This window comes from Kogia breviceps, chromosome 12, assembly GCF_026419965.1.
Source record: "Kogia breviceps isolate mKogBre1 chromosome 12, mKogBre1 haplotype 1, whole genome shotgun sequence".
NCBI lineage: Eukaryota > Metazoa > Chordata > Mammalia > Artiodactyla > Physeteridae > Kogia > Kogia breviceps.
In genome coordinates this window covers 8,344,599-8,588,391 of record NC_081321.1, presented here as the reverse complement: position 1 = coordinate 8,588,391, position 243,793 = coordinate 8,344,599, and the positions used below count along the sequence as shown (strand labels likewise).

The 243,793-nt window shown below is 39.7% G+C and overlaps 2 protein-coding genes across 3 annotated transcripts; one reads left to right on the top strand and one right to left on the bottom strand.

The window, feature by feature from the left end:
• Nucleotides 1-3,896: 3,896 nt before the first annotated feature.
• LRP6 (LDL receptor related protein 6) lies at nt 3,897-185,216 on the top strand. Of its 2 annotated transcripts, XM_059082624.2 has the most exons (23): nt 3,897-4,446; nt 25,564-25,957; nt 78,919-79,116; nt 106,896-107,092; nt 108,836-108,967; nt 111,909-112,305; nt 113,372-113,543; nt 131,512-131,728; nt 132,837-133,126; nt 134,647-134,873; nt 136,844-137,028; nt 137,661-137,987; nt 144,624-144,826; nt 146,627-146,838; nt 147,721-147,911; nt 161,280-161,489; nt 163,676-163,801; nt 168,496-168,732; nt 169,424-169,534; nt 173,213-173,443; nt 175,064-175,200; nt 175,857-175,954; nt 179,721-185,216. In XM_059082624.2, exons 1-23 carry the CDS (start codon nt 4,392-4,394, stop codon nt 180,016-180,018), a joined length of 4,845 nt encoding a protein of 1,614 aa, XP_058938607.1. In that variant the 5' UTR covers nt 3,897-4,391; the 3' UTR covers nt 180,019-185,216. The 2 variants fall into 2 exon arrangements, with proteins under 2 accessions (XP_058938607.1, XP_058938610.1); XM_059082627.2 differs by lacking the exon at nt 25,564-25,957 and having other exon boundaries at nt 4,072-4,446.
• Nucleotides 185,217-199,977: 14,761 nt separating this feature from the next.
• BCL2L14 (BCL2 like 14) lies at nt 199,978-225,951 on the bottom strand. The gene is made up of 7 exons (XM_067008735.1): nt 225,757-225,951; nt 214,841-215,286; nt 210,612-210,785; nt 209,804-209,911; nt 208,490-208,560; nt 205,339-205,605; nt 199,978-200,819 (listed from the first exon to the last, which is right to left on the bottom strand). Exons 2-7 carry the CDS (start codon nt 215,277-215,279, stop codon nt 200,781-200,783), a joined length of 1,098 nt encoding a protein of 365 aa, XP_066864836.1. The 5' UTR covers nt 215,280-215,286; nt 225,757-225,951; the 3' UTR covers nt 199,978-200,780.
• Between the last annotated feature and the right edge of the window lie 17,842 nt (nt 225,952-243,793).

Here is a 243,793-nt window from a genome sequence, read left to right as displayed (position 1 = left end):
CAACATTGTAAATCAACTATACTCCAATAAAAATTTAAAAAACAAAAACAACAAACAAGCAGTCAAACAAAACCGGTGTCCTGGATAGCAGCAGCTTGGTCTTTTACAGACCCCGCCAATATAAAAGACCCATTGTTGAACTTATCATCTGTCCCTCTTGGAATGCTCCTTATGCATTTCTTTTCTTAGTAAATGAGACTCCCATTCACTGGGGTGCATATTTTAGAAACTTGGAAATTCATCATAGACGACTTCTCTCTCTCTCCAAATTCACATCTGTTAGGTTACCACATCCTGCTGTTTCTATCTCGTATTCCTGAAACCCACCATCTTTTTTCAATCTCCAGTGCTGCTGTCTTGACCATCTCTTTCATAGACTAAAAATAACTTCCTCACTGGTGTTCCTACTTTTTGCTTTGCCTTCATTCTCTTATTCACACTGTTGCCAGAGAAATTATTTAACATGCAAATCAGTTCTCTCCATGAGAAAAATCCTTCGATGTCCATTGTCAAGAGGTGAAAATCTAAACTTCTTAGCATGACTTAAAAAGCTCTTTATTATCCAATACCTACTTAACGGTCTTGCCTCATTTCCCGATATTCTCTGAAAGCGCCCTACGCTTCAGATATATGGATCTACTTTCAAATCCGCAACGTGCCAAGCTCTCTCTCGAATAATTCAGTGCCTTTGCACCTGCTCCCCTTCTGCCTGGAATTCCTTGTCAGTCGTGTTGGCCTGACAAACTCCGACTTAAATTTCAAGACTCAGCTGTAGCGTTATTTTCCCTTCTTTAAATTGTTCAGGCAGACTTCAGTGCTTCTGCTTCTGTACTTGAATTCCTTGTTGACATGGCACAAACATGCACTACAGCAATTTTAACATTTTATTTATTTGTTTTATTAATTAGAGTTTCCAAACCAGGTTGTAAGCTTCTAGAGGGTACGGATTATACGATTAATCTCAACTTTGCATACCCAGCACTTTATACCGGGACTGGCACTGAGTTTTTTTTTTTTTTTTTTGCGGTATGCGGGCCTCTCACTGCTGTGGCCTCTCCCGTTGCAGAGCACAGGCTCCGGACGCGCAGGCCCAGCGGCCATGGCCCACGGGCCCAGCCGCTCCGCGGCATGCGGGATCCTCCCGGACCGGGGCACGAACCCGCATCCCCTGCATCGGCAGGCGGACTCCCAACCACTGCGCCACCAGGGAAGCCCCTGGCACTGAGTATTTTTAACGTGCAATTGAATGCACGTGAAACAAATTAAGTACTAAGAACAGCATCCTGGCTGAGCTTAAGCTTAAGCTATAGATTTTCACATACGTACCTTTAAAGAAATTGCAAAAAAATATATAATACATTAAAGGAAATTTTTTTTTTTTTTTTTTTTTTTTTTTTTTTGCGGTATGCGGGCCTCTCACTGTTGTGGCCTCTCCCGTTGCGGAGCACAGGCTCCGGACGCACAGGCTCAGCGGCCATGGCTCACGGGCTTAGTTGCTCCGCGGCATGTGGGATCTTCCCGGACCAGGGCACGAACCCGTGTCTCCTGCATCGGCAGGCGGATTCTCAACCACTGCGCCCCCAGGGAAGCCCTAAAGGAAATTTAAGAACAGAAAACTAAAGTAAATCTTACATTATTTCACCATCTAATCCCTGTTTTAGTGTATTTACTTTCGGTCTTTTCTCAAATATGCGATATATATATATATGTTTTTGTTTATACATGTATATATATATTTATATTTTACATAGCTGTAATTAAAATGTACATGCACTTTTATATGTTTTTAAGCTTAATGAACTGTAAGCATTTTCCAACACTGTTTCGTAGTCCTCCAAATTATCATTTTTCCAGGATTGCATATCTCATTTCCCTGCTTCGGTTGAGAGCCTAAAAGCGGCTTAGGTTATACCCAGTTTTCTATTATAAATAGAAACAGATCCAGGTTTTGTGGAACTTGAAATTTACACAATTTGGAGTCATGTTTTCAGAAAAAGAATACAAAATTATCTTTCTTTGCAAATAGGACCATGTGAGCTCATTGTTAGGGTCCCTACCCAGGCTTTGGAAGGGGCCTGTGAAAGTCGGGGGAGGGGAGTCCTGAAAATTAATTTTTATTGGCTTCACAGTTATCTACCTCCAACTGGAAATAATCCAGGAATAAACATTTCGAGCATGAATTTTTTTCCCCTCTTTTCCATTCTCTTTGAAGGATTCCAAGTTACAATGATACTATTCACCTTGCAGCAGCTGGGAAAGGAAATGGTCATTTATTGAGCACCTATTATATAGTGAGAAGTTTGTATATATTTAAAAATTTAATTCCTACCACAAACCCGAAGGAGGTATTATCCCCATTTTACAGATGAGAAAACTGAGGTGCAGTGCACTTAAATCTCATGCCCAAAGTTACACATCTAGTAACTGGCAGGGTTTTGGAGCCTACCGGTCTTATTCCAAAGCTCATGCCTTCCTATTATATCGTGTTGTCTCCACAGCCTCACAGCTTCGAAGTAATATTCTCTAGGCTACTGCTGAAAACCTGTTTTGAGGAGGACAGAATACAAAACTTGGAGAGTCCTGACATGTTTCTTGGAAAAAGGTAATTTAAATCAATGATGGCCAGACTTTCACAGGTGAGTTTAGGAGAAAGTGAAATCACTTTCACTTTCTGCCCTTCTGCTTACAGACCCCTATCGCCTTGGTTCCGTGTGCATTTCTCGGAAGGAGCAGAGCGTCTGCAGTCGGAAGACCTGGGCTGGGTTCTGACTTGCTCTGCTCTACCTGAGTGGCCTTGGGTAAGTCATTGAACTCCTCAGCTTCTCATTTTCCTCTGTGCACTAAGGATACTAAGTGACACGACCTGCCTTACCCCAGGGTAGCTGTGAGTGTCAAATCTGATCATGTGTGCTCAGCACTTGGTGAACTCCATCCAATGTTACTAAGATACCAGTATCAATGCGGGAGTAGCTCCAGCTCCGCACCCACCTGACCCCAGGTAAGGGCACGTGACAGCTGGGCAGATTGCACCTAATGGCTCCTTTACGTTAACTCTTGGTGGCTTGCCCTCCTCCCTCCCCACCTCCCCCTTCACCCCCCACCCCCACCCCCGCACTGAAGCTGCCATGTGATTCCAGGGGCGTGTGGGTTGTTACTCCTGAATGCCCAGTGCACGGAGAGCAGCCAGCAGAGGCTGTACAAAATCAGAGTCTGCGATTCCGAGGAATCCTTTCCTCAAGCTGAAAACGGATCGTCAAAACATGCCCAACATTCATCATTAAACGCGGTTTGTAAAATCCCGAAGACAGTTCTGACTGATTGTCCCTTCGCTCTGTCTTAGGTGCTGACGCATTTATCTTGGAATTTTATCTGCCAGTTTAGAAATCTTTAGCCCTTGCTGGACTTAACTGAGGGGGCAGTCTGTAGTTCTGGGAAAGCAGGAGACAAATTTAAAAAATCTCCGTTTTGTGTTGGCGTTTGAACACCCGAACCATATCTACGTTGAAAGTCTGTGGACGCAGCGTTAATTTTTATTTGCCTTAAAAAAAATAGATGCTTAAACCAATTTCCAACCCTGGGACTAAGCTCATCACCCGCGTTGCGACCCGCGCGGCTCCCCGAGTGCGGCCCTGCGGCTTCGCCGGCCCCGGCCCGCCGTCCTCCACCGCCCCCCGCGGCCCCGGCCCAGGTGGCGGCCGACGTGGCCCAGGAGCCCCACCTGGCTCGGCCGGCAGCGGCCGCACAAAGACCCGCGCAGGCAGCGACCGGGCCGAGCCGCAGAAAGTAGTCCCGACCACGCCGTCTCCGATGTTGTTCGACGTCGTTTCACGCCCTCCGCGGGGAGGGCCGAAGGGGCCGGCCCGGGAAAGAATCCCATTGGAATGCGCCGCCGGGCGGCCTTTCTCCTCCCGCCCGTCTCTGCTCGCCCCGCAGGTCTCCCGGGGTCCCCCAGCCAGGCCGTGCGCACGGCCCCCTCTCCTTTTCTGGAGTGCCCGGGAGGCGGCGCCGAGGGAGGGGGCTCGCCCGCGCGCAGGGAGACCTCGGCGGCGACTTGTGCAGGCGGCGGGAGGCATATCCCTGCGCCGCTGCGTGAGAGGAAGAGGCTGAATGAGGAGCTGCGCGGGGGAAGCGGGGAACCGGGGGAGGAGGCGGCGGCATGGAAGCAGACGCTGGCGTCGCGCGAGCCCCGGGCGGAGCGGCGCGGTAGAGAAGGCGGCAGCGGCGGCGGCGGCGCGCGCGGAGCCTTGACGGGCCCCTTTCTTTCTTCTCTCTCGGGAAAGCTGGGAAGCATGAGCGTGCAGACCTGCCGCTGCGGCGGCCGTCCCGGCTTCTTGCCTCCCCCTCTTCGGGCCGCCCCTCGCCGGTGAGAGAAGCGAACGCGAGAAGGGAAGATGGGGGCCGTCCTGAGGAGCCTCCTGGCCTGCAGTTTCTGCGTGCTCCTGAGAGGTGGGGAGAAGCGGGGGAACGGAGAAGTTGGTGGGCTTTGGGGGGGGGAGGGGGCCTCGTTCTGCGGTGTCGAGGGGGGGGAGGGGAGGGGAGGAGGCGAAGCAGGGGAAGAGGAGCCGGGAGAGGCCTGGTCGTGGGGAAGGAGGGAGAGAGGGGCCCGGGAGAAGGGGCTGAGTGCTCGACCCGGCCACGCTGCATCCCCCGCCTCGCTTTGCCCACCTCGTCGGGGTAGAGCGGAGCCTCCGTCCGGCCTCCCTGGCCGGGTGACACCCCGACCCCGCGGAGCCCCATTCTCTCCGAGTGACTGAGGGTCGGTGTGTCTCTTTTTGCCTGAAGTCACCCAGGACGAGGGGCTTTGTCTGGATTTTGGCTCTTGGAACGGTGGAGCCCAAGATGCTTCCACTTTGGGCTTCTCCCTCGAAGCCCCCGCCTTTTCCGTGTCGGTCCTGGGAACTTTGAGAGCTCCCTTACTATTTTTCCAGGCCTTGTTACAGCTAATAACTGGTTTCCGTTGGGGATATAATGATCGTGGGTGAGAGCACAGTTGGAAAGTGACTCCGAGGTTAAAGGTCGAGAGGTTCAGCTTTGGGAATCGCCAGGGCTTCAGGCCATAATAAAATAGAAACGTTGCCCTTGCAACTCCTGGCATTCAGGACTTGCCCCTATTTTCGGAGCATGCAAGTGCACAGTTGGCACCAAGTAGGAGAGTCATCCTTGGTGGAGAGGAGCCTGTCCTGGGACCTAAGTTATCATCTGCTGCGCTCTCCTGGGGACTGCTTGGCACTTTGGTAAATAACATAGGGTATTCTAGATAATTTGCCCCGAGAATCGCGTAAATTCGATGGTCCTATGGGTTTTTGTTTTTGTTTTTTAATTGGCCTGCAAAGCTGTCACATACGCTGTGACTTTTATTTTGTGACAGTTCACTGAGGTTTTTCACTGGCCCGCAAGATTTCAACGGCTCTTCTCAGACTTACCAGTGGTGAAGTGGTGATGACTCTGATGCTATGGAGCATTTACCAGCAGAGGAATTTAAGTACCGATTGATGCAATGACTTGTAGCTTTGGTTTTGTTAAAACTCTCGCTTGTGTTCACGGTCACTTCTTTTCAGGTACGGAACCTCTTGGGTCTAAGGAGATTTTTAGCTATTAATTTAACAGGCTAAACTTTTGTTAAGTGTACAAACTTACTGAGCTTTCCAGAACACGATAGAAACTAATAGTCTTGTGCTATAAATGAGCCAGATATGCCATTTTTGAGTATATATTTATTTTAGATGAGGGTGATTGACATTTTTTTGGAGGAGGAATTTTTTTTCTTTAGTTACGCTTCAGGATTATTACGTCTGCCTGTTGTATCTTACTTTTACTTAATTACGATTCACTGTAAGCATATCCTAAACTATTTCCACGTGTAAACTCCAGAAAGCTAGTGCCCATTTCATTTTCATGGCAGAGAATTTAATGCAGTGTTTCGTACTTGAGAGGTTTAATAAGTATATGTTTATTTTGTTATAGTATACTCTCTGTCGGAAGGGGACTTTGCTATAGCTGTGCAAAACAATTATATTTGACATAGAATATGTATATGTTTTAAGACAGGAGATTAATAGAATTATCAAATAGGAGAGTCAGCTGATGGGTTAAAGTCTTTGAGAAATTGAAATCCATAACCCGGGATGTTTCTCGTTGCCCAATTGTGTTTCTTGGAAGGGAAGGTTATGATGTAAATGCCACTTGTTTTAACACCACGTTTGAGCCTAGAGTTGGGTTTATTCATTATTGGACTTAAGAGAAGTTGTACTTGAAGTAATATTGTGAAGTATGATATTGTGTAAGAAGACCTGAAAAAGTTAATAGTTAAATTGCCTCATTTCCAGTAGCAAGCAAAGTTTCCAAAAGTGAAACTTTCATTTTAAATGTAGTCTAATAATGGTATGAGGTGGTCTTTGAATTCAGTATACTTAACCGTGAGTATATATTTGAACTAAAACCGTCTTTCAGTGTGAAAGATTTTTATTCATAATTTAGATTCTTTTCATTCCATGATAATGTCATCTTCTGTTAAAATGGCAATATTAGATAACCTTGGACTCCAGGGAGAAATGTGATTAATTTGTTACATTAAGATAATTTTTCTTCACAGGAGAGTTGGAACTTTAACATTGGGAAGATGGGATGATGGGAGAGCTTGGGAGACCTTTTGTCCTCTAGCCCTGTTAAATCAATAGCTGAAAGCCAGGGAATAATGCTTTCATTATCTAGGCTGCAACCCTATCCCTATCATCAGAGGACAAGGTGTAATGGAAAGATTTGGGAATTTCAATACCAAAATCTTGGGTTTAAATCCATGCTTCACTACTTAATACTTTGTGATTCTAGTCTTGTCAGTGAGTTTCTCTGGGCCCCAGTTTCTTTACTTGTAAAATGTGGGTAGTAATACCAAGCTAATTTGCAAATTTGTTGGGTATATTAAATGAAGTACTGGATATCAAGTGATTTGCAAATGTAATTTTTAGTTATAATTTTTGATTGTGGACGTATCCTCAAATGCTGGAGATTTGAGATTTAATTCATATGAGATTCACAAATTCTTAAAGTTAGAAGAGATCTTGGTCCTTCTGGTCTAACCACTTCATTTGCAAGTGGGGAAACTCAGATTCAGAGAGATTATAGCATGATCAAGATCCTACAGCTAATTAATGTTAGAGCAGGGATTTATTGTCCATTCTTTCAGCAATTAGGTATGGTATATGTATCTACTGTATATCAGGTTCTGATGGTATATTGGTGAGCAAAATCGACACGGGCCCTGCTCTCATGGACCTCACGATCTAGCTTGCCATCCTTACTTCCATCCAGGTGCTGGTTAGAAAAGATTATAGCTCTGATTTCCTAGAGGAAATATTTTTTTATAAGAATATAAGTTTTGGAATACCATAAGTGTGTATAATCTGTAAATACTATGTCTAGCCTATTTTGAGAAGGCTTTGTTTTTTTATAAGAATTCTTTGTTACTTACCTTTTGTTGTTGTTATTTGTTTTGGTAGGGTGGTGGTAAATAGTGTCAGCACAAGCCACTAGTGTTTCCCATCTTAAATTTTGACAGGAGTGATCTTTGGAAAATTGTTTAGTATCAGATATAACGAAATCTTGGGAAGATAGAATGAATTTTGGTGTGGGAATGAGGAGAATTCGGTTCTTATTCTAAGTTTGTCATTTGCTAGCTGTGTGACGTTGGATAAGTTACCTAATCTCTGTACACCTTCGTTAGGATAATGAATCCTTCTTTTGGAGGTTCTCACTTCATATTAACACACTAAGCGCTCTGAGAGGTTCTGAGGTAGAGACTGGTTTTAACTTTGTTGAAACCACTGTTTCCCAAAGTAGACAATGAATTTTTTCGTAAATCCTTTTAACATTCTGCTGAACCTTTGTTCCAAGCAACACACATAGAGGGAACCTGGACTAGAGGTAACCCTTTAAGCGTTAGGTTGAGTCATGTGAATTGATATTTGATGATAATTTCATATAGTTGAATCTGATACTTTAGTTCCGTCTTACTTACTTGGCTTTAGATTTGCTCATCTGACTAGGAAATAATCTGACTGGTTATGAAACTTCAGGGTTTCAGCTCATTGTTATCATCAGGCCTAACAGTGATTCCCCATGGTTCAGTTTTTCAGAGAATTTTTCTTTTCTTTAATAGGAGGTTTTTGCATTTGCTGAACTGAAATGCTTTTCTGTATAGTTATATATGCTTTGACTATCAGAAAGATTTGTCTTTTTTGAATATCAAAGAAGATTCTGTGAAGGAGTACGTAAATGGAAAATATTTTATGGGAATTTTATGTGAATATATTTTATGTGAATTTATGTGAATAAATTGAATATATTGGAAAAGCAAGTAATACAGGTTATAGTTCTGCTTAGGCCATGGGTAAGTACTCTGAGAAAATTCATTTTCATCACGGAAATTTTATTGCAAGTTGATATTGAGAGAAGATGGTAAAGAGGGGCACTGTAGCAGAAAGGTATGGGCTTTGTTGACAAATCAGGTTCGTCTTCCACCACTTTATGTAGCCTTGGACAAGTTACTTAGCTTTAGTTTCTTCTACTATTTCTTCTACTATTAGGCGGGGATAATACCTTGCAAGATTTCTGTGGGAACTGATGAGGTGTTTGCAAAGGGATAGCACAGTGCACACAGTCTGTGGACTTTGAGTAAAGGGTCACTATTGTCAAGATGGCTAATTTAAAAGAAATGTTAATGCACAGGAAAGACGAGTAAAACATTTATGTTCTGGGCACTGTTGTAGACAGTAGTTTTAAACCAGTGGTTTTTGAACTTGATTCTTTTGCAACTGGAACAAAGTCCATGAAATACTTTTACTTTTGATATTTTGTATTTTGTTTTATATAAACAAGATGGCCACTACTAAATTTATTTTACCTTCTAAAGAATTGCAACTTGAAGACTTTTAGGTGATTATTATAAATAAGCTAGAGAATAAATAGTTTGGTTGATTATAATACTTATTTACTTATTTAAATAAGTATTTAATAAATATAATACATATTTACTTATTTAAAAGTTGCCCATACTTATGGGCAAAATAATTTTATCAAAATATTGTCTAATTGAGGATTTTATTATTGTATTTGTTTATAATAATTAAAATCAGTTGATGGACTTCTCGCTCTAGGATGGGTGAATGCTATACTGAGTTCCTGCATTGTATATTTCAGTCTTTGTATGAGAGTCTTTTACATATCTTCTGTAAAAGGACCTCCTCTTAATGAAGAGAACTCTGCTCCATGTGAATAACTTTGAAATTTAGTCAGATACATGGACTAGGCAACTTAAAGAATAGGATATTTGCCTTTGAGATTATTCATTTAAAATATAATTCATCGGGCTTTCCAGGTGGCGCAGTGGTTGAGAGTCTGCCTGCCGATGCAGGGGACACAGGTTCGTGCCCCGGTCCGGGAAGATCCCACATGCCGCGGAGCCGCTGGGCCCGTGAGCCCTGGCCGCTGAGCCTGCACGTCCAGAGCCTGTGCTCCGTAATGGGAGAGGCCACAGCGGTGAGAGGCCGGCGTACCGCAAAAAAAAAAAAAAAAAAAAGTAAATAAATAAAAAATATAATTCATCATAAATACAAGGAAAAGTGTTATTTGATATTATTAGCACATGCTTTTGTTTCTCAAGCTGTTTGCGTTATTTATGGCAGTGACTGTCCTCACAAAAAGTCATGCAGATGTGAGTCTGGAAAATACTAAAATGTACCTGGGCTCAATTTGGTGAACATTACAGGTACTTCAATGCTGTGATCCTATTAGCTATAACGTAACTTGCTAATTTTTGTTTCTGTGATACCTTGCTTGGAAGGGCCAGGAACTTGGGGATATGAAGTGAAATCATATTTTTAGGCCAAAAAAAAAAAAAAAAAAAGAAAATTTAAATTATTAATTGACACTAGAAAGATGAATGACCTAAGGCCAGATTGCTTGTACTCTGGACAGTAATTTTACACGCAGTGCTTTCTTTATGTATCTAATTTCATCTGGACCTTAATATGGTTTTGAAAATGATACCAATCACTTTTGATAGGGGAAAATAACATTGTAATTTTGGAGTTTGCACATAGGTGGTTTGTCATATTACTGTAAAATAAAAACTAGTCCAGATTTAGGTAAGGAGAGACTTTATTCAAAAGGATTATTGCAAAAGGGAGAATGCTCTTCTGTAGGATCTGTAGGCATCTCAAAATAAAACACAAAAAGACTCTTCTTTTATGGAGAAGGGTGAGCAGGGCCAGCAGTAACTTTGTAAGCGTGTGGGACGAGTGGGTGAGGGTGAGCAGATTGCATGATCAAGATAGTTTAACTGGAGTTTTTAAAATTTACTGCAGTCAGTTGATGGCTTGGAATGCGCTGTTAAGGGAGCCTAAGAGCATCTGCTTGCTTAAATTTTGGGCAAGCCACACTTTAGCGGCTTGTGGGAAAGGAGAAAAACCTGACTAAAGTTTGTTCAAGCCAAGTCCGTGGATAAGCAAGGGTAGTTGTGAGCACTTGGTCAGTCCTGCTGTTGTTTAAAAGAAAATTTGTCAGTCTTAGGGATATGTGTTAGTCAGCTCAGGCTGCTACAACAAAAATATTATAGACTAGATGGCTTATAAACAACGGAAATTTATTTCTCACAGCTCTGGAGGCTGGTAACCCAACAGGAGGGTGCCAGTATGGTCAGATTCTGTTGAGGACCCTCTTCCAGTTCGCAGACTGCTGACCTCTCTTTGTATCCTCACAGGGCAGAGAGAAGAGAGGGGAACCAAGCTCTCTCTGGACTTTGATAAGGGTTCTGATCCTATTCATGAGGACTCTACCCTTATGACCTCATCTAATCCTAATTACCTCCCAAAGGCCCCACCTCCTAATACATTCACATGAGGGGGAGTGTAGGGTTTCAACATATGACTTTTAGGGGACACAGACATTCAGTCCACAACAAAGTAGATTAAAGTCATTGTGAAGTTGGTCTTGTTAGATTGGTCTGATTATTTATGTAGGTGTAGGCATTTTAGGTCTGCTTCAATGGGACTTTTTATAAGGAATCTTGGATTGAACTTTTGAAAGCCTCGTGAGGCCAGGAAGCCAAGTCAAGTACTCACCATTGGGTTTCACTTGCAGTACCTATAGATTTGGATAAATTCCTAAGGTCCCCATAATATCCTAGGGTTCCTGGGCCTGCCTGGAATTGACCTTGCTTACTTTACCTGTAAGTCTGGGAACTCTGTAAGCCAGGTACCAGTCTAGTTTTCCCCAAGGGAACTGTAAGCATTGTTCCATAAAATCAATCACAGCTCCTTAAAAGTAACTGGTGGTATTAGATTTAAGTGAACGTGACTTTCAAATATGACATCCAGTCAAAGCCTTGGTTGCATTATAATGTTTCCAACCGGGAGGACAGACTTTTATTGAACCTATACAAATAACTATGTTGCCATGAAAATAAGAATACTCATTTAAATAAGAGTTTTGTTTTTGAATTATGGATGAGTTAGGGAGAAAAAGACAAATGTTTTTATTTCTGTTTACAAAAGCATAGTCTGCTGAAATTGTCAATGAATTATAGGTAGCTTAAGAGAAAAGAGAAACGAATTCCTTATATCCAGAAAATAGGACATTAAAGCATCAGCAATATTTTAAAACCTATAATCATCCTTCATCAGTTTATTCAGCCCTGTGTGATTAATTCTTGTTCTGCTAGATCTTGGGTTAACAGTCTCATGAATCCATCTGCTTCACTAGTTTTTTGGGAATCCTGACTCAGTCCACTGGTATAGTCTGGAAGTTATTTAAGTGATGGCCATCAGAAGCTTGTGCCCAGGAGTTACCGGTATAGTCCTCTTTCAACGATCCTTTTTTTGTTGGAGACAAGCACTTGGCCTGTAGCTCATTTGCAGGCACTTTCAGGGAAGCATCGAAGTAAAACAAAAAACACTCTGTAGATGACAAAAGACTTAAAATGGTGGTGATGACTTATACAGGTAGTTTTAAAAGTGAAAGATCTGATGAGAGTTTGTTTTAAAAAATAATGCAGTTGTGCTTCCCTGGTGGCGCAGTGGTTAAGGATCTGCCTGCCAATGCAGGGGACATGGATTCGAGCCCTGTACCGGGAAGATCCCACATGCTGCGGGGCAACAAAGCCCGTGCACCACGACTGCTGAGCCTGCGCTCCAGAGCCCGCGAGCCACAACCACTGAGCCTGCGAGCCACAACTACTGAAGCCTGTGTGCCTAGAACCCGTGCTCTGCAACAAGAGAAGCCACCGTGATGACCACAACGAAGAACAGCCCCCACTCACTGCAACTAGAGAAAGCCCATGTGCAGCAGTGAGGACCCAGCATGCCAAAAATAAATAAATAAATAAATATAAAAAATCTAAAGTAGTAATAATAATAATACAGTTGATGAATAAGTTTGGTTGTTTTTCTGGCATGCAAACCAGAATCAGTCCAGAAAAGTTTTAGGCAAGATAGCTATAAGCATAATGATTAACCTTATTTTATTTTTTTTTGTTTGTGTTTTTTTTGTGGTATGCAGGCCTCTCACTGCTGTGGCCTCTCCCGTTGCGGAGCCTGTGCTCCGGATGCGCAGGCTCAGCGGACATGGCTCACGGGCCCAGCCGCTCCGCGGCATGTGGGATCTTCCTGGACCGGGGCATGAACCCGTGTTCCCTGCATCGGCAGGCGGATTCTCAACCACTGCGCCACCAGGGAAGCCCAACCTTATTTTAAAAAAGAGTAGCTATTACATCTGATTTATGAGTATAAATGAATATAACTGTTGTACAGAAAAAGACTTAAAGATATGCAGTAATCCTGAGACATAATGTGTCATGAAGCATATAGTTAGAGCATATCAAGAATATATCAAGGGGGCTTCCCTGGTGGCACAGTGGTTGAGAGTCCGCCTGCTGATGCAGGGGACACGGGTTCGTGCCCCGGTCCGGGAGGATCCCACATGCCGTGGAGCCGCTGGGCCCGTGAGCCGTGGCCGCTGAGCCTGCGCGTCCGGAGCCTGTGCTCCGCAACGGGAGAGGCCACAACAGTGAGAGGCCTGCGTACCGGAAAAAAATAAAAAAACGAATATATCAAGATTATCAAGTAAAAATTTTTAGTTAAGTCTGGAGTAAGTGCTAAACATCTGTATAATAAAATTCTGTATGTAAGTTAAGTGAGTCCCTGGTGGAGAGCCACTCACTGGCCTACCAATAATACACTGTATTCAAATTAGAGAAATGAAGTTGTGACCAAGGTAACATTAAAAAAATCATAAAAAAGAAAAATCAAAATTGATGACTCTGTACTGTTGTCTAATATCAGACAAAGCAACCCTGGGACTCAGGAAATGGAAACATATTGTGAACACTGAGGCTAGTGATAAATTTCTAGGAACTTCATCCAGTTTTTGAAATAATCATATTAACATTTTACCCATACTGATTTAATCTAGGGAGGGTAAGCCTCTCTTCTGATTTGACAGTGCTTCCCATGCAAATCATAACATTGATCAAATAAACCAATTATTTTTAGTAGCTCTCTTCTTACAAGGTGAAAGAATTAATCCTTTATGAACTTCCATGGGCCCTTTGGGAAATTTTGAAGACAGTTGTAGGTGCAAAAGACATCATTTAGTATTTGAATTTTAAAAGGCAGAATGTCAAAAGTTGTCAGGAGGTTTGAACATTCGATTAAATAGGATCATGGATCAGTGAGAAAAAATACCTGGCAACCTATTTAACCAGTGTCAAAAAAATATTTTTTAAAAAGTGAACATAGGAAAGAACTTTAGCTCTTTCAAAAGTGAGAAGACTTTTTAGAATAAGACATGATAAAATTAACACCAAGTACAGGAAATTCTGAAAAGACACTGAATTTTTGGCTTCTAAGGAGATTGATTACTCAGCAAAGAAAAACTTTTTATAACCTCTTTATTAACAGCAGATCAGAACCCAAGAAAATTTTGTCATTTTAGTAGAAGACCAGATTTTAGTTTTGTACAAGTATAATGTTTGATACTGAAGCACTTTCTGAAAATCTTACAAATAAACCTGTCAAGTCTTAGCTAGCTTTGACCGTGACAAATAAAATTCTTGTTATCATCAACTTGTTATAATTTTCTCTGTCCATTCAGGTTTTGTTCTGCATGTTCCTCTTTCTCATTCCAGAACAGTTAGTCATTTTACTTTAGGACCATTTTTTTTTTTCCTTAAAAACACATTCTGCATATAGAGTTGTTCCTTTCTGTCATTATTTCTATTAGAGTCTCATTTACATACAAGGTTATAACTTACAATTACAGTAACTACTATTTTACAGAGAAAACTATGAGGTGGATAGTTGTGAACTGTCTGTCATACACCAACATTTTGTAGTAGACTGGCAGAGTTTATGAATATACATCTTACAACTGCTTATAGCCATGCACTTCCAGATAGTATAACTTCTCAATGTGACAAAAATTAATATGTTCATTGATAGACTCAAATATGTGTAGCTTCTTGGTACCATGAAAATAAGAGGTAAAAACTTATATGAACTTAAAATGCTTATGCTTCAGTGTTCTGTCTTACTTAGAAATGACTTAGGTATTTAATATCCATGGACTAACTTAGCATAAGTCTAAGGTTTTAAGTTACTAAAAGATTTTGGAAACTATCTTCAAGTTGGCTTATTACAAGATATAATTACTTTTGAAGTACAATTTGTCAGAATAATGATTCAACTTGGCTAAGTACAAATGTAGATATAATGCTAGTTTATTCTGTCAGTAAACCTGTAAAAATTTAGGAAGAACATATTCAAGTAGAATAAAAACCTATTCTTGTGTTATACTTAATGCCCATAACTCAGAAGACATAGGTGTTTTTATTAAACCAACAATATTAAACTAGTCTCATAAACCAAAGATTTGCTTAAATGTATGTTAACTTGGATTTTTAAAACATTTGGTTTAGTTTCTAAGAATTTTAATTTCCTTAACTTCTGGAAATCTTAGAAATACTTTTATATGAGCACTTTTTGTTGTGATTTTAACAGCTCTATTGAGATATTCACATACCATACAATTCACCCATGTCACGCGTACAGTACAGTTCAGTAGTTTTTAGTCTATTTACAGAGTTGTGCCACCATCACCACAGTCAGTTTTAAAACATTTTCATCACTCCAAAAAGAACCTGTGAGCGCCTATTTATCTTCAGGCTAATCAGAATAGAACTCCTTCCAGGGATTTCATAATCTAAAATTATACTTAACAATACCATCTGAAGGTAGGGAAGTATTTTATATACATATATAACATACATACATATGTACATAAAACATGCAAATAGCTTATAGCGTCAGTTTGAAAGTTTCAGCTCACTGATGGTTTATGTAGAAGAGCTAGTTCTTATCCTTCCTTTATCTTTGTGTTTCTGGCAGATAGGGCAGGTGGAGGTTACCTACCCAGTCACCATGAAGGCTAAAGTCTTCCCACCATTATTTGTGGAGGAGACTTTTCAGATTTCCTTTGCCCTGACATGTAATCTTATGGAGGCTGTGGACTACAGTTTGAGTGAGGGACCAAAGAGAGACCAAGGGCTGTCTGGGTGTCTCAGAAGCTCATTTGAGTGGATAAAAGATCCAGCCTGTTTCCAATTTGTATTTTTAACTTCAGGTCCCTGAGCCCCTCATGAATCCCTAGGGGGGAAAAGGGAACCTTAAAGTGCTAGTGACTACAGGAAATTGAGGGGTTGGAGTAAGAAGGGAAAGGTCTGGCAGGATGGATAGAGGGGTGGAGGAGATTGTGGTATTAAAGGAGGATAGATAAAGGATTTAAGGGAAGGTTGAGGTTGGTAAAATGGAGGAAGGAAGAGAGATGGTGAGGGGAAAGGAGAGGTTTTAGGGAGATCCCATTTCCCAAGGAGGACATTGAAGTTCTAAATTGTCTTTAGTAAAGTTTTGCCATTTTTGAAGATACTGGGCTGAATTAGGGCTGTAATGGTGAAGCATGTGGTCAGTGGGAGAAGATGGAGGGCGCTCAATGGAGTGACAGTTACCTGTTGGATTAGATAATTAAACAAGATATAAGAATTTTTTTTCTTTTTCTTTTTTTTTTACATCTTTATTAGAGTATAATATCAGCTATACATATATCCCCATATCTCCTCCCTCTTGCGTCTCCCTCCCACCCTCCCTATCCCACCCCTCTAGGTGTCACAAAGCACTGAGCTGATCTCCCTGTGCCATGCGGCTGCTTCCCATTAGCCATCTATTCTCCATTTGGTAGTGTATGTAAGTCCATTGCCACTCTCTCACTTCGTCCCGGCTTACCCTTCCCCCCTCCCCGTGTCTTCAAGTCCATTTTCTAAGTCTGCGTCTTTATTCCTATCCTGCCCCTAGGTTCTTCGTAACCATTAAAAAAAAAAAATTCCATATATATGTGTTAGCGTATGGTATTTGTTTTTCTTTTTCTGACTTAACTTCACTCTGTATGACAGACTCAGGGTCCATCCACCTCACTACAAATAACTCAATTTCATTTCTTTTTACGGCTGAGTAATATTCCATGGTATATCTGTGCCACATCTTCTTTATCCAGTCCTCTGTTGATGGACTTAGGTTGCTTCCATGTCCTGGCTATTGTAAATAGAGCTGCAGTGAACATTGTGGTACATGACTCTTTTTGAATTATGGTTTTCTCAGGGTATATGCCCAGTAGTGGGATTGCTGGGTCGTATGGTAGTTGTATTTTTAGTGTTTTAAGGAACCTCCATACTGTTCTCTATAGTGGTTGTATCAATTTACATTCCCACCAACAGTGCAAGAGGGTTCCCTTTTCTTCACACTGTCTCTAGCATTTATTGTTTGTAGATTTTTTGATGATGAAGACGTAAGAATTTAAAGGAGCTGGGAAAGGGTATTCCTCTTGTGAAAAGCCAAGGAAATTCCCTTGTGTAATCTCCGTTATAGGAGTTAGGGAAGTTAGAAGAGGCCTCACAGAGGAGCTGGGAATATTCCCCCTCAAGAGTTAGGGTGTGATTGTCTACTCAGAGAGTCAAAGAAAAAAATTCTTTGCTGGAAAATATCAAGGTGACTTCTTACCATGTTGCAGTAGATAAGATGTCTGAAGCACTGGTTAAAGAGTTGAACTCAAGGAAAGATCCCTGAATCTCTGAGCAGGGGAGAAGTTTAAATGACTCACAAAGTGTCATTATTGAGGTGGGGATGGCATGGGTCCATAGGTGAGGTCAATACCCATCCAAGTCATGTCACTCACTATACAGATGTCAAATACAAATAAATTCTTGCTTGGTAAGGCGAGTCTTTATTCAAAAAGACTTTTGCGATAAGGAGAATGACCACAAGGTATGCAGGTGTCTCAGAATCAAACCCCAAAAGGCTTTACTCTTGTATATAGAAATGAATAGTGCCAGCAGGATCTTTGTGGGAAAGTGGGACAAGTAGGTAGAGGTTAGCAGATGACATGACCCCCCACGGCAGTTTTAACAGGAGGTTTTTTTTGTGTGTATGGTCAGCTGATACTTCAAATGAGTCCTTAAGAGAGGCTGTTCTGGATCGGCTTGCTTAAGGTTAGAGCTAGCCAAGGTTTAGGGCACAGAAGCCTGACTGATCTGGTCAGGCCAAGTCAGTGTGTAAGTTGGCCATTTGTATACATTTGGCCAGTACTTAATGTAAAATCATTTAGGGTTTATGACAAGTATGTTTTTAGATCACGTTCTAAAAAATTCCTTTTAAATATTAATACATGTTTTTTATATGACTGTCATACGGTGAACTGTGTTAGGGATTCCCCAAAGTAGTTAAAAGGTATGGCTCCTGTTCCCAAGTGGCAGAGGTCCTAGTTGAAAAAGGAAATATACCTAAAAAAATGCTAATATCAGATAAGTGGTAAAGACTGTAAGGGTGCAAAGAAGGAAAGCTGAGGCAATTGGAAAGATTCTTGGAATAGATAAGGTTTGAATCTGGCCTTGAAGGATCTGCTTGCTGGATAAGGTTAGAGAATACGGAGCGTGCAGGAAAATGAATACACTGTGGTGATGGAGTATGATGTGCTCACAGTTTTGTATTAAAAACTAGTTTGTATGACTCAGAGACTGTAAAAGGTAAGTTAGAGTCATAGGCAGAAAGCACCCGGTGGAGGCCTGAGGTATTGAGGCTTTTTAATTTTAGGCACAGGAAATCAGAAACCTTTTTGAGTTGGATAAAGTGGAAGTATTAGAAGTAGAAAAGGGAAGGCAGAGTGTTGAGATCATTTACTATTGAGGTAGTTTAGGCCTGAGGTTATGAAGATCTAGAGTAGGATAGTGGTTCTAAAAAATGGAAAAGAAGAGGCAGATTTAAGGGCGTGCTAAAGGAGAATCAACAAGACAGTGAGTGATTGGCAGGTGGGGGGAAAAAGGTGGGGGTCAAGGATGGCTCCATGGCACACCAGTAGGATTAGGAAAATTGTGGTACCATTGACTCTTGAGGGTTTTCTTTGGGGGAAAGGTGATGAATTTAATTTTATGGCAGGAAGGGACGGCCAACTTAGGTAATTTTCTCACCTACACTCTGTGTTGTTCGCTAAGTAAGAGAGTGCAGAAGAGAAGATGATCCAGGTTCACCTGGTCAACCAGCAGCTCTGTTCAGGTAATTTTCAAGTCATCATCTCCAGCCTAAGCTTCAGTTCTATGCATATAACTTCTTGTTGGCCATCTCACTGTCCTGTTTCTTGAGTCTCCAATGGCTCCTGCCAGGTCTCTGCTCTCAACAAACTTTGTTTTAATAAAACTAACCTTGCTGCCACCAAGAGAACAATAATATTAATCACAAAACTTTACAGTATTGGTATACACTTCTTATAACCACCCATTAGTTATTAACTCCTTTAGTCTAACTTCCCATCCCACCTATCACTCAACTGAAACTGCTTTCTCCAGATCTTCATAACCAAATCCAGCTGGCCTTTTCTCAGTCCTTATTCTTCTCCGCGGCATTCAAAAATGTTGACCGTATCCCCACCTATGTAGAATGTTCTGCATACTATACTATACTATTACTCCTCTGATCATGCTTCATCTGCCTTTTAGTTTCAAATCTTCCCTCGCACTTACCAAACATAGGTATAGACTAAGAAAGGAGGAAGGGCAAACTTGTCATTTGAGACTGAGGACAAAACAGAGGAGGATGGGTGGTATATAAAGAGATTTTTGAGAAGTTTAAAGTAAGATGTTGGGGGATGTATGAAATTTACCTTGCTTCCTGCTTCACTGAGATTACTTTGTGAGATGATCTGGGATGAAGGATTCAAAGCATGGAATTTGTCTTCAGGAAAGCAGAAAAAGTTCAGAAAGGTACTAGGGAAAGATAGGAAGTTAATAAAGGAAAATAAGGATTTCTAAGCACCTGTGAAGGTTCACTAAAGAGATATGGTGGTGGTTATTTGGGTTATCTGTGTATTAGGAAATCTGAAGGTAAGTGCTTTGGAGTGGAAGATACTGAGTGCATGGCACATACGCTACAACTAGGGGCAAGTGTGTGTGGATCCAGTGTATTTCTTTAGTAGATTAAAACAGTATTACAAATCAAATTATACCTTTCAGAGGTCCCATTTAATATATTGCTAAGTAGATATTGGTGACAATATGGTAGAAAGTATTGAAGTATCAGAAGGGTGGTTGGACGGGATGAACTCTGGGATTTCTTTTTAATAGTGTGTATAGGTTTATGTCTAGTCCTTTAGAAATCCTCAATTATAATCACTACTGCTATCTTAAATTAACTCGTTCACACCCACTCACCCACCCCCCTCCCCCCCGTTTTTGGGTACTCTTAAGGCTTGTGAGGCCTTAAATGAGCAGAAAGGTTCTTTGGATTTTGTAGACCACATATTTAGTAGAAATGTTAATGTTTGACTTGAAAGCCATAAGAGACATTTAGTTGCCACTTAATGTCATATACAGATTTAGTATAGTTTTCCAAGGAAAGTACCATAAAGAAAGGTGCCCAATAAATATCAGATTATTATCACTCTTGGATTTTAAATTGTAAATGCTCTGGGGCTATTTCTTAGCCTTATGCAGCACTTAACATTGTACCCTTAACTAATACTGACCTTTCTTCTGATTTTTATAATTGGCACATAATATGAGGGGCTCAGTATAAGATAGTGCAGTGAACACTATGTGGACTGATAAATCAGTGTGATGTATGAAGGCCTGAAATCAGCTGAAAGTGAATCTGTGAGGGAAATTTACTAATTTTCCAATAGCAGCTGTAGGTATGCAGAATAAGCAGAAAGGGTTCTTAGTCACTTTTTTAAAAGGCTGTCCGCCCATCTGTTTTTGACTAAGAAAGTTGGACTTAAGCTTAGTTAGAAGGGAAGTTCATGTTATGCTTACTGATGAAAATAGTGGACTTCATAACTCCATTTGGCAGATACAACCCATAAACTGGCTTAAACATCACTTTTTTCTTTACTGTTTTTGAGCACCTTAATTTTTTTAAAAATTAGTTTCTTAAAGAGGGAGTGGTTAGTTTTCAGTGGCACTTGGTCTTGGCTTTGGATGACTGTTTTAGACCTTTAGTAAGTAATTGTGAGAGAAGATCATGTAGATTATTGCATCGTAACTCTGGTCTTTTGTAAAAAATATAAATTTATTTTTATTTTTTAAATTTTTAAAAAATTTATTTATTTTTGGGCGTCTTGGGTCTTCGTTTCTGGGCAAGGGCTTTCTCTAGTTGAGGCGAGCGGGGGCTACTCTTCATCGCGGTGCGCGGGCCTCTCACTATCGTGGCCTCTCTTGTTGCGGAGCACAGGCTCTAGACGCGCAGGCTCAGTAGTTGTGGCTCACGGGCCTAGTTGCCCCGCGGCATGTGGGATCTTCCCAGACCAGGGCTCGAACCCTTGTCCCCTGCATTGGCAGGCAGATTCTCAACCACTGCGCCACCAGGGAAGCCCCACTCTGGTCTTATTTTTGCTGCCTCGTCTGGTTCTTCATTTCAGCCTTTAGATCTGTGCTATCCATACGACCACTTGTCTACTTAAATTTAAATGAGTTAAGATTAAATAAAATTAAAAATTTATTTTCTTAGTCATACTAGCCATCTTTTAAGTGCTCCATAGCCACATGTGGCCAGTGGCTATTGTATTGCACAGTGGAGAGAACACTTCTATCATCATAGAAATTTCTGTTGGATAGTGGTGCTGTAGATCTTTAATTACTGTTGATATCAGGAAAGTAGATGTCAGAAGCTTGGAATAAATGCTTTAAAAAAACTAAAACGCATATTTTGGGTAAGAAAAAAAAAAGCATTTATACTACTTCAGTCCTAATAGCTTCAGCTTTCTCAGAGTTAAATATCTCTTTCGGATAGGCTTTATATTTAGTTTTGGTTTTAGGTCTTATCCAAAGATCATTCTAATAATGATATAAAACAATAAAAATAGTTGCATTAAGAACTATATCTGCCAGATTGTTTTATTAAGGTATAATTGATAATTCAATAAATTACACATATGTAAAGTTTAAAATTTAATAAGTTTTGACATATGTATGCACTTCGGGAACCGTTGTCACAGTATGATCTAGCCATCACCTACAAAAGTTTCCTCATGCCCCTTTATCATCCCTCCTCCTCTTCTTTTCCACCCTCTCTCCCCACCTCCAGACAACCACTGATCTATCTGCTTTTTGTTACAATAGATTAATCTGTATTTTGTAAAATTTTATATAAATGTAGTATGCAATATATACACTTTTTTTCTGACTTATTCTGCATAGTTATTTTGAGATTCACCCAAATTACATAAACAAATAGTTCATTACTTTTTTTTTTGGCATGCCGTGTGGCACACAGGATTTTAGTGTCCTGACTGGGGATTGAACCCGTGCCCCCTGTAGTGGAAGCGTGGAGTCTTAACCACTGGACTGCCAGGAATTCCCAATAGTTTATTACTTTTTTTTTTTTTTTTAATTTATGTTTGGCCGCATTGGGTCTTAGTTGCTGTGTGCAGGCTTTCTCTAGTTGCGGCTGGCAGGGGCTACGCCTCGTTGTGGTGTGCGGGCTTCTCATTGCGGTGGCTTCTCTTGTTGTGGAGCACGAGCTCTAGGCACGTGGGCTTCAGTAGTTGTGGCATGCGGGCTCAGTAGTTGTGGCTTGTGGGCTCTAGAGCACAGGCTCAGTGGTTGTGGTGCACAGGCTTAGTTGCTCCGCGGCATGTGGGATTTCCCTGGATCAGAGCTCAAAGCTGTGTCCCCTGCATTGGCAGGCAGATTCTTAACCACTGCACCACCAGGGAAGTCCCCATTACTTTTTTTTTTTGAAATTAATTTTATTTTTTTATACAGCAGATTTTTATTAATTATGCATTTTATACACATCAGTGTATACATGTCAATCCCAATCTCCCAATTCATCACACCACCACCCGCCGCTTTCCCCCTTTAGTGTCCATACGTTTGTTCTCTACATCTGTGTCTGAGTTTCTGTCCTGCAGACTGGTTCATCTGTACCATTTTTCTAGGTTCCACATACATGCGTTAATATATGTATTTGTTTTTCTCTTTCTGTCTTATTTCACTCTGTTTGACAGTCTCTAGATCCATCCACATCTCTACAAATGACCCAATTTCGTTCCTTTTTATTGCTGAGTGATATTCCATCCTATATATGTACCACATCTTCTTTATCCATTTGTCTGTCGATGGGCATTTGGGTTGTTTCCAGGACATGACTATTGTAAATAGTGCTGCAGTGAACATTGGGGTGCATGTGTCATTTTGAATTATGGTTTTCTCTGGATGTATGCCCAGTAGTGGGATTGCTGGATCATATGGTAATTCTATTTTTAGTATTTTAAGGAACCTCCATACTGTTCTCCATAGTGGCTGTATCAATTCACATTCCCACCAACAGTGCAACAGGGTTCCCTTTTCTCCACACCCTCTCCAGCATTTGTTGTTTGTAGATTTTCTGATGATGCCTATTCTAACTGGTGTGAGGTGAGACCTCATTGTAGTTTTGATTTGCATTTCTCTAATAATTAGTGATGTTGAGAAGCTTTTCATGTGCCTCTTGGCCACCTGTATATCTTTGGAGAAATGTCTGTTTAGGTCTTCTGCCCATTTTTGGATTGGGTTGTTTGTTTGCTGATATTGAGCTGAATGAGTTGTTTATATATTTTGGAGGTTAATCCTTTGTCCCTTGATGCATTTGCAAATACTTTCTCCCATTCTGAGGGGTTTTTGTCATCTTGTTTATGGTTTCCTTTGGTGTGCAAAAGCTTCGAAGTTTCATTAGGTCCCATTTGTTTATTTTTGTTTTTATTTCCATTACTCTAGGAGGTGGATCAAAAAAGATCTTGCTGTGATTTATGTCAGAGTGTTCTTCCTATGTTTTCCTCTAAGAGTTTTATAGTGTCTGGTCTTACGTTTAGGTCTCTAATCCATTTTGAGTTTATTTTTGTGTATGGTGTTAGGGAATGTTCTAATTTCATTCTTTTACTTGTAGCTGTCCAGTTTTACCAGCACCACATATTGAAGAGACTGTCTTTTCTCCATTGTGTATGCTTGCCTCTTTTGTCATAGATTAGTTGACCATAGGTGCGTGGGTTTATCTCTGGGCTTTCTCTCTTGTTCCATTGATCTATGTTTCTGTTTTTGTGCCAGTACCATATTGTCTTAATTATTGTAGCTTTGTAGTATAGTCTGAAGTCAGGGAGTCTGATTCCTCCCGCTCCGTTTTTTCCCCTCAAGACTGCTTTGGTTATTCGGGGTCTTTTGTGTCTCCATACAAATTTTAAGATTTTTTTTTTTTAGTTCCATAATAAATGCCATTGGTAATTTCATAGGGATTGCATTGAATCTGTAGATTGCTTTGGGTAGTATAGTCATTTTCATAATATTGATTCTTCCAATCCAAGACCATGGTATAGCTCTCCACCTGTTGGTATCAACTTTACTTTCTTTCATCAGTGTCTTATAGTTTTCTGCATACAGGTCTTTTGTCTCCCTAGGTAGATTTATTCCTAGGTATTTTATTCTTTTTGTTGCAATGGTAAATGGGAGTGTTTTCATAATTTCACTCTCACATTTTTCATCATTAGTGTATAGGAATGCAAGCGATTTCGGTGCATTAATTTTGTATCCTGCAACTTTACCAGATTCATTGATTAGCTGTAGTAGTTTTCTGGTGGCATCTTTAGGATTCTCTATGTACAGTATCATGTCATCTGCAAACAGTGACAGTTTTACTTCTTCTTTTCCAATTTGTATTCCTTTTATTTCTTTTTCTTCTCTGATTGTTGGGGCTAGGACTTCCAAAACTATGTTGAATAATAGTGGTGAGAGTGGATATACTTGTCTTGTTCCTGATCTTAGTGGAAATGTTTTCAGTTTTTCACCATTGAGTATGATGCTTGCTGTGGGTTTGTCATATATGGCCTTTATTATGTTGAGGTAGGTTCCCTCTGTGCCCACTTTCTGGAAAGTTTTTATCTTAAATGGGTGTTGAATTTTGTCAAAAGCTTTTTCTGCATCTATTGAGATATCATATGGTTTTTATTCTTCAGTTTGTTAATATGGTGTATCACATTGATTGAATTGCGTATATTGAAGAATCCTTGCATCCCTGGGATAAATCCCACTGATCATGGTGTATGATCCTTTTCATGTGTTGTTGGATTCTGTTTGCTAGTATTTTGTGGAGGATTTTTGCATCTGTATTCATCAGTGATACTGGTCTGTAATTTTCTTTTTTTTGTAGTATCTTTGTCTGGTTTTGGTATCAGGGTGATGGTGGCCTCATAGAATGAGTTCGGGAGTGTTCCTTCCTCTGCAATTTTTTGGAAGAGTTTGAGAAGGATGGGTGTTAGCTCTTCTCTGAATGTTGGATAGAATTCACCTGTGAAGCCATCTGGTCCTGGACTTTTGTTTGTTGGAAGATTTTTAATCTCAGTTTCAATTTCATTACTTGTGTTGGTCTGTTCATATTTTCTATTTCTTCATGGTTCAGTCTTGGTCCCCATTACTTTTTATTGTATGGATATATCACTGTTTGTTCATCCTGTCTGTTGATGACATTTGGGTTGGTTCCAGTTTGGGTTATTACAAAAAAGCTGCTGTGAACATCATGCACAGGTCTTTGTATTGACATATACTTTTATTTCTCTGAAGTAAATATCTAGTCTTTTAAGAAACTGCCAAACTGCTTTCCAAAAATGCTGTACCTTTTCACAGCCCCCGCACCCCCTCCAGGAGAGTATGAGTGGTCCACTGGCTCCATATCCTTGCCAGTTCTTGGAACTTTAAAAAATTTTATCTGATAGACATTTTAACAAGAAAAGACTGTCCTGGTAGAATTAATTTCCCCTCTTGCAACTCTTTTTATATTTAAAATGATGCAAAAATAATGCTTTGTGAAAAGATTTTGACAGTTTTCTGTACATTTATTTACTCTTTATTTTTGATAGTGTTTGCTCACTAACACTGATTTGAAACTCAATTTATAGGAACCAAGACATTTCCTTTGTTTTGACTTACATATTTTTCTTTTTTTGTTCTAGCGGCCCCTTTGTTGCTTTATGCTAACAGACGGGACTTGCGATTGGTTGATGCTGCAAATGGCAAAGAGAATGCTACGATTGTAGTTGGAGGCTTGGAGGATGCAGCTGCGGTGGACTTTGTGTTTGGTCATGGCTTGATATACTGGAGTGATGTCAGCGAAGAAGCCATTAAACGAACAGAGTTCAACAAAACTGAGAGTGTACAGAATGTTGTTGTTTCTGGATTATTGTCCCCTGATGGGCTGGCATGTGATTGGCTTGGAGAAAAATTGTACTGGACAGATTCTGAAACTAATCGTATTGAAGTTTCTAATTTAGATGGATCTTTACGAAAAGTTTTATTTTGGCAAGAGTTGGATCAACCTAGAGCTATTGCCTTAGATCCTTCAAGTGGGTAAGTTTTGCATCATGTACAAAGGTTATTGTATCTCCTTCTCCTGGCTGTTTTCTCTCCATTAGCATAGGCACCCCTTACCTCCAAGAGAAAAGAAACATCAGACCCCAGTTTTAGATTCTTTGGGCTTCTTTGTCAAGTAGATTTGAATGTGGGAAGTTAGGTCATGTTCTGAAAGTGAGGTGTGTCTGTAAATAGTTTTGTGTTTCTAGTATCCCTTAGGGGATAGCCATGTTTATAGTTTTCGGGTTTTTTTCTGCATTTATTTTTTATAATTACGAGAGGATACTCAGAAGGCGGAGAAGAAGGAATGATAATGAGTAGTATTTGATAGCTCAAGATTATATAAAAAATCTTCTGAATCTTATACCTTTTATTATATACACAATTGTTTTGTAATGCTGGTGTTTTTTATATTAAACTGATTTTTTTTAATATGTCAGTGTTGAATGAAAAGTAAAAATTAGGTTGTTAAATAACTCATTTTTAGTTAGCTAAACATGTATTTGCCATAAGCATTTATTTTCTTCCTAAATATTTGTGTTTTTATTATATATATATTTTTAGTGCAGATATTCTCTACAGAACCACTGATTTTCAGAAAGCTGTCTCTAATTTGGGCAACACAATGTATAGGGAGACCATGGTACCCTATTATTATTATTATTATTTTGGCTTCACCGGCACATAACATGTGGAACTTCCCCAACCAGGGATCAAACCCGCGCCCCCTGCAGTGCAAGCAAGGAGTCTTAACCACTGGACCACCAGGGAAGTCCAAAAGTTTATTTTCTAATAGAAGAGAAACTTAAAGCTATGGGCAGATCTTACTGTAAAATGTGAACTGTGTCCCCAGGTGCTTCTCTGTTACTGTGTTTCAGTCCTGGCATATACAGTTCCTTGCTATTTATCTATTGAATACATTGTCATGCCAGAGTCTGTCATGGCTAGGCTAGGTATACATAACTAAACATGAACCTGAAATGAGTTACTAATAATTGTTTAAAATCTAAAGATAAATAACCTGTGAATAACTCTTTTAGTACTTCATTTTCTTTGACTTTCAAGTATGTTGGAATGCTTTAAAACTCATTGATAGAAGGCAGTGGATTAATATTATGTAATAAATTGAAATTCGGGAAAAATGAAAGGTTTGTATATGCTCATTTCTCTTGATATCAGGCCCTTTTTGGTGACAAAAGTTAAAGAAGATACAATGTTATAGGAAAATGAAAAGTCTTTTCTGACTATAAAAGATATCATGGGCAATGGTGAGTGAAATTTTAGGGTGAGAAGTTCTAGAAAACATATATATTATGTATACTTTATATAATATATAAAAATGTATTTTTAGAGGGGCATTAAGAGGTATCTGCTAAAGTCAGATGGTCTTTTAATAAAGCATCAGAAAATATTATACTGACTCTAGTGGTAGGAAAAAGGTTTGTGTGTCCCAAGGAGAAGGTCACAGATGTTGAATGTGCGGTAAACTGTATTGATTGAAGAATTTGCTTCTTGAGAACTTGCAAGGTATTTTTGAGAAATGGAATCTGTTTGCCAACAAAGTTCGTTAAGTCTCAGGGAGTGTTGAAATGTTTCTGAGGTTACTGCTTCACAGAACACACAGGGTTTTGGTGCTTTCTGTGGTTATTAGGGAGTAATACGTTGATGAAAAGATAAATAGTTCTTTTTTTTTTTTCCATTTTTGACAGATTCAATCTTATAACTCTAAGGGTGATGATGGAAATTTCCCCAAATATCTGTTAAATGGTTAGTATGTTCAGAGCTCTGCTTTTTGTGTTCTTCTTGGGGAGAGGGGGAATATCTTTAAGGATTTACTGTTTTATTTAAGGAGAGAAAATTAGGAGAGCGAACTTTTCCTTTTTCAGAGCATGTTTATTTGCATTATGTAGTATGTATGTTTAGAGGGAAAGAGTGTTAAAGGAATTTGAAGGGCCACAGAACTCTTAAGGAGGATGGGTGGATAAAATAGCTAGATTATCACAATTCTGCAGTAGCATCTTATTTCTATAAGGGATAATGATTATGTGATAGTACATAGTCAAGGGAGATGAATTTATAGGCAACTATTGACTATTCAGGAGCTGATAATTTAATAAGTAAGTGAATCATTCTCATTTTGTCCCCTAAAACTGAGTTTTACTTCTTGGTGGCAGGTCTGATAAGTGTCTTAGGAAGTAAGTTTGCCGTATGATTAAAAAGTATTTGCATTAGCGTTTCCGTGGCTTGAATATTTACTAATATTTAAAGTTTGAATTTTCCAAAGACTCAGCTGGTAAAGGATACTGGAAGAATCAATAATAATGTGCTTTGAAGGTAGAAAGTACTGTTATTTAAGCTTCTAAGGGATGTTCAGTGAAGAATATGTATATTTTTCCTGAGGCCTAAATGGGGGTGGGGTCAAACACTCAAAGAAATGTCTTTCATTATTTTTGATGTCTGTAGTTAGTGTTGAGTGTGTTTGTGTGTGTAAATTCACTTTCTCCCCCTTTAACAGTTCTTCTAAAATTTCTTTTAATTTTTTGAAAGTTATTTTGTGTCAGATGGCTATTTTTTAAATGGTGCAACTGGAAGCAAATAGAATGCAGACAAATGGCATCATTTGGTAATTAGCATGATGAAGCGTATTTAAAATTATATTTTAAACTCATGCATTTAAAAATATATTTTATCAAACAGTTTTTCAGTATTGATCTTAGGTTTTATGTTAATGCTTTTAGTTTTAATGGAGTAGTAATTTTGGATCGAGTATATCACTTATCAAACAGAAGAGATGATTTTCAGATTTACTTTTTAGGGGAAAAATGAAGTTTGCTTTCCAGAGAAGGTACATGAAAACAGAGCTGAGGAAAAAGGTGGCTTTATCAGAGTTCTGGGATCCTGGGTTATGAAGTTCAGAAGCGCTGACTGAGCCTCTCTCACAGCAGCTTATGTAAAAGGAAAGCTATTGAATGACTGGTATTGTTTGAACCCTGGGAACTGGTGCAGAAATCTGTGTGCTTTTGGATGTATGGAGTTCTTTGTGCAGTCAGTCCATTTAGCCTAGATTGAAGGAAGATTTTTATTTCCCTCCCTAAATTTGGCCTCTGTTAGTCTGAGATTTTTTTTCTTTTGAGTGACTGGCAGTGTAGAATTCAGAATAAGGAGCAGGAAAACGTGTATATATGGAAATTGTTCCAGAAATGAACAACCATAGTTATAGAAAGCAGTATCCTTACTTAATAATGAGAGGTGATTCCTATGTGGCTGCTCCTAATGGTGGAACTCCTTAATCTGATCCACAGTGACTGTACTAATCTGAGTGATGTTCAGGACCTGCTGTTTCAGGTACAAATAAAGCAGTTCTAAGGGTCTTTTGTTGGTTAAGAATCTGTTCATATTCCAAATCATTTTGGATGTTTTTTAAAAAGTTAAATTTTAGTGATTCAGTCTGAAGTGAATTCATAATGAATAGCTTTGAATGATAACATATTTTAAAAAGTACATTTTTATCATTGTTAAGAATAATATTAACAACACTAAAAGTTCTGCTTTAAAAATGCTTGTAGAACTAGTTTAGTAGAAAAAGAATGATTTCTAATTTCCTTATCAATTATGTACGTATAGTTGTCATAACTTGAGTATGTTTAAAAGTATTTTCTGTACTGGTATATCCTAAGTGACTAAAATAGTTCCTGCCACATAGGAAGTATTCAGTAAATATTTCTGAGTGGCTGGACTTTATATTTTCTTTTATAATTCTATTAATTATCCTTGTTAGGGACATTTGTTTTCTAAGCAAATGTAAATTTTAGTATGGTCCTGTGAATTCTAAATCACTATGGCTTTGATTGCAATTGTTAATTTAAAACATAATTAAGATTTTTAGTCTTTTCATTTGAAATTTTCAAGATCATATTTTATAAAAATACACTCACTGGAGCATGTTTCATGTCACATCTTGCTGTGTTATTTACCAAGCAAGTCACTTCATTTTCTTGGACCTCAATTTCCTCGTCTCTAGAATGATGAGTTCCTTTCAATTTTGACATTATTTAAGTTTTAAAAGTCAGACATTTAAAGAAAGTACTCTAATTTTTAATTTATTTTTATTTTTGGCTGTGTTGCTGTGCGCAGGCTTTCTTCTAGTTGCGACAAGCGGGGACTACTCTTCGTTGTGGTATGCAGGCTTCTCATTGCGGTGGCTTCTCTTGTTGCGGAGCACGGGCTCTAGGCGCGTGGGCTTCAGTAGTCGTGGCACGCAGTCTCTGTAGTTGTGGCACATGGGCTTAGTTGCTCCGTGGCATGTGGGACCTTCCCGGACTGGGGCTCAAAACCGTGTCCCCTGCATTGGCAGGCAGATTCTTAACCACTGTGCAACCAGGGAAGCCCTAAGAAAGTACTCTAATTTTAAAAATTGTATTTTACAATTACATATTCAAGTCTAATTTAGGTTTGTTACACCTAGAATTGTGTTTCTGCAGAACAGATTCTTCTTAAAATTTTGTTTCTACTGCCCTTATTGCATATGTCATCACACTTTTTTAGGGTTGTTTCACCTCTAGTTTAAACCTTTTCCAGTTCCACTTGATGTAAACCGAAAAATATTTTAAAATGTCAAAAGATTCTTTTTGTATGAAGAATGGAAAATGTGGCCCATTACATTTAGGCAGACTGTGTATACTCAGATATGTTTGGAGATAGGTGTTTTTGAGATTACCTAAAAATTAAGAGTGTGTGTAAGAAAAGCCACTAATCCAGGAAATCTGGATAATAGGTTTAGCTTTACCAGCCTCTGGGATAGGAATCAAGGCCCTTGGAAGTGAAAACATTTTTTTTAAAGAATAAATAAATGTGATGAATTGGGTGATTGGGATTGACATGTATACACTGATGTGTATAAAACTGATGACTAGTAAGAACCTGCTGTATAAAAAAATAAATAAAATAAAATTCAACAATTTAAAAAAGACTAAATAAATGTGTGTGCATATTTATATGTATTCTTTTTTTTTTTTTTTTTTTTTGTGGTACGCGGGCCTCTCACTGTTGTGGCCTCTCCCGTTGCGGAGCGCAGGCTCCGGACGCGCAGGCTCAGCGGCCATGGCTCACGGGCCCAGCCGCTCCGCGGCACGTGGGATCTTCCCAGACCGGGGCACGAACCCGTGTTCCCTGCATCGGCAGGCGGACTCTCAACCACTGCGCCACCAGGGAAGCCCTATATGTATTCTTAAATGTTAGTGTTGGTCTTTCCTCTTAAAAACATCTTAACCCTCATCCAGTTTTTAATTCTTTATATCTAGTGATATACATCACATCTCAAATTGAGTTTTGATTTATGTGGTCTGATATTTTTATGTTCTGTATCTCCAAGGCCCACTTTTATTGAAGGAATATTGAAAGGGAGTATTTGCAGTATGACCTAGCCCAGTCTCTTAATAGCTTTCTTTGCTAAAAGCTATCCTTGCTTGCAGCATTGACCTTTTTAATTTATCCTTAAGGAGAACAATGAACAATGAAATTTTATGAGAGTAAAGAATAGATACCTTTAACTGAGTTCTTTGCATTTTGGAGATCTTACTTACCCTTGCTGTATTCCAGTATGATTGGCTCTTTAGAAATTATAGCAAAACAGTTTGATTGCTCCTGGTATTTCTGTCATTGAACCTTTAAGATTTTGGAAGGAGGAGTCTGTGATAGCTAATTTTTGAAGTAGGAATAAAATGATTGTCTCTAGTATTTTTTTTTTGCAGCATTTGATATTGATACCATATTCCTTTTAGAAATTTTCTCTTAAGACTTTCTCATTTTTATATTGTTGGTTTTCCTACCACTTGGACCACCCTTTTCCTTTCTTTATTTAACTCTTTAAGTTTAAAATGCATCATATTCTATATTCTTTTCCTAAGATCATATCCATTTCCATAGTTTTTGCACAGAAGCAGATAGCCAGTTATCCATAAAGCTCCATATCCTGAAGCACTGGTTCTGCGTATGAAATATCTGGCTCTGAACTCTCAATAACTTACATTTTTTAAAGTGTCCTGGTCAATTGGGGAAGCCTATTTTCTGCCCATTATATCCTGGGACTGGTAGGGAATTTTAAGGATCTTCTAGCTAAGTGCCTTCACTTTTTGGCTGAAGAAACTTAGGCCTTTGGCTAAAGTAAGAGAAAGTCAGATTCCTGGTTGAGATTTTCCAGTTCCACGTTTGGTGCTTTTTTCATCACAAAAGGTATCTTGCTGAAGCCATGTTCTTTTGCACATTTAATTACTTTAAAAATGCAACATGGTAGCTTTATTTAAAGGAGGATTTTATAAATTCTGTGTTTTTCGATTTACTCACTGTACTAATTTCTTATTTTACTATATTTTTTTGCATCCCACTTAATCCATTTGTGTTCAGCCTCCTTCTGCTTGCAGTATGTTCTTTAATATTCCTTTCAGCAGACGTCTGTTGATGGTAAACCCTTGATCTTTGTCGAAAATGTATGTATTTTGTCCTTATTCTTGGAATGATAATTATTTGATTATAGAATTCTTTGTGATAGTTATTTGCACTCAGTCCTTCGAGGGTATTATGACTTTAATTGTTGCTGTGAGAAGTCTGCTGTTTCTAATTATTGTGGCTTGGCAAGTAATTTATTATTATTATTTTTTCTGGTTGCTTAAAAGCAGCCCTTAAACATGCCTTAATTTAAAAAAAAATATTTATTTCCCTTATTTATTTATTTATTTTTGGCTGTGTCGGGTCTTAGGTGTGGCACATGGGATCTTTGTTGAGGCAAGCTGTATCCTTTTCGTTATGGCACGCAGTCTGCTTGTACTTCTTTCCAGTTGCGGCGCCCAGGCTCCTCTCTAGTTGTGGCTTGCTGGTTTTCTCTCTCAAGTTGTGGCACGTGGGCTCCAGGGTGTGTGGGCTGTGTAGTTGTGGTGCACAGGTTTAGTTGCCCCACAGCATGTGGGATAGGGATCAAACCTATGTCCCCTTTATTGGAAGGTGGATTCTTTACCACTGGGCCACCAGGGGAGTCCCTAAACATCCCTTAATTTTTTAAAAAAAATTTATTTTTGGCTGCGTTGGGTCTTCGCTGCTACACGTGGGCCTTCTTTCATTGAGGTGAGTGGGCTCATTGCGGTGGCTCCTCCTGTTGGGGAGCATGGACTCCAGGTGGGTGGGCCTTAGCACTTGTGGCTCACGGGCTCTAGAGCGCAGGCCCAGCAATTGTGGCGCACGGGCCCCACTGCTCCGCGGCACGCGGGATCCTCTCGGACCAGGGCCCGAACCCATGTCCCCTGCATTGGCAGGCGGATTCCCAACCACTGGGCCACCAGGAAAGCCCAATTTTAAAACAATTAATTAATTAATTTTAAATTTATTTTATATTTGGCTGCATTGGGTCTTCATTGCTGTGCGTGGGCTTTCTCTAGTTGTGGCGAGTGGGGGCTACTCTATTGTGGTGCGTGGGCTTCTCATTGCAGTGGCTTCCCTTGTTGCAGGCACAGGCTTCAGTAGTTTAGCATGCAGGCTCAGTAGTTGTGGCTCACGGGCTCTAGAGCGCAGGCTCAGTAGTTGTGGCACACAGGCTCAGTTGCTCCGAGGCACGTGGGATCTTCCCAGACCAGGGCTCAAACCCGTGTCCCCTGCACTGGCAGGCGGATTCTTAACCACTGTGCCACCAAGGAAGCCCCATCCCTTAAATTTTGACATTTTGCTGCTTTGTTCACTTTGTGTCTAGATGTGGCTATGTTTTTATTTATCCTGCTTAGAACTCTTGTTTCTAGAATGTAATCATTGTTATTTATTAATTCTAGAAAATTATTATCCATTATTTTCTTACTTACTCTTCATTCTCTTTAGTTGCCTTTGGATCTCCTGTTAGATGTATGTGGACCATGTAATTGTCTGCTCCTTGCCTCTTAATCTTGCTTTCATATCTTCTATCTTTTTATCTCTCCAGGCCACTTTCTGGTTAGTTTTTGCATGTGCCTTCCAGATAATTAATTCTTTCTTCAGCTGTGCCTAATTTTACAGTTTGAGTCAGTTGATTTTTTTAATATCAGCAATTGTATTTTGCTTTTCTAGTTCTTTGTGCCCCTTGTTTAAAAGACTTATTATGAGGACTTCCCTAGTGGTGCAGTGGTTGAGAGTCTGCCTGCCGATGCAGGGGACGCGGGTTTGTGCCCTGGTCCGGGAAGATCCCACATGCCGCGGAGCGGCTGGGCCCGTGAGCCATGGCCGCTGAGCCTGCGCGTCCGGAGCCTATGCTCCGCAACGGGAGAGTCCACGGCAGTGAGAGGCCTGCGTACCGCAAAAAAAAAAAAAAAAAAAAAGACTTATTATGAGAAAATGTCAGCCTACATGAAAGTAGAGAAAATAGTGTTATCAATAATATTAGACTTAGGGCTTCCCTGGTGGCGCAGTGGTTGAGAGTCTGCCTGCCGATGCAGGGGACACGGGTTCGTGCCGCGGTCCGGGAGGATCCCACGTGCCGCGGAGCGGCTGGGCCCGTGAGCCATGGCCGCTGAGCCTGCGTGTCCAGAGCCTGTGCTCTGTAACGAGAGAGGCCACAACAATGAGAGGCCTGTGTACCGCAAAAAAAAAAAAAAAAAAAAAAAAAAAAAAAATAATAATAATAATAATATTAGACTTAAAAATGTTACAAAAATAGTGTATAGTTCTTGTATTACCTTTACCTAACTTCCCTTAATATTTTATGTAATCATAGAATAGTTATCTTAGATTATTGTATCTTGATACAATACTATTAACTAATCTGTAGACTATATTTGAATTTCTCCAGTTTTCCCGCTAGAGTCCTTTTTGTGGACTAGGATCCCATGTCGCATTTAGTTGTTATTTCCTTAGTCTTTTGTAATCTGGACATTTAACCAGTCTTTGTCTTTGTAACCTTGACCTTTTGAAGATTACTGGCCATTTTGTAGAATGTCCCTCATTTAGGATTTGTCTGATGTTTTCTTGTGATTGGTTATACATTTTTGGCATGACAGAGGTCATGTTGTGCTCTTCTGTGGGCATCATATCAGCAGGTACATGATGGAGATACTGGCGATGTAACATTTGATCACTTGCTTATGGTGTTGTCTGCCAGGTTGGGTTTTTTTTTTTTTTTTTGTATTTACTTTCCCCCCCCTTGTAATAAATATTTGAAGCTATGCAGTTATCCTGTTTCTTATCATACTTTTCAGCATTTTTTGATGCTTTTTGCCTGCAACAGTTACTACTGTGGTGTTTGCCAAATGGCAATATTTCTAGTCCCATTGTTCCTATTACATGCATTATCAGTTAGAATTCCATCTTAAGGAAGAGCTTTCCTGTCTTTCCTATTTATTCGTTTATCCAGTTATTTATACTAGTACGGACTTGGGCATTTATTCTGTAGGTTATAATCCATTAGTGTCATTATTTCTTGCTTAGTGTTTTCCCATATTTTGCCATTGGGAGTTCCTTCAAGTTTGCTCCTGTGTCCTTTTGACAGGCCCTCATCATTTTTTAAACCCTTTTTTTTTTTTTTTCACTATCTTCATAGCACAAGATGTTCCAGATTCAACTTGTCCTTCTGCTTCACCCTTAGAATCAACCATTTCTCCGAGGGGCTCTGTTCTCCTTTGATTGGAAAATGGTATTGAGAAATTAAGATCTGGAAGCTTGGTGTGTTCATGCTGGATTTTCATTGCTTTTAAGTCCTCTCAGTGGACAGAGTTAAGAAATACATGTATGTATATACATACACCTAGTTGTGTGTGTTTCTATCTGTATCTACATATTAAAAAAAAAAAAAAAGAGTTCATGTTGATATCTCCAGTTCCAATCCACAGCTTACAGAAGTGTGTTATAGTCTTCTCCCCCCACACCGTTGGTCTGGTAGGTTGTTTTTCCAGTCTGTGATAGTGAGAAACCTGGTTCTCATTGTCCACAATGTATTTTCTTATTTGCTCAATTCTAGTATACAAGAATTTCAGAATTGCTAACCTCTACTCTTGTGAGAAACAAATTTATTGTCTAGAATACACTACTATGAAAATACTGTCAGTATAGTCAAAATACTGTTTTCCAAATTTATTTAGGTAATTTCTTTTCTTTCCCAGCCATTGCAGTGTGGCATTTGTAATATACTTATTACTGTTTGTGTTCCATTTTGAATCCCACCCCCCCATATCCTGGTTGATTTTAATTATCAGTTTATTTTGGGGTTATGTGAAACAATTAGCATGTTTCTAAGAGTTAGAAATAACACAAAAAGCTTTACTCAGAGTAGTGTCCGTCCTCCCTATCCTTCTACCATGGTCCCATTTTCACTTTCTTTCCAGCTTGTTGCCATTTGTCCTCTAGAATATCTTATTATCATTTATTTCTGGTTTTATCTTCTTGGAATTCTTTTTTGTGCAAATGAGCTGATACATATAAATTTTCTTATTATAGTCCCTTTTTCTTACATGAAAGAAGTACTAAAGACTTTTTTTGTACTTTCTTTTTTTTAACTTAATATATCCTGAATATCACTTCATATCATTTCATAGGGCTCTTCCTCATTCTTTTTTTTGAGACTGCCTAGTATTCCATTGTGTGATATAGCATAGCTTATTCAGCTATTCTCCTGTGTTTAGAAATTTAGGCTGTTTTGTTAGCTGAGGTGTTTTAAAGCAAATCACACAGTGACATCTCACTTTATGTTGCATCTCTGAAAAATAGACATTTTTCTGCATAACCACAGCACCATTGTCTTCCACACACCCCAAATGCACAAGTCTTTAATATTATAGTTTACTTATTCCATATGCTGATATCTTTCATAGCCTCAGAAATGCTGTTTTATTTGACGTGTTTGAATTAGGATTTAAAACAAGGTTCATAAGTTGCATTTGATTATGTCTCTTTAAGTTTCTCTAGAACAGTCCCCCCCATCTTTTTATTCCTCTCACCCTCTTGACTTATTGAAATGATTCTACAGTTGTCTTGTAGGATGTTCCAGATTTTGGGTTTTTTAAGAGTTATTTGGATGTTTGACTTATTTTTATTCCTTTACATTTCTTTCTTTCTATCTATCTATTTATTTATTTTTGGCTGAGTTGGGTCTTTGTTGCTGTGCGCTGGCTTTCTCTAGTTGAGGCGAGCGGGGGCTACTTTTCGTTGCGGTGCGCGGGCTTCTCATTGCAGTGGCTTCTCATGTTGGGGAGCATGGCCTCTAGGTGTGCAGGCTCAGTAGTTGTGGCTCGACGGCTCTAGAGTGCAGGCTCAGTAGTTGTGGCGCGTGGGCTTAGTTGCTCCGCGGCATGTGGGATCTTCCTGGACCAGGGCGCGAACCCATGTCTCCTGTGTTGGTAGGCGGATTCTTAAGCACTGAGCCACCTGGGAAGCTCTCCTTTACATTTCTTGTAAAATTAAAATTTATGATAGGAGACTTGGTTTGCAAGAAATTCAGTGTTTTGGCACAAATACTTCATAGGTAGTACTGAGTACTTTGTATTCATCACATCAGAAATGTTTTGTCCTACTTGTAGTGATGCTAATATTGAATAGTTTCAGATGATGAAAGTTAATATCCTTATTATAATACTGAGCTTTTCCTCTTATATCCTTCTTGCAATCTGTGGGATGATCATTTTGTACCATGCCAATATGCAGTTCCTCATCTGTTGATTGTTTTAACAGCCACTGAGTATCAGGTCTTGTATTGTTGTGTTAGGGATGTCTGTTACTGTTTTATGTTGTCTTGTCCCATGTATTTTAGTTTATCTTTTATGTGTTTTAATCATTTAAAGTACTTATAAATGTCTATCAGATTGTTCAGTTGTCTGAAATTCTTAGAAATCCACTTCTGTTCTTTGCTGTATTTGCTGATTCTTAAGGTGAACTGTTTCCTTAGGTGTTTTATAGTTTTGAATTGTGAGCTGATCTTCAGAGGGGTTGTCTGTGAGAATTCTGAGTAGCTTCTTGGCGGGGCGGGGGGGGCATATTACTCCAGAGAGGTTTGTTTTTGCCAAGCACCCTAGAGGTGTTTCCAGGGACCACTTTATTTTTAAACTGAAGAATAGCTCATATGTACTAAAATGAACAGATTTTCAGTGCAGTTTTGACATGTGTATATACCTACGTTATCAACCTGTTCAAGCAGAGAACATTTTTTCTATTTAATTTTTGGAATTTGGAGTTCCTGTACAACATAGAATAAATTCAAACTCTAAACCTATGTGAGGGCATCTTGGGATTACAAAGTCTTTGGTGATATTTCCCACATTTTCAGAGCCTAGGCCAAGGCAGAAAATTTCTTTGCCTCCTTCTACCAATGGCAGATTTTTCTACTTCATTGTTCCCCAAGGGTCTGTGCTTTGTGCAAAAATCTACTTCTAACCCAGTGCTTCTTGTGTGTCAAGGCCTTGTCTTTTTCCCTGCTTTGCCACTGAAACAGAAGTCCTCAGTTTCTGAGATGAGAATAAGCTGCAGGGTGGCTGTAGCATAAAGCGTGTACTGCTTTTTATTTCCCTATTAATTTTTGGCTCTCTAAGAGATTTCCCTGACTTTCCTACCTTAGTTGTACATTTAAAGGAGTGTTTACGTATTTTTATTTTGTGTATATATATGTATCAGTCCGTTTGGGCTGCTACTACAATACACCACAGTCTGAGTAGCTTATAAGGATAGAAATGTTATTGCTTACAGCAGCGGTCCCCAACCTTTTTGGCACCAGGGACCGGTTTCTTGGAAGACAGTTTTTCCACGGGAGGTTGGGGGATGGTTCAGGCGGTAAGGCGGGTGGTGGGCAGCGGCAGATGAAGATTCACTAGCTCCCCCCCCACCCCCCGCCGCTTACCTCCTGCTGTGCGGCCCTGGTTCCTAACAGGCTGTGGGCCGGTAGTGGTCCGTGGCCCAGGGGTTGGGGACCCCTGGTGTACAGTTCTGGAGGCTGGGAGGTCCAAGATCAAGGCACCACCTTGGTCCACTTCCTGGTTCATGCACCTTCTTTCTGTGTCCTTACGTGGTAGAAGGGCCTAGGGGTCTTTCTGGAGCCTCTTGTATAAGGCACTAATCCCATTCATGACAGCTCTGCCCTTATGACTAAGCACCTCCCAGAGGCCTCACATTCTAATACTATCATCTTTGAGGATTTCAGTACAGGAATTTTGAGGAGACATGAACATTCAGACCCTAGCAATGTATAAATCAAGTAAAAAGACTTACCAGTGGTTATAGGTGTTTTGTAAAAGGAGGGTTTTCTGGTTATGCTGTTATCAAATTACCAGAAATAGAGATTCTAACTTTTAGTTTTTAAATATTACCTTTTCTTATTGTGGATATATGTGCATGATAGTTGGGCATTATTCATACTTACTAATATGTGTACTAATGACTTCTTTTAATTATAGGTAGGATTATATAAGTAACTTCAAGGATCATGGAGTGGTTTATGACCTGGTATAGATCTGGTTCAGTTAGATTTTATGGCTCAGTTCTAAGTGTTGTCTTAATTAGTCACCTTTGAATGTAATTACATCCTGTAAAGGGTGAAAATGTATCCCTTTTGTTTAGCTTTATTTTTTTTTTTTTTTTTTTTTTTTTTTTTTTTTTTGCGGTATGCGGGCCTCTCACTGTTGTGGCCTCTCCCGTTGCGGAGCACAGGCTCCGGACACGCAGGCCTAGCGGCCATGGCTCACGGGCTTAGTTGCTCCGCGGCATGTGGGATCTTCCCGGACCAGGGCACGAACCCGTGTCTCCTGCATCGGCAGGCGGATTCTCAACCACTGCGCCACCAGGGAAGCCCTGTTTAGCTTTATTGAAACTGAACATTTCTGAGTATTTTTGTTAGGGGAAGCTGGATTCAAATTAAGTATACATACTAGATTAGGAGTCTGTAAATATTTTGGAAAATATATTATTTTTTCCTTATCTAATCATAGAAATTATATGCTTGGGATTGTAATAAATTTGTGTAAAATGGCTGATATCTAGTCCGATTGACAGTTGAGATATTTTTTACTTTATTGGCATAAGAAATTTTGATGTCTTGAAAACTCACTGTTTTCTTTACTTACTTTAATTACTTCCTAATTAAAATGAAGCCTATCTTCTACCCTTTACTCCATTTAAAAATTATTTTTCAGAAAGCGTTGCAAATGGATATCATGCCAGATACAGCAATAAAATTACATTTGTGTGGAAACCTAGTGAACAGCATATAGCAGCCTGGCACTAGTTTTCATGATTTTTGATGAATAGCAGATGTGCACACTCTGGCAAAGCAGAGCTGTAACCACATGTATTTAATTCTTCAGTATCAAGTCGATATGTTTATATTCTCTTAATTCAAAGCCCAGATAGAACCCAGAGCCAAAATAAATTAGAGGCCAAACAGACTACATAATTGGAGAGTTAGCAGTAATTGTTGCTGAAGAGAGATTTCTCTTACGTGAGCCTGTAACTTGGCTTTTGAGAAGCCATAGGAGATATTTATCAAACACTCTTGCATTTCCTAAAGGATACTTTAGGTATCCTTTTGGCTTTTAAATATGCTGATAAAAAGTGTTTGTAGAATATATTACACAACCAGTTGGATTTAGCAACTTTATTGTTAAGTGCTTTTAGGTAACCATAGGTTACTAAGCTAGGTTAACTGCCCAAACAAAAACAAAACAACTAAGCCAAACCAAACTGACTCCTTAATATGTGTACCCCAGTTATTTTTTATTTTTGGAAAGAGTCCAAAATAAAATGATGTAGTCAAGGAGTTCACCTCATAGTCTTAATTTTCAGGCAGCTGGGTTAAGGGGGGAGGTTTTCAGGCCTCAGTGTCAAATTCTCTTTTCTTCATTTTAATAATAGAAAATGTTTATGTGATATCCTAGCAGATAATCCGGAGAATTTTTTTTTCTCTTTTTTCTCTGCATCCTGAAGTCTGTATTCTGCTGGCAGTCTTGATGTTCTCCATCCTACTAGTTGATCTTTAAATAAAACGTTTACATCTTTCTCTTATTGGCTGATGCCCATCCCCCCCTTTAAGGAGTAACTGTCTTAAAAGGAGTAGCCCCTAAATATTGTTCTTTATTAAATCTAACACCTTAGTTTGTCATTCAAGCTTTTAGCAGGTGCCCTTTACCATATCACCTTTACCATATCATCCTGATTTTTTCATATTCTCTTATGCAACTTAACAGTGAGAGCCAGAGTCTGTATATATGCTATGTATTTTAGGGCTGGAAATGACCTTCCCTCACCTCCCCAATGCAGATATAACTCTTGATGACTTATTGACATTCATTGCCCCATGATGCTTCTTGTTGGCAGCTCTACCCCAGCTGTGTAAAGTTCCTGGAAATTTTGAAGTCATAGAATCATTTTGAAAAATGACAAACTTCTAAAGGATTCAATTTTGCTTTAAATTATGTACTATAATAGATTAATGGGAAAAATTATAAAGTTAAAAAAGTTAACTGGGAATTTTAAAACCTCTTTTGTAAACTTTACTTAGAATTTTTCTAGGTCACATAATCTCTTTCTGATACATAGACTGAACCTTAAATTTCTTCCAGTACCTAGAGTAGTAGAGTCTCTTATATTTGTAGAGATGTTGTGTATTTGTGCCATGTCTGGATTACATATGAGGGCAGAGCATGCTAGTCTTGTCTTGCGCTGCACTTTTACTAAGGGATATAAATTGATATTTATTTGACAGTGTTAAAATGTTGTAATTCAACTTTGTCCCCTCACCTGGCCCAAATAAAGCTTTTAGGTAATCAACTCAAAATACAGAGTAAATCCTCTGTATCTACTTTGGATATGGAGGATACTTTGTTTTGGAGGACAAATACCAGTGGATGTTCTTTTTCCCCTCTCTCACGGGTTTTTCTCCTCCCCTCATGTTGAATGATGATTTTGGGTTTGCAGAAATGGAATTCCCAGTGATGAGATCAGCTGCCATAGTTGTCCAACATCACATATCTGTACAAGGGTCCTGAGCAGGGCTCAACAGCTTCCATTCCGTTTGAATCAGCTTCAGTGCTTCTTCCCCGAGTGCCACGAGTGCTTCTCTCCTGGCTCTCTAGGGCCCATTGCCATTTTTTCCCACACTCTCTAGAGAAGGACAGAGTCTCATAAAGCAGATTCTGAGCCTGAAACATAGGAAAGACTATAGTGTGACCGTTGCGGAGAAGACCCAAGCAGAGAGCCTCATTCTGCTGAAAGATCATTGCATTGACTGGAGACATTTTAGGAATAACATTTACTGTAATCTCTTTCAGTCTCTCTTTCTTATTGCTTCCTTTGGACACGTAATTTAGCTGCCTTTGGGGAGCCCACGTGCCACAACTGCTGAAGCCTGCGTGCCCTAGAGCCCATGCTCCTCAACAAGAGAAGCCACTGCAGTGAGAAGCCCACGCACTGCAATGAAGAGTAAACCCCCACTCACCACAGCTAGAGAAAGCCGGCACGCAGCAACGAAGACCCATCGCAGCCAAAAATAAATAAAATTTAAAAAAAATAAGAAAAAGAGAAAAGTTTTTTGTTTGACATTCGTTCATTCCTTCTCTCTCTCTCTTTTTAAATGTAGATCTGAGTTTCTTACCCGTATCATTTTCCTTCTCTCTGAAAAACTTCATTTCTTGCAAAGCAGGTGTATAGGCAATAAATCCCCTCAATTTTTGTTTTTCTGAGAAAGTCTTTATTTCCCCTTCACTTTTGAAGGATAATTTTGCAGGTTACAGAATTCTAGATTGGCAGGTTTTTCCCTTTCAACTCTTTTAAGTATTTCACTTTTCCTGCTTGCTGTTCTCTGAGCTGCTTAGATTTGTGGTTTGGTATCTGATACTAATTTGGGAAAACTCTAAGTTATTAGAATATTCTTCAAATTAGAATATGGTTCAAATAGTTCTTTCTCTTTTTCTTTGCCTTCTGGGATTCCCATTATGCATATGATACACCTTTTGTAGTTGTCCCACAGTTCTTGGGTATTGTTCTCTCTTTTTTTTTTTTTTTTCTCCCCTATCTTTTTTCTCTTTGCTGTTTAGTTTGGAAATTTCTGTGGACATTTTATAAATGCAGAGGTTCTTTCCTCAGCTGTGTCCAGTCTCCTAAAGAGCCCATTAAAGGCATTCATTTCTGTTATAGTGTTTTTGATCTCCAGCACTTCTTTTTGCTTCTTTCTTAGAATTTCTTAGAATCTTTCTGGTTATATTATCTGTCTATTCTTGCACGTTGCCTGTTTTTTCCATTTGAGTCCTTAGCATATTAATCATGGTTGTTTTAAGTTCCTGATCTCATAATTCCAACATTCTGGCCATATCTGAGTCTGGTTCTGATGCTTGCTCTATCTCTTCAAACTTTTTTTCCTTTTAGTAAGCCTTGTCTTTTTTTTGTTGAAAGCTGAACATTATGTACTGGGCAAAAGGGACTGCAGTAAGTAGGCCTTTCTTTAGTAATGTGCTGGAAGAGGGGATATGTTCTGTAGTTCTGTGAGTAGGTCTCAGTGTTTTAGTGAGTCTTCTAGTTCCCAGGCTGGGAGCTTCACAAATGTGTCTGTTTCTTTTCATCCCCTTAGGTGGGGCAGGATAGCTAGAGGGGACTGGAGTTGGGTATTTTCCTCCCTCAGGTCTGATAAAAGCCCAGTAGGTTAGGGTAAAATAGTTTCTCTTGAGGGCAGGCCTTGTTAAGAAGAATAGAATACTCTGATGTAGTTCAAAAATTATTTATTTTTTTCCTTCCCATTGCTGGAAGCATGAGGGGATTTTTCTTTGATCTTCACAGTGAGGACCTGGTAGAGTTCCTGGAGGAAAAATTCATGAAAGTTTGAGGGCCACCTCATGACTGGTTCTCTCTGGAGTTTTTAACTTTCACATTTATCTACACTAAGTCTCTAGCAATTCATCAGTTACAGTTTAGATTTTACTACCCTGCTACTGGTTCCCACATAGTTTTCTACTCTGGTAAATTATAATTCTCTGTATCTGCCTGTCTCTCCAATTTTTGGATCCGCAACTTGCTCTGTGACCCAATTCTCTGATGGATCTAAGAAGAATTGTTGATTTTTTTTCAGTTCAGGTTTTTGCTTGTTAGGATGGAGTGATGGTTTCTAAGCTTCTTGCATGCTGGACTAGAAACTGGAAGTCAGGGCTTTTGCTTTTTTTGCATTAAAAATCTAAATGAAGCTTAAGTAATGCAATATTTATTAGTTAGAAGAATCTTACATAATATAATCTGGAATCTTAATTTCGATAGATGAGTTCCAGACATATTCAGAGGTTTTGCTTTGGATTGGGGCAGGCATCCAGGGAGTAGAACCTGTATGCTCTTATTTGTATCCTTAGTCTAGTTCCCTAAGCCATTGGTATTAGGTGTAATAATACTTTTATTTATTACCATAAACTGTTTATCTGCAGTAAACAGATACTGTGTAGACTGACTTTGTTTAAGACTCTTACAGTGAGACTGAACTAAGTAAGTGAATCCGCATCATCTCAGTTTATATATAAGAAGACTGAAGTGGAAATGAAAGCAGTAAAATGAGTTCATTACTGTCTTTTACATTTTTCACGAATTTTATTAATGATAGAGGCTTAAGTGAAACTCTCAGAACTAGGTTGTAAAATAAGATATGAAATCTGTTTTCTTATAACTCTGTAACATTTTCCTTTGAAGCCTAACCATGAGCAAACAACTGTTAGCAATCGGAAAGTAAATTTTCTGAAATGTCTCCTCAGAGATTGAAAATAGTGTTATGTGCATGGAGATAAGCCTACAAACATGTAGACTGTGTACTCTGTTTAGTAGAATTAAAGAGGACTTTGGAAATGTGTATGTTTGCCTGAAGAATGAGTAGTAAAATTGTAAGCTGTTTTATGTATATAGAAGATGAGAAGCATCATAAAAGAGCACACTGTAAGTTTGTCAAAACCCATAGAGCTCTACAGCAGAAAGTGAACCTTAATGTGTGCAAATTAAAAAAACAAGCATGTAGTTGGTTAGAGGATCCCAGGATGAAATGCAGACTGAGCCAAACAAATCTAATCTCACTGCATATAACGGGGGAGAAAAGGTCCTGTCCTAAGTAACTTTGGAAATGCATGGAACCTGTAAGACTAAAGGCAAAAGGAACTGCGCGTAAGTAGTGTACTCAGGTCGATAATGTTGCTTCCCGTAGAGGAATGGTTAACAATTCTGATTCTATACTAGAATTCAACAAGTAAGATAGGTGGTAGGTGGTGGGAACCAGGTGTCTTACTGTTGGAGTGGGAGGTTACAGACAAGCAAGGGAAGGAGGCTACAGTGACCCATGTGGTAGTGCGTTAGAATTGGAGATATTGGTAGAAGCTCATACTTAACTACCATAGATATAAGTATACATCTTAAATGAGTTTAGTTCATTAACCTCAAAGCAGTCAAAAATAGAAATTTCCGCCTTGGAATTAATCGTATTTTTAAATTAAAAAAATTTTATAATTAACTTTTATTATTTATTTATTTATTTAGGGCTGCGTGGGTCGTCGTTGCTGTGTGTGGGCCTTCTCTAGTTGCAGCGAGCAGGGGCTACTCTTCATTGCAGTGTGGTGGCTTCTCTTGTTGCGGAGCACGGGCGTTAGGTGCGCAGGCTTTAGTAGTTGTGGCTCACAGGCTCTAGGCACGCAGGCTCAGTAGTTGCGGTGCACGGGCTTAGTTGCTCTGTGGCATGTGGAATCTTCCCGGACCAGGGCTCGAACCCGTGCCCCCTGCCTTGGCAGGCGGATTCTTAACCACTGCACCACCAGGGAAGTCCCTTAATAGTTTTTTATAATCAAGGTGGGAGTAGTGGAAAAGTATATTATAGTTAATATTTTAAGCGTTTACCTTAAGTATTGCAGGATTTTTCAGATCTTACAGAACAGGACAGAGTCCTAAATGCAGACCTAAGTATTGCCAGTCATATTGTTGAATGCCTTCTGTTAGGAGGGAGATTTGTATTGATACAAATACAAATCCCTTGATCATAGAATCCTGATTGTATTTTCCGTATTTGTAATTTTATTTAAATTATTGTTAAATATATGTGGTACGCTGCTTCCTTCTCTCCCTCTCCCCTCTCCCCTCTCCCCTCCCTCTTGCGTCTCCCTCCCTCCCACCTTCCCTATCCCATCCCTCTAGGTGGTCACAAACCACCTAGCTGATCTCCCTGTGCCATGCGGCTGCTTCCCACTAGCTATCGGTTTTACGTTTGGTAGTGTGTATATGTCCCTGCCACTCTCTCACTTCGTCACAGCTTACCCTTCCCCCTCCCCATATCCTCAAGTCCATGCTCTGGTAGGTCTGTGTTTTATTCCCGTCCTACCCCTAGTCTCTTCATGACATTTTTTTTTCTCTTAGATTCCATATATATGTGTTAGCATACAGTATTTGTTTTTCTCCTTCTGACTTACTTCATTCTGTATGACAGACTACAGGTCCATCCACCTCACTACAAATAACTCAGTTTCATTTCTTTTTATGGTTGAGTAATATTCCATTGTATATATGTGCCACATCTTCTTTATCCATTCATCTGTTGATGGACACTTAGGTTGCTTCCATGTCCTGGCTATTGTAAATAGAGCTGCAGTGAACATTTTGGTACGACTCTTTTTGAATTATGGTTTTCTGAGGGTCTATGCCCAGTAATGGGATTGCTGGGTCATATGGTAGTTCTGTTTTTAGTTTTTTAAGGAACCTCCATACTGTTCTCCATAGTGGCTGTATCAATTTACATTCCCACCAGCAGTGCAAGAGTGTTCCCTTTTCTCTACACCCTCTCCAGCATTTATTGTTTCTAGATTTTTTGATGATGGCCATTCTGACCGGTGTGAGATGATATCTCATTGTAGTTTTGATTTGCATTTCTCTAATGATTAATGATATTGAGCATTCTTTCATGTGTTTGTTGGCAATCTGTATATCTTCTTTGGAGAAATGTCTGTTTAGGTCTTCTGACTATTTTTGGATTGGGTTGTTTTTTTTGTTACTGAGCTGCATGAGTTGCTTATAAATTTTGGAGATTAATCCTTTGTCAGTTTCTTCATTTGCAACTCTTTTCTCCCATTCTGAGGGTTGTCTTTTGGTCTTGTTTATGGTATGCTTTGCTGTGCAAAAGCTTTTAAGTTTCATTAGGTCCCATTTGTTTATTTTTGTTTTTATTTCCATTTCTCTAGGAGGTGGGTCAAAAAGGATCTTACTGTGATTTATGTCATAGAGTGTTCTGCCTATGTTTTCCTCTAAGAGTTTGATAGTGTCTGGCCTTAACATTTAGGTCTTTAACCCATTTGGAGTTTATTTTTGTGTATGGTGTTAGGGAGTCTTCTAATTTCATACTTTTACATGTACCTGTCCGGTTTTCCCAGCACCACTTATTGAAGAGGCTGTCTTTTCTCCACTGTATAGTCTTTCCTCCTTTATCAAAGATAAGGTGACCATATGTGTGTGGGTTTATCTCTGGGCTTTCTATCCTGTTCCATTGATCTATATTTCTGTCTTTGTGCCAGTACCATACTGTCTTGATTACTGTAGCTTTGTAGTATAGTCTGATTCCTCTAACTCCGTTTTTCTTTCTCAAGATTGCTTTGGCTATTTGGAGTCTTTTGTGTTTCCATACAAATTGTGAAATTTTTTGTTCTACTTCTGTGAAAAATGCTAGTGGTAGTTTGATAGGGATTTCATTGAATCTGCAGATTGCTTTGGGTAGTATAGTCATCTTCACAATGTTGATTCTTCCAATCTAAGAACATGGTATATCTTTCCATCTATTTGTATTATCTTTAATTTCTTTCATCACTGTCTCATAATTTTCTGCATACAGGTCTTTTGTCTCCTTAGGTAGGTTTATTCCTAGGTATTTTATTCTGTTTGTTGCAATGGTAAATGGGAGTGTTTTCTTAATTTCTCTTTCAGATTTTTCATCATTAATGTATAGGAATGCAAGAGATTTCTGTGCATTAATTTTGTATCATGCTACTTTACCACATTCATTGATTAGCTCTAGTAGTTTTCTGGTGGCATCTTTAGGATTCTCTGTGTACAGTATCATGTCATCTGCAAACAGTGGCAGTTTTACTTCTTCTTTTCCGATTTGGATTCCTTTTTTTTCTTTTTCTTCTCTGATTGCTGTGGCTAGAACTTCCAAAACTCTGTTGAATAATAGCGGTGAGAGTGGGCAACCTTGTCTTGTTCCTGATCTTAATGGAAATGCTTTCAGTTTTTCACCATTGAGGACGATGTTGGCTGTGGGTTTGTCGAATATGGCCTTTATGATGTTGAGGTAAGTTCCCTCTATGCCTACTTTCTGGAGGGTTTTTATCATAAATGGGTGTTGAATTTTGTCCAAAGCTTTCTCTGCATCTGTTGAGATGATCATATGGTTTTTCTCCTTCACTTTGTTAATATGGTGTATCACATTGATTGATTTGCATATACTGAAGAATTCTTGTGTTCCTGGGATAAACCCCACTTGTTATGGTGTATGAGCCTTTCAGTGTGCTGTTGGATTCTGTTTGCTAGTATTTTGTTCAGGATTTTTGCATCTGTGCTCATCAGTGATATTGGTTTGTAGTTTTCTTTCTTTGTGACATCTTTGTCTGGTTTGGTATCAGGGTAATGGTGGCCTCGTAGAACGAGTTCGGGAGTGTTCCTCCCTCTGCTATATTTTAGAAGAGTTTGAGAAGGATAGGTGTTAGCTCTTCTCTAAATGTTTGGTAGAATTTGCCTGTGAAGCCATCTGGTCCTGGGCTTTTGTTTATTGGAAGATTTTTAATCAGTTTCAATTTCATTGCTTGTGATTTGTCTCTTCATATTTTCTGTTTCTTCCTGGTTCAGTCTCGGAAGGTTGTGCATTTCTAAGAATTTGTCCATTTCTTCCAGATTGTCCATTTTATTGTCATAGAGTTGCTTGTAGTAGTCTCTTAGGATGTTTGTTATTTCTCCTTTTTCATTTCTAATTCTATTGATTTGAGTCTTCTCCCTTTTTTTCTTGATGAGTCTGGCTAATGGTTTATCAATTTTGTTTATCTTCTCAGAGAAGCACCTTTTAGTTTTATTTATCTTTGCTATCATTTCCTTCATTTCTTCTTCATTTATTTCTGATCTGATCTTTATGATTTCTTTCCTTCTGCTAATTTTGGGGTTTTTTTGTTCTTTCTCTAATTGCTTTAGGTGTAAGGTTAGGTTGTTTATTTGAGATGTTCCTTGTTTCTTAAGGTAGATTGTATTGCTCTGAACTTCTCCCTTAGAACTGCTTTTGCTGCATCCCATAGGTTTTGGGTCGTCATGTTTTCATTGTCATTTGTTTCCAGATATATTTTGATTTCCTCTTCGATTTCTTCAGTGAACTCTTGATTATTAAGTAGTGCATTGTTTAGCTTCCATGTGTTTGTATTTTTTACAGATTTTTCCTGTATTGATATCTAGTCTCATAGTGTTGTGGTCAGAAAAGATACTTGATATGATTTCAGTTTTCTTAAATTTACCAAGGCTTGATTTGTGACCCAAGCTATGATCTATCCTGGAGAATGTTCCATGAGCACTTGAGAAGAATGTGTATTCTGTTGTTTTTGGATGGAATGTCCTAGAAATATCAATTAAGTCCATCTTGTGTAATGTATCATTTAAAGCTTGTGTTTCCTTGTTTACTTTCATATTGGATGATCCGTCCATTGGTGAAAGTGGGGTGTTAAAGTCCCGTACTGTGATTGTGTTACTGTCGATTTCCCCTTTTATGGCTGTTAGTGTTTGCCTTATATATTGAGGTGCTCTTATGTTGGGTGCATAAATATTTACAATTGTTATATCTTCTTCTTGGATTGATCTCTTTTTCATTATGTAGTGTCCTTCTTTGTTTCTTGTAATAGTCTGTTTTAAAGTCTATTTTGTCTGATATGAAAATTGCTACTCCAGCTTTCTTTTGATTTCCATTTGCATGGAATATCTTTTTCCATCCCCTCACTTTCAGTCTGTATGTGTCCCTAGGTCTGAAGTGGGTCTCTTGTAGACAGCATATATATGGGTCTTGTTTTTGTATCCTTTCAGCCGGTCTGTGTCTTTTGGTGGGAGCAGTTAATCTATTTACATTTAAGGTAGTTATTGATATGTATGTTCCCATTACCTTTTTTTTTTTTGTGGTATGCAGGCCTCTCACCGTTTTGGCCTCTCCCATTGCGGAGCGCAGGCCCAGTGGCCATGGCTCACTGGCCCAGCCGCTCTGCGGCATGTGGGATCTTCCCAGACCAGGGCACGAACCCGTGTCCCCTGCATCGGCCGGCGGACTCTCAACCACTGCGCCACCAGGGAAGCCCACCATTTTCTTAATTGTTTTGGGTTTATTATTGTCGGTCTTTTCCTTCTCTTGTGTTTCCTACCTAGAGAAGTTCCTTTAGCATTTGTTGTAAAGCTGGTTTGGTGGTGCTGAATTCTCTTAGATTTTGCTTGTCTGTAAAGGTTTTAATTTCTCCGTCAGTTCTGTATGAGATCCTTGCTGGGTAATCTTGGTTGTAGGTTTTTCCTTTTCATCAGTTGAAATATGTCCTGCCACTCCCTTCTGTCTTGCAAAGTTTCTGCTGAAAGATCAGCTGTTAACCTTATGGTGATTCCCTTGTGTGTTATTTGTTGTATTTCCCTTGCTGCTTTTAGTATGTTTTCTTTGTACTTAATTTTTGATAGTTTGATTAATATGTGTCTTGGCATGTTTCTCCTTCGACTTATCCTGTATGGGACTCTCTGTGCTTTCTGGACTTGATTAACTATTTCCTTTCCCATATTAGGGAAGTTTTCAACTATAATCTCTTCAAATATTTTCTCAGTCCCTTTCTTTTTTTTCTTCTCCTTCTGGGACCCCTATAATCCGAATGTTGGTGCATTTAATATTGTCCCAGAGGTCTCTTGAGACTGTCCTCAGTTCTTTTTATTCTTTTTTCTTTATCTGTTCTGCAGTAATTATTTCCACTATTTTATCTTCGAGATCACTTATCCATTCTTCTGCCTCAGGTATTCTGCTGTTGATCCCTTCTAGAGAATTTTAAATTTCATCTATTGTGATATTCATGATTGTTTGTTTGCCTTTTAGTTCTTCTAGGTCCTTGTTAAACGTTTCTTGTATTTTCTCCATTCTGTTTCCAAGATTTTGGATCATCTTTACTATCATTACTCTGAATTCTTTTTCAGGTAGACTGCCTATTTTCTCTTCATGTGTTTGGTCTGGTGGGTTTTTACCTTGCTCCTTCATCTGCTGTGTGTTTCTTTGTTTTCTCATTTTGCTTAACTTACTGTGTTTGGGGTCTTCTTTTCACAGGCTGCAGGTTTGTAGTTCCCATTGTTTTTGGTGTCTGCCCCCAGTGGCTAAGGTTGGTTCAGTGGGTTGTGTAGGCTTCCTGGTGGAGGGGACTGGTGCCTGTGTTCTGGAGGATGAGGCTGGATCTTGTCTTTCTGGTGGGCAGGTCCATGTCTGGTGGTGTGTTTTGCGGTGTCTGTGACCTTTTTATGATTTTAGGCAGCCTCTCTGCTAATGGGTGGGGTTGTGTTCCTGTCTTTCTAGTTGTTTGGCATAGCGTGTCCTGCACTGTAGCTTGCTTATCGGTGAGTGGAGCTGGGTCTTGGCATTGAGATGGAGATCTCTGGGAGATTTTCGCAGTTTGATATTACTTGGAGCTGGGAGGTCTCTGGTGGACCAATGTCCTGAACTTTGCTCTCCCACCTCAGAGGCACAGTCCTGATGCCTGGCTGGAGAACCAAGAGCCTGTCATCCACATGGCTCAGAAGAAAAGGGAGAAAAAAAGAAAGTAAAAGATAAAGTAAAATAAAATAGTTATTACAATGAAAAAAATATTTTAAAAAATTTTTTAACTGGGTAAAAAGAGAGAACAACCAAACCAAAAACCAAATCCACCAATTTGATAAGCGCTGAAAACTATACTAAAAAACAAACCAAAAAAAACCGGACAGACAGAGCCGTAGGACAAATGGTAAAAGCAAAGCTATACACACAGAAGCATACACATACATACACACACAAAGAGAAAAAGGGAAAAATATATATTTTGTTGCTCCTAAAGTCCACCTCCTCAATTTGGGATGATTCGTTGTCTATTCAGGTATTCCACAGATGCAGAGTATATCAACTTGACTGTGGAGATTTAATCCTCTGCTCCTGAGGCTGCTGAGAGAAATTTCCCTTTCTCTTCTTTGTTCGAACAGCTCCTGGGATTCAGCTTTGGATTTGTCAGCTTTGGATTTGGCCCCGCCTCTGCGTGTAGGTCGCCTGAGGGCGACTGTTCTTCGCTCAGAGAGGACGGGGTTAAAGGAGCCGCTGATTCGGGGGCTATGGCTCACTCAGTCACTCAGAAGGGAAGGGTACGGAATGCGGGGCGAGCCTGCAGCGGCAGAGGCCAGCGTGACGTTGCACCAGCCTGAGGTGCGCTGTGTGTTCTCCCGGGGAAGTAGTCCCTGGATCACGGGACCCTGGCAGTGGTGGGCTGCACAGGCTCCCTGGAGGGGAGGTGTGGATAGTGACCTGTCCTTGCACATAGGCATTTTGGTGCCTGCATCAGCAGCTTTAGCATCTCATGCCCGTCTCTGGGGTCCGCGCTGATAGCTGCGGCTCACATCCCTCTCTGGAGCTGGTTTAAATGGCGCTCTTAATCCCCTTTCCTCCCGCACCAGTAAATAAAGAGGAAAGAAAAAGTCTCTTGCCTCTTAGGCAGCTCCAGACTTTTTCCCAGACTCCCTCCCGGCTAGCCGTGGTGCACTAGCCCCCTTCAGGCTGTGTTCACGCCGCCAGTCCTCTCCCTGCGATCCGACAGAAGCTGGAGCCTCAGCTCCCAGGCCCCCCCCCCCCCGCCCCCACTGGGTGAGCAGACAAGCCTCTCGGGCTGGTGAGTGCTGGTCGGCACCGATCCTCTGTGTGAGAATCTCTCCGCTGTGCCCTCTGCACCCCTGTTGCTGCGCTCTCCTCCGTGGCTGGGAAGCTTCCCACCTCCACTGCCCTCAGTATCCTCCCGTGAAGGGGCTTCCTAGTGTGTGGAAACCTTTCCTCCTTCACAGCTCCCTCCCACTGGTGCAGGTCCCGTCCCTATTCTTCTGTCTCTGTTTTTTCTTTTACCCTTCCCGGGTACGTGGGGAGTTTCTTGCCTGTTGGGAGTTTTGAGGTCTTCTGCCAGCGTTCAGTAGGTGTTCTGTAGGAGCTGTTCCACATGTAGATGTATTTCTCATGTATTTGTGGAGAGGAAGGTGATCTCCACGTCTTACTCTTCTGGCATCTTGAAGCTCCTCCTCCATCTTGAGTTAATTTTTGTATGTGGTGTGATTGAAGTACATCTTTTGGCATGTGAATATCCAGTTGTTCCAGCATCATTTGTTGAACAGACTGCCCTCCGTTGACTTGTCTTTGTATCTTTATTGAAAACCAAATATGTGGGTCTATTTCTGGACTCTGTTCATTTGATCTTTGTGTCCATTGTTTTGTCAATAACATGCTCTCTTTATTTACTGTATTAAAGATAGTAAGTCTTGAAAGCAATTAGAATGAGTTCTCCAAGGTTGTTTTCCATTTTCAAAATTGTTTTGGCAGCTCTAGTCTTTGATTTTTCAAATGAATATTAATGTCAGCCTGTCAGATTCTAATTAAATCTTGCTGGGATTAAATCAAGCATGTTTGTTCTGTTGAAATCTTCTAATTCCTAACTGATTTTTGAGTCTCTTTGATTTATCTATTGCTGAGAGAAGTGTGTTAAAAATCTTGACAGTTTCTTTCTATAGATCTGCCCATTTTGCTTTTTAGAAATGTGCTTTGAGACTGTTTTGAAGTGGACGTAGGTAGAGAATTATCTTCCTGATCTACCTCATACTATTATTTAGGGACTGAATTTATTACTAATGTGTTTTGACTTAAAAGTCTATTTTGTTTGTTATTATTAACTACATGCACTTTCTTTCAGTTAGTTTCTGCCTGATAAATAGTTTTCTGTTTTAAAATTTGCTGTGCGTTTGTTTTCTAGGTATTTCTTTTTTAAGTAGCTTGTGGTTTGATGTTTAAGTCCACCATTACAGTTTGTCTTCTGAAGCTTTTAGTCCATTTGTGTTTCTTGTAATTACTAATATATTTCAGTTCATTTCTGACATCTTATTTTGAGCTTTCTGTTTGTCCTTCCCATTTCTGTTTCTTTTTCTCTTCTTTCTTGGCTTTTTTCATGTTAATTATGTTTTGTCCTTCAGTTTTTCCCCTCTACTACTGTGCAAATTGTACGCATTCTGTTCTTATTGAAGATACCCTAGGAATTTTTTAACACATATACTTAATGAAATTCTTAGTACACTTGACCTCTGTTTATTACTTTCCTGGCTTATATAAATATCATTATCATGAATTTAAGTTCTACTTCGTTGTTCATAACTCACTAGAAATTTTTAAAATTTAGGTTTATCATGCCATCTTGCATATTAGACCTTCCAGGTGAGATAATTTTTCGGACTCTTTAGAGTTTACATTAGTGAAGGTGTGTTGGTAGCTGGCTCTCTCAGGCTTTGTTTGTCTGATATGCCTTCATTCTAGGTCAATAGATTTTATTATGTTGATGGTATCATTCTACTGTCCATTGGCATTCTTTGTTGTTGAAATAATCTGTTATTCTTATTATCATTCCTGACCACAGTTTCAGTATAATTTGTGTAGATTTTTGTTTCTTATTATGCTGCTTGGAATTTGTTGGGTTTCTGGATTCTGTGGGCTGATGTCTTTCATCACTTGTAGAAAATTCTCTTCAAATATTGCATTTGCCCCATTGTTTTCTTTTAGAACTATAAGTAGAAATCTTTTCCTCACTCTTCCATGTTTTTTTATGATAACCTGTCTTTCATGAATCCACTTTTTCCCTTTGTATTTAGCACTAAAGAGATTATCCAGAATTATCTTCATGTTCATTAATTATCTCTTCATACAGTCAGGTATTCCTACCATTTCCTTCTTTCTCTCTTTCTATGTGTGTGTTTGTGTATGTGTGTCTGTTCCTTTTAGCTTACCCACTGAGAATATTCAAGTTTCTGGTTTTTGGTACTGTGTGTAATCCCTCAACTGTGGGTGCTACTTTGTGTAGATTACAGAGACTGTCTCTCTTTTAGTGCTAGATTACTTCTCTGGATTTTTCCTTTCTTTTTGCTGTGCTCAAAATATTTCCTTAATTTTCTATGGTTGCAGATGTGTACTTAAAATATTATTTTTGGAGTTTATCGTTTTTAGGTGTTTTATAATAGAAAGCCTTCTCTGGACTTACAGTCTGCTGTATTGCCAGAGACAGACTTTATAAGTTTTCCTGCCCACCCCCACCCCAGTATTTAATTTGCTATTTCTTTCTTTTATGATTCTTATATTCCACTCTTTCCAGTACTAAGGAGAGCTAAGTATGTCCAGCTTGCTTTCCTCTCTTCTTTTTTTCTTTATAGTTTAGTTTGCTGTGCATTTTAAACCACTCACATACTTACATTTCATACTTACAAGAAGATAAAAAGAATAACATAATGAACACTGTGCCTACTATATAAGCTAAGCAGTAGAACATTACCAGTATGGTTTACTCCCTGTACTGGTTGCCTCCTCTTTTGTACCATACTTCTTATTTAATTCTTCAGTTGTTTTGGGGGATGTGATGTAGGGTGAGACTCTAAGTAGTTCCCCCAACCAAGAGTTTTAAAAATATATACTAGAGTTTTAATTTGATAAAATTTGAGAGTTGGGTTAGAGATTAATTCCTAGTCTAGTGCCATTTTCCTTTTCTCAGTTATTTCAGTTTAAGAAAAAAGTTTATTCTGTAGCTTTCAGGTGATTTTGTCCTTTTTCTCTTTCATCTGCTTTCCACCTCTGGTAGATTAATGAATTGCCTACTCAAACGTACTGTTCACCTTTTTAAGTAGTATTTGTTTAGAGTTTATTAACAAATTAATTTTTCACCCATCACTTTAAATTCTTTTGCAACTAAATCCTTGTGAAACAGGCCTACTTAAAATAATAATCCTTTTACTTAGCTCCTTTTCTAACTGGAGAATACATTTTAAGTAGATGTTTATGGTGCCTTTTTAAGTTTTAAATAACTATTCCTGTTTTGTTTTTGGTGCTTATCTTGACGTTTATTCTTTTGACCTGTTTGACCTCAAGGTGAAATTGGAGGTAACTTTTGGCGCTAGGTAGTACCCAGGTAACTCTAAACTTAGCACCAGTATCAGAAGACTGTTCATCCTCTAGATGCTGTTTCATTCTGACTCTTTGTGTCTTGGGCAGAAACTGAGTCACTAATTTTGTCAAAGAATCTTAATGATGCCCCCACACATACATAAAAGAAGGGTTGGCTTTGGGGCATGTCTGCCTACTGTGGGTATCTGAGTAAGATTACCAACTTTTTTCTGCTGATTTATATGGATTTGAAAAAGGTGGTAATGAGTGATGGCTTTTATTTTCAGGAGTGTTTAAACTCTTAGAAGTGTACCAGTTTTCCCAGGGGAAAATTCAGAGTTACCAATTGTTTTTTGAGTAATGCAGTTTTGTTTAAGGCATGACAGCTTTTGTTCTTATTTATTTATTTTTTAAAATCTTTATTTTATACTGGAGCCTAGTTGATTAACAATGTTGTGTTAGTTTCAGGTATACAGCAGAGTGATTCAGTTATTTGTTTACATGTATCTGTTCTTTTTCAAATTCTTTTCTTATTTAGGTTATTACAGAATATTGAACAGAGTTCTCTGTGCTATACAGTAGATCCTTGTTGGTTATCTGTTTTAAATATAGCAGTGTGTACATGTCAATCCCAAACTCCCAGTCTATCCCTCCCTGCTGGTAACTGTTCTCTAAGTCTGTGAGTCTGTTTGTTTTGTAAATAAGTTCATTTGTATCATTTTTTAATTTTTAGATTCCACATATAAGCGATATCATAAGATACTTGTTTTTCTGTATGTGACTTACCTCACTTAGTATGATAATCTCCAGATCCATGCATGTTGCTGCAAATGACATTATTTCATTCTTTTTAATGGGTGAGTAATATTCCATTGTATATATGTACCAAATCTTTATCCATTCATCTGTTGATGGACATTTAGGTTGCTTCCATGTCTTGGCTATTGTGTAAACAGTGCTACAGTGAACACTGGGGTGCATGCATCCTTTTGAACCATGTTTTTCTCTGGATATATGTCCAGGAATGGGATTGCTGGATCATATGGTATCTCTATTTTTAGTTTTTTTAAGGAACCTCCATAATGTTCTCCATAGTGGCTGTACCAGTTTACATCCCACCAACAGTGTAGGAGAGTTCCTTTTTCTTCACACCCTTTCTAGCATTGATTGTTTGTAGATTTTTTGATGATGGCCCTTCTGACTGGTGTGCGGTGATATCTCATTGTAGTTTTGATTTGCATTTCTCTAATAATTACCAATGTTGAGCATCTTTTCATGTGCCTATTGGCCATCCGTATGTCTTTAGAGAAGTGTTTATTTAGGTCTTCTGCCCATTTTTTTGATTGAGTTTTTTTTCTTTTTTTTTTTTTTTTTTGATCTAGAGCTGCATGAGCTGTTTATAAATTTTGGAGACTAATCCATGGTCAGTCACACTGTTCGCAAATATTTTCTCCCATTCTGTTGGCTGTATTTTTTGTTTTGTCTGTAGTTTCCTTTGCTGTGCAAAAGCTTTTGAGTTTAATTAGGTCCATTTGTTATTTTTGTTTTTATTTCCATTACTCTAGGAGATGGCCCAAAAAAGATATTGCTGTGATTTATGTCTAAGAGTGTTCTGCCTACGTTTTCCTCTAAGAGATTTATAATGTCCAGTCTTACATTTAGGTCTTTAGTCCATTTTGAGTTTATTTTCGTGTATGGTGTTAAATAATGTTCTAATCTTTTTTTTTTTTTTTTTTTTTTTTTTTTTTTTTTTTTTTTTTTACATGTAGCTGTCCAGTTTTCCCAGCACCATTTGTTGAAAAGACTGTCTTTCTTCAGTTGTATCATCTTGCCTCCTTTGTCATAGATTAATTGACCATAGGTGCGAGGGTTTATTTCTGGGCTTTCTGTCCTATTCCATTGATCTATGTTTCTGTTTTTGTGCCAGTACCATACTATTTTGATGACTGTAGCTGTGTAGTATAGTCTGAAGCCAGGAAGCCTGATTCCTCCAGGTCTGTTTTTGTTTCTCAAGATTGTTTTGGCTATTTGGAGTCTTGTGTCTTCATACAAATTTTAAGATTTTTTTGTTTCAGTTCTGTGAAAAATGCCATTGTTAATTTGATAGGGATTGTGTTGGATCTGTAGATTGCCTTGGGTAGTATACTCATTTTCACAGTACTGATTTTTCCAGTCCAAGAACATGGTATATCTTTCCATCTGTTTGTGTCATCTTTGATTTCTTTCATTAGCATCTTAACAGTTTTTGGAGTTCGGGTGTTTTGTCTCCTTAGGTTTATTCCTAGGTATTTTATTCTTTTTGATATGATGGTAAGTGGGATTGTTTCTTTAATTTCTCTTTCTGATCTTTTGTTGTTAGTGTACAGGAATGAGATTTCTTGTGTATTAATTTTGTATCCTGCAACTTTACTAAATTCATTGATGAGCTCTAGTAGTTTTCTGGTAGCATCTTTAGGATTTTCTATGTATAGTATGTCATCTGCAAACAGTGACAGTCTTACTTCTTTTCCAATTTGAATTCCTTTTATTTCTTTTTTTTTCTGATTGCCATGGCTAGGATTTCCAAAAGTATGTTGAATAAAAGTGGCAAGAGTGGATGACAGCTTTTTAAATATTGATCTTTTACTGGACTGAACCTGCATGAAGGAAAAAGTAAAGAACCCTTAATTACTTAGAAAAACATTAGTTTTGTGATCTTTTTAGATTTATTTAGCATAGCTAAGGGTAGATACAAGTCAACCAGTGTCAAGGTAACACAATGTCAAGGTAACTATACTATTAATATTACACATTTTGATAAAGATTTCTTGCTAGCCTAACATAATCTGTCTTTTACCATTTTGGCAACATCTTCTAAACTGAAGACAAAAGTTTTTTAAGGATATTTATTATAATATTTATATGTTTATATCTTATAAGTAAAATGAGACCCCGTTCTGTGTAATATATTGAACGAATTAACAAATTAAAACCTCCAATGAAGAGTTGCCACCGTATATATATAAAGAATTGGATGCCAAAAGCTTGAAAAGTTTTAGAAGAAATTTGAAAATTCATTTTATCCTCACAGACTTTTGTATATTTATTCTTAGTAGAATTTTAAATAGTAATTGTGAACTTTCAGAATGCCATTTCTTAAATTATGAAACTTTTGAAAGAAATACAGAAGTGTTGTGTATGGGAAGAAATTCCTTTGGTACTTTGTTTCCTTTTGTGGCCTTCCACAGCTTAAGGCATGAGGCTGATTATTAGCTAATATTTAGGGTCAGCTGGCTAATGATTTAAACACATTAACACCACCTGTACAGGAACAGAGTGCTATGGATAAACAGGTGCTTGAGAAAGTCAGACTCCTCTTTACTCTTTCTGAACCCTGGCTGAGTTAGTCTGAGTGCACTAACATTCCTTTGGGAGCTTTTAGACAATATTGATGCCTGGGCCCCAATCCAGACCAATTTAATCAGAATCTCTGATGGAGGAACCCAAGTTACTGATATCTTTAATGAGTTTTTCAGGTCATTCTCATGCTGCCAGGGTTAAAAAAATGTATGCTTTAGGTGTTTCATGCTGTTGACGCTGCTGCTGTTGTTGATGGTGGTGGTATTAATGTGGTTGTTGTTGTTTTTACTAGTGTGTTTGTGTGGGGAAGCATGTGCAAAATCTAAGAAAAGTTGTGCTTAAGGTAACTTGTATTAGTCCGTTTGGGTTTCTATAAAAGTACACCATAACTGGTGGCTTATAAACAACAGAAATTTATTTCTCACAGTTCTGAAGGTTATGATGTCCAGGATCAAGGCACTGGCAGGTTTGGTGTCAGGGGAGGGCGTGCTTCCTAGTTGGCTGTTTTTTCACCGTAACTGCACATGGTAGAGGGGACCTTTTAAATAAGGGCATTAATTCCATTCACGAGGGCTCCAACCTCATGACCTAATCACCCCAGAGGCCATACCTCCTAATACCATCACCTTGGGAGTTAGGATTTCAACATATGATCTTGGGGGCAGGGGAACATTCAGGCCATACCATAACTTAATTATGTGTATACAGTTCTGGTTTCCGAATATTCAAGAACTGATTATCTCATGGTCATTATGTATTGGTGATTATTGGATTTTGAAGTTACAAATGTGTAGATAAAGCAGACAGTTCAGTTCAGTTTTCTTTTATGCCTCATCGTTTCATTGTTTATGGTGATGTAAGTGTCATATTTTGATGTTAAGTTGGCTTTTCCATCTGTCACAAATTGTTTCCTGTATATCACTTTTCATCAAGATACTGTTTTAGGTAAGTGTACAGGTGGCAGGTTCAGGCTGTGATTTGCCTGGCAGTTTTCTGCCAGTCATTCTCATGAATGTTGACATTGGCCCTTAATGAGAGGAGTCACAGTAGATTGAGGGGAGAGTTGTGAGATTTTTGAAACATGCCATTTATAAGATAGCGGAGCTGGGGGGAGGTCTAAGATATGAGGCTTTGTTGGGACATTTAGGTGATGGTGTTTGGATCTAAAAATGTGTGTTAGTGTTCATAGTTTTAAGCAATAGAAACCCTTCTACTTTAAACAGAAAAAATATTTTTAAAGAGGATGTTGGCTTACTTATAGAATTTCATAAATGGTAGAATTACCAAGCTTGGAATCTACATCCAGGAACTCTGCTACAAATCATACCACAGACCTGGTCCGGTGAAGGCACCGCTGTCAGGTGGCATGCTCACCACTGTGTGTACTCTCCCACTGACACGAGGCAACAGATAATCCTTAAACTGCTGCCAGTGGTCCCTTGTAGAACTGGATTAAAGCAGGATGAATGAACTTAAACTGCATTTAATTAGCCTTTGCTGTTACCCCCAGCCTCACCAGAATGGATTGCTGTGGTCCTTGCTGCTGCAGCTCTTGCTTCCTCCTCTCCTGCCTCTACCTCCTCCTTTTCTTGGTGTGTCTGACTGGTAAAACCCAGATCTTACACCCTTGTCGCAGTTGCAAGGAAGGTTTGGAAAGCAGATAGCTGGTGTTTTCAGTTTCTTTAGTTTCAGGTAGTGGTTCTGCCTCATAAGGTGGAGGATTCTTCAACCATAGGAAGGTAGTTTAGATGCTGGATAGCCCCTAAAATGCCAGCTATCCATGACGGAACATCTTGTAAGTGAATGGTCATAGGAGTAGTCCATATTTTTGCCATACTTTGAATACTGTATTTTTTTTTCCTTTCTCGTGTTGAAGGAATGAATGGAGTGTGATGATAGATATGGAAGAAGAAGATAGCTAATAGAAATATAAATTTTATCACTGGAATGGGCCTTAGGAATTATCTAAGCCAATCTAAAGAAGAAAATACTGATTATAAGAGTAATGCCATTCTCTGAGAAATCATCTTTACTTCTGTTAGTGAAACCAATTTCTACCCCCATTAGTCCTCATAAGGAAGCTGCTATATAAAGTAGTGAACAACACCCTTGTATCATCAGTGACACATTTATTTGGTCTTTGTGCTGCAGTGTCAGGGCACAGTGCAGTTCAGTAGAAGCAGGTAAGGTGAGCTAGAGATGTGAACTGAGTACTCAAGGGCAAGGGCAAGATTCTCCTCAAAAACTAATTTTAGGATTCCTGTACTACATCAGACATGTAATTGAAGGCCTCATAGGGCACGACTGAAATAATTTACCTTTATTCTTCTCTTCACCAGGCCATTAAAAAAAAATGTCAGTGAAGCTCTATGTGTAGTTTTTAGGTTTGAGCAATGGGATATTCTAGTATATCCTCTGAGGTGACCTAATAGCAAAATGTGCATAGAATAGAGACTAAGTAAGTATATATTTATTAGGTATAAGCCAGCTTTCAACTTACGGAAATAATGTTGTGTAATAAAGCTTTATAGGTATTGCTGTGGGAATCTCTATAGTGGAGAGAGTTGTCAGTTTTACTCGGGAGGCCATTTCAGGTTGGTGCTTTCTAGCTGAGCAGTTGTTGGCCAGAGGAACAAGGTATGGAAATGGATAATAGCTTTTAGTCAGTAGGAACGCTGTGTGCCAGACTCTATCCTGCCATTCATTGCACATTCAAGGAATAACAAATAGCTTGTAACTGGAGCAGAGTATAGGAATAAGGGTATACGTTGAAATAAAATTCTACCTGTATTTCTCAAGGATGTGGTCTCTGTAATAAGACCCACATACAAGATGGTCCAAGAGCAGGTGAATGCAGACCATTATTAAACATTGGAGTACTGACTATAAATATGCTTGCCATTATATTAGATGGTTTTAGGATAGGGGATGCAACTATGAATAAAACAAGGGCCTGGAATCTAGAGGGGTGGGAAACGTGTAAACAGTCCTGGTGTCATATGTGTTTGAGATGTACAGAGCACTGGAGGAGCACAGAGGAGAGTGTGCTTGAGGGAGTCATGAAATGCTTTCACCAAGATGTGGTGACATTTGAACTGTCCTGAAGAATCAGGATGTTTACGAGTGTCTAGAAGGAGGAGGGTGGCATTCCAGACAGTTAATATATCATTTTTATTATACTTAAAGGAGCTCAAAATGCATCACCTTGTTTTCTTCAGAAAGAGGAATGTGGATAACAGCAATTTGGGAAAATTGCTATAGTTAACATTTTCTTTGGTAAGAATAGGGAATTAAATTGATTTAGTGTGCTGTTTATTTCAGGCTTATAAGCTATACCTTCCAGTAGTGTTATATCAGTGTAATTTCTGAATGAAATATATTCTTAGTATTGTGTCCACTAACTCTTAAATTCGTCAGCTAGACTGGGTGCCTAAGGATCATTTTTCTCCAGGATAATCAGTTTATACATGCTCATGCGGAATTCCATTATGATGCATATTGTCAGAGCAAGGTTTTATTTAATAGAACCCATGTTCTTTCCTGTTCCTCAATAATAGAATCTTTTTTTTTTTTGATTTGGTTACTGTCTATTCTCTGTAAAAACAAATCATCTAAAACAAATGCTTTCATTATCTTCCAGTAATCACCATGTATAGTTAAAATATGATACTAACACAAATAATCAAGGAGAGGGAAAACACGGGAAGCATAGCAGATTTCTTCACAGTTTTGTTTTTTTTTTCTCTCTTTGTATTGGGTTGGCTAAAAAGTCCATTCGGGTTTTTCCATAGGATGTTATGATAGTTCTATCAGGAAATAGATAGTATTGAGTTCTCCAACCTTTTCTTCACTTAAAAGCCTAATCTACTAACCAAAGTAAAACAGAACTGGTTCAGGGATGAGGAAGATGAAGGGTGTGAATTCTGCATGACCCTTTTCTTTTCACTTTCATTAAGTCAGAATTTTTTTCACTGGCTTTAGTCCCAGTGATTTTAGAAACTTTCTCAAAACAAATTTTATGGCAAGAAAATGTTTTTGAGGACCCATGGCTCTTTACAGTTAGATTTTACCTTAACATCTGTCACGTCATGTTCTTAGAATGTGGCATGACTCTTGCTTACACTTTGGGGTTGGCTTGGTTTCATATGCAGCTCTTAATTGTAGTTTATTTTGCCTTGTTACTATAGTCCAACTGCATTCACTGGTAACATCCTTTTTATTTTATTTTATTTACTTTTCTGTCCAATTCTTCCTTAATTTTTTTTTTTTTTTTTTCCGGTATACGGCCCTCTCACTGTTGTGGCCTCTCCCGTTGTGGAGCGCAGGCTCCGGACGCGCAGGCTCAGTGGCCATGGCTCACGGGCCCATGCGCTCCGCGGCACGTGGGATCTTCCCGGACCGGGGCATGAACCCGTGTCCCCTGCATCGGCAGGTGGATTCTCAACCACTGCGCCACCAGGGAAGCCCTCTTCCTTAATTTTTGCACTATTTTTTTTTTTTTTTTGCTACTCTTTTGGCTGGTTCTTTGGATATAGAAGGAAGAACAGTGAGGTCATTGTGCTCATTTCATCTTTATCTGAACTCAGCATGTTGCCCCCTAAACTCTGTCTCTATTCCATATTTTGTTGAATGACACCAATATGGACTTACTCACATTTGCCAGATCGTGCGAGCCATCCCAGTCTGTCCTTTATCTTTCTTCTTCCTCGTTGATCCATCCCTCAATTTTTACCTTCATCAGTTCTCATCTGGAATAGCTGAGAAGTTTTGTGCCTTACTTCTCGTTCTCTAATTTCTTCCCCCTCTAGTCAGTCCCTCAGTATTATCAACAGTGATTTGTAAAAGGATAATCTTTTGTAATTTGTAAAAGGATAATAAGCACTTTACTTTTCTGCTTAATAGTCTTAAGTAACTTCTCATCCCCTTATAGGCTATGCAGTCCAAGCTTCTTAGCACAGCAAAATAGATCCCATCTGTAGGACTTCTTTTGTTGCCTTGTGTCCTCTACAATACACAGTATCCTGCAACTCTACTGATCTTGCTGTTTCTCAAATATGTCATGGCTTGTTATGTCCTTTGCATAGGCTGTGTCTTCTTCCTGGAACACTTTCCCATTTTGGCAACTGCCTAAATAAAAGTATTACTTCCTCTGGTGAACTTTTGTTGAGAACTCTTACATTAACTGGCTTGATTGGGTATCAATTCCCAGTACTCTCATAGCAGCCTGTTCATACTTCTCTTGATATAGTTAATCATTCCTTGCCTAGATTGCAAGTTTCATAAGGACAGTAGTTTTGCCTTGCTTATTTTTGTATTACCATGTCAAGCATGATGCTAAGCTCCTAATAGGTGGTCAGTACATTAAAAAAAATTAAATAGTATTTTGGTAACTTATAAAATATTTGTGTTTTTCTGCTGCCTGTTCCTCTTTCCCTTTCTGTATTAAGTATGTAATGAGTTTTTAGCTTAAAGGTTAATTAAATAACAAATGCAAATGTTCAGTATTTATAGATGAAATTTATTACTTTAAATTTTAAATATTTGAACAAATGAAAATACCAGCAAGCTTCAATTAAAAATTCTAACTTTTTATCAAATTCTCACCTGACAAATATCTCAGTTTCATTTGTTGTAGTTGAAGCCTTTACCTGAGTGTGATCCATGAAGTAACATGACATATTTCTTAGGGTTGAGTACTGGAAGAGTTATTTATTAGCTTTGAGCAGTGGCATGCGTATAATTTTATTTATTACTAAAATTCTTGTTGAGCTGACTAATTCATTTGTGACAACTTTTTATTACACCATAAACTAGACACTGAGTTCTTGTAAGTTTAGTGCTTCTTTAGACAAGCTTAGTGGCAGTTGTGAGACCTATGTAAATTATATTATACAGGAAGGACAACGGTACTTATTTGTTATAACCATTTGATAGTGTACAAATTGCTTATGGTCAGCCCATATGAGTTCTTCATAATTTGTCTACAAACTGTGATAAGTATTATAGCACAGCGAAACAAGCTATAGGAGCACATAGGAGGGAGTAACTCTACTTTGTCTAGGCAAGCTGGGAAAGGCTTCTACAGAAAAAAAGGCTACCTTTGCATTAACTTTAAAAATATTCTCTTGATTCTTATTTGTGTTATAAGCAACTTTTTTGAGATATAATTTATATGCAAAAATATGTATATTTTAGTATTTATAGCTTGATGAGTTTTGATAAATGTGTGTATCTACCATTACCTCTGAAAAATACCCATTTTATCAGATCACTGCAGAAAGCTTACTTAGTCCCTTTCAAGTCAGCTCCTACTTTCACCATGATAACTACTGATCTGACTTCTATCACTATAGATTAATTTTGCTGAATCTAAAACTTCATATAATGGAGTCATTCTGTAGGTACTCTTTTGAGTCTGGGTTCTTTTGTTTACCATTATTTAAAAAAATACATCCTTGTTGTTGAATATGTGAGTAGTTTTTTTGCATTGTTGAGTAGTATTCCATTTTATGAATATACCAGAGTTTGTTTATCATCCTATTGATGGGCATTTGATTTATTTCCAGTTTTTGGTTATTATGAATAAAACTTCTGAGAACTTACATGTATAGATCATTGTGTGGGTATGTTTTTATTTCTCTTGAGTAAATACCTAGAACTAGAATTACTGGTTCATAGGGTTAAGTGTACATTTAATTTTGTAAGAAACTGCCAAACTATTTTCCAAAATGATTATACTAGCAGTGTATGAGAGTTCCAGTTGCTGTATCCTCACCAACACTTGGTGTTGTTGGTCATTTTAATGTTAGCCATTGTAGTGGGTGTGAAGTGATATCTTATTACTGATTTAATTTTCATTTCCCTGATGATTGATGAGATTGAGCATCTTTTTATGTGCCAATTGGCCATTCATGTATCTTTTGTGAAGTATTAAATGATGTCTTCTGCCCATTAAAAAAGTTAAAGTAAAATTTGCACACAGTAAATTTACACTTTTTTTGGGTGGGCAGTTCTGAATTTAGACAAATGCATACATTTGGGTAATCACTACCATAATTAAAATATAGAATAATTCCACGACCCCCCAAAATATATTCTTGGCTTTTTGTTATCAACCTTTCCCTCCACCTGCAGCTCTAGGTAACCACTGATCTGTTTTCTGACTCTATACAGTTTTGTTTTTTCCAGAATGTAACAAATGGAATCACGTGTAGTGTTTGAATCCAGCTTCTTTCTCTTACTGTAAAGCGTTTGAAGTTTACATGTGTTTATTGTGTATGTCAGTGGTTCTATTTTTCCCTAAAAATATAAACATTTATTAAATTATAACACAGATACAGAAAATGTGCAAATCATATATATATAAAGCAAATTAAGTTTATAAATGTGAACACACCGATGTGAGCAGCATATAGATAAGAAAACAGTACAATACCAGTATTCTAGAAGTCCCCTCATGCTCTACTCCTTCCCCCAGAAGTAACCATTATTCTGACTTCTAACAGCTAAAATAGTTTTCCTTTTTTTTTGTACTTTTATTTTTATTACACTGGTTCTTTTTATTAAAGTATTCTGTTGTTCGAATGTACCATAGTTTGTTTATCCATTCCCCATTTCAAGAATATTCAGTAGTTTTTAGTGACTGTGAATACATCTGCTATAGACATTTTCATACAGGTTTTTTTGTGAATACATATTTAATTTCTCTTGAGTAAATACCTGGGAGTGGGGTTACTAGATCTTATGGGAATGTTTAACGTAAGAAACTGCCAAACGGTTCTCCAATGTAGATGTGCCATTTTGCATTAACACTAGCAGTGTACAAGAGTTTCAGTTGTGCTGCATCTTTGCTAGTACTTTATACTGTCCATTTTTTAAAGTTTAGCCATCTTTTACTAGATCTGTAGTGATATCTCACTATAGTTTTAATTTTCATTTCCGTGAAGAATAATTAGGTTGACTATCTTTTTGTATGCTTATTTGCCATTTGTATGTCGTCTTTTGTTGATGTGTCTGTTCAGATCTTTTGCCCAGTTTTTAATTGGGTTGTCTTTTGTTGAGTTTTAGGAGTTCTTCATACATTATAGATATAAGTCCTTTGTCAGACATATATAATGTACTATAACAGATTGAACGCAGAAAGCTCAGATTTTGTTATTGGCAACAAATTGAAGTGACAAGGTCATTTCATGTATTTCCAAGAAAGTATCTGCCTGATACCTAAGTTTTATTAACCATAATTTGTCATTCTTTTTTTTTTTTTAAAGTAAAAACGGTGTTCCACGAAAAAAGCAGCTAGCTCAGTTGGCCAAGTGCTTTTTCTCAAGACAACCATTCTACATTCATATGCAGCATAAGTACTTTCTCTGTAGATCCTGTTTTGTCACACAGAATATTAAATGTGTAATCAAAGATCAAGCTCTAATGAAATTAATTTTCTGCCTTACCAATGTCAGTGTTCTTTGAGACTGACTTTCCGTTTGTATTTGGTGAGGAAGAAATATAGTGACTATTAGTACAGTTAGTTGCCACTCCCTGCAGTCTTACCCACCATTGCTTTTGGACTATCAGTGCAAATATCAGCACAGGTAGGTAGTTCAGGGTAATCTGTGCAATTCAAAAAAGTTATTCAACACTTCGAATATTTCAGCACCACTTACATTTATTGTTGTAAACATTCACATAGAAGATCTTTGATGATTTAGTTGGTACTGACACCTGATGAACAAACAAAGCAGTGAGTCCGGCCATATCCTTAAATTTAGTCATATATAAGGCAAAAGCACAGTTTCTTAGATGACATTAACTTCCATCGTCATGTTTGCAGCTAAATTTTAAATTTTGTGTTAGTGTAGCTTTAGAAATTGGCGGCACTATGATTTCTTTTACTGGCTTTTCCTCTGGGAGGAATTCAGTAATGTTAACTGGAGAAAGCTTTATGAGTCTCTGTTTTTGTGATTTTTCTCCAGCTGGAAAGCTGTAATAAACATTGTTTGGCTTTTAATGAGGTCATATTTACATTTAAACTATGCAATTCATTTTTCTTTAAACTCTGAATGATTGTCTCAATGCCTCAGCTTAACTGGAACCATAATACTATTCACAAAAAGATAACATGTATAAGCCAATGGAAAGATTGTTTTTGTAATACTTTTTCATTTACAGTTTTGCTCAGGGTCATGGAGTAGATTTCATCCCTTCTTATAGTCAGAGAACTCTCTCTGACAGATCAGTATCATCTTTTTTAACATCTTTAAATGTAGGCAAGTACAGCTGTGTGTTGAAGGAAGTGAGTTTTCTCATCTCTCCTTTTTAAGCCAATGTTCCATTCTTAAATACAAGACAAATATAAGTAAATTTTCTTTATTTTAAAATAGAATACTAGTAAATTTCAAAATTAAAACAGTGTAAAATAAAAAATTAAAGTTAAGAAATATTGTAAAACAAAGCAGTATATTTGCTCCTTGATGTGTTTTTGCTCTGGGCACAGTAAAATTTCAGGACTTCAAAAGAAACAAGTTTTTAGATGATAATGAGGTAGAGAGATTATAGCAGATATAATCAAAGGTAGCTAGTAAGAGTGCAAAAGTGCTGTGAACTGAGTTAATCTCGGAACATGTGTATAGTTATTTCCAAAACCTGCTACCTTAGAAGCTTATGGAAAATATAATAGGTATACATTCCATGAGCCATCAGGGTGAAGTCATCACCACACCTTATATATGTATCCATGAAAAACCTCCAGGATGAAAGTGAAAAAGGCTAAATAAATACATAAAACTTAGCAATATTATGAAAACAGTTTTGACCCTGTAGACCTCCTGAAAGGATTCCTAAGATCTCCAGAGATCTTTAAAAAAACAAACAAACTTATTTATTTATTTATGGTTGTGTTGGGTCTTCGTTGCTGTGCGCGGGCTTTCTCTAGTTGCGGAGAGCAGGGGCTACTCTTCATTGCGGCGTGCAGGCTTAGGTGGCTTCTCTTGTTGCGGAGCATGGACTCTAGGTGCGTGGGCTTCAGTAGTTGTGGCACGCGGGCTCAGTAGTTGTGGTGCATGGGCTTAGTTGCTCCACGGCACGTGGGATCTTCCCAGACCAGGGCTCGAACCCGTGTCCCCTGCATTGTCAGGCGGATTCTTAACCACTGAGCCACCAGGGAAGTCTGTCCAGGGACCTTTGGATCACACTTTGAGAACCACTGCCCTAGGGTGTGGTCTGGATTCGGCCCTTTGAGGTGTCTCAGCTGAATGTCCAGGGTGGTGTTGATGCTCTTTATTCTGTCTTGGCAGAACATGTAAGACCACCCGCATTGCTTGACTTCTGGCATTTTAGTTCTGTTCTCAACCTGATAATCCTTGAGGATCCTGTGTGTGCACAGCCTGGTTCTTGGTCCAAGGACTCATGGGGATCCACCGTGAGTCCCCGCCCACCACACCAATGTAACTTTCTCCTCTTTGGGGCCCTGCAGATTCCAGCCTTTTCTTGGCCCCAAGTTCTCTCTGCCTCCTTAAGCTTGTTGACACCACTGTTCTAATTTCAGTCTCAGCTTTCCACACTTTGGTCGGGGAGTTGTCACCAGGTTGAGTCAGGGTGATTGTTGGAGCTCACCTGGTGAGTTTCCTTTGTCACGTGGTTTGTGGTCTTGTGCTGCCTTATTTTCAGTTTCTAGAAAAGCTGCCTCATATTTTGTTTAATTTTATGATTATTTATAGCTATCTCAGAAGTTAATGTGTAATAGCTACAGTTCTGTGAGTTAATTATTGATGGTGGCTATTAGCTTTTTAAATTAGGATGGAGTAAAATAGTGTGTGCGAAAACATAGGGACAAAAAACTCGGGGTGTCTTTTGGGAAGAGCATGTAGTCGCTGTGTTTAGAGTAGGGTCAGCAAAGGCAGGCCTGCATTAGCTCATTCCCCCGGGGTTCTTAGTAGAAGTCATTAACCAAAAATCACTGAGTTTCCCTCCACAGCTCTGACTCGGCTTCACAGCCTTTATGAACAGAATACCATACCAGGTCACTGATGGTTGGCTGTTAGGGGAAGGAAACCGTTTGTCAGCTTGGGGCTCTAACCAATTCAAGGTAGGGAACACTAGGTGATGAAACTAGGAAATTAAGCTAGGCCTAAAGAAAGGTCCTGACCCTTTATAGAAAAGAATATTTCTCTTATATTATTCTGCTACCATTGCCCATTTGCTTTAGTTGTCGCCGCCTCATCCTTTCTCACTTGGAAAAATTGAAATAGATCCCTAACTGGTATCTGTGTTTTTCTTCATTTAAATCCAGTAAGCTGCCAGTGCAAGTCTGACCATGTCATCCCTCCCCCGCTAAATGATCCAACTTAGCAATGGTTTCCCAAATACCTACAGTGTCAAGTTTAAGCTCCTGAGTACAGGTGTACGGCTCTTTGTGAGATTTGATGCCTTTGTTCGCTAGCCTGATCTCAAACCTTTCATTTTATGATGTAATAATATTGGAATGCATATAGTACCTTTTACACACAGTTTGTGCCTCAGTGTAGTATTTTCTCCTCATTTCTTGTAAACCAGCCTGCTCCTCCTTCAGGGTGCAACTCAGGTGTCATTATCTCTGGTTGGACTCATAGCCCCTCTTCGGTTGCTATCGGAGCAGTGAGGTCACACTTCTTACCTCTCTTATACCTCTATTATATTTGAAAACTGTCTCTTCTGAAAACTGCTTGAATGCCAGAACCATACCTCAAGGGATGTTTGTCACTTGGTAGGTACTCAGTGTTAGTCTAGCTGCATTGAAGTGAACTGATGAAAATGAAGTAATGGTTAATCCAAGAAAAAGCTTTTCCTACGGAGGAAAATTTGACAAACACCAAAACGTGCAACACCATACAAAGCCATAACTATACAAAGCAATCTTAATAATTAGTATATAAATTACAGTTCTTTTGTGACGTTTAAAATTTTTTGTCAAGACATTAAAAATTATTACTATCTGCTGTAAATGTATAGGGAAATGGAGAAACAGTAAAACTAGTATTTATTTATATACTATAATTTAAAACATTAGAAATATTATTAAAAGTAGTTTGAGCAGTGTGCTGCTGTCTTCTCATTGTATAACTTACTATATGGAACAAACATCTTTTCTGTGCCTTGGTGAATTGTCCTATTCCTTTCTGTGTTTGGATCAAGCTTTCAGAATATTTAGGCTTTTTTGTTTTCAGTGTTGTGGATTACCTGAGGGAGTCCCTTCAGTGTGAAGTCTTTGCCGGCATCACTCTGGGGTGGCTTTATCCTTTTTGTCGCAACCACTTTCCTCGTTTATGTTGATAAGTTGGCCTTGACTGAGTTCTCCTGGCTGCATATCTGTGTAGAGTCTTGAATGGCAGTGGTGTCGACGTTCCCATGGTCAGCTGTTTCTTCTATAATTCCATTTATGTTCAATTCAGATTTCATTTCCTGTGTTACTGCTTTTCATTTCTTTGCTGCACCTTCATCTTTCCTGGCCAGTTTCCTTTCGATAGTTCATTGTCATAAAATGTTACATGGGTTTATCAGTACAAGGAGGCAACACAGCTATACACTTTGCTGTCTGTGTGTGAGCTGAATAGCAGATGGGCGGAGGCCAATCATAGACTTTGAAAGAGGGATGTGATTGATCACTGATCATCAAACACACCTGTCATTTACATTGTGAATTGTGGAGCTGGCAGTGAAATTGGTACTTTGTGTACTTACAGTTCCTATACCATGGTAAGTGAAATTTGACCATGTTGAGCGGGGACTGATGTTATTTAACTAAACTGTGGTAACTGAAGTTCACACGTATTGGAACCATGCAGAGCCATGACTGTCTGTACAAAATTTAAAACAAGATATTGGAAGGAGCCTGTATGAGGGATTCTGAAGTTTGCTTATGCTTTATTTATGGTAAATGTGCTACATGATATATGCATTTAACAATTAAAGATAGTTTGAGAAATTGTGTATTTTGGTAGAGATAGGGTTTAAATTTCAATTTTGTTTGAAGAAAGCTTCTACATGATTTTGTCATTTTTAGGTGGTTCTTTGCCCATATGCATAAGACTACATCTCAACCAAGCACTTAATTTATGGGAATAATAGCTGATTGGGAAAAGATAAACAAAGATACTCAGCTTATCTTCCCAACCCCTCTTTTTCCTACTCATTATAGAGATCCAAAACAGTGAAAGGACTCACAGTTAAAAGTGAAAAAATTTAGACCAGCACAAGCAACAAAAGCAAAAATCAACAGTGGGACTACATCATACTAAAAAATTTCTGCACAGCAAAGGAAACTGTCCCCCCCAAACAAAACAAAACTTACAGAATGGGAGAAAATATTTGCAAACCATATATCAGATAAGGGTTAATATCCAAAATATATAAAGAACTCATACAACTTAAAAAACAATCCAATTTAAAAAAAATGGGCAGAGGAACTAAATAGATCTTTTTCAAAAGAAGTCATCCTAATGGCCACTAGCTACATGAAAAGATGCTGCATATTGCTAATCATCAGGGATGTGCCAAGAAAAACCACAATGAGATATCACCTCTCACCTGTTAGAATGGTTATCATCAAGAAGACAAGAGGTAGGTGTTGGCGAGGGTGTGGAGATACGGGAATCCTTGTACACTGTTGATGGGCATGTAAATTGGTTCAGTTACTATGGAAACCAGTATGGAGGTCTTCAAAAAAATTACAAATAGAACTGCCATATGATCCAGCAATTCCACTGCTGGATATACAGTTGAGCCTTGAACAACACAGGGGTTAGGGATGCCGACCCTCCATGCAGTTGAAAATCCACATGTAACTTACAGTTGGCCCTCTGTACACATGTGGTTGCTCTGTATCCAAGGATCCACATCCAAGGATTCAGCCGACCATGGATTGTGTGGTACTGTAGTATTTATTGTTGAAAAAAAATTCACATATACATGGACCCGTGCAGTTCCAATTTCTGTTGTTGGAAATGAAAACAGGAGTTTGAAGAGATACATGTACTCCTATGTTCATTGCAACTTTATTCACAACAGCTAAGATACAGAAACAACCTAAGTGTTCTTCAGTGATGAATGGATAAAGAAGTTGTAGTATATATACAATGGAATATTAGCCATTGAGAAAGAAGGAAATCTGCCATTTGTGGTAACATAGGGGGGCCTTGAGGGCATTATGCTAAGTGAGATAATCAAAGAAAGACAAATATTGTATAATACCATTTAGATGTGGGCTCTAGAAAAGCCAGACTTATAAAAGCAGAGTAGAATAGTGGTTACCAGAAGGTGGGGGCTGGAGGAATTGGAGATGTGTTGTTTAAGGGTACAAACTTAGAACTAGTAGATAAATAAGTCCTTGAGATCTAATGTACCACATAGTGATTATAGTAAACCATACTGTATTATAAACTTCAAAGTTGCTAAGAGACTAGATCTTAATTGTTCCCACTGCACAAAAGAAATGATAAGTATGTGATGTAGTAGGGGTGTTAGCTAATGCTGTGATGGTAATGATATTTCAATATATAAATCTGTATCAAACCAATATGTTGTACATCTTAAACATACGTGATGTTATATGTCAATTATACTTCAATTTGAAAAAAGATAAAAGTATTAGGCCAGGAAGACCTTGGACTTGGATTGTACAATAATAAAAGAACAAAAGGTGTATGGGTTGATTTAATATTTTGTCATTGGTTGCTCTCTTTTTAAAACTTTTCTTGTGGTGAGAGATCTAAATTCTTATCATAAATTCATTCCAGCTTTCTTAATTTTTAACGTTGTGAAAAATAAACCAGAGGTGAGCTGTTAGCTAGAACGTTGCTAAAATATTTACTGATAGAATGACCTATAAACAGTTGTCACTCAGCCAACTCAGACATGACATTAGCATGTCAAACTACATAATGAAACGCTGCCACCAAATTCAGTCTGTGATCACTGGAAATCTCTAGTCAGTTTCTCTGCCAGCTTATTCTTCAAATGTATTATTTCTTTTCTGCTGGCTGTTGTAGACAAGAGTTCTTTCATGTAATAGCATTATTAAGAATGAGGTATTTGTGTGCCTCAGCAAAAGGAATACTTTACCAAATCAGAAGATGGAAAGTTTATCCCTCATTTACTTTTAAAAATCTTGTCCTCATCCAGAAATTGCATGAAACATAAATGTGTAAGTTAGAGGTGATAAACAATAAACATTAAGCAAATAATTATATTGGTAGTTGTAATGCTATGAATATAAGGTAGTCTGAGAGCTTATGAGGGACTGTATAACCTAATTTGGGATTTAAGGGAAGGCCTCGTAGAGGAAACACAATTTAAGTGGAACTCTGAAAGAGGAAGATAATAGGTAGAGGGAAAGCCCTATACTGCCAGGGAGTGTGGTACCCGGCATATAATAAATGAGGTGAAGAGTGGCATTAATTGAAGCTGAAGAGATGGGTAGGAGCCAGATAGTATAGAGTTAAAGATTATGTTAATGATTTTGCTCTTCATTCTAAAAGTGAGAAGCCATAAACAAGGGATTTATGACATAAACAGCAGTAGCTAAAGCATATATAGAGCTTCTACGTGCTTTGCATATATTAACTGCTTTAATTCTTGCAGAAACCCTATGAAGTAGATCTGTTTTGAATCTTCATTTTATAAGGAATATGAGGGACAGAGAGGTGAAGTAACTCGCTCAAGATCACGTGTCTGGGAAGTGGCAGAACTGAGCTCTGGAATCTGTGCTCTAAATCACCGCTACACTATCTTATAATCCAACTTTACCACACTTAAAGGACTTGTAATTATAAATTATACAATTTATAATTGAACTGTTACAACAAAAGAACATTTCTCTGTTACGGTGATATCCTAAATACAACATTCATACCAGTAGGTGGTATGTGGTTGAACATCTTTTATTTTAATAGCTGTGTATTTATTTTGATGTATATTAATATTTACCTCTTTTTTTTTTTTTTTTTTGCGGTACGCGGGCCTCTCACTGCCGTGGCCTCTCCTGTTGTGGAGCACAGGCTCCGGACGCGCAGGCTCAGCGGCCATGGCTCACGGGCCCAGCTGCTCCGCGGCATGTGGGATCCTCCCGGACCAGGGTACGAACCCGCGTCCCTTGCACCGGCAGGCGGACTCTCAACCACTGTGCCACCAGGGAAGCCTCAATATTTACCTCTTTTAAGGCATCACTTTTTGGCCAGAGACCTAGAAATCAGCCTCAGTTCCTGCTCTTCCCTCACTCCTCAAGCCAAGTCCTGTCAGTTTTTCCTTCCCAAATAGCTGTTGGTTTTGCCCTCAATTTCTTTTTTGAATGGAATCTTTAATCCATTTATATTTTAATGTTGTTATTTATTTGTGTAGTCATGTTTGTCATTTTGTTTTCCTTATGTCTTGTTTTTCTTGTTACTTTGCCTCAACTTAACTGCCTCCGTTTTTATTAAGATGTTTTCTAATCATTTTAATTCCTTTGTTGAATTCTTAACTATAATTTTTTAGGTATTTTCTTAGTATTTGTTGTAGGGATTATAATATCTATTTTAATTTTAATATCTAATATTTAATTTTTAATATCTATTTTAATCACAATGGACTTCAGATTAATGCTAATTTAATTCCAATAAAATATGGAAACTTTGCTCCAGTATTGATCTATGTTTTTCCTTGTCCGTTTTGCTACTGTTGTCATATATTATGTTTCTGTATGTTATAAAACACTAATGCTTAACTGTGTCATAATAATCACTTCAAGCAGTCTTTTTTTTTTTTTTTGCTGCGTTGGGTCTTCGTTGCTGGGGCACGGGCTTTCTCTAGTTGTGGCGAGCAGGGGCTACTCTTGGTTGCGGTGCACGGGCTTCTCATCGTGGTGGCTTCTCTTGTTGCGGAGCATGGGCTCTAGGCATGTGAGCTTCAATATTTGCGGGACACGGGCTCAGTAGTTGTGGCTCGCGGGCTCTAGAGCGCAGGCTCAGTAGTTAGTTGTGGCGCACGGGCTTAGTTGCTCCGTGGCATGTGGGATCTTCCTGGACCAGGGCTCGAACCCCTGTTCCCTGCATTGGCAGGTGGATTCTTAACCACTGCGCCACCAGGGAAGTTCCTTTTTTAGTCTTTAGTAAGGTTATTTTATATATAAGACACTTTGGGAACTGGGAAGTCTTGCATTTTTTAAAGACGCTAAGAGAATAACAGAAAGAATGTATAAGCCTTTTACATTAACCTGCATATTACCATTTCTGGTACTCTTGATTTCTTCTTGTGACTTTAGTTTGTGCTGTAACTTGCCTCAATTTTGCTTCCCTTTTCCCTTCTTAATGCTACCATTTCCATATATATAACACCTTTGTATGTTAAAAGCCCAATAAAACAAGTTTATAATTACTTTTTGTGCAGTTGTCTTTTTAATCCATTAAGAGAAGAAAAGGGAAAAATATATTTGTACTGTCTTTTATAATTACCTACATAATTATCTGTATGAGTACTGTGTGCTTCTTCATGTGGATTTGAGTTAACATCTAGGTCACTTCTTTTTTGCCTGAAGAATATCATTGGTATCTCTTGTAAGACAGATCTACATGCCACAAATTCTCTCACTTTGTTTATCTGGCAATGTCTTTATTTCACCTTAACTTTGGAAAGATAGTTTTGCTGTATGTAGGATTCTTGGTTGACATTTTAATTTCTTTTAGCACTTTTAGTGTGTCATCCTACTGCTTTCTGCCCTCCGTTGTTCTGATAATAAATCAGCTCTTAGTTATATTGTGGTTTCTTTGCAAGTGATGAGTTGTATTTCTTAGTGCTCTCGATTTCTTTATCTTTCAACAGTTTAACTGATGTGTATAGTTGTATATCTCTGTGTTTATCATACTTGGAATTTATTAAATCTCATGGATGTATGGGCTATATTTTAAAAATCAAATTAGGGAAGTTTTTGGTCATGATTTATTTGATTAGTACATTTCTATTATAGAATTTGACATGCTGTCAAATTTTGCCAGGTTTCCCAATAATGTCTTTGTATCATATTCCCCAACTGATCAGTACAGAATCATACACTTTATATAGTTACTGTGTCTCTCTTTATTTATTTTTCTTTATTTTTTTTTTTGGCTGCGTTGGGTCTTAGTTGCAGCACGCGGAATCTTTTTGTGGAGGCGTGCGGGATTTTTTTTGTTACTGCGTGGTCTGCTGGAGCTTCTCTCTAGTTGTGGCTTGTGGGTTTTCTCTTCTCTAGTTGTGGCACGTGGGCTCTGTAGTTTGTGGCATGTGGGCTTAGTTGCCCCGCGGCATGTGGAATCTTAGTTCCCCGACCAGGGATCGAACCCGCATCCCCTGCATTGGAGGTGGATTCTTTACCACTGAACCACCAGGGAAGTCCCTTACTGTGTCTCTTTATTTTCCTCCTACCTAGCTTAGTTCATCTGCCTTCTTTGACTTTTATGACATTGATATTTTCAAAGGCGATTGTTTTGTAGAACGTTCTTTAGTTTGGTACTCTCTCTTTCCTTAATAATTTTATTCAGGTTATGCATTTTTGGGCAGAAATAATATGTAAGAGAATATACATAAAAGAGATGGTATGGGAGCTTCCCTGGTGGCACAGTGGTTGAGAGTCCACCTGCCGATGCAGGGGACGTGGGTTCATGCCCCGGTCCGGGAAGATCCCACATGCCGCGGGGTGGCTGGGCCCGTGAGCCATGGCCGCTGAGCCTGCGTCTCCGGAGCCTGTGCTCCGCAATAGGAGAGGCCACAACAGTGAGAGAAGCCTGCGTACCACCCCCCCAAAAAAAAAGAAAAAAAAAAAAAAGAATCCACCTTTGAACATGGGTTCAAGCCCTGGTCCAGGAAGATCCCACATGCTGCAGAGCAACTAAGCCCATGCGCCACAACTACTGAAGCCCACGCGCCTAGAACCTTGCTCCCAACAAGAGGACCCACCACAATGAGAAGCCCGCACACCACAACAGAGAAAAGCCCGTGTGCAGCAATGAAGACCCAACGCAGCCAAAAATAAAATAAATAAAATAAATAAAATAAATAAATTTATATATTAAAAAAGATGGAATGTTCTTCCCAGCATATCACATATATGATGCCAGTGTTCATGATGATGCTGTTAATTTAGATGATGTGGATAAGGTGGTGTCCACCAAGTTTATTTTCTCTAAAGTTACCATTTTCCCCTTTGTCATTAATAAGTAATTTGTGGGGAGATACATTGAGACAGTGTAAGGTATCCTTTTTGCCAAAGAAACTTTGATCAGATGGTTTTTGCGTCCTGGATGATGCTTGTCTTGAATCAGTTATTACCATCATGGTGGCAAAAAGATAGATGATTAAAATTTCAATAACAGTTTCTAGGAGTTTCAGTTTTAGTGTTCCTGAGAGAGCTTTCTTTATCCAATAGTGACAATTATAAGATACTTGGTGGTTAAGCTGCTTATGTCATGGGTTTATTTTTCATGATTTTTAGGTTCATGTACTGGACAGATTGGGGAGAAGTACCAAAGATAGAACGTGCTGGAATGGATGGTTCAAGTCGCTTCATTATAATAAACACTGAAATTTACTGGCCAAATGGACTGACTTTGGATTATGAGGAACGGAAGCTTTATTGGGCAGACGCAAAACTTAATTTCATCCACAGATCAAATCTGGATGGAACAAATCGGTAAGATTGCCTTATAAATTTATTTTTAAACTTTAAGTCAACTCCATGATATCTTGATGTAGTAATCAAATTATAAAGCCTAATTTTATTAAGAAGTTAAAATATTATTGGCTTAAGTGTCAAAGGGGAAGAGGAATAGATTTTTAGTTTGCTTTTTAAAAAGGTAACGACATTTCTCATCTATCTTGGTGGCACTTAGAATTTATGGGTTGTATTTTTTCCTTCTTTACTCTGAGCTAATTTAGTTCTGCAGTGGTTCTCAACCAGGGATAGTGCTTCTATTCTCTTCCAGAGTGTTTGGAAATGTGTGGAGAATTTTGGTTAACACTGGGATTGGGGGTACTACTAGCATTTTAGTTCCTAGGGGGCCAGGGATGCTAAACGTTCTGTAATGTGCTGGGCACCTAATGTGACAAAGAGTCATCCTGTTCAGACTTACCCACTTCCCAGGTGCTGTGTGTGGAAGCTCATTTGATAAATCTGTAGACCAGGACAGGGTTGGCCAACTTTTTCTGTGAAGGGCCAGATCGTAAATATTTTAGGCTTTGTGGGCCATGTCTCTGTTGCAGCTATTTACCTCTGCTGTTGTGGTGTGAAAGAACCTATATATAATACCTAAGGGAATGGGCATGGTTGTATTCCAGTAAAACTTTTTTTGAGCCAGTGGATTCTAGTTTGCTGACCCCTAGACCAGGAGAAAACCTACTGCATGTATGCTATACCCCAGTATTCACAGAAGACAAAGTTATGGTACATAAACATGGAATTTCTATTCAGATCATGTTCAGGTTTAAAAAGAAAATTTTATTGAAGTATAGTTGACTTACAATGTTGTGTATGTTCAGATTTTTAAAAAAAATTATTTATTTAGGCTGCGTTGGGTCTTCATTGCTGTGTGTAGTCTTTCTCTAGTTGTGGCAAGTGGGCTTATCATTCTGGTCGCTTCCCTTGTTGCAGAGCATGGGCTCTAGGCATGTGGGCTTCAGCAGTTGTGGCATGTGGGCTCAGTAGTTGTGGCACACAGGCTTAGTTGCTCCATGGCATGTGCGATCTTCCCGGACCAGGGCTCAAACCCGTGTCCCTTGCATTGGCAGGCAGATTCTTAACCACTGTGCCACCAGGGAAGTCCTGTTCAGATTTTTAAAAACACTTTATATTCTTGTGTTTGGAAGATTATTTAGGTTTCTAGTGGTCTCATTCTAAGACCTGAATAGAAGCAGGGAGCCTTAGGTAGTTGAAGGAATTTTTCAAAGTATACACATTTGTAACTTATCTGAAATATGAGTCAGGAATCATTTATAAGTGTTGAAAACCAGGAAAGATTTAAAGAATATATTAAAGTGAACTTTATAAAATCATGGAGTGAGAGAATTTTTTTGCCTTGTTGCAGAAGAGAATGAAATGACTCACAACAGGATGGTTTAAAAATAATTAGAAATAAGTGTCAAAAAAAAGTGATAAGTGTATGATGAATATAACAGCATAATTGCTATGTTTGAACTTCAAATTTGTCTTTGAGAGGGATACTAGGAAGTGAATATGGCCACTGTGTAGGTTTTTGACTCTTGAGGAATACCCACACAAAAACCAATGGAACAAGATAGGAAATCTGAAAACTTACCGTAAAGTTAACCTCAGGCATCCAGAAATGAAAGCAGGTAAGGGCAGACCACTAACAGCCACAAGACCTCCATAGTATTACTGTCTGTGCAAGAGTAAGCTGAGAGAGTGAGTAGAGTATTTCACTGAACTTAAAAGCAGGGGACCTCCAAAATAACCCCAGCTATTTACTAGACAGTGTAGTGGGCTATATTAAGAGCAGTAGCTGAAATGAGAGAGTTGGGGGTTGCCCACTCCAATATGAGGCAAGTGCAGTGTGTCTGTGGTAAAGACAGAAGAGGATAGAGCAGTCTGGCTCCAGAGAATTCTCACAACAGACCTGCTAGAGTTCTCTACCAGGACAGGGTACTACAGAGTAGAGACAAAGTTGAATAGAATAGCATCAAAATTCAGCACAGTAGGGAAAATTAAGGAATGAAAGGAGAAGGAAAGAGAAGGTTCAGATAAGGATGGGCAGAGGAAGAGCTGGGATATCTCAGAAGGGGAGCTACCATATTTTTTAACATGTGAAAACAGAAGAGTGAATTCTGTAAAGTTAGAAAAACTATGCTGAACACCACTATGTTTTAAAAGTTCAGGAAAACTAATTTCACATAAATAGAAACATAAAAGTTTCAAGGTATAAAATCCCATTTAAGGTTACTATGAAGAATATCTTATATTTATAACAGTATTTTAAGCTAATAACAACTAAACTTTAAATGTGTACTTAGGGACTTCCCTGGCAGTCCAGTGGTTAAGACTCCATGCGTCTACTGCAGGGGGCTCAGGTTCAATCCCTGGTTGGGGAACTAAGATCCTTCATGCTGTGTGGTGCAGCCAAAAAGAAAAACCAGAAAACAAACAAACAAACAAACAAAAACGTGTACTGAAACTCTACATTTTTACTCCACACATTTAGTGTTTGTGATGTCACAATGCATATCTTTATCCCTTGTGTATCCATTAACACATTATTATAGTTAGTTTTATTGCTTTTGCTTTTAAGTGATTTGCTCACCACCATTACAACATTAGAATATTCTGAATTAACCCTATATTTATCTATACGAGTGAGATTTATACTTTCATATGTTTTCCTGTTACTAATTAGCACTCTTGTTTCATCTTGAAGAAGTACCTTTAACATTTCTTTTAAGGCTGATACAGTGGTGATGAACTCCTTCAGCTTTTGCTTGTATGGAAAACTCTTTATCTCTCTTTTCATTCTGAAGGACAGCTTAGCTGGATAGAGTATTCTTGGTTGGCAGTTTTTTTCTTTCAGCACTTTGACTGTATCATGTCACTCCCTTCTGGCCTGCAAGGTTTCTGCTGGAAAATCTACTGATAGTCTTATGGGGGTTCCCTTGTGTGAGACAACTTGTTTTTCTCTTGCTACTTTCAAGATTCTCTCCTTGTCTTTAACTTATGACATTTTATTTATAATGTGTCTTGGTGTGGGTCCTTTTGGATTCACCTTTTTTGGAAGTTTCTGGGCTTCTTGGATCTGGATGTCTGTTTATTTCCCCAGGTTGGGGAAGTTTTCAGCCATTATTTTGGGATAAGCTTTCTTCCCCTTTCTCTCTATCCTCTCCTTTGGGGACCACTGTCATGCAAATAGTAGTCCTCTTGATGGTGTCCCATAAGTCCCTTAAGCTATTTTCACTTTTTCTTCTCTGACTGGATGAATTCTACTGCCCTGTCTTTGAGTATTCTGACCCTTTCTTCCTCTTGATCTAGTGTACTCTTGTACCCCTCTGTTGACTTCTTTATTTCAGTTACTGCATTCTTTGGCTCTCTGATTTCTGTTTGGTAGTTTGTTCTCTTTTTATTTTTTTTTGTTGTGGTTGTTGAAATTCTCACTTTGTTCATGCATTGTTCTCCTGACATCAGTGAGCAGCATATTTATGATTGTTGTTTTGAACTCTTAATCATGGAAATTATGTATCTTTGTTTCATTATGAAGTCTGTTTCTGGAGGAGGGGTTTTTTTGGTTTGTTTGTTTGAAACGTATTCCCTTGTTTCTTCATTTTCCTTGATGCTCTGTGTTGGTTTCTGTGCATTAGATAAAACAGCCACCTCTCCCAGTCTTGACGGAGGAGTCTTGTGTAGGATATGAACCTTAGCATTCAGCTTGGCCTGAGCTCCTGGTTGTCTCTCAAACCTTTGTGATTGTCCAAGCTGCCTTCTTTATTCTTCTTGCTCCCGGTAGTTGAGTGTGTGCCAGGATTTGTCAAGTGTTCCGTAGAGGAGGATTGCAGTCGGTACCTAGGTGAAGGCTGTTTGGAAGTCAGACCCCCAGGCAGCAGGGAATATACATGTAGTTGGAGGCCTTCTATGGAGAATCTTGGAGATGGGCTTTTTTTGCCTGCTCCTTCTGCTCTGGACCCAGCTTATATAGCTGTGGAAGAGGTTCCTCCTGTACCCATTAAAAACTGCTTCAGTGCTTCCCTGGTGGCGCAGTGGTTGAGAGTCCGCCTGCCGATGCAGGGGTCCATGGGTTCGTGCCCTGGTCCGGGAGGATCCCACACACCGTGGAGCGGCTGGGCCCGTGAGCCATGGCCACTGCGCCTGCGCGTCCGGAGCCTGTGCTTCGCGACAGGAGAGGCCACAACAGTGAGAGGCCCACGTACTGCAAAACAAAACAAAACTGCTTCATCGTTTGCCATAGTCCTGTGGGATTTGTCAGTGCAAGCCCTGTTGACTTTCAAAGCCAGGCGAGCCACGGGCCCATTCTTTGAGTGGCATCCTTGAAATCTGAGGTACCAGATGTGTGTACAAGCTGACTCTGTGTGGAAATACTGGAGATTTCGAGTGGGTTAGTGGGAGAAGGCAGAGGCGGTATCTGCTGGCTTCCCTGGTCTCCTAGGAGGATTGCAGTTAGCCCCTGGATGTCTGCCAAGTTAGGAGCCTGAGCATTAGACAGCAGCTTTTAAAGTATGAAAATAGACCTCTTTTAGGGAAAGACTGGGAGATGAGCAATTCTGACTGCTCCCTCTGTGCTGAGCTCTGCTGGGCTCGACGTCTTACGTGAGCCTAATGGTAATTGAAAGCAAAAACCTGTCATAGATATACAAGAGATTAATAGAAAAATCATCAGATCACAAAGAGAGGAAGAGAAGAAGGGAACATTTGAAATACAAAACAGCCAGACAGCAACAAAATGGCAATAGGAAGCCTATATCTATCAATAATTACTTTATATGGAAATGGACTATATTCTGCAATGAAAACATGTAGAGTAGCTGAACGGATAAAAACACAAGACTCACTGTATGTTGCCTACAGGAGACTCACTTCAGCCTTAAGGAAACTCTTTGAAAGTAAAGGGATGGAAAAATGTATTCCTTATGAATGGAAACTGAAAGAAAGCAGGGAAGCTATACTTGTATGAAACAAAATAGATTCTAAGCTGCAGACTGTAACAAGAGACAAAAAAGGTCATTATATAATGGTAATGGAGTCAGTCCAAGAAAATATAATTTTGTTTATACACCCAACATAGGAGCACCTCCATATATGCTGCAAATATTAATAGGCCTGGAGAGAGTAATAGGCAGCAATACAACAATAGTAGGGACTTCAGTACCCCACTTTCAGTAGTGGATAGATCACCCAGGCAAAAATCAGTAAGCAAATATTGGACTTAAACTACATGTTAGACTAGGTGGATTTAAGAGATGTTTAGAAACATTCCATCTAACAGCACCAGAATACACATTCTTCTAGAGCACATGTGGAACACTCTGGAGAATAGATTATATGTTAGGCCACAAAACAAGTCTTAATAAATTTAAGAAGGCTGAAATCATAACAGGTATCTTTTCTGACCACAGTGGTATGAAACTAGAAATCAGTTACAAGAAGAAAACTGGAAAATTATCACCTCATACCTGTTAGAAGACAAGAAATAACAAGCGTTGGTGAGAATGCGGAGGAAAGGGAACCCTTGTGCACTGTTGATGGGAATGTAAATTGGTGCAGCCAATGTGGAAAACAGTGTAAAAGTTCCTCAAAGAATTAAAAATAGAACTACCATATGATCCAGCCATTCTACTTCTGGGTATATGAAGAAAACAAAAACACTTAACTTGAAAAGATACATACCACCTTTATGCTCATTGAAATGTTATTTAAAATCACCAAGATAAGGAAGCAACCCAAGTGTCCATTGATGGTTGGATGGATAAAGAAGATGTAGTATGTATGTACAATGGAATATTATTCAGTCATAAAACAGAATGAAGTATTGCTATTTGTGACAACATGAATGTACCTTGAGGGCATCATGCTAAGTGAAATAAGTCAGAGAAAGAAATACCATATGATCTCACTTACATGTTGAATCTAAACAACAAATGAACAAAAAACCAAGCTCACAGATACAGAGAACAGGTTGGTGGTTGCCATAGGCTGGGTATAGGGGTAAGTGAAATGGTTGAAAGGAGTCAAAAAATGCAAACTTCCAGTTATAAAATAAGTAAGTCCTGGGGATGTAATACACAGCATTGTGACTATAGTTAATAATACTGTTCTACATATTTGAAAGTTACTAAAAGAATAAATCTCAAAGGTTCTCATCACAAGAAAAAAATTGTTTACTTTGTATGACAATGGACGTTAACTAGACTTGTGATAATTATATGTTATATACCAATATCAAATCATTATATTGTAAACCTGAAGCTAATATTATGTTGTATGTCAGTTATACCTCAATTAACAAGAAACGAAAATTGGAAAATTCACAAATACATGGGGATTAAACAGGATTCTCCTGAACAACCTGTGGTTGAAGGAAAATGTCAGAAGGGAAATCAAAAATATCTGGAGACGGGCTTCCCTGGTGGTGCAGTGGTTGAGAGTCTGCCTGCTGATGCAGGGGACACAGGTTCGTGCCCCGGTCTGGGAAGATCCCACATGCCATGGAGCAGCTAGGCCCATGAGCCATGGCTGCTGAGCCTGCGCGTCCGGAGCCTGTGCTCCGCAACGGGAGAGGCCACAACAGTGAGAGGCCCGCGTACTGCAAAAAAAAAAAAAAAAAAATCTGGAGACAAAGAAAAATTTAAATACAACCTACCAAAACTTATGGGATGCAGCAAAAGGAAGTTCTAAGAGGGAAGTTCATAGTGCTAAATGCTTACATTTGAAATGAGAAAGATCTCAAACAACCTAACTTTACACCTCACAGAACTTGATAAAGGAGGACAAACTAATAAGCCCAAAGTTGCCAGAAAGAAGTGAATAATATATCAGAGTGGAAATAAATGAAATAGAGACTAAAAAGACAATAGAAAAGATCGGTGAAAGCAAGAGCTGTCTTTTTTGAAAAGAGAAACAAAATAGACAAACCTTTAGTTAGACTTAATAAGAAGTAGAGAAGACAGAAATAAAATCAGAAGGAGACATTCAACTGATACTACATAAATAGAAGGGATCATAAGAGACTACTGTAAACAATTACATGCCATCAAATTGAACAGGCTAGAAGAAATGGATCATGACTGAATCATGAAGAAATAGAAAATTTGAGCAAACCATTTCTTTATAAGGAGATTAAATCAGTAATCAAAAACTTCCCAAAAAACAAAAGTTGAGAACCAGAAGGCCTCACTGGTGAATTCTTCCAGACCACTGAAAGGAAGAAGGTGTGAGCCAGTGATTTTTTTTCCCCAGCAAAAGTGATTTTCCTCATACAAAGCCATAGACAAATTTTATTAACATGCAAGAAATCAAGAAATACTGTTTCCCTGAGTCATTCTGAAAGTGGACTAGTGGCTGAGCTTTAGATAATCAAAATGATGAGCGATATAACAAAATAAGGCTTGGTGAAGAGCATTAAACATATAATTAACTTGTATTAAAATTAAAGGAGGATTAATATTGAGAGTATAGTATATAACGTCTAGATAATGTAGGTAAAGCACCACTCTGAAAAATAGAGTGAAGAGACTTCCCTGGCAGTCCAGTGGTTAAGATGCTGTGCTTCCACTGCAGGGGGCAAGGATTCAGTTCCTGGTCGGGGAACTAAGATTCCACATGCCTTGCAGAGCAGCCAAAAAAGAATAAATAAATAATAAAATAAAATAAAATTTAAAAAACAGTGATAGTTAGAGGTATTATATGCAAAAATTTTGTTCAGCTCTTTATAGTGACTACAATGGTGTATTGGTATTAATATTTATAATTTGGATCAAATAAGTGAGTAATTTTTGGATATATTAATTCAGTTGCCTTTGAATATGTAGGATTCTTGGTGTGGAAGAAAGGATATATAGATGTAATACCGTGGAGGTTACATAAGAGAAATTGATAATTCTGAGTTTTAATTGAAAGGACTGGTGTGAGCTCATTAGTTATTGTATGTTACAAAAATACACACAAATATGTATGTTTATTTCACAACTATGACCACTGATGAGGACTAGGGAAAACACCACCCAGATGGTGTTCTTGGAAAACCATTCCACCTTAAAAGAAATCAAACCTTTCAGGTAAAATGGTTGATTCTAAGTCTCTTGCAAGAAACGTTCAAGATGAGCTGGAACATTATGTCATAGTGGATAGCAAGGAAGCTATTACAAGCTACTAGGGTCATTTCATAAAGCCCAGAGAAATAACTTGAAAAGCCTCTCGCTGGTCAAAGATTGATAGAAACACATCAAGCATGTTTAAATCCTTGAGTGCATAATAATACTTTTTTTTTTTTTTTAAGGAAATCACTTTCAGAGTATGACAGGGAACCAATTCATTACGTTTTTGTTTTTTTTTTTTAATTGATATTTCTTTATTTTTTCAACAAAGATTTACCTTGTCTCACTGTTCTAAATTTTTTTTGTTTCTTTTTCTTTCTTAATTCAAACTGAAAGTCACAAAAATTATAATCATCCTCATCAGTTCACTCAGTCCCATGTAATTAATTTTAATCTTGATCTTTTGTTAACACGTTTATGAATTCATCAGTTTTGCATTAGAGTTCTAAAAATGCTTATTCATTCAGTTCAGCAGTATAGTCAGTTACCAGAAACCTGTACTTGTCAGAGTCTTTTCCATGAATTCCTTGAAGATGAAACCCTTTTATAGGAACGTTTTTGCAAAAGCATCAGAGTACCCCCAGAACTGTCTGTAAATGACAAAAGTCTTTAAAACGACCACAGTTAAAGATTTGATGAAAGTTCATAATAATTCAATTGATAAGGTAATTTAGTTATTTCTGAGATATACATTTTAAAATAATAACTAGAATTATGATATAACATTATACCAGAACATAAGATTTTTAGGAATTTCATGTAATGTCTGAAACATTTATATTAACATATTTCCATACAAATAACCCAAAGAAAGTTTAGTATTATTTTTTAATTTTTAAATTTAATTTATGTTTTTATACAGCAGGTTCTTATTAGTCATCAGTTTTATACACATCAGTGTACACATGTCAATCCCAATCGCCCAGTTCATCCCACCACCATCCCAACCCCCGCCCCGCAGCTTTTCCCCCTTGGCGTCCATACGTTTGTTCTCTACATCTGTCTCAACTTCTGCCCTGCAGACCGGCTCATCTGTACCATTTATCTAGGTTCTACATACATGCATTAATATACGATATTTGTTTTTCTCTTTCTGACTTCAGTCTGTATGACAGTCTCTAGATCCATACACGTCTCAACAAATAACCCAATTTTGTTCCGTTTTATGGATGAGTAATATTCCATTGTATATATGTACCACATCTTCTTTATCCATTCATCTGTCGATGGGCATTTAGGTTGCTTCCATGACCTGGCTATTGTAAATAGTGCTGCAGTGAACATTGGGGTGCACGTGTCTTTTTTCTTTTCTTTTCTTTTCTTTTTTTTTTTTTTTTTTTTTTTTTGTGGTATGCAGGCCTCTCTCACTGTTGTGGCCTCTCCTGTTGCGGAGCACAGGCTCCGGATGCACAGGCTCAGTGGCCATGGCTCGCAGGCCCAGTCACTCTGCGGTGTGTGGGATCTTCCTGGACCAGGGCATGAACCTGTGTCCCCTGCATTGGCAGGCAGACTCTAACCACTGCACCATCAGGGAAGCCCGCATGTGTCTTTTTGAATTATGGTTTTCTCTGGATATATGCCCAATAGTGGGATTGCTGGATCATATGGTAATTCTATTTTTGCTGTTTTAAGGAACCTCCATACTGTTCTCCATAGTGGCTGTATCAATTCACATTTCCACCAACAGTGCAACAGGGTTCCCTTTTCTCCACACCCTCTCCAGCATTTGTTGTTTGTAGATTTTCTGATGATGCCCATTCTAACTGGTGTGAGATGATAGCTCATTGTAGTTTGGATTTGCATTTCTCTAATAATTATAGTGATGTTGAGCAGCTTTTCATGTGCCTCTTGACCATCTGTATGTCTTTTTTGGAGAAATGTCTGTTTAGGTCATCTGCCCATTTTGGATTGGGTTGTTTGTTTCTTTAATATTGAACTGCATGAGCTGTTTATATATTTTGGAGATTAACTCTTTTCTCCGTTGATTCGTTTGCAAATATTTTCTCCCATTCTGAGGGTTGTCTTTTCATCTTGTTTATGGTTTCCTTTCCTGTGCAAAAGCTTTGCATTTGTTTATTTTTGTTTTTATTTCCATTAGTCTAGGAGGTGGATCAAAAAAGATCTTGCTATGATTTATGTCAAAGTGTTCTTCCTATATTTTCCTCTAAGAGTTTTATAGTGTCTGGTCTTACATTTAGGTCTCTAATGCATTTTGAGTTTATTTTTGTGTATGGTGTTAGGGAGTGTTCTAATTTTTTCTTTTACATGTAGCTGTCCAGTTTTCCCAGCACCACTTACTTAAGAGACTGTCTTTTCATCATTGTATATCCTTGCCTCCTTTGTCATAGAGTAGTTGACCCTAGGTGCGTGGGTTTATCTCTGGGCTTTCTATCTTGTTTCATTGATCTATGTTTCTGTTTTTGTGCCAGTACCATATTGTCTTGATTACTGTAGCTTTGTAGTATAGTCTGAAGTCTGGGAGTCTGATTCCTCCAGCTCTGTTTTTTTTCCCTCAAGACTGCTTTGGCTATTTGGGATCTTTTGTGTCTCCATACAAACTTTAAGATTTTTTTTTTCTAGTTCTGCAAAAAATGCCATTGGTAATTTGATAGGGATTGCATTGACTCTGTAGATTGCTTTGGGTAGTATAGTCATTTTCACAATATTGATTCTTCCAATCCAAGAACATGGTATAGCTCTCCACCTGTTGGTATCAACTTTACTTTCTTTCATCAGTGTCTTATAGTTTTCTGCATATAGGTCTTTTGTCTCCCTAGGTAGATTTATTCCTAGGTATTTTATTCTTTTTATTGCAGTGGTAAATGGGAGTGTTTTCATAATTTCACTCTCACATTTTTCATCGTTAGTGTATAAGAATGCTAGAGATTTCTGTGCATTAATTTTGTATCCTGCAGTTTTACCAGATTCATCGATTAGCTCTAGTAGTTTTCTGGTGGCATGTTTAGGATTCTCTGTGTATAGTATCATGTCATCTGCAAACAGTGACAGTTTTACTTCTTCTTTTCCAATTTGTATTCCTTTTATTTCTTTTACTTCTCTGATTGCCATGGCTAGGACTTCCAAAACTATGTTGAATAATAGTGGTGAGAATGGGCATCCTTGTCTTGTTCCTGATCTCAGAGGAAATGCTTTCAGTTTTTCACCATTGAGAATGATGTTTGCTGTGGGTTTGTCATATATGGCCTTTATTATGTTGAGGTAGGTTCCCTCTATGCCCACTTTCTAGAGAGTTTTTATCATAAATGGGTGTTGAATTTTGTCAAAAGCTTTTTTTGTTTTTTGTGGTACGCGGGCCTCTCACTGTTGTGGCCTCTCCCGCTGCCGAGCACAGGCTCCGGATGCACAGGCTCAGTTGCCATGGCTCACGGGCCCAGCTGCTCCGCGGCATGTGGGATCCTCCCGGACCCGGGCACGAACCCATGTTCCCTGCATTGGCAGGCAGACTGTCAACCACTGCGCCACCAGGGAAGCCCTGTCAGAAGCTTTTTCTGCATCTATTGAGATGATTGTATGTTTTTTATATTTCAGTTTGTTAACATGATGGTGTATCACATTGATTGATTTGCATATATTGAAGAATCCTTGCATCCCTGGAATAAATCCCACTTCATCATGGTGTATGATCCTTTTAATGTGTTGTTGGATTCTGTTTGCTAGTATTTTGTTGAGGATTTTTGCATCTATATTCATCAGTGATATTGGTCTGTAATTTTCTTTTTTTGTGGTATCTTTGTCTGGTTTTGGTATCAGGGTGATGGTGGCCTCATAGAATGAGTTCAGGAGTGTTCCTTTCTCTGCAATTTTTTGGAAGAGTTTGAGAAGGATGGCTGTTAGCTCTTCTCTAAATGTTTGATAGAATTCACCTGTGAAGCCATCTGGTCCTGGACTTTTGTTTGTTGGAAGATTTTTAATCACAGTTTCAATTTCATTACTTGTGATTGGTCTGTTCTTATTTTCTATTTCATCCTTGTTCAGTCTTGGAAGGTTACACTTTTCTCAGAATTTGTCCATTTCTTCCAGTTTGTCCATTTTATTGGCATAGAGTTGCTTGTAGTAGTCTCTTAAGATGTTCTGTATTTCTGCAGTGTCTGTTGTAACTTCTCCTATTTCATTTCTAAATTTATTGATTTGAGTCCTCTCCGTCTTTTTCTTGATGAGTCTGGCTAATGGTTTATGAATTTTGTTTATCTTCTCAAAGAACCAGCTTTTAGTTTTATTGATCTTTGCTATTGCTTCTTTGTTTCTATTTATTTATTTCTGCTCTGATCTTTATGATTTATTTCCTTCTGCTAACTTTGGGTTTTGTTTGTTCTTCTTTCTCTAGTTGCTTTAGGTGTAACGTTAGATTGTTTATTTGAGATTTTTCTTGTTTCTTGAGGTAGGCTTGTATTGCTATAAACTTCCCTCTTAGAACTGCTTTTGCTGCATCCCATACGTTTTTGGTTTTTTTTGTGTGTGTGTTTTTATTTGTTGTTGTTGTTGTTGTTGTTTTTGTGGCATGCAGGCCTCTCACTGCTGTGGCATCTCCTGTCACGGAGCACAGGCTCCAGGTGCCCAGGCTCAGTGGCCATGGCTCATGGGCCCAGCCGCTCCGCGGCACGTGGGATCCTCCCGGACCAGGGCACGAACCCGTGTCCCCTGCATTGGCAGGCGGACTCTCAACCACTGCGCCACCAGGAAAGCCCCCATACGTTTTATATCGTTGTGTGTTTTTGTTGTAATTTGTCTCCAGGCATTTTTTGATTTCCTCTTTGATTTCTTCAGTGAACTCTTGGTTATTTAGTAACATACTTTTTAGCTCCATGTGTTAATCTCATAGCATTGTGTTTAGAAAAGATGCTTGATATGATTGCAGTTTTTTAAATTTACTGAGGCTTGATTTGTTACCCAAGATGTGATCTATCCTGGAGAATGTTCCATGTGCACTTGAGAAGAAAGTGTAATCTGCTGTTTTTGCGTGGAATGTCCAGAAATATCAATTAAATCTATCTGGTCTGTTGTGTCAGTTTAGCTTCTGTTTCCTTATTTATTTTCAGTTTGGATGATCTGTCCATTGGTGTAAGTGAGGTGTTTAAGTCCCCTACTATTGTTGTGTTAGTGTCGATTTCCTCTTTTATAGCTGTTAGCAGTTGCCTTATGTATTGAGGTGCTCCTATGTTGGGTGCATACATATTTATGATTGTTATATCTGCTTCTTGGATTGATCCCTTGATCATTATGTAGTTTCCTTCTTTGTCTCTTGTAACATTCTTTATTTTAAAGTCTATTTTATCTGATATGAGTATTGCTACTCCAGCTTTCTTTTGATTTCCATTTGCATGGAATGTCTTTTTCCATCCCCTCGCTTTCAGTCTGTATGTGTCCCTAGGTCTGAAGTGGGTCTCTTATAGACAGCATATATATGGGTCTTATTTTTATATCCATTCGGTGAGCCTGTGTCTTTTGGTTGGAGCATTTAATCCATTCACATTTCAGGTAATTATCGATATGTATGTTCCTGTGACCATTTTCTTAATTGTTTTGGGTTTGTTTTTGTAGGTCTTTTTCTTCTCTTGTGTTTGCCACTTAGAGAAGTTCCTTTAGCATTTGTTGTAGAGCTGGTTTGGTGGTGCTGAATTCTCTTAGCTTTTGCTTGTCTGTAAAGCTTTTGATTTCTCCATCGAATCTGAATGAGATCCTTGCCGGGTAGAGTAATCTTGGTTGTAGGTTCTTCCCTTCCATCACTTTAAGTATATCATGCCACTCCCTTCTGGCTTGTAACAGCTTGTAGCTGTTAACCTTATGGGAGTTCCCTTGTATGTTATTTGTCATTTTTCCCTTGCTGTTTTCAATAATTTTTCTTTGTCTTTAATTTTTCCCAATTTGATTACTATGTGTCTCGGCGTGTTTCTCCTTGGGTTTATTCTGTATGGGACTCTCTGCGCTTCCTGGACTTGGGTGGCTATTTCCTTTCCCATCCTAGGGAAGTTTGGACTATAATCTCTTCAGATATTTTCTCTGGTCCTTTCTCTCTCTCTTCTCCTTCTTGGACCCCGGTAATGCAAATGTTGTTGCATTTAATGTTGTCTCAGAGGTCTCTTAGGCTGTCTTCATTTCTTTTCATCCTTTTTTCTTTATTCTGTTCCATAGCAGTGAATTCCACCGTTCTGTCTTCAGGTCACTTATCCGTTCTTCTGCCTCAGTTATTCTGGTATCATTTCTTCTAGTGTAGTTTTCATTTCAGTTATTGTATTGTCATCTCTGTTTGTTTGTTCTTTAATTCTTCTAGGTCTTTGTTAAACATTTCTTGCATCTTCTCAATCTTTGCCTCCATTCTTTTTCCGAGGTCCTGGATCATCTTCACTATCATTATTCTGAATTCTTTTTCTGGAAGGTTGCCTTTCTCCACTTCATTTAGTTGTTTTTCTGGGGTTTCATCTTGTTCCTTCCTCTGGTACATAGCCCTCTGCCTTTTCATCTTGTTTATCTTTCTGTGAGTGTGGTTTTTGTTCCACAGGCTGCAGGATTGTAGTTCTTCTTGCTTCTGCTGTCTTCCCTCTGGTGGATGAGGCTATCTGAGAGGCTTGTGCTTGTTTTCTGATAGAAGGGACTGTTGGTGGGTAGAGCTGACTGTTGCTCTGGTGGGCAGAGCTCAGTAAAACTTTAGTCTGCTTTACAGCTGATGGGTGGGGCTGGGTTCCCTCCCTGTTGGTTGTTTATCCTGAGGCAACCCAACACTGGAGCCTACCCGGGCTTTTGGTGGGGCTAATGGCAGCCTCTGGGAGGGCTCACACCAAGGAGTACTTACCAGAACTTCTGCTGTCAGTGTCCTTGTCCCCACGGTAAGACACAGCCACCCCCGCCTCTTCAGGAGATCCTCCAACACTAGCAGGTAGGTCTGGTTCAGTCTCCCCTGGGGTCACTTCTTCCCCTGGGTCCCAAAGCACACAATACTTTGTGTGTGCCCTCTAAGTGGAGTCTCTGTTTCCCCCAGTCTTGTTCAAATCCCACTAGGCTTCAAAGTCTGATTCTCTAGGAATTCCTCCTCCCATTGCCGGACCCCCAGGTTGGGAAGACTGACATGGGGCTCAGAACCTTCACTCCAGTGGGTGGACTTCTGTGCTATAAGCGTTCTCCAGTCTGTGAGTCACCCACCCAGCAGTTATGGGATTTGATTTTACTATGATTGTGCCCCTCTTCTGTCTCATTGTGGCTTATCCTTTGTCTTTTGATGTGGGGTATCTTTTTTGGTGAGTTGTAGTGTCTTCCTGTCGATGATTGTCCAGCAGCTAGTTGTGATTCTGGTGTTCTCACAAAAGGCAGTGAAAGCGTGTCCTTCTACTGCGCCATCTTGGTTCCTAGTCCCCAGTTCATTACTTTGAATGTTGGTAATAAAGATAATCAAGCAGTTTATCTTCCCTTTTGTATATGAATCTACCAGTAGCTAACAAAGTAGTAGATATTAGAAAGCTCTTCCAGCTAATAAATGAAAGTAATTAGAATATCAGCATTTTATAACTTCCAGTGACCTGTTAGATCTAGGCATTGAACATCAATGGCTGCTAACATCACAAAGAAAAGAACAGACACTGCCACCTGAAGGAAGAAAAGAGCATCATCTTTCATTTTGCCAAAAGGATCGATTCATCAGGAATCTGATCAAATTTGGAATTTGCAGGAAATTTGTGGGAGAAATAAAGGACCGAGAAACATACTGAACGGCACCATGAGTATGCATCAGCAGATTCAGCCACACAGGTCACACATCCCCGGCCCGTGAACAGAGAAACTGCAAAGGATGATGAGGGGACCTATAGATTAAAACAGACTTAGCAAAGAAGCTTACTGTTACTAAAGGCAAAGGGCGGGATAAGGATAAATTACGAGTTTGGGATGAAAGTATACATATTACTATATATAAAATAGATAACCCACAACGACCTACTTGTATAGCACAGGGAACTATACTCAATATTTTGTAATAACCTATGATAGGAATCTTAGGGTATATATAAAACTGAATCAATTTGCTGTATACCTGAAACTAACACAGCATTGTAAATCTACTGTGTTTATATTGCATTTTAAAAAGAGACTGAAAAGACAGTGTGAGTGGAGGGATGAACAGGCATAGAGGATTTACATTTAAGACGGTGAAAATACTTTGTATGAAACTATAATGATACGTATATTAGTCCAGACCCATAGACTGTACACCACCAAGAGTGATCTTTAAGGGTAAACTGTGGACTTTGGGTATGATGACTTTGCACTTGATTTCAAGGCTTCCCATAAAGCCAGAGTAGTTAAAACAATGAGGTACTGAATCTGAGCATAGATAGATAGGTATCAGGGAACAAAATAGTGTTCAGAAACTAGTGTACTAGTGTATATATGGTTAGTTGACTTTAACATAAGTATCAAGGATGTAAATATGCTCTTTTAACCTGCCTTGACAGACACTGACGAAAAATAATAAACTTTAAAAACTGGGAGGAATATAAAAGCCCGTTCTGTGAAAAAATTTAAATTCCTAATTAGTACAGTCAGGTTTTCAAGTTAAGCTTATTAAAGTTATTAAGGTTATTAAAGAACGCTTTGGTTTGTCAGTGTTCCTGTTCAGCAGCAACTGGAATTGTGAGGAATGGTTGGAGGCAAGTGTAGAGAAGATGGCTAGGAGCCAGATCCCGCTGGGTCTAGTATTCTAAGATGAGGCGTATGAATTTTAGCCTGAAGTTATTGAGAGTCATTGGAAATTTTCAAGTAGCAAATTGATGCGGATGGATTTGTCTTTGAAATACCTTTGGTAGTTGTGTAGAAAATGGTTTGAAGACTAATTATTTCACTTCCATGAGTCTTCCAATGAATCGTCATTGTTCTCCAGTAAAGTACAGACTCTTCACTATAACGTACATGATCTAATTTGTTTACCTCGTTTTAGACAAGTATTCTCACCGCTTCCTCCCTTGCCTGCTGTGCCCCAATCCTAACAAACCACTTGCAGCTCCCTGATGGTGTCTATGATGACTCCTAGGTTTCTGCTTTTAATGGCTGGTTTGATGGAAGTGCCATTCAGTGAGATAGAAGATTCAGGAAAGGAGGATATATTCTTTTTCCTTTCTTTACTTCTTTCTTTCTTTTTGTGATGTAGAAAGAGAATTAGAAAGAGAATTCAGCTTTGGACATGTTTGTGTTTGCGTTTGAGTTGCTTACGAAAAACTATGGTGATAAAGTCTGGGGAGCTTTGGATATATGAGCCTGCAGCTCAGCAGAGCCGTCTCAGAGGGAGATTTAGATTTATAGCCATTATCAAGTTAATGGTTATTAAAGCCGTGGACTATAAACATAGGGGAATTTTACATCAGTGCTAGAGACTTAGGCAAAGATAACAACCACATACCAAAGGTCTTGACGACTTTCTTCAAGACTGAAGGATGTCCCAGTCTGACTGAGCTGTTGTATGATCAGCCATCCTTGTTTGCCTGGTTCCAGGAACCCCCTCAGACCCAGGCAGATCAACATGGTTGGTCATCTGCTGAGTTTGTGAAGAATCTGCTTCCCAAAGAAGCAAATTGAAGAGATTTACCCACATAAACAATAATAACCACAACTCTAGAGAAGGAGGGCTGAAGGTGAGGGTGATGAGAGGGAGGTAGGATAAGGTGGAAGGTAGGCCTCATCTGGATTCTGTCAGCACCTCTGGGAAATATACCAGGCACTAAAGGACACGTACCTTATGACAGCCGTACTTGACGTGATTGAGCATCTAAGGCAAACATCAGAGGTGTAGTTAAAGCTGGCTCTGAATGAGTACAGTGGTGCCAGAGGATAAGCAGGGTCATGATATCAGCAGACTTCTTGGTGCTACCAGAAACATGCAAAAGAAACAGGAATCTGCTGCTATTATTGCTAGCTTCAGATCCCACCGCCCTGTCCTCTGCACAGTATAATTTGATTTCCAAATTAAAATGAAGTTGTGATAAATCAGAAGTTTATTTGCCTTCTCCCTTCTTGATCTGAAAGCTTGGACCAAGAATTTTCAGCCTACAACAGAATTAATCTCAACTTCCAATAATGCACAGTCTTTTCTCTGAAAGCCCTCCCTCCCCATTAGAAAAAACCAACAGGGCACATGAGAAGATACTACAGTTCAAATGAATGATCCATGTTAAAGAATCAGAACAATGTCTTCCTGTAATTTCCTGTAAAATGCAGGAGAAAAAATTATAGAAGTTCAGGAAGACACAGCATGTATGAAAACAGAGTAAGTAGTATGAAAGAATGCATTCAAGACTGGTGAAGACAGAATGATAATAAAGAGCATGACTGTTCAATTTAAAAGTTTAAGCAAAAAAAAAAAAAGTTTAAGCATCATCAACCAGATAAATGACTGAAAAAAAAAATAAGTGAAATGGAAGGTAACCTTGAGAAATTCTCCCACAAATTGTAGAAGTAGGGATGAAAACAATGGAATAAAAAGATCTGAGACATGGAGGTTGATCTAGGAGTTGTTCTGTTACTGCAACAGGAAGACATTATTATTAGATGTGCAAGGAGTCAAAATATGCCATTTATATCACTCTTTCTGAAAATGTTACTTGCTACACTTCAGAAAACTGATAGAGATGAAGTTCAATTAAGAGCTCAAGGGTGAGGATATCAGATAATTAAATATTTGTGAAGAATGAAACCAGTTAAACATGGAGTTAAATCTAGTAATTACTGTTAATGTACTTTTAAAACTTAATGTAACCGTGAGATATTTTGATTTCTCAAATAAAAATGATAAAATGAAAGCATGTAATAGAGATCTAAAATTCCAGGTTTCATCAATTAAAAAATGAGACATGGTAGGGACTTCCCTGGTGGCGCAGTGGTTAAGAATCCGCCTGCCAATGCAGGGGACACGGGTTCAAACCCTGGTCTGGGAAGATCCCACATGCCGCGGAGTAACTAAGCCTGTGTGCCACAACTACTGAGCCTGCGCTCTAGAGCCCAAGAGCCACAACTACTGAAGCCCATGTGCCTAGAGCCCATGCTCTGCAACAAGGGAAGCCACCGCAGTGAGAAGCCCGCGCACCGCAATAAAGAGTAGCCCTGCTTGCTGCAACTAGAGAAAGCATGCACGCAGCAACGAAGACCCAAAGCAGCCATAAATAAACAAACAAACAAATAAATAAATTTTAAAAGAGAGAGATGGTAGTGGGGTGGTTAGATGAGGAAGAAGAGCATGTTAACTTATCTTACACATGGGAGTGTCAGTAGATACTGTCTTACCCTTGAAGTTTATTGTCTAAAGTAGGATCACATATGATTTTAAAACATAAAGATAATAAAATTGAATAAAACAGTTTGTATAGCCTCCAAATCCCTAGAGGCATTTTAAAAAGCATATAAATCCAGTCTAGTAGGAAAAGTCCATGAAAAAATGGAGAGGTGGAGTATAAGGAAGAATACAAAATGGAAGTTATAAGAAAAGAGTAAGGTCAAACAGCTATGCTGTTAAATATAAATGGAAGAAATAATCTGTATGTTGAACAATATTTTTTATAAACTTCCCTATTGTGAAATATTTAAGTTGCAATTTTTTTACATGTATAAATACTGATGGAATAAAGAGGAGCCTCTATGAATCTGCATCTTTGATTACATCTTTAGAATTCATTACAAGAAGTAGGATTTGTAGGTCAAGGTGCAGAGTTTTAAGGCCATCTTTTTTTTTATAATGGAATGATTTTACTAATTTCCACTGTCACACACAGCGTATTTCTGCATATCTAATCTATCATTTTTTTTACATTAAGTTTAGCTAAGAAAAGATAATTTCATCCTTTTTGAAATTTAAGAATATACTTTATTTGTATTTGCGTTTTTTTCTTTACTAGTGAGAGTGAATATTTTCCATAGTATTAATTATCGTGGATTCTCATTATTCACGGTAGTTAATTTTATAAAGTTGTTGTGAACATGGAAATATAGTGAGCCCTGAACCATTGCTCTAAGGAGAGATACAGAATTAGTTTCCTGGTAGACTGTTGTCAAAAAATTTTCATAACTGATCATTACATAATTTCTAAAATATATGTTTATGTGTAAAGGCACCTTATTTAATATATAATGTTGAATGTTGGCAATATGGGATTTTAAATTATAGCACAGCCATTCAATGCAGTGTTATATAGCCTTTAAAATTAATGTGAAAGCCTTTAAAATTAATGTGAAAGCCTTTAAAATTAATGTGTTATATAGCCTTTAAAATTAATATGTTGAAAATCTTAACATTGTGAAATGAGGATGGGTCATTATGCAGTAGATGCTGTGCATTTACAAAAATTCACTTTTCTTAAAAGATACAGTCAGATATTGTTTAAACAAGATGAGAGGATGAGTTGGAGTCTTTCAAAATACATAACCGGTTTTTCTTAGGGCATATTAACAGTTATTAAGATGCAACAAGGACCTTGGGACCTGCTGCATATATACCCAGTGAAGAAGCTCAGTCAATAATTCCTGGTTTGGTGCAGGAGCCTTGTTTCTTGGTTATTTATAAAAGAAAACAGGTTTTCCATTCCTTCATCATTGGAAATTGCTTGTATTTGTGTACATACATGTACATATTGTACACATGCACATAATAAAGGACTAGAAAGATATACTTTCTATTTCCACATTTTTTATAGCCAACATATGTGTATTCTTTATATCATCAGGAGAAAATAATTACTTTGGAGAAAGTAAATACCAGATTTTGCCAACATGGGTTAGGTCCCTTCATGCTTCTCTTTTGCCTCTACTCCAGATACATTATTAACTTTACTTCAGTCTGTCCTGCCTGCAATCCTCTTGAATACAGTGTAGCTCAGTCTTCCTTCACATGAGGCTCAGATGTTTAAGACACTATTCAAGTTAATTGCCCATTTTAAAATTGGGTTATTTTATTATTGAATTGTAAGAATTTTATGTATTCTAGATACAAGTTCTTCATTGGATATATTATTTAGAAATAAAGTTCAAACTATTAGTTTTTTCTTTTGTTAAAGGTGTTTTTGACGTACTAAGAAATCTTTGCCTAACCCAAAGTCACAAAGATTGACACTTATGTTTTCTTCTAAGAGTTTTATTGTTTTAATTCCTAACATTTAGATCTATGATCCATTTTGTGTATGATGTCTTACACTCTTTTATTAATTTATTTCCAAGTATTTGGGTTTTTTTTATGGTGTTGTGAATGAATTATTTAATAAATTTCATTTTTTCTGTTTTCTCAGCACCATTTATTAAAGAAATTGTCTTTTCTGCATTGGATATTCTTGGCTCCCTTGTTAAATATTAGTTGACTGTATCACTTTTTGTATTTTTCATTGCTAGTCTATAGAAATCAACTTATTTCTGTATATTGATCTTGTATCTTGCAACCTTGTTGAATTACTTATATCTGTGAGGCTTTTAAAAAAAATTCTGTAGTATTCTCTGCATACAGAATTGTGTCATCTGTGAATAATGACAGTTTTACTTCTTCCTTTCCCATCTGGATGCCTTTTATTCTTACTTGATAGTACTCACTAGGTCTTAGGCTGAATAGAAGACATCCTTGCCTTGTTCGTGATCTTTGGGGGAAATCATTAAATTTTTTTTTCTTTTTTTTTGCCATTGAGCAGGATCTTAGCTACAGGTTTTCTGTAGAGACCTTTTAATCACGTTTAGGAAGTTCTCATCTATTCCTAGTATCTTCAGTTTTTACCATGATTGCGTATTGGATTTTGTGTGTGTGTGTGTGTGTGTGTGTGTGTGTGTGTGTGTGTGTGTGTGTGTGTGTGTGTGTGTGTGTGTGTGTGTGTGTGTGTGTGTGGTACGCGGGGCTCTTGCTGTTGTGGCCTCTCCCTTTGCAGAGCACAGGCTCCGGATGCGCTGGCTCAGCGGCCATGGCTCACGGGCCCAGTCGCTCCGCGGCATGTGGGATCTTCCCACACCAGGACACAAACCCGTGTCCCCTGCATTGGCAGGCGGATTCTCAACCACTGTGCCACCAGGGAAGCCCGCGTATTGGATTTTGTCCAGTACTTTTTTTTCTGCGTCTGTTGAGATGATCATGGGGTTTTGTTTCTTATACACATGGTGAATTTCATTGATTGATTTTCAGTTGTTTAACCAATCTTGTATTCTTGGAATAAATCTCACTTGCTCACGTTTTAGAATCCTTTTTCTTTTTTTCTTTTTTAAAAAAATAATATTAAAAAAAATTTACTTTTGGCTGTGTTGGGTCTTTGTTGCTGCACGTGGGCTTTCTCCAGTTGTGGCAAGCGGAGGCTACTCTTCACTGCCGTGCGCTGGCTTCTCATTGCGGTGGCTTCTGTTGTTGCGGAGCGTGGGCTCTAGGCGTGCGGGCTTCAGTAGTTGTGGCATGCAGGCTCAGTAGTTGTGGCTCATGGGCTTAGTTGCTCTGCGGCATGTGGGATCTTCCCGGACCAGGGCTTGAACCTGTGTCCCCTGCATTGGCAGGTGGATTCTTAGCCACTGTGCCACCAGGGAAGCCATAGAATCCTTTTTAGATGTTTCTAGATTCAGTTTGCTAATATTCTGTTGAGGATTTTTATGTGTTTATTCATGAGAAATTGGTCTGTAGTTTATTTTCCTTGTGCTGTCTGGCTGGTTTGTATCAGTGTAATACGAGCCTCATAGAATGATTTGGGAAGTGTTCCCTCTTCCTCTGTTTTCTGGAAGAGTATGTGATGGATTGATATTATTTCTTCTGCAAATATTTTATAGGAGTCATTAATGAAGCTCTCTGGGCCTGGGGATTTCTTTATGGAAAGATTTTAAGTTATTAAGTCAATTTCTTTAATTGTTCCAGGTCTTTACATTTAATTTCTTCTTGAGTGAGTTTTGGTAATTTGTTTCTAGGAATGTTTCCATTTCATCTAAGTTTTCCATTTTGTTAGCATAAAATTGTTCATGGTATCTTATAATCCTCTTAATTTCTAAGGTCAGTAGTGATGTCCCTCTTTTATTCATAATTTTATTCACAAATTTCCCAATTTCTTTTTTTTGTCAGTCTAGTTAAAGGCTTGCCAACTTTGTCGATCTTTTTTTTTTTTTTGCGGTACGCAGGCCTCTCACCGTTGTGGCCTCTCCCGTCGCGGAGCACAGGCTCCGGACGCGCAGGCTCAGCGGCCACGGCTCACGGGCCCAGCCGCCCCGCGGCATGTGGGATCTTCCCGGACCGGGGCACGAACCCGCATCTCCTGCATCGGCAGGCAGACTCTCAACCACTGCGCCACCAGGGAAGCCCAATATTAACTTTTTTTAATGGACTTGATCTTAATTTATTTTTAAATTTTCACATGAAATTGTTTTTCTGGAACTTGCTGAAGAAGGCAGAGTTTATCATAACTTTTGTAACTTCACAGAACTCTTGAGTGTATATGTGTTTAAAAAATTGGCAGCTTGCTTTCTGAGATTTCCTGGCTCTGTCACCTTCTCCCACTTTTTTCTGTGCCTTAGTTTTCCATTTTCTCTCTTGTACTATCATCTTCACTTTCATTCTGCTCCCGGTAATGTATGGTCAGTATGGGCCTTTGTCTGGAAGGGAGCTCTGTGGGGTCAGTTGGGGAGTTCACTGTAGGTTAAAGTGTACCAGTCCCTTCAGTTCCAACCGCCCACCCTTTGCCCTCTCCGAGTGGACAGAACCAGTCCTCGGCAGCTGCTGTTCTCAGAGTGGTTCCCCTGTCTTTCCATTGCTGTCTATTTTGTGTGTTCTCCTGTTCCTGGATCTGCTGAATGCCCTGTTTTTTCCTTCCAATTCCTCCTGCGGAAGTGCTGATGCCAATGAGATCTTATGGCTGTTGGTAGTTTCCCTTTTTGTGTCTTGGGTTTTGTGGTAGTACCTTTTCGTCTAGCTTTGTTGTAAATGTTGTCCAAGGGTTTTTTGGTTTTGCTACCTAGTTCTGTTTTCATGTGGAAGACTTGTAGAGATTTTTCAAACACTGTGCAACTACCACTGTTGTCATCTTTTCAGGTGTTATAAAAACCTCACTGTGGGCTTCCCTGGTGGCGCAGTGGTTGAGAATCCGCCTGCCGATGCAGGGGTCACGGGTTCGTGCCCCGGTCTGGGAAGATCCCACATGCCGCGAAGCGGCTGGGCCCGTGAGCCATGGCCGCTGAGCCTGCGCGTCCGGAGCCTGTGCCCCGCAATGGGAGAGGCCACGGCACTGAGAGGCCCGCGTATCAAAAAAAAAAAAAACCTCACTGTGATGTGGAGAAGCTCTCTTCCAAGGTTAGGTTCAGATGTCAGAATTCATGACAGTAGTGCTTTGGTGTGACTAAGTAGATTTATTACCCACACAGGTGGGGAGTTCTGAGTTGGGGGCAGAGGACATCTTTCGGGGAAGAGGTCCAGAAACAGAAAGTGAATACAAGTGCCCAGGTGTTTTATAAAGGATAAGTCTGGTTGGTGCAGAATTTGAAAGAGCCACCTGCCAGGCATGGAATCTGAAAGAGGTAGCGAGTGCCCTCCTGTACTTGGCGGCACTGGTGAGAGTGAGCCCTCGGGAGGTGACAGACAGAGGGAGGGGATGCTGCTCAGAGGCTGCCAGCACTAAAGCAAAACATCAGTAAGGGCTCGGTTTCTCTCCTTTGGTCTCCGTAGAAGAGATCGATTTTTCAAGTCCTGTTTTGGTTGTGGCATACTACTGAAGGACTGGGCTTTGACCTTGCCAGCCGCGTTTGTTCTCAGTGTCCGTGATCATCTCCTCCTTGAAGTAACTTGAGTTTCCGGGGGCTAATCCCAACCAGAGGGAAGAAAGGTGAAGATTGTGTTCCCTTATCTGCAGTTTTAGAGCAAGTCACCCTTGGCTGGACAAATTGGTAAGAATATGACAAAGAATATGACAAGAATATGATAAGAATATGACAAAGAATATGACAAGAATGAGTGATAGCCTTCTTAGCTCTGCTTTTTGTACAGTCCTGTTAATTACATATTTCATTTAAGATATTTCATTTTATCAGGCACTCACTGAGTGTCTAATAAGTCCACCTAATTTGTACATATTGTCATATTGTGTTGTGTGAGATCCTGGTAATATAAATAAGCCAGAGTCTAGTATTTACTTGATTCTAATAAGCTATTGATTTTAAGAGCTTTTTATTTTGACTTACAAACCAGCACATGAAATGTTCACTTCAGTTGTAAAATATTATCTCTATGTCAGAAATATTGAAATATTGAAAACACATCCTGAAATTGAGGAGTCATTTATGAAGTGTTTGTTAAGTACCAATCATAATGCTTAAATGCTTTTGCATATATTATCATTTAGTCTTCACAGTAACTCAGTGTGGTTAGGCTATTATCTTCCAATAACAGATGAGGAAAACAAAGCTTGTGGAAATAAGTAGTGTAAGTACAGGGGGACATTTGAACTTGGCTCTGTCTCATTTTCAGTATATAAATGCTTTCAGTCAATATGTAAAATGAGTATATCTTTTAGGGAGGGGTTCTGTTTTTCCTGTCTGTTTATTCTGCTGTGTTAAATTCATTAGAGTGAATTTTAACTTTTTATTTAATAATATACAAAGGACTTAGAAGACTTTTTTCTCCCCAGAGTTTTTCAAAGATCTGGTTATATAATTTGTGATTCTTTAAGATGGTTAATGAAAACCTAAGTAATTTCATCTTTACTATTATTTATTTTTCAGTCATGTTACTTGACTTTCTTGGCAGCTTCTCAGAACTCTGTGTCTTACCATAATGAATTTAGGAAAACGTCAGTGTGAAATATGCGGGTCTATTTAAATTTGAACTTAAACTATGATATCACTCCTGTAATAGCATAATCATTTTAGTAAACTTAATAAAGCTGTTCATTTTTTTTTTTTTTTTTTTTTTTTGTGGTACACGGGCCTCTCACTGCTGTGGCCTCTCCCGTTGCGGAGCACAGGCTCCGGACGCGCAGGCTCAGCGGCCATGGCTCACGGGCCCAGCCGCTCGGCGGCATGTGGGATCTTCCCGGACCGGGGCACGAACCCGTGTCCCCTGCGTCGGCAGGCGGGCTCTCAACCACTGCACCACCAGGGAAGCCCAAAAGCTGTTCATTTAAAAAGTGGAAAACACCACTTCAGAAGTAGTCATTGTGACCGTTCTTATTGGGAAATAAGAGGGAAAGTAATCTGCTAGGGAAGCGAGAATTTAAAAAGAGAGGAGAAAATTGTGGTGATGTGGGCTGGCCTAAGTATGAGGTTTTAAAATAGAAAGTTTGGGGCTTCCCTGGTGGCGCAGTGGTTGAGAGCCCGCCTGCCGATGCAGGGGACGCGGTTAGTGTCCTAGGAAGATCCCACATGCCGCGGAGCAGCTAGGACCATGAGCCATGGCTGCTGAGCCTGTGCATCCGGAGCCTGTGCTCTGCAACGTGAGAGGCCCGCATCCCGCAAAAAAAAAAAAAAAAAAAAAGGAAAGAAAGTTTGATAAACTAGTCATGCTAATCTTGTATATAGTTATTTTAAAATCTGGCTCAGATTTAAAACATCTTAGGCTAGGACCATTCCATGTACAATAACAGATGCTAATTCTGCTTAGATGAAAATTATCTTACTGCTCTTAAATTTAATTTAGTATACCTGTGATCTGTTAGGTGTTAGAGATCAGATAACCTCAGGGACCTAAAAATTGGATTATCTGTCAATGTGTTATCCTTTATTTCTTTTTAGCTGCTTACGTTTTCCTCTTTCTCTCCTACCTGAGCGATTTATGAAAATATTAGATTGGATATTATGAAAATATCAAAGCATTTATTTTCTTGACTGTTATTGTGGCTCAAATGCAGTTTGTTCATTATTCAAGAATTATATTAAACTCTCCATGACACTCTGCAAAGTTCTGTGCCTTCAGTACTAATCAGGCTCTCTACCTCTCCTTCCATATAGTTAGGATTGCTTGTGAAATTTGGGGATCTGCTTTGTCTCTTGAACACATTCTGCCAGTGGTTGGGCTTCCTTTTTGCTACCTGGCTTGTGGAGATTAAGTAACCATATAGCAGAAAGCCAACTGAGATGATCATTTGCTGGAGCGAGACAGGAGTCTGCAGAGAGAGAGCTCTACCAGAATGACTTTTTAGCCTCATGTGTATGTTTTTACTTTTCAGTTATCAAAGCCATAAGAAGTGATGGAAGAAACAGGCTCAGATTCTTTGTTCTTCCACCTCAAGAAGGGAAAAACCTATTGCTGATTTTAAACTGCTTCCCAGGGCCAACTGTAAACCCTGGGATTTTTCTTTATGCCAGCCTTTCTTTTTCCAGTGGCATGAATTATGTGGAAGGATGGAAGGTGTGAGTGCGGAGATGGGAGCTGACAGCAGTGCTGATACTTGGGCCTTCACTTTGTCTGCTAGCTTGTAGTGCACCCGGAGCCTGCTGCCAAGTTAGGAACCATTCTGAAGTGCTTGGTTGAGGATTTTGGGCACCATGATTTCAAATACGTTTGAATTTACTCCATGTCTTATTTTTCATAGGTGTATTTGACCTTAACATATGTGTTATCCAGGATTTGTATGCGTTAATGTGGACTACAAGACCATTTTAATGGGAGAGATGAAGTTTTGATTAAAGAAGAAAATTTAGAAATGTTTGAGTTTTTCTCTTTGTGTTTAATAGGCAGGCAGTGGTTAAAGGTTCCCTTCCACATCCTTTTGCCTTGACGTTATTTGAGGACACATTGTACTGGACTGACTGGAATACACACTCCATTTTGGCTTGCAACAAGTACACTGGCGAGGGTCTGCGTGAAATCCATTCTAACATCTTTTCTCCCATGGATATACATGCCTTCAGCCAGCAGAGGCAGCCAAATGGTAAGTGATCTTGATTTTTAAATTGCAGGTTGGAATAGCTTTGTAGCACTCTGATGTCTGGCTTTAGTGCAGGGCAAGAGGAGGGAGGATATATCCAAAGGTAGTGGGAAGGAATAAAAAACAGGGAAAATGTCAAAATATAATTCAGGGTTGGCAACAGCATAAACCATTTGTAGCTTGATATCTGTCACTACAGACCACCTCGGCCTTTTGTTTGAGTCTGGGGTTATGAAGGTAAAGAAGAGAGAAATAAAATAAGAAATTGAGATAGCTCATATGCTAAGATTGTGCACAAATGCATTTTTTATTCATATTATTTCTCTCTAATGAGTGATTTTGTTCATTGTATGTTTAAAAATGAACACTTTTCTTGAATGGAAACCTCTATTAATCTAACTGGTTAAGTACCTCAGGTTACTTAAATAAAATACTTGCTTATACCTTTTCTGTGCACACCCCCCCACCTTTTTTTCTTAGTTTTGCTTCTATTTCTGGCCATCCTTTATAATGATTTGGGCTGTGACTGCTGACAACAGTTTCTTGTAAGAGAGGACTAGAATTAGGTTTAAAAGAATATGAGAATGTTAAGTGTTTGGCACTGGTGTGTAAATAAATGTCTGGCATGTATCTGAGTGTATTTCAGATTGTATTCCATAGCCAAAAATTCAGGGGTTTTGGATTATGCATTGCTTTGTATTAGTTCCTTCCATTTAGGGGGAGATAGTCAAATACTGAATGTATCATATTGGAATCTGGTGATCATGAGTCCATAAAAATGTTTTAAAATGTTTGTGTTACTCTTTTGTAGAAAAGAAAATGTTTAGTCACTTGTGTGAATTTTTTATTCTCAGTGTTGGCTCTCAGGAAAGAATGTCTTTGTTGCTGTTTTTTTAAAGACACTGTTGATCCTTTATGTTTTACTAGTTTGAGAATTTGCAGTTATGTGTGATATTGCTTTCTTTTATCTTTCATATTTTGTTGATCTCCATCTTTTGTTGATTTTTTTCTGTGAGTATTATTTAAATCCATCCCTTTCTCTATATAGTTTCTTCACATTTTCTAATTAATCTCTGCTTCTCAGTTTTCCCTTTTAAGTCCATTTTGTTTATCTTTTCTATGTACATCTTTCCAAAGTGTGGCTTTTCTTGACTCTCAGTGCCTCCACCACAGATGTTCCCCTCTCTGTGCTCATTCAGCTTTAGTTCCTATTAGTCAAACCTTAATCTTCAGTTACACTGTTCACCTTATTATCTCACCCAGTGTACAGCCTCCAAGCCTTCATTCATGTGGTTTTACCACACTTGAATGTCCCCCTCTCTGTTCTTCCTGCCTTTCAAGACTTCAGTCATGTCCTGTATCTTTCCTTAGTGATTTATTTCCCATTTGACTCTATACTGACTTTATAGTCTAAATGTGCAAGATAGCAGTTTCATTGTTTTGTATTGTTTTCCAGTATTATTGTTCATTAATTTTGGCATACTGGCCAGATTGCAAGCTCTTTAGGGCAGGGACATCCTGCTTTATTTCTTGTATATTCCTCTTTGGATGCCAAATGCTAAGTAAATTCTCACTGATTAATTCCCTTCCTTGCAGATGGTCTGGTAGTCAAGCACCTGGATGACATTTGGTAATAATTTGGTTTATCAGAGTTGCTCATGTTATGGTTGTTAACCTTTGTGTACCTAGAGTGGGGGAGGTCATCCATAATCATTGGTATTAATTACTGTGATTTATATTTGACAGCTACAAATCCATGTGGAATTGATAATGGTGGTTGTTCCCACTTGTGTTTGATGTCTCCAGTCAAGCCTTTTTATCAGTGTGCTTGCCCAACTGGGGTTAAACTCCTGGAGAATGAAAAAACCTGCAAAGATGGTAAGAAGTTGGTCTCCAAGAAGGAAGAATTTTAGATAGCAAAATTGGGATTCTTTATGATTTATTTTATTTCTCTATAATAAGCTCTACAGGTTACAGTGCTTTGGGAGACTAGTCACTTAATCTCTCAGTCTTCACAATTGGTTATATACTAGGAGTGTTTTGTGTTTTATGGCAACTCTCGAATATTATTTTATAAATTATTTTAGTATTTAACTGAATGTTTCACATGCTATTTTGGAAAAAAAAAAAAAATTAGGTGCCATTTCTTTTCTCTGTCAAATCTCGTAGTCAGGGCTTCCCTGGTGGTGCAGTGGTTAAGAATCTGCCTGCCAATGCAGGGGACACGGGTTCGAGCCCTGGCCCGGGAAGATCCCACATGCCGCGAAGCAACTAAGCCCGTGTGCCACAACTGCTGAGTCTGCGCTCTAGAGCCCGCGAGCCACAATGATTGAAGCCCACGAGCCACAATTACTGAAGCCCATGCACCTAGAGCCCGTGTTCTGCAACAAGAGAAGCCACTTCAATGAGAAGCCCACGCACTGCAACGAAGAGTAGCCCCCGCTCACCGCAACTAGAGAAAGCCCATGCAATCAGTCAATCAATCAATCAATCAATCAATCAATAAAATCTCAATAGTCATTGATATCACAACTGATTCTTGTGGAAATGAGTATTCTCATAAAGAATACATTTTTAACAGTATGTAGCATTTGTAATTAAAGAACTTCCGTTCAAGGAAAAGATGTTTATTAAACTTTTAACTATAGACTATCATGGGATAAACATTTTCTAAAAATGATTGAATGATGTTTTTAATTGCCTTTTAACAACAGAGAATTGCCTTCAGAAGAAGAAAAGAATTCCTTATTGCACTGTTTAAAGCACCTCTTTCTATACTTAACCACCACACTGCCTCTTCTCCTTACTCTCAATTCCCTGTATAGAGAAGGGCATATTGGAGAAGTATTCTGATGTAGGACATTTCAAGGGACTTCTGGTTGGGGATAACACCAGTTCTTCTCTTTTCCTTCTTAATGAGAATGTTATTCTTCATTCTTACACCTATGGATCACCGTCTGGTTCTCTAGCCACCAGCAAGACCTGGTAAGAAAATTGTTACATTTAGCAGTGGCTTCTTTATCTAACCCTGAAAAGCAGAAGCCTTTATTTAGGAGTGGGTTAGAGTTCCTGGCAGGGGGGTCAGGGAGTCAGAGAGATGGAATTGAGTTGGTGTACAGGATATTTGCCATGACTTGGCATTGATAAATTATCCTCCTAGTCAAAGGTGAAGCTGGCTGACTCTTGTCAGACGGTTTTCATGGCAAACAATAATTTGGTTTCAGTGTAAAACAAAAGCTTTTTGTAATGTTGCCTTTTTGTTTAAAAATGTAGCCTGACTTTAAAACAGAGGATTTATTTTAGCAGTAGTGGTCTGTTTACACCCTATAGCAGTGCAGATGTATGAGTTTACCTACTATTTTGAATTTCAGATATACATTTGGCATGTAATAGCCTTAAGTTAACTATTCTGTTTTGATCACCTTGCCAAATTGACAGCTTCACTTTCTATGACTTCTTTGTTTGCAAAGTTTAGGGCTGGCTTCTTTTGGTAGTTAGCAGAGGCAATGAATTGTATAAAGTTACTCCTACTTGGTGCCTGCTGTGGCGTTTAGGGCTGTATTCTCTCCAAGACAGAGTTCATTTATAATTAATCCATGAGTCAAAAAGCTGATGCTGAGAGCTTCTTCACTCCTCTTCTCGGTGTTTTCTACTGTAATTCCAGATTAATGCTTGAAGTTTAATGTCAGTATTTTCTTTCAGACTTATTTCTTTGGTTGGGAATCTTTTTTCTTTCTTTGAGATGTCAACTTGCTTACTATCTTTTATTAGCTTTTATATAAAGTTAAATGGTTTTTTGCTAGTGGTTGACTTAAATATTTAAAATCAAAGCAAACAAAAAGATTAATATTCTCATTCACAACAGTGTTTTTATTGAATACTGTTTTGGGTTAAAAGCATTTCATAAATAAATCTGATTTAAAACTCAATGAAATAAAAATTTGAAAGTTTATTTTCTAATGGTAATAATAATAATATATTAGCTAATATTTATTGAATACTTACATGTTTGGTACATTTCTGAGTTTTACATGTATCTCCTTAAAGTCTCACAGCAACCCTGTAGAAACCAGGCTTAGAGAGATTAGGTGTTTTGCTCGAGTTTGTGTAACTGCTTGAATCCAGTTGTGTCAGATGAACAGCTCTAACCCTTACCCACTGTGTCATATTTATCTGATTCCCTCTCTCTTCCTCTGCTGTTTCCTCCTCCATAGGTTCCTTTGTCCTTAATTCTGTCAGGCACTGCCCTGTAGTTCTTTTTGTTACAACAGTTTTACCGAGATGTAGTTTACCTATAAAATTCAACCATTTCAAATGTACAATTCGGTGATTTTTAGTAAATTTACAGAGGTGTGCAACCATCACAATACATCCAATTTTAGAACATTGTCGTTAATCACAAAAGATCCTTGTCCTAGATTCCTTTACCTTTTTAAACATCCTTCTTGAACAAAGGACCTATATCCTATACGTCCTTCCTCTAATATTCAGCTACTTAGCTTCTTAGTCATTACTTAGTTGCTATTCATTATACCTTTAAATAAATGTTATTAATTCCAGGGGCTATATAATGAATGAAGCCAGAGAGAGAATCAAAACTTCATTTGGAGAATTCAGCCATTATAGCGCTTGACCTCATAGTCAAGCTACTCCTGTTTTACTCTCTTACTTACCATTTCCACCCTACATAGACTCTAGTATCCTTTTATACTCATTACTTTTCAATTCCTGAAGAAGTTCTGCATTCTTTATTTAGAGTAACTAAATTTTGCCTGTGGGTTTCAATTTTTTCTTCATTCTTTTCACTTTGTTGTCCTAGGTGCCACTGAATTACTGCTTTTAGCCCGAAGGACAGATTTGAGACGAATTTCTTTGGATACACCAGATTTCACAGACATTGTTCTACAGTTGGAAGACATCCGCCATGCCATTGCCATAGATTATGATCCTGTGGAAGGCTATATCTACTGGACTGATGATGAAGTGAGGGCCATACGCCGCTCATTCATTGATGGATCTGGCAGCCAGTTTGTGGTCACTGCTCAAATCGCCCATCCGGATGGCATTGCTGTTGATTGGGTTGCCCGAAATCTTTATTGGACAGACACTGGCACTGATCGGATAGAAGTGACAAGGCTCAACGGGACCATGAGGAAGATCTTGATTTCAGAGGACTTAGAGGAACCCCGGGCTATTGTGTTAGATCCCATGGTTGGGTAAGAGGCTCTGCTGATAGAAAATTTTGCCAGGTGTTTCTCTTTTTTTTTACAGGTTCCTAGAAACATTGAGAAAAACAATGTGAAGTATATGTTGGTTTCCAATAAATAGCTCTTTAACGACTGTCCATTTTTAGAATATAGTGATTGGAATAAAATCTCAAGTTAAAGAATTGCTAGTTTTTTTCCTTGAATGTTTTGAATACTTTTTCTTTCTAAATTAAGTCCATGCTTGCTGACTTTGGGTGTTGGCTGCAGATTTTGCCGAGGTTGCATCATGACCGTGAAAAGTGTGGAAAGAAGTTGTTTTCAGAGCTCTTTCTCTTCCCCCCTAGAAAATTTAATTTCATCTCATTTTCAGTACTTCCAGAACGACTTGGTAAAGAAAATATCTTACTTTTTGTATGTCCCCAAACATATAAATGATTTGATTTCCAAAACTTTGTCAGGCCATGTAGCTTTATGCCTAGTCTTTTTTTTTTTTTTTGCCTATAACACCCTAACGATGGTCCAGGGAGACACAGCTTTCTACATACTCACCAGTGTTGTTTGTTACTATGAGATTCATCCTGAGGGTGAACATAATGACAAATTATTACACCTCAGTGCGTACCAATGCCTTCAAGCCCCTTAAATTCTCAGGAGCCTCAAGAATCACTTAGTGCTACAGGAAGAGTTAGTTATTTGGGGAAATGAGTTTGCCATCTGAATATTACTACTGGTTTAACTTTTTTGTGTTAGAGATGACAAGCCAGCAAGAAAGAGAGGACTGTTCCTGGGAAGGAGCACAAAATATTTTGAAAAAAACAACTGAAAATAGAATATCATTATTGGGAGGCATTATCAGTTCTAGAAAACACTGTTTCATCTGAAAATTTTCTACAAGCTTACACACTGCTGTTATAAATGTCTTAAACATACTCTTCGTATGTTTGTCTTATGTTTTTTTTCCTTCTGTGGTGTTAACGGATAATCAGTGTAAAAGAAGGGTGGATCTCACCTTTAGGATATCTGAAAGTTACAGTTTATTATCTGTTTTTAGCTCATATTCTGTGTACTTCTATAGGTACATGTATTGGACTGACTGGGGAGAAATCCCGAAAATTGAGCGAGCAGCTCTGGATGGTTCTGATCGAGTAGTGTTGGTTAACACTTCTCTTGGTTGGCCAAATGGTTTAGCCTTGGATTATGATGAAGGCAAAATATACTGGGGAGATGCCAAAACAGACAAAATTGAGGTTTGTTTCTTGCTTTTTCATTTTAAAACCAGTTTTGTAATGGTTTTTGAATTAATGGTAATTTGGTGCAGATATTCTTGCATCTTCACGGGGGTGCCAGAGGTATCTTGTATAGAAATTTTATTCAACCTTTAGGGTTCTAGGGATGGCCTATTTTCTTCCATCTAACCATAAAATTTCTGAGTTACACTGGCATGAGAAGTGGGTATTCATGTATTTCTAGTCTTAAAAGCTTATGTGAATGATTTTTCTCATTATGGGTAAAACCACTGCCTGAATTTCCTAGGGGCGGTTTGCACAAACCAAATATTATATAAGCTCTAGACTGAGAGAGCTGATAGTCATCAGGAAAACAAAGCCCAAACATGCATATATACTTTCTGTTGGTGATGGTGTTGGGGCAGGTGGTGGCATATATTAACTATTAAGGTGGTTACACGCAAACGGTTTTTAAGTTGATTTATGAGCTGTGTGGGAGATAAATCAGTTAGGCAAAGCTTGGGGGAAATATTTTCCAAATGATAGAACTAAGGGCAATCAGAATAGAATTACGGTGGAAACAACCACCATATGTGAATATGTGACTGTTCTATCACATTGTTTTGTGAAGAGCATATATCCTTGATAATTGATTGTGATGTCTAACTTTACAACTTTGAATTGCTAGAGGTCTTGTGAATCACATACTTAAAACGGAGTTTTGATCACAATATTTCTTTGGAAAACACATGACTTCTCATATAAGGAATAGCTTTGAATGGCTCTTCAAAGGCACAGCACACATCTCTCAATAGATAGATAATTTAGGCTCTAGAGCAGTTACTTTAGAAAGGTGATTCTTAGGAATGTCAGGGACTCTGAGGGAATAATGAGTTAAAGGAACTTCCTTTAGGAATGGAATCTTGGAATAGAAAAAATCCATTAGTATTCCACCAGGCTTAAATACTGAAAACCATCTTCAACTCTTGCAGCTGGTTTCCATTAATAGAAAATTATGCATAGACTTAACTATATAAATGTTCTCCCTGTTGTTAGTGTTTCACTGCCCCCACCCCCTTTAAATCCAAGTTAGGTTTGAATCGAGCAGCTGGAGTGCAGTGCTAATGAGACAAAGGTTAAGAGTTCACTTTTCAGACAGGCTATTAGCTTCACTTGGGTAGGCTTGAGTACAAATCTCACAACATTCCCATCCAGTCCACAAATGTGAATTGTTGATCAGCTGTAGACTATACATGAGTATATAGGTATTCTACTCTTAAAAAAATAGTTTAAGTCCATGTGTCCCAGAGGAGTGTCTGCACATAAGGAAAGAGCACATAATTTACATCACGGAAGAACACGTGATTTATTATTTTATAGGGATTTTTAAAGTTCTGTATTTGATCTTATCTTTCTTAGCTTACTATGACTGACTGATTAGATTGTAAATAAAACATTTGTTTATTTCTAGGAATTTTTCAAGTCTTATTTTCCGTACTGCAGGTCACTTTTAGCACTTTAGGTATAGAAATTCATTCAAAATCACAAATAGTTCAGGAGGGATTCAGGTAGAGAAATGGGAATTTATGGAGATTCTGAATGACAGTGTTTAAGAATAAAAATGAATACACGTTATATAACAATATATAATATTCATTTTACAGGATTTATTTTCTTAGTTTGCAGAAAGTGCAGTAGGTCTTAAAATTAGTATTAGTTCTGGCCTTTTGAGCTGTGTATATCTATATAAGTGGTGTCATTTGCTTTCTTATTTCCTTCCTCCTTGACTTGTACCAGCATCCTTAAACTTACCTTGCAGATCTATTTCTCTTCTTCCAGGTTTACTGGAACACAGCTGCTATTTGTTCTTTGTCCCCCTTTTGACAGATTATTTGAGGTTAGTGATATATCTACTTCCACCAAATTATACACACAAAGACCTCCCCTCCTTCTTTCCCCTGAGATTCTGTTGAAGTTTCCCTAATTGAACATTCAATGCTTTTGTAATTTTAATTACAATTACAATGTAAAAAAAAAATTCTTTTCACAGACACATCTGGGAAATAAAGAGCAGATATTGTTATCTGTTACCCTCAAATTTACGATGATAAGTAAAATTGCTGGTATATGGCAAACTAAGGAAAGAGCACAGCTCTTCATATTGCGTAACTGAGGGAGAAAAACTGTTAGTTTCCCTCTCTGAGACTAGTAGTGATTATAGGAGCAACTGTAACCACCAGCTTTTTCACTTTGCTTTACTCAGTAGTAGGTCGACTAAAACTTTTGGAAGACACATAATTTTAAAAATGCTTCTTTTTCTAGGATTACTTGCTAGCCTCTTGTTATGTATCAGCTGGTCCTTGGTGCTGATCTGACCCTAGTCTAGGTCACATGCTCCTTGCTACTCCCTTCTCTTAAGAAAGCGTCCCTGCTTTTGTCATGCCCAAGAATGAAAGGTACTTTTTCCTGGGACTATAAGAAAATATTAAATTATGGTTGTAGTGGCCTTATTCTATTCTGGAAGAGTTAGAGTTTACTTGGGATATATGTTTCCAGTACATTTGGGAAGAAAAGATAGGTGTTTGATAGATTATGTAGCAGTGTAAGGCATAGTAAACTCTTGTGTTTTGAGTGGATCTTATGGGAAGAGCATAAAATATTCATTCGCTTATGCTCTCTGCTCCCTCAGTGGAGATTCCTTAGATCAGGTTCTCACTCACTGTTTTTGGTAAGTGGTGATGTAACCAGATGCTGGATATTGGGGAGCTGGGTCTGAGGATTGGGGAAACCAGAGAAAATTAATGGGGAGCTCTGGGTTTCAGACTCAACTTCTGTTGTACAGAGTTTCAAGAAAGAATAAATAGGTTTACCTGAGGTCTATAACCAATTCCGCAGGGAGGGATGGTACATAGGGAATTGCTGATGATGTCACATTTTTTTTAAAAAAAAGACAGTCATCGTATTGGCTGGTGCTTTAATATAAGAATGTGTTTGTGAGGATATGTCTGATTTCCCTACTTTTCAACTGATAGTGACCACTTAACTGTAGGTGTTATTTAAAAGGTACTTCCTGGTACTTGTTCACGTTTCTTCATTATGCTGAAATCATTTCATCACCTTTTACATACAAGCTTCTAGTTTACTTGTCTGCACTGGGGTCCCCGCTACTCCCCACCCAAGTGTTACTATAGTGTTCTGGGACTTCCTGATAATAAATACTAAAGCATTAGCAGAAAGGATCATTTTCTTTTTTCTGGTTGGGGGAGGAACATCAAACAAGCCTTTATTTCAGCTTTATAAGACCCTGCAGTAGGCAGAAGCACATTGTATCTTAACATTGTTCTCATTTTTCTTGGTCCATTTTAACTGCCAAAAACATTTGTTGTACTAAGGGCCTGCAGTACTGCTTACCGATAGTGAAGAGATATCATAGATAATTTATAAGTTTAAAACATTTTCAGTTAATGTGTTCTCAGTCACTGATTTTATTGAAAATAATAATATTGTCATAGCTGAAATTTTCTCACAGTTTACTTTCTCATTATATACTTTTTATTCATTTTTTTCCCCTTTTCATTTCTGAGCTTATGCTGACAAATGCAGCAACACCTAGTGGTTGTAGGTAAAGAGAGAAATTTTTCTTGTTTACTTCAAGGACATGTAGAGTTATTTCACATCTCTTTTATTGTAAATTTCCCTATTTTAGAGAACAGTCTCCATAGGTAGTTTTGTCCAAATGTAATTACACCTGGCACAATTTTGTTGGGAAACAGAAACAGATTATTAGAACCTCGAGTACCAAGACGTTTTTGAATAAAGACGGTATTATTGTGTAGGATGTGTGCTGAAAACTTCACATTTGGTGAATGTTCTATTTCATATTCTAAGCCTGAAACTGCAGGGCTGTATTTTCCTCTCATGACAGCTTCCTCTGTTTAATCAGTACTCTTATAAAGAAATTTGTTTCCCAAGTATTCAGATTTTTCTTTAAGTAATTTCTTTGTCTGGCGTCTTGAGCCTGTGTATTGTGAAAGTCTGTTAAAACACACAAGGACCCATTTGTGAGGTTTTTCTTATTATTTTTTCTAAGATTAATTCCTCCTTAAGAAATTATAATAATATAATCATCTGTTGTTGAGATAAAGCTCTCCTGAGTGTATGACAGGTACCAACAAGTTCTTCCTTTTGAATCTTTGCCGGTTTATAAGTGTTCCTTAAAATTGGTTTTACTTTTAGTTTTAGAGAAATGTTCAAGATAACTTAAATACCTGAATCTTTGCCCATTCCTACTACTTTACCACACTATATGTATGTATATATATGAATATATATTTTTCCCCACATCTTCTTGACATATAATAATGGAAGAATGATATTGATAAATTCCATTATTAGATTCCTCAGCTCAACAGAATACCTGGATTTGGAGCCTGTATTCACTGAGTTGTAAACATGGGCTATCATCTTGTTTCTGATTGGGGTGTATCTTATGATTATATCTATATCTTTGAACTCCTGTTTGAAGGTTACCTGTTGATGTACAATTCTAGCAACGTTATTATTTTTGTGTGTGTGTGTGTGTGTGATACGCGGGCCTCTCACTGCTGTGGCCTCTCCCGTTGCGGAGCACAGGCTCCGGACGCGCAGGCTCAGCGGCCACGGCTCACTGGCCCAGCCGCTCCGCGGCACGTGGGATCCTCCCGGACCGGGGCACGAACCCGTGTCCCCTGCATCGGCAGGCAGACCCTCAACCACTGCACCACCAGGGAAGCCCTAACAACATTATTTAACTTGTTATCATCTATAGCAGCCAGAGTAGTACATCGTCCAATTGTATGTTCTGTCATCTCGTTATCTACTCTGTCTGGCTCTAAAAAAATTATTGCACATATTTATATTGAGAGAAACTTGCTTGATGATAGGTGTAATCATATTTTCCTGAACTGGCACAACAAACCCTGGAGCCTCACCAAACAAGATGCAGTTGCCTCACTTTGGAGTTAGTACAATTTTATCTATGTAAATTAGGATAATCTGTTCATTTGGTACTTAGAAAGCCTTTTAGTGACCAAGTTTGAACTTGCACTTGGATTATTTTTTAAATGTTCTGCTATTATACTTTTTCACCTCATGTTTTAGTATAAAACCATTTAATATGTGGGGAGCTGTTTTTAGTTACCGTCTGATTATTTTAGAAGTACCTTTTTTATTCCTTTGGTTTTTGTACCCCTGAAGTAAGAGTGCTGATTTCAGTGTCCTACTTCTTGAGAAGAGAGGTCATCCTCTTTACAGGTTATAACAGTGTTTAGTTTTTATCGAGGTACTCTCTAGATGTTTTATTGAAACGTTTTATAATATTGCACCCTGATCTAGTTCTTGTTTGCTTTTGCCATTTAACTCGGTGACTTTAGATAATTCACATAATCTCTGGTCTTTGTATTTTGGCCAATGAGGTCATTTGAGCCAGCTGATCTTTAGGTTCTTTCCAGTTATAACTTTTTCTGATGTTTTTTATATTAACTGCATGTATAGGTTAAGACACTTTGCTTGGGAGAGTTGCTAAAAGGGAATCTATATTGAAGATGACATGACTGTTTGCTTTTTTTCTTTAAATTTTTCCTTATTTACTGTGCCTTTAATTCCTATCACCTAAAGAACACTTGCCTGTTGGGGGTTCAATATCTTTAGTAACTCAGTTTTACTGATAGCGGCTTCTGGTAAGCTATTCATTTAGATTTTGCCTTGACCTGTATGCAGGCTACTCCATTATTAATATGCATGGTGGGTTTAAATAAATGTTTTTTTTTAATAATTTATTTTATTTCATTTTATTTTTGGCTGCGTTGGGTCTCCGTTGCTGCACGCTGGTCCTCTCTAGTTGCCGCGAGTGGGGGCTTCGCTTAGCGGCGGTGCGAGGTCTCCTCAGTGCGGTGGCTTCCTTGTTGCGGAGCACTGGCTCTAGGCGTGCAGGCTTCAGTAGCTGTGGCTCGCGGGCTCTAGAGCACAGGCTCAATAGTTGTGGCACACGGGCTTAGTTGCTCCACAGCATGTGGGATCTTCCCGGACCAGGGCTCGAACCCGTGTCCCCTGCATTGGCAGGCGGATTCTTAACCACTGTGCCACCAGGGAAGTCCCTAAATAAATGTTTAAAGCTGTTGTTTGAAGCTTGCCAAACATGTAAATGTTAATGGAGTCCATGTAAAACATTATTTTTCAGGTTATTTCCCTGTAGCTGGGAAACTATTATACTTTTAAAGGGGTCATAGAGATTTTATTTTTACTGTTTTTAGAAGGTTTGGAAAGGGTAAAAAGTAATATAATGGCAAGGACCACAGTTTTCGGACTTCTTGGGAGGGAGTTTGCAAAACATAGAACAGTGTTAACGATAACAAGTATTTAAACTTCTTGTTTCAGCTTAATTTATCACCAGCTATTTAAGGATTCTGTGTAATAGTCATTGCTGAAGTTAGCCATAACTAGCAAAGGATTCTCCTTCAATTTTTTTTCCACTTTAAATGTAGCTTACAGTTTTAAAATGTTGAGAATGTTATAATGCAGGCCCTGTAATTTTTTTGTTGAACTCTTAATAGATCTCCTAAACTCTTCATTCATTGTACTATGATTTGTTTTTTTGGTAGATTTGATCTGAAATAATAATCTGAGGGAAGGAGTTAGAATCCCTTTTACAGTGCTGAGATTTTCAATAGATTAGTATTTTGTTATTTCATTTATAGTTTTGAGCTGAGATGTGCCAGGCTTGTAGAGCTTGTAAGTAGGACTGAAATTAGAGGCTCTATGCTATTAATATAGCCCCTGTTCAGTTTTTTGTTTTTGTTGTTGATTGATTTTTTTTTTACAGTTCCATAAGTTTTAATAAGTGCATAGAGTCATGTAACCACCACCACAATTAAGATACAGAACGTTTCCATCAATCACAAAAACTGCCATGTGCTGCCCCTTTATTTTCAACTCCCCACACCCATTCTCCGTCAACCTCTGCACCTAGATTTGTGTAAATGGAATCATACAGTATGTTGCCTTGTAAGTATGGCTTCTTTCACTTAGCTTGAGACATTTAAAAAGTTAAATGTAAAAAAATAAAAATAAAAAAAAAAAAAAAAAAAAAAAGTTAAATGTTCATTTATTTTTTATTTTAGATTGATTTATGACTTGGTCTTTATGTTTGGTTGAGATTTATAACACTACTATTGTGTTTTAGTTACAGTGTTATTCTTAAAATATGGAAAAAAATATCCCAAACCCTTCTCTGCCGCAATAGATTTCATTAGTCTATAGATAGTAAGCAAACAGAGTTTCATGGGTTTTCAAAGTGTTGTCTTTGGGGAAAAAGCCGTGTTCAGACGGTTTAGACATTATCAGATGGTTTCTAGATAGTGTCATATACTTACGCAAACATTTGTTCTTGCTGTCCCAGGTTTCTCTTCCCAGAATTCAGCAGTGTTTGTTGCTTTTTGAGTAGTTAGCTTCTTTTATTTGTCAGAGGTCATAGAACTTGCTATTTATGAAGAAAACAATGGAATTGAAGTTTCCTGATTCCTAATACAGTACTTTTTGTGTTGAGTTCTGCTGTCTAAACAGTCTAAAAGATTGTTCATTTTGAAATAATTTCAGACTTCAACAAAAAATTTGCAAGAGTAATAAAACTGTCACCCAGGTTCATTTTACATGCTCATAGAATAGTGATCAACAGCAGGAAATTAACACTGATAGCATTTCCATTATTCCTGTTATATTAATTGGAATTCTCCCATAAGGAAGAGGTGTCCCCTTTCCTATTTATTCAATTATTCATATATATATGTATGCACATATATATGTGTATATATGAGCCCATGGATGTTCAGTTTATTCTACAGGCTATATTTCATTATCATCATTATATCGTTGCAAAAATTGTTCCAGAATTGGCATTAGGAGCACCTTCAGTGTGATTCTGTGTCCTTTTGATATGCCTCCATCTTTTCTTTTTTTTTTTTTTTTTTTTTTGCGGTAAGCGGGCCTCTCACTGTTGTGGCCTCTCCCGTTGCGGAGCACAGGCTCCGGACACGCAGGCCTAGCGGCCATGGCTCACGGGCTTAGTTGCTCCGCCGCATGTGGGATCTTCCCGGACCAGGGCACGAACCCGTGTCTCCTGCATCGGCAGGCGGATTCTCAACCACTGCGCCACCAGGGAAGCCCTCTTTTTTTTAATTGTGGTGAAAAACACATAACATAAAACCTACCATCTTAACCATTTTTAAGTGTACAGTGGTGCTAATTATATGCACATTGTTCTGCAGGATCTGTAGAACTTTTTCATCTTGCAAAATTGAATCGCCATTCCTATTGAACAACTGCTTCCCCACCAGCCCCTGGCAACTGCCATTTTACTTTCTGTTTCTAAGAGTTTGATTACTTTAGATACTTCATATAAGTGGAATCACGCAGTATTATCTTTTTGTGGCTGGCTTCATTTCATTTAGCATATGTCCTCAGGGTTCATCCACGTTGCGGCCTGTGACAGGATTCCCGTCTTTTTTAAGGCTGAATAATATTCCATTGGATTGGATGTATATACCATATTTTCTCTATCCATTCATTGGTTGATGGACATTTAAGTTGGTTCTACCTCTTGGCTATTGTGAATACTGCTGCAGTGAACATGAGTGTGCGGATATCTCTTTGGGATCCTGTTTTCAGTTCTTTGGGGTATGTACCAGAAGTAGGATTGCTGAATCATATGGTAATTTAATTTTGTAAGGAGCCCCGTCATTTTTAAAACACTTTTTGGAACAACAGCATATTCCGGCTATCTCTTATTTCCCATGCCAAGGAGCCATGGTTCTTTTTAATGAAGAATAAGTATTTAAAAACCAATATCTGGGCATAAGGCGTGCTCATTGGTACTTGAGTAATTTGTCTTAATACTAAGATGTTAGATTTGATTTTTTTTTCCTACTAAGACTCCAAATATATGTTAGTTGTGCTTGATAAAGAATGAGAGGAAAGGGAGCATTTTCCCCTTGTTAATACGCTGATGTGTTTCTCTTAGGGTTTATTCAAGGCTGCAGGACAGTGAGGTTCTCACAAGTGTCTCATGAAGCATTTGAGTATTGACTAAGGTGGTGTTGGTTTTCATCATAGTGATACCTTCAGCTGAAAATCTGTTCTCAATTTTATAGTTTTCCTGAGTAATTAATGTTTTAGAATGCTTTTGGTCACAATAGCAATTTGTAGCTCTATCTGTAAAAGAGCATAGTAACTGCAAATGTTTAATATTCTAAGCACGACTTCTTGAAAAAATATTATGAAACTACCTACTGCAAGTTTGATACTTTTTCTTTCCATATTAAAAATCACTTGTATTTACTCAGACATAATATGTCTTTTGAAGTAGGTTAAAAAGCTTTAAACGCAGCACCAAATTTGCCCTTACTGCTCTCTTAAACAGGTGCTTGGTTGGCATCCCTTTGCTTGCCCTACTGGGTGCAAAGCACTTCTCTTTCCTTCTCACCCCAGTGAGATTCTGCATGACTGAAATGTTATTTCCATCGATATAGTTTCCAAAAATGCCATTTCTATGAAATCATACTTTATAACCTATGAAGTATATGAATCAGCCCCAATGATACCTATTTGTCTCTCATATATATATATATATAAACTTCTAAATTACTACTTGTTTTGGATATTGGCTGGAACAGTATAAGAGGAATGGTTCTTTTGCATTTCTTTTTTGGAACTTGATAGCATTCCCAGTTCATTTTATGATGGGTGCCTGGTTGTCCTGTTGTCATCTACTTCTTGAACATGTCCAGTCAAGTGAATTTGCATAGCAGCAACTTTGGTAGTAGACTGGCTGCATTCCAGGATTTCATGGGTAATCCTGTCTTGACATTTAATGGGCTGATGAAACTGCTCAAAAAACCCGGATGTGATGTCTGCAGAAGGTTTACCATTACCTCCTCCCTGCGAAGATGATGTTCTGGTTAACGCACATCTGTTTCCCGTTGTAGCCCATGTGCTCAGTGTGGTTTGCAATATTTGGGAATGCCTCAGGATGCTAAATCCATACCACAGTGTGGTCGAAGCAGCTGGAACCACTGGAGGCTCTGGTTCGGATTTGGGGGTAGATTTTAGAAGTGACAGAAGCCTAATTTCAGTTGAATTAAACCACTCCGAGGTAGTATGGTGAAACACACCCTCAAGAAGATTTAATTAGCATTGGCTCAACTTTTAAAGCATCATAAGCGTTGTCTTTTGGAATATGGCCTAAAATGGTGCATTTAGAATGTACAAGCAAGCTTTTACCAGGATTTGGGTCGTTATTTTAAACATAAAGGGGCTTAAAACTGTATTTACAAACCTAGTAACCTGTCCAAAACTGTTACTCCTCGGCTATGAGCAATGTAACAGTAATTTTCTTTGAGACAAAGCAACACGTTGCTCTGCCCAGTAGGGAGAGATTGTGTGGCTGATAAAAGAGAAGCACTTAAGGGCAGAAGCCAATTTTCTAAGAAGTGTCAACTCTGCAAAAGTAATGGAAGGAAACACATTTCAGAAAGTAATCAGGCTCTGTATAAAGGGAAATATGTAGTTCTTTAGAAGTAAAGTCTCACAGTCAGATTTTGTTTAAGCTTTTGATCCCTTAATCTCTTCAGAGGATTCTTATAAATTGCTTCCTACATCATATGAACAACAAAAATGATAACAGCATTTATTACTAACAACTATTATTATTCTTCAAGTGTCCTTGGACATTTCCCTTATCTTTCGTCCCTTCATTTTTTTTTTTTTTTTTTAATTATGGAAAATTTCAGACATGTAGTAAAGCAGCGTAAAGATACTCAGGAACTACCCGGCTTCAACCATTATCTGTCACTCTAGAATGCTCTTAAGGGGAGAGCCTAGGAGATGGCAGATAAGGATTCTCTTATTAATATAAATGTGATTTTAATACTTTTATTTTGAGATAACCTAAAAGAAATGAAAGAATCAGGCCTTTGTCCTTACTCTTACAAATCTCAGCTAGTACTTTGAAATGTAAACTTACAAATGTGATAAAAGATGAAAAAAGTAGAGTTTTATTAATTCTTTTCATGAGAAATCATTTTTTGAAGTAATTTTAACCCATATTAGAATTAAGTATAGCATGGCTGGGGACGGAGGAAAGATGAAGTGGAAGACATTTGTTTGTGGCTTTACTGAGCCTGGTGAGTCTAGGGCAACCCTGAAGGTGGCCGGTTTGAGAGGGGACAGAGATCTAATCTAAAACAGTAGTAAATTAATTTTGTTGTGGGCTGTATAGTCACCACCATGAAGTTCTAATCGTGCACAGTCCACTAGGGTAGCCAGTAACCACATATGACTATGGAGCACCTAAAATGTGACTACTCTGAATTGAGATGCTTGAAGTGTAAAATGCATACTAAGAAGACCTAGTAAGAAAAAAACGTAAAATCTCGCTAATAAATTTTTAAAGAGTGGTTACATGTTGAAATAAAATATTTTGGATATATGTGAATAGATTAAATATATTATTTAAATTACCTTCACCTGTTTTTTTTTAAACTTTAAAAAATCTGGCTCCTGGAAAATTTTGAATTACACACATGACTCACATTCCTAACTTGTATTTCTTTTGGACAGCACTGTTGTAGACCCAACCCTGTTGTAAAAAGCTACTGCAACAGTCAAGAAGGGGAAGATAGGGAATTAAGGGAAGCAGTGTGCTTACAAACTTACATTTAAAGTATCCTAGCATATCTTAATTACATTGCTTAATTTGAAATAGATGTGATATATCTGGCTTTAGGGTGTAACTTTACTCCACTACCCACCGCCCCCCCAAAAAGAAACAAAAAAACCACTTTTAGTCCAGGCTCCAGACGTGCAGGCTCAGTAGTTGTGGCTCACGGGCCTAGTTGCTCCTCAGCACGTGGGATCCTCCCAGACCAGGGCTTGAACCCTGTCCCCTGCATTGGCAGGCGGATTCTCAACCACTGCGCCACCGAGGAAGCCCCAGTGTTCGCCTTTAAAGTGAGAGAACAAGGCATAGCTAGCTGGAAGGGACTAATACTCTAGTGTGCAAAGCTACAACATCCTTAGTTGTGGCTTTTTAGGGAAGTATGTTCGAGTTCTTGGACTCTGTGCTATTCTAAAGATCTTCTGAAGACCTTCATTATCGTTTGTTGTTGTTTTGCCAGATGTTGCTAAAAATTACCTTATCTTTTTAACATGTCCTCTGCGTGTTTTTCTTCTTCCTGAGACCCTTGCTTGCACTTAGAGCAGCATTAACACTGATCCAAGCCACAGTTTTGTCAGGGGACCAGAGTGAAGATCACCAAAGCATTCCTAACCTACAATCCTTTACGTGCAATTCTGAAATCCAAAAAGCTCTCGAAACCGAAAGTTATTTTTATTAATTCAGTTGGTAGAGAGTCTGGCTTGAGGGACTTCCCTGGCGGTCCAGGCAGGGGGTGCGGGTTCCATCCCTGGTGGGGGAGCCCAAGAAAACCAAGACACAAAATGGAAGCAGTATTGTAACAAGTTCAATAAAGACTTTAAAAACGGTCCACATCGAAAACACTTAAAAAAAAAAAAAAAAGAAGTCTGACTTGAAGCAGCGTAAGGCTAATTGTCGTCTCTATTTATCCCCCTTTGTGGGAATATGTATATGTCTTGCTGCAAAAATATTATCATGCTTGGCAGTGAAGTGCTGCCCTGGACCCAGGTAGAGGTGATACGCCACGTGCATTGTGTTAGCCTTTCGGTATTTCAAAGAAGCCCAAATTCTAAAATAGAGCTAGCCCAAAGGCTTTCAGAAAGGGGATTTTTGGACCTCTGTTATCATCCCATAGAAATTGAAAATATTTTATTAACCATAATTCTATATTTAAGATATTTATCTTAAGCACAATCTGGACACAGTGATAGAAGTAAATGAGGTCTTCCTGAAATACAGCTTTGTTATGTCACTCTCCTTAAAGTGCTTTCAGAAGTTTTTTGTTTTCTATAGTTTTTCTTACCTGGAATTTCATACCTCCTATAGGGTGCTGTCTCTCTGAGTCCCTTTTGTATTCTTTCTACCTCAAAGCGTCTCTTTCAAAGTCAGTCAAACAAGACGTCCTTGACTGTGTCTTAACGTGTGTTACTTCTTTTATTCTGAAAAATCATTTTCTCTTTTTCTTTGTCAAAATTCTTCTAATTCTTGAAGGTGGATTTGAACTCCTGCTCCTTCCTAAAGTTTTTCCTGATTAGCTGTACGCCAGAGAAGGGTGTATGTGTATGGTTTTAATGTAAATATAGTTTACTTCCTCAACCAAATTGTAATCCCTTAGCTAGAAGAGGCCCTGTTGTAAACTTCTTGGCATTCATCATGCTTTTCATATGATTTGCATTTAGTAGATATGTTTATTAATGTTGTTTGATTTGGGGTGAGGAGTGGAGTTGAGGGTCTGCTAGAGCAGCAGAAAGTATAGTCCAATCATATTGTCAAACTGCTCCATTTTGTTTACTGTTTTAGTTACTGTGCATCTAAGTAGCGTACACAAACAATAAAAATGGGGGTTGGAAATGGGAATAAGGCTGCAGCCCTGCAGTTTTCCACTAGTTGCCAGGATACAGAAAAGTCTGTGCTGTTTTTATTCAGCTTAAAACTGTGTGGTTGTTTGGTCTTTTACTTCCACATATCCTTTTATATTTATGTATTAATTTTTATTTTGAAGCACTGTATTTTACTAAATTAATTAACTATAGCCCTTTAAGTATAGCTGTTTACTTTTAGGGACTAAAGCATTTTACTAAAACAATATAAAGGGCAAGAACCAGCATTTACTGAGCATCTACTAATCTGATACTGTGCTATATAAGTAAACATTCTTTTCTTTAATTCTTAAATAATTCAGTAATGTAAGTGGTCTCTCCCTATTTTACGTGTGAGAAATTTCCTTAAGGGTATCTAGTGAGTGATAGAGCTTATGTTTAAAATCCAAATCTGTCTAATTCTGCCAGAGTATTGTTTGCTAATCATAAGAGATTTTTAGAGAGCAGAAGAATGAAGAATAAATGCTAAATAAGAAAATGCTGAGTTGTGTAAAGCAGAGGAATCTTTCGGAATTATCTTTTTGTTATTTTTCTCACTGTGGTTTTCAGTTTCATTCTTTGTCCATTATCTAAATTCATAGCTAATCAGCTATCTTTGTTTAAGTTGTTAATTTCTCAAAATGAACAAATAAGAATGTTGCAGGACGCATAACTGAACGAGGAGAGTTGGTTGATCCTGTAATATTTTTGAAGTAGAAATTTAGATTTTGTTTTTTTAAAAGTTCAGTATTAGGCAACTAGTGTATGCTTTTCGATCAGTAAATAAATTTTAATAGGAAGGCCAATATTGGAGCATAGTAATCAACAAAATTAGTCTTAATTTATTAAATTAAGATAACAGTTGATTTAAGATAATACTGAAACAAGGAATAAGGTAAAAGCAGACACGTTTTACTATGCCATACGCTTGTAAGAAAGTATTACTTTAGAGTTCTGTAATACAGAATGTTTAGCACTCTGTGTTAGATGCTCTCTGATAGGATGATGAACTCCTCCCCCTAATGGAGAAGATAGGTTTCCTGTTAAGTATCTGACATTTTAGATGAGGTAGCAGTACATTTTCTGGGAGATGCAGTGGGAAGTACTGCAGTGGAAACTGATGAAACTTTAGACTAGAACTTTACATATTTGTAGTTTTTCTGCATAAGGTAATATTAAAGCCTTAAGACTTGATGGGCTTGTTGAAAGGTGTTTTATAGACAGAGAACAACTCAGGAAATCTTGGAACATGTCCAGCCAGGTTTGAAAAAGGAAAGAGGAACCAGTGAGAGGAGATAGAAAGCAGATTGTGCAGAAGAGCACAAGAGCAGAGAACAGAAAAGTAGATCGTTTTCAGTAGTCATTTGAGCCGAATCACAGATTGTCGTCAGCCAGTTGTAGGGAGGTAAGGGAATGAATGGTAAGAGGTGGAGGCAGCAGCTACAGATCATTCAGAGAACATGGCAGCAAAAACAGAATCATTCAGCTTTTAAACAGTGTCTCTCTAAAATGTTGGAAACTGTGTTAAAGGCAGAAAGGAAGGACCTTATGGAGAGGGAGAAATTGGAGATCCTAGGAAGGAAGGACCTAGTATTGGGAGGAAATTCTTGCAAGGAGGGTAGAGGAAGATACCAGAGTCACGAGAGAATCTCCATATTAGGGTGGAGGCAAAAGGACAGAGTTTTTCCAGACGCACAGGCTCAGCGGCCATGGCTCAGGGGCCCAGCCGCTCCGCGGCACGTGGGATCTTCCCGGACCGGGGCACGAACCCGTGTCCCCTGCATCGGCAGGCGGACTCTCAACCACTGCGCCACCAGGGAAGCCCATGGACAGAGTTTTAAAATAAGCTTCTCCCACCTAAAATAATGACTGTTCTAAATTATGTCTAATAAAGGAAAGATTTTCACCCTGATCAGAGTTTCCAGGCAGTAATAAAATGGGGCCAGAAATTCTTTCTTGGAGCTCTGCTTTTAGGAGGGGTCAGGAATGTATCCATTCTCTAAAAGTAGGCAGTAGTATGCATTTTCACATGGATTTAAAATTTGGGCAAGAATACCTTTCATTCATTCACATGGCTAAGCTAGGATCTGAGGATAAGAACTGTTATATAAATTTTAATTTCCATGTTTAAGAAGGTTTCTTGACTGTCGTAGGTCTTAGGAAACCTGTCTCCTTTTAAAAGCTTTTTTAAAAAAAATTTATTTATTTTTGGCTGCATTGGGTCTTCGTTACTGCGTGCGGGCTTTCTCTAGTTGTGGCGAGCGGGGGCTACACTGCGTTGCGGTGTGTGAGTGTTTAAAAGTCCTCAAGAAGTCCTCTTGTATCTAATATGAACAGATAAACATCCAACTAATATAATCTCTCTTCCATCATATATAAATCAAATATTTATTGATATTTGCAAGTGAAGATACAAGAATATAGCACAATTTTGCTCAATTTTTAAGTGTTTTGTTTCCAAGGTTTGGATGTTTGGGGAAGGGCAGCAAGTGTTTTAAAATTTTTAGAGAGGAGAGATAAAGATATTTTCTTGTCATTCCATCTAGGCATCACAGTATTGACTTACATGGAATATAATTTATGAATAAAAAATTAATACTTGTATAAGATTATGCCTGATACTTCTTTTTAGGTGGGTGTTTGCATGTACATGTTATTAGTAACAGAATAACATTTCTGAAGGCTGATTTGCCTGGTACACAGGCCACTTTAAATGGTAGGAATGTTCTCAGATGAGGACTTGGAAGTTGGTGCTTTAGAATACTTCCTCTGTCTTCTAGAACAGAAGATTAGTGCATGTTTCTGCAATGTCAGAGACCGATAAGACGCCTTTGCCACTTCTGGGGAAATTGCTGATGTTTACGATGAAAATGTCAGGATGAATTGAATAATGTTGCTATAGCAGGGGTCCCCAACCCCGGGCCACGGACCAGTAGTGTCTGTGGTCCGTTAGGAACCCGGTTGCACCGTAGGAGGTGAGCCCAGCGAAGCTCCGTCTGTATTTCCAGCTGCTCCCCGTTGGTCACATTACCGCCTGAGCTCCGCCTCCTGTCAGATCAGCGGCGGCGTTAGATTCTCATAGGAGCGCAAACCCTACGGTGAACTGCGCCTGTGAGGGCTCTAGGTCGCAAATGCAGATTTATCATTAGCAGGGAGGCTTGACTGCACAGAGACCATAATAAATCAAGTGCTTGCAGACTCATTTCAACACCCTGTTCAGTGAGTGGCAAGTGAAAACAAGCTCAGGGCTCCTGCTGATTCTGCATTATGGTGAGCTGTATAATTATTTCGTTATATATTTCATTTTAATATTACAGTGTAATAGTAATAGAAATACAGAGCACCATAAATGTAGTGTGCTTGAATCATCCCGAAACCCGTCCTCCTCCACCCTGTCCGTGGAAAAATTGTCTTCCATGGAACTGGTCCCTGGTGCCAGAAAGGTTGGGGACAGCTGTGCTATAGGGTAGTTGGAAAGAGCCGATACATCCTAGTTACTTGAAACTTAGTTGCAGAGAGAGTATCTAGGGTGTTTTTTGTTTTTTTTTTTAATTAAACAAAAACAATGAAATAAAAAATACACTAAATAGAAGGAGTCCTAAAAAAGACATCAACTCTGTTTACGAGCTGTGTAACCTTATTTGAATTTTGGTTTCCTTAGATGTCAAACAGGCAAAACTCTCAGGATAAAATAAACTATGTTATAAAACACAATACGTAATAAGATAATATGTGCAAAGGTACACTATAATTTGAAAACAAATGCACACGCAAACTTAAGGTGATAATATTGTACTTTTAATTTTTACACAGTCATTTAATAGAGGAGGTACATACTAAATCTAACGTTGCCAGAATTTTTATAAATTTTATTTATTTATTTATTTATGGCTGTGTTGGGTCTTCGTTTCTGTGCAAGGGCTTTTTCTCTAGTTGTGGCAAGCGGGGGCCACTCTTCATCGCGGTGCGCGGGGCCTCTCACTATCGCGGCCTCTCTTGTTGCAGAGCACGGGCTCCAGACGCGCAGGCTCAGTAATTGTGGCTCACGGGCCCAGTTGCTCCATGGCATGTGGGATCTTCCCAGACCAGGGCTCAAACCCATGTCCCCTGCATTGGCAGGTGGATTCTCAACCACTGCGCCACCAGGGAAGCCCGCCAGAATTTTTAGAAGGAAGGGTAATAAAAGACTGGAGACATAGAGGTAAAATATGAGCCTACATTGAGTCTTTGAGACCGTTCTCCTTAAATCAACATGTTGTCATTTTGTGAGAGCATTGTAATAGGAGTAACTAAGATGACACTTGGATTTTGATGTAGGCGCAGTAGGTTTTGCCATTTTTACATACATTTGAAGAATAAGTACAAATCTTTTCCTCTTTCCTTCTCTTTAAACTTAAACTTGAAGGTCATGAATACCGATGGGACTGGGAGACGAGTGCTGGTGGAAGACAAAATTCCCCACATATTTGGGTTTACTTTGTTGGGTGACTATGTTTACTGGACTGACTGGCAGAGGCGTAGCATCGAACGAGTACACAAACGAAGTGCAGAGCGGGAAGTCATCATAGACCAGCTCCCCGACCTCATGGGCCTGAAGGCCGCAAATGTCCATCGAATCATTGGTAAGTAATTGCACAGTTCTCTCAGAGGCCGAACCGGGAGTGAGGAAAGATGGAGACAGTCACAGCAGCTTGTGAAGTCAGCAGTGTCCGTTGTTGATGTTTTCAGGGGATAGACATAAATTCTTTGCGGTGCAAGTACGTTTTTCCCAAAGTGTGATGCCTTTTACATCATATCCCATGGTGTCTTATAGTGGCTAAGGAAGACAGTGAACCGCTTTTAGACAATTATCTTCTTTCTCAGGGACTGTCATTCCATTTCCTTCCACCTCCCTACTGCCAAACCCTAAATGTAAGAACCAGAGAAAGTAAATAAATGTCCCAGGGAAAATACTCCAGATCACTTTCTTCTTTTGGTTCCTGAAACCTCCAAACATATTTTCAGCATATCACCAAGTTCAGTGACATTCGGGGATGACCTAGTGCTGGGTACCATGTAGATAGATGGTCCATGAATAATTTTGGAATCGAGAACTTTCTTTAAAGTTGTTTACCCGGAAACAAATGTGAACTTTAAGTTACCAGATTGATTGGCAGGAATAACCTTGTAAATGTTGGCTTAGTACTCTGGCTACATAGTTTGAATCGAAGGGCTAAACTTAACACACACACACACACACACCCGTTCATGAAAAGAATTTCTACTGTATGAAAATGCAGTTTACTTAAAGTTTACTGTGGGTACAAAGGAAAATATTTTTGTCATACCTTTATTCCCAGTTGAGCAGCACAAGAGTTTTGACCTGCTCTGTTTTCAACCTGGGCCAGTTCACTCCTTAGGCAACCTGGCAGTCCCCACTCCTGGGAGGTCACCATACTGATGCCAACTTAATCGGATACCCAATCAGCATAGAGCGTTACCCATCAAAACTCTTGGGCCCAAGCCATCCTGCTTCCGAGTAGCTGGGACTATAGGCCTCCACAACTGTGCCTGGCCTTTTATTCCCTGTTAACCCTCATAGCGCATGTTTATGAGATTACAACTGAAACTCTAGATTTGGGAGCAAATATAATCTTTGGTCTTTGTGAAACGAATGCTTAGTCATTTTAAATTGAAAATGTGTTGATTGTGTCAATGCGTGTGTCCTTCTGTGCCCTTTTATAATTTTAGGTTCCAACCCCTGCGCTGAGGAGAATGGGGGATGTAGCCATCTCTGCCTCTACAGACCTCAGGGCCTTCGCTGTGCCTGCCCCATTGGCTTTGAACTCATCAGTGACATGAAGACCTGCATTGTCCCAGAGGCTTTCCTTCTGTTTTCACGGAGAGCAGATATCAGGAGAATTTCTTTGGAAACTAACAATAATAACGTGGCCATCCCGCTCACTGGTGTCAAAGAAGCTTCTGCTTTGGATTTTGATGTGACAGACAACCGAATTTACTGGACTGACATATCACTCAAGGTTAGCAAAAGAACTGGAATGTTAAAACTGGGGGCTAAAAGGGAGAGCGTCTAGGATTTCTGAGTCTTTGTGCTATTATCAACCTTCCTCATTACTTAATAGGCAGAGTTCTACAAAAACACTTAACTTTTTAAAGGAAGTCGAGGGAAAGGCCCATTCAATATTTTATTAAGTATCTTTTAGTGCAAGATACTTTGCTTGAGTGTTCTAAATCTGCAAGACATAATCTTCCTCTACTTTGTTCTGTTTGAATATAATGAGTGACATTTTCTTCAGTTAGAGAGTAAGCAATTGTATGCTTCATATAAATGGCTTATAGAGACTTGACTCTAAATTTATTTTAAGAAATTTTGGGGCGCCTGACTGAGGTAGAAAATGCCAATTGTGAGTTATAGCATACCTTTTTTTCCCCGCCCTGGAATAAATATTGAAAAGCACACTGAGTCAATAAGGAGGAGCTCTTAACCAGAAAATCTGGAGAATAAGCTTTTTCCTTCTTCCAGATTGTTTTGGACTTGTTTTAGATAACTTGTGTAAAATTTTGTCTCGTGCAAAAATCATGGAATGTTAGAGCCAGAGTTGGATTCTAGTGGTGCTCAGTAAAATCTGTTAAATGAGTGAATAAATGCTTTATCTTGGCTTTTATTGTGTGGGCTTGTAAGTTTCCTCATCTTGAAAATAGCGATAATGTCTATGTTGCAGGGCTGTTGTGAGGATTAAATGAGAAAATATATGTACACAAAGTACTTAGGATAGTACTTGCCATGAAGTAGCAGCTATTATTAATAGCTTGAATTATGATGGTCTTAATTTTTAGGGGATTCAAAGCTACAGTGGTAATGATATGATAATAGTCATATGCACTTCTATAAGGTATCAATATAAGGTTGTTGAGGTCTTCAGTTGACACAGTGACGTGGCATATACTCTCAGGTACCTTCAGGAAGCCGACTACCAGTTAAAAGTCTACAACATTCTGGTCACAACTTCTTCACTTGATTACTAATAAATTTTACAAGAATAGTCATTCCACTGTTTTACTAGAATAAATTTCTGCTCCTTAAAAATTTCAAAACTTTCTCCCTGCGTTGGCAATAAAACTTGAGGTCACAGTTGCATTTATTAGAGATTAGATTTTTTTTTTTTTTTTTTTTTTTGGTGGTACACGGGCCTCTCACTGTTGTGGCCTCTCCCTTTGCGGAGCGCAGGCTCGGGACGCGCAGGCGCAGCGGCCATGGCTCACGGGCCCAGCGGCTCCGCGGCATGTGGGATCTTCCCAGACCGGGGCACGAACCCGCGTCTCCTGCATCGGCAGGCGGACTCTCAACCACTGCGCCACCGGGGAAGCCCGATTTTTTTTTTTTTTTTTTTGCTCATAAACTATGTGAATTGTATTGAGAAACTCTGCCTCTGGCTCTTCTGGATCCCTCCCACCCAACGAAAACCAAACCATACGTTTCCTTCTGAATGGTGTTTTGTACTTAAGCCCTGGGACTTTTTTGTTAATCTTATTTTTGCAGACTATCAGCAGAGCCTTTATGAATGGCAGCGCACTGGAACATGTGGTAGAATTTGGCTTAGATTATCCAGAAGGCATGGCAGTAGACTGGCTCGGGAAGAACTTGTACTGGGCAGACACAGGAACAAATCGAATTGAGGTATCAAAGTTGGATGGGCAGCACCGACAAGTTTTGGTGTGGAAAGACCTAGATAGTCCCAGAGCTCTTGCATTGGACCCCGCTGAAGGGTAAACAGCTTTTTGTGTGCATTCTTTGCAACTGCATTGTTCACGGCCAAGTTATGGATTATGTTCTTGATGTCTTAAATAATGCTGATTAGGAATTTGACAAGTCAGCCGTAGACAGGCTTTATCTTAAAACCATTCGTTGAGATTTCACTGATTTAGAATTAATAATGATTAGCTAAATTTGACTTTTGCCATCATTAACATCGGGTGAAAAGGATCAGTGAAATGGATTAATAATTAAATATTAATGATCATACTTACATACTAAGCAGACAGCCTTGTTAAGGTGTCATCAAGTCTGTATTTGCTTGCACTCTCTCCCAAGTTACACCAGATTCCAAACCTATGAAAGTAAACCCACTGAAATAATGTGTGCTAGGAAATAACTGCATTTTACAAGCTCCAGTCTAGAATGTTTGTTAATTCAAAAATGGACAGTTAGTTTGATTATTATTATGAACTTGGGGAAACTTTGATATTAAACAGTGAACTTTCGGATAAATAAACTATTTATTTACAACGTGACATGTTTTTCAACAGTAGATGATCCTTCTTACATGATTTAGCAAGTTTTAAAAAGCCAGCATCTAAGAAATCTGAAGAATAACTCCATTTTAAAAAGCAGAAGTTAGCAGTGTGAACATACAAACATATGTACTGTAGCCGTAATGAAAAGTAGCTTCTCTGAATCAGTCAGTTCCATGGTTAGCTTGTTAGCCGTGAGGTTAAGAAGGTCATACTGAAAGCACCTTCTCTGTGCTGACGTGTTGTGATTGGGTTATGGTGATTTTTATTCTAAACATTAGGTACCAGACAGATATATTTAGTAGTTGGGACGAAGGACTCTCGTTTATGTGGCTTCTGGCAACGGTGCAATTTCTCCCACAGTTGTTTTCTCTTGGGCTCTTGGGGTGTGCACGTGCCTGTCAGCTGACAAGTACAAATGCAAACAAAGACCGAGACAACTTCAGTTTTCAGAAAAGCGTGTTCATACATTGCTACCAAACCAACCGTCAGCTAACAGACTGATGAGTGAATGTCTCCCATGGGTATTTGATGAGACCTGGCATGTGGAGAACATTCCTAGTCCCAGTATTCAGAGTGTCCTGAAACTAGCACTACTAGTTGAGCTGAAAGGGCTTTTGGCTAAGGATTACCTTCTAGTTCTCGCTCTGCCATATGACTGGCTTGAAGACATTAGACAAATCAGTCACACTTTCAGTGCCTTGGCCTCCTCATGTATAAAACGCCTATACTGTTTGTTGGCTTGCTCTAAGGTTAAGGTCAGAAACTCAGAAGAGTACAATAAAAGCAAAAGAGTGTTCTAAAATTTCACAGGGGTTGTAGTAATAGTGTTCACTGACCAGCTGACACATTAAGGGGTGGTTCGTTGCTCTTACACGTAGCAGTACGTTACCTTGGACCACGTGACCAAATACATTTTCAAACTTTGCTTTTAAATTTCAGTTAAAGGCTATTAATTTTTACCCTTGATGTACTGCTGCAACTTAGTTTGGGGGAGAGTTGATGACACAAATTGAAAAGAAGTTTAAAAATTTAAAAATTCGAATTACTTGTATTCAGAAATACAAATATTTTGTTCTGAAGCGACTCAGGTTCTGAGACCAGAGCTTTAATTCTTTGCTAACTTCTTGAATATTAGTTTTATAAATGCAAGTGCCGCAATAAGGAAATCATTGGTTTGTTTCCAGTTCCTAGGTTTTGGATGGAACAAATTCATTGGAAAGACTAAGGAAAGCTGACTCACTTCCTTTTTAGGATATGAGAAAAAATATTTAGTTGAGGCTGCCAATATTCTTGAAAAAAATTATAGCTATGATTTTGCTTTACCAATTTCCTTGACTTAATGTATATTTTCTTTAAATTCATTTAGTTACTATGCATGAATATGATCCTTTCTCCCAAATAGACAAAAATGAAATGTTAAATATCCACTGTTTTGAATTTAGATTTATGTATTGGACTGAATGGGGTGGAAAGCCTAAGATAGACAGAGCTGCCATGGATGGAAGTGAACGTACTACATTAGTTCCAAATGTGGGGCGAGCAAATGGCCTAACTATTGATTATGCTAAAAGGAGGCTTTATTGGACAGACCTGGACACCAACTTAATAGAATCTTCAAATATGCTTGGTAAGCTGTACTCCTTTTTGTTCAGAGAGATAGTATATAATCCTTTCTGTGCAAAAATCAGTGGCTGCTATTTACCACAGGTTAGATACTATTAATAAAACTTCATATGAATGTCTAGTTTCTTCCTCTGTCTCACACTGTATCCTATTTATTAATAGTGGGCCAAGTACTTGGATTCATATCTCTTTAATATGTGGAAATTTCATTACTGTTGGGCTTATAATGGAATTTATAACACCCTGGATATTCCTGAAGTGACTTTTTGTACCGGTAAAATACAATATATGCATTTCCATCCTTTTATGGTAGGGAAAATAGTTGAACTTTAGACCTTTATGGAGGGAAAAATAAGACCACAATCAAAATAGACCATTTGCAGGAGTTTAAACGAACTCAGTGATTTGTAGCAAGAATATTAGTTTGAGGCATGGGGTCAGACTGCAGGTGGGTTGATTTCAGAGGACCAGTCTGGTTTAAGAATTGCTTTTGAAGGAATTCTTCTGTTTTAACTTGCTTACAAAAGTAATGTTTTATATGTTAACATTTTATTTTATTTTTGCCAACAAGACTCTTACATTCTCACATATTTCATCTCTCTGCCTCTCCCCTTTCTACTGCCTTTTTGAAAACAGGACTCAACCGTGAGGTTATAGCAGATGACTTGCCTCATCCTTTTGGCTTAACTCAGTACCAAGATTACATCTACTGGACGGACTGGAGCCGACGCAGCATCGAGCGTGCCAACAAAACCAGTGGCCAAAACCGCACCATCATTCAGGGCCATTTGGATTATGTGATGGACATCCTCGTGTTTCACTCCTCTCGGCAGGCAGGGTGGAATGAGTGTGCCTCCAGCAATGGGCACTGCTCCCACCTCTGCTTGGCGGTGCCAGTTGGAGGTTTTGTTTGTGGATGCCCTGCCCACTACTCTCTTAATGCTGACAACAGGACTTGTAGTGGTAAGCTGCATTTTCCCCCCAAAGCAATCTGGAATTAGAGGAGAAAGCAGGATCTTGAAAACACTGTAGTTCATGTTCTTTCTAGAGTACAAAGTTGTAGAGGTCCAGAGTTGATCATTTGTTTAATAAAAGGGAAGGACTAAACGTGGAAAAATGCAAGTTTTTGTTACTTTTATTTGTTTGGTGCTAACTAGTTGATGTTATGGAAAAATTGATAGTATCGAAAAAGTAAGTCTTTTTATCCTTGGGGATTAAATATGTATTGAAAAGTTTGCATAGCTTCTTTGAGAGAGATGTGCTATACATATTTATTCCTGATAAAGGAAGGGAAGAACAGTACAAACAGTACAACAAAGAGAATCTACAAAATACAATCTCCTTGTCCTTTGAAGTTCATAGAATAGGCTAAAGATGAAGAATTTAAGTGTGTAAGAGGCCAGGCAGAAAATGCTGTGAGTAAATTTAGCCCAGTATGAAACAGTAGTAAATAGATGGGGAAGGGAACCTAGAGAGCACATGCTCTGAACATGGTGAGTGGTCACCACTTATTTCTAGCTGATGTTACCAGATCTTCTCAGATTCACATGCACACAGAGACACACGCGCACAGTGCTAAGAACACCAAAACACAGTGTGTAACAAAAGATTGTTGGCTTGGAGAGTTCTGATTTATGATTCAAGTGTGCGTGAACGCCCGTGTCTTGGTGGATAGACAAGAACAAATTGGTAGATATGATAAAGAAATATATCAGAAAAAGTAGATTCGTGGGAGAGAAGTAGGGTATGGTTCACTAAGTTAGAAGGTAACAAAATTGCTGTAGGTTATTGGATATAGTGAACTATTGAAATTACCTTATTCTGTGCCTGAAAGTATAGGCGGTCACATAGGAAAGGATTTAGTCTGTTCTGACACAAGACTTCAGTTCTGAAAAAGAAAGAACATCAGTTTATAGGTTAATGATTTGGCATCTCTGTCACACATTAGTTTTGTGTTTTACCAAAGCAAATCACATAAATTTTTTAAGCCTTAATTTTTCTCATTTGTACAATGGGAATAATAATAGTAACTAACTTGTAGGGTTGCTATGAAAATTGAATGAGTTATAATAACATGATTTGATTGCTGTGGAGAATGGATTTGAGGAGGAAAATAAGTGGTTGCAGGGCAGTCAGACTCTTGTGATAATGCAGGTCGACTTACATGGGGCTGGTGGCAGTCCTGATGGAGAGATGTCGACGGGTTCAAGGTATATCTTGAAACTGGAATGAATAGAACTTGTTAATGAGTTGTATATGAGGAAGAATAAGGGAGGACGCAAGGATGACTCCTAGATTTTTGGTTTGAGCAGTTAAGTAGATAGTAAATGGGGAGGATTAATTTTCAAAAAGAATTAAAAAATAATTTTAGGTTTGTATTGATTTTCCTATGGGAAATAGAAATATTAAATAGGTAATTGTAGGGACTTCTCTGGTGGTGCAGTGGTTAAGAATCCACCTGCCAATGCAGGGGACATGGGTTTGAGCCCTGGTTCGGGAAGATCCCACATGCCACGGAGCAACTAAGCCCGTGCGCCACAACTACTGAGCCTGCGCTCTAGATCCCGCGTGCCTAAAGCCCGTGCTCCGCAACAAGGGAGGCCACCACAATGAGAAGCCTGTGCACTGCAATGAACAGTAGCCCTCACTCACTGCAACTAGAGAAAGCCTGTTTGCAGCAATGGAGACCCAGCACAACGATAGATGATAGATAGATCAACAGAGACCCAATGCAGCCATAGAAAGAAAGAAAGGAAGGAAGGAAGGAAGGAAGGAAGGAAAGAAAGAAATTGTATAGAAGAATCCATAGCTCAGAGAGAGAGAGATGAGGTTAGAGGTATTAATTTTAGAAATGCCAGCATGTATTTAAAATAGATACTTAGGGAGAAGGTATAGACCTGGGGTCAGCAAACTTTTTCCTTAAAGAGCCAGAGAGTAAATATTTAGGCTTTGTGAATCCTATAGTCTCTCTCACACTTATTCAGGTCTGTACACTGCAGTGTGATAGCAGCCATAGATGTTACATTTTAAAAATGTGGCTCAATTCTGCTAAACTTTATTATAAAAACAGGCAGCGGAGGCCAGATTTACCTTGTGGGCCGTAGTTTGCCAACTCTAGTGTGGCGAAGAGAAGGGGTCTGGTAACCTCAGGAACTCTGGTTGAGGAGAGAAAGCTCGCAGTGGGCACAGAAAAGCAGCAGCGAGAAAGGCCAGAGGAGAACCAGAAGAACACAGAAGACGAGAGAAGATTGTTTCAAAATAGAACTGTTAATGCTGTTGACAGGTTGAGTAAGGTGAGGCCTAAAATAGTATCCATTGGATATTTGGATGAGGTGGTTATTAGTAACCCTGAAAAAAGTGATTTCCAGGAGGTAATGGTGAAAGATGGGAATAGATCAACAAGTGAATGGAGAAAAGGAAGGGCTGGTAGTGTATGTGTTATGTAGACATCTTTTTTAAGAAGTTTAACTTTGGAAGGAGAAAATGGGGGTAATAAGTGATGGAGGATGGAGACAGAAGAATATGGAAAGACCTTTTGAGGTCATTATTGTTTGGGTTCATTTTACCAGTGTGTGCTAGTCGGTGAGTGAAGGTCTTGAGAAATCAGTGCTGAGTGTCCCTAATGTCTGTCTTTGGCTCTTTCTGAGATGATTGGCAGTGTTTCAGGAGGCTTCCTGCTGCGTGTTCTTTTTATAATGAGTACTAGTTGATATCCGTGCACAGATGTATTAGATTCCAGAGCAGAGTACAAGAGAAGTTTGACACAAAGTACTTGTCCTCAAAAAGTTTTCTAACGTTGTGTAATTTACTCCTAGACCTGTGTTTCGAAAGCTAGATCAGCTCACGTTGTTACTCTGCTCAAAAACCTCCCATTCCACACAGAGTGAAAACCTCGTTCTTATAATGGCCTACAAGTTCCTGCATGATCTGTACCCCACACGTCGCACCCCTGATCTGTACCCCTTTGCTTCTCTAACCTCAGCTTTTACCATTCTCTTTCTTGCTCTCTCCATGGCGGCCACACCAGCCTCATTGCTGTTTTCAAATATGCCAGTCACTCCTACTTCAGGACTGTTGTACTTCTTATTTCCTCTGCTTGGAATGTTCTTCCTGCAAATATCTGCATGGATATACTTCACCTGCAGTCTTTGCTTAATTGTGACCCCCACCGGGAGGCCTGATCTGCCCGATTTAAAGTTGCACGTCATCCTGCCACCCTATCTAACGTTGCCAGTGCCCCTTACCTGCCGTTTTTCTTCTTCCTGTGACACTTAATCACTCTCTGATATACAGTATAATTTATATACTCTATTATTTATATACTATAGCCTCTTTATTATGCTTATTACTTGTTATCTGTTTACTTGACTATAGACTCCATGAAGCAGCATTTTTTTTCCTGTTTTTCCACTGATGTATCTTAGATGCCTAAAAATGTGTTTGGTAAAGAGTAGTCATTCAAGAAATCGTTGTTAAATAGAAGAATGGAGAAGCAGGACAGGATTTGGAAAAACGTGTGCTCTTCCATTCAGCAGCAGCTTTGTGACCTGGGAAAAATTACTTAACCTTTCTGAGCCTTTCTCCAGAAATTACTTAACCGTTCTGAGTTTGCTCACCTATAAAATGGAGTAATTGGGGGGATTGGATGACATCTGGTATGATGTGTGACATCTTGGAGTTCCTAAATAAATGCTGGTTTCTTTTCTTTCCCAGTTTTCTGAAATAACTTTATTTCCTTACTTTCAAAATCATGGCTACAGGGCTGTCCTTACTTATCATCATCTCATGCTTGTTTCTTCATTTGTTTACTCATTTGTTCTCTCAATGAATATTTATTGAACACCTAATCCACACTGGGCATCATTTGAGCCAGTGAAGAATGTAGCACTGAATAAAATAGATGTTAATCCCTGCCCTCATGGAGCTTACATTTCAGTGGGGCAGATAATGAACTAAATCAGTAAACTCTGTCATGAGTTAGGTGGAGATGAGTGTTATGGAGACAGCTCAGAGCAAGAAAGGGTGGCTAAGAGGGTCACGGTGTTCAGTAGGGTCATGAGAGACGTCCCGATGGTAAAAGTGACACTGTGTCCACAACTGAAGGAGGTGAGGACATGAGCTCTGCTGGATATCTGGGAGAAGACCTGTCAAGCAGAAGGGAATAGCAAATGCAGAGGCCCTAGGGGGAAGCATGTCAGGCATAATAGAGGAACACCTAGGAGGCCAGTGTGTCTGGAACACAGTGAATAGAGATTAAGTCAGAGAGGAAACAGGAGGCCAAATTGTGTAACCCCTTGTTCAGTACTAAGTGGTTGGCCTCTATGGAACCTTTGTGCAAATTGGGAAAAGATGTTTCCTCTGGGCAGCTGCAGCTGCATAGGTGCTTGACTTGGCTAATGAAGTGTGGACTGGACTTCAGTCCCTACTTGGTGCCTTTGGCACAGTGTACAAACGGCACAGTCAGACATGGTGGGCTTGGCCTTGTCGTTTATGCTGTTCTTACACCAGAGTAATGCCTTTCTTTAAGCTTTGGGTGAACACTTGTGTCTTCAAGGGAGAGCTGAGGAGCTTCCTCCTACCTCACCCTCCAACTTCTGCATGTGGCTGCCTTCGTTGCGGGAACGCAAAACAGAGACAACCTCAAAGGACAGTTTCGAAAGCATTCTGCGGGAGATGAGGGAGTGGTGGTTCGAGGTTACATAAATTAGGATGGATTTAGGCTTACAAAATTGCATATTCTTTGTCACTTTTGTCAATAAGTCAAAACATCGGCTTCCTCTTAGAAATATTTAGCCAGCTGTAATTATTAATGTCATCCATAGACTTTTTGAAACAAGCATTTATTTGGAGCCATATTTGGCTTTGTCTTAATCTACGTTTCTAGAACACCTAATCGTGGAATCTTATTAAAGGTTAAAACTTGACTCAAAAAAAAAGTACCCAGTGAAACATACTTGGAGCCAAATATATATTTGATTATTTCCCAGGCAGGAAAAGTTGACACCTAAAACTGTGGGGTCTTTCTTCTGAGTTTCATTGTATGTCTTAGTGTAAGCGGTGCTTATTTTGTTGGAAATTTAGAATTCGGAACTTTTTTTTTTTTTCTATTTTCTTGATTTACAAGAATGTAATGCTGCCAAAGAAATAATTCTTAAAAAAAAAAAAAGATGGGGGACTTGTTAACTACTGTACCGTGACCTGTATTCTTACTGCTCAAGGCGCAGGTTCTACTAAAATTGCTGGGAGTTGTTAAATCAATGTTACGGACTCCAGGTAACAGAGGGTTCCAGTGGGGTCGCTGGAATACTTTCTAAATCTTTCAAGCTAGGTGTGGACTTTTAGCCAGTGAGGAGCTCAAAGCCGAATTTCGGTGTTGTGAACACCAAGCTTCTTTGTGGGAACCAGTGAATTTCTTTGGGATTTAAGCCAGTGTACACTTGGGTGTAAATGTAAAGTCAACCAGGGAACCACAAATAATGGAGCTGTGAAGAATGAGGTTTAAGGGGAAATAAAGCAGGGAGTTCTGTTGTGGCCATTTGTGTCTATATCCCTGAGAAGGACAAAATTCTCCTGGATTTAGGTGGTGACTGAGCAACAAGAGTATAATTACGGAATTTTTACATATATTTTAAATGAAGATTTAAAAAATGCTATTAGGCTTTGAAGTTTTTGGTAGCACTGCCAGATGCTGTCCTTTTCTAGATTAGAGATGCAGAGGCCGAGTCCCTGGGAAAGGGAAATGTTGTCTCTGTTGCATTTTCCCATTTCATAAATTTAGGGCATCAGCTTAAGTGTGTTTTTTTTTTTTTTTTTTTAAACTGGCTCTGTCTCCTCGCAACCCACTATGCAAAATATTAAGCCTATATCTGCAACCAGTGAGGGTTGGTTTGAATCCTACTAATACCAAGTTTATTACTGCTACTACTGATAATAATAAACAGTAGTTATTTTTACTTGACATTTACATAATGCCTTACAGTTTTTTGTTGAGGTATAATTGCCATAATGCCTTACAGTTTTTAAAGTATTTCCACATATGTTGTAAAATTTTTATAGCAACTCAGTGAGCAGGACAGCATAGCTATGACCTTATTTTAGAGTTGAGTAGGTTTTGACCCAGAGAGGTTTAGGGCCTTAGTTAAGATCAAGTGACTAAATAGTGTGAGAAGTGAGACTAAAACCAATCTTGAAGTTTCTTCTTTGACCTATGGAGACACAGGCTTCCTTCCGCCTACAAGAATTGGTTATGGAGGAGTTAGGATTATTTACTTGGCAGACAGGAGAGTTTTGTCTATCTTTATTAAATGCCTCATTAAAATCAAGTGTCCTGTGATACCGCTGTGGACAAGACAGAAAAAGTGGCTAGTCGGCTGTTATCATGGGGTAAATTCATAACTGGTTTGGTAACCAGAGTGCTGATCAGTGTTAGCTCTGAGAGAGTTTCTGGAGGCATCGCAGAGGCTTTGGCCTCAGCCTTACCTCTTCAACATGCATGTCTGTTCTGTATGAGATGCAGATCGCAGGCCGATCGAATCTTGGAGTGATGATACAAGACGAGGGCAACCATGGTTCTCCTGTTTGCTTTTTTCTTTCTTGAAGCTCCAACTACTTTCCTGCTCTTCAGTCAAAAGAGCGCCATCAACCGCATGGTGATTGACGAACAGCAGAGCCCTGACATCACCCTCCCGATCCACAGCCTTCGGAACGTCCGGGCCATTGACTACGACCCACTGGGCAAGCAGCTCTATTGGATCGACTCACGACAAAACACGATCCGAAAAGCGCAAGCAGACGGCAGCCAGGTGATTCAGGGCTGCGTCCAAAAGCCGGTTCTTCCGCCCAGTCATGGGACCAGCCGGCCGTCCTATTTCACTGAAGTCTCGGCTCTGCTTTTGTTGCGCGCGCATGTGTGTGTGTGTGTGTGTGTGTGTGTGTGTGTGTGTGTGTGTGTGTGTGTAAAACTGAAATTCGGAACCTAGCAGCTTTTTTCCCTCCTAATGATCTTTGAGTAAACAATTGTTTGATAATCCTATGAGAATGAAGATTGTGTTGTATTAAAATAACTTACGCTCATATATTAGTATGACTGTCAGTGCCACCCATATCCTTTATGTAGGCTTTTTTAAAAATTCCATTTACATGGAGTGTTGGAAACTTTGAAATTAAATAAACCCTTGGTTCTGATCTCAGCTTGGTCACCCACTAGGATTCTTATGAACTTTTTAGCTGAAAGGAATGTAAAGCACATAGCCCATGACCTGTTACATAGTGGGCACTCAGTAAGTAATAGTTCTATTGCTAGTTAACTATTATTGAAAAGGCTCAGAGGATGGGAAACATAAAACACAGTCTCAGTAAAATTACATCTAGGATATGTTATCATTAGTCTAAGTTTTTGTTTGTTTTTGTTTGGGTAACTATTATTTGGTGACTATGGGGTAGGAATGAAAATATTATCAACACATCTTATCTGTGCTTACATTCTAGTCATGATTTACATACCACTGTCCACAATTCTTTGCTTTCTTTCTGTGTCCAAAGCAGTATGAGACCGGGCTTACTATAAGTAATTATTTGTCATTCTCCTTTTAACAGTAATGTTAAGTTGGATTTTTAATGCATTAAAATTTAGGGAGATTAGATGACTTGTTTTCCATGTCTTGTCTGACAAAAAAGCAGCAAGGAGATAGTGTATTCAGGGCTGCCGAGGATCACTTAGGGGTATAGTTGTAGAGGTATACGACAGATGGACTTTACACGGTGTGTAGGCCAGGGCCAATAGGCTGATAACTACTTGATAGAAATTATAGCTCTTGTTACACAGCTGAGGACATGGCAAATAAATGAGATAGCCTTATTAAGGAGTGTTACTTCAGAGATGCCGAGTAAATAAAACATAATTCATTCAGATAAAACAGACGAACAAACCCTCTCTTCTGGCTTGGCTTTGTTTAAAAAAAAATTTTTTTTGGGGGGGGGTAGATTTGAGGATTAGAGAAGGACGTGACTGATAAGATGTGGTTTGTAGCCCTGACTAATTACTGTTGTCTCTAGAGCAGAGTTTCTCAACTTCCACACTGGTGACATGTTTGGCTGGATAATTCTTTGTGTGGAGGTCTGATGTGTAGGTCGTAGGATGTTTAGCAGCATCCCTGGCCTCTCGCCACTAGAAACCAGTTACACTCTCATAGGCGTGACAATCAACAATGTCTCCAGACTGGCCAGTGCCCCTGGTGGAGGCATTTGCAACTGCAGAATCGCCCCTGGACGAACACCACTGCTTCAGAGGTATTTCTAGAGTGTGGCTCTAGCTGCAGTTGTCTCTAGTTTTACAGGGACACCTGCCACCTTCTCACTTTCATTTCTGATCAGTGCACTTTCAGCTTCTTAGAGCAACTGATATGGCCTCAGCTCACTCTACTGCTTTATGTCATAATAACCAAAGGGAACATTTGAAATGTTCACTAAGAAATGTCACTTGAGACTTGAGAGTTCCTTCTCAGGTGTGTGACCACGTAAGTGTAAGTATTGTGAGTGATCTCCTCGGAGCTTTCTGGCTTGGAATCCAACTTTTCTGTGTGTGTTTCTTTTTCTTTCCTTAGGGCTTCACTGTGGTTGTGAGCTCAGTTCCGAATCAGAACCTAGAAATACAGCCCTATGACCTCAGCATTGATATTTATAGCCGCTACATCTATTGGACTTGCGAGGCCACCAATGTCATTAACGTAACCAGATTAGATGGGAGATCGATTGGAGTGGTGTTAAAAGGCGAGCAAGACAGACCTCGAGCCATTGTGGTAAACCCAGAAAAAGGGTATGTTACTCAGGTGGCATCTGAAACCCTCATCAGCCTTCCTTTTCAGCCCATATATATTCTTGCTTTCTCTGATTTTACTGTCTAGAATTTCCTTCCCTAGTCACTACTGCTTTAATTCTAATTTCTACCCATACCTCCAGGACTGTTTGAACTGTAACATCCTCCATGAAGTTTCCCTTGATCTGCTCCACCCCCAGCCAGATGTGACGTTCTCCTCTCTCAAATACCCACCGCTCTATGTCTGTACTTCTCTAGTTATACTTAGTCCTTTCCAATTTACCTTATACTTAATTGTTTTTCAGTCTTATGTTTTCTAGTAGATTTGAGGTTCTTTTATGATAAGAACTAATATGCCTTCTTTCATTTAATATAGAGCTTTGCATTTAATAAATTGTACTTACTTGAATCTGAATGAATGATAAGGAGTTGAGCAGGGAAAGTAGCTTACTTCAAAGGAGTTACAGGAAAGAGATGAACTATAGAAGTTAAATATAAGAAATGATTCATATACGACTTGTTTTCAGTTATGAAATAGACTAATAGAGAAGAAATTTAAAATTTTCTCTCCAGATCTCTCTGATTACTGCTATTTTCTCTTATTTATTGTATTGTATTATTCCGAAAGCATAAGGCTGCCTGTATCTAACGCTTTGTTTTATTAATTCCTTAAAGTTAACTCCCTAAGAACTTCTGTGCACCCTTTGTTACTATTATTGAAATTAATATATCTCATGACCTTCAAAAAAATACGTTCTAAAACATTTAAAAATAAGATTTAAAAATATTATTTTACTTCCTTTTGTCTTAATCAACAGCAGTATTCTCATTTTGTGTGATTTCTTACTTTGGTTAACTTATAGTTTCCTCCTTTCTCTTCAGGTATATGTATTTTACCAATCTTCAGGAAAGGTCTCCCAAAATTGAACGAGCTGCTTTAGATGGAACAGAACGGGAGGTCCTCTTTTTCAGTGGCTTAAGTAAACCAATTGCTTTAGCTCTTGATAGCAGATTAGGCAAACTCTTTTGGGCTGATTCAGATCTCCGGCGAATTGAAAGCAGTGATCTCTCAGGTACCCAAGAAATGTGTTTCTTTATTTTGATTTGAGTTATTGAGATGATTCACCAATAGCATTTGTATTTTCCTTCTGTTGTATTATTTTTGTACACATTTCTTTACAGTTTTATTCACTAAGAATAGTCAGCATCAAGTTGGTTGGGAAGAACTTTTTCTTTAACCATCAACATGATTACTCCATTTTTATCTAATAACTTGCCAATTTTCTTGATTTGGGCTCCATAAATAATATGTTTCTAATGCATCTCTTCTCCTTTTCTAATTCTTCTGCTCTACTTTGTCTTATCTCTGGCCTGAATTCTAGCCTATGATTAGTCTCCTGCCTGCTGATTCCCCCCGCCCCGAAAGTTTACACACTGTCCCTAAATTAATTTTCTGAAGCATGGTTTCTAATTCTGTCACTAACTATACTAAAAAAAACCTTTCAGGGTACTCTTATAACCTGAAGAAAAAAAAGTCTGGTTGAATGCTTAAGTTGGTATTTTCCTTTCTCAAACTCAAATGATTTTAACATTCCTGGTGTGTTTTAATGAAATTAAATAATTTGTTTGTCTTCAAATATACTTTTTACTTTCTCATTTCTCTGTGGTCCTCTCTTTACAATCATGTTTATTCCCCTACCTCCAATTTCTGAAGTCCAAATACTCTGTGTGGTCTCACTAGTAATCAGGAAAATGAAATTAAAATAATACACTGTTTGTATCTATCAGAGTCATAAAATACGATGTTGATTATTCCCAGCATTGGCCAGAACGGTAGAAAATGGCATGCTCTCATACACTTTTGTAGAAGTGGAAATTGGAAGAACCTTTTTGGAGGGCCATTTGCTGGTTAATTTCTCTTTCAGATAGCTGTCTTACAGAAACACTGACCCCATTGTACAATGGTGTTTGCTGAGCATTATTTGTAATAGTCTATCACAGAGAAATACATTCTATTATATCAAGGGTATGAAATATTACAATCATTCAGTAATTATTACAGTCATTCAGTAGATCTGTGTGTACTGACATAGAAGGATGATTTTTAAAATTAACTTGTATAGTAATTTTTATTAAGATTTAGTTTTATTTAAAATTTAAAACTATATTATACACACACACACACACACACACACACATAAATACACACACTATATACTATATATACTGTCAAATTCCCTCCAAAAATGTATGTACTACACACACACACACACACACACACACACACACACACACACAATATGTATACTATTAATAAATATATAGGTATGTGTTTTTGTATATTCCTTCAGAAATATGCAAATAAACCTTGAGAAAGGTATGGAAGGTTAGCATAGTAATATGTTAAGAGTATTTATTTCTGTATCATTTAAGTTTTATATTTTTGCATATATGTGTAACTTGTTTAAAAATTTAAGAAATTCTGTCTTTTCAGGTTCAAATGCCTTCCTTCCATTATGCCTTCTTTGATTCCAAACAGTCATGCACTCACTTTGTGTGTGTATGCACACACCTTGCATAGTGTGTTCTTTCCCTTACCTGATCACCTGTATCTCTTATATCCCCTCTTATTTGTATAATAGTTATTTATATCAGTGTTATAACTCTTCCTAGTATTTAAGGTGGGTTTTCCCCTTGTTTCCTTTTCTCTTTTTCTCTTCGTTTATGATGTTTATTTTTTGTTATGAAAGCAGCACATGATTATTAAAGACGGTTTAGCAAATAAGAAAATCCAAAACACTATCATTATTTATTTATTTTTAAAACATCTTTTTTGGAGTATAGTTGCTTTACAATGGTGTGTTAGTTTCTGCTTTATAACATAGTGAATCAGCTATACGTATACATATATCCCCATATCTCCTCCCTCTTGTGTCTCCCTCCCACCCTCCCTATCCCACCCCTCTATGTGGTCACAAAGCACCGAACTGATTTCCCAGTGCTATGCACCTGCTTCCCACTAGCCAACTATTTTACATTTGGTAGTGTATATTAGTCCATGCCACTCTCTCACTTTGTCCCAGTTTACCCTTTCCCCTTTCCATGTCCTCAAGTCCATTCTCTACATCTGTGTCATTATTCCTGTCCTGCCCCTAGGTTGTTCATAACCTTTTTTTTTTTAGATTCCATATATATGTGTTACCATACAATATTTGTTTTTCTCTTTCTAACTTACTTCACTCTGTATGACAGACTTTAGGTCCATCCACCTCACTACAAATAACTCAGTTTCATTCCTTTCTATGGCTGAGTAATATTCCATTGTATATAGGTGCCACATCTTCTTTATCTATTCATCTGTCGATGGACACTTAGGTTGATTCCATGTCTTGGCTATTGTAAACAGTGCTGCAATGAACTCTGGGGTGCATTTATCCTTTTGAACCATGTTTTTCTCCAGGTATATGGCCAGGAGTGGGATTGCTGAATCATATGGTAGCTCTATTTTTAGTTTTTAAAGGAACCTCCATACTGTTCTCCATAGTGGCTGTATCAATTTACATTCCCACCAACAGTGCAAGAGGGTTCCCTTTTCTCCACACTGTCTCCAGCATTTATTGTTTGTAGATTTTTTTGATGATGGCCATTCTGACTGGTGTGAGGTGATACCTCATTGTAGTTTTGATTTGCAATTCTCTAATGATTAGTGATGTTGAGCATTCTTTCATGTGTTTGTTGGCTGTCTGTATATCTTCTTTGGAGAAATGTCTATTTAGGTCTTCTGCCCAGTTTTGGATTGGGTTGTTTGCTGTTTTGATATTGAGCTGCATGAGCTGCTTGTAAACAAGACTATCGTTATTAATGCTTCTTTTTTGTCTATGCATGTTTTATTGTTTGTTTTTCCACCCTTAATTATGAAATGCTTCCAACATACAGAAGGTATAGAATTTCTGCTATCCAGCATTGTCAAATCTCAGTGTTTGAACAAATAACACATAAGGGAATCCCCATAAGGTTAACAGCTGATCTTTCAGCAGAAACTCTGCAAGCCAGAAGGGAGTGGCAGGACATATTTAAAGTGATGGAGAAAAACCTACAACCAAGATTACTCTGCCCAGCAAGGATCTCATTGAGATTTGACAGAGAAATTAAAACCTTTACAGACAAGCAAAAGCTAAGAGAATTCTGTACCACCAGACCAGCTTTACAACAAATGCTAAAGGAACTTCTCTAGGGAGGGAAACACAAGAGAAGGAAAAGACCTACAGTAATAAACCCAAAACAATTAAGAAAATGGTGACAGGAACATACATATCGATAATTACCTTAAATGTAAATGGATTAAATACTCCAACCAAAACACACAGACTGGCGGAATGGATACAAAAACAAGACCCGTGTATATCCTATTTACAGGAGACCCACTTCAGACCGAGGGACACATACAGACTGAAAGGAGATGGAAAAAGATATTCCATGCAAATGGAAATCAAAAGAAAACTGGAGTAGCAATTCTCATATCTGACAAAATAGACTTTAAAACAAGGACTATTACAAGAGACAAAGAAGGACACTACATAATGATCAAGGGATCAATCCAAAAAGAAGATATAACAATTGTAAATATTTATGCACCCAACATAGGAGCACCTCAATACATAAGAACACATACTAACAGCCATAAAAGGGGAAATTGACAATAACACAATCATAGTAGGGGACTTCAATACCCCACTTTCACCAATGAACAGATCATCCAAAATGAAAATAAATAAGTAAACACAAGCTTTAAATGATACATTAAACAAGGTGGACGTAATTGATATTTATAGGACATTCCATCCAAAAACAACAGAATACACATTCTTCTCAAGTGCTCATGGAACATTCTCCAGGATAGATCATATCTTGGGTCACAAATCAAGCCTTGGTAAATTTAAGAAAATTGAAATTGTATCAAGTATCTTTTCCGACCACAATGCTATGAGACTAGATATCAATTACAGGAAAAAATCTGTAAGAAAAACAAACACATAGAGGCTAAACAACACACTACTTTAATAACCAAGAGATCACTGAAGAAATCAAAGAGGAAATCAAAAAACTACCTAGAAACAAATGACAAGGAAAACACAATGACCCAAAACCTGTGAGATGCAGCAAAAGCAGTCCTAAGAGGGAAGTTTATGGCAATACAATCCTACCTTAAGAAACAAGAAACATCTCAAATAAACAACCTAAAGCAATTAGAGAAAGAAGAACAAAAAACCCCATAGTTAGGAGAAGGAAAGAAATCATGAAGATCAGATCAGAAATAAATGAAAAAGAAATGAAGGAAATGGTAGCAAAGATCAATAAAACTAAAGCTGGTTTTTTGAGAAGATAAACAAAATTGATAAACCATTAGCCAGACTTACTAAGAAAAACAGGGAGAAGACTCAAATGAATAGAATTAGAAATGAAAAAGGAGAACAACTGACACTGCAGAAATACAAAGGATCATGAGAGATTACTACAAGCAACTCTATGCCAATAAAATGGACAACCTGGAAGAAATGGATAAATTCTTAGAAATGCACAACCTTCTGAGCCTGAACCAGGAAGAAATAGAAAATATGAACAGACCAATCACAAGCACTGTAATTGAAACTGCTTAAAAATCTTCCAACAAACAAAAGCCCCAGGACCCAGATGGCTTCACAGGCGAATTCTGTCAAACGTTAGAGAAGAGCTAACACCTATCCTTCTCAAACTCTTCTAAAATATAGCAGAAGCTACCTGTAGAAGTATGAAATTAGAACACTCCCTAACACCATACACAAAAATAAACTCAAAATGGGTTAAAGACCTAAATGTAAGGCCAGACACTATCAAACTCTTAGAGGAAAACATAGGCAGAACACTCTATGACATCAATCACAGCAAGATCCTTTTTGACCCATCTCCTAGAGAAATGGAAATAAAAACAAAAATAAACAAATGGGATCTAATGAAACTTAAAAGCTTTTGCACAGCAAAGGATACCATAAACAAGACCAAAAGACAACCCTCAGAATGGGAGAAAATATTTGCAAATGAAGCAACTGACAAAGGATTAATATCCAAAATTTATAAGCAACTCATGCAGCTCAATAACAAAAAAACAAACAGCCCAATCCAAAAATGGGCAGAAGAACTAAATAGACATTTCTCCAAAGAAGATATACAGATAGCCAACAAACACATGAAAGAATGCTCAACATCATTAATCATTAGAGAAATGCAAATCAAAACTACAATGAGATATCATCTCACACCGGCCAGATTGGCCATCATCAAAAACTCTAGAAACAATAAATGCTGGAGAGGGTGTGGAGAAAAGGGAACACTCTTGCACTGCTGGTGGGAATGTAAATTGATACAGCCACTATGGAGAACAGTATGGAGGTTCCTTAAAAAACTACAAATAGAACTACCATATGACCCAGCAATCCCACTACTGGGCATATACCCTGAGAAAACCATAATTCAAAAAGAGTCATGCACCAAAATGTTTATTGCAGCTCTATTTACGATAGCCAGGACATGGAAGCAACCTAAGTGTCCATCAACAGATGAATGGATAAGGAAGATGTGGCACATATATACAATGGAATATTACTCAGCCATAAAAAGAAATGAAACTGAGTTATTTGTAATGAGGTGGATAGACCTGGAATCTGTCATACAGAGTGAAGTAAGTCAGAAGGACAAAAACAAATACCGTATGCTAACACATATATATGGAATCTAAAAAAAAAAAAAAAAAAATGTCATGAAGAGATTAGTGGTAGGAGGGAATAAAGCACAGACCTACTAGAGCATGGACTTGAGGATATGGGGAGGGGGAAGGGTAAGCTGTGACGATGTGAGAGAATGGCAGGGACATATACACACTACCAAATGTAAATTAGATAGCTAGTGGGAAGCTACAGCATAGCACAGGGAGTTCACCTGTGTACTTAGTGACCACCTAGAGGGGTGGGATAGGGAGGGTGGGAGGGAGGGTGACAAAAGAGGGAAGAGTTATGGGAACATATGTATATGTATAACTGATTCACTTTGTTGTAAAGGAGAAACTAACCCACTATTGTAAAACAGTTATACTCAAATAAAGATGTTAAAAAAAAAAATTAATAAATAAAAAAATAAAATAAAATAAAATATAGCAGAAGGAGGAACGCTCCCAAACTCATTCTATGAGGCCACCATCACCCTGATACCAAAACCAGACAAAGATGTCACAAAGAAAACTACAGGCCAATATCACTGATGAACATAGATGCAAAAATCCTTAACAAAATACTAGCAAACAGAATCCAACAGCACATTAAAAGGATCACGCACTATGATCAAGTGGGTTTATCCCAGGAGTGCAAGGATTCTTCAGTCTACACAAATCAATCAAAGTGATACACCGTATTAACAATTGAAGAATAAAAACCATATGATCATCTCAATAGATGCAGAGAAAGCTTTTGACAAAATTCAACATCCATTTATGATAAAAACCCTGCAGAAAGTAGACATAGAGGGAACTTTCCTCAACATAATAATGGCCATATATGACAAACCCACAGCCAACATCGTCCTCAATGGTGAAAAACTGAAACCATTTCCACTAAGATCAGGAACAAGACAAGACTGCCCACTCTCACCACTATTATTCAACATAGTTTTGGAAGTTTTAGCCAGAGCAATCAGAGAAGAAAAATAGATAAAAGGAATCCAAATTGGAAAAGAAGAAGTAAAACTGTTACTGTTCGCAGGTGACATGATACCAAACATAGAGAATCCTAAAGATGCTACCAGAAAACTACTAGAGCTAATCAATGAATTTGGTAAAGTAGCAGGATACAAAATTAATGCACAGAAATCGCTTGCATTCCTATACACTAATGATGAAAAATCTGAAGGTGAAATTAAGAAAACACTCTCATTTACCACTGTAACAAAAAGAATAAAATACCTAGGAGTAAACCTGCCTAAGCAGACAAAAGACCTGTATGCAGAAAATTATAAGACACTGATGAAAGAAATTAAAGATGATACAATTAGATGGAGAGATATACCATGTTCTTGGATTGGAAGAATCAACATTGTGAAAATGACTCTACTACCCAAAGCAATCTACAGATTCAGTGCAATCCCTATCAAACTACCACTAGCATTTTTCACAGAAGTAGAACAAAAAATTTCACAATTTGTATGGAAACACAAAAGACCCCGAATAGCCAAAGCAATCTTGAGAAAGAAAATCGGAGCTGGAGGAATCAGGCTCCCTGACTTCAGACTATACTACAAAGCTGCAGTAATCAAGACAGTATGGTACTGGCACAGAAGCAGGAATATAGATCAATGGAACAGGATAGAAAGCCCAGAGGTAAACCCACACACATATGGTCACCTTATGTTTGATAAAGGAGGCAAGAATATACAGTGGAGAAAAGACAGCCTCTTCAATAAGTGTTGCTGGGAAAACTGGACAGCTACATGTAAAAGAATAAAATTAGAATACTCCCTAACACCATACACAAAAATAAACTCAAAATGGATTAGAGACGTAAATGTAAGACGAGACACTATAAAACTCTTAGAGGAAAACATAGGAAGAACAGTCTTTGACATAAATCACAGCAGGATCTTTTTTGATCCACCTCCTAGAATAATGAAAATAAAAACAAAAATAAACAAATGGGACCTAATGAAACTTAACAGCTTTTGCACAGCAGGAAACCATAAACAAGACGAAAAGACACCCCTCAGAATGGGAGAAAATATGTGCAAATGAAGCATCTGACAAAGGATTAATCTCCAAAACATACAAGCACGTCATGCAGCTCAATAACAAAAAAAACAAACAACCTAATCCAAAAATGGGCAGAAGACCTAAATAGACGTTTCTCCAAAGAAGATATACAGATTGCCAACAAACACATGAAAGAATGATCAGCATCATTAATCATTAGAGAAATGCAAATCAAAATGAGATACCATCTCACACCAGTCAGAATGGCCATCATCAAAAAATCTACAAACAATAAATGCTGGAGAGGGTGTGGAAAAAAGGGAACCCTCTTGTACTGTTGGTGAGAATGTAAATTGATACAGCCACTATGGAGAACAGTATGGAGGTTCCTTACGAAACTAAAAATGGAACTACCATATGACCCTGCAATCCCACTACTGGGCATATACCCTGAGAAAACCATCATTCAAAAAGAGTCATGTACCACAATGTTCATTGCAGCTCTATTTACAATTGCCAGGACATGGAATCAACCTAAGTGTCCATCGACAGATGAGTGGATGAAGATGTGGCACATTATACAATGGAATGTTACTCAGCCATAAAAAGGAACAAAACTGAGTTATTTGTAGTGAGGTGGATGGACCTAGAGACTGTCATAGAGAGTGAAGTAAGTCAGAAAGAGAAAAACAAATATTGTATGGTAAGACATATATATGATCTAAAAAAAAAGAAAAAAATGGTCAGGATGAACCTAGGGGCAAGACAGGAATAAAGATGCTGACCTACTTGAGAATGGAGTTGAGTTTACAGGGAGGGGAAAGGGTAAGCTGGGACAAAGTAAGAGAGTGGCATGGACATATATGCACTACCAAAAGTAAAATATATAGCTAGTGGGAAGCAACCCCATAGCACAGGGAGATCAGCTCAGTGCTTTGTGATCACCTAGAGGGGTGGGATAGGGAGGGTGGGAGGGAGGGAGATGCAAGAGGGAAGAGATATGGGGACATATGTATATGTATAACTGATTCACTTTGTTATAAAGCAGAAACTAACACACCATTGTAAAGCAATTATACTCCAATAAAGATGTTAAAAAGAAAAAAATCTTAGTGTTTGGCCATATTTGCTTTTGAACCTCCCTTCCTCCTTCTCTCGTGAAAAAAAAAAAAAACATCAGGGAGAATTTGAAGCCCTTGTGTATCCCTCCCCAATTCTGTTTTCCTCCCTCTTTCCTCAGAGGTAACTTTTGATGTGTTTCTTTGCCATGCATGTTTTGCTTTCTCTCTGTCTCTCTCTCTCTCTCTGTCTCTCGGTCTCTCTCTCTCTGTGTGTATTTTTTACCATGTACACACACATTTAAACTTTTTTTCACTTTTTAAAATTAGTATAGATAGTCCCATGTATTCTTTTTTCACTTGCTTTTTTCAGATATATCATGGTTTTGAGATGATCCCTGTTGATCCACAAATCTATGTCAGTTATTTTAAATGCTAAGTAGTATTTCATTGTATGATCAGTCTACAGTTTCTCTATTCTGCTATCTAAACTGCTATTTCCAGTTTTCTGCCATTAAAAGCAGTGCTGCAGTGTATATTCTTATGTACATGTTTGAATATTTCTCTGTGGCCCAAACTTAGTGGTGGAATTGCTATGTAATGTGGTATGTATATATTCAACTTGAATATATCTATTCAGTTTGCTCTCTGAAGTGATTATATCAGTTTAGAATACCCACCAGAAGTATATGAGTTTCTCCTCCAGTACTTGGTACTTTTAGACTTCTGAGTTTTTACCAATTCAATAGTTGTAAAGGTATGTCTCATTGTTAATAAAATATACATTTCTCTTTTTGAATTTGAGGTTAATTTATTGGTCATTCATGTTTCATCTGTGAATTACAATTCATAGTTTTTGCCCATTTTTCTATTACTGATTTCTAGAAATTCTTTATTCAGGATGTTAATCCATTATCAAGTTACATACATATTGGAGGAAACTTGTTATGTTTAAGGAATTCAGTCTTTTCATTCATGACTGTGGGGTATCCTTCCATTTATAAGTCTTCTTTAATAATTTTTGGTATGCCTTCATACTTTCCTCTATTAGAGAAAGATATGTATTACATAAATCTTTCAGTTTGTGATTTACCTCTTCACTCTCCCAGTGGTGTCTTTAGTTGAAAAAGAAGTTATTTTTATTGTGTAAAATTTATTTTTCCCTTTATGATTAGTGCCTTTTATGTTATATTTAAGAAATCTTTGACTTCTGCATAGTCACAAAGATATTTTCTTGTGTTTTTTCCTAAAATGTTTTTGTTTTAACTTTTCTTATTTTAGATCTCTAATCCATTTGGAATTTATTTTTGTGTATAGTGTGAGACGGGTTAAATTTTATTTTATTTTCCACATTACTATTTGATTCAACACTGTTTCGTTTGAGAAGACCATCCTTTCCTCGCTGTTTTCTCCTGTCACCTTTGTTATAAATGAAGTGATTATATTAGTGTAACTTTGTGTCTGGAATCTAATCTTCCTTTGGTCACTTTGTCTTACATACTATTATATTGTTTTAATTATTAAAACTTTATAACAAATTTATCTGGCAGTGTACATCTTTAGTATTTCTTCAAGATCACTGTGGCTAGTGTTGACACTTTGCATTTCCATATATATTTTAGAATCAGCCTCTGAGTTTCCACCAAAAAGCAAAAACCCACTAGAATTCTATCTGGTTTAATTTGAATTTATAGATCAATTTAGGGAGAATTGTTATCTTTATAATATTAGTCTAGATTCTAAACCATGAACATGGTATATTCCTCATTTATTTAGAACTTTAATTTCCCTCAGTGTTTTGTATTTTGCAGTTTTCTGTGTAGAGGTCTTGCCTGTGTTTCATTGGAATTATTCCTTGGTATTTAATGCTTTTGAATGCTAGTGGTAAAGAGTAGTCTAAATATTTAATATTTCATTTTCTGGTTGTGGCTGGAATATAGAAATACAGTTTTTCCCTTCTTCCCCAGTCTGGTACATTGTGCTTGTTCCCAGGGACCTTGCTAAATTAGAATTTTCTATGTTACAAAATCATTTGTCTACAAATGAGGAGAGTTTTATTTTTTCTTTTCCAGACCTTTTTCTTTGTTGCCTTATTACACTGACTGGGGCCCCCCCCCTCAGTATAATATTGAATAAAATAATAGAACCCTTAGATTTTTTTGTTTCATTTTGGTTTTGTTTTTCATGATTTGAGGGAAGCATTCAGTACTTCTTGATTAGGCTTTATGTTTGCTAAGGTTTTTCTGTAGATAACTTTAAAAAAGCAGATTAAGGAAATTCTGTTCTTAGTTTGCTAGAATAAATCAAACTTGGTATGATACATTATCCCTTTTATATATTGCTGGATTTCATTTGCTAATGTTTTGTTTAAGATGTTTACATCTGTGTTCATGAGAAAGATTACCCCATAATTTTCCTTTCTTATAATGTACTTGTTGGTGTCTTGCCATCAAGGTTACATTGGCCTCATAAAAAGAAATGTTTCCTTTTTTTACGTTTTCTGAAAAAGATTAGTATACTGTTCGTAGGGTTTTTTTTTCCCCTTCCTTATATATTCACAGATAATCATATACTTTTTTCATAGGATATCTTTCTACTTAGTATTTTTAGCCTCCTACAGAGCTTTTATATTGGACTGTGTTTAGTATATGCTTAGATTGTTGAATAAATATGTCTTTTCATTGCTAATTCTAGAGTTTTATAACTGCCATCAGAGTAAATCAGTAAATCTGGGATCCTCCAGCAACACTGTTGACCTCTTATTTTTCCCAGTTGTCCAATTGAGGCCATCCTTCCACTACCACCAGCTAATCTTTTTTTTAATCACTCTTAGTGTTACAGTTTTAAATTTAATTTTAATTTTCATCAGAGTAATACATGTAGATATAGAAATCAAACGGGTCTAATTGGCCTATAAAACCCAAGTCTGCTGCTCTACTCCTTCCTCCTCTCATTTCCTACTCTCAGAGGCATCTCTGATAGTTTAAAATAACTTGTTTAAAACTGCTGCTTCATGATTTTTAATTTTTAATTTTTAGATACCACAATTTGACTTCTTTTAATGGAAGATAATGATTTTGCTGTCTTAAACCATATATCCCTAACATACCTATATGAACTCTCCTCCCATCCTCCCAGCTTAGTTATATCATAATTTTTAAGTTCATAATTATTTGTTATTTATGGCTATGAAAATACTACCATCAGCTACATTTCCTTCTGTAGCTTTTTTTTCTCTCTGAAATTAATCTTATCCAATGTAAGTATTGTTTCAGTATATGCAGATAAATCAAGCAATCCATCTTTTTTTTTTTTTTTTTTAAACTGAAGATGTATCTCCTGAATTTCTTTGTCATCTTGCTCCAGTCTGGATTTGCTTGCTTTCTAGGCCAACTTTCTTTCACCGTTATCCTGGGAGTGTACTTGCCAGTCTCCTTGGTGCTGACCCTGCTGTTTTCCAGATTCTGTTTCTTTCGTTAATTCCTTTTTCATGATAGATCACATCCTCTATTAGCTTCTTGAAAGGAGATTCATAGGAGGCTAAAATTCTTGATCTGTTGTCTGTCTGTTCTCCAACTTGTAAATTTTATATCGCTTTTCCACTCTTCTGTCCCATTTGTCCTTAAGGGTTTATGCCTTCATTTTTTAACCATCGTTTTAGTAGATTTTTAGGAGGGAGCTTAAGTAGACTTGTGTTTAACCCACCATGAATCTGAATGTTGACTTAGGTGGTGCCTTCTCATCCGTAATATCTCCCCACTTTTCTCCATGTATTAAAACTTAGCTTTATGCTTGCCTCTTTCCTGGAACTTTCCCTGATATTTCCAAAGTATTAAGCTAATGTCTTTCTTTGATCAAATACTTAAGGACCAGGGAAAAGTTCTGTAGATATTTGAAGGATGATTAGGAGGAAGAGAGAAGGAATTACTGTATTTTATTCTTTTTGAGTGGGGGAGAAGCTATGGGGGTGGGCAGCGGGGCACAGATTTCAGCACACTATGTGAAAGAACTTTCTCCTAGTTCAGCAGTAGAATAGGCTGCCTCTTCAGAGTCTGGATGGCTCTGTGTATGGGATGTTGTAGAAATCTTATTTTGAGGTGAAGCTTGAACCAGGTAACCTTTGTGTCCTTTCTCCTGTGTTCTGAGTGGCCCAGTGGGTGAGGGTGGTGTTCTTCACAGACGCCTTGGGTGTGCTCGGCAGGTGGGAGAAGCTGAGAACACAGAGCTCTCCGCCCACCACCACTGCTTCATCCAGAGAAGTACTGTTTTTGTGTGTTATACATGTTAGAGAGTTTCATAAGACCTAATTTGAAAGATGGACTGTGCTTTAAAAATTTTTTGAAAGCAACTCAATTTCTTTTCTACATTTCTGTGAACTTAGAATCTACTATGTATTGGATGCTTATTTGCTCTTGATTGCACTTCGATATCTAGTCTGTTACCTGTTTTCTGGTATGTATATATCTTCTCAGAATGGTTTTTAAGTTTTCTGGTAGAGTGCTTATCATATTTTCCTTTTCAGTACTTTAAAAATCTAACTGGTTTTCGGTAAATAGCTGTTGAATGTATGACTTGACCCACATGCATCATTTCTGTTGAATGTTCTCCTTTCTAAGGTGCCAACCGGATAGTATTAGAAGACTCCAACATTCTGCAGCCTGTGGGACTAACTGTGTTTGAAAACTGGCTATATTGGATTGATAAGCAGCAGCAGATGATTGAAAAAATTGACATGACAGGTCGAGAGGGTAGAACCAAAGTCCAGGCTCGAATTGCCCAGCTTAGTGACATTCATGCAGTAAAGGAGCTGAATCTTCAGGAATATAGTAAGTGTTGGTGGTGTGCTGCTCATCACAAGATTCATGTTTGTTGTAAGAAATGATATAAAATTAAGATGTTGTCTTGTGTCTTCTTATTTATCTTTAAGATTTTCATACACTTTTAGTTTTGCCTCTTTTTTTTAAAACTCTTCATGTTTTTAAAGCCTTATATATTCACCTGGGAGCTTTTTCATATGAAATACCTTTTCCTCATGAAACAGGAGTGGGGGAAAGGAATGGTATTGCTCGTTTTCAAAAATTTCCCCAGGTATAGCAAGGACTCTGCTTGTCATGTTTTTTCTTTCTCTCCTTCAGCCCTTTGAAGAATATTGGTATACAGCATATATTTCTTTTGTTCCATGTACATCCCCATGGTTTCAACAAAAGCAAAAGTTACATTTATATAATGATGACTATAGTTATCATGGAAATAAACCTATTCTTAAGCAAAAGCAAAACAGACTAAAAATTAGTGTGTAAACTTAGAGAAGACTGTGTTTAATAAGAGCTTGTTTTTTCCCCTCTTGGATAAGTTTTTCAATTCTAGCTTAGAAAAGTGGCCATAAATTATTTTTTTGTCTTACTGAAAACTTTTGAAAATGACTAGTCATCTTGGCCTAGTTAACGTGTGTTTATGTAATACTGTTAACTCTTGTTAATATGTGTCTGTCATCAAATGTGCCTTCCTAGCAATCACTACTATAGGTCTTATACAGTGTATCAGGAATGCAAATGTTAAATGGAGGACTAATGAGAGAAGTATTGAAACTCCTTAACTTCTTGGCACAATGCTTCAGAAATGAATTGGAGTATGAAAGGAGGGAAGAGGAATGAGAGCACCGTAGCTTGTTCAAGTCTTCATTGTGTTGTCACTGTTCATGAACTTAGAAGTTAAGTTAGGAGGTATTTGAGATTTAGAAAGTTAGAATTGTTGTCGTTCTATGTTATGACATATAATTCATGCTGAATATTTAACAGAAGATGATTTAGTAGAGATGATGTAATGGCTAAGTTTTTTATTCAGTTGATATGAACATTTTATTGCAGAAAAATCTCAGTGAAGGTTTTCAGAATTTCAGGGGGAATATCTTTAAAATTCAACATTTAAATATGGTTTTATAGTTAGAAAAACTTTTTTTTCAAATTTCTAATAACATTAAAGAAAATGGGATTGCTGTTTATGAAAAATGTCATGAATTAAAAGATTGAGAAAAGTGTCATGAATTAAAAGGTTGAGAAATTAAAAGGTTGAGAATTAAAAGGTGATACTACACATATATGTGTAGTATCACACATCTGCTCATTTGTACAGAGCTGGCTCCCTCAATCTCATCAATACACACTGAAGCAGGACTGATGTGTTACTGAGAAAAGAGTCATAATAAATGGGTGGCTACTGGGATGACAGCTGTCGAGTTGCTTTTGACACGAGCTAGGTAGAGAAGTCAAAACAATGATTTCATTAAATACAACTTATGAGACAGACTTTGACATGTGCCTGACAGTGTATTTATTTAATTTAACCCCAATATGAGGAAATTAAACATCTGTAACATTGCAAGTTCTTTTGCAGTTGACCGGGCAAATAATTCTGATTGTCTCTGGGTGGTTAGATTCCTGTGAACTTGTTTTTTCTTCTAACAACTCTAATTTTCAGCAGGCTCCTCATTGGAGCCTGCTTTGTGAGGGAACTCATCTTATCTCTCAGAAAGGTAGAAGTTTGGAGTTAAAAATCTTTAGAAGAGTTTTTATATTTTAAAGAGAATAGTATCCAAGTTTCAGCATTCTCCCTAGCAATTTTTTTAGTTTGAATAATCAGCTTTTCTTATTCACAAAAATTAACATGAGCTGTACCGTTACCTTACTTTAAATACTGTAAAGTATTTTATGTATAAATATGTAAAAACAGTGGTTGGATAGAAGTATTTTGTGTTTTACATTGTTGTCCTCCTTTGCTTGTAGATTGTGTAGGGATGGGGTGAGAAATTATATTGTGTGGAAATAAAATTCAAAGGAATTTTACATTTGGTTTTGTTGGTAACTCAAAAGTAATTGATTTTGGCTGGGCTGTTCTTCCTTCCTCCCTCCCTTCCTTTTCTTTTTCCGTTCTTTCTTTTTTCCTTCCTTTCTTTTTTCTCTCCTCTCCTCTCCTCTGCTCTTCTTCCCTTCTCTCTTCTCTCTTCTCTTTGCAGGGCAGCACCCTTGTACTCAGGATAATGGTGGCTGTTCACATATTTGTCTTGTAAAGGGAGATGGTACTACAAGGTGCTCCTGCCCCATGCACTTGGTTCTGCTTCAAGATGAGCTACTATGTGGAGGTAAATATGTTATTTTTTTTTTTTTCTGAAGGTCTAAATGCCAATCATGTTCCAAAACTTAGTCTAGCATTCTTTGATTTGACAGTGAAATTGCTTTCTCCTAACTTGATTGCTCACTTATATTTCATTTTCTGCACTATACAAGCCTTTGGGATTATTCTAAGAGTGAATTCATCATGACAAGTGATAGGTGTAACCTAACCCTGGGGCTAAGGCAAAAGGGGAAACTCATAACTGTGAATGAGTCTATTTCCTAATTTAAAAAAGTAGCTTTTCCCACCCCAAAGGGTAACAAAGTGAATTAATTCTACCTCCTATAGTCTCCATCCACTGATCCTAGATTCTATTAGTTTATATGTCATTGCTGGGAGTGTATCCAGTGAAAAGAATACTCTTTTGTTCAGTTCTATCAGCAGTTCCCTGTTGTTTCTCTTATTTGCCTAGCCAAAAAAAAAAAAAAAAATTGTTTTTTTAAAGATATCACTGAGTAGTAATAATGTTGTAGTGAAATTGGTTCAGTCACTCATGGGACCATAACAGATTAAGTATATCCCTTTGTTAAAGCAAAGTATGGTAGCTTCGAATGCCATTGTAATATTTATTCCCTTAATTCAGAAATTCTCCTCTGGGGAGAATTCTAAGTTAATTCAACTGAAGGAAAAAGACTATTCTCTACAGTGACAAATTTAAAAACAATTTCTAATGATAGGAAAGTTAGTAAAATAACTGAGTTTATATAGCTATTAAACATTATGAGCATAAGCTGATGTAAAAATGTAGCCAAAATTTGGTGCAAGTGGAAAAAAATATTAAAATTGTGTTTTCTACTGTGATGAGAATTACATTAAAAATGTATTTCTGTGAACAAAGATTGAAAGGGCTTACACTCAAAATACAAAAATTGGGCTTCCCTGGTGGCGCAGTGGTTGAGAGTCTGCCTGCCTATGGAGGGGACGTGGGTTCGTGCCCCGGTCCGGGAAGATCCCACGTGCCGCGGAGCGGCTGGGCCCGTGAGCCGTGGCTGCTGAGCCTGCGCGTCCAGAGCCTGTGCTCTGCAACGGGAGAGGCCACAACAGTGAGAGGCCCACGTACCGCAAAAAAAAAAAAAAAAATATATATATATATATATAAATTATTGATAAGATGGTATTAGAAGAATATTTTATTCTTCTGACTTTCCTTTAAGTTTTTTAAAAATAATAAATAACATGTATTGAGTAGCAGCTATGAGGCACTCTGTTTGGACTGCAGAAGATTTGCAAATCTTTGATACAGAGCATACAGTTTAGTCGGGGAGATCAGATATGTGCATAGTAAAAGTTAAGCTCTGGTACTTGAGGTATCTCTCCCCCAAATAGCATGCATTACACAACAATGTGAATATATTTAATGCCACTGAACCGTATATTTTTAAATGGCTAAAGTAGTAAACTTGTTACATATATTTTACCACAATTAAAAAAAAAAAAAAGCGTTTCTGTGTCAGGGTGCCAGATTATTGCTCTAATAAGGCAAATCCTAGAAAAATATGCCTTTATGTAATGATAATGTAAGTAAAACTGAATCAAAGATATCACCTTTCATTTAGAAAATGTCCTGTAAAAGACCAGTGTTTTTTCCTTTCACATTTAGTGATTGTTTTTAATGTATATATTAAATGCATAGTTTTATTAAATGCATAGTTTTTAACAAATGTGTACAACAGTGTTACCCAACACCCAAATCTAGACATACGGTGTTTTCATTAAGAAAAGTTCCCTGTGTCCTAGCAGCCAGTTCTCCTCCAGAAGTAACCACTTTTTTGGTTTTCATCTTCATAGTTCAGCTTTGCCTGTTCTTGAACTTTATTTATATAAGGAATCATGACATATGTACTGTATGTCTGGATTCTCTTGCTTCATAGAATCTTTTTGAGATCCATCCTTATCGTGGAGTGCATCAGTCATTTTTATCTTTTTATTGCTACCTAGTACGTTTCGTTGTATAAATGAGCCACAGTTTATTATTCTTGTGTTGAGGGACATTTTAATTGTTTTCAGTTTTTGTTAAGAGTGAAACTGCAGTGAATGTTTTTATACAAGATTTTTCTTGTGACTTAACGTTGATTTTTACAATGGAGGGAAATGCAATACAGAATTTTAATTTCTCTGCTTGACCTTCAAGATGTGTTTTCGTTTCAGCCTATTTTACCAAAACCCATCTCATTTGTATTTCTGCCCAGTCTGCTCCCTGTATTTTCGTGTGGCTGTTTGGAGTTTGACATCACCGTGACATGTTCTGTTTTGTTTTGCTTCCGTGGATTTTCTTGTGGTATTTCAGGGATGTATTTCTCTTCTTGCCTGCGCATCCTCAGTCTCTCGTCTTCAAGGTGCAGCTGATGAGTCTTCCTCATGATCTTTGAAGAAAGCTTCACTAGCTGTTACTGTTGTCCCTTTTTCTGAATGGTAGCACTCGTTAGCCCCATGCAGCTCAGAGTTACATAATCATGTTTTATATTCATTAGTGTGTTCCTAGCCCCAACCAAATTAAAAGCTCTTTAAGGACATGGACCATATTTTATCTATTTTTATTCTCCATATGATCTGTTACAGTGCTCTATACATAATAGGCTCAGATTTCCTCTAAAACATCCCTCAAATTCTCCATGTAAAATGTTCACTTGTAATCTCTATTCTCTATCCAGTATTCTCTGTTTTAAGGATAAAAGGTTTTCTGATCCATAGTCATATAATAAAGTTGTGTTCTCTAGGGAATTTACTAACAGACAAGTTTTTAAAAGGAGTCAGTGGGCCTGTGATACAGTAGTGAAGGCAATGGGCTAAAAGTAAGGAGACTGCCCTTCTAGTCCTCTTTTTTTTTTAGTCACTCTTGTTCATTGGAAGCTCTTTGACCTTGCTGATAACTTAGCCTCTCTGAACCTCAATTTCTTCATTTGCAAAACAAAGAAATTGGGATTGAATGACAGTTCTCCAACTGGTCTCAGCATATTTTTACATTTTAAAGAAATGCTGAGGAGAACTTTTGTTTGCATGGGTTTTATTTATCTGTTTTTACCGTAGGATTTGAAACCAAGAACTTTAAGAAATATTTGTTAAAAAATAACAATAATAAACCTTTACATGTTCTCAAGTTAAAACTGTTAAGAAAATTAACTGTATCTTCTAAAGCAAAATAATTTTAGTGAGAAATATGGCATTATTTTTACATTTTTGTAAATCTCAGATGTTGGGCTAGATTCTCATGTCTACTTCTGCATTCAGTCTGTTGTAGTACGTAATTTTGTTGAAGTACATGAAGAAATTTGGCCTCATACAGATACGAGGAAAATGGGGGACTATAATATAGCCTTTTCAAATAATTATGTACATTTATCTTGAATTCTACACCAAATCTTGACAAGTGGTGGTTTTTTATAGGTTTAGTTGTAATGTGGAACTTGAAACCATATCAGTTCACTTTTCATAGTCTCTTATGTTGAAATCTGTTAATTTATCTTGTGCTCAGAATGGATATTTTACCCATGCACTATTTTGTAACCTTACACTTGGTCACTTGGAAATATTAGAATTCCACTCAGAAATTCCCAGATCTTCAGATTTTGATGCGTTTCATTATACAGTATTGAAAAAAATACCATTAATATTACCACCAATCTCATCATAAAAATATTTAAGTACTAGGAGTCTGTCAAGTTTAGTTTTGGATATAGGTCTTCCAAAATTATAATTTCTGATCGAAAGTTCCAGTGTTATAATTTGCCACAGAAGTACAGTGTTATGATTTGCTATTGTTTTCCTTGAAATAATTGACTCAGTGGTTCATTTTTTTAAAACTTCCTGCCTAATACCCAAGTGCAAATATCGATAGTTTATCTGTCAGTTGTTCTTTCACATCAGAAGGGTGTCCCATTTTAGGTTGCGTTTATAGCTCAGAATGCTTTCCCTTAAGAAACCATCATGGCTGAGGTATGCGACATGAGCTTTATACATGCTTCCCATTTTGTCAGACAGTATTGAGGAGACAGGTACTCAAAGAATTGATTTTAATGTAATTAATATTTTTACTGATTCATCAAGAACATTCTTAAATAAAACTGGCTTCCCCAACGCCCCCCACCCCCGTATGTATGTGACTACGTAGAATGCAGTGACTACTAGTACAGTTTGGTGCCATTGCCTTGAATCTGCTAAGGTGCCAAGAGTTTTACCCACCATGCCTTTTGTGGCACCAGTGCAAGTGACATGTTAATATTATTATCAAATAGTTTCTGTCAATTCCCTGAAAGAGGTCGCAGGTTAGGAACCCCCAGGGGTTTGTGGACCATTATTTGAGAACCTCAGGGCTAGAAGAGTTATGAATTCTAAGGTAACTTTAAAATATTTGGAGGTTGATGATTATAGTGACGATTGTTATGTGTGAGATTATAACGGATTGCAAATTCAGTAATCCTACTTGAATTATAGTATATGAGAAAACTTCTGCCCTACAGTTTTGTAAGTTAGTGAATCTAAATGAAGTACTGTAAAAATTATATTTCTTCTCTGATTCAGTGAGACACTTTATAGATTTTATCTATTATAAAGTGTTTTGTACACGCTAATTATTAAATGGGCTTCACTCAGGTGTCAATGTTTGTACCTCTGTGTGACTATGATTGTGTTTTTGTCACTCCCCTCCCCCTTGTTCATTTGAAGAACCCCCAACATGTTCTCCTCAGCAGTTTACTTGTTTCACGGGAGAAATTGACTGTATCCCTGTGGCTTGGCGGTGCGATGGGTTTACTGAATGTGAAGATCACAGTGATGAGCTCAATTGTCCTGTGTGCTCTGAGTCCCAGTTCCAGTGTGCCAGTGGGCAGTGTATTGACGGTGCCCTGAGGTGCAATGGAGATGCCAACTGCCAGGATAAGTCAGATGAGAAGAACTGTGAAGGTATCTGAAATTCCTAGGCCTGGTTATGGAGTCCTTTTGCAATTAAGTTGTTTGAAATTCAGAGTATTGCTTTGGCTCATTCAGTGGTAGATTTGGGGTTTTTCAACTGTATTTGACTTTATTATTTCTAAACATAGTAGCATGTTCTAAATTGTTTTAATTCACTTAACATGGGTAAGGTGTATACACGTTAGTAAGCTTTGCAAGTTGAGAAATGAGGCCAGAACATTAGACCTGCAGTATGTAAAACTAGTCCTTGTTTCCAATGAGCTCTCAGTTAGTGGATTGATTTATTTATTACAACGTAAAATAATTTCATATTTTCTTCTTTTATCTGCTAACCTTTAACACAGTAAAAAACAACCACGACAAAAACAAAAAAAAAAACAAACAAATTCTCTGGAAATTTTTAGTGTCCAGAAATGCATGTAGAAATCTTTAATTCTTGACAGAATTGTTAGTGAAAGATGAAATTTAGCATAAAGGACAAAATAGGAAATTTTGTGCTGGATTCCTTTGTCTTCTTTTTTCTCTCTCGACCAGTTGAAATCCCCAGAGAATAATTTATAAGTTTTCTCTAAAAGTCTAATTTGTTTTTCATTTGCGCCCAGAAAGCACTTTTTGACTTTTGCCAGAGTTTACCTTTACATGGTAGCAAAAGTAAGAAAACTATTTGCATTTTTTTCCTCAGTGCTTTGCTTAATTGATCAATTCCGCTGCGCCAATGGTCAGTGCATTGGAAAACACAAGAAGTGTGATCATAATTTAGATTGCAGCGACAAATCAGATGAACTGGATTGTTGTAAGTATGACTCAAACCTTGTTTATTACTCTTAAGGGAGAATTTTTAAAGTGCTTTTCCTTTTCTTTATGTGTGAGGTTCACTTACAACCAATATTTCCTTATTAAGAAACAAGTTATTAAGTTAGTTATTTGTGCCAGGGATTTCTTACATTTTGTATTTAATAATTTCTTAGAGACAGTAGTTTTCTTACGTACAAAAATCTTCACAGAAACATTTAGTAAAGCATCAGAAAAGAATATTGTTTTGCCAAAACTAAAGTTAGGAAATTCTCAGTTTAGATATGTAGAAATCAATCAGTGGTCTAAACTTAAGAGTTTCTGAACATTGGTCCATGTTTCAAATCTCCCATTTATTTTCTGGGTAAGTTTCTACCAGTCTCTCAGTGACTTTTTAAGAGCTTCCTTAAAATGCAGCCTGAGGATACTTGAGCCACCATACTGGGGACCTTAGGCTAAATAACCTGTATTTCTTCAGGGTTTGTAACTATTGACTAATGTCCTAAGATAAAACATATCCCAAATTGACAAACAGTTCTGAATGGAATTCAACACAAGCCAGGTCTACCTACCCTGGTTTTGTGGAGTTTAGACAGAACTCATTTTAAAGCTCTTTAATCTTAACAAAGACTTGAAGCTGGTACTTATACAAAATTCAAATGGGAGACTCACTAAAATTTTTGGAAACTATTCATTTATTCAGCAAACATGTGCTGAATACCTACTGTGTGCTGAGGATACATGGTACCTGTACCAAGGTTCTCAGAGTCCTCTGTGGTTGGAGGTAGTAAGAAGAGGGATTTTAAAGCCAGGCAGAGATTGATTTGAATTCTAACTTCACCGCTTACCAGCAATTATTTGCTCTTGTTAGGCCTCAGTTTCTCCATCTTTAAAATGAAGATAATATTTAGCATGGCTGTTGTGAGAAAATTAAATGATTTAATGTATATAAAACATATAGCTTGGCTCATAGTAGGTACTTGATAAAGGAGTGTGATAAATGATATTAAATGTGCTGTAATAGAGATCTATACAAGGATTAGCACAAAGAAGAGAGTAGTCAGATCTTTAGGAATGAAGGTGGGGTTCATCAGGGAAAACGTCTTAGAAAAATGGTGCATAAGGTTGGTGGGTGTTGGTCAGTGAATAGTGTTACTTACGCGGATAAGTGGAGAGATTACATTCCAGGCAGAGGGACTGTCCTGTCCTGCTCAAAACCAGCGTGAAAGGAGCACCTTTGAGAAGTTCCATGTCGATTGGGCTCTGCCAAAATACAGGCTCCTGTCTTGAGGGGTGTCAGGTGGAGATAGCATATGTAAAGGTGAGATCACGACTGTCTAGACTCTTTTCCTCTAAGGAGTCTAGACAGTATTCCAGAATAATGGAGAGCCATTGAAAAACTTACGTGAAGGACTGGTATGGCTACATAATTGTGAAAGCTGTAAAGCCAGATGCATTGGAGGTGATAAGATTATGGCAGGGAAATTTTTTAGATTGGTTTTAGGTTTGAAAATGTTTTGACCACATCAAGAGGAATACAAAGATGTGAGTACACACAAATGAAAGTGTCATACAACAGTATTTACCTGTATTGTGTGGAACTCATTCTGAAGTTTTCTGTTTCAAAATGCTGGTTTCAACCCACTAAGTTGATTTTACCATCTAATAACTTGCAGCCTATAATTTTAAAATGCTTTGGAGGCTATTGTAGTTCCAGCAGAAGACAGTGGAGGTCTAAATCAAGGGGAGCAGTGGTGGTGGAAAGGAGGGAGGGGATAGATTTCAAAGTTATTCCAGAAATAGAATAAAAAGGATTTGGTAACCACTTAGAATTGATAAGTCTAGGTTGACTCACAGGTTACCTCATTGAGTGACTGGAGTCATAAACGAGAATATATGGCAGAGACTAAGAACCCAAGTATCATTTTGTATCTTGACTGTGGATGTCATGTTTAGCTGATGTAGATTTTTAATTACTTTATTTTTGTTTTAAATTTAATTTAAATTCCTTTAATTTGCTACAGGTGCCATCATTTATTTCTAGGAAACATTGACAAATGATGGTGACTATGAGTTCCGTTTGGATTATGTTGCATTAAAGTTGCCCATTGGGTATCCTATTGTAGCTATTCAGAAAGTTAACTATATGGGTCTGTAGCTCAAGAGAGAGAGAGATGGGCTGTTTAGTTTACTAATGTTAATTACTGCTGAGCCAGTAGACGAAATCTCCTCGGGAGAGTAAGCAGTGGAGGAAAATAGCAGGTGGTAGATCTCTGGGAAGCACCTGCACTTGAGGCAGACAGAAGAGAATGAAGCCAACGAGAGGAAACAGCAAATAATCAGATGGTAAAACTGAGAGAGTGGTATCTTGGAAGGATCGGGCATCTTTGAGAAGAAAACAGGAGTCAGCAATATCGAATGTGTAGAAATGTCAGTGAGAAGAAGAGCTTATTGACTATGGCAAATAGGAGAACTTTGACCTTTGCAGACTAGTTTCATTGTGGTAGTGAGGACAGAAGTCTAATTTCAGTGAGTTACGATGTGACCCAGAGACTAAGAATTGGAGATGGTGAGTGTAAACCGTTCTTTCTTGAAGGTTGGCGTTAGAAAGGAATGCCAGTGCTCTGAAAACGAATGAGGAAGGTGGGCTGTTGCTCACAAGGACTAAGGAGTCTGTGCCTCAGGGTCCATAGGTGATAACATGGGACTGGCAGCCCCTACATATTATGTAACTTAGTGATGTTGTTTTCTCTCATTTCTTGGATTTAATCATAGGGTGAGTTAGCTATGTGGATGGGCGCTTTTGAGGCCAGATGAAGCAGAAGGAAGGTTTTTAAAGGATCTGCAATTGTGCAGTATAGTCTGACTATTCAGAATGGAAGGATTTTCCTTCTGAATAGGAGAGTAACGTTCGGAATCTGATGAGCCCTTTTGCTCTTTCCCTCTACCTCTAATATTGATGCCCTCTGCTTCCAAAACCTCAGATAGCTCAGGGGTTCCATGAAAATAGATGTCATGGGCATCTCATGCTCTGGCTTTTCTTTCTGAGTCCTCGGGTACTTAAGTATCAGAGACCTTATATTCCTTGCCCTCAGGCAACTAGACTCACCCTTAGGGCAGCAGTATGTTGGGCCTGAGAGCTAATGCTCACCTGTAGCTTCTACTCTCTCTTCACCAGGCCTAAGTGTCACTTTTCAGACCTAAAATCAAGCTCAGAGCTGGTTTTGGCTTCTTTACCATTCCAGGTAAAACATTTGATGACTTTTCCAGGTCCATCCCTTCTGACCCTAAAATTTTCTCTGAAATTCCAAAGTAACCTTTATTGATTTTTATGGTATACAGAATGAAGTAGGATAGATTTTATCTATATATATGGTTTTAAGCTTCTTAATGGTGTTTAAGTCTATAATTAACATTTTTGTTATTGATTTACAATTATACTTCCGAATGTATTGTTCTGTGTCTGTTTTCACTGAAGGATAATTCGTTTTGATTCCTAACAATGACGTTTATGTATATATCCGTGGGGCATATGATGTATATGTGTTCATGAAAGAGAAAAGTGTTTACGAGTTGTCTTCATTAGTCCCACGTTCTGCTTGCAAGCCCTCTTTTTAATTACTGTTTTGAACCTACAGTTGTTTTTCCATTATATAACTGTACTGCATTCCCATTTTAGATCCAACTGAGGAGCCAGCACCACAGGCCACCAATACAGTTGGCTCGGTTATTGGAGTAATTGTTACCATTTTTGTGTCTGGAACCATATACTTTATTTGCCAGAGGATGTTGTGTCCACGTATGAAGGGCGATGGGGAAACCATGACTAATGACTATGTAGTTCATGGACCAGCTTCTGTGCCCCTTGGTTATGTGCCACACCCAAGCTCTTTGTCAGGATCTCTTCCAGGTGAGCTGAGACTGATCCATTGAGAACCAAGTCTTGGGTCCTGGCGAGACTGCCACGTTTCCCTTATGGAGACAGAATACTGCCCACAGTCTATGTCAGTGTAGACCACTTTGAATAATTATAAGAACAAATGTTCTCTTTTACTTTTAGCAACTTCTCTTTACCCAGAAGTCCTTAGGTATGGTTTGGTAGAAATTGCCAAAGGATATAAAGCAAATATATGTACATACAAGCATTTATATGTAATATATTTACTGCATATACTGCATTTCTGGATGTGCTCTGCTGAAAATGAATCAACTGGTCATTTGGTGAAAAGAGTCATAAACCACAATTCTTTAGGTTCACTACCAAGAGACCTCAGTACTACTGAGCCCAGGAATTAAAGGAGGCCAAAAAATGAAGATTCCTTTTCAGCAAACAGAGATTTAGAAATACCTGAGTGATAGCAGGGAGGTATATATCATCTTATGTTTTCTCCTAACTTAGGTGATGACAGTGGGAGTAGGTTTTGTTCAAACATAGCCAAGTTGCCAGATGTTCTATACTTGGGAGAGACCATATTGCTCTAGGGACGTACAGCTTTAAAAAAAAAAAAAAAAATTTATTTATTTATGGCTTTGTTGGGTCTTTGTTGCTGCGCGTGGGCTTTTTCTAGTTGCGGCGAGCCGGGGCCACTCTTCGTTCCCGTGCACGGGCTTCTCATTGCGGTGGCCTCTCCCTCTGTGGAGCACGGGTTCTAGGCGCGCAGGCTTCGGTAGCTGTGGCTCGCGGACTCCAGAGCACGGGCTCAGTAGCTGTGACGCACAGGCCTATCTGCTCCGCGGCATGTGGGATCCTCCAGGACCAGGGCTTGAACCCGTGTCCCCTGCATTGGCAGGCGGATTCTCAACCACTGCACCACCAGGGAAGCCCCAGCTTTCTTTTCAATGCATTTTGGTACCCTCAGTGAAAAGAAACCTTTCTTGTGATGAATATGCAGAAAGAGATACCAGGCCAAGAGCCCTGTGAAAATAACTTATTCTGGATGTTAACGTTAAGGAAACGTGTGATTTTTAAAACTGTTAATGATTCCTTGTTACCATACCTAACTTTGTTAGTGGAATTTGGGAAGTCACTTTGAAAAAAATGGAATTTCTTCTTTTACCTTGTAGTTGTGATTCCACCAACATTTGCATCCAGTAGATAAAGCAGTAATCTCCCATGCAGTGAATTTATGCCCTTAAAAATGGGTTTAGTTTTCTTTTGAGCAGATCTATTACTTAATGTGCCCTGCTTTGCAGCCTCCACTCTCCACAGTTCTTTCTTTCTCAGATCCTCTAAGAGGTTGAAAACCTCTCAGTTTGAACAGCTCTGCTTCCATTCTGGGGAAGAGGAAGGGCTGGGAGCTATTCTTGGCCTTGTTCTAGGCCAGCTCTCAGTGGAAGTGTCCACTTCTAGGGAACATTTGTTTCTCTTTTCCGTTAAGTGTTTTCAACTATCACTGGGAAAAGAGGGCATAAATTGTTTTAACGCCAACCTATCTGACTATTGGTATTTGTAATTCTAGTACTGAATAAAATTATTTCATGCATTTTTATAGATCTTATTCAACTTCAGTATGATCCTCCTTCATTTTAGGAATGTCTCGAGGTAAATCAATGATAAGCTCCCTCAGTATCATGGGGGGAAGCAGCGGACCCCCTTATGACCGAGCTCATGTCACAGGAGCATCGTCAAGTAGTTCTTCAAGCACCAAAGGCACTTACTTCCCTGCAGTAAGCAGTCTGTTTTCCTTTGTTCACTTTGAATACTAAGATAAACAGGATCTTAGATTTTTAACTTATTTAAATGTGGATACTCAGTGATGGTAATATAAAAAGTTTTTTAGTATAGAATTTAGGTATATAAGGCTCAAAGAATTCACCACCACGTGAGCACTTAGAAACCTTTCTTTAAGTTTACTGTGTAGCAACCAGCATATTTGAAAACACTGACATTAATTTCATATACTGGGTAAAAGTAGAACTATTGAATAGTACCTCCTGAGAGGCTAAGGACCTTCATTCTATGACCTCCCAAGAGAAGATGCACACCTGGTATTTCTCCTAAGTCAGTAATTTTTCTCTAAACATTTATAATTTTGAAAACTCAGAACCCAGTTGTGCTACACTTAAACCAGTGACTTGTAGATTACAGATTTCCTTCTCATCACCTTGTGCTGTTCAGCCATAATGAAATTGTGTCTTGGCGGGTGGAGAGCCACAGTCCTGAAGTATTACTTTAGGTCAGTTCTTTGAAAAAGGATTGTGCTACTAGTGTAATGGAAAGGAATATGAACAGAGATGAAGGAAAAGAAGTTGAAAAAAGGCTAATGGTCTCTGTCTGGAATAGACTCTTCTTATTTCAATAATTTGATTATTTTTCCTTTTAGATTTTGAACCCTCCGCCATCCCCGGCCACAGAGCGATCACATTACACTATGGAATTTGGTTATTCTTCAAACAGTCCTTCTACTCATAGGTCCTACAGGTAATACACATCCTCCTCCAGCATAAATCGAAGTATTTATTAGAAGCAAGTATTCTAGTTGTGAGTTTGCTGTAGCCCTGAATGAGTAGATGATGGTCACCAAGAGAGAATAGGCATCTTGTCTTGGTAATGCTGATATTGCCCCTACCACAAATCCTTTTCTTTGAGGGCATTATACTTTTTTAAAATTGAAGTATAGTTGATGTACAATACTATATAAGTTACAGGTGTACAGTATAGTGATTCGCAATTTTTAGGGGTTATATTCCATTTATAGTTATTATAAAATATTGGCTATTCCCTGTGTTGTACAATATATCCTTGTAGCTTATTTTATACCTAAAAGATTATACCTCTTATTCCCCTGCCCCTAAATTGCCCCTCCCCACTTCTCTCTCCCCAGTAGTAACCACTAGTTTGTTCTCTATATCTGTGGGCCTGCTTCTTTTCTGTTATATTCACTAATTTGTTGTATTTTTTAAATTCCACATATAATTGATATCATACAGTATTTGTCTTTCTCTCTCTGACTTATTTCACTTAGCTCAATACCCTCCAAGTCCATCCATGTTATTGCAAATGGCAGTGTCTTTCTTTTTTATGGCTGAATAGTATTCCGTTTTTGTGTGTGTGTGTGTGTGTGTGTGTGTGTGTGTGTGTGCGTGCGCGCGCCACATTTTCTTTATCCATTCATGTGTTGATGGACACTTAGTTTGCTTCCATATCTTGGCAATTGTAATAATGCTGCTGGGAACATTGGGGTGCATATATGTTTTCGAATTAGTGTTTCCATTTTTTCAGATATATACCCAGGAGCGGAATTGCTGGGTCATATGATAGTTCTATTTTAGTTTTTTGAGAAACCTCCATACTGTTTTCCACATCAATTTGCAGTCCCACTAACAGTGTACAAGGGTTCTCTTTTCTCTACATCCTGCCAGTGTTTGTTATTTGTGTTCTTTTTGATGATAGCCCTTCTGACAGGTGTGAAGTGATACCTCATTGTGGTTTTGATTTGCATTTTGCTGATGATAGCAATGTCAAGCATCTTCTCATGTGCCTGTTGGCCATCTGCATTTCCTCTTTGGAAGAATGTCTGTTCGGGTCTTCATGGCACTATACATTTTTTAAACAGAGTAAAAAATGCTGTCTTTTAAAGTATTAAGGTAGAGCCCCCAGGCTTTGGCAGTATTCTAAGGAAGTTACCCCGCAAAGTGACTTGATTGCAAAATAGGTTACTGCTGAGGTTAGGTTTGATTGATAGTCTTCAGTGGAATATTGGGATAAAACTAAGGTTGGGAGCGTTATGGGAACTCTAAAACAGCAGGAGTATTAAGGGAACAGAATTTGAGAAAAGTTGAGAGAAGCTTAAGTTCACCTCTTGCTTACATATGTTATTACAATCTGGAATGAAAAGTTTCTCATATAGTTGCATGGAATAAATCATGACTCACTAAAATAACTGAAATGTATTTGTAAGCCAGAAATGGGGGGGATTATGCCTTTGTGCTGATTCGTGAGGCTGTAGAGCTAGGGATGAGCAAGTTAAGTCCTAGTGTGTCATCTTTCGACTTATTCGCGAGGCCAGCAGAAAGTCAAAAACTTACGCGCTCTCTCACTTAGTGCCCAGTGTTTATTGCCATCCCTCAAGTGCCTGTTATCTTCGAGATCAGGCGTTTTCTAGCATATTCCAGTCAGATGGCCCTGATACATAACCTTATAGATGTGTAGAAAGCAAGTGGAAATTGTTTATAGTATCTCCTTCACAATTCTCATTTCAGTTTATGGGTAAGATAGGCATGGCTCTGAACTGATTGTTTTTATGTTTTATTGTAAATGTTGCTTTCCCTACCACAGGTTTGTTCTAAAAAGCCAAATAGAAAGGCAGAAACCTGAAAATTGAAAACACAAAAGGAAAGACCTAAAATTTTACTTTAAAAAAATTAATTTCCTTAAATTGAATAAAACACTGTTTGGTTCAAGTAAACATAATTGCATCAAAAACAATTCTTACTTAACCATTTCCCACATCCTCATATTAAGCCCAGTTTATTTCTTCAGAGTGAAACTTTTTATCATTTGTTGAATTTTTTGTCTAGCTTAAAGTTTGTGAAACTTAAAAGAATTTTGTTAATTCTATTTCCTTTCGTTCTCTCCTCTTTTATTTTTTCTCCCATGAACATGAAATTTGGGCCTTTTAAATGTAGAGCCAACAAATTTCTCCAAGGCTCGCCACCTGACTGGACAGAAAGATAAGACCTAAAAAATACTATGACATCATGTTAGTACTGGTAGTAAAAATGCTCGAGAACCTGCTTGGCAGGTCATGTAACTTTTGGTCTTTTGCAGCCATTTCTTTTCATACCACTGAGGCCTTGCCTCACATGGCTTTTATCCTAAGGTGTTATCTGGCACTCTGTATCGCTAGGTATTTTATAAATCGTTACTTCAGTTTTACACTTGCTCTTGCCCTACTCTTGCAGTCATTTTGTTTGATAGGGAAGCATATAAATAAATTTTGATTGAGATAAATATGAAATAAGATCAGCTTTACTATACCTAGACTATGAATGGTATAAGAAGTTATAGATAGAAGTAGAAATGATAGAAAAGCCAGCAACTTGTCAGCTCTTATTTTCACTAGTACATTTCTCTCTTTCCAGTGCCTTTTTCTTTAGTTGGCCATGCTACAGACTTGACTTAACAGCTATAGATTACTTGAAAAGGTAGCTTAAAAGGTGTAAAAAATAAATTAGGACTCTGAAATACGTATTAGAAAATTCACTGGTCCTGTATGGATACCTAGAATTTATCTTTTTTTTTTTTTTTTTTGGTGGTACGCGGGCCTCTCACTGTTGTGGCCTCTCCCGTTGCGGAGCACAGGCTCCGGACGCGCAGGCTCAGCGGCCATGGCTCACGGGCCCAGCCGCTCTGCGGCATGTGGGATCCTCCCGGACCGGGGCACGAACCCGCGTCCCCTGCATCGGCAGGCAGACTCCCAACCACTGCGCCACCAGGGAAGCCCTAGAATTTATCATTTTGATGTTCAGTTAGAGCCACTCTTATGACAATATGCTTGTCTATATACAGGGCATCAACACTCCTTCCCCCAAACCACAGCAGTTTCCCTTTGCTGATAGTAATAATAATGGGATAGATAAGCTCCTTAGGCTGTCTACCAAAATTCAGCCTGGCTTGTACAGTATTTGAGTTGTAAAGAGAGAGTGAAGTCTTCAGACATAATTAAATTATTCATCAGGTAAATCATAGATCGTTTAAGGAGTATTGAGAGAATGCTAGCATGTTTGAGTAATGTAAGATGATAAAGACCCATTCTTCTCACAGATCATGGAGAGGCAGAAATTGGTGAGGTCCACTATATAGACTAAATCCAAAATGTATAACTGAGAGATTTTCCAAAGATGACCATTAAATACAACTTTGAATAGTTCTTTTTTATTCTATGATACAGGGTAACTTAAAGATACAAGCACATACCCAGAGGCTAGAATGGGTTCACCTCTGCATTCCCATTCTATCCACATTTAATTGCCTCTAATCACATTTTATCTACAAATATGAAACACATGCTATCTTCCTCCTCCAATCTGCCATGGAAAACTGCCTCTTGGTTGGTGCAGCCTTAAATTGTAGTAGCTTATCGTCTTGCAGGTGAAGTTTGCGTTTAATACCTCTGTATTCTGATAGAGAAAACCACCTCTCCAGAACCCTGACTCAGCCTCTCCTGATTTTCTCCCTATGCCAGCTACAGGCCGCACAGTTACCGGCACTTTGCACCGCCCACCACACCCTGCAGTACAGATGTTTGTGACAGTGACTACGCTCCCAGCCGGAGAATAATGACCTCAGTGGCCACAGCCAAGGGCTACACTAGTGACTTGAACTATGACTCAGAGCCTGTGCCTCCGCCTCCCACGCCCCGAAGCCAGTACTTGTCGGCAGAAGAGAACTATGAAAGCTGCCCACCTTCTCCATACACAGAGAGGAGCTACTCTCATCACCTCTACCCACCGCCGCCCTCTCCCTGTACAGACTCCTCCTGAGGAGGGGCCCTCCTCCTCTGACTGCCTCCCACACGAAAGTGTAAACACGAATTCGGTTGAGATCTGGAGGGGGGGAGGGAGCTCTTCGAGAAGGGTGAGGCAGACCATGTACAGATAAAAATTATAAATGGGGTAGGGCATACTGGAGATATTTGTACAGAAGGAAAGATATTTATATATTTTCTTAAAACAGCACATTTGCTGCTTGTGCCATAAAAATTTGTATAAAAAATAAATTTGTACTAAAAGTTTTATTTTTGCAAACTAAATACACAAAGCATGCCTTAAACCCAGTGAAGTGACTGAGTACAAAGGAAACAGGAATAATAAAGGCATCACTGACCAGGAATGTCTGGGCTTTATTGATACCAAAAAAAAAAAAGAAGAAGAAGAAGAAGAAAAAAATTATAAAGTCCATCTCAGAGCAGCAAACTATAGATACTTGGAAGTAGCCAAATGACCTTCATGTTAACTAACATTTGAAGGCCAGCAGATTTAAGAAATGAAAGGAAAAAAAAAAAGAAATAATACTAACTTTGGATAAAGGGCTTTGTTTTCTCTAGGAATCCAACAATTTTATCGAGGAAAATAGATATTTATAAAAATCCATTTGGGGTGCTGCTGTTGTGGGAGAGATCAGCTGTCTGGTAAGATGCTATGGGGCCGTTTGTTGTGCAAGTCTTCTGTCCCTACCTTAAAACTCACCCCTCTGTCATGTATTAATTTTTTTCCCTGGGTGTTTTCATCTTCCTTCCTCCCCTAGCAGTATTGTAGGGTATTTTGCCAAAATAGCATAATTTATTCACAGTTTTTTATCTGAGGATTGATAAAATGGAATTTTCTAAATTAAGTTTTCATTTTAATATTTCTACCAGCTCTGTACCGCAGTCAGCTTAGCTCTTCATTTGGACCGCTGTGTTCGCATAATGATCAAAGGTTAGACATGTTACTGCTCCTCTTCCAAGATTGTTTTAATGCTCATTAAAATGTCTTTTTACAACACATATAGACAATGTTTAAGAGTTACAAATTTAACCATTAAGTTTTGTTGTAAATTAATCATATATCCTTGCAGTACTTTCAGCATATGATATCACAGTATGAAATCACTTTTATATGTATCTTTCCTAGTAAAACATTTAAATATGTTCCGGTTAGAGACAATCTATTTAAAAAGAGAATTTTTTGTTATCGTTGGGTTTTCCCTTCATTAACTGTTGGTGACATTTTCATGTTCTTTAGGCCAATTTTTCTCAGAATGATCTCTACATACATACCTCTTCTAATGTGTGACATGAGTTTAATATCTTTCTGTTACCTAATGTGAAGGTTAGATTGTTTTCAAATTATCCATGAATTATTCTTGTAATCACCTCATATATTTTTTATGTGTCTTCTCTCTTATTCCATGATGGATTAAGATGATTTAACAAATTTAACAATATGGATTACACGAGAAGGCAAACTATTAACTTCTCAGCTGTCAGAACTCGGGTGGAGGGGAATATTTGAAGGCTCTTATGTAATCTGCCTGACCTGTGTGGTACTGGGGCTGCTTCATCTTCAGCTGTCAGGGCTGACCTGTGGAATGATTCTAGCACTGCTCTGCCACCTTGCCAGAAGTTGGTTTCCTGCTTTTTACATGTCTCCAGAATTTCTCTGCTGAAGTTGAATGTGTTTTTAAACTAATGTATTTTTTACCTTAACAGGTGTTGGTCGGTTGTTATCAAATGATTTTTTTTTTTTAATTCTGTTTTGTTGAGGCCTCTCTGGATTTCAGGACCGAAGAGAAAACAGTGGAAGAAGGGATTCAGAATTTTGGTAGAGGTGAACTAACTGTTTAAACAATTTAAAAATATACCTAAGTAATCTTTTTAAAGAGAAAAAAACACGGTTTCAGAGTAATGCTTAGATTATTGGGAGTACCTTATATGAATCAGGTGCACTTGATATTGCATATAAATAAATGGTAATCCATTAGTATCTTGCATTTCAGTCAGACGAATGTTAACTCTTCCTGTTGATGGAACAGAGGGCTCAAGTTCTAACAAAATGGACATTGAAGTTGCGTTCTGTGACACACAAGGGCGCTTGATGCTCAAATGAAGATGGAAAGGTTAGCAATAACTGGGTATCACTTAGAATTTGAGAATTCTGTATGTTTACATTTTTTAATGTGCATCTTTATCTAGTGGGCTTCCCATGTGGAAACTTGCACTATAATGAACTAAGAAGAATATTGCCTTGTTATATCTCAGTTCAAGTGCTTGTACTGTGATGGCAATGGCCTCTTCTTGCAAAATACTAATTTGTGTGCCAATTTGTTTGAAATTATTTGAAGGCAGTTCAGCTTAATCTCAGAATCCTCTTTCTTGGTATTTGAGATGGATTCTTAACATTTTGGGGAGTACCTTTCAATGAGAGAATTGTCAAAATTCAGGAAAGATTTATTGACCCTCATAACATATGGACAGTTAAGCTTAAAAGTAGACTATCTTGATTATTAAACACAAGATCTTTAATTGGAAGATAAATTAATATATGAGAGCACAGATCAGGGGAAAAAGGGAAAATGTGTTTTGAATTTGGAGTATTGCTAGATTCATTATCCATGCTGGGGGGCAATGAATAAAATTTCATTATATTCCTTAAATGCGAAAGTATTCATTGTGATTGTATGGCGTGAAGTATGCCCAGTTACTGACGTCATTAAAATTATCTGAGAATTGAAATTCAGCATAGCATGCTTTCTGTGCCCTGTAGTAAGCTATTCTTCACTGAAGTGGTCTTTTATAATTCTGAACTTTTATAATCTTGAACTTGGCTCCTGCAGAGCCCTGGTTTTCTGAACAGTGGCCCAAAGGATTTTGTTGCTTATATCAGATAATGGCATATTCACAATGTAAAAAACAGTTAAGGCATAGAATTTTCTCAATATTAATTTTTCTTTCAGGAAATTTTGTTATGCCTCTGACACTTGCTATAACTCTTCTAACTAGCACATCATGAGATACGTTTAGCAGAAAATTATCATTATTTTAATTTTAATATAAAAATACTTTGTGATGTACTACCAAGAGCTTATCTGACCCTTCAATAAGTTTGAGAACAGCTATTCTAAAGGGTTGATATGTATTTAGAAATGAAGTCTTTACAGTACATTTTCATGTAATATAGGCCAGTAATTGGGGGTGGGGGCTTTTGAGCAGTAAAATTTTAAGATGATTGAGGATTGTATGTTTTCATGATTTAAAAATACTCCAAAGTCAATCATTTGTATACAACCAACTCATTTGATATTAAGACATTGTTAAGGTATAAAAATAGCCACCATCCTTATTAGGTAGAAATTAGTTTGGAGGGAAAATTTTTTTCTTTTGCTGTAAAAGCTCATTAATGAAGAATACTTCACGTAGGGTTGGTAACTGTGACTTAATCTGTTACTGAACTGTGTATATTTATGTGACCTGATAGCAGTAATCATAGTATAGAGACTATTTACTTTGGGTACAAAAGAAAGGCTTGCCTTAAGCAAGCAAACCTGGCTCTGCGATAGGTCTGCTGCTATTGTTTCTCTGTCAAGTCCTGTGCCTCGACTAGATTCTTAAAAGTGTAGTTTTAAAAATTGCTTTATCTCTTGCAGGGGGAAACTTGCCACTTCATTGATTTGCATGCCATAAAAGCAGCATGTTGGTTATTACCATTACACATCTAACAAGATTCAGAAACAAAAATCTTGGCCTTTTCACGTCCCCCAAGTATGTCAAACTTTTAATAAGCGCAGTACTTCATTCTGAATAATGACATGAATAGTATGTCTGGAGTGTGGGTATGAGTATGTGATTATCCGGTGGCTGACAAATGTTTGAGCAGGAATAAATGAGACTGTACACTAAGTGTAGACATGGACTGAGTCTTAAAGAAGTTCATAATCGAGCATTGTTTAAAACATGTTCTCAGGATTCTTAAACTCAAGAAAATTTAATTTTATTTGGTACCCCTTTCCTTATCCCAAACCTAAAATGAACCAAGAGAAATAACAGATGATTTTACAAAGTACTAGTAGCATATGGTTGGTTTCTGACTTCTGGGATTGCATCATGTCACAATAGGCTCAAAATTTAGCTTTTGAAATTCTCAGACTTCTAAAGGACTTTGGACCCTAAAGCATAACATTTTACTCTTATAATTTTGAAAGATTTTAAAAATTGTGAACCATATACTCGGGATATTTGTTTGATTGGATTCTGCCTTTTGTTAAACTAAGCCTATACCTGAGCGGAGAGGGAGGTAGATTATTCAGTTAATCTAGATGATTTAGAATGAAATTACTGACCTCATGCTTCTTCAGTCAAGATCAATTTTACTGGTTTTTTTGTTTTGGGGGTTTTTTTTCATAAGGCATTCTTAAACCATTCTTAAGTTATTGCTGAAAAAAATCGTCATGACTTTACAGGTAGAATTATAAAGTAAGTGATATCTTGTACTCAGAAGTGGAATATAGCCCTAACAATTAGATTTCCCATTACTTAGGGTGTGCCCAGTAGTTAACACCAAAGAATTATACAATGTGCTTTTGCTTAACTGTCCATTCTTTTTTTAAAAGAAAAGAATTTTTTTAATTATTAAAAAAATTTTAAATCAAATATAAGGGCAGGGATATAGATAAATATATAGATAGAGAGATCTCTGTGTATATGTCTCTAAATATCAATGCCTAAATATGAATATTAGAAAATAAGGCAAAGTCTGATTAAACCTAACATTACATGAAATTAAGTATCTGGGCTTAGTTGAGGACATTTTATTATAATAAGAGTAAAGAGGATACTGAGATGCTTAAGCTGGACTAGCCTTATTTGCAAGTGAAGGATCTGGTGCTGCTTTCAGATGTTTTATCCTCTGTGTTTTAAAATTTTTTCTTAAGCTTTAATCTTCGTCATTGTCTTAAAGTCAGCTGGTGTTTCTTGTTCATGGACTTTGGTACGATGGTGCTTTGCAAGGATGTATTTATATTTTAATGACCAACATTTGGTCAGCCCTTGTCCACTATTCACTTCCCCCTTTTTGTAAAATAAGTGCTTTAATTTTAAACTGTATAAAAATACCTTGTATAAATCCCCTTTTTGATTATTACAATAAGTTGAGTTGTAACAAATGAAATGTTGATTTTTATAATAAAACAGTGGAAAATACAAGTGTCATTTCTTCAGCAAGAAATTAAAAAACAGTTGACTGTGCTTTGCTATGATATATGAATGTTGTGTTTCAGACACAACAAAACCCACCTTTATTGTTTGCATTTCAAATAAAATACAACTTTGGAAGAGAGGTTTGAGAAGGGCTGTTGCTTAGTGCAGTGCTGACAATACCTGTGATTGGGAACAGAATAAGGAAAAGTTGGGTCTGCTTACCCACTGCACAGCAAAGCCAATCTACTGATACCGGGTTGTGGTGAAGGAAAGTACAGCATTTATTTGCAGGGTGCCAAGCAAGAAGAATGGGCAGTTTGTGCTCCAAAGACCCAAACTCCCTGATAGCTTTCAGGAAAGAGTTTTTTTAAAGGCAGCATTTGGGGTAAGAGCTGCAAGGTGCATGACTTTCTTCTGATTGGTTGGTGGTAAGGTAACGGAGTGGTGTTTCAGGAATCTTTATCATTAACCTTGTGGTTCTAGCCAGTCTGGGTTCTACATGCTTGTGGTTAGCATGTAGTCACCATTCTCTACTTGGGTTGGGGGGCTGGGAATCTTAGTTTCTACAGACAGCTCAAGGATATGCATCAGGTTGTTAGGTATATCCCTTGAGAAGGAACTAGGATTCTGTTTTACCACTGAACTATTATCAGTGCTTTTCTTGCTTAACTGCTTTTCCTTTGTTTCTGAATTCCCTCTCTTCCCTAATTAGTAGGAACTCTGGGAAGGCATAGGAGACTAAAGCCTTTTTCTACAAACAAGAAACAGGAGAGAGGAGGGCTTTTGTGCTCAGGAGGGCCCCACAGGGTCCTGCTCAGTTTCACAATTTGTGCTTCTGACTGCTCTTGTTTTTATAAACGCCTGGAAGGAGTCCTGATGTGGCCTCTGAGCCACCCCCTTCTCCTCCTCCAAATTATCTTTAAAAATGAACTTGCTTTTCCCGGTGCAGAGCCCAATGTGATATGATGATATTGAAGGGTAGCAGAATATACCACTGCAAAATATGCCACTTTGGCATCTTGATTATTTTGATCTGTAGGTACTTAAAAACCAGCAAATGCAGAGAAAAGCTGTCTCTGAATTCCCCTTATCTGCCTAAAGACAGATCATCTAAAAGCAACACAATTGTCATGAATCATAAATCCCTTCCCCGAGAGTTTTTATCAACCAGGGAAGATTGACGTCACGGGAGAGGAAACTAGAAGTGGACACGTTTGCCAAACAAACTTTGTCACAAACTATCATATCTCCTATGTATTCTCTTAAAGGCCTATTCATCTTTCCTAATAATCCCTTAAGAGGCCTATGTCCTCACTCCCCTTTGCCTGTTAAAATGGTATTTAAGCCTGAATTCCACCTTAGGGAGTTACTCATTTTTCTCTGGGTATCTCCTGTGTATACCTAAGGTATACATGTTAATAAACGTCTGGTCTTTATTTCCACCCCCCCTTATAAATCTGTCTTTTATTGTAGGAGTCTCATTTAAGAACTCAGAAGGGTGTATGGAAAAACCATTGAGAACTCAAAACTACCGGATCCCTGCTTTAGTCTGAGATTACTGTTTGATAGGAAGGGGGGAAGCTGCTTTTTTATTAAGCAGTAGTTGAGTTCAAACATCAGGTGGTTAAATGGAAACCAAGTGGTTTGGGATTTTTTTCCCCTTAATCAGTATATTTTAAAATTGAAGTATGGTTGATTTACAGTGTTGTGTTAATTTCTGCTGTACAGCAAAGTGATTATATTCTCCTTTTTTAGTATTCTTTTCCATTACGGTTTATCATGGGATATTGAATATAGTTCTATGTGCCATACAGTAGGACCTTGTTGTCTCTTCTGTTTGTTTGTTTTCATTTATTTATTTTTTATTTTTGGCTGTGTTGGGTCTTCGTTGCTGCGCACAGGCTTTCTCTAGTTTCGGCGAGCGGGGACTACTCTTCGTTGCAGTGCGCGGGCTTCTCATTACGGTGGCTTCTCTTGCTGAGGAGCATGGGCTCTAGGCACGTGGACTTCAGTAGTTGTGGCTCGCTGGCTCTAGAGCGCAGGCTCAGTAGTTGTGGCGCACAGGGTTAGTTGCTCCGCGGCCTGTGGGATCTTCCCGTACCAGGGATCAAACCCATGTCCCATGCATTGGCAGGTGGATTCTTAACCACTGTGCCACCAGGGAAGCCCAGGACCTTGTTGTTTATCCAATCTGTATATAAAAGCCTACATCTGCTCACCCGAACCTCCCACTCAGTCCTTCCCCCAACCCCCTCCCCTGGGCAACCACCAGTCTGTTCTCTATGTCCATGATTCTGTTTCTGTTTCATAGATAGGTTCATTTGTGTCATATTTTAGATTCCATATATAAGTGATATCATGGTATTTGTCTTTCTCTCTCTGACTTACATTACTTAGTATGATAATTTTTAGTTGCATCCATGTTGCTGCAAATGGCATTATTTTGTTCTTTTTTATGGCTGAGTAGTATTCCACTGTATATATGTACCACATCTTCTTTATCCATTCATCTGTCGATGGACATTTAGGTTGTTTCCATGTCTTGGCTATTGTGAATAGTGCTGCTATGAACATAGAGGTGCATGTATCTTTTTTTTTTTTTTTTTTTTTTGCGGTATGCGGGCCTCTCACTGTTGTGGCCTCTCCCGTTGCGGAGCACAGGCTCCGGACGCACAGGCTCAGCGGCCATGGCTCACGGGCCCAGCCGCTCCGCGGCACGTGGGATCTTCCCGGACCAGGGCACAAACCCGTGTCTCCTGCATCGGCAGGCGGATTCTCAACCACTGCGCCACCAGGGAAGCCCGCATGTATCTTTTTGAATTATAGTTTTGTCTGGATATATGCCCAGGAGTGGGATTGCTGGATCACATGGTAATTCTGCTTTTAGTGGAAACCTAGTTTTAATGTAAAAGTCTTTCCTTAGTAGATGCTTTTGAAAAAATGAGCTTGCCTTGGCTTCTTTAATGACCCCTTGCATTCTTTCTCTGGAGGGGAAACAAAAATCATGTAAGTTGTGCTGTTGCCATTTGAGTCAAAGAAAGGAAAGGCAGCACTATGGTTGGTTTGCCTGATTTTAAAGGCGTGCTGTAGAATAAGGAAAACAGTGAAAAGTCTAATTCAAAAAGACACATACAGCCCAGTGTTCATAGCAGCATTATTTACAGTAGCCCAGATATGGAAGCAACATAAGTTTCCAACAAGTGAATGGATAAAGAAGATGTAGTGTGTGTGTATACACACAGACACACACAAGGGACTATTACTCAGCCATAAAAAACAATGAAATTTTGCCATTTGCAACAATATGGATGGACCTGGAGGGAAGGTATTATGCTTAGAGAGTGACAAATAATGTATGCTATAACTTATATGTGGGAATCTAAAATATGAAACAAATGAATATAACAAAAAAAAACAGACTTACAGATATAGAGAACAAACTAGTGGTTACCAGTAGGGAGAGGGAAAGGGGGAGGGAGGGGCAAGGTAGGGGGAGGGGATTAAGGGATACAGATCACTATGTATAAAATAAATAAGCTGCAAGGATATATTGTATAGCACAGGGAATATAGCCAATATTTTATAATAACTTTAAATGGGTTATAATTTTTAAAATATTTCATCACTATGTCATACATCTGAAACTAATATAATATTGTAGATCAACTATACTTCCATTTAAAAGAATGAGTAGGGAATACAGTGAGTTGTTTTGGGTTCTTCTTTCCCCAGATAGGTTTTCAGCTAAGGTTTTACAATCTTTTTAATTTTAATTCTTTGCCTTGTATGTGATTGCATTATTTCTGTAAATTTAAATCAGAGGATGAATTAGTATTCACAGCGTTCAGGACACACTGCCCCAAAATATGGCACCTTGGCATGTTGAATTTTTTAAGCTGAAGGAATTTGAGAAATGGAGTGTTCAGGAAGGACTCTCTGACCTTCCTGTGAAGCAGGTATAAACCATCATGTGAAAGGTACCCTCCCTTTACCCGGAAGAAAGACACACTGAGTACTCTGAACAGGCGTTGCTGAGTTCTCCCAGTTTACTACACTTAGCTCATACTCTGCCCTATCATATCTTTCCATGACTTGCCACTCTTCATCAAACCCAGTGAAAGAATAGGTTTAACCATCTTTTGGATCTTCATTTCCTTATGAGGGCTCCCATGTCACGTAAAATGGACACATTTGTAGGCTTTTCTATTCTTAATCTCTTCTGTCACAGCGGTCCCAGTAGAGAACTTAGAAGATATTTTTCCTCCCCTATACTGGTTTCAGACCTCTGGATCTATTCATTTGTACCGTGCAGTCTGCACAATACATCTTCCACCCCAGAAAAATTTCTACCTGAGATTTGCGTTTGTAAACTCAGATTTATTTACCATATAAAGCCAGTCTTCCCCAATCAAGAGGCTAAAAATAAAGGATAACGTTTGTTAACATTTAACCAGCATTTACTGTGCACCAGGTGCTGTGGGAAGTATCCCATTTTTTTCCACAAAATAATCAACTGATTAATGACCAACCTTGACAGGAAGTGCCCAATTGGAGTATGAAAATTCTAGTGTAAAATTTTGATCGGAGACAGTTCGCAGTGGATGCAGGGAAAAGGACACTGAATTGAGATTTAGACTGTAATCTCTGTTCCATTTTAATTGATTGCCAAGACATGTCTGAAGTCATTTATTCTCTGTATTTGTTGGTATTAGTCCCTAATAGTTTTCTGAACCTTGACTCTTCAATCAGCCAGGTCTACCACCTGTTCCAGAGAGCTACTTGTACATAAAGCATTCTAGGCAATGAATAGTATTACAGGGAGGCCAAACAGCTATGTAGCATCCTGTTCTGTGTAGATCCCTGTTTAATGCCTCCTTCCTCCTGGCCCTTTCTCTGGTCTTGCTCTGCATTCCAAGAGAATTTATAGCTCTCGAAAGAGAGACAACACAGGGCCGATCATACCATAAAAGCTGTATGGCAGACAAAAGTGATTATCTTTTGATAATCAAAGGGAGCTTTTTGACTTGATTATTCTACCAAAAGCTTCCACGCTACGATTACCTAATTGTATGGTCCTCAAGATGCTTTGCGTTTTGTCCAGTAATTATAAAACCAAGTTCCCCTGCCGAGTTCGATTAACCTCTCTGTCTAAAATGTTATTTCCTTTCTTGTCTTGCCCCTGTTCTCCTCAGGATTGAGGGGTGTCAAAGAAAAGGCAGGATTGAAACTGAGCAGAACCCTGCAGGGCCTTCCCAGGTACCAAAGCCCCTCCGTGTTCTCTGTTTCTTGTTTGTAGCAAAAGGCCTTAGTCCCCTAGGCCTTCCCTGAGTTCCAAAAAGTGGGCACAAGTAGTTCACTAGGGAAGTGAGGGCATACAGAGACAAAGGTAAAGCAAACAAGGAAAGTAATGATAGTTTAAACAGTAGTTCAGTGATAAAAGACAGTCCTAGTTCCTCCTCAGAGGATAATATACATAACAATCTGATACATATCTTTGAGTTGTTCAGCAAAACTAAGATACCCTTCCCTGCCTGGAGGATGGTGACAACATGCAGACCACAAGTATGTAGACCTCAGAAGATTGGAACCAGAAGGTTGATGATTCAGATTTCTGAAACATCACTCTTACCTCACCATCAACTAATTAGAAGAAATCATGCACCTTGCATCTTTCATCCCAAATGTTCCCTTTAGTAACCCTTCCCTGAAAGCCATCAGGGAGTTTGGATCTTTTGAGCATGGACTGCCTGTTCTTCTTGCTCGATACCCTGCAAATAAATGCTGTACATTCCTTCACCACAACCTGGTGTCAGTAGATTGGCTTTACCAGCAGACCCTAGTGGGAATTGGTGACCACAAAGGGACTCATCATCCCCCGTGATGTCTCACCTGTGGCACATCAAACCCTGGCTTGTGGTGGCTCTCATTCTGTCCAGCAGCTGCCTGAGCACATTTGTCTCAAGGACAGCCCTGAGGCTTGCCACTGACTGGGTGTCATTGACGCACAGCGCTTTTGATATTTGTGGTAAAGGAAACAAGGCATTTGAAGGTTGAGGTACCTGGTAAGTAGAGGAGGCTTGTGTGTGATGATACCAGGGTATTCTTCCCTATTGTGTTACCCTGACTGGAAGTTTCCATTTGGGTTTGGGACTTGGTCATTTGACTCCAGTGTCTGAGCAGAGCACTGCTTTAATTGGATTTTCCCTTTTGGACTGAGGAGTCTCTCTGGCCATTTAGGACCACCTGGGGCTGTACCTGGGAATCTCCTTTGTGGACCAGGACTCATATACCACCGTCTGGGACAGTAAGAGGAGGCTTCTCACTCTCGAGTTAGGGAAGTGTGACCTTAAGAGACCCCATTGCATTGGTTTGTTTCTTTCGGCACACGGCCTGGGGAATGTCTGACAGTACCACCCGTGGATAATTAATGATGGGTAACCAGAACTCTATTATATCTTGTAGACCCTTAAGGTCTGTTTTGCAAAACTGGGAGATAGTCTGTTATGCATCCATAAAAGAAAGAAGTGTTTCATTTTAATACTGCTTGGCCTCAATTGCTCCTTAGGATCTGGAGAACAATCGGCCCTAATGGCTCTCTAATTTATAACATTATCTTTCAAGTAGAACTGTTTTGTAAAACGGAAGGAAAATGGTATGAAATTCCTTATGCAAAGCCTTTTTATACTGTTGTGTCAAAGTAAGCCTTTTGGAATTGGTTTGGCTTTGAGCCTTTTGGAACTGGTTTGGCTTATATTTTGAGGGGGTGTGTGTGAGTGTATATTTGTGTTAAAGAAGGTGCAGTGTTTCAGTTGGTGGACATGAGAAACAAAAGTTCATTTCCTAAAAATAGCCCTTAAGGATGCATCCTACAAAATTAGACCACCCTCAGTCCGGGTGGCCCTGGTGTTCTTTAGAATCCAGAGAAAAATAATGAGGATGGAGCTCTTTTGACATTCTAAATTTTTTTTTTTTTTTTTTTTGCATATCCTGTGAGAGGAAACAGGCTTTCTAGGAGGAACTTGTACTTCTCTCCCTGTGCCTTTGAGATATAAATGTTCTAATTGGGCTCTCAGAAACTTTTATCTGACCATCTCCAATTCCTGAGACTAAAGAAAAAAAAAAAAAAAGGAAAAAGAGGGATTTTTAACTCAAGCAGGAAGCAATGAGATCTGTGTTTATATGTAAGTATGTATGTCTAAATTTATTGAGACATAGTCAGTAGGCCAGATTATAGTATTGAATGTTTTATGGATGCTTAAGTAGTAGTCTTCGGTTGTTGGATGCAGTTTTCTATAAAGGTCAATTAGGTCAGTTTGGTTTATATTGTTGTTCAAGTCTTTTATGTCTTTACTGATTTTCTATTTCAGTTACCAAGAGAAGAGTGTTGAAATCTACAACTATAATTGTTTTGTCAGTTTTTACTTTATTATGAGTTCTGTATAATTTAGTATTATTATATCTTCTTAATCTTAATAAAAATTTTTAAAATAATTTTATTATTACATAATGTCCCTCTTTGTCCCTATATTCCTTGATCTGAAGTCTACATTGACTGATATTAATATACCCATTCCAGCTTTTGTATTAGTTTTGCATATATTTTTCTGTTCTTATACTTTTAACTTCTCTTTCATGTTTAGACATAAAACAGTACAGTTGGGTCTTCATTTTTATTGATTCTATTTTTGCCTTTGATTTGGAGTGTTTAGCTATTTCCATAAATGTAATCATTGCTGTGATTCGATTCATCTACCGTCTTACTATTTTCTTTTTCTTGCAACTGTTCTTTATTCTCTTCTCTTGAGTATCTTCTAGTATTCCATTTTATTTCCACTATTGACTTGTTAGCTTTGCTCATATATGGTCATTGCTGTATGATTTACAGTATGCCTCTTTATCTTAAGTCTAGCTTGAAATTGTACACCACTTGGCATATAAGAACCTTACAACAGTCTATTTCCTTCTCCCCTTCCAGTCCTTTGTGGGTTCTTTTTAAAAATTTTTATTTATCTATTATTTTTGGCTGTGTTGGGTCTTCGTTTCTGTGCGAGGGCTTTCTCTAGTTGCGGTGAGTGGGAGCCACTCTTCATCGCGGTGCACGGGCCTCTCACCGTTGCGGCTTCTCTTGTTGCGGAGCACAGGCTCCAGATGCGCAGGCTCAGTATTTGTGGCTCACGGGTCTAGTTGCTCTGCGGCATGTGGGATCTTCCCATTATGATACATCGAGGTTTTTTTGTTTTGTTTCTTTGTTTGCTTTAAACAGTTACCTTTTTAAAAAATTTAAAGATGAGAAAAAATATTTTAACCTACCCACATATTTATTGTTTTTTGCTCTTTATTCCTTGGTATATGTCTGAGTTTCTGTTTGTTATAATTTTCCTGCAAGCTGAAGAATTTCCTTTGGTATATCTTATACTGTTTGTCTGCTCATAACAAATCCTACTTCTGATTGAAAATGTTTTCATTTTGCCTTCATTTAAAAAAAATTATAACCGCTTTATTGAGGTATAATTGGCATACAGTAGACTGCATGTATTTAAAGTATACAGTGACAAGGTAATGAATAGTTCCATCACCCCCAAACACTCACATCTCTTTGTAATTCCTTTTTTCCATCCCTCCCTGTTTCCAAGCAACCAGTGATCTGCTTTCTGTCACAGTAGATTAGTTTGCATTTTGTAGAATTTTTTATGAATAAGCCTGTACACTATGTGGTGGGCTCCCCACCCCCCAGCTTTGGTCTAACATCTTTCACTTAGAGATTCATCCATGTTACAGGGTATACCAATAGTCATTATGGGTTTTTTTGTTTTGTTTTGTTTTGTTTTTGCGGTACGCGGGCCTCTCACTGTTGTGGCCTCTCCCGTTGCGGAGCACAGGCTCCGGACGCGCAGGCTCAGCGGCCACGGCTCACGGGTCCAGCCGCTCCGCGGCACGTGGGATCTTCCCGGACCGGGGCACGAACCCGTGTCCCCTGCATCGGCAGGCGGATTCTCAACCACTGCGCCACCAGGGAAGCCCAGTCATTATGTTTTTAATTGAATAGTATTCCATTGTATGGATACACCACAATTTGTTTATCCATTCATCTGTTGATGAACATTTTGGGTTGTTTTCTCTTTAGAGCTTTCACAAATAGTTACTTCATTTGGTACAAGTTTTGGACCAAATTCATTTGCTTTGAGTAAATTCCTAAGACTGAAATGGTTGGGTCATCTCATAGATGTTTGTTTAGCTTTTTAAGAAACTGCCAAAATGTTTTCCATTTTGGAAATGTAAAATTTTACATTCTGTTTTTCTTGAGTGAACTTTGGTAGGTTCTGTCTTTCAAGAAAGTTGTCCATTTCATGTAAGTTGTCAGATTCTTGGCATAAAGTTTTGTATCATATTCTTATTTTCCTTTTAATATCTGTAGAACCTATAATGATGTCACCTCTCTTGTTCCTGATATTGGTAATTTGTGCCTCTTCTCCTGATCAGTCAGATGAGAGGTTTTATTGTACTGCTCAACAAACCACTTTTTGGTTTCATAGATTTTCCACTATTTTTCTGTTTTCTATTTGATTTCCCTCCCCGCTTATGCCTACTTTGCATTTGCTTTTTGTAATTTAAGGTATAGGCTGAAGTCATCAGTTAATGACCATTCCTTTGAATATAGGTGTTTAGTGCTATAAATTTCCTCCTAAGTACATTGGTGGCTCTCATAAATTCTGGTATGTTGTGCTTTTATTTTCTTTAAGTTTAGATTTCTTCTTTGACCCGTGGGTGATTTAGACATCACTTATTTAGTTTCCAAACATTTGAGGGGTTTTCTAGATATCTTTCTGTTACTGATTTATAATTTAATTTCATTGTGATCAGCAAACATATTTTGTATGATCTGAATCCTTTTAAATGCATTAAGATTTGTTTTATGACCCATAATATAGTTTTACTTTGTAAATGTTCCATGTACAGCTGAAAAGAATGTGCTTTCTACTATTGCTGGGTGTGATGGCTGTGATGTCAGTTAGATTTTATTTATTTATCTATTTATCTATCTATCTATCTATTTATTTATGGCTGTGTTGGGTCTTCGTTGCTGCGCTCAGGCTTTCTCTAGTTGCAGCTAGCAGGGGCTACTCCTAGTTGTGGTGCGAGGGCTTCTCATTGTGATGGCTTCTTTTGTTGAGCGTGGGCTCTAGGCTCATGGGCTTCAGTAGTTGTGGCTCACAGGCTCTAGAGCACAGGCTCAGTAGTTGTGCTGCATGGGCTTAGTTGCTCCGCGGCATGTGGGGTCTTCCCGGACCAGGGCTCGAACCCGTGTCCCTTGCATTGGCAGGCGGACTCTCAACCACTGCGCCACCAGGGAAGTCCTGTGATGTCAGTTAGATCCAAGTGGGTTGGTAGTGTTGAAGTCTACCATATCTTTACTGATTTTCTGTTTACTTGTTCTATTAACTATTGAGAGAGATTGAAATCCCCAACTATAATTGTGAATTTGTCTATAGCTCCTTGGAATTCTATCAGTTTTTGCTTTGTGTATTTTAAAGTTGTTTAATACTGTGATTTGCTTTGTGTATTTGAAGCTGTGATATTGTGATTTATAATAATAAATATATATTTGATCTTTGTCCCTGTTCCTGGTACAGATCTTCTAAAATCTTTGGAATTTAGTGGTGAGAGCTATAAAGGTATCTTTTTGTTAATATGATTAACTTTAGAAAGCCCCTCGGTAACCTTGGATGGGGGCTGGTTTTCAGGGGAACCATCTATGTGCTTAGAGGGGTGGGACTGAAAGTTCCAACCCTTGACCTCCAGGAAGAGGAGGGGGGGGGCTGGAGGTTGAATCAGTTGCTAATGACCAGTGATTCAATCAATCGTGACTCTGTAATGAAGCCTCCATAAAATCCCAAAATGACAGGGTTGAGAGAGCTTCTGGTTGATGAACGTATGAAAGTGCTGGGAGAGTGGTGCTCCTGGAGAGGGCATGGAAGCTCTGCAGACGTACCTAGCCCTATGCGTCTTTTCATCTGGCTTATGTCCTGAGTTATATCCTTTTATAATAAACTAGTAATCTAGTAAGTAGAATGTTTCTCAGAGCTCTGTGAGCTGTTCTAGCAAATTAATTGAACCCAAGGAGGGGGTCTTAGAAACTTCTGGTTATAGCCTGTTGGTCAGAAGCCCAGGTAACAGTCTGGACTTGCGATTGGCATCTGAAGTGTGTGTTGTTGGGGAGCCAGTCTCCTGGAGCTGAGCCCTTAACCTGTGGCATCTGACGCGGGTAGATCGTATCAGAATTGAGTTGAATTGTAGGATACCCAGCTGGTGTTGGAGAATTCTTGGTGGTGTGGGGAGAAAACACACACACTAGAAGATACATAAACGTTACAATTGTTAGGTCCTCTTGATGAATTGATCCCGTTATTATTATTAAATTGCATTAATACTAATTAACACTAATATTAACATTCTTTGCTCTGAAATCTACCTTGACTGATATTAATGTAGTCATTCCATCTTTCTTTTGATTAGGGTTATCACAGTATTTCTTTTGACCTTCTTTTACTTTTAACATAATCATGTCTGTATTTAAAGCTGTTTTATGTAGGCTGCATATAGCTAGGTCTGGATTTTTTATCTAATCTAGTAATCTCTGCCTTTTAATTGGGATGTTTAGACCATTTTCATTTATTGTGATTATGGATATGGTTTGGTTTAATATTCCAGCACCTGCTATTTGTTTTCTTTTTGTCTTATTTGTCCTTTGTTCCCTTTTTCCTCCTTTTCTGCTTTATTTTTGGATTATTTTTATGATTACATATTATCACCTCTGTCAGCTTATTAGCTGTGAGTCTTGTGTAAGTGTATTTGTGTGTATATTATGTTTTAGTGATTTTTTTTAGTTGTATAGTATGTATTTTTAAATTACCAGTCTACTTTCAAGTGAAATTATACACTTTGCATATAGTATGGAATCTTACAATTATACTTCCATCTCTCTCTTCCCAGCCCTGTACTATTGTCACACATTTTATGCTACATATTATAAACCCTACAATCATTTTTCCTTTAAATGGTCCATTATCTTTTAAAGAGATTCAAATAAGAGTAAGAGTATTTTATTGTATTTATCATTTCCAGTGCTCACACTTTTCTGTAGATATAAATGTCTATTTGATATAATTTTCCTTCTGCCTAAAGGACTTCCTTTAACATTTTTTATAGTTCATTTCTGCTGGTGAGGAATTCTTTTGTTTTTTTGTATTTCTCAAAAAAATCTTTATTTCACCTTCCTTTTTAAAATCATCTTTTTGTTGAGTATAGAATTCTGTGCTGACAGGTTTTTTTTCTTTTCATAATTTAAAGTTAATACTCTTCTTCTGTCTTGTATTGTTTCCCAAGCAGTTTGCTGTCATTTTTATTTTTGTTTCTCTGTATGTAATGTGCCTTTTTCTCTGGCTACTTTTAAGATTTTTTTTTTATCATCACTGCTTTTGAGCAATTTATGATGTGCCTTAGTTTTCTATGTGTTTGGCATTCATTGAGTTTCTTGGTTCTGTAGATTTATAGTTTTCATCAAATTTGGAAAATTTTCACTCCAATTACACATATATTAGGCTGGTAGAAGTCATTTCCCAAGTCACTGTTGCTCTGTTGTTTTTTCCCCCAGTCTTATTTCTCTGTGTTTTATTTTGAATCTATTGGTATGTCTTCAGGTTTACTTATCTATTCTTCTACAATATCTAGTCTGCTGTTAATCCGATCCAGTATATTTTTCATCTCAGAATTATAGATTTCTTCTCTAGGAGTTTGATTTGAGTCATATTTATAATTTGTATGTGAGGTTCTGTGTACTTCACACGTTCAGTCTTTCCTCTGGCTCATTGAACATATGGAATAAAGATGGTTTCAGTGTCCTTGTAGAATAAGTATATCAGCTGTATCATCTGTTTTTTTAAAAAATTTTCTCATTATGGGTCTAATTTTCCTGCTTCTTTACATGCCTTGTAATTTTTTTTATTGGATGCTGACTGTGAATTACCTGTTCGGCGTTGGATAGTCTTGTGATCCTTTAAAGATTCTTGAGCTTTGTTCTGAAACACAGCTAAATTACTTGATAACAACTTAGTCCTTTTGGTACTTGCTTTTTGCTTTTGTTGGAGAGAACCAGAAGTATGTTTAGTCTAGGGCTAATTTTTTCCCACTACTGAGGCAAAATTCTTCTGTGTATTCTGCCTATTGCCATGTGGATTGAGGTTTTTCCATTCTGGTTAGTGGAAATAGGCACTGCTCCCAGCCCTGTGTGAGCCTGGAAGAGTATGCCACTTAATATTTTCAAGCGTTTCTTTCCCAAGCCTTGATGAGTATTCATCTGAAAACTTGAGGGGAACTGTCTGCAGATCTCTAGAGCTTGATGTGCCATTTTCTTCTCTCCATTTGCCCTACAAACTTTAGCTGCCTTGGCCTTCCTGGACTCCCAGGCTGTATCTCCTCTCTTCAGGGAGAGTGCTGAGCCCTGTGTGGGCTCCCTTCCTTGCAGCATGGCCTGGGAACTCTACCTGCAGTAATCTACGGCAATCATTGGGCTCACTTTTTTTCTCATCTCTCAGGGACCAGTCCTTCATTACCTGATGCACAATGTGTTGATAACTGGTTTATATATATATATATATATATATTTCATCTGTTTTTCAGTTGTTTTTAGCAGGAGATTAAATTCAGTTACTAGTACTTCATCTGGGCTAGAAGCTGCAGATGATATTGGAACACTTGGAGAGCTTGTTAAAACTATGCATACCTTGGGCCATGCTCCAACCTTACTGATTTACAGGTTATAGCAGTGAGGCTAGGGTGATTCTGCAAATGTGCACTAAAAATATGCCAGGCGTTAGGTATACAGAGTTAAATTAGACATAATAGTTGTTTACAAAATAATTTATAATCCAGTGCAAAAGACTCATTTTTATGATACAATGTATTAGGTGTAATGTCTCTATACAGGGTGATATGGAACATCCTTATGAGGAAAGGCATCCAAATATAGTCTCATGGTGGCCCAGGGAAGGTTAGCAAATGCTTCCTGGAGAAGATGAAGGAATGGATTCGCAAGAATGGGCTAGAATTAGTTGGATTAGGGGAAAGAGGACCGACAGGTAAGAACAGTCCAAGTGGGGGAAACGTTATGAGGCTCAGAGCTACAAGGTTACATAATACATTTGGGGAACTGCAAACAGTTTGGAATGGAGAGGAGGTGGTCTCTATAGTGTCTCCATCTGTAAAAGGAAAAACTCCTTTAGCCCTAAAATTTGTGAGTTTCAATGTAGGGAGAAGAAGGTCAAAGAGAATAACTCATTTTAATCCAGGGTAGAGAGTGAAGCATGTGATAATAGATAGCTCCAATTTTGCCTTGAAGCTGAAAATATGTCTGATAAACTCATTCATTTATTTGTTCATCAAAGGTCTATTAAACTACTTTACATCAGGCTACGTGCTGGGTGCTAGGGAGCCAGAAATTTGTAAGACTCTAATTTGATAGTATTTTTTAAAATTGTTTTGTGTCTTAAACACCTACTATGGAACATACCTCACACTTACCAAAAAGCCTCGTTCTGAACAGCATCAATTTCAGAAAAACTATCAGTGACTGGCTTTGAAAGCAGAGGAGGTTTTCAGCTTCGCTGAGGGCAGCACATAATAGTGGACATAAGTGAATACAGCACTAAATACCAAGCACTGTTCTAAGCGCTTGATATAAATTAACTTATATGATCCTCACAGAAATCTTATACTCTTACTTACTGTTTATTTTAACCATAAACATACTCTTTTGACAGTTATCTTTCCGCATATTTATTTCACCAACCACTAATCATTACCACAAAAAATAACAAAGGCCTAGAAACCTCGAGAAGTAGAGGTGGGGTCACTGAGATAGTTGAGGGTGACAGGAAAAGTCCTTTCCTGCCAAATGGAAGTTGTTCAAACTGCCAAAGAATTCTCCAAGAGAAGTGAGTCAAAAAGCAGATGTGGCAGAGTCTCTCCCAGGCTAGTGGATACAGCAGTAAACTCAGGAGTCTCTGAGCTCTGTCCACCAACACGAACAGCCACATAGGCCTAAAGGTAGGCTTGAAACAATGTCATTATCAGGCCATCTCAAGTGAAGTTGGAAAATTAATAGTACTGGAAACCAAAGAGTAAGCAAATGCACCGTTTATCATTTCACCCTCAGGAGGTCAGCAAACCTCTGTCACACGCTTTCACTAAAGTGGCCGGCAGAGTCAGGGTGATGATGGCTTCTGTTCTAAGCATTTGAATGGAAAATGACCACTCGTCTGTCTAGACCTCCTTACACACTCAATGGAGACCTGAAAACACGGATGCCGAGGGCCACGCTACTAGATTCTATGAGCCGGAGATTTCAAGGCCTCTCCTGATGCCTCTTGATTTGCAGGAATAATGGTTTTGCGGATTTTAATGGTCCATCTGCCTTGTCCATTTTTGTTTTCTCCCGTAGTCTGTGCTAAGACTGATGTATGCAAGACCAGAGTTGGGACCATGGGTATTCCAGATTACAAATCCTCTGATGTTTCAGTCTACTTCTTCATGTGATATCCCAAGTACTTTTTCCTAGAGGGGGGGAAAAAAGAGAAATAGATTCTTAAAATTCCAAGTCTGATTTACTTGTTGAAGTGAAAACATATGCCTGTTAGCTCTGCTTTCTTCTCCCAGGCATGACCCAAGGCTTGGAGACCATGTTGCAGTTGGGGGAGGGTTTGGAAAGGTGACTGGCATCCTCGGTATGCCTGGAAGGAAAACTTTATCAGCTGAGGACTTACGTTACACACCCAGGGCTAAGCGACTAGATGGGAAAAGTCTTTGATTCGACGGTAAAATTCGAAAGAGTAGATACTGAAAGGTAGATGACTAGGGTTGCAAACCATAGGAGGTTGGTTGCAAGCGTCTTCTTTCAAAGTGCTGTAGAAGGGGTGAGCTTGCAGGACCACAGGGTAACGACGTGAATGGTGCGTCAAGGGAAGCAAAAAGGCCAAGGAATAAATTAACGTCAGATGGTGGCTTGTTTGGCCTGCTTTGTGGATAGAGTCGCTATTCGTTCACTTGATCGACTCATTATTCTACAAGTGTTGGCTGAACGTCTAGGACTTATGTAAAAGTAATGGAAACTATGAGAGAGAAAAAGGGGCATGAAATACGTCGTTCTGCCCTCACAGATCTGCAGTTCCGTTGGGAAGATAAGAGGCACTCCTATGAACTGTGGACGACAGATAATTAGGAACCCTGAGCTCCTGGAAAACGTGTGCGTAGGAATAGGTTTTCTCCTTCCGCACCACACTACAAGGACACTCCAGAGAGCCACCAAAATCCCTGGGGCGGCGGAAGGCTTGCCACCCAGATTCATCTCTTTCCTGTTCAGGGAGACTGAGCACCGTCTCAATCCACATCTCCTCCCCACTTTCATAGTTCGTATCAGCTCATAAATATTCTTTCAGCAGCATCCTTTATTTTTTGCAACTCTTGTCTCTGCAACTTTGGAAAAAATTAGTCCTTTCCCTCTTCTTCTTTTTCTTCCCTCCTAATTTCTAGCTACGTGCTCCAAATTAAACCTAACTGTGGCCAAGACTTAAGATTTATGATGACCTGGAAAAGTAAACTCATAAATTTTGAATTGAAAGTACAAGTGCTAAAGAACTAGTGCCACAAAATTCTAAAGCCTTTGAACATTCCCTTTATTATTTCTACCCCCCAAAAAAATCCATCTGTTTTCTCTGATTGGAACTGTTTTTCTCTCTAACACTAGCAGCCAAATTAAAAACGAATAAAACTTTTCGTATTCTTTTTCTTTCCTCTTTTTATTTGCTTACTAGAATCAGAACCACTGTTTTTCATAACAGATTTTTTTGGGAAATGTACCATAAAACCTCTTAAAGTATATAATTCAGTGGCTTTTAGTATATTCACGAAGTTGTGCAGCCATCACTTCCATCTGATTTTAGAACATTTTCATCACCACAGAAAGAACCTCTGTGTCCGTCAGCAGTCACACCCTGTTCTCTCTCCCCAAAGCCCTAGGAAACCACTGTCTCTATGAATTTGTCTATTCTGGACATTGCATATAAATGGAATCATACAGTATATGGCCCTTCTGTCTGACTTCTTTCACTGTGCATAATGTTTTCAGGGTTCATCCACCTGTCCATACTTCATTCCTTTTTATGGCTAAATATTATTCTACTGTATGGATATTCCACATTTGGTTTCTCCATTCATTATTCATCATGGATAAACTCCTTTGTCGTTTCCACTTTGGGGCCATTATGACTAATGACGCTGCTGTCAACATTCATGTACAAGTTTTTATGTGAACACTTGTTTGCAGTTTTCTTGGGTATAGAGCTTCTGGGGAACTGCCCAATTGTTTTCCAAAGGGGCCGGGCCATTTTAGAATGCAACCAGAAATGTATAAGGATTCAAATTTCTCCACGTCCCCACTGACACTTGCCTTTTTGATTTTAGCCATGCTAGTGGGTATCTCAGTGTGGTTTTGATTTGCGTTCCCCTAACGTTGACGTGAAGATGGCAAGCAAGGACCTTTTCATGTGCTCGTTGGCCATTTGTATATCTTCTTTGAAGAAATGTCTCTTCTTTGAAGAAATGTCTCTTCAAATCGATTGCCCATTTTAAAAATTGTGGGGTGTTTTGTGTTTTATTGTTGAGTTGTAAGCATTTATTACATATTCTGAATACAAGTCCCTTATCAGAGTCATAATTTGCAAGTATTTTTTCCCATTCTCTGGGTTGTCTCTTGACCTTCCTGATGGTATCCTTTGAAGCAGAAATATTTTTAATTTTGATGTAGTCCAGTTTATTTTTTCTTTTGTCGCTTCTGCTTTTGGTGTAGAAACACAGGTTCTCATAGAACACTTCTGGCATCTCAGCTACATTTATTAACTAAATAGACTTTTGAGAATGGACCTGTAAGCCCAGTTGATACTTACAATCTCGCTGGAAAAATATATTAACAAGACCAACAATGATGGTAATTTCCTGTGTATAATCATAATGCAAACATCAAGTGTTGTAAAAGGTCAGAGGCTGGTAAGAGTCTTGAGCCAGAGTAGTCAGGAAGGGCTCTGGGGCAGAAGAGGGACTTGAGGGGGTCCTGGAAGGAAGAGCAGTTAAAGCTGAAGTGATGTCGAGGATTCTGTCCTCCTCTTAGCGTGAGGGAAGGCAGCTTGAATTTAGAATACCTAAGAGCCTTGGGGCTTCCCTGGTGGCGCAGTGGTTGAGAGTCTGCCTGCCGATGCAGGGGACACGGGTTCGTGCCCTGGTCCGGGAAGATCCCACATGCCGCGGAGCAACTAGGCCCGTGAGCCATGGCCGCTAGAATACCTAAGAGCCTTGTTCACATTAGCCACTTAAGGGCTATTACAGCTGGTGCAAAAGTGGGAAATCGGAAAGAACAGAAGTCTGGGTTGCTTCATGGGAAGCCACTGGAGACCGTGGTGGGCACTTCAGCCCCTTAGGCATGATCAGCTGTACTTCCCGTCTGGTAGCCAGGACACTAAGCCTGTTTGGAGGCCCCAGGGCCATGTCCAGAGCAGACTCGAACCCTCTCCTGGCCCCTGGGCCACTCGAGTGGAAAGAGGACTGATGATAGTGTATGTCCTCCTAGGAAGGGCTTGAACAGACAAAAATGCCCTAGGCCTACAGTAAGTCTCGTACATACGAACCTTCAAGTTGTGAACTTGCGAAGAGGTAAACGTGCCTCTGGTTCCAGCAAGGAACCAGAACCTGTGCCGTCAGTGTCGGGCGTGAGTGAAAGCGCAGCCTGCCCTCCGCCTCCTATTGCCCTCCGTCTCCTCCGTCATCCTTCAGCTCTGCCTCCTCTCCCTCCTCCAGCCGGTAACTCTTCCTGCCTGTGCACTCGATGCCAGCCCCTGGATGCCCGCTGTTGGGCTGTACTACTGTGCTTTTCAAGGTACTGTACCGTGAGATTCAAAATGCTTTCTTGGTTTTTTTGTGTCCTGTATTATTTGTGTGAAAAGTATTATAAACCTATTACAATACAATACTGTATAGCTGAATGTGTTAGCTGGGTACCTAGGCTGACTTCGTTGGACTTACAAACTAATCGGACTGACGAACACGCTCTCGGAAGAGTACTCGTTCGTACGTAGGGCACTTAACTGTATTGAGATTTAGAGCTCTGGATGGGGTAAAGCATTTTGAAAAGGTGACTGTTATGAGGCCATTTGAGCATGGAAGTTTTTTGTTTGTTTGTTTGTTTGTTTTTTGCGGTACGCGGGCCTCTCACTGTTGTGGCCTCTCCCGTTGCAGAGCACAGGCTCCGGACGCGCAGGCTCAGCGGCCACGGCTCACGGGCCCAGCCGCTCCGCGGCACGTGGGATCTTCCCGGACCGGGGCACGAACCCGCGTCCCCTGCATCGGCAGGCGGACTCTCAACCACTGCGCCACCAGTGAAGCCCGAACATGGCAGTTTTAAGGAAATCTCAAGGGAGAAGGATGGGAGAGGGCTTGAGGTGAGGAATCGAGGTGGAGAGGTCTGTTTTGCCTGACATCAGGTAATTTAAAATAGATGAAAATTTAACTGCTCTTCAGTTATCAAAATGCCCCTGTCAGAATGGCCGGGTCCAAGCAGCAATGACAGAATGTCATAAGCCCTGAACCTCTGCGTGAGAATTACACCCACAGCCCATCAGCATCTGAGAGAATAAGGAACTGTCTGCCTCTCCTCGTCTCACTGCTGGACTTCCTTCCGTTGCTTGCAAAATTTGTGAGAACAGAAATTATGTCTGTCTAAACATTTTATATCAACATCTCTTCATTTCCTGTTATATCCGACCAGTCCCTCTCCCCCCACACACATACCCCACATACCCTTTGGGAGCTCAGTAAATATTTATTGATAATGAAGATAATCACTAAAAAATATGTTCCCATCAATGGCATACATCTCTCGCCACTCAAGCGTCCGAAACCCATGAGAACTGCTTCAAAGATGTGTTCCCTTCACTTAAAAAAACAAAAAACAAACCACAGAAACCCCTTTCCATCCCATCTCCTCTGAGTTCGGGGAAGATTTTATTTTTAAATAGGAAGCACTTACCCAGCCACCGTGCTGCTGGACCCAGGGCGAGAAGTTCTCCTTCAGGTACTTGGTTCCAAAGCCCAGGACCCTGTTCATGGGATGGCTGTCAATACCTGTGAGCTTGGCCATGACGTCTATTGCAAGAGCAGCCTTAAAGCCCCGAGCTTTGACCTCTGATTCTCCCCTGGTGTCCACACCCCTTAGGAACCGGTCTGTGATGGTCTTGAAAACAGGGTAGGACAGCCCGTCCTGGAAGCTGTTCATCAAAGCCTTGTCTCTCTTGAACTGTATGCAAGAGGAGAAGCAGTCAGTCCAGCAGCCTGGCCCGGGCAGGCAGTCTCTCCCACTCCACCCTGGGCAACTGAAACACCCAGTGGGAAACCCTCAATTCTGGTCTCAATCGTGGTACCATGTCCTGCAGGACTGGGTTGGGCATGGACCTCCTCTGTGAATTCCTTTCATGGGGACAAATCCAAACTGAACAGCCCATTGATTCCACTTTCAACAGATGTTTCCTGAGCGCTGAGTACCCAGCAGGTGGCACTGTGGATGATTAAGACTCAGCCCCCCTCACCCAAAGGGCTCACAGTCTACTGACGGTGGTAACCCAGTGCAAAGTGCTTTGTTAGAGGTTGTGTAATGGGCAGAATCTGAAGCCTGGAAATCACTGTTTTGGCTCAAACCCTCCTGCTCCACCTCTTACTAGCTGTGCAATCTTGGAGAACTTAACCTCTCGGTTTCAGTTTTGTCATCTCTATACTGGGATGACAGTACCTGTACTACAGGGTGATTGAGTTGTGTTCAAGTTGCTTCAAGATGCGAGATGCTTTTTTTTGAGGGGGGGGGAGGGCATGCCACAAGGCATGCAGGATCTTGGTTCCCCGGCCAGGGATCGAACCCGTGCTCCCTGCAGTGGAGATGCAGGGTCCTAACCACTGGACCACCAGGGAAGTCCCTGCCTCTGCTTGTAAAAAAATCAGGGCTTGTTGTCATAAAGCATACACCATCCTCCTCTAAGGCCCTCCTTGCAATGTCTGTAAAGTGATGGTTGTCACGTGAAAACAAATTTCTCGGTGATCAGGGACTATATGTTTATTTGAAAATCAACTAGTTGTGTCCTTGAGGAATAGTAAGCTGAGCAGGTTTTCAGCCAAGATTGTTTCTAAAAGGGGTATTCTGAGGTTGAGTCAGATGCGACATAAAGATTTTCAGTGGAGCCGTGTCCTTTATCTGAGCCCAGCCCACCTCCTCCCAACTTCCCGGAGACACAGGGGCCTATTTGAATTATAAATCTGAAGCGGGAACATCCTCGACACCAAGAATGGATTTCTCTTAGTCACGACCCAGTGGAAGAAGGTAGACTCGAAACCTCCAGTGGGCGGCTGGAATCCAGGACCATGCTAGCACAGTAAAAGAGTCAAACGCCAGAAAGAAACACCTTTCACGGGGTACCCACTCTGCCCCCGCTGCCCCTTGGGGTCGCACTTGGCTTTCTGGCATCTCAGGGAGGTGCGGGAGGAGCCCGCAAGTGCCCTCGGGGATGCGTGGCTTTGCAGACACTCTGCAGACACGGCGGCTCCCCTCCTCCTCGTCACTGTCCCGTTCTGTGGGGAACTTACACCCACAGAGCACAGGTAGACCTTCTATGTGTTCCCACCAGAGTCCTCTACTGGGGAACCACAGAAAGAGAGCCACCACCGTGTTTTCTACATAAATAATGTAAATGATGGCCCCCAAATCATCGAGAGAGCACATCAGGCGAAGTGAGGTTTTTAAAGTGGTAGTTTGTGGGCTGAAGAGGAAAGCATCTCTCTTCATAACCGGAAGGGTCACCCCTCATACCACCCCATCCCCGTCCCCGGCCTCCCTGAGCTGCTGCAAGTCCCTGCCCCCCGGGGGAGGCCGGGAAGGAGACCCTGGGGCCCTGAGAGCCACAGCAACTTTGAGCTGTAAGGAATCCTTGAGCACACCTGTCACACCCTCCTAGCTCAAGTGGTGAACTGTGGGCTGGTCAGTGGCATCTACTTGGAATTCTTCTAGAGACAGGAAGGTCATTTCTTCACAAGGCAGCCCGTGGCTTCGATGGGCAGCACTGAGTGCTAGAAAATTCATTCTTAAAAGTGGGGAGGAACCAATTGCCCTGTGACTCCTGTCTATTGATGTTAGTTCTGGAGAAACACAGGGGGGTCCTTAAACCATGTGCCCTCTTCTGTTTTCTGCTTCCTCTGCACCCCTGTCCGCCCTGTACTGTGGCCCTGAAGCTCCCATACCCCCTTCTCTTTTCTCTGGTCTGACACTCCTGGTTTCCTCAGTGCTTCTCATTCTGCACCACCTCCTCGGCCCTTCCCCGGCCCGGCCCCCATCCTCTGGGCACACCTGTGACAAAGGCGTCCAGGAGCCCCAGAGCACGCTGAGACTGGGGTGGCTGGCTGGCCAGTCCCCTCCTGCAGAGTCCTCACACACCTGACTTCCTCCCCAGGGGTCCTGGCCAAACAAAGGAGTGGGTCCACAGGCCAGTTCCTGGTGCTACGACGCAGCCGGCAGTGGGTGGCAGACACGGACCAGATCCCTTGAGCAGCCCGGGCTACAGGGGGGCCTGCTCACTACCTCTTCACCTGAAGGCAACTCCTACACGTTCCTAATGGGAATGACTGGTCTCAACTCCTGAATGTCAGGAACCTCAAAGTTCTCCCAGCTAACGCTAACCTGCCCCCTGGCCGAACTGCTGAGAGAGAACAGCCCGGCCTTTCTAGGGGGAGATTTCAGACAAGACCCCAGACTTGGAGCAGCTGCGGGACACAGATATCCAGGCTGCAGGGCAAATGCAAGAGTCTAAACTTCCCCGAGGAGCAGTTACATGGGGAACTAGATTCACAAGTCTATTCAGCAAATTTTAATTTATTGGTGTCTTTCTCCTGCAAAAACAAAGTTACTTTTTTCACTTCCAAAAATTCCAAGGAGGCTCCAGAAGGTTTACTTATGTTTTCCAAAGTGATTCATTTTTGAGATGCTGCCAGCATGAAGGGTTTTGAGTCCAAGGGAAACAAAATGTAGCACTAAAGTGGAAACCAGAACTTTGAAAAGCAGTCCAGGCGGCAGTCCGGTTCCATTCTTGGGTACCAGCGCGCGGGCACGGAGAGAAAACGCGTTAGTTCAAGAAGCTCCCTACCTCTCTTTCCAACTGGTCCCCCGAATATTTCAGCAGCTCAACGATTCTCGCTATTATTTGGTCTTCTCCGTCTGCCAGGGGAAAATTCCAGTTATCTCTTTGAAGGAAAAGTAATCTTAAATGTTTCCAGGGACGATGCTCGTAGCCTGCTTAGGGATCGAGGAAGACGTGGCCTTCATAATTCTCGGCAAAGTAAATCTTACCTTTTGCCTCTTCTGACCAGGCCCAAACCATTTCAGACACCCTCTCCCACAGTCCCCTCCTTTCCTCTCTTTCTTCCCCCAGCACCCCCACAGTTCTCAGCCCGTGAAACGCCTCACTTTATTTACTGTAAAAATGTTGTTGAAGATAACACGAGCTTATCTCTAAAGATATTTAGGAGCAGTTTCTCTCGGTCTTTGGGTTTGTCCTGAGCCGATGGTGCTTTTTCCATACAGACACACCAGAAATCCTTACCGGATCATCGTACCCCTTTGCGTTAGCTGCTAGAAAGTGTAGAGCCAAACTGTGGCCTCCTACCAGCGGGGTATAGCCTTCCCGCATTTGGGGAGTTAAACTCGTTCCTAAACCCACCTATTTTCCTACTGTTTTCTTTTTACAGTATCTTTCAAATTTGATTCCTCTTAACTGAAATGTGTACTCTGTATGCTGTGTCTTTACGACAGGGTGGAGTATAAGTAAATAAAACGAATAAGGTCTCCCACCCCGAAGGCTAACATGGCAGACAGAGAGAGAGGTGGCTCCAGTCGGTGTGTGTGTGTTGGAACAGAGAGGGTGGAGTCTGATTTTTCTTGTCTCAAAATGTGCTAACATGAAACGTTAGGAAAACGGTCATTGCCGCAGAGCGGAATCCAAGCAGAGACGGCACCTTTTCCTTCTGGCGCAGAGTCTCCGAACTCATGGAGTCCTCACGTTTGCCCCACAGGGAGAGGGGCTGGAGAGGCGGGGAAATTCATCCCACAAGGTCGAGTGAAGGCCAAGGTGGTAGGAAGTCTGAGACCCAAGTCACCTGGGAAGAGAGGGACTACATGCTTCCACTGCCCACGTGTAGTTTTTATCCGACGCTGCCGCCTCTCTCCAGGAAAGTTGCTAGGACGGCGGCCTGAATTTCTCATGCGCACAAAGGATGAGAGCCTGAGCTTTTGCTTGGTTTAGGGGTATCGCTGTACGAGGCCCAGGCACACATGAGATAGCAATAAAGTGGGAGCACTGTTCTTTGCTATCAGAAGGCTCCTCCTCTCCCAGCGCCTCACTCTCTAAGCCCCTTTGGCAGTTTCTGGTCCCAGCAGCACAGCACGGGGTGGACAAACTCACCACTTTGCTCCTGAGCTCGGGAGACACCACCACCTTCGCAGATAAATATTTCGCCGTCCGTCTTGGCATACTGCGGACTCAGCGGCCAGCTCGGGCCCGCGTCATCCACTGCAGTTCGGGAAAGAGAACCACGGGCAGGACAGTCATTAATGAGGGAACGGCCGGACTGAACTTCGCTTCCCGTGGCACTTGGTCCTGCTTCCCTCAACTCTAGAGTTTTCCTGCAAGTGGGAGGCGATCCACAGGCCTATCTATTGCTATAGTTTGGCGACCACTGACCCGGTCTGATCACGACGTCTCAGTTCTGCTTCACGTTTTGCCCCAGACCTGGTACCTGACAAGCCCCTGCTTTTTCACAGGAGCCCAAGGCAATATCGTAAATCTCCAGGCGATGCTCCACCCATACCCTGTGCACTTGCTCTGAGCGCACTGGTCCTTGGCCACCCCTAACCTGATGCAATGGAACGAACGTGCATTTCCCCCCCATGGACAAGGCTCGGTGCATGCTTTGTGCTTCCTCCGTACCCCTCAGCAGGAGACTTTTCTTTGGACTTATCAGTGAGTTTGGCCTGCTGCTTCCAGCTGCTGGCACACTCGCCTTGCCTTGGGCTGGTCTCTCAAGCTAAAGGTCAGTGCCTCCAGCATGCTGCTGTCGTGCCCTGAGGCCAGGTTAGCAGAGATTCCTAAGGTGCAGAGCCCTGAGCTGAATAAGTACGTAAATGCCATAGACCTCTGCGCCATAGACCTCTGCGCCGTAGACCTCTGCGTGGCGGACAGCCCAGTGCAAACAATCAGAAGGGAAGTTTACCTCTCTTCCCACTTGCAGCTCTAGTCTGGGAGCGCTCGTACTGGAGACCCTGGCCTGCCACACTCGTTCTGGACTTGAAGCTTCCTCCCTGGCTGTGGAGCTCTTCAGGCGGCGGCCAGGAATAAACGATTTCTGCAACTCGGTTGGCAATGGAAACAACTCTGGGGTCCACGTCTGAAACAAGACAAAATGGTGCTGACAGGCCCTTCCCAGAACTTCGTCTAGCTCATTGGTATGCACGGTTGCCTGAAATGAAAACACCAGCCTGGAGCGAAAGGAAGCGGCCGGGAGTGTGCGTGGAGGGGAGTCCATTCTTCAGAAAGCGCTGGCAGTTGCCTGGCAGAGGCTGGGATGGAGGAGGGGGACACAGAGGAATGGTTGCCACCTCGACACAATTGCCCCTCTGCACCCTCTTTCTGAAGCCTTGCAAAATTCGGGTCCCCTTGCCCCTTTGCAAGGGAGGAAGCACAAAAGGGCACGCTTAGTTCTTTGCTTGAGGGAATGCTCATTATGCTTTTATTTTTATTCTTTTTCTTTGGACATCCTTTATATCTTGGAGAGCTGGCCCCTATGTACATAGGAGGGCATTCAGCAGTGTGACAAGCCTTTGGGGGTTGTCACGGAGGAAAGAGAAATATCCCTGCTCTCAGGCCATATTCATGACTCGTTAGCAAGTGAACTCCCCTTGCTTTCACGGCCACGTGTCTTCTCTCTCCTCCACGTCTAGTGGGAAACATGCGAAAAATGCCGATAGGTAAACAAGGATGCATAAAGTCTAACCCATGACCTTCAAGAGTTTATAATCCAGGAAAAGCCTTATGTCATGAATCTGCACACGCAACTAGAGGAAAAAGCATCTGGGGACATGAAGGTTTAAATGGCACTGGCCCCCTGAATGTCATAGCCTGTGAAGGACCAGTTGACTTTGCCCCTGGTAGGGGATGGGGTCGGGTTGGGAGGGCAGGCAGTACTGCTGAGTTATTTGGGAGTAAAATTTACGTTGTTAATCCATCACTAAGTTCTTAACTTTTAAAAGCTTGTACAAGTTCTGCCTTGGATACGGGGCAGTCGTATCATGCAATGTTTAAGAACAACAGTACTTAATTCATAAGACTTGACGAAAGCAACAGAGTCGGGTTTTGCCAGAAGGTTGGTGTGCCCAGAGGAACACCCGGACCTTGTCAATCAGGATAGAAAAGAGAGGCAAGGCCTGGGTCCGGGGAGGGATTGTGTCACATAAAAAGCAGGGTTTGACCTCCTAAGGAGCTGCCAAGGTGATTCCTGATCCTCTCTCCCTGGATTCGCCCATGACATGGAGCTCTGGTGCTTTCCCTTCACCCCCCTGGGCATTCACGGAAAGGCCATGGGAACTGACACTCTGTCCACAAGGCCTTCCTTTAAAAAAAGGCATAATGGCTTCCTTAAAAAGCCATATTTTTCATGATGCTCCATCCATAGGGTTCAAAAACAGATCTCAGGAGTGGATTAGAGAGAGAAGAATTGGAGAGGTCAAGGAGAGAAGGATCAATGCTAACCCAACCAAAAGTATTTTCCACTTTTAAATCACCTTACTGCAGCCCAGCCGGCTTCCTGGTCACCCACGGAAGGAGGTGGCAAGAGGCTGGATCCCAAAACCAGTGGGAGCCTTCCCTTGTGTCCGCAGGAGACGGGAGAGGAAAGCTTCCACGTGCTTTCCTCTCTGCAACCTTGTGCGGCCTGCGGGGTGATTCACACGCTCTCTTCCACGGAAGTCACACTGCGCCCCCCTTGCCCTCAAAGGAGGCAGACGAGGGTCCCCAAGGTTCCCCATCCCCCATCCCCCATCCCCCGCCACTCAGCAGGGCAATCACAGGACCCCCAGCAGACGTGGAGGTACCCAAGCTGACTAACCTCTGTGTGTGTATCTGTCTCTGCGGATCGGAGGGATGCAGGTGAAGTATGTGCAGGAAAAACTATAAGCAACCTCATTTTGACTCAGATTAATTAGCTCTCGGTAAGATTCCCATTCTAATACCTTAATTTTAAAAACTGGAAAAAAATATTCCCTTCTTATCAGAGTTGGTCCCATCTGATAGGCAAGGGAACATTGGATGGGCGTGGAGAGAGAACAGAAAGGCCACCCATCCTTTTGAGTTTATTCTGGGGGCTCCTTGTGGGATTAAGGAGAGCAGGAGAGCCGGGGTTGGGAAGGCATTTGGCTTGAGGCGTTTGTTTTAAAGAGAAGAGGCAGGGCGTTTGGGAGAGAATTCCATATGGTCGAGACTGCTATTTCCTACCCAGTATCCATTTTCTTTTTCCTCCTTAGTAACAGATCCCTGAAATGCCAGGGGAAGCTGACAGCACTACATTTCCCAGCCTCGTCTGCATTAAGGAGTAGCCACTGAGATGTAAGAAGTTGGGTACGGTTTTAAGAAAGCTCTCTGAAAGGGAGCTGAGTTATCTAGGAAGGAGATACCCTTTTGTCCTTCCCTTACTTCCTCTTTCTTCCTGCTTGGAATGTAGACATGATGGCTGGAATCCCAGCAGCCACCTTGGGTTTTAAGGTGACTTTGAGGTTGGAAGCAACTAGCTGAGGGATGGCAGAATAGGAATCCTTAAAGACTGTGGAACTGGTAGATCAAGCCTGGCCTGCCAAACTGTGGTTTTCTTTTATGGGAGAGAAAAATAATCTCTATGTTATTGAAGTTGTAGTGAATCATAGCTGTGGAGAAAAAAAGATTCACAAAAAAAACCCGGGTTGGTGTTACTAAAATTGGTATTGACATTCATTTTTCTACATTCCAAGGCCTCTCACCATGAGACTTTGGTCTTGGGACATAACCTCATAGTTCTCACTCCAGCCTGGTGTCTGAGTCCTGGCAATGGCAGCGCAGGCTAAATTGCGACCTTTAGTTAAAAGAACCCGGGGGACGCCAACTGCTGAACTCTGATTTACATGTGGCAGAATAGAAATAGAACGTGAGTCCCTCTTGGGTCACACCCAACATAAAACCAACTAACTACCCACGTAATTAACTAAACAAGAAAGCAAGGAGAGAGGAAGGTGAGAAGGGAGGAACAACTGTACTTAAATCCTTAAAGCTAAGCCTCCTTAGGAGGTAACCATTTCTACTTTTGTAGGGGTATCTATATATCTACACAGAGATCTGGAAATTTTAGAAAATAAAAAAGGTCAAATGACACTTCAGTAGTATTGAAATACAGAACGTCATTTTTCTCAGGAAAGCCAGAAGGTTAAAGTCTGTAAAATCTTCTGTTTCCCGCCAAACTCCAAAGAACAGGACAAGCAGAAAAGCCTATTGAGGTGCCTCCAAACTGTTCTGTTTGCTCCAGAGCTCAGATACCACCCCCAGAAGAAGAAGCCTGCTGTACCCCTGGGGGAAGGAGGAGTTCCCCAGGTAATCCGGACCCGAACTTCCCCTCTCCTAAAATTCTATAAGTCTAATAGGAAATGGAAGTTTCCTTGATCACAGTGAATGATCTAAAGCTGTCACTGTGCGGGCTGATTCTCCAAGTAATAAGCCAGCCGTCACAATGTTTAAAAATTGAGGCATTACTGCCACCTGTTGACTAATTATTGACAAGTTACGCAGGCCAATCAGCCCAGCAGGAGGGGGGTTTCTTTTAAAATCTGGGCATTGGGCACAAGGTATTGTTGGAGGGGAAGAAGATGGTTATGCCAGGGTTTCCGATCAAGCCTTTCATGAAAATGTTTTGTTCAATCCAATGTGTTTTGTGCCACTGAAGGAAGATTTTGTCAGAATTCTTCTTGGTTGTTTTTTGAGTGGCTTGTACTTTGGAAAGTATTTTTTGTGTACAGCTATCTGATCTTTCCATCCACCTTCAGAGGCCAATGTACAGATGGAAACACAGAGGCCCAGAGAGGGGAGTTGACTTCCCTCTGGAAGAAGAGCAGCCTGAACCCAGCTGGGGCCATTTCTCTTCCATTGGTCTCTGGCACCGAGGATTAGGAATTTGGGCAGCAAGTTTAATTATAGACGGTAGAGCCAGAAAACCAGTGCCGTCACCCTTCACGACCAACCTCTTCCTTTCTTCTCAGTCTTGAGAAAAGCAGGGAAATTAGAATTGAGTATTAATAGGTTGGGAAGCTGAGGTTCAAAGAGTGCCCTGCCTAGGGCCCCATTACCAGCTGGGAGGAGGTGAACCCCCAGGCGCAAAAAGAAGGGAAAGTCATGGCTGCGGGAGAGAAGGAATCCCCAAAAGCCTACCTTCACGCTCTAAGCGCTGTTCCACGTTGGAGAGGGACCTCGGCCATTGCAGGCCGTGAGGACCACCCCGAGGTCCCACCGCACTTGGCCCCTGTAAACGGATCTCCGGACGCGAGCTCTGAGAGTCCTCCTCCTTCTCTGCTGCTCCAAAGAGCGTTCTCCAAGACGACTTTTTCTTGGCCACGTTTATGGCCTTCTCCCCGGATTGGGAGTTTCTGCAAGTCCACGGTCCCTGTGTCCGTGCTCTGTTTGCCGACCAACTCTCCGGCCCTCTCTGGGACAGACCTCTTGTTCTCGGGAGCTTTTGTGAGAAGACAGCAGAGGTGTTCTTGAAGACATGGTGTTTGACGTAGAACTCCAGGATTTTGAATTCCATGCTGTCTGGGTCATCATCATCCAGGGGGATCTCCTCCAGGTCGCAGGCGCTAGCGGTGCACATGGCAGGGCTGCAACGACAAAGTCCACACGTGTCCGTCTGTCTACCTGGGAGCCACCTACTCTTTGTAGGTCGGGAGAGATGGGGTGAAACTCAATAAGCATTTATTCAGCACCTATTCTCTTTGCGCTGGGGGGGCAGGGGGTCATCGGAGATGGAAAAGCCAGGGTTGGTTCTGAAAGTTCAGTCTTACAGAGATGAGACTTGTACATAGATAACTCCAGACAAAGAGGGCGAGCTAGGAGCTCGAACAGAGATCTCGCAGGAGCCAGCGCGGGAGGTGGGGAGGAAAGGCAGCTGCCAACAGGGGGCCAGTGCAGGCTCCTGGAAGGAAAGAAAGTGTTTGGATAGGTGGCTGGCTACCGGGCCTTAGAACAGGCTGGGCAGAGGGCAGGTTCTGGGTGAATTTAGGATGTGTTTGAAGAGTGGAAAGAGATCTGGTGGAGCATAAGCCTGTGCCTTTTGGAGAGCGGGGGGGCCTAGGGATGTGGAGGGACCACGGTGAAGTGGCAGTCAGGGCCAGGCGATGGGGGCCTCGGAAGGGGAGGCTGAAAGCTTTGCATTTTCTCATGCCGGTAGATGAGTACATTTCAGAAGGGGCCCTAGACTGTGGAGGGCAGTTCAAAGTCTTCTTGGGAGAGGGTAGCTGGGCAAGGGGAGAGGCCAGCTCAGGGGAGGGAACTGTCTGGGGTCCCTGGCCCTCCCTGGCCTCTCTCCATTCTTCCTTTACTCACTGCTTTAGCTTGGAAAGGGTTGCTTCTATTCCTTGCCATATTTAGCATTCCACGTAAGATTTTATCGGAAGAAAACAATCCTGCTTTTTATTTTACAAGTTTGAAGTACACTGATGGAGGCAATGGAGAGCTTTTTCAAAGTGTGGAGCGGGAGAGTGATGTGACCACAGACATGTTTTAGAAAGATCGATACAAGCACTAAAATGACGGGGATGGAAGTTTCATCTTTATTTCCATGTGAATAACCGGATAGATGTAATTAACTGATTGTGTTCAATTTAAGCTTTCATGAAATAATTCCTTAAATGGTTGTCTGCTAGGAAATCATTTCTTTCTGATCTACTTTGCTTTCTTTGGTTGTATCTTAGGGACTATGGTTTCCTTTTTGTCCCAGATGCCAGAGAGCCCAGATCTACCAACTGTCATTGGATTAAAATTTCACAGACAGTGCGTGTGCTGGAAACCAGCTTGGGCTTCTTGGTCTAACAGTCCTGAGTTCAGATCCTGGCCATACCACCGACTAGCTGTGTGACCTGGGGCAAGTTACTTCACCTCTCTGAACCTGAGCTTCCTTCAGGTAAATTGAAAATAATAACAGTCATCTTGCAGGGGTATTGTGAGGGTACAATGTAATGCATGAGAAGCCCCAACACAGAACCTGGCTCAAAAATGGTAGCTTTTTTTTTTTTTTTTTTTTAGTACAACTGTCAGGCCCTCTGACTCTGTCCTTGATGTGGCTCTTAATCATGGACCCTTCCCTTAATGGTCCAGCTTTAAGAGTTAGACCATTAAGAGTGTCTTAAGAGTGTCTTTTGGCATGTGAGCTGGTGTGATAATAAATAGTTGTAGTGATATTAATGGGATCGGCTGGCATGTCTCTCCTTTTCTTTCCACTGTCCCCTCTCACACCAGGACCAACTGATAAAGAACTGGGACAGTGACCGCAGCTGGGGTTTGAGGCAGTGTGACGTGGTTCAGATCAATTTGACTGTGTGTCTGGAGGCCGATGGTCCAGGGTTGGCTCAGTTTGTAACTTGCAAAGTGCTTGGGCAAGTGTCTCAATTCTTTTGGCCCTCTGATTTCACAGCGAATGTTCTCTAACTTTCACCTCTGATTCTATTACAATTTTTTTTTTTTTTTTTTTTTTTTGTGGTACACGGGCCTCTCACTGCCGTGGCCTCTCCCGTTGCGGAGCACAGGCTCCGGACACGCAGGCCCAGCGGCCACGGCTCACGGACCCAGCCGCTCCGCGGCACGTGGGATCCTCCCGGACCAGGGCACGAACCCGTGTCCCCTGCATCGGCAGGCGGGCCCTCAACCACTGCGCCACCAGGGAAGCCCTCTATTACTATTTGAAGGAGGTGTGAGGGCTAAGACATGCCCCCTGTAGGCCTGCCGACGCTTCCTGTCTCCATCATTGTTTCCTATCTGTTTTTGGAAGAGCCTCACACTGGATGATAGGAAGCTGTTCATCTAGGAAGCGCTCTGTGGCCAGAGGCCTCGGGAAAGCAGTTCTGATGGACGTGATGCCAGGAGGGAGATGCAGGGGCTGTGCCAGAACATCAGGTGCAGACGGAGGGGACGGAAGTGATCTGCCAGGGTGGCCAAGGGCAGGGCTGCAAAACCTGAGACACTTACTGCACACAAAGATATATCTGCACGACTCCAAAGCCCCACAGGCCTGCCTCGGGTAACTGAGCGTGCAGTGCTTGAGGGGCGTGGTGTAGACTGGGGGTCACCACCACTGGGTCCTCCTCCCTCCCTTTCGCCACACGCCTGTCCTCTTCCGGGGCTTGGACTATCTTCCTTCCCTCACCCACTCCCGATTTCACGCGCCCATCACGCACTGCAGGGAACTCTCTGCTGTCTGGAGTCCCTTCAGCATCTCCATCCTCACCTCGCTCTGCCTGCGCCCCCCTCCTCGCCCCATCCTCACAGGTCAACCATTCTTCCCTTCTTGGTACCCAGTTGCAGTCACACCCATGAGGATCCTTCCCAGGTCTTCCAAGTTATCTAGACTTCATTCTCCTTTCCACAGTGGAATGTAAGTGCCGGGAGGACAGGCATGTTCGGGTGCTTTCTTTTCTCTGCTGGGTGCCCAGCTCCTACAGTAATGCCTGGGGCAGAAAGGCACTTGGCAATGAACTGTGGACTTTCTCCTATTCTGAGACAGACTGTCTGGGTTCCAATCCTGGCTCTGCCGTTAGCAGTTATGTGACATCTCTCCAGGCTTCAGTTTCCTCATGTTTAAAATGGGGACTTGGGCTTCCCTAGTGGCGCAGTGGTTGAGAGTCCGCCTGCCGATGCAGGGGACGTGGGTTCGTGCCCCGGTCCAGGAAGATCCCACGTGCCGCGGAGCGGGTGGGCCCGTGAGCCATGGTCGCCGAGCCTGCATGTCTGGAGCCTGTGCTCCGCAACGGGAGAGGCCACAACAGTGAGAGGCCCGCGTACCACACACACACAAAAAAAAATGGGGACGAAGGGACTTCCCTGGTGATCCAGTGGCTAAGATTTCGCCTTCCAATGCAGGGGGTACAGGTTCGATCCCTGGTCAGGGAGCTAAGATCCCACATGCCTCGTGGCCACAAAAACCAAAACATAGAAACAACAGAGGCAATATTGTAGCAAATTCAATAAAGACTTTGAAAATGGTCCACATCAAAAAAAATCTTAAAAAAACGTAATAAAATGGGGATGAGAATAGTACCTGTTTCGTTCTGTTACAAAGATTAAATGAGTTAATATTTGTAAAGCATTTAGAATAGCATTTAAGTGTTTGAACAAGTATTTGATTTTAAAAAATATTTATGAAACCCACTTACGGCCACACTGTTCTAGAGAAGCTGCAAGGGGTTTTCGGGTGGTGTAATGGGGAGAGTGTAGCATGTGGGGTGAAAAGGCAGCTGAAGAGCTGCTTCTCATACTTATTGGCAAAGGGGGCCGAGGCGAGTCATGTAGCCTCCAACGAGGTGTAGTTTTTCCATTTACAAGTTGCGATTCATATCGCCTAACTCGAGATGGATAACCTAGTTCAAGTCCTGAGTCATCGGCTTTACTAGCCGTGTGACGGGCTACATACCATAATTTACTTCTGCCTTCATTATTTTCATCTGTAAAATGGGGTAAAACAAAACAAAACAAAACAACAACCCTGGCAGGAGATCAGCCAAGACGGTGGAAAGACCCTGAGGTCACCTCCTCTCACGGGCACACCAAAATCACAACTATTTGCCAAACAACCATCGATGAAAAAGACCAGAACGTACCAGAAAAGATCTTCAACAGCTAAAGATAGAAGGAAGGGACCACAGCAAGACGAGCTGCAGGAGCAAAGTTGCGATAAAGTCAAGTTCCACAACCCTGGGTGGGTGACCTACACATATGGGAGAATAATTACAGCTGCAGAGGTTCTCCAAAGGAATGAGAGGTCTGGGGCCTTCCCGCCCGGGGGCCCTGTGCTGAGACGAGGAGTCCCTGGAGCATTTGGCTTTGAAGGCCAGAGGGGCTCACTCTCAGGAGAGCCAGTCGGCTGGGGCAGAGGCTTTGCTCTTAAAGGGCACACGCACAAAATCTCACACGCTCTGGGACCCCGAGCAGAAGCTGTCATTTGAAAGGAGCCTGGGTCAGACGTACCTACTGACTTTGGAGAGTCTCCTGTAGAGGCAGGGGGCGCCTGCCGCTCACCCTGGGGACATGGACACTCCTGGCAGCTGTTCTCGGGAGTTCCCTCTACTATCTGGATGCTGGTCCTGGCCCGCCCCATTCTGGAATCCTCCCTCCAGCTTATTAGCCGCGGGGATTAGCCTCGCAGCTGCCCAGCACCCTGTAGGCGCCAGGGCTGGGACACCTCAGGCCGAACAGCTAAGTGGGCATGCATACAGGGCCGTCCATCAACAGACAGGCTGCCTTAAGACCCCCTGAGTCCACAGCTGCCCCTGGACACAGCCCTGCCCACCAGAGGGCCCAGGACCCCGCCCCATACACCAGTGCGCAGGCACTAGACCCGGGACCCCCAGGGCTCTCCAGCCAGAGACCCCACAACCCCCTGGGCCCTGACCCTACCCTCCAGTGAGCCTGCTCTAACCTCAGGACCAGCCTCACCCACCAGTGGGCAGACACCGGCCACAACACAACCACAGCCCTGCAGCCTGTGGACACAGCCCACCCACTAGCAGGCCAGTACCAGCCCTGGAACTAGCTGGGCCCTGGCCCTACCCACTAACAGGCCAATGCAAGCTTTGGGACACCCCGGACCCTGCAGCCAACTGTGTCAGGAACTGGGCCCACCCACCAGGTCTAGGACCCCTGGGCCCTACAACCAGACCCCAGGACTTGACTCTGCCTACCGGTAGGCCGGCACTAGCCCCAGGACATTGTTTCACCCACCAGTGGGAAGGCAACGGCCCCAGAGTCTCCTGGGCCCTGACTCCATCCTCCAGTAATTCAGCCTTAGCCCTGCCCCCTCCCCACCCCGGGGTTCTGCAGTCAGCCACCTTGTGACACGGCCCCGCCAACCAGCAGCTGGCAGCCTCCGCACAAGGCAGGGCCTGGCATCCAACTGGACCAGGGGCCACCCAAGCCTACAAGACCACGCACATTAGTCAGCCCACACAACAAAAGGGCCCACGCAACCCACACAGGGGGCACCCCTGGAGCATGTAGCTCTAGTGATGAAAGGAGTGCACTGATGGGATGCGGAGGATGTCTCCGCAAGAAGCAAGATGTCTCTGCAAGTGGCAAGAAGGCCACTTCTCCAAGATCAGGAAATGTAACCGGCCTACCAGATACAGAGAAATAAAAACAGCAAGTTAGGCAAACTGAGGCAACGGAGGAACATTTTCCAAACAAAGGAATGATAAAGTCCCAGAAGAACCAAGTGACGTGGAGGTAGGCAATCTACCCGAGAAAGAGTTCAGGGTAGTGATCATAAAGATGATTAAAGAACTTGGGAGAAGAATGAATGGAGAGTGAGAAGTTAGAAGGTTTTTAACAAAGAGTTAGAAAATGAAGAGATGAAGAATACAATAATTGAAATGAAAAATACACTCGGAGGAACCAACAATAGACTAGACAATACAGAGGAAAGGATAAGTGAGCTGGAAGACAGAGCAGTGGAAATCACTGACTGATGCTGAACAGAAGAAAAGAAAAAAGAATGAAGAGAAATGAGGACAGTTTAAGAGACCTCTGGGATAGCATCAAGCACACAGATATTTTCATTATAGGGGTCCCAGATGGAAAAGAGAGAGAGAAAGGGGCTGAGAAAGTATTTGAAGGCATAATAGCTGAAAACGTCCCTACTCTGGGAAAGGAAACAGACATCCTGGTCCAGGAAGTGCAGAGAGACCCATACAGGATTAACAGCTCATTTCAACTCAATATCAAAGAAACAAACAACCCAATTAAAAAGTGGACAGAAGACCTGAATAGACATTTTTCCAAAGAAGAAATACAGATGGGCAACAGGCACAGGAAAAGATGCTCAACATCGTTATCATCAGAGAAATGCAAATCAAAACCACAATGAGATATGACCTCTTACCTATCAGAGTGGCTATCTTCAAAAAGTCTACAAATAACATAAGTTGGCGAGGATGTCAAGAAAAGGGAACTCTCATACACTGTTGGTGTGAATGTAAATTGGTGCAGCCCCTGTGGAAAACAGTATGGAGGTTTCTCAAAAAACTAAAAATAGATCTAGCATATGACCTAGGAATTGCCTTGCTGGGTATATATCTGAAAAAACCAAAAACACTAATTCAAAAAGATACATGCACCACAATGTTCATAGCAGCATTATTTACAATTGCTAAGATATGGAAGCAAACTAAGGGTCCATCAACAGATGAATGGATATATGTATGTGTACTACATAAATCTATGTGTAGTACACATACCACACACACACACACACACACACACACACACACACTGGAATACTACTCAGTCGTAAAAAAGGATGACATTTGGCCATTTGCAACAGCATGGAGGGTATTATGCTAAGTGAAATAAGTCAGACAGAGAAAGACAAATAGTGTATGATACCACTTAAATGTAGAATCTTAAAAATGCAACAAACTAATGAATATAACAAAAAAGGAACAGACTCACAAATATAGAGAAGAAACTAGTGGCTACCAGTGGGGAGGGGAAAAGGGGAAGGGGCAAGATTGGGGTAGGGGATTAAGAGGTACAAACTATTAGGTATAAAATAAATAAGCTACAAGGATATATTGTACAGCACAAGGAATATAGCCAGTATTTTATAATAACTAACTGGAGTATAACCTTTAAAAATTGTGGAAAAAAAAAAGAAAAAAATTGTGAATAACTATGTTATACATCTGAAGCTTATGTAATATTATACATCAACTATACCTCAATAAAAAAATTTTTTAAACCCAGAAAACAACCCTTCCTCCCCATCACATAGGTGTGTGGGCAAAAAAAAAAATTAGCACGTGTAAATCACTTAAAGTAGTGCATGGTAGATGTTAAATGCTCAATAAATATTAGCGTCTTTATTCATTAAAATAGGGGACTTCTCTGGTATTCCAGTGGTTAATACTCCGTGCCTCCACTGCAGGGGGCGCGGGTTGATCCCTGGTTGGGGAACTAAGATCCCACATGCCATCCTGTGGCACAGCCAAAAAAAAAAAACCACAACTATTTTAATAGGTTGCCTTTTTTGTAAGGTTTAATATGTTTATAAAAGAAAATTCATCAAAAGCAGCAATCAAGAAAACTAATGAATGCAAATATTTGGCTTAGCACAAAATTCACACTTGTTTCCTGTAGATTCCTATAGTCATATATATATATACGACTATAGTAAACATATATATGTCAAATATATATATGACTATAGGAAACTATATTTATATATATATATATAGAGAGAGAGAGAGAGAGAGTATGTGTGTATGGGTGTGTGTGCATAAAATATACATACTTGTAAGATATAAAGCCTGGGACTTGGCTGGCTTTCCCAGCACCTCGTATAATGCCTGGCACCTGATAAGCTCTCAGGAAATATTTGATGAGTGAAAGAAACATGACATAGAGCTGCCAGATAAAAATATGGGACAGCTAGTCAATTTGAATGTCAGGTAAATAACAAATAACTTTTTAGTATAAGTGTGTCCCAAGTATTGTATGGGACATGCTTACACTAAAACACAGTATCTGTTGTTTATCTGAAATTCATACCGAACAGGGCCAGAGCCGCTTGTATTTTTATGCATATCTGGCAACTCGGTGAATAAAAGGTGCTGCTTAGAAAAACTGAGACCGCAGGTTCTTGGAAGCGAGGAAACTGGACCCACGGTTGGAGCCTGAGCGACCTGAGTCACGCGAGAGAAAGAGCGGGACACGCGGTCGGGAGTCGGCCGCTAACAACGTGGCGCGGAAGTGGCCGAGCCCAGGCCGAGAGCAGCGCCGGAAGGCGGAAGGGGGAAGGCGGAAGGGGGAAGGCGGAAGGCGGAAGGCGCTGGGAGGGCGTTTAGGCGGGTTTTAATTCCGAGCGTCCTTTTGAGTTGGGCAGCTCAGGGCGCCGCGTAGGCAGGAGGTACCCGCGGGTCCTCCAGGAGCCGTTGCATTGGTAGCGGGGGAGCCCTCTCCCAGCCACAGGACTACGCTCCGAAGAAACCGTGTCAGTTAAAGCCAACCCAACCAAATTTTTCTAATGCAGTATGAAGACTTTAAAGCTGTGTGTGTATGGGGTGTGTGTGTGGCGCTGCTCTTGGAGAGAGAGGAAGGGTCCGACTTCTTTAAGAAACGAGATTGCTAATTGCTGATTCAGGAGCAACATCCGAAAAGGGGGAAAGCAGAGGTCAAGATGGAGCACACAGCGCTTCCACTTCGTGAAAGAAGAGGTTTTTGCCGTCTCCCAGTCTAGAAAGGAGCTGAGGGCCCGACCAGGAGGCAAGGCCAAGGGCAGAGAGCAGTAGAAGTCAGGGCAGTGCTCAGGCAGCCCCTGGGACCGAGGGGACCTGGACTAGCCCCGCGAGTGCTCGCAGCTGCGTCGAAGGATGAGTTCTGACACTTGGCAAGGCACTTGACAAGCGTAGGGTATTTTTCCTACTCATCCTCACTGGGAATGACGGGAGAGCTGTTAAACTGATAACGAAGTCTTATTTTAAAGCAGCAGTGAGTTACTTTATTACCACTGCAGCCCTTCTTCTCTCAGCTGTTCGGGTTCACAGTAGAAGCAGCCCAACTTCTGGGTTAATGGAAACGTACAGGTAAGTTTTATGCTTACGTTGATGGAAATGAAGCCCTGGGTGAGGCCCCAGAATGTAGGTTCAGAGCCTGGAGTGGAAAATTAGCTGCAGAATAAGCCCTGTGAGGCTCGTTGTAATTCAGTGACTCAGTGCACACGGTCCTACCTTTTGGATCCAGTATTTACATACCCTCTTTCGTATCTACAGCAAACTCTCACAGACCTACTCCCGGAAAGCAAGGTTACACAGTGTCTTTTGTTTTGGCCTCTCTTCCCTCTCGAAGGGTTCCTTCCCCGCAAACCCCTAAATGGCCGAAGTCCTCCGAGTCCTCGGTGGCTAGTCTCCTGGGAGCACCGCAGAGCAGCATCTGACCTCCAAGATCACAGGACACACTTTAGGGATTTTTCTAGTTCTGGATTCATTGGTCAAGGTTCGATTTTCCTTCCCTTCCTGTGGCAGGTCACGGAGCAAACAGCTCTCGTGCATGCACAGAGGCTGTGGCCACCAGGGCCCCAGGAAGCTGGACGCAACTCTGCTCCGGCCTGTCCCGGGGGTGAGGGGCGTGGAGGAGCCCTTAGCAACAGGCTCTGCCAGAGAGCTGACTTCCATCACTCTGGACACACAGACAAGGCCCGAGTGTAAGACATGGGTGAGGACACTCATCCCAGAGGGACGTTCCCAGGCCAGATTATGAGCTGAGTTTTGTCTGGTTGCCTTGGGCCTCTCCTTCTGCACCCTCTACCCCCTTACGCCATTCAGAGGCGGTCCACCCTTCCCCTTCCTTCCCAGAACTTCACCTTATGGTGTCTCCATCCCTCCTCCCCTGCTGTCTTTAATCCTAAGGGTGAAATGAGGAATGAGGTCAAATGTCTTAAATTCCTACAATAGAAGCTAAACAGAGAGAGCCTCAGGTCTTGTTAATTAAACACAAAGGCTCAGGCTCTGATGATTATAGAACAGAGCAGGCAGGGAACTCAGGAGGGAGCCTCCTAGGGGGGAGATTCCCCATTTCACCTGTGCCCCGTACTCAAGGAAGTCTTAGGGGGTCTGCTGGGACTAGATCTTGTGCCCAAGTGCCCACAGGTACTCAGGGCTCAAAGCCAGGGACTCTTGTCCTCAGCCCATTTCTGCTCTGGCGGGGGAGCTGGCATTTCCATGGGCTTCTGTCACACTATCACATACCTTGCTACATACTCAATGAGACAGACCTGCATAATGTTAACAATGATTCGGCCAGTTATGTATTCTTAACTAAACTCTCCCAAACTTTCTGGAGCAAAAGAGAAATGAAAGGGAAACCTAAATACTTTTCTGGAAACCCCTAATAAACCAGATGCTAGCTTTCAGTTTTAGGTTCTTAGTTTGGCTTCCTGAGACTTACATGATCAGAACTGTTAAATAAATGCAGTAAACATTAGGTTTACTAACCCCCAGTTAGACTGCCTCATTAGCAAAACCAGGACTGAAGTCCCCTGTGTCCTGCTGGGAAGGCTGAACATGAAGACTGGTGTCTCCTAGCATTACCTGGTCTCCAAGCTGTCAGCAGCTTCTCCTGCTTCGGGTCAGGTGGCAGTAAGGATATTTCTATACCTGAGTCTCTCTCCACGAAACTTAAGAGGAAACTTTGGCCAAGTCTTCTTGGCTTCTTATTTTGGAAGGCTCTTGTGATGTAAGACTCCACCGGGTGTAGCCTCTTCAGGTTGGGACTAAGGCTGGAAGGAGGCTTAAGGAAGGGAGTCACTTCCTTGTTAAGCCCTGCCCCCAGCTTTTTAATTGGAGGAGGGGCTGACCTTTGCCCAAGTAATTTGACTCTAAAAGGGGTTCTACATCCTTTACCAAGGACTCTCACTGCCCTTTGGACAGGGACAATTATGAGGGTGTTTTCCTAATAGTACTTTACTTTCTTTCCCTTTCATCAGTTTAGCGAAGGTTTACTGAGCGCCTCGTGACGGGTGTGGCACACATGTTTAATCTCCACATCAAGAGGCAGGTGTTATGATTCCCATTTTCCATACAAGGAAACTGAGGCTCAGAGAGGTAAGGTATCGGTGTGGAAGTGGTCCCCGGATCAGTTGAGCTGAGATCCAAATCTTAGTCTTTCTGGCTTCACACTATATCAATGTTACCTGTCCCATGAGATTCAAAGATTGTATTCAGATGGAACCATGGGAAAAGCTTTCAAAACGGAGTGTAACCCCAGCCATAGTAAAAGCCACAAAAACTCATTTAAAGACCGTATGTCACAATTTTAGGGATAGAATTCCCTATGTATAGGAAAGAAGAAACATATGATTTTGTGGTCTATCCAGATTCTTAACTGAAATAGACACTTATGCTCATAAAACCATGAGCGCTGGCTAGTCAAAATTTGAAGATGAAGGAAGTGTGCGTGGTGAAAGGGGAATTAAGCCTAATTTCATAAAAGTGGGGGAAGAACTGACCATTTAAATATTAGGTAAACAGATCCATGAGAGACAAATAATGGCAGTTATAGGAAAGTTAGTTCTTTGGTGATTCGAAGTGAGTTTTAACCAGCAAACTCATATTTGTTGCTCATAACGAATACCAGTCTAGTCAACGTGAGGGATATTAAAGAAATATTAAGACTGTTTTGTCTTCAAAAAAAACCTTACAGTCTTTTTTCAGAAGAAGAGATACATTCATTCGAAACAATTTAAGAACCAACAAATACATATAATCATAGCTAAATCGCATAGTTTGGACTACAGTTGTTACTGGAGTTCCGAGCTACATAACTTAACGACACTGGGGGCAGAAACCATTTAGAATCTTGCGAGGTCTTGGCAGGTAAGTATAAACACAAGAAAGGGCCAGTCGGCCCAAGTAGTCAGGCTCACTGAAGACAGAGAATGTCCATTACTCGTTAGCTTTGCGTCCCCCACACCCAACAAGCTGGCACATAACAGAGACAGGACTCAATACATGGTATATATTAAAAGACAAAACAAAACCCACTTTTCTCCTGGTCCTAAAAATACACATTGTGGGAATTCCCTGGCAGTCCAGTGGTTAGGACTCCACCACGTCTTCACTGTCAAGGGCATGGGTTCAATCCCTGGTCGGGGAACTAAGATCCCACAAGCCACGTGGTGCAACCAAAAAGTGAATAAAAATTTTAAAAAATAAAAATATACATTGTGTTTTAGAAAATGTGTAAAACATAAAATAGCATACATAAAATAAAGACCACCGTGATCCAGTCCTCCAGTGATAAATCTTGTTAAAAATGGTGTATTTCCTTCCTTCCGTGGCAGTAATACCTTGCTACCTACCCTTCAGGCGCCTGCCCGGTCCACTGCCCTTTTTGTTCACGCTGTCCCCAATCATGCATCTACCAGGAGACCTCCCTGCAGTCAGGTGGACCAAACGACCTCTGCCCCTTGTTAAAAAGGAAACAACAGGCCCCAAACGGAGTCACCTGTGGCCCCCTGGCAGCAGACCAAGACTTGATGCCTAAGCTCATTGCAGTTTCAGCCTTCCCCAGGAATGTGACTCCAGCTAACCTGGGGTTTCCTGGTCAGTCCTGGGAAACCTGTGGACAGACCCTTCCGTTCCCTTCAGGAGGGTGGCCTTGCCTAAAACAATGCATCTTTGCTAATAATTTCCTTTTTTTTCCTGCTCCCTCTCTGCCTTTAAAACCCTTTTCTTTTCTGCAGCTCAGCAAAGCTCCCCTTCACTTGCCAGGTGGGATGCTGCCCGATTCATGAATCACTCAGTAACGCCAGTTAGACCTTCAAGGTTTACTCAGTTGAGTTTTTGTTTTTTAACAGGCTTGGTGGCGGCAGAGGGACTGAAGACTTCTGATGGCTTCGGGGACGATGAAAAACACAGGTGATGTACCCATGAGCCCCTTTTTGAATTCACTGCTTTCCTTGCCCTTTCCAAGGGCTGTGGGTAGTAAGTTCCCTCTTGGTTCCGAACTTTCTTTGCGTCGAGCTCCTGATCTGTTTGGCTTACAGGGCAGGTCAGCTTATGCTGGTAGATGGTTCTGCTCAGAGCCAACTGAGCTAAGCCCTTAGCCTTTCAGACAATTCCCAGGTTTTAAATAGAAAAACCCCAGCCCTTGATTCTGTTCCTATAGAGCCCCCAGGCCACAGCCTGCACTCGTGGAGTCTCCACTGTTGGTTCAATCCTTTCCCCAGGCCAAGGTTCCACAGAAATTGTTGGGATGCACAGGCCTTCTCTTGGCCAGGTCACGGTAGCATCTCTTGGTCACTGCTGGTGTGTCAAAGTGCACCTTTGTCTCGTTTTATGTAAATAAGAGCTATTGCTAGCGGGGATCTCAGAGGCCAAGAAGCTGCAAAAATTGGTGGCTGCAGGTTAAGCATATAAAGGCTGTTAGAGTGATTGACAGGTAAATCAAAGACTCCAGTGTTGAGACAAGTTGACCACGGAACAGGTTAGATCGACAGTAGGTAACCCGCCAACCTCAAGAAAAGTTCCGTGCAACAAGGTGCACTGCAAAACACGCACCATCCTCAGCCCAGCATGCGTCCCTTTACGTTTAAAAAACCCAAAGGCTTAAGTTTAGGGGATTCTTAAATTCTAAAGAGTCAAGCACGCCACCTTCTGGCACATCTGCTTATTTTATGTTTAAAAACTATGGTCCCGGAAGCTATCTACAAAAATGGCAAAATCTTACTAAAAACAACCTAGGGTTACAGTGGCCAGTCTGGGGAATGTTCCAGTTAGTCACGGTCCTTCGTTTAAGAAGTGCGCTTGAAACTGTGGTTTTCTGAATTAAACAGAGCAGGATACCTGCTTTAATTGGTCTGCAGAGCTCCCCGGAGGCTTCAAGATTCCAAAATAGCTTCATTAGAAAACTTGTTCTGGAAGGCTAAGGAAAAATAAAGGACACGAGAGGCACGAGGTACCCCGAACAATAGACTGTGACAGTGATGCGTGCCTCCCACTTCTCCACTCTGTCCTTCGTTATGTGAAAACTCATCTTTTCCTGCTGAACACTTTGAAAGGACTTTGGACCAACATCATCAAGGTCCTTCAGTCTATGGCTTCCAGCTACAATAGCTCCAAGGCCAGAGACCTAAAATAATACCTGGTTTCCCCTCACTGCACCTTCCTAGGGGTCCACCATCAAAACATGGCCCAAGGATTGACGTTTCCTTTGTAATCAGCTGGGGCACTGGAAAAAAGATTGTCCTCAAAGATCCTACGCAAATTCCTAAATATCCACCCAAATGCCCCCAAGGGAGGGCCCCCCATCTGGCCACTCCCAGGATCGATGCAGCTCTGAGGGACCCTCAGGTAAACTGCTACCCTTAAATAGCCAAGAGGAAATTAAGATGAAAATTAATGGAAAATCTTACCAAATTCTGGTAGATACCAGGGCTATACTTTCTACTTTAAATCCCACTCTCAGAAATCTCTTAGAATGAAGAAAAGCTTTCCACAGAGGCGGTATCCAATAAAGTTCAGGAAGAATTTCTATCTCAACCAGTACAAATGGCTCTGGGACCTTTTACTGAAAAGCATTCTTTTTTGCTCTGTGACCCAGCCCCAGTGAATATATTAGGCAGAGATCTCCTTTCTGAATTAAAAGAGCTAATATGCTTTGCTCACCTTAGAATTTCCTGATCAACCCGAACCTGATCTCTGATGTTTTTTTACAGTCTGTCTTTGATACAGAAGAAGAATTCCAACAAAGATCCCCTAATGTAACCAAGGTGCCTGAAAATCAGTAGGCTACTTCTAATACTGACACCGGGCAAATAAAAAATGCAGAGCCTATAAAAATTCAGATAGATGTGACTAAACCTCTTCGTAAATGGCCTCAATATCCATTAAAGCCTGAAGCCATACAAAGCCTCACATCAGTAATAAAAGACCTAATTGCCCAGGAATTAGTCCTTCCCTGTATCCTGTAACGCACTGATCTCGCCAGTCGGGAAACCTGATGGGAGGGCATGGTGATTTATCAAAGACTTAAGAGCTATAGCAACAAGACAGTCAGTCCCTGTTTCCCAGTTGTTCCAAACCCTTTTGAAACAAGCTCTGCCAGGTTTAAGGTGGTTCAGTGCTCTAGACTTCTGTTCAGCCTCTGTCAGCATCCCCGGAGACCCTGCAGTCAATATTTATTCACCTTTACTGGGAATAATCAACAATATACCTGCACAGTCACGCCCCAAAGGTTCACTGAGGCCCCTTTTTATTTCTCCCAAGTACTCCATCAAGGTCTAAGCACCCTCCAGTTCCCCCCGGGAAATTGACCCTTTTACGATATGTGGGTGACCTCTTGCGGCGCTCAGTTACCAAAGAGGCACCCGTAAAAGAGTCCATTTATTTGCTGCAACACTTAGCTGAAAAGGGACATAAAGTCTCTAAGCAGAATTCCAGTTATTTTTGGACACTGTTCATGATGTAGGTCAGAACCTAAGTGCTGAAGACCTCCGGGTGTCTCCAGCAGGAGTTAAGTTAATTGAAGAATTGCCTAGGCCTACAGCTAAGAAAGAGCTTCGTGGATTTCTAGGCCTAGCTGGTTATGCAGACTTTGGGTTCCTAATTTTTCTCTATTTGCGTCCCTACTTTATGAACTTACTAAAATTTCAGTTCCCAAGCCCTTTTCCTGGGAAGATAAACTTGAACAGCCCTGCATAAGACTAAAAACAGTACCACAAGAGCCACCTGCCCTAGGGCTACCTAATGATTCAAAACCTTTCACCTTATTTGTACATGAAAAAGATAAACAAGCCCTGGGAATGCTCACACAAGAACAGAGCAATAAACACAGGCCTGTTGCCTATTACAGCAGGCAAATGGCTTCAGTTGCTTATGCCTATCTCAACTGCATTAAGGCTACGGCCACAGCAGCAAAGATAGTAGAACCTCAGCAGATCTAACCCTAGGAAATAACATCTACAAACTCCACACGCTCTCTGAAGTCTTCTTCACTCTGAATTAACTCAGCATTTCTCTGCGAGCAGAGAGCTTTCTGCTTTCACCACCTAATCTACATCTTAAACATTGCAGTGTTTTTGTGTGTGGGATGTATGTTTTATTTATTTAAAATTTTATTTTATAGAAGTGTGGTTGATTTACAGTGTTGTGTTAATTTCTGCTGTCCAGCAAAGTGATTCACTTACACACATATGTACATTCTTTTTCATATTCTTTTCCACTATGGTTTATCATAGGGTATTGAATATAGTTCCATGTGCTCTACAGTAGGACCTTGTTGTTTATCCGTTGTAGATATAATAGTTTGCGTCTACTAACCCCAAACTCCCAGTCTGTCTCTTCCTCACCCCCCACCCCTTGGCAACCACATGTCTGTTCTTTATGTCTGTGAGTCTATTTTGTAGATAAGTTCATTTGTGTCGTATTTTAGATTCCACATATAAGTGATATCATATGGTATTTGTCTTTCTCTTTCTGCACTTAGTATGATAATCTCTAGTTGCATCCCTGTTGCTCAGATTGCAACATTCTCAATCCTGCCACATTACGACCCCTGCCCGACGAACGTGAGCCCCATGACTGTGTGTGTCCCATTTTGTGACACTGCGTCCCCATTTATGAGACACTCCCTTGACTGATCCTGATCTAATTTTTTAAATAAATAAATTTATTTATTTATGGCTGTGTTGGGTCTTTGTTTCTGTGCGAGGGCTTTCTCTAGTTGTGGCAAGCGGGGGCCACTCTTCATCGCGGTGCGCGGGCCTCTCACTGTCGCGGCCTCTCCCGTTGCGGAGCACAGGCTCTGGACGCGCAGGCTCAGCGGCCGTGGCTCACGGGCCCAGTTGCTCCGCGGCATGTTGGGATCTTCCCAGACCAGGGCTCGAACCCGTATCCCCTGCATTGGCAGGCAGACTCCCAACCACTGCGCCACCAGGGAAGCCCTAATTTTGTTTGTTGATGGGTCATGTTGTAAAAGTGAAAAAGGGAATTTCCAGGCTGGTCATGTCATTGTCATTGTCAACTACCTGAAAGGGGAAACCTCCCACAACAAAAGAATGAGGCTGCTTTAAATGAAACACTTGAGAAAAGGAGCACCATTTGGTACGAAGTATACCTGTGAAGGGGTTCAGAGTATGCTACCCGCAAACATGCAACTATGGCATAGGGATATTTTGAGCTGAAGGCAATTAAGAAGAAGCATACACAAGAGAAACTCTGCCTTCTGCTTCTTTACCAAAAAGGAAGGAGGATTCTTAATCACTGGAGACAACTCGATAGTCTTCTTAGCCTAGAGCTGCCACTAGAGGAATCTATACAACAAACCTTACTAAAACAATCCAGTTCTTCCATTACTTGCCCTCGTTCGTATATTTACCTTCCCACAGTTTGTCACCCCAAAAGCCTAAAGCTCTTTTCCTTTTTCTTGTCACTTCTCTACAAATTTATTGTGCTCCCCTCAGCCTTATTGAGGTAAACTTACAAATAAAATTGTAACGTACTTCAAGTGTACGTGATGATTTGATACAGGTATGCATTATGAAAGGGTTTCCACCATTGAGTTAATGAACACGTTTATCACCTCACTTATTTATTTCATATTTATTTATTAATAATTTTTATTTATACTATTTAAATAATTTGTTTATAATATTTGTTTATAATATTTACTTATTTACTTATAGGTGAGAACACTCAAGTCTTACTCTCTCAGCAAATTTTGATTATACAACACAGTATGTGGGATCATTTGTAGTTATCATGTTATACATTAGAGTCTCAGAACTTATTCATCGTATAATTGAAAGTTTGTACCCTTCTACTAGCCTTTCCCTGCTCCCCCCACCCCTGACAACCACCATTATAATCTCTGTTTCTATAAGTTTGACTTAAAAAAATTTTTTTTAGATTCCATATATAAATGATGCCATGCAGGGCTTACCTGCTGGCGCAGTGGTTAAGAATCCGCCTGCCAATTCAGGGGACACGGGTTCGAGCCCTGGTCTGGGAAGATCCCACATGCTGCAGAGCAACTAAGCCCGTGCACCACAACTACTGAGCCCACGTGCCACAACTACTGAAGCCCGCGCGCCTAGAGCCCGTGCTCCCAACAAGAGAAGCCACCGCAATGAGAAGCCCACACACCGCAACTAGAGAAAAGCCCATGTGCAGCAACGAAGACCCAATGCAGCCAAAAATAAATTAAATAAAATAAATTAATTTTTTAAAAAAAGTGATACCAGGCAGTATTTGTCTTTGGCTTATTTCAGTTAATATAATGCCCTTTAGTTTCATCCATGTTGTTGCAAATGGCAAGATTTTCTCTTTTTTTTTCATTTTTGGGTTTGAAAATATTCTATTCTCTCCCTTTCTCTCTCCCTCTATATATATATTCCTATCTATCTATCTAATAAAGGTTTTCTTTTTTCGATGATGTTAATTCTTTTTCTGGCCTAATCACTCTGACTAGGACTCTGAGTATTATGTTGGATCAAAGTGGTAAGAGTGGGCATCCGTGTCTTGCTCTTGATCGTTCAGCTTTTTACTGTTGCATATGTTAGCTGTGGGCTTGTCATATATGGCTTTAGATAATATATGTTTTTTAATACCCAGTTTGTTGAGAGTTTTTATCATAAAAGGATGTTGAATTTGTTGAATGCTTCAGACGCATTTATTGAGATGATCATACAATTTCTACTCTTCATTTTGTTAATGTGGTATATCACATTGATTGACTTGTGTATGTTGAACTATCTTGTATTCCAGGGCTAAATCTCATGTGATCATGGTATGATCCTTTTAAATGTACTGTTTAATTCAGTTTTCTAGTATTTTCTTGAGTACTTTACATCTGTGTTCCTCAGGAATATTTGCCTATAATTTTCTTTTCTTGTAGGTTCTTTATCTGGCTTTGATATCAGGGTAGTGCTAGCCTTGTAAAATGATTTTGGAAATGTTCCTTCCTCTTCATTTTTTGGGAAGAATTTGAGAAGTGTTGGTATTAATTTTTCTTTAAATGTTTGGTAGAATTTACCAGTAAAGCCATCCAGTCCTGGACTTTTGTTTGTTGGGAGGTTTTCTAGTCTTGATTCAATCTCTGTACTAGTAATTATGCTATTCAGATTTTCTGTTTCTTCATGATTCAGTGTTTGTAGGTTGTGTGTTTCTAGGAATATATCTGTTTCTTCTAGGTTATCTAATCTGTTGGTGTACAATTGTTCATAGTAGTTTCTTATGATTCTTAGTATTTCTGCATTTTCAGTTGTAGTGCCTCCTCTTTCATTTCTGATTTTATTTATTTGAGTCTTCTCTCTTTTTTTTTTTCTTAGTTAGTCTAGCTAAAGGTTTTTCAGTTTTGTTTTTATCTTTTCAAAAAACCAGCTCTTAGTTCCTATGATCCGTTCTATTGCCTTTCTGGACTCTGTTTCATTTCTTTCTGCTCGAACTTTGTTATTTCCTTCCTTCTACTAACTTTGGGCTTAGTTTGTTCCTTTTCTAGTTCCTTGAGGAGTAAAGTTAGGTTAGGTTGTTTATCTGAAGTCTTTCTCATTTCTTAATGTAGGCACTTATCACTATAATATTCCTTCCAAGAACTGCTTTTGCTGCATTTCTTTTATTTTTAAAGAAGATGTTGGGGGTAGGAGTTTATTAATTAATTTATTTATTTTTGCTGTGTTGGGTCTTCGTTTCTGTGCAAGGGCTTTCTCCAGTTGCGGCAAGAGGGGGCCACTCTTCATTGCGGTGCGTGGGCCTCTCACTATCGCGGCCTCTCTTGTTGTGGAGCACAGGCTCCAGATAAGCAGGCTCAGTAGTTGTGGCTCACAGGCCCAGCCGCTCTGCAGCATGTGGGATCCTCCCAGACCAGGGCTCAAACCCGTGTCCCCTGCATTAGCCGGCAGACTCTCAACCACTGTGCCACCAGGGAAGCCCCTGCTGCATTTCTTAAGTTTTGGTGTGTTGTGTTTCCACACAAGCTTTTTTTTTTTTTTTTTTTTGCGGTATGCGGGCCTCTCACTGTTGTGGCCTCTCCCGTTGCGGAGCACAGGCTCAGTGGCCATGGCTCACGGGTCCAGCCGCTCCGTGGGATTTTCCCGGACCGGGGCACGAACCTGTGTCCCCTGCATCGGCAGGCAGACTCTCAACCGCTGTGCCACCAGGGAAGCCCCTCATTGTAGTTTTGATTTGCATTTCTCTAGTAATTAGTGATGTTGAGCATCTTTTCATGTGCCTGTTGGCCCTTTTGACTTCATCTTTGACTCATTGGTTGTTCAGGAGCATGTTGTTTAATCTCCACATATTTGTGAATTTTCCAGTTTTCTTCTTGTAATTGATTTCTAGTTTTATGTAAGTGTGGTTGGAAAAAGATGCTGGATATGATTTCAGTCTTCTTAAATTTATTAAGACTTGTTTGTGGCCTAATATATGATCTATCCTGGAGAATGTTCCATGTGCTCTTGAGAAGAATGTATATTTTGCTGCTTTGGGATGGAATGTTATATATATGTCTGTTACGTTCACCTGATCTAAAGCATAAAGTTGAAGTCCAAGTTTTCTTACTGATTTTCTTTCAGGATAATCTAGTCATTGTTGAAAGTGGGGTATTGAAGTCCTCTACCATTACTGTATTGCTGTCTATTTCTCCCTTCAGATCTGTTAATATATACTTTATATATTAGGCCCTCTGATACTGGGTTCATAAATATTTACAACTGCTATATCCTCTTGATGAATTGACCCCTTTATCATTATATAATGACCTTTTTATCTCTAGCTACAGTTCTTGGCTTAAAGTCTATTTTGTTTGATATAGCTATAGTTACCCCTGCTTTCTTTTGGTTTCTATTTGCTTGGAATATCTTTTCCTATTCCTTTACTTTCAATCTGTGTGTGCCCTTAAAGCTAAAGTGAGTCTTGTAGGCAGAATATTTATCTTGTTTTTTAATCCATTCAGCCACTCTGTGTCTTTTGATTCAAGAATTTAGTCCATTTAAAGAATTATGGATAGGCACGGACTTATTATTACCATTTTGTTCATTGTTTTCTGTTTTGTAGTTCTTTGTTCATGTATTTCTCGCTTTGTCTCTTCCATTGTGATTTGATGGTTTCCTGTAGTAGTGTGCTTTGATTCCTTTCTCTTTATCTTTTGTGTATCTACTGTATGTTTTTGATTTGTGGTTACCATGAGGTTTAAAAAAACATCTTATAGTTCTAACAGTCTGTATTAATGTGGTAACAACTTTTGATTTTCTGAGCTTACTTTTACTGCTATTTGACCTTGATGTGGGAAAAAACCAGAATGTTTGGAAATGGGCAAAAGGGATTACTGGATATCTTTTCAATGAAATCCTGGAACCCTTGGGGATTACTTGATTTTATAGAAATGTGCACCTTTGTCAGCTTTTGATTGGGCTCTTTTACAAGTCTATACAGGCAGAAACTGGATTATAAGAAACGGATAGTAATGCAAATAATTCCTTTCATAGAAATGCAAATTGTCTCTTGTGAATGCAACTGTTTATTGTCCTGTGGGTATGGACTCGTTTTTCCAGTTTTGCCTCTATTCGTAAAATGATTTCAGCATTTCTTATCTGCCTATAAGTGTGCAGTAGTTTGAGTTTTCCTTTGAGCAGTTGTAATATTATACTGGTTCTACTATTAATTAATGAGTTAGATAAAATGTTTGACACATGTTCCTTTTTATTATCTGAGAGTTGGCAAAGATTCTCTCCTTGATCCAACTCCAGCTGTGCTCCTCTGAGCCCTTTCTTGACTAGGTGCAACCTTGTTCTTCAAAGACTTGAGCAAAACACTAACAGCCAACAGCTACCTCCCTAGGCCGACCCAACCCAGTGCCCGGCCCCCACACATACACCTTAAAGTGCCTGCCTGAGAAAACTCAAGACTGCCAACATCATTTACTGTTTGTTCCAGCCAACACCTGAATATAGGGTCCCTGTTTCCCAGACTCTGTAGGAGGAGAGAAGCCCAACAAACCCAGGTGGTTTCCGGCAGAGCAGCCTCCCCTGACTCTCCTGAGTCCCCAGCCACTGCTTCCTTATTCCCTCATTCTCCCTGCAAAGTGCACAAATCCACATTCAGTTCATGCCGGACACTTTTCTTTTTTGCACTTGTATATTACTGATTAAAGTCTGTCTTTTCTACTTTAACTAGCTTTGTTTATCTTTGACAGAGTCATGATTTTACCTTTAAAGAAATTATCTCCTAACTGATTAAATTACCTAAAATCTCTGGACTTCGTGTTCCCTTCAGGCTCTTCTTTGATTGTCTGCTTAATTGAGAAGCAGGTGGGTAGAGGTCTCAAGGTTCAGTTAGTGGTAGTGTTTTTTGTTTTTAAATTTTATTTATTTATTTATTTGTGGCCGCATTGGGTCTTCGTTGCTCCGTGCGGACTTTCTCTAGTTGTGCGGGCTTCTCACTGTGGTGGCTTCACTTGTTGCGGAGCACGGGCTCTAGGCGCGCAGGCTTCAGTCGTTGTGGCTCGTGGGCTCTAGAGCGCAGGCTCAGTAGTTGCGGCGCACGGGCTTAGTTGCTCTGCGGCACGTGGGATCTTCCCGGACCAGGGCCCGAACCCATGTCCCCTGCACTGGCAGGCAGATTCTTAACCACCGTGCCACCAGGGAAGTCCCAGTGGTTGTGTTTTAATTAATGACTTAGTTATTAAACATATTTGCAGATAATATAGGTATAATATAGCACAGTAGTTAAAGGCTTAGTTAGGCTCCAAAGGCATTTTGGAGTTGAATAATGATTGTGCCTCATACTAAATGAAGGGTAGGAGAGAGTGATCTGAAAAAGGAAACAAAAAAAAGCACTTGATTTTGAGGCTACAAGGAAGTTCTTGGGCTTAAAAGTACATGTACAAAAGATGTCCCGAGGAGGTGTAAAAGAAAAACTTATTTTGTCACTTGTTAAAACGCTAAGGCACTATTTTGATCAGGACTATTGTGATAGGTGTAGGAGCTACTTCAGTGGGGCTTTGCAGTAGGAGAGAGACTTGGCTTAGCTGTGAATACAATAAGGAAAAGTGGGAATTCATAGCCAAGGAGCAGGGGAGGGGAGGGGATGGAAAATTACTAAGGAAGCTTTAGGGGTAAGCGGGGATTCTGCAAAACTGGCCTGATAGGATTCTCGCTGAAGGCAAGCCAGGTGACCAGATGTTACCTGAGGAATTATTGGGGATGAAGAATTTGATCAGACATCAGGGTGGGAGATTCTGTCTGAACGAACTTAGCAGGATTCTTGCTAAAACTGGGCTCTTGGATAATATGCCCAAGGATGGGAACCTAGCTGGGCTCAGAGGAGCCTGACTAAAGGTTGGTCAAGGAGAGTCTTTGTCAAGGACTGTGACAAAAAGCAAATACACAAAAATACAGAATAGGTCTGGAGTAAATGTCAGACTGAGCTGAGGTTCTTGAAAATGTAAATGACAAAAGAAGGGATTTTTCAGATTCAGTTACAACAACAGAAGGCAGAAAGAAAACAGAACTACTCTGATTCAATTTGAGTCCTCTCTTCTGTACCAAGGGAAACAGTCTCAGTTGGAAGTGACAGGGAGAAGTTGGAGCTTTAGATAAAGAGACGGCAGAGGTGTGTTGAGCAGCTTTAAGTAAATCTCAGGTTCTGGGTAGGGAGACCCAGAACCACCACTGTAACAAAGAACAGATCTGACTCCATATTGGATCCATGCCTTTAGTTCTAACCCTTGTGCTCTGTTGCCTGTGCTGAGTCACGCTGGCTCTGCACCTCGGTAAAAGAATGTTGCCTGGAGCCTGAAATATACACAATAGCTGCCCTGTTCTCAAGGCTCTGACCTTTAAAGATATAACACTTTTCCATTCATATAGAGATAAAAAGTTGCGCAAGAGAGAATAACATTTGTCTTGTTGGAGGTTTGTAGGAACATTGAGAGCAGACCTCTAAGGACAGCTGCAAGAACAAAGGATTCCAGGGAGTCAGAACAGGCCTGCAGAGCTGGGGTGGTTCTGCCCTTGTGTTTTTATTGAAGAAGTAAGGCGGGAAGCCAGAGTGCAAGAGTTCAAATCCCAGCTCTGCCTTAAGACTAGTTCTATGAACTTGGTTAAGTTGTCTAACCTCTCTGTGCCTCTGCTTTCTCACCTGTAAAATAGGAATAATAAAATTTGTACCTATCTCTTAGGGCTGTTATGAGGATTCAATGGGATGTCAATGTAAATATGTAAAGTGATTCTAAAAAAGTCTGGCTCATAGTAATCGCCGAAGAAGTGTTGTTGTTGTTGTTGTTGGTGGTGGTGGTGGTGGTGGCACCGTGCCAGTGCATCCGTGCACTGGGCAGAATATTGAATGAATTATCCTCCTCCTCTCCCCCAACCCCTGCCCCAAACACAAGTTCCACTCCCTTGATACAGGAGGGGCTTCAGGACACTTCTGGACTCTTGCCTAAACTGGAATGCTCAAACTCATACCCTTTTGGGTCTCTACTACTAGACTTTAGAGATCAATGCATTCAGTGCCCTCATTTTGAATATGCTCAAGGTCATATAGGAAGTTAAGAACCAAGCCCCTCAAGTCCATATCCTGTGCTCTGTCCACTCACCACCTGCCTCCTTCCCCACCTCTGCTGTCAAAATCTTTCAAACTCCAACTCAAATCCCACCTCTTCTTAGAAGCCTTTCCAGATCCCCCCAAATTGAATTAGTCTCTTCTCTCCCCTTAGCTACACCATAGCAAGTTTTGAGCATTGATTATAGTACTTACCGGTCTTCTTGTATTAGAGTCCTTTGTCCTTGCCTCTGTCTTCACCCTGTTTGCCTGAAGAACAAGGAGATATTTATTCACTTTAGGATCCCACTTAGCACACGTGGTGCTTTGCATACATTAGGCCATCCTGAAATGATCTTTGACTTGGTTATTAAGGTTGTGTAATGTATAGCCTTGGAGCTATAGTTCTTATATTTGTTCTGGCCGTTCCATTTCATTTTCATTTTTTTTTCTTTCATTTTTTCCCCTTTTGGCTGCTTGCAGCTTGCAGAATCTCAGTTCCTCAACCAGTGATCGAACCTGGGCCCCTGGCAGTAGAAGCGCAGAGTCCTAACAACTGGACAGCCAGGGAGTTCCCTGCCTTTCATTTTCAAATGATGGGTCCAGCTATTCTTTTTCTGTTTGGATCCTAGATATATTCCTATAAGTTTCTGGTTAAAACCTTTCTTTTTTCACAGTCTCCCCACCAGCAAGTATATACCTACCCCTCTGGCATTGCTCTCAGACCCTGTTTTCGGTTTTTGAGGCTCCTTTCCCAGACATCTCCACAGCCTCTGTATATCCAGGTGTAGATCGTGACCTCCCATTATCCGCCCCATCCCCAGGGTCTGCCTAGTTTTCTTCACAACACAGTTTTGCTTCTCACCCTTCTCACCCTTGGCCCTGAGCATCTCTGCCGTCGGTCCCATTCCTAAGGATCTTGCTCAGAGAGATCATGTCAGCAGGCTGTCTACCCTTCATCAGCCTGGCAAATTTACAGTCTCTAAAACATCTTCCTTCACAACATTCAATGCTGGACAACACCAAACTTAAGAGTGGTTTCTATTTCAAGAGTTCATTTGTAAGGGACTTATTTAGAACTCACATTTTTCTCTTACAGTAGTGTTCTTCATGGTGGTTAGTTTTGCCAGGCGAGTCCAGAAGAGCCCATTTAACTTACAGGATTAAGCTGAAGCACTGGCACCATGGAATCTTTAGGAGTGATAATTGTGGTGTAGAATTACCATCACCGTGTAGAACAGTGTTTCCATGGGAAAATATTCTCAGAGTTCCAGCTTGGAATGCTTGGTTTCCTTTAACTGTCTGCAGTTAGACTGAGCATGCCTCCCAGCTCCATATTAAACACAAAAACAAAAACACAGTACAATTTATTGAGGAATGATTACTGTGCACCAGGCAGCGTAAACTCATTACGTGACTTAAATTGTTTCGTCCTCACATGGACGCTGTGATGGAGCAGTGTAGGTGCTGCTATTATCCACCCTTTACAGATGAGAGAACATGGAGACCAAAAGAACTGATCTCAGTGTCTTTGGGCAGAGATCTAATAAAGTCTGGTGAGTGCCAGGAAAGAAATTTCAATCTAGAAGACTGAAGGGGTGAGAAGAGAATCAGAGACGGGGCAGCAGTGGAGTAAAGATTGGGCCAGGTCTGGGGAAGGTGGTGATAAGGGACAGTAGGACAGCCTAGAGGCAGCTTGGCTCAGTGTAGGAAATGGTTAGACATCATATATTTCTTCCCTTGTACACTCGTCTTCGGCAAAGGAACACTTAGATCCTGTTGTATGATCCCTGGAACAGCGGAGAATAACCACAGCCTGCCTCTGAGAAGCAAGAGTAGAATGAGGTGTTTTTAACCCTCGAGGTGATCAAGGATGGTGAAGTCGAGTCCATCACGGCCCCAGCCTTTCACTGCTCCCTGTGTCCATGACTGTAACTCGGCAGCACCCTCCCACGAGTAGTAGAATGATCTGCTCTGTCCCTGGAGTCTGGACTCAGTCATGGGACTTGCTTCAGTCATGATGCAAAAGCCATGACTGAAGCCCAGGCTTCAGAGAGGTGTATCCATTAGAGCTTGCTTTCCTGTGCACGTCTGCAGTAGCCAGGAGAACTTGTCCAGGCCTGCCTGCTAAGGATGAGAGCTACATGGATCAGAGCCAAGTTCCCCAGTTGACTCAGAGGGACTCAGCCTAGGTCATTTGAACCCCATGCACATGAGTGAGGCCAGCCAAGATCAACAGAGCCACCTGGCCTAAGTCAGCTGAACGTTGCATATTTCTGAAAAATAAGGTGTTGTGATTTTCTTGGTATGTCATGAGTTTTTTTTTTTTTTTTTTTTTTTTTTTGTGGTACGCGGGCCTCTCACTGCTGTGGCCTCTCCCGTCGCGGAGCACAGGCTCCGGACGCACAGGCTCAGCGGCCATGGCCCACGGGCCCAGCTGCTCCGCAGCATGTGGGATCCTCCCGGACCGGGGCACGAACCCGTGACCCCTGCATCGGCAGGCGGACTCCCAACCACTGCGCCACCAGGGAAGCCCTGTCATGAGTTTTTAAACATTAAACTTTTTATTTTGAGATAATTGTAGATTCACATACACTTGTAAGAAATAATAAAAAGAGATCTCGTACACACTTTATCCAGTTTTCCTCTATGGTAACATCATGCAAAACTGTAGTACAGTGTCATTACCAGGATATTAACATTGATACAGTGAATTAATATGATCATGTGATTTTTCTTCCGTAGCCTGTTAATATGATTGATTAAATTGATTGATTTTGAATATTAAAACAGCCTTGCATCCCTGGAATAAACCCTACTTGGTCATGGTGTATAATTCTTTTTGTGTATCGCTGAATTCTATCTGCTGATATTTTGTTAAGGATTTTTGTATCTGTATTCAAGAGGGATATTGTTCTATAGTTTTCTGCCTTTCTCTGGTTTGGTATAAATCAAATGAATTGGGAAGCGTTCCCTCCTCTTTGTTCTAGAAGAGATTGTGTAGAATTGGTATTATTAATTCTTTAAACATTTGGTAGATTGTCTAGTGAAAACATTTGGGCCTAGAGATTGCTTCTTTGGGAGTTTTAAAGTTATGAAGTTAATTTTCTTAATAGTCATAAAGCTATTCAAATGACCTATTTCATATTGGGTGAATTGCAGTTGTTTATTTATTTGTCTGTCTGTTTATTGGATTTGTACCATTTCATCAGTGTTTTCAAATTTATGGGTGTAGAGTTGCTTGTAGAATTCCTTCATTATTCTTGATGTCTGCAGGATCTGTGGTGATATCCTCTGTCTCATTCATTGGTAATTTATGTCTTCTCCCTCTTTCTTTGTTAGCTTTGCTAGAGGTTTGTCAATTTTTGTTTGACATTTCGGTTTTGTTTTCTGTTTGTTTCCTGCTTTTTGTTTCTCTGTTTACTTTTTCCTGCCTTCCTTTGGGTTAAACATTTTCACAATTTGATTTACCTATAGTGTTTTTATTTGTTTTATTTATTTATTTATTTATTTATTTTGTAGTACGCGGGCCTCTCACTGTTGTGGCTTCTCCCGTTGCGGAGCATAGGCTCCGGCCGCGCAGGCTCAGCGGCCATGGCTCACTGGCCCAGCTGCTCCGCGGCATGTGGGATCTTCCTGGACCAGGGCACGAACCTGTGTCCCCTGCATCGGCAGGCAGACTCTCAACCACTGCGCCACCATGGGAGCCCCCAGCTACCTCTTGACTTCTTGTGTGGGGAAAACCCAAACGAAGGCAATTTGTTTAAGGTACCATTTAATTGGCTCTTCTTCTATTCCTAGCTGAACCATATTCTGTAATACAAAGAGAAAAGTTAAAAAACTAGAGTATGTATTCAAGTGGTCCAATATTCAACTGTTAGGAATTTCAGAAAGAGAAAACAGAGATAATGGTACAAAAAATTATCAAGGGAATAATAGAAGAAAATATTCCAGAACTGAGCTTTCATATCTTGAAATAACACATGAGCCCAAGTCACTAAAAGTCAGCAGGATGTAGAATGGAAGTACTTCACAGTTTGTTTTCAGATAAATGGACTGGAGGTCAGGAAATTGGCTTTACTACAATAAA

What these genes read in the sequence shown, in the direction of transcription:
- LRP6 (XM_059082624.2), top strand. Translation starts at nt 4,392, where the DNA reads ATGGGGGCCGTCCTGAGGAGCCTCCTGGCCTGCAGTTTCTGCGTGCTC. An exon ending in TGACAACAGGACTTGTAGTG is followed by an intron (nt 137,988 to 144,623) that starts GTAAGCTGCATT and finishes TCTTTCTTGAAG; the next exon opens with CTCCAACTACTTTCCTGCTC. An exon ending in TTTGTCAGGATCTCTTCCAG is followed by an intron (nt 173,444 to 175,063) that starts GTGAGCTGAGAC and finishes CCTTCATTTTAG; the next exon opens with GAATGTCTCGAGGTAAATCA.
- BCL2L14 (XM_067008735.1), bottom strand. Translation starts at nt 215,279, where the DNA reads ATGTGCACCGCTAGCGCCTGCGACCTGGAGGAGATCCCCCTGGATGAT. An exon ending in ACAGCGCTTAGAGCGTGAAG is followed by an intron (nt 210,786 to 214,840) that starts GTAGGCTTTTGG and finishes GTCTTGTTTCAG; the next exon opens with ACGTGGACCCCAGAGTTGTT. An exon ending in GGGACCAGTTGGAAAGAGAG is followed by an intron (nt 205,606 to 208,489) that starts GTAGGGAGCTTC and finishes TCTTGCATACAG; the next exon opens with TTCAAGAGAGACAAGGCTTT.